General features: G+C 39.5%; 2 protein-coding genes across 2 annotated transcripts; both read left to right on the top strand.

Moving 5' to 3' along the window:
- The first annotated feature begins 57,236 nt into the window (after window positions 1–57,236).
- Window positions 57,237–90,562, top strand: SPTLC1 (serine palmitoyltransferase long chain base subunit 1). The gene is made up of 15 exons (XM_061368681.1): window positions 57,237–57,385; window positions 60,295–60,402; window positions 67,310–67,404; window positions 71,147–71,240; window positions 71,712–71,784; window positions 75,833–75,965; window positions 77,662–77,791; window positions 79,492–79,581; window positions 80,622–80,729; window positions 82,143–82,238; window positions 82,544–82,640; window positions 83,689–83,743; window positions 87,605–87,722; window positions 88,634–88,707; window positions 89,160–90,562. The coding sequence occupies exons 1-15, from the start codon at window positions 57,323–57,325 to the stop codon at window positions 89,251–89,253; spliced, it is 1,428 nt and encodes a 475-aa protein (XP_061224665.1). The 5' UTR covers window positions 57,237–57,322; the 3' UTR covers window positions 89,254–90,562.
- Window positions 90,563–114,721: 24,159 nt separating this feature from the next.
- ROR2 (receptor tyrosine kinase like orphan receptor 2) lies at window positions 114,722–268,945 on the top strand. The gene is made up of 9 exons (XM_061368682.1): window positions 114,722–114,869; window positions 220,722–220,799; window positions 232,812–233,099; window positions 234,152–234,182; window positions 258,614–258,741; window positions 262,069–262,383; window positions 263,286–263,531; window positions 265,107–265,309; window positions 266,919–268,945. Exons 1-9 carry the CDS (start codon window positions 114,800–114,802, stop codon window positions 268,359–268,361), a joined length of 2,802 nt encoding a protein of 933 aa, XP_061224666.1. The 5' UTR covers window positions 114,722–114,799; the 3' UTR covers window positions 268,362–268,945.
- Window positions 268,946–279,031: the final 10,086 nt, after the last annotated feature.

Here is a 279,031-nt window from a genome sequence, read left to right as displayed (position 1 = left end):
ATCCCAGGCCTCGTCCTCATGTCAGTTGGTAATACTTACTGAAAAGTCACTTCAGCGCTTCCTAGTGAGGTGCACAAACACACAGCTTATAATAGACACTTTAAAAAAGAAAAATTAGTTTGTTATAAGTAATTATATAAATAAGCTTTTATATATATATGCGTATTATATATATATATATATATATGTATGAAGTAATTGCCCTGTCTCTTGCCTGCGTTCTGTACCCAGAAAGATGAGACTGCTTCAGAAGCATCAGGGTAACAAGAGAGTTCTCTACTGCTTCAAGCAATTACCGCAAGAGACGAAAAAACAGATCTCCTGAGAAAAGTAAAAACGGTCACAGCACTCTTGTCAAAAGGGTTCATTTATTTTTATGAAATAATTTATTTGAAAAGGGGCTTCAGGAACTGAGCCAGGATAGAACAATTTGTCTCATCAGAGGTCACTGCAACTTATACTTGGCTAATTTCTGCCAGTAAGAGCATTTAGGGTGACCTGGGTGAAAATAAAAAGAGCCTTTCATTTCTAATACAGCCTCACATACAGCTTTTAGTCATTTCTAGCACACATATTCATTTGATGGGACATAGGAACAGGATCAGATCTGTCTTCTGCCAAGGTGCTGCAGAGACAGTCCTGTTACCAACATCTTGGCATGACGGAACAAACAACAAAGAAGAGGAAAGACCAATGAATTTGAACAGATAGATGGGATAATCCTTTTTCCTCTGGTTCCTATAAGCAGCACCTCCAAGGGAAGTGGGGAGCAGGGGAAGTAGAGCTGCTGCAGTCATGCGAGCTGTAACTAAGAGCTCTGCCTGTGGCACTGCTCATCTGGCATTTTGCTCACATGTACTGACCGGGTATTACCAGCTCTTGGCAAGAGGCAGAGGTCTCTGTGCAGCCTTCCATGGCTCCAACAAGTATCTCTGTGAGTGTGCTTGTAAGTGATTATCGGAGAGGTTGTTTGCAACACTAAGATGCCCCAATATCAGACCCAATGACACAACATTGTCATTCTGATGTAATACCTTCTTGAGCCCTTATCTCTGAGAATAGACGTGTCTAAGAAATATCATCTATTTTCCTTACAGACAGGGTGATTAATGGCAGGATGCTACTGTGAACATAGCACCATGTCCTTCTTATAGGAGATAAATGCTTCAGGTGTTGTCTTTTTGCTCCTGTGGTTAAATGCAAAGTCAATATTGATTTTGAGTGTCTGTGGTTCTTTACTCAGCAAGTGGCTTTGATGTTTGTATTTCTGGGTTATTGGCAGCAACAGAAAAATCCCAGCCTGGCTGTAAGTTGAAACGCACAAAAAGGTGTGTGCTTGCAGGATCAGGGGTGCTCTTAAAAGCCAGACCCACAGTGTGGCTGCCCAGCTGTTCAGAGGCTAAGCACAGAGCCCAGCATAGAAACACACAAACACAATCAGGCTTTGACAGCAGATCTTGGGAGTGAGAAAAGGAAAATTCAGTAGCTTCTGCACTTCCCAGCTCCACCAGCTTCCTTTAGTCAGGTAAACCTGCCTAGAGAGATGAAAACAGGGAAAGCCTCTGGAGTGGTCCCACAGCTGGTCCCTGAAGGAAGGAACACTTTGGGGCGTCAGCCTAGTCCTGCTGATGAAAACATGGCAGCATGCAAAGCATCCGCTGGCAGATGACTGTCAGCACCAGGACGCAAGGAAGATGGCAGGCTAAGTGATACAAGCTTATTGCAGCTTATGGAAAACTGATAACTGGTTTTCCTTCTGAAAGAGGCTGATGCAGAGTTCAAACAACCTGGGTTTTGGTGCAGAAGTGGCCAAGTTGAATGGCACAACGATGCCCACTGATGAACTGAAAGATGGCTGCAAGGCCACAGCCTGCCTCACCATGGTCTGCACCACTGGCTGCAGAGGCATCTCTGCTCTGGTGGCTGGAGCACCTCCTTCTCTCCTGACCTTGGTGTCTGCAGGGCTGCTTCTCTCACATATTCTCACCCCTCTCTCCCAGCTGCTGTTCCACAGTGGTTTGGATCCCTTTTTTTTTTTTCTCTTCCTCATAACTTTTTCACAGAGGCGCTACCACTCTGGCTGCTAGGCTCAGAACAGACCAGCACATCCTTGGTATTGATTTCTCCCTTATGCTTGTGAGGTTTTTGGAAAATGTGTTGTACAGACATTATCCTCATCCACACAAGGGGGACTGTGAGTGCTAAGCCTTCAGTACACTGCACAGAACAGGTGCTGTAAGATACCTGCTATCCCCATTCACACTGGCTAATATTTGGTCTCCCTTTGAGGGTACACTGGTGACTTCACCTAGCAAAGCAGCATAAAAGGCTTCAGAGGTCTCCTGGCATTCTGTAGCGTGAGTTGTATGCAACCACCATATGAATGGTGTTTACATCACCACCGTATGTATGGTGTTTACATCACCACCATAGAGTGGTGTGAGCACCTGTGTACGTCTCTCTAGTGTGCTGCTGCCCCTGGTACTCTACATGTGTCTCTGCATGAAGGCAACACAAACAAGTGAGAAGCACACTGACATGATGTATTTAGGCTTCTCATTCCAAGTGAAAGAAAAATGGAAACACATGAATCTAGACAAAAATAATAAAACCCCGCACGCCCCAACTTCACTTTCTTGCCAACACTCTGCAGCTTCAGTGAGGGTTATCTCAGATATCAAGCTTAGGCCAATCCCATTCCTCACTGAGCATTTGGCTGTCAGTCTTTAAAAGGTCTAAAGCCCTGAAAAATCATGAATGTGAAGAAAACAACTCAGTGTCACATTGCTTATTCACTAGATCCTGAACACTCATTAAACTTCTCTCTGTCACAGATCAGCTTACAATGGTTGGTTTGATTGAGCTGAGTGAACCCGAGGCTCTCCCTGTGCTCCCTTCTGCAGTTTGAGCTCTTCTTCTTCTGGGCTGTGCCTTTCAGCAGAGCAGTCAGATCTAGCAGCCTGCTAAAACTTGCTCTGTGACGATGCTCTTGGAGACCTCAACCCCCCAGGAGAGTGGAGAAAGGCAGCAGAAAACAGCCTCCCCTCTAAAGGTCAGAGCAGTGTTTTAACTGTTTGACATGGTGCCATATGTGCCATATTACTGCCCTCTGCGCTCCTTTGCTTCAGCTGAAACTGTAAACCCTAGCCGGCAGTGCCCACGGCTTTCTGTTGGCAACCCCACCTCCTGTTGCACTGTTTCCTCGCTTCTAGCTGTCAGCATTGATGGGGGGTGTATTAGCACCAGCTCCAGCCAGAGACTGTGACCCACCCGCTTCCCACCAGACACACCGAGAAGCAGCATTTTACCGATTTTACTGTCCCAAGCTAACCACCGACCGCCTCAGGAACGCAAAAGCTCTTCACATGTCCCTTAGGACTGTTCCAGATCTCTGAAAACCAAACTCAAGGAGTAACAGTTCCTTTTGACTCCTTCCCCTACAGCAAAACAGAAAGAAGTTATAACAAACACACAACCAAGAAAAGAGCTGCATGTTTTCTGCTGCATTTGGTACTCATAAACAAGCATCAGGCACTGGTTAGGACAAAAATATGGAGGAGAGAGAGGAATATGTGTAATTTACACTATGATGCCTCTTTCATCAAGTCTGGCTAAATTCTGGATCTCCTTCTCTTACCTCCTCTTAGACCTGGCAAGCAGATGACCTGGCAAGCATTACTGAAAACTATTGCTGGTTTTGGACACCTTCCATCTCTGTTACTTCCCTATATAGATAAATTCAAAGAGCTGTTGTATACACACACTTTTGCTAGACAGGAAATTATACTCCTTTTTGAAATACGCTTTCAAGAAGCGTGTACACAGGACAAAACAGCACATGCATAAGCATGCCTGGTTCTCAGGTCATGCTCCAGCCTGGTACAGGTTTTCAAAACGCTCATTGGCCTTAAGCTGCTTGTGGGAGAGGTTACATGAGATGGTATTAGGTAGTCAGGCAGCATGACTAGCTTCCATCCTCAGCTCACGTCTTCCTGCGGTGCTTTGTTCTCACATGCCTATCCAACTTTCTTGCCCCAAAGCTGGTCCTAGCAGTGGAGGACATGTGGTACCAGAATGCCATGAACAGCCCAAAGCTATAGGAGTGGGCACCACGTAGAGCAAGTCACATTTATACTATCCCCAAGGGGCCCATGCTCCAGCACTGCCATTTCCAGTGGGAAAGCAGTCCCCTTTCGCTTGGGGATGGCAGGGCAAACAAGCCTCTCCCATCCTGGGCCCCTGCACTTGCTTTGCATCATAGTGCTTCTCCAGGAGGATGAGGTGGTTTCTAGCACCACATGCAATAACAGTTCTTTACCAGCACCAGGAAAAGAAACCTACCCCTCCCACAGCCCCAGCAATGTATCCTGTACAACAGCATACATTAATTGTTCTGAGAGCAGCTGTAAAAGCTGTCTGCCCAATTTATAGGGCAATCACTGTTGTGATTTTTGATGAAGCCATTTACATTTAGAATACTCTGGTCAGCTACAAAGGGAGTAACTGCCCTGTGCTTCTTGCAGCTCTGCTGCCTCGGCTGTTTCCTGCACACTGAAAATAGTGGCAGCGCCACTACTGGGTGCAATGGCTCTATCAATCTAGGCACAACTCAATTTTCCACTCCCTGTTAAACACACATCTGCACACCTTAGACCGTTAGAAGGTGCCAGGCACATTTATCACACAGATGAGGCCTCTGCTGCCTGCAGTAAAGAGAAAGCACACTGTAAAATGAAAAGCAGAGCAGTGTACACTGCAGATGTAGGGCATGAAAAATGTCACACGTGCATTTAATCTACCTATCAGTCTGTTGTCTGGTTCCAGTCTCTGGCAAGGTAAGCTTCAAGGTATCTGCACAGCAATTGGTTTCTCCCCCAGTCTCCTACTTGCTCCCAAACTCCTCCTACACTGGTACAACCAGTCCAGTCTTCCTCTCAAGCTTCACTGCACAAAACAGGACAGAAGATACTTGAATTAAGGCACTGGAACGGGGGCATTTTTAAAGCTCTGCTGGGGTCTGAATGGCAGGTCTGAGCTTGGGTCAGTGGCATCAGAAGCAGCCTCTCTCTCAAGTCCCCCTTTTTCCCCTGTGTGATGCTGCTGTCCCACATGTCCAACCCTATGGCCAAAGCTCTGTCTAGGCTGCTACTGCTGCCACCTTACCCTCTTTGTGTCTTGCCTCCCTGCTCTGATAGTGCCCTTACAGTTCTTTTCTCCACATGCTGCTCATGATGATTTTGCTTCCCCTCTCTTTGGCACTATTTAAACTCTGTGTTGTTGCAGCACCCTGTGGTGTGTGTCCCTCTTTCCTGTTCCTCTGTGCATGACTACAAAAGGGTACTACAAAGCACACACTATATTTTCTGAACCTTTGATGCAAGGCAGGGGGAAAGTGGGTGGAGGAATGGTGAATGAGCATATGGACAACACATCTGGAACTACAATTACTGGTAAACTGTCCCATAAGCATGATTATCCATATATACACAGGTTCACACCATAGCTACTATATCCTCTAGGGTTTGATAATTAGATTCTCTAGAAGAGATGTCCCATGACTCTTGCTATTATAATGAAGGTTTTTAATGATAGTAATTAAGTATTTGGCAAAAGTTGCTCTGCAGAGGTATAAAGAGAAATATTTTAGCTACTAGTGCACTTTGATCTATGGTGAAACATATCTTGACCTCTGATGTTAGAATCATTTCTACAGCTCATTACCTCATTTGGGTAAGGTTCTCTTGGGTCCCATCTACTGTAGAGGAGCTTCTTCGGGCTGGGAGGTCTGAGGAAGTGGTTCATATAGGGGTGGAAATTTATGGGTGCCTAGATCACCCATACTAAATCTATGAGGTTTTCTTCAGTGCTTGGGAAGCGGTCAGACAGTTGAGGAAAGGTGCAAGGAAGATCACAGAGTCATAGTATTGTTTAGGTTGGAAAAGATCTTTAAGATCATTGAGTCCAACCGTTACCCCATGACTGACTCATCCACCACTAAACCATGTCCCTCAGCACCACATCTGTATAAACTGACCCTGATTAGAGTTTTACTAGGGGTAAGGAAACAGCACTCTAACAGCTGATCTCATAAGAACAAATAAGTAAGACACAATGCATGTAGTTTTAGTGTTAACAGCTCCTGAGCCATCAACAAGGCACAGAGACAGACAAGACAATAGCATTGTAGATACTACTTTTGCACTTGAATTTCAATCACTTGTGCAGCATACAGCGTTCTCCTCAGACACTGCAGACCTGTTTCACAAGTGGTAGTGATGGGAATGTGCCTGCTGCAAAGCAAACTGCTAAGCACACAGCCAATTCTTTTCCTTTCTTTCCTTTTTGTGGTTTGACTCTTTAATTAAGAATTTTACTGGGGATAATAGCACTCCAGCAGCAGATCTCATAGAAACAAATAAATAAGGCATAATGAAGTGAGCTCACAGGGCTGCTGTGTGAGGGTTGTGTGGAGCCTGATGACAGCTAAGAGAAAACAGGGACTGAATGCAGCCTGCAGCTGCTAACACCAAAAACTTCTAATGTTCACAGTACAAACATGTGTAAATGGACTCAGACAAAAGGTAATAACAAATATCAATAAAGATCATTATCAATCTTGCCAAATTAAGAAAATCACTGCCAAACGTAAGCATGAATGCAAAATGCTGGCTTTAAAATGAGAGCAGATTGGGAGAAGAGACGCTTATTTTGAAGTGAAACTTGGAGGCTGTTTCTTGTCGACAGTTCTGGGGACTGTGGAGGAAGAAGAGAAGACCGAAGACAGAAAGGAACAGAGATTGTATCTGCATGTGTATCTGAGCTCAACTCCAAGCTAGGTCAGGTCATTCTAACCTTTTCTGTGTTTTTCCACTCTTACTTTCCATTTAAAAGCGAGACAAAATACAAGAGCTTAATGTCACAAGCTAATAATGCAGTTGGTATGCCTCTGAAGTCTCTGCTCATGTATAAATCTTCCTTAATTGCCCAAGCCAACTGAACTTGCAAAATACCAGAAGAGTAGGCTGTAATCCTGACTTACAAGAGTGCAGAGTGAATGCGTTCCCTCAAGGACAGAGAACTGTATTAGCAGCAATCTTCAGGCTACATCTGCAATGTTATGATTGTTAAATAATTGATATACGTAAACATTACTCTCAAGGGAGAACAACAGCATCAGGGCATCTACAAAATCATTCATGTAATACCCTGAACTATTTTTTGTATTACAATTATGTCTAGAAGTGTCAGGTGAGACTGAGAACCCCATTTGGTCAATAGGCTCTGCATAATCAAAAGTATTCACTTTAAGTTCTTCAGGGAAATCTGAACCAACAAAGAAAAAGATAAAATATCACTGTCAGGTGTCAGACCAAAAACACACACAAAAAAACCCAACCTTTCCCCTCTTCCAAAAAACTTGCGTGCCTTCAGGTTGTGGCAGAATCTCCTGTGAAGGAGTCAACAGGCTGAACTGAGATTTCTGCAAAATGGTTTGTAAGTTCCTTTCATCAGTCCTTAAAACATGTCACACATACAGGCTTTATCTTCCCTTTCTATTCTATCACAGAGTATAACTGACGCCCACAATGAACAAGAGCTGCTGGATAAGTAGGTTTTACATCAACATAGGTTTTTCTCTAGGTGAGAGGTGTGCCAGTCCAAGCAGTTTAATTGGCATTAATCTACTTTTTTTTTTTCTGTAAATGAACTCACTGAAACAAATACAAGCCAGAGGACTTGAAACATTGTAGGTGGCATATGATGTAGTAAAAAAAGCTTGTTAAATGAAAACAGCAATGGTTTCTCTGATATTCCACCTGGAAATAGCTCTTGGGGAACTTTCACAAGGAAAAGCATTCCTTAGAAGAAAGCTCCTAAAAAAGTAGGAATTAGATAAGAAAGTGACCCTTCCAAGGTTTCTCATATTAAAATAGCCTGCTTTCTTCAGCAGTGCTCCTGTTCGATAGACCTGGAGATGCTTCATGCGTTCATTCCATGCAGAATTTCCCTATGTTTTCCTTCCTTATGTTGCTACACAATGGTGTTAGGATATCTTCATATGAAACAAACCAAATCAATTTTATTTTTCTCTTCCCTGTCACCTTACTACATCAAGATTTCCAGTGTGTAACCTTCCTCTTGGTCAGGGGCACCAAAAGTAATTCTGTTCTTCTAATGCCCCTTTGCTAAAAGTAATTTTTGCCTGCCTCAGATAGGGCCATCCATGCAGAAATAGTACCAATAAGCAGCTTTTGCTATCAGGACACTCAATGAGGATAACTGTGGCATTTCTTGAATCAAGTCCTAAGGCTGAAGAAAGGTTCAACGACCAGTCATGAGTAAATTTTATTCAAATAATGGTGACTATGTAAGGAAAGGCATCAAAACATTCACTTACTAATGGTTTTTCTCAGACAATTGCAAGAAAAGTGTAGAGAACAGAATAAGGGGTTATACGTAACTTTCGTTGACCTCACCAAAGCTTTTGACACTGTGAGCAGGAAAGGCTTGTGGCTGATCTTAGAACGATTAGGTTGTCCCCCCCAAGTTCCTGAAAATGATTATTCTGTTACATGAGGATCAGCAAGGCCAAGTCAGGTATGGTGATGCACTCTCTGAGCCTTTCCCAATAACCAATGGTGTGAAACAAGGTTGCGTTCTCGCACCGACCTTATTCACAATCTTCTTCAGCATGATGCTCCAAAGGGCTACAGCAGACCTCGACGAACAAGACGGCATTTATATTCGATATCGTACCGATGGTAGCCTATTCAATCTAAGGCGACTGAAGGCCCACACTAAGACCCTAAACCATCTTGTCCGTGAACTGCTCTTTGCTGATGATGCCGCCCTTGTCGCCCACACAGAAGCAGCTCTGCAGCGTTTAACATCTTGCTTTGCGGAGGTGGCTGAGGTTTTTGGGCTGGAAGTCAGCTTGAAGAAGACAGTAGTTCTCTACCAACCTGCACCCCAAGAAGATTATCGCCATCCCCATATTACCATCGGCGAGTCAGAGCTTAAGACAGTTCAGCAGTTCAGCTATCTGGGAAGCATCATTTCCTCGGATGCCACGATCGACAAAGAGATAGACAACAGAATAGCAAAGGCATATACAGCCTTTGGAAAACTCCATAAAAGAGTCTGGTGTAATAAACACCTGAAGAAAAGTACAAAGATCAGTGTCTACAGAGCCATTGTATTGTCTACTCTTTTATATGGGTCTGAATCATGGGTCATCTACCGTCATCACCTGCGACTCCTGGAACGCTTTCATCAGCGCTGCCTCCATACAATCCTAAACATCCATTGGACTGACTATGTGTCTAATGTCACTGTCCTCGAACAGGCAGGGGTCACCAGCATCGAGGCCACATTGCTGAAACTGCAGCTGCGCTGGGCAGGGCACGTCTCTAGAATGAAGGATCACCGCCTCCCCAAGATCGTGTTTTACGGTGAACTTGCCACCGGTAGCCGCAAGAGAGGTGCCCCAAAGAAGAGATACAAGGACTCCCTGAAACAATGCCTTAGCCTTGGCCATATTGACTACCATCAGTGGTCCACCTTGGCCTCCAATCGGGAGACTTGGAGGCACACCATACATAATGCCGCTGACTCCTTTGAGTGCTCATGAAGAACTAGTCTCGAGGAGAAAAGACAACGCAGGAAGAATCGTGTCCCACCTGTTCCACCCAAGGAGACCTTCTGCTGTGCTTTTTGTAGCCGGATTTGCCTATCCCACATTGGCCTTCTTAGTCATCAGCGCGCCTGTAGTAAGCGTGGGTAAATGCCCTTCCCAAATCTTCGTTCGCGAAGTCAAGCCATGATGATGATGATGACTAATGGTTTTATGTGTTCTGCACTTTATGTCAGTTGTCCTGTTGACTGGCACATTCTAATGCTGAACCTCTCAAAACAATGCTACTGCATTCCACTATGATAGATTGAATTACTCCCATGCATGTGAAGACAAAGTTTCCATGCATGTAAAAAATGCTTGATGGAAGTACATGGAGTAGGTTGCTGAAACACAAGCTTCTCCATACATTCAAGTATGTCTGACTGCACACAAATGCAGGTAGAAATGCACACATTTCTGATTTGTCTGGGGAAATTTTAGCAACTAGGGGTAGAGAAGAGCTTGTGAGGAGGACCATCACAGTTCATTCCAAAGCATTCCATTAGGTCATTGACAGAGAGTAGCATATTCAATGACAGTTTTCTTTCAAATCTATAAGACTATAGAGGAAAAAAAAAAAAAGCTTTAAAAAATCCTTTTCCTGTAATTTTCTTAGACATAATTCAGAAACACTTGAAAAATTTGCATTTTACCAACACTGGGAAAGCTGCTTTAAGTCTTGAGATTCATTAAGTTGCTAGATTTCCTACCTCCCATAATGATCCTGTGGCATTTGATGAAGGCGGAATTCCTGAGGGATCAGCTGTCTGGGTGTCTGGTAATAAAAAGGGTACGGGTCAGAGTATCCAAGCAGTAATGGAGTTATTTATCTTGGTGGATGAAAACATCAATATTCTGGGTTAAAATCATGAACTACAGGAGAAAACAGAGATGTTTTCCCATCAAAGTGTCTTTTCTTATTATGAATTCCCACCAGTACTGTTAAAATTTGCATATTTATTTTTAGCATGAAACATAAAAATGGGGATATTAAATATGTCTTATCCCAGCAGCAATTCACTCTTTTCACTCAGCATATACTGTCTTCCAAGGACTGGGAGACGATTTTTGACAGCAGATTTTTCTAATAGCCCTGAATAGAGGTTTCCTACAGTGAAGGCAGCAGATCCCTTTTTTTCTGTACATGCAACTTAGAGTATAATTCAACAGAAATAAATGTTTTCCCTTGTGCTGACCAAATACGACACAACACCAAAGAATTAGCAGAAACTGAACTAATGAAACATTAAGGAAAGGGTGGGAAACATGTTTACTCCAAACCAGACAAAAGCTACAGAGCAAGATCAGCAGGTAGCAAGAATTACATCTTTTTCAATGTTTAGTTATTGAAAAACAAGGTATGTCATAGCATGGCACATGCACTGGAGATGTTTTCCCTTGTGGTTACTGCTCTGAAGCAGGTGTTACAGACAGAAAACTGGGTAAGGCTTTAAAAAAGTACAAATGCAGATTTAAAAAGCATCTGACTTCAAAGTATCAGTTTGTCTTTGCATGCACCACAGGAGTTTTTTCCTTCTTCACGCTTCTTGACTGAAGAATTTGACCTAGCATGAGGAAGGAAGCTTGGTAGCAAAGAGGAAAACTTTGCATCTCAACATGAAAGTGTTTAGTTCCAAAACAATTTATGGTATCTGTCTCGTAGTGTATAGACAACCAAAGTCAATAACCCATACAGAGTGACAAAGATAAATTTAAAGAAAAATTCTTACAGTATATTTTAAAGGTTTGAAAAAGAGCATCCTAGAAGCTTGTAAAAGAAATTAAAATATTTTTCTTTAATGGCAGAGAGACGAAAATCTGGAAGCATTACTGTGCTCTGTGCTATAGCAAGAGCACAAAATGTGGGTATTAGTCACATACTATCCATTTTTGCCTAAAGCTACCACCAAGGGACCGCCTGGGCCATCACTGCATACACCTTTCCAGGTTTCAATCATTCCACCAAAGCCAGAACCACCAGCAGCACCAGAGGAAGGCTTTTGCCAAGTAACAACTGGAGAAGATGTGCCAGAAACAATTACGTGCTGCAACAGCTATGGGAGCAGCAGATCACGGTACAGAATGAACCTTTTGGGTTGCATATGATAACAGCAGGAGGGAAGCAACTGAATGAGTTGTCTGCCCAAGCAAGCCCCATTTCTTTTGGTTCTCTCTTTTTGTATGGATTACTCTCTTACTGGCTTCTGAGCATCTCTGTAGCTCAAATGCCCTGTCCTAAATCATTCTGAGGAAGCAAACCTACCAAAACTACAGCTTGCTGGCTCCAGGCAGAAGAGTGCTAAAAGCTACAAAAAGGTATTGTTATGCTGTTTAGAATTATACAATCACAAGCCCTGGGGGTCTTTGCTTTGGAAGTTTCCTGTTGGCAGTAAATCTCAAAATACTAAATAGCAACAGTGCTCTGCTGACACAGGAATTGAAACTATTTGGGGATGCTTCTCTGAGCTCTTTGACTTACTGACCTCAACATACTTCTGTCTTACAAATACAAACCTGTGAGACATCACTTTAGTTTTCCAGGATCATCAAGCCAGGCACAAATTTCCAATTAACCTGCTGACCTAGCACTTACAGATAGGATTGAATTGCTGATCAGATAAAGGCTTTGTCTGGGACAGCAAAGAGTTACCTTGTGGAAGCACATAGAAGTGTTAGTGCAAACGTTGCACTCGCTCCTTGTATAGCTAAATCAAAGCTCTGGGAAGCACTGTGAGTTAGGAAGGCTTGTTATCTATCTTCTCTATCTTATAGCGAACATTCCAGATAATTTCTGTGGTACTGCCACACAACAACAAGATAGCTTGTTTCCTGCCAACAAGTGTGGAGCAAGTACTATTCTACCCCAAAGACTCAGACACCAGCAAAAGGGATTGACACCATTCTGACTTAGCCTGGCAGTGGTTTTCTTGGCAGGTATAAAACTCCCCTCATCTTCTGACTAAACTATAGCCCATTTTTTGACAATTCTATAGATTTTTCCTGGTTATGCAGAAACAGGATATCTTCTCCAGAGTAGTTGCATACAACTTGACATTTTCAACATGAAATCTACCTGACTACTTCTACCTGACAGATGCATGCAAAGCCAGGAGCTGTTTGTGTTTGTCCTTGATTATATGTACACACAATGTAGCATGCCCTTCTATGAAGGACTGATAACAGGATCCAGAAAAAAAAATATCCCTGTGTAAGAGCACATCATCATTTACATGACAGACAAACTTCCCAGATGCACAGGTTATAGGCATCTGGGTTGGCAGAGGACTCTGTAACAAAGTTTACTGTATTCACCAGGGCTCAGTGTCTCAGGAGTTAAGTCAGATTGCTCAAGAAAATTAGAAGTCACCTGTCATGGTTTAAACCCAGAAACCATGCAGCCGTTTGCTCACTTCCCCCCCCCCCCCCCTCTGCTTCTGGAGGGATGGGGAGGAGAATCAAAAGAATGTAACTCCCACAGGTTGAGATAAGAGCAGTCCAGTAACACAAATCACTGCTGCTACCACCAGTAATAATAATGATAATGGAAATAACAAGGGAAGAGAATACAACCGCCCACCACACAGCGACTGATACCCAGCACAACCCGAGCGGTGATCTCGCCCTTCTGGGTAAGTGCCCCCAGTTTATATACTGGGCATGACGTGCTGTGGTATGGCATACCTCTTTGGTTAGTTTGGGTCAGGTGTCCTGTCTCTGCTTCCTCCCGGATTCCCCTCCTCCCTGGCAGAGCATGAGGGTCAGAAATTCCTTGGTCAGACTAAACATTACTGAGCAGCAACTAAAAACATCAGTGTTACCAGCGGTGTTCCCAGCCTGCAAGTCAAAACAACAGCACTGCACCAGCTACTAAGGAGAAAAATGACTGCTGCGGCTGAACCCAGGACAGTCACCCCAGCATTATGGTATAGAAATTTAGACACTTTCAAAAATGGAGCTGTGTTTTTTTCAGTGGTCTTCTTTCATCTGTAATTTAGGCCAGTACAGATTTATGTACTGATGACAGCGACTTTAACATAGAAATCCTAAGGATGGTGCTCAAAACCCCATGGCTTCTGAGTTCAATATGAATGGAAGCAATCTGACACCTAAGAAGGCACTTGTAAAGGGGCCAAGGAACATTAACAGGCTATTCTGCAGAACAGCTGATTCCAGGCACAAAGTACTATCCACTGCTGAGTTGATTCATCCTTAAGACAAATGATGGAGTTCCCACACTGACTAGACGGACATTAACTACACTTGCAGTGGGCTCAGAAGCAGCTCCTGTCGCTCACAATCAACAGTGTCCCCTGCCCTGCTGCTGGCTATGGCAATACAGACATTTCCTTGTAAAAACGATGCAAGCAGTTCCTGCCCCCTTGTCCTCTGGCCTCTTCCCTGTGCCATGCTCTCCCCCAGTTTTGGTAGTTATGAAATTTGTAGGATTGCTTCTACAGCCACAAGTTAACCAAACCAAGGAACTGACCAAGGCTAAAATAACTATTAAATAAGCAAATAAAAAGCAGCAGCTTCGCTTAGAGGTCAGATGTCCATGGACCCATGGCTTCTAGTAAGAATGGCACATTCTCTACAGTCACAGTATCACAGTATCACAGTATCACAGTATGCTAGAGTTTGGAAGTGACCTCAAAATATCATCAAGTCCAATCCCCCTGCCAGAGCAGGAACACCTAGATAAGGTTACACAGGAATGTGTCCAGGCGGGTTTTGAATGTCTCCAGAGAAGGAGACTCCACAACCTCCCTGGGCAGCCTGTTCCAGTGTTCCGTCACCCTCACTGAGAAGAAGTTTCTTCTCAAGTTTAAGTGGAACCTCTTGTGTTCCACTTTGTACCCATTACCCCTTGTCCTATCATTGTTTGCCACTGAGAAGAGCCTGGCCCCGTCCTTGTGACACTCCCCCTTTATATATTTATATACACTAATAAGGTCACCCCTCAATCTCCTCTTCTCCAAACTATGGAGACCCAGCTCCCTCAGTCTTTCCTCATAAGGGAGATGCTCCACTCCCTTAATCATCTTAGTTGCCCTCCACTGGACTCTCTCCAGTAGGTCCCTGTCCTTCTTAAACTGAGGGGCCCAGAACTGGACACAATATTCCAGATGAGGTCTCACCAGGGCTGAGTAGAGGGAGTCCTACCATTGCTGCCAGCCTGACATGAATAAATTGCCGATGACGCAAGCTTATATTATGAACTGAAAAGAATAAGGAGCACATACATATTCTTGTCGGCTGCTTCTGCAGTGCTGGGGACAACGGCCTCTGGCAAAGGCTGGAGAGAAGAGAAATCAACCACTGGAGCTGAAATTCCTTGTGTTGGTGAGTCAGCACTTTTGGGCTTCAAATAGCAGTGTGCATCTGGTTCAATTTCTCACATATTTAGTTTTCTTTTTCAGACATAGCAGTATTCAAGTGAAGTTTCAAATTCTGGAGTGCAATTCTGTGGCAAGGACTTGTGCAGAAAGCCAAGGAGACTTGCTCACTAGATTAGGTAGGAGTCTGTGGTTGTTCGGTTACCAAATATTTTACTTCCTATCACTTCAGAATAATTCCAGCATCGTTCTGGGTAGTTTTTACCAGACTGAACATGAGACTAAATTAATCTTAAGCCACTCAGTTGTGGTGGTTTCTACTCCTGTTCCTACATATTTAGCAACAGCAACAATTGTAATAATTATTCTTCCTCACACCCTAACACCTGTGATTTATCAGGAATCTCTGGTTTTCACACTATTAATTCATAGAATAGTAGAATCATAGAATGGTTAGGGTTGGAAAGGACCTTAAGATCCTCAGTTTCCAAACACCCTGCCATGGGCAGGGACACCTCACACTAAACCATGTCACCCAAGGCTGTGTCCAACCTGGCCTTGAACACTGCCAGAGATGGAGCATTTACCACTCCTCTGGGTAACCCATTCCAGTGCCTCACCACCCTCACAGGAAAGAATTTCCTCCTTATATCCAATCTACACTTCCCCTGTTTAAGTTTGAACCCATTACCCCTTGTCCTATCACTACAGTCCCTAATGAAAAGTCCCTCCCCAGCATCCTTATAGGCCCCCTTCAGATATTTGGAAGGCTGCTATGAGGTCTCCATGCAGCCTTCTCTTCTCCAGGCTGAACAGCCCCAACTTTCTGAGCCCATATTCATATGGGAGGTGTTCCAGTCCCCTGATCATTCTCGCGGCCCTCCTCTGGACTTGTTCCAACAGATCTATGTCCTTTTTATGTTGATGATACCAGGACTGCACACAGTGCTCCAAGTGGGACCTCACGAGAGCAGAATAAAGGGGCAGGATCACCTCCTTCGACCTGCTGGTCACACTCCTTTTGATGCAGCCCAGGATACGCTTGGCTTTCTGGGCTGCAAGAGCACACACTGAAGCTGGCTCATGTTCAGTTTCTCATTGATCAACACCCCCAAGTCCTTCTCAGCAGGGCTGCTCTGAATCTCTTCTCTGCCCAGCCTGTAGCTGTGTCTGGGATTGCTCTGACCCAGGTGTAGGACCTTGCACTTGGCATGGTTAAACTTCATGAGGTTGGCATCAGCCCACCTCACAAGCGTGTCAAGGTCCCTCTGGATGGCATTCCTTCCCTCCAGCGTATCAACAGAACCACACAGCTTGGTGTCATCGGCAAACTTGCTGAGGGCGCACTCAATCCCACTGTCCATGTCAGCGATGAAGATGTTGAGCAAGACCGGTCCCAACACCGATCCCTGAGGGACACCACTCATTACTGGTCACCAGCTGGACATTGAGCCATTGACCACAACTCTTTGCATGAGGCCATTCAGCCAGTTCTTTATTCACTGAGTGGTCCACCTATCAAATTGTTGTCTCTCCAACTTAGAGACAAGGATGTCATGCGGGACAGTATTGAATGCTTTGCACAAGTCCAGGTAGATGATATCAACTGCTCTACCCCTGTCCATCAGTTCTGTAGCCCCATCATAGAAGGCTACCAAATTGGTGAGGCAGGATTTCCCCTTAGTGAAGCCGTGCTGGCTGTCACCAAGCACCTTGTTGTTTTTCATGTGACTTAGCATGCCTTCCAGGAGAATCTGCTCCAAGATTTTGCCAGGCACAGAGGTGAGACTGACTGGTCTGTAATTCCCTGGGTCATCCATTTTCCCCTTCTTGAAAATGGGGGTTATATTTCCCTTTTTCCAGTCATCGGGATCTTCACCTGGCTGCCACGATTTTTCAAATATGATGGCCAGCGGCTTAGCAACTACGTTTGCCAGCTCCTTCAGGACCTGCAGATGGATTTTATCAGGTCCCATGGTCTTGTGCATGTTCAGGTTCTTGAGATGGTCTCAAATGAGTTCCTCTCCTACAGTGGGCTAATAAGGTCTTCATTCTCACAGTCTCTGCATCTGCCTTCCAAGACTTGGGTGGTGTGGTCAGAGCCTTTGCCAGTGAAGACCAAGGCAAAGATGTCATTAAGAACCTCAGCCGCCTCCAAATCCAGGTTAGCCAGTTGTCCTGATAGCTTCTGGAAAGGGCCCATGTTGTCCCTAGTCTGTCTTTTATTCGCTACATACGTATAGAATCCCTTCCTGATATCTTTCACATCCCTAGCCAAGTTTAATTCTAACTAAGCCTTAGATTTCCTAACCTGGTCCCTAGCTTTCCGAACAAGATCCCTGTATTCTTCCCAAGCCACCTGTCCTTGCTTCCAGCTTTTAAAAGCCTCTTTTTTCCCCCTATGTTTCATCAGCAACTCCTTATCCATCCACAGAGGTCTCCTGGTCCTCCTGCTGCACTTGGTCTTCTGACAGTTAAACATTAAGCAGGCATCTGAAGTTGCTGTCACTGGCCAACATAGGTAAGTCAGAAGAATCCTCTTGTGGAGGTACCATTACACTGGGCTTGCTTGTTTCTGAAGAGGTGAGCAATGAAAAAATAAACAGCTTTATGTTACCATATACAGTTTTGTCAGTACAGCTATGTCTATGCTACCATAATTTTCCTGGCACTGTTCCACTTGTTATTGTAAAGGACAGAACTTTCTTGTTAAGCACCGAAAGAGTGTTAATTGAGGAACATGTACCTGTTTCAGTAAAGCCTCATGCTTTTAATATATTAAAATACACTCTCTTAGAGGGGTTTTTGTGAAGATGCTACCTACTTTTGGCATGCATGAAATATCTAGATAAGAAGGAAAAAGAAAATCTCAAATAATATATCTTGCTTCAATTCTGAACTTAAAAATTTAAATAACTTAAAACTAACACTTTTTATAAAAAAATGAATGACACCACCAGTGTATTTAATGCCCCAAATCTTATTCTTCGGAGTACAGCTAAAACCAAACATCTCCTGATGCATAATAAGAAATATCATCAGTTAATCATGATCTGCAGTCATAAAATTAAAAGGAAAGGTCTTCCTTAATTCCAGTATATATAGCACAAGTTGCTGCTTTAGTTTTACCTCTGTAAAACTAAATCTTCTTCGACAACGTCTCCAGATTTCCCTCTGCTGGGATAATGGCAGCATTGCTCACCAGAAATAAAACCGTCTGTCTGTGACAGTTTTGTAGGGAACAGTTTTTTTAAGTTTATAATGTAGGAAGATGTACAAATTTCCCTATGCAGAGAACTGCAATAATCAGACTGATTGGATATTACAGTCTGGTTTCTGGTGACAGCGTAAATGGCATTGGTCTCTTTAGTCTTCCAGGATGTACCTGGCTGTTTAGAGATTGACAGGAGATGTAGCAGAGGAGGTGCTGAGAGATACAGCTTAATGCTGCTATCTCTTTGGGAAGTTAAGCTTTATGTTTTCATAGAGTTGTAGCATTAGTTTGCAAACCCTTGCTGTCAAGAGCATCAGTCTTCTCTGTTTCCTGATCTCCACGGGTAAGTGCTTGCTCTGAAGGTTCCTTGTTCATTCACATTCATCTCAGCAGAACTGGCATCAGCAGCTCTGGCTTTCATGAGTACTATAGCAGTTCAATACTGGTACTACCAGGTAATACCACACATCAAAAAGCTGACTGATCTGAAAAAATGTATTAATAGGCTAGGTCCTGTTCTGCTCACTGGAGCTGAAGAGAGCAGGGTAAAAAAGCACAGTGTTCATTTTCCCAGTATGTTTTTGCTTGCTCTGTTGTGGAACAGGGTAGTTAGTGAATTCAGCCCAGTGAGTTTTACAAACTTTTTTAACTCAACATGACTGTAAAGGGTCACATGTTAGAGGATATAACTCTATGTGGGGGAAGGAGTAGCTAACAGTTTGTTAAAGCTGGTTTGACAGCTCCCACTGAGAAAAACTGTAAAAACACTTTGTACCTCCATGACAGCCCAAAATAGCTATGTTCTGGACACAAGTAGGGAAGCTGCTACATTAAAATGCAGACTGCATTTGCAATCTTTGGAGATTATTTCAGTATTCATGCATATGGACAGTAATACGTTCATACAACAAGATACCAATTTGGTTCAGGCATCATGAAATGTAAGTAACATTATTTTAGTTAGTTGCTGCTATAATTTTTGTATGCACTTACAGTTATTCTCAGACAAATAACAGGGCTTGCTTAGTTGCAGTGAGTTTGAGTTCAGGAAATGAATCTACTCATTCTTCGCTATACTGCAGCTTTTCGCAGAAATAAACCACTCCAAGTAATGCACACAGAAAAAATTTTTAGCTCATACTTTCCATTAGCTACCTTGCCATTGCCCCTACTCCTCTTTTAAATGTATATGAATCTTATAGGCTTACATTAATTTTTGGATTGTCCAGGAATCTCAATTTCTCTCAGCTGCCTGGGAGAATTCATCTTTCACAATGCTAGGAGAGTGAAAACTGCTAAACCAAAACTAACTCAAACAGAACTCCCACTACTGACTCCTTACTGTATCATGCACAGCTGGTGAATTCGGTCTTGCAGGGATGGAGTTAACTTTGCTCATAGCAGCCCTGGTAGTGCTATGCTTTGTATTGGTAGTTAGAATGGTGTTGATAACACTCCAGTCTTTTGGCTACAGTGCTCTATAGCACCAAGGCTGTTCTCCAGCCCATTCTACTGCTCCACAAAAGTCAGCAGGGTGGTGGGTGTGCAAGACCTTAAGAGGAAACATAACCAGGGCAGCTGATCCAACCTGACTAAAGGGATATTCCGTACCATATGATGCCTGATCAGCAATAGAAGCCAAGAGAAAGGGTCGGGGGACATTTGTGATTTGGGCATTTGTGATTTAGGCATTTGTTTTGTGGAACAGCCATTATGTGGTCTCCAGAATGAGGCCCTGCTTCACTGGACATCACCTGCTAATGGAAAGTAGAGAATAAATCCTATGTTTTCCTTTGCTTCAACAAGCAGCCTTTGATTTTTCTTTATTAAATGGAACCCAGGAGGGTTTTTTCATCTCATTTTCTCCTCTGCTATTCTACTCAGGACAGAGCAGCTTGGTGGGCACCTCTGTTCAGCCAAAGTCAACCCACCACAGCTGGTCAAAAGCACATTTATTCTTAGTGTTAAGGTTAGATTAACTTTCATGGCTTCTTCAATTTTCTGCCATTCTGGTCAGATTATTCTAGAGGTAAAGCCACCTGATTGTGGGTTATACCACTCAGACACCTTGTTCAGGAGAACTGAGAACTGAGCTCAAACTATTCAACTCACACTGGTTGCAGCATGATATCCAACGTCAAAACCTACCCACCTAAGCTCAGTTCACAGCCATTTCTGATAAAGGAGCCAGATACACCCACAAAGTCGTTGGAACTGGCACTATGTATTTTGCTCAGGCTATAACCTTGTCATCTTATCTAGGGCAGCTCCTTAAGTTGAAATCTTATTGCTAAATATTTACAAGTACATTTACTTGCACCTGTCTTACAGGTGGATTTTATAGTCCATTGTCAAAAAACACAGTATACACAATGGCAGCATGAAAAGAGATAGCATGGTAATCATACTGCTAAAGGAATGGACTAAAAAAAAACAGTGAATCAAATGCATGACCAAATGCTATGGCATGCAGTCAGAGATTATTTGTTTTCATTCTACAATTAAAAGCTGAATTCTATTCACATATCTTTAGTTCAATTTTCTGTAGCAACATTTAACTAGCATTAACATTAACTAACATTAAGTAACATTAACATTTTGAAGCCATGCATAAAAATCCAGATAGATTATTTTCTGCCCTGAAGTATGGCAATCTGCATGCCTGGTCTTTGCACTGGCAACCCAGTGTCTGGGGACTCCTATTTAAAATTACTGAATAGGACATTATCTTATTTTTGCCTCATGTTTTAGAAAGCACTCTGACATTTGGAAAGGGAAAAAAATTCTTCCTACACTTGAAACTGTAAGACAGAATAAACCTGATCATGCTTAATTAAGTTTTGTCTCAGCCACATTCACATTTTTTACATTGCTGGGTGATACTGGAGGTACAAATCATCAAGTCTAGAGAACAAAATCTGGGAGACAATTACAAATAACATGATTTTATAATACCAATTTTGTGCTATTAAATGGTCTTACTCTAAGGGTTTTATCTATCCAGGAATGCAAAACAACGTGACTTAGTTAACTGAAGAGCAGTGAACAATGTTGCACCTGTAACACTCATATGAACCCTTTGCGGTGATGTAGAGAGTACCCACTGTCAGGGACAAATCAGACAGACCTTATCCTCCTTCCCTTCCTCAGTAAGTCTACAGCCACAATGGGTGAATAGAACTCTGCAACATGCTCCAAAGCAACACTGCTTACTGAACATCTCACTTTTAGAGAGTGCTAGGATTTTGCTCCCCAACACTCAAGAAGATGTATCCTCAAAAAATCCACAGCTCCTTAACTGTCATTAAAATCAAGTCTAAACTGCTAGCCATCACCCATCCCTACAGACCACCTCTTTTTACTATGCTGCCCCAGAGCTGGGCTAAGGTCAAGCTGTACCCCAGCTGGTTATTGAAAGAGAATACCTGACGGGCATCCTCCCCCGCCCCGCATCACTCTTTTACTTAGTTTGGCAGGCAGAGCCGCAGCCACAGCAATTTGAATCCAAAGCATTCTGGGCGTGCTGTCTAGTCCACCTGTGTGCCAACACTGTGTGTAAGAGGCAGCAAGGGAGAAAGGGAGGCCTTCTGGCTGCCACAAGAAATACTGAGTTGAATGGTACAGTCCTGTCAGGAGTGGAAGAAAATCTCTACAAGGGTTACTCCTCTGGTTTTGCTTCCACAAGGATTCCTGCATTCTGTTTGCAAAGCTACTGGGAGATATCTCACTATCAGTATCTACAGACACCCCTCAGTACCATTCCTTTCCCTCTCTGGTCTCCTCCAGATACACTTCAAAGAACAGATCACAGTCAAAATTCTCTTCAGCTACAATCATGTGGGAAGATAAATGGCTTGGATTTTCTTAGTCTTATAAATCATTAAGAAAGGGCTCATTTTAGTGCACTTAGCTAAAACATTGTACTGTTTCATTCCTAAAAATACATGGGCTTGAACTAGCACACCAAGTCTTTTCATACCTCTGAAAAAAAAGTAGTTTCCTCCAAACAAAAATATCTCAGGACAAACTTATCACCATGGCAGTAGTTACAACTTATAGACTTTTGTATCCACCCGATTTTATACATATTCTTTTAGATTTTATCCAATATCTAGTAAGACTAACAATAACAATAAAAGCAGCATACAAATATGTAAGTTTTATGTACAAACAGGCTAAGTGCCAAAAAAAAAAAACCAACCAAAAAAAACAACCAAGCCAAGCATTCTGGCAAACTAATGTAATTCTATACTTTTCAATATTATTTTTAAAAAGATGTTTTCTATGTAGCATTTATACTTCTGAAACTATTTCAAAGTACTTTTAATTAAACCAATATACTTTAATTAAACCAATAAAGCAATTATACATAAAGAAATATTATAGACTAGGATTTATATATTAGGATTCCTGTTTAGCATGACACTTTGTAACAATCCCATTTTACTGGTTTTGGCAGATCTCTATTTAAAATAATAGTACATGGTGTGATTTTTAGACCTAACACTACATTTTTTTAATTTGTAAGGGAAGCAGTAGTCCCACTCTACTCTCTCCTTAGCAGAAAAGAAGCTTTGCTTTCCATTAGAAAGATGCTTAGCATCATCTAAGGATGAAAATACAGATTGATTTTGAATTGGCTGAACTCTAGCTTTCTTACCAAACCAAGCTACTAAAACTGTGCCAGTTCTTTGGCTTCTCTAATACGGTTCAGTATGCAGACTCAAGTCTTCAATTTGCAAGAACAAGCAGGCATAAGGCCAGTAATTGAGCATTAAAAAATGAGCCTTTTTTACTGAGATTACAAGGTACCACAAAATGTTGGGAAGGCTGAAAACAAGGGGGTGGGAGGAATCAAGGCAAATCTGTACTAACTTTATCATCTCTTTATTATGATGGAGTTAAATGAATAACTAACATTCTAATAGTGGTACCTAACAAAAATTTTCTGGTAGTTTACTTAGAAAAATAAGTTTCTCTGTGTAAATGTTGAATTTCTCAAACTGAATGAATTGAACAGGATGTTAGGAAGAGGCACTTTTCAGTGTGAAAATAATTTTGAATTAAAAAAGCTCTATTAAGTAATGCAGAAAAGTTTCTTTCTACATTTTTCCTTTAGAAAGTAAGCTCTATTAAAACCACTAGAGATCTGGATTGAAAAAAGCGAATGCTGGACATTATCAATAAGAGAGTGACAGTTTCCCATACAGAGCTTAGAAAAGACTCAGCTGAGAAAGGAAGTCTGAGCTCTGTAGAGAAATGAAAGCCAACTTTCATGATTAAGTAATGGTAAACAGCCCACTGGTAAACAGCCAACTACTAGCTGCAATGCAAGCTCACTACTGGTAAACCAAGATTTAAGAAGTACAATTGGCTGAGGCTCAATATCTGAGCCAGCTGAAGGAAGCTTTTGAAGTTTAGGCATTTTCAGGAGTAATTTGGAAAAAAAACCCACAACCCAAATTCAAAAACAAAAGCCAAAACAAGCAAAAAAACACTTTACACAACTCAAATAAAATTCATGGATTCTGTCTCAGACTTATCTAAACCCTGTGGCAAGTAAGCCCTTTTTCCAGAAATAAGGATTTCCATTTGACATTATAATTGGGGGTTTTCAACTGCATTGGTTAAAAGAAATATTACACTGAGTTTTATTAAACTTGGCATCCAGGGTGAACTCCTTAACCTAACACAAACCATGTGCTTGGTGAAAGTAGCTCCTAAATACAAAACAGTTGAGATTTTCTTGTTTTGTTTTGGTTCTTTTTTTTGTTTGTTTGTTTGTTTGTGAGGGGTTTTTTGTTTGTTTGTTTGTTTCTGGTTTTTGGGTTTTGTGGGGTTTTCTTGGTAGGGGAGGTGTTTGCTTTCATTTTTTTGTGGGGTTTTGTTTGGTTTTTTTTTTTTTGTTGTTGTTTTTAAGTTATGGATAGGCTGGCATTTTAGTATAATAAAGCTATCTCTGAAAGTTTTACTAGTTGACTTCTTCCATTTGGCTGACATCTGCTGCTTTTTCTAAAGACAATGAATGCATCTGACATTCAAAACCTGCCTGGACACATTCCTTTGTGACCTTATCTAGGTGTTCCTGCTCCAGCAGGGGGATCGCACCAGATGAGCTTTTGAGGTCCCTTCCAATCTCTAGCATACTGTGATACTGCGATACTGCAATAAGTCATGTTGATGCACGTTCATATTACTATCCAAGAAATTTAAATTCAAGTGCATTTGATAGGTAGTTTTTAAATGGTTTCAGAAATCTGGATACAAATCCAAATAGGTGTGCAAGTTATGTAGTCAACTGACTACGCAGTTAAGTGCTATTCACATGCAAAGTTTAGCACAGGCAACCTCCAGGGAAAGAAGTTAACTCTCTCATGAGATGTCCAGAGGGGTGACTTAGGAGACAACCACTGCTCTTTAAGTGCCATAAAAGCTTAATCAGATATTCAGGAAACACGTATCAGGAAATATTCAAGCACAGCCTCATTGTGCTGCTTGTACTTACATTCTACTCAAGCAGAACCTCTGTTGCTGGAAATTAGGCAGAAAGGATAAGATGGGGCTCCGTTGAAAGCAAACAGACTGGAGAAAATGTAACCATTAACAGTGAATGATGTTGAAGAAACAAATAGATTTTTCCCAACATTAACTATTCATGATAGGATTTAAGAAAAAATACTTCAAATGAATAAACTTTTTCAAACAGGAACTTTATGCCTATTATACATTCTTGAGTTGCTTTCCATATGGTCACCTGCCAGTTTCCATCCTGATTGCCTATTCTTACTGCTTTAGTCTAGCTACTGGTGACTTTTACACCACTTCCATTAGGCGACAACAAATGCATAGCAGGAGTGTACCACAAGAATTCAGGCAGCAAGAGATAATAAATAGTAATTAGCAGTAAAATTTTCATTGCAGATGAGCAAAGGCAAGAATAACAGTTAACTGCTGGAAATATTGAGGATGTTTCATGCTACTACAGGATAAGATGCACCTGGGAAAAGAAAACTGGTATGGCCATTCAGGATGGGAAAGACTTGAAAACAAGCTCAACTATACCTCTAACACACATAGAAAAACCCCCAGAGACTTCGATCCAAAAGTTCTGTATGAGGAAAGGAAGCAGAAATAGCTTAATTAAGCCTTCTCCTGCCTTACAGGCTTCAAATGAAAGTATCAGTAATGCAAAGCAAGGTCCAAGTAAGCTTCGCATATATTGCTGTCAATAAGAGCATGAATTAAAAAGCTCATTTTGTCTGAAAGGAGCAGCAAAACACTCCAGGCAGCTAATTTCTCACAGCTTGTTACACTTCTCAGATGGGTCAAGTTATTAGTCTTATGCCACTTGTTTCAGAAATTAATTTACTTAAATAACTATGATGATGTACATTTGGCTTTTTTATTGCTTAGCTAATGACTGAGACAAAACATAGCTCTAGAACTGGTTTCCAACTTTTCTGGCAGTCACGTTAGACAACGTTTCTAAATAACTGGAATCCTGAGGATGTAAGTGCATGTTAAAAAGCTACTTTTATTTCTTAATGGCAAATATTTACTTTACAATACAATTAATTTAGCACAGTCCATAGTTTACTGTGTAACATAACTTGGAGCTGAAGTAAGCAAAGATGCTTTACCCTTGAGACCAAATCAACCAGATAAGGAAAGCACACCCAAAATCTTTTGTTATGAGGTGTCATGGCTTAAATGATGCAGTTCACTCGTAAGACAGAAGTAGCAATATGTTTACTAATATAAAACAGCGAGTTAACAAAACTCGGTGGCAATTTGACAGTGGTTTAGCAAGATTTTGATAGCAAGATACACTTGCTTATTTACTGCATAGAGGACAGGCTCAGAAAAAACAGCAAGGGAAACTGTCCCATTGAGTCATGAGGTTCAGAAGGGGTCCACTTACCTTCTAAACATCTTCTCAGAGGAGAATTCAGGTGCGTCTGTATCCAGATTTAGGTGCCAGACTTGGTTTAAACATGTTCAAAGGATCGTATGTGTGCAATAGACCTTTTACATCACTTGGCTAATATTACAAAGTTTAGCAGGCTTTTAGTCACTTACTGAGGGTCTGCTGCAGGAAGGAATATCTCAGCCTCAAGGAGTAACCTTCAGAGTTGTCCCTATGGAAGGAGAGATCCTGGTGTTCAGGCCTTGGTTTGTCTGCCATCAATAAACATAGGCTGGTCACATGCTGTTTTTCTCTCCACAAGGAGACTATGTGGGAACAGCAAGCTTATAGTTAGCTTATAGTATTGGACCTATGTGAAGGATGTATGCCCATGGAAGATTCTCCTCCTTTACTTTCCCCTTACCCCCCGAAAAGCTAAATTTTTCAATCCTTTGTGTTTTGTTTTTTGAAAAAGGTAACTTTGGGTTCATTTAATGCAGCTCCAGCACTCTTTTGGGTGTTTTGCAATGGTTTTGGTGTTTAAAAATATCCAACACCTATTTTAATTATTTATTTATTCCATTTGGTCATCTGTACCTTTAATGATTCACAAGTCGGACTAGCACCCTATTCTGGAATAAAGGAGAGATGTTAAAGATACTTAAGTTGGAGGTTTAGCCATTCTATAGCTGCAGCTGATGTTCAAGTGGGCTAATTGGGGATGTGCACATTTGCTTGAATTAAATTAACATATGCTTCACTTAAATAGGAATGGATGAACTATAAGAAAATGCATTTACTCATGCTGGAAGTCTATTTTCTTCTGTGCTATGATCTTCCTTAGAAAGCAGTCGCAAATTTAAAGCAAGTTGTTCAGGAATATTTTCAAGTCAGTAGTATTCTTCTCACCAGTTCATACAGGATTCTGTGGGTCTTCTCTTTTGCATTTATTTGCCGCTGTTTCTTCCCTTTTCTTTACAACATATTTTGGGAGAGACAATTCACAGACCATTTGCTTAGCCTGATTTCCACTGATTTGTCTGTTACTTGAACAGAGTATTCGTATATCAGATTAAAGAGTCCAGACTTTTGATGGCTGGGGATTGATTTCCCAATTCAGAATACTGTGTTCAGACAGACTGAAGAACATATTCCTTGTTTCCCAAAAACTTACTCTCTGCAGGCAAAGGTTCAACAATGTCTTTCAAATTGTATTGAAGTGCTTGTTGAAAGTAATCCATGTTCCAGCAGCAGGCAATTGATTTCTGGTTCTAAGGCCTAAGCTCATTCAAGGGGAATCTGAAGCTCTGTACTCCATCACACTAAGTGGATGTGCTTTGCCAAGAATGGAAATGTTCTACATTTTTGTCATTGTATACCATATATAGTGTGAGAACAAAATCCCTGGTCTGATTCCCACCCATGTTGCTTAAATGTCAATATAGGCACAAAGTGTACAGTTTCTTATTTAGGGAAAAACCTTTTCCCTTTCAAAGTGTACATCAAAGCAGCCACCTCTACTGTTTCATTGTTCATGTGAACCTGCCCAGTTTCGAGATTATTGCTTATAAGAGTTTGCAGTAACAAATCATGCCTTGTAAAGAATCTTTTTTTCTCCTGATCAGATTGAGGAAGGTGCAAAGAAATTTGTTCTGTCACACAATGCTAAATGATTTTCTGCACTAGTAGAACACCACCCTGTGTGATCCTGAGAACTACATCTAAAATAAGAACACTTGGCCAGGACTATAAAGAATCAGCATTATGTTTTAATATCTTTCTGATCCATTATTTGAAAAACAGAAGTCAGTGCAATTCACTGACATCAGACAAGAACCCTGTATTTATTAAAAAGTGAGGCATATCAGTGTGAAGCACTAGATCACATTTGCCAGTAAAAGTGCTTCACATACAGAACAGTATGTAAATACAGATGCTAACACATCTGGATTGCCTGGTATTTGATGGAAACTGAATTTCTTGAGGGAGGCATGAGGGAACTGGAGCTTGAGTTGCGGGGGTGGTGGGCGGAGGCTGTGTGCATCTGAAGTATATGATTTTCCTGCCTGTAGGGCATGCATCAGGTTCAGTGTAAGGCTGGTACATGCAGCAGTATGGAGAAAATGTGTTTCACAGACACAATTTGAAGCTTTTAGGCTGCTGTGTCTAAAGAGCAGTGAAGTTATTTACTGAGCAGTAATGAGAATGGCATGTGCCAGAAACAGAGGAGACCCACGTTCGGCCAGGGGTTCTCATGTCACAAATGGGCTCATGAAAGAAGAATTTCTTACCTACTAGATTCACTATTTACTAACTTTAAAGTGGTTTTGGTTCAAGGGCTTCATATTTACTCTTCCCCTTTCTAGTCCTTAATTTCACTTCTGTTCTAAGCTCAGTGTGAAATCCCTAAAGAAATCATCTATCTTTTGAATCTAAAGTATTGAAGTAGTTTCCAAACTGGATAATGCCAGTTTGCAGAGACTTAATGTCAAGTAAAGGAAAGCTGAAGGAGACATGTACAAGACTGCATAAAAATGTGTAGTTTGCATTAATAAATACTTGAAGGTAAGGAATGCACAATTGTACCTCAACAGCTGCTATTCCCTTAGTTTTTATTGAGAAAGTGTATTTGCAGGTTTTAACTGAGACCTGGAGGGGGAGGAGTGCTGGTATTATGAGTCCTGTCATTCCAGACACCAGAATAAACATCAATAGGAAGCATAGCACCTCAGTAATAGCTCTTGAAAAAAAGGTATCCACATATGGGTGAACATATCTTAAACAGTTAGCAATGAAACTGCAGTAAAACTTCCATCTCACTGGCATATATACAAAGCAATATAAACTCTCAAGTCCTCTAAAGTAACAGGAGATCTATATCCAAGCTACATTTAAAGTTTCTACAGAACACTGAGGGTACAAAATACTCCCTTAACCAAATACTGTTTAAAAGACTGGTGTTTTCTTTCAGTAGAAAGATAAGCACATGATCATAGCACAGCTTAGTAATCATAAAAGTTGGAAAGCTTTTCTAATTCAAGTAATATTTGCTTTTAAAAGTCTCCCTGGTAATTCTTGTATTTTTAAACAAAGGATGTTAATCCGCCTTTATAAAACATTTGAAATTTGACCACTGTGAACTGCAATTTACTACTTGAGGAAAAGTATTTAATATGCAAAAATTAAATATGCTAGTTAAGAGCTTGTATGTTCTCCTCTCAGCTAGAAGTAGTCAGTTGAAGAAAGGATTTTGTTTTGCCCTATAAAGCTTACTTCTAGACAAGATTATGTCAGAAGCAACTATTTCTTAGGAGATTGACAAATTAATGCCATGAAGTGGCAGAAAATTCATTTCACCAGGCATTGATTTTGGAAGGTATTGAGAGATGCAGAAATGGACTTGAGCTTAGATTTAGGTGTGTAGTTACGTATTTGCTGCACTAAATTGCAGAAAGAAGAAAACAGTTCATAGATGAACAGTGAGTTCATACCCCATCAAAAGGGTATCATCATTTACAAGTAGGTTTAAGACTATTTTTCGTTCAAGTTACTTGATAAACGCAACATCTCTACCTTGGACCAATGTTACTTAGGGAATTACAGAATCATAGATAGCTTCAGGTTGGTCGGAACCCAAGAAACTCCCTGCTCCTCATAGGACTGCCTAAAACCAAACCATATGACTAAAAGCATTATCCAGACACTCCTTGAAAACTGCCAGGCTTGGTGCCATGACCACTTCCCTGTGGAGCCTGTTCCAGTGATTGACCACCCTCTTGGAGAAGAACCTTTTCTTAAGGTCCAATCTGAACTTCTAAGAAATACATTGCAGAGATAGAATCTAATATTGGTTGGAGGTTATAGAATCATAGAATGGTTTGGGGTATAAGGGACCTTAAAAATCATTTAATTCCACCCCCCCTGCTGTTGGCAGGGATACTTTCCACCAGACCAGATTGCTCCAAGCCCTGTTGAACCTGGCCTTGAACACTGCAGGGATGGGCCAGGCACAGCTTCTCTGGGCAACCTGTGCCAGTGCCTTACCACCCTCACTGTAAAAAACTTCTCCCTAATATCTAATCTAAATCTACCCTCTTTCAGTTTAAAGTCATTCCTCTTGTCCTGTAACTATCTGCTCTTACAAGCAAGATTAACAAGCCTAGTAGAACTGAATTAAGATAAGCATTTAAGTAGCTAAACAATTACCATAAGTTGCTGTAAGATTGCATCTTTATAATCCCTGCCTGTACCAGGATGTTTTGGGACATTAGCTTTGGGGTTTTTTTAATTTTTTTCTCTTCTCACTTTAATATTAATTTGTGGTTTTAGCACTTACATAAAAAAACCCACAGGTTTATTTATTTATTTATTTGTTTGTTTATTTAGCATTAATTAATTATTTATGGGGGGAAAATCTCTTTACAGAAAGGGTAAGCAGGTATAATGTACGATTCCAAATCAGGTACAGTAAATTGTATATCAAAAAAAGTTTACTTGTGCTTAGGTTCAAGACTGCAGCTTTTAAGACTGCACATATTTTCATGTGACAGTCAACAGAAGTGCTAAAATTCATTTTAACAGAGCTTTTAATCAGCTTTGTTTTAATAACTACATAACAAATAAATGAAGCCTGTAAATAAGATTTAAAGTGCAGCAAAACAATCTGAAAAAAACCAAAATTCATGATATATACAACAATCACATGTATAACAAGAGAGGTAAAAAAATAATCAAAACCTAACAAGATGTATGGACAGAGGATAGGATAATGTCCTCCATCTTCTAGTAGAGGTTTTAAATTGCAGTGTAGTATTGCAAAGTAATTACGTGGGGGAGGGTTGTTTGTTTGTTTCGGGGGGTATGCTTGTTTGGGCTGGTTTGGTTTGGTCTGGTTTACAAAACTGCCATACAAATATTTGCACTCTTTGTACCTCAATACTGTAATCACATTGAAAACATCATATTCATCATTTGTATGCAAAATTATACTGTGACCCTACATATAAACTTCATGTATGCACGTCGTGGTTTAACCCCAGCCCGACAGCTTGTTCACCCACTCCCCCCCCCGCCCCCCTTCTTGCCCTCCCCCTACTCCTGGAGGGACGGAGAGGAGAATCAGAAAGAATGCAACTCCCACAGGTTGAGATAAGAACAGTTTAGTAACTAAGGTATAACACAAATCACTACTGCTACCACCAATAATAATAATGATAAAGGAAATAACAAGGGAAGAGAATACAACACCTCACCACCAGCCGATCGATAACTCGCCCCCCAGCCTGACCAAGCACCGACCGATACCTCCTCCAACCCTGCAGTCCACCCTCCCTTCCGCGTAACTCTCAGTTACATGCTGGGCATGACGTGCTGTGGTATGGAACACTTCTTTGCTCAGTTTGGGTCAGGTGTCCTATCCCTGCTTCCTCCTGGCTTCCCCTCCTCCCTGGCAGAGCATGAGGTTCACAAAGTCCTTGGCCAAACCAAAACATCATCGTTATCAGCTCTGTTCCCAGCTGGAAGTCAAAACACAGCATTGCACCAGCTACCAAGAAAGAGAAAAATGACTGCTACTGCTAAACCCAGGACAGCACAGAATGTACATAATAATTAGGACTGAAGTTGAACACCTGCAGTTTCTTATACCATTCTGTAGCAATACCTCCAGCTGTATGCAAATTATGTCAATGGACATGGAGGAGTAGTCCTCTTAAACCATTGCCTGCATAAATTGTGCTGCTAACATGGTGCCAGCTCCATACATTTAAGGAGGAGCTCTCCATTGCCCTTAAACAGAGAATCAGCTAGCTTTCTAGGTTCAGAAAAGGCCTTTGTAGATATGTAATCTGACAGCTTGCATTAACACAGGCCATAGAACTTCCATTCATTAGGTTCTGCATTGAATTTACTAGAAAAAAAAGACACACAATATTATTGTTAACATTGCTACAACTTCTTGAGACAGTCAATTGCCTAGGAAGTCCATGTGAGCACTGTGTGTTGAGATTTTTTTCACAGGGGAGGGAAGTAATAGATAAATTTTCACGTGAGCCAATGAAGTGCTTAAGTAAAACTTATTTTTAGGAGAAAGTCATTAATATATTCTGTGATGAATTCCGACCTTTTTCATCGATCAGCATCCTTTAGGTGTAACTGAGGCAAAAAAGGGGTCCTGCTACTTACCTCTTTTATATATTTGTAGCAGGCAACTAAGGGAACTATTCCGCTCTATCAAGAATTCTACCACTTTCTGTTTCCAATTCCCACAAACACTGCACTAATAAAAACTAGTAAGTAGGCTAGATTTCCATCTATTAAAACATGGTTTATCTGGAATTGCTCCCTAGTGGCTGACATAAACCTTTTGGATTTGCAGACTTCTTACCAAGGTCAGCAGCTGGCTGCTAGCCTCAGAGTTTTTGAGATGATGAAACCTGAAGTCACAAGAGTCAGGGCAACTAAAATACCTAGTGTTTTGCTTAACATCTTGGGAGATTGGCAAAACCAAACAAAAAAACCACAAGGAAAAACCTGGGGGAGACAAGTAGCTGCATCGCTCCTCTTTCTTCCTGCCTCTCACTATAATTTCTGGACAATCCATGTCACTTTTTATCGTTAAGTTACAATTTGGGGAACTATTTCACCATTAAAAATGCTGAGTCATCTTTGCTGAAAGAGGGCTATAACATAATAGTGACACACTTTGGGAATAACTTGATGTAGCCTTTAACCCAGGATTTCATGTGGTTTGGGTAGGATAAATAAGGGATAGAAGACAGTCTTTACAGTATTTTAGGCTCTGGATTGTGCATAAAATAGTACTTAAAATACTACGTATTGCTGGTGGGAAAGGACATGTGTGGTTTAGCTAATCATCCTGACTTCATTCTGTTTAGGAAAAGAGCTTGACTCATCAGTACAAGATGTTCAAGACTGAGATGGTTATGCTTGTTTTAATAGTTACTGCCTATATAGACTTGCTAGAAATAATGAGTTTCTCACAGATTTTTAACAAAAGTCACAGTATTCTGATGGAGTATTTTGTGAGGTCCATGTAGTAATTGCTTGCAAAAACAGAGATAACAGACTCACCGACAAATTTTAATTTTAATCTCAGAGGTACAAAGGCTAATTAAATGCTGTTGTGAGACAAGATTCAATTTCAGCCAAGTATCCTTTCAAAACCAACATAGGATGGAAAGCTGCCAAACAAAATGCATGTATTTGGCACCCAAGAAAGGAGGAGGTCCTCCAGGTTAACAATGCAGTAAAAACATACTTTCTCAAAGGAATAGGCTAGAGGATGCAAGAACAATTGTATCATTCTTTCTGTAATAGCTGACAAGCTACTAAAAACCAAGACAACCAGTCCCGCTCTAATCAGTTCTTAGTCCTTCTGGTACACATGAAGGCTCTAGCATGTCTTCAAGTTCACTCTGTCCTTCATAGCCCAATTTAACATTAAAACCTGATTTTGGACCATATATTTCTAAAAAGAAAAAAAACACCAACAAACCAAAACCAGAGGCTGGAAACAGGAATCATAATCCAGGGCTTCACACAATCATTATTAGATTTAAGAGTCATAATCCTTCTTGTGCTTTCTTTTGGTAAGAAAACGATTTTTCTTCTTGCTTAATGGCAGTACCAGACAAGGTTAAAGAAGCCTCTGTATTCACTTGTCCTGGTTATTTTGACCTTCCAGGAACTATAGAGATGGATCTGGTCCTGAATCTCTTATTTCTTGATGACAGCTTTCAGTAACACCGCATTCTAGTGAGGGCAAGCTGCACCAGCAACCTATAGCAGTTTCACTGCTATTGAGTTGGCAGACTCACATAATTATACAATCACAGAATAGGTTGGGTTGGAAGGGACCTTCAAAAGTCACCTAGTTCAACCCCCCCCTGCAATGAGCAGAGATGTCTTCAAGTAGATCAAGTTGCCCAGAACCACGTCCAGCTTGGCCTTGAAGGTCTTCAGGGATGGGGCATCCATCACCTCTCTGGCAACCTGTTTCAGTGTTTTACCATCCTCATTTTAAAGAATCCTCTCCTCACATCCAGCCTGAATCTCTCCTCTTTTAGTTTAAAATTATTACCCTTGTCCTGTTGCAACAGGCCCTGCTAAGAAGTTTCTCTCCACCTTTCTTATAGGACCCTTTTAAGTAGTGAAAGGCCCCAATAAAGTCTTCCCAGAGTCTTCTCCAGGCTGAACAACCCCAACTCTCTCAGCCTTTCAATCCTCTTCCCCACTGATGGCCACAATGTATGTCCTGGTTTGGTGTATACTTCAGGGTTTGTTGCTGTGCTTGGCTTCATGCATTTGCTGTCTGTTCTTACCATAGGAAGTAAATAAGACTAGGAAAATGTGAGGTTTTTACAGTTATGAAGTCTGAGGGGTGTGGACCTCACTATCACCATGGTAGAAGACATCCCTGCATTCAGCAGGGCTGACCCTGTTTTGCCATAAACCATTAAATAATCTCAAAGCAGGTGTAACATACCAGGTTCACTTCAACACACCACCTGAGCCATTGGGACTGGTGCATTTCCTGATGTTATGTTCTAATTATAAACCACTCAATTGTGAAAGCATCCAAGTGAGGTTACCTTTTCACTTACGCAGCATTCAGATGGAGCAGGTTCTAGATTTTAGTGTTAATTGTACTTAGGTCTTATTTTAAATGCAATAAAGAGCTAAAGAATATAGCCATGGATTCTCAAAATAACCCTAAAACTTCAACTCTCTGGTTAAAGTGAGCTCAATTCTAACAGAATGAGGATTTCTCTTCATAGGTTTGTGTGAAGGAAACATAATTATGAATTATTTACACTGCATAAGTATAAATCATTTCATTAGTAAAGGACATTAACACTTTTTTGATTTTTTCTTTTTAACCTTTCGGGCCTAAGCACAAGTTTATCATGAGTTTTCTGTCACTGAACTATGTAGGGGATTGCCCTTCCTCCGAGGTCTCTTCTGGATCAGGAGACTCAGGCAAAACAGAATTGGCCCTGAGACATGTAGAGGTAAGGGAGGTGTCTAGAAGAAGAAAAATCTTTTCAACTTCTGAAGTTATGAGTGAACAGCAGTAGGCAGAAGGGTTTTTATTTCATCCAGTCTTTTACTACTTTTAAAAATGTCACGCATTACTTCAAAAGCACCATTACACAATAATAAATACTGTAAATCGTGTATTTAACAAGTGATAAAAAGAACAGAGGTTCTATAGCCAGATTAGACTGGAACTGTTTGGAGGGAAGTTCACAGCGCTTTTTAAATACCTCACTGGTTTAAAAATAAATCTTCTATTAGGTTCAAAGGAAAAAGACATCTGATAAGTTCATTAGCTCTACATGGAGTACCAAATAACTTCAACACTATGCAATTGTTTAAGATACATGACAAAACAACAAACTAGATTCTATTTTCAGCAAAAAATGTGTATCGTTTTAAGCTCACATAAACAAATGAAGTGTGCTAAGGGTATGACTGCTGGTAATGACAGATAACACTACTTATTTAAGTCTATTTGAAACTATCCCAGATGGAAATATTTTAGAAATATTGCCTAGCAAACCTGCTGTTAAACTTGGAAAAAACACTGTAAAAATATACTGCTATGTCAGATAAAGAAAACTACAATTCTCTTTTTCTATACTACAAATACAAGAAAGTTTGCAGAAAATCTGTCATCTGTGGGGATTTTTTTCCTCACCCTTTAAAAAAAAAAGAGGTTTATTTCAACGTAGTTAAACATCTATGATGTAAAGACAGAATAATGATCTTTCCTCTGCTAGCTCTTTAAATAGCAGCAATTTAAATATTGTGTAGTCAATGTTGAATATTTGTGCTGCTTTTTTAGCATGTGAATTCTTCCAAGTCATACGATGCATCTCCCCAGAGAAGTAAAATTACATGTATTTCTCTGAGAGGGAAATGAAACTGAGACACTCAGAAGTATGTAGTTCTGCTGAGAATCAAGCCTCAGTCTCCTGAGTTCAATGCTAATGCGTTAATTGCTGCACAGCAGTTAAAAGCACTATAACATACACAACATAATTTCTAAGAGCAACATAAGGTTAAAAAACCCACCATCATCTGTACAGTATCAAAATATTGCACTATATTTATACGCATACCAACATTCTCTATGCGTGTGGACTTAAGGCCTTCAAAGAAGGACCAGCAAAAAAGGCTAGCATCCTTACTTAAATTCCTACTGGAATCACCCCTGGTTTAGGAAATAAAAGCAGGGGGCAATCCTTGACCAACCCAAAGAATCTGCATAAATCATATCAACTAAAGTCTATAAATTCTTATTGAATTTTATCATCTCCAACACATTTTTCCTAGTTAATATATTGCATTGCCAGTGTGTCTCTGTAATTTGACATTTTAACAATAAGAATGTTTCAAGATGTCTTGGTTTGATTATCTTAGTATTAGTTACTGTTTGAAGATACTCCTGAAGACTACTGTTCCATGAAGAAATCCAGGGTTATAATTTTTAATTGCTGTTATAAGAGGCTCATAATATACTGTTTCACACCATGTCCTAAGTGTGTGTCCTAACCATATGTCCTAAGACAAAAGCACAAAGTCAATGCTCACATATACTTAGAAATGTTCTGCACATAGAAAAAACAGGAATATTAGAAAGAATCAGAATTTTTTCAAGATTGTTCTCAGCTGGAACTAGGTCACTGGATGATAGCTCTTAACACTTAAAAGTTTAAAATAGCCTCTACTATTTTTTCCCTAAATCTCAAAGATAATTCTGGAATAGCAAGTGGTGGCACTACAGGAAGAAATCAGACTTTCCTGTAATGAGTAGAAGCTTCTGACTTTTGACTGATTTTTCAAAAATCTGTGGTTTTCTGTGCTCAGATTTCCATTCTAAGCTCATCTCAGGATGAAAAATGAACTAAGAAGGACAGACGGAAGTGGCAAATGGAGTAGAAGGAAGAGCAGGAAGAACTCCAGCTTACTTCAAACTTTACTGCACATGCTGGTTTATTTGCCATGAACCACTGCATCTCAGTACATAGTATCACTTTGTGTAACAACCTACCTTGGAATAAGTTGCAAACACGAATATGTAAATAGTCCATTAGTCTAGGCTGACATTGCTCTATCAAATGGCAGAAGATGTATTTTGACTTCTAGAAGCCTTAAAAAAAAAAAAAAGCAACATCATCTCATTGCACCTCATGTAACAAGACTGAAGCATATCTGGTGATTCTTTCTTGCCTCCTTTCTGAACTAATAAAGTGAATTGGATCTCACCAGTCTGCACTGTTATACATGGTAACCTCCACCTCTACTTAAAATGCTATTCGAGTATCATGTAAGCCATGATATTTAAATAGTGTTGATATAGTTGCTATTTCTTGTGTAGCAGCCAACAAGTTCTGTCTTACTGGGCAGTAGAGAGATATGCCTTTTGTTCTCAGGCATCTTGTTCTCCAGTAGCAACTGGATATGAGAAAGGCAAGAATAGAGAGGGTATGGTTTAGAAGATGGATGTGGTGCAGCACATCCGTATATGGATGAATATATAGGATATATGTTAGAATATATGAGTTACATAACCTTTTATGGTTGAATTTTTTTCAAGGACATATATTTGAATTCTTTTTCCTAGTTTCACACATCTCAGTTTAATTTCATTTCCTATAGTAGCTTCAGCCAAAACATACAGGTGAGAATGTGGAAGAATATGTTCACCCTTTTTTTTTAGTTTAATAAGATCAAGTGAAACAAATGTTCCTCTCAATTCCCCCACAGAACTTATCTGCCACATAGCTCATGGATGACTAAAATTTAACTTGAAATGTTTGTGGCTCTTACTATTCGAGCCACACCTCACAAACAGCTGCACAACTGAAATACGGGCTATGCTCCCTGTGTACTTAGAATCTATAAGGCAATGCTAACTGAGATCACGGGGGATTTAAAACATTCTCTGCCCACGATACAGATATTTTTCAAATCTTCAGAGCTATAATACTGCTTTTATCAAAAGTATGTGTGTTTGTGTTGACAGAACATAAAGAAGAAACTTGAACAGAAGAACACTTCACTGCTGAAATCCCTCAAGCAGTCTGTTGTGTGTGATCACTGGATATTCAAGGACTGCTCCTAACCCAGTTAACAAACTGCGCATGAAGACTATGTATTGCCTGTATAGAATAATAAAGGGATACTTCAATATTGACATATGAAACTTGGTTGCTACATCGACCATGTCTGTTTGTGTCCTTGTTCAGCAACACCTTTTTACTTTTTCCCCATGGTGGGCTAGCAAAGCAAGAAAAATACTTGGAAGTTTCTAATGCTGTTTTTGATATCTATTAACTGTCTTATTGCATTAAGGGATGCAATAGGTGTAAAAATATTTGCCCCACAGTAAAATCTGGTCTAATCTAATCAACTGGTCTAATTTGCACAACTATTGATTCTAATGGACTTTGGCTTATATCACAATTTTGTGGTGTATTTGGACAAGAAACAGGGTTTCTGAACTTCCCTTTTCTCGCTTTGCAAAGTCTTTGTTCCTTTTAGATAGTCGGAATGCTTGAAATTGTAATATGAAACCTCTTCCTCCCCCCATACATACTTTGCAATACCTGAATAGCCAAGAGGTGTTTCCGGGTTGCTTCTAAATACAGCTTGATGGAATGTCCAAGTAAAGGAAGGTTGATTTAAGGGAGTGAAACATTTAGAAATGAGACAAAGTAATTTGAGCTGGTAATTTTCTGTCAGTTCATATGACATCTACCAGGGCAGTATATTTAAAACAGTATGAATGAATGTTCTGTTCTTTCCTGAATTTCAGGTTAACATGAAGAAAGTTGCAGAGTTCTGCTGAGGTCCTCAAACACAGGTAATTTTTAACCATTATTGTTTCTGAAAGAAACAATTTATAATAATCAGGGAAGAGTCTGAAGTCCAAATGAGACAGTCATACAGGCATATTACCAGGTGATTGTATTGGGAAGTTTTACTTACAGAATGCTATTTCCAGCCCTTTGACATGTCTGGTGAGAATACACTACACTTTATAGTGCAAATCTGCTCTCTAGCGGCAAAAACCACACCAATTTTACAGAAAAATTCTCATGTTACAAAGTAAATTCATTGTTCTTTTGCAAGTGTAGGTAATAAGAAAAAAAACAAACAAACAACCCTTAATCAATTAAATAAAAATATGAGTGACTGAAGCTACGAGTATGTAACTCTGTTTAGATCTGATAATCCTAGTGATAATTCTACCGATAATTTCTCTGCAGTACCAGATGAAAGTTTTGCAACATAGACTTAAAATATTTTTGAGGTAGGCTGGGTAATCACAAGAAGAGATCTAGCAAAAAAAACCCCAACATTTACTGCTGGTGTGAACTGTGCAGGGTTTTATCAAGTTCGAATCAGCAAGCTTGAAACCTTGCAAGACTGGGATGTCAACTCTTTATGCACATGCACGTTATTACTTGTCACTAATATTTCTTTCCCTTTAAGCTAGGAAGCTAACCATAGAAATAGGAGATAGCAATGTCATTAGATCATTCTAATAATTTCCCTGTTACATCTTTCCTTGTATAACTTTTCAAAAGAGATTTCAAGAAAGACTGGGAAGAAATATTGCAAAATTGAATTTACAGCCTATTCATTTCACTTTGGAGACTTGTAAACCCCATTTTTAGCTCCTGAAATCATGATTGTGTTTAGATTAGGCTGAATAGCACAACTCAGTCTATCCTTTCAGCTACTTCATTCTTCATTTTAGTAATTCACACATAAGCAGGTGTTCGCTTATGAACATTAGTAGATTAAACTACAGGGAATAGCTAAATTGGCCATTAGTCCCCTGTATCAGTACTTGGCTGAAACACATACATGGGTTGAGGCATGAACTGCTGGTTTCCGGTCTAGGAAGTAAAAGTTACCTGAAACTGGCTATTTTAACATGCAGATGTTCAGCAGCAACTACGTGTGCATTCTCAACCAAAGGTCACAGCAAGGAGTGCGATGACCAGTTCTGCTACAGCCTCCAACATACCTGATACTTACAAATATCTTACCAGGATAAAATTGTGTTTTATGAAGACTTAAGAGGATTTAAGTGACTTGAGAAATATTTTGAGTTCTCCTTATGCCAATGCATTTCTATGATATTTGGTGGAATATGGTAAAAGAAAGATTAAGAAGACTGGAAAAAGAGAGGATTAACACACAACATGAGGTTACACTTCATGAAAAACAGATCCTACTTCAAGAGTACGCTGACTTTCTTAACTGGCAGCCTTCAAACCTGTGAAGATCATAGAATAGTCAGGTTTGGAAAGGACCTTAAGATCATCAAGCTCCAGCTCCCCTGCCATGGGCAGAGACACCTCACAATAAAATATGTCACCCAAGGCTCTGTTCAGCCTGGTCTTGAACACTGGCATGGATGGAGCATTCACAGTTTCCTTGGGCAACCCATTCCAGTGCCTCACCACCCTCACAGTAAAGAACTTCTTCCGTATATCCAATCTAAACTTCCCCTGTTTAAGTTTTAACCTGTTACCCTTTGTCCTGTCATTATAGTCCCTAATGAAGAGGCCCTCTCCACTGTAGTGGAGGTTTTTATCAGTTGAAGTCCCAACTCTGGGTTGTAGTCTGTGTGGCAGAGTCTTGTAGTCTATGGGGCAGAGTCTAGTTGGAGGCCTGTATCTAGTGGAGTGCCTCAAGGGTCGGTACTGGGACCAGTATTATTTAATATATTCATCAATGATTTAGATGAGGGAATTGAGTGTACTATCAGCAAGTTTGCTGATGACACTAAGCTGGGAGGAGTGGCCGACACGCCAGAAGGCTGTGCTGCCATCCAGCGAGACCTGGACAGGCTGGAGAGTTGGGCGGGGAATAACTTGATAAAATATAACAAGGGAAAGTGTAGAGTCCTGCATCTGGGCACGAACAACCCCAGGTTCCAGTATAGATTGGGGAACGACCTGTTAGAGAGCAGTGTAGGGGAGAGGGACCTGGGGGTCCTGGTGGACGACAGGGTGGCCATGAGCCGATACTGTGCCCTTGTGGCCAAGAAGCCCAATGGCATCCTGGGTTGTATTAGAAGGGGGGTTGTTAGTAGGTCAAGAGAGGTTCTCCTTCCCCTCTACTCAGCCCTGCTGAGACCTCATCTGGAATATTGTGTCCAGTTCTGGGCCCCTCAGTTTAAGAAGGACAGGGACCTGCTGGAGTGAGTCCAGCGCAGGGCAACTAAGATGATTAAGGGAGTGGAGCATCTCCCTTATGAGGAAAGACTGAGGGAGCTGGGTCTCTATAGTTTGGAGGAGACTGAGTGGTGACCTTATTAGTGCATATAAATATATAAAGGGGGAGTGTCACGAGGATGGAGCCAGGCTCTTCTCAGTGGCAAACAATGATAGGACAAGGGGAAATGGGTACAAACTGGAACACAAGAGGTTCCACTTAAACTTGAGAAGAAACTTCTCAGTGAGGGTGATGGAACACTGGAACAGGCTGCCCAGGGAGGTTGTGGAATCTCCTTCTTTGAAGACATTCAAGACCCGCCTGGACACGTTCCTGTTTAACCTTATCTAGGTGTTGCTGCTCCGGCAGGGGGATTGGACTAGATGATCTTTTGAGGTCCCTTCCAATCTCTAACATACTGTGATACTGTGAAGATAGAAGCTCACTTGGATGTGCAAATGCACACAGCTGCAGAACCTGTGCACTTGCCAGTCAAGAGCATCTATAAATAGCTAATCCTTTAGCACTTTCCCCATGCAATGTTTCTGAACTGCAGTAGTGCACAATAATTCCTCGCTGTGGGCTGGCTCTTCTTATAGTGTAACTAGGCAACAGCCCTATCTAAAATCCAGCTGACCCTTGCCCCAGTCTGCTAGCAATCTAAGGGGCTGAATATAATTAAAAGAGTGTGGGAACCAGGCAGACTACTCTGCATAAGGGAAGCCTTCACAGTGCAGTAGCTGCCTAACTCACAGAAATGTTCTACGCTGGCACAGTGCAGAGAATGATATGCTGCAGGATTTAGAGAGGGCAACAAGGTTGTTCTGTGTTTGTATAAAGCTTCTTGCATTTTGCAGCACTTGCAGATTCCTGTTATAACCAGGTTGCTCTACAAACTCAAAGTTCTGTGCGAAGGAGACAAATATTTTGTTTTCTTTGCAGAAAAAAAAAAAAAAAAAAGTAGTTTTGGGGGTGTCTGGTGAAGCAAGACCTCCAGTTCTGTAAGAAGAGGACACCTTGTTGCTCTGTCCCAGGCATAGCTCAGAGAGCACTTTAGAAGTTTCTATTAGTATTTCTACTCAGAGTATTACTCTACAGCATGAAAATAAATATATGCAGTATAAATTCAAACTTAGCTTGGCTCAAGATTATGCTACAAGGTCAAGGGATACCATTTCCACTTAACTTAAATCCAGACACATTTACATCAAGACTGATGTTAAATTTGAAAACACAAGTTTTTTCCAATTGGACTACTCAGGACAGTTATGGTGATAAGGAAACAGGTGCACCTGCTGTTCCCTGGCTGATCTGTATGTATAGATGTGGTAAGTGTACAAGGGAATCTCATACTTTGCTCTCATAAGGCAACTATATAGCACAATTCCAAATGACACAACATCATTTTTTTTTAAAGCAAGGGCTATTGCATCTGCTCACACACGCTGATAGTGGGCTATTACTACTTCACACTGTTCCTTTTGCGCGATATTGTACAAAAGCACTCGTATAACCATAAAAGATTTATACAAGCATAAAAGACTGTCCCTAGCTAAACCAGTCCAAAGTCAACACACTGTTAAGTCACTTCTTCACAGCTGTAGTTTCCAATAATTATGAAATCATTACCGATACAACCTCACGCTTTTAGGAAGCATTACGTCAGACTTACTTGCACCATTTCTGAAAGACTTATAAAAATAGAGGCAAGGCAGTGTTGCTCAGCGCATGACTAACTGCAGAAATTGCTCAAAGCATCCTTGGCTAATGATCTGCAGAAGGTCAAAGAGAAAAGTAATTAGTGTTCTGGAAGATATATATATATGCAAACTGAGCTTTTATCTTGGGAGCAAACTGTCATAAGACATTTGTATTAAACCTGGGGGGGCGACGGGTGATCATCAAAAAGCTGAAAAAATGAAGACTGCAGGAGGGAGGGAAGGCCTTGTGGTTAAGATAACATGGCTCACAGCAGGACAGTCAGGAATGAATTACTAGACACAGAAAGAATGTAGGGCAGCATGTCAGATACAAGAATGATATTTTTCCAGTGAAATGCTGTCAGCATTTAATCCTTTCTGGCTTGTCTTTCCTCAGTTCTTTTCATTTTTTAAATGTTTATCAGCTTAATAAGAAAATATAAAGTATTTTTCATAAGAATGCAAAACTGTTTGGACATGAAAACTGAGCCTCGATTTAGATGATTTTCATTCTGATCTCCACTCATTACCAAAACCTAAATTTGGCAACTGCAATTTTTCCCCCCACTATTCCTCACCCAAATAATTTTTAAACTAATTTCTTAACTTGAATGTGGACCAATAGTGCTAAAAGGAAAAATATCACAACTCTACTGCTCCTGCCTCCCTCCAAAAAAACAGCAATAAAACCCAAGAAAAATCTTTATATGAAATTTAAATGTGTTGAAAAGCTAAGAAGTGTTTGTGGGCCAACTGGTATGACTTGAATACATTAAAATTAAAACAGGTAATGAATGAATTATTCTTCATATATTAAGATCTCCCTTCAACAGTCTATTTCCCTACAACCTCAGCATACAGGCTGTCTGCAACATCTATGTGTCTTTCCATTTCAGCACCTTGCAACCCCTCTCAGAAATCACCTGGAGAGGACTACCTTTCTATTGTTTGTGTACTGTCACTCAGCACCTATCCCCACAGTGTCTAAGATCCTGCTATCACTTAAAACAGCATGGATAACATCTGCCATATGTTGTTTGTACTCTCATCCTTCCCCCGGGGACGAAAAGTGACATAAAGAGTTCTATTTTCAAGAGGATTTGCTTTTTTTGTTGGGTTGGGTTGGGTTTGGGGGTTAGGCTTTTTTTTTATTATTATTTATTTTGTTTCATTTTGTTTTGTTTTGTAGCAGATGTGCAAAACTAACTTATCCAAGCTTTGGCTCACAAAAAGGGAAATTCATTCAGACTCAGCCTGACAAACATTGCTGAGTCAGCAATGTTCTCTTTGTGGGCGGCAGAACACACCTCAAAAGCCTCCTGAACACACCTCCAAAGCCTCCTGAGCACAACTGCAGTCTTACCCTGTGGGTGGGAGATTGTCTTATCTCCACCCACAGAAGCATCAGAAATCAAACCCCAGTGCCCTGAGTTTCATGTGGAAATCCAGAGACACAATTACCTCAGTATTACAAGTACTTGGTGACACCGCACCAAACAGTGTCATGTTCAATTTCTGAGAAGTAATAAGGTTAAGATCTACGCAGTGTTTGCGGTAGCCTAATTTTGTGGTATCTGCAACTTTGTTCAACTGAACTTACTTACAGAGGAAATATATTTAATTAGAGCTGTCATCTAGCAAGATCTAGTTGACCTGGGGTATTACAGACCGGTCAGTCTCACCTCTGTGCCTGGCAAAATCTTGGAACAGATTCTCCTGGAAGGCATGCTCAGGCACATGAAAAACAACAAGGTGCTTGGTGACAGCCAGCACGGCTTCACTAAGGGGAAACCCTACTTCACCGATTTGGTGGCCTTCTATGATGGGGCTACGGAACTGATGGACAGCGGTAGAGCAGTTGATGTCATCTACCTGGATTTGTGTAAAGCGTTCGACACTGTCCCACACGACATTTTTGTCTCTAAACTGGAGAGACATCAATTTGATGAATGGACCACTCGGTGGATAAAGAACTGGATGGATGTCCACACACAAAGAGTTCTGGTCAATGGCTCAATGCCCAGCTGGAGACCAGTAACAAGTGGTGTCCCTCAGGGATCGGTGTTGGGACCGGTCTTGTTCAACATCTGTGTCGGTGACATGGACAGTGGGATTGAGTGCGCCCTCAGCAAGTTTACCGATGACACCAAGCTGTGTGGTTCGGTTGATACGCTGGAGGGAAGGAATGCCATCCAGAGGGACCTTGACATGCTTGTGAGGTGGGCTGATGCCAACCTCATGAAGTTTAACCATGCCAAGTGCAAGGTCCTACACCTGGTTTAGAGCAATCCCAGGCACAGCTACAGGCTGGGCAGAGAAGAGATTCAGAGCAGCCCTGCAGAGAAGGACTTGGGGGTGCTGGTCGATGAGAAAATGAACATGAGCCAGCTTCAGCGTGCACTTGCAGCCCAGAAAGCCAACTGTATCCTGGGCTGCATCAAAAGGAGCGTGACCAGCAGGCCGAAGGAGGTTATCCTGCCCCTCTGCTCTGCTCTCATGAGACCTCACTTGGAGTACTGTGTACAGTTCTGGTGTCCTCAGTATAAAAAGGACATGGATGTGTTGGAACAAGTCCAGAGGAGGGCCACAAGAATGATCAGGGGACTGGAGCACCTCCCACATTTCAGCTAAGAAAGTTGGGACTGTTCAGCCTGGAGAAGAGACAGCTGCGTGGAGACCTCATAGCAGCCTTCCAGTATCTGAACAGGGCCTGTAGGGATACTGGGGAGGAACTCTTCACTGTAGTGACAGGACAAGGGGTAATGGGTTCAAACTTAGGGGAAGTGTAGATTGGATATAAGGAGGAAATTATTTCCTGTTAGGGTGGTGAGGCACTGGAATGGGTTGCCCACGGAGGTTGTGAATGCTCTGTCCCTGGCAGTGTTCAAGGCCAGGTTGGACGAGGCCTTGGGTAATATGGTTTAGAGCAAGGTGTCCCTGCCCATGGCAGTGGGGTTGGAACTAGATGATCTTAAGGTCCTTTCCAACCCTAACTATTCTATGATTTTATGATTCTATGATCTACATCTAGCGATGAGGGCCTGTGTGGTGTCCTGTACCTTCTACTACACTGTTTTGTGTTCCGTTGTTTTTGATGTGTTTTTTGTTTGTTTGTTTGTTTGTTTTAACAAACAACAAAAAGCCAAAGCCAAAACCAAACAGAGCCAGCCCCTATTGTTCAGAGCACTGGTACCATTTTCACATTTTTTCTGATCCATGTGATTATTTTATTTAACCTATTAGCCCTCCCAAAGAGGAAACACTATAAAAAAGATAAATATATGTCTGAAAGAAGTTTCATCAACTGACTAATGATGAACACCGGAGTACAGATTTTCAAAATGGAAAACTAGCTTAACTGTGTCATCTGAAAGCTATGTAACTAATATAACTACAAAAAGAAGAGGTGCTAAGAACGAATAAGGCATTGTTTTTCCAATGAAATATCACTGAATAGTCTTAAGAAAAGTTTGTCAGTATTACTGTAGCCTTCTACCCATTGATACATTCACTAGGGACTGGCTCAAGACTATTAACCAATCCTATGCAAGCTGTACATACTTCAAAAATAATTTAGTTGCTATGAGACCACTCCACATCAGACCCAAACTGATGACTTCCTGCTCCTACTGTTTATTCGCAGTGCACAACTGATTCATGTAGGAGCTTTTTAGGGCTGGCTTAGCACCATGCTTTGCTGGATGAAAGGGCTTTCAGGGTTTTTAGGGACGGTAACATAACTCCCTTCAAACAGCTGCTGAATCATCTGGGGGGGGGGGGCCCCCCCAAGCCTTTCCTACAGCTCTGAGGTGAACAAATCAAGAATGATAAAAATATTTTCCAGCTATCCCATCTGGCTTTTTTGCTGCTGTTTCCTAACATGCACACGCACATACACAAACAAGCACACATACACAGAAATCCTCAGATCTTTCCTGGAGTCTGGCATAAATGCGTAAGGTAAGTATAGCAGTCTCTGTTATTTTTACTTTCCTACAACACTATTACATGAACTGTAGTGTGAAGTGACTTCATTGTATTGCCTCTTGATGGCAGCAGATGTCCCCTTGTGCCCATCACTCCGCATTTGTAAAAGGGCTAGCAGCTGCAAAATTACATGAACATCTGCTGAACAGCAGACTTCTTTTTATTTCACTTATTTCCACAAAGGTCTAGGCATATCTAAAATATGTTGCTTCTACATTTTTGCAAATGCAAGACTGAAAGATCGAGAAAAAATATAAAAATTTTGTGAATCTTAATTCAGTTTTTTGTTTACACTTACAAACAAAGAAAATTAGGATGATTATTCTTAGCTAAATTTGCCAGTTTAACACAAAAATCATTAGGCTGTCCATAAATATGCTTCACTGAGAATTCTTGTCTGGGACTTGAAAGTATTTCCTCTCTAACACAGAACTTGTTTTATCTAATTAGGCCCCTAAATACCCATTTTCAGAGCCTGGTTTTGGCAGGTTAGAGATCTATATAAGAAAGCAAGTAAACCAATTGGTACTTTTTTTTATTTGACCTTACATTTCTGAGGGCAGCAGAATTAATTTCTAAGTGTGCACAACTTTAAGTAAGCAAAAATTCCAGCTTTGGATACTAGAACATTACAGCTCCTCTAAGGTAATGGGAACAGGAGTAATCCTCTTGAATCAGTTACAGCAGACAGCCACTATTAGCTGTCAGTGCTGTTTCAGTGGAGTTACAGAAATGACACCAGTCATCAAGAATTTCTTTGGTGGGAGGGTCTCAAGATCTAACCCACAACAATATTCTTTCAAACCCTGCAATAGTTAAGACTTCTGTAGTCATAGAGCCAACAATGTGGTACAGGAGCTTCACACAAGTTTCTCTATGAGGCAATACAAGTGTGGTTAAAGGGGAAAAAACAGCTTTGTTTCTGTAGCTAGCCACACATGTCCAATTTTGGTTAAAATGTTTAATGGAAAAAATTACTTGGAAAATGTACCGTAATTTTGCAAATGTTTTTTTACACATTTGTTTCTCCATATGGAATAATGAAATGCGTCTGGGAATGCTGGTACCACAAATCCAAATTCTTATTGTCTCACTTACTTCCTGATGAAATCCATATACAAAAAGCCTTGAAATATGAAATGACTGTAAAAACTTCTGTTGCACAAGCCACCCATTTCATGATAAGATTGTTGGACAATTTAACAGTATATGATTCTCATTTCACCAGCTGTGCTTGGAGCTGAAGAAAACACAGGTAACTTTACGGCATCACAAAACTGAACACAGAAATCCTAGAACTACCTAAGTAGAAATGCTGCAGAATCTACCAAATGGTTTCCTTTTCTTTCCATATAAATACAGACATGACTCAAAGAATCAGACCAAGGCTTTTTACCTCCCAGATACAAAGGAACCAAGATTTGCTTAGAGGTACATCTAAATGTTCTCAATGTTTGGTTGGGTTTTTTTTAGACAAAAATTACATGTGTTATAAGTGAAAAAGACAGCAAACCTACTAGGACAGAAAGAGATTGGATTACTTCCTGGTTTTGACATGAACCATGGGAGCGGATAATCAGCTTCTTTGAACAGAAATGTAGCAAAACATTTCTTTTTCAAGAATGAAGCATTTGTGAGACTTTTCTCCAGATTTCACCCACTCCCCTAAAGAATCAACTATTTGCATTTGCATCAATCAGTGGTCTCTGTTATTCATACTTGTCAGAGAAAGTAAGCTCTCATCTCACATTTTCCTCTATTTGATAACTGTCTAGAAGTCAACATGCTTGTCCTTTCCTGTCTCATGGGAAAACAAACCAGAATCTTTGGACAGTTGTTTCATTGTGTTACTATGTTTAAGCAAAGACCAACTGATTTTAAGCTGCTTTATCATCTTACATGTCATTTAAGACTAGTGCCATGGTTTAAAATAATCGGTCAGAATATAACCCAGCAGTGCAGAAATAAAAATCACAAAGAAGAAATTGCAACTGAAAAATGGCTTGCTTGTTTTCCAAGCCAACATGGTACAAAAGCTAGGCAAGCTCTAGTCCACTGCATTTCTCAGAAGACTTTTAAGACATCGGCTGTCCTACTTGCAATATGAATTCTAAAGTGAAACAATGGTATAAATGGGAACTTATATTTAAAATAGCCTTTCATTATAGCTGCAAAATTGCAGCCATTTCCTTCCAGAGGAGGGGAAAATACTATCAGGATAATCAGGGATAATTAGCAGAATATTTAGATGGAGCACAAGCTAAGTTGTGCCAGTTTTTGTCACTTGAAACTGTGTGCTAGCTTCAGCAGTGATGTAAACATGTGCAGCAGACTTGTCCTCCAGTGCAAGCATCTTACAGAAGCAAAGCTACAAACCCAGTGTTTCATGATGCACTGGGAAATTCTGAAAATCCTCAAAACCCAACTTGCACATTACTTTGATTCCAGTAGAATTTCATTTAAGATTTTCGGAGGTCTTGGAAGGATCAGAATCTTTCTTGAAAAGCCACCGATATTCACCCATTGACAAGGACTCCGGTGTTACCTCAATTCCCTGTTAAATCCTACAGTTCAGGTCCCTCTGGCAGGTATATTTAAACAAATACTTTGTGTGGGAAAAGTGTGTGGAGGGGTTCTCAGTCACTATATATCCTGGCATTATTATTTTATCCCATTTATTTTATCTTTTAAATGTAAACTGCTTACAGTTACTTAGTTTTGTGAAACATCTGGGGTGACTATGGATGCTTAATAATGGAGAAAATAGTTTGTATTCCGCTAGTTTGCTATGAAACACAGTTGAATAAGGAACCACGTTTTTACTCAGGCCTTACTTAGGTAAAATCATACAGCTTAAGAGCCAGGTAAGAATATCAGAGCTTGAAAGAGCATTGCTTTATCAATTAAAAAGATGTTTTAAGCCACATCTGTTCTGAATTTGCAGCAGTTATGTTGCAACTCTCCGAGTGGCAAATGCATGCAAGGTGTTGTCTGCCAGACTCGACTAGCTTTGACAACACATGCACACGTTTTACCTATAATCACAAAGAATTTCAACTTGTGTTCTGGTATGTGTAACATGGATCTGTAAACAATTCGGTGCCTTTCCATGCCTCAGTAGATCAGCAAGAACGATGAGTTGGCAAAGGACTACTTTGCGTTTTTCTGGCTGAAATTTAGTTGCTTCTTTTACATGAAGTTTTTCAGATATACTTTCAAGGGAGCAAACTCCATGCTGAAAAACATGTATGAAAATGCTGAAGTTACTGTAACTTTTCAAACTTCCCTCTGACACCACCATCTGAAGTCTCCTGTTTCTAAGCTCAAGTATGCTTGGAAGAGTTTCACAATCACATGCTGGAGACTACAGTTATCTTTATAATGCAGAACCACGTGAACAGCAATGGAGCTAAACTGAAGAAAAAAACAGAAAAAGCCCCACCAGCATCTGTAGGTATCACAGAGTCAATGAATGCATTAGTAATCAATGCTTGCTACAGTCAGCACAATGGAATTTCTGAGAACATTGAATATTCTGCAGAGCTTAGTGAAGAAACTCAGTCATTAAAGAGGAAAAACAAAGATTATGTTCTTATAGACAGTTCAAACTGCTCTCAAAGCTCCTGGAATTGGTTTCTGAAGATTTACAGTTGGCTTAAAACTTGAAATAAACTTTCAGCCTTAGAATGCTAAGACAGCATGTGTACTACAATACTTTTATGCCCCGTGGTGTTACACAGATGTAAGAAGCTACCAGAAACTAAGTCACATGCACCACAATAGAAGTATGATCAAGAGATGCTTTTACTTTCACCAAAATCTGCAACTATCTGCTGTCATTCCATTTTGCCTTAGGCCAACAAAAACAATGACTGCACAGAGCACTACTTTATCCCAGTTGTGATCTGAGTTCTGTGTTCTTTTTCTGCAGGCCTGAAAAAGTTCAATTGTTCTTTTTTACCTTTCATCAGAAAGATTTATTGACAATTAACTGTAGAAGAATGAGGAAAATAATCTCTCCTTAATCTTTAAATATGATCTGTTACCTGAATGGATTAAACATGCATTCAAATTTAATACTAGGAACCGCGTATGTGATACTTGATCCAAAGCAAATTCATTGAAGCTGGTGCTAGAATACAGGTATCTATTGTATCTCTCTGTATCGAGAATAAAATTGTCATTTTAATCTTAAAAAAACAGCTTTCACAAGGTTCGCTGCATCTGGACCACACACTAAACCTGAAATTTTGGTGAGCACTTACAGTCACAGTCCAGTACAGGGAAGAGCTTACCTCTGATACTGACAGTCTTTCACAGGGTCTGCTGAAGATCTCTTGTGAAACTGAAGTAGGATGTAGACACCTGCCTGTAACATCATGACTGTGTAATTGCCTAATTATCTGCCTATTCTTTCCAGACAAATGAAATCTACAATCCACATTGTGCCATTTTCAAAAAACAGACTGAATAATCTTACTTCAAAAGATTCCAGTATCTGACTAGAACAACCAAATTTTCACCTCCACCTAGGACTCAAAGCATACTGGTACCCCACAGCATTAAATGGGCAGCTTCATTCTCGTTTACTTTTCCTAATGGATCCTTCTTTTTTGAGGCATGCAATTGCAACCATGTGAAGTTTTCCTTAGTCATCACAGAATTGTGACTATCTGCTGCCAATTCCATTTTATGGAAACTTTGGTGCTTAGCCCAGAGCTGCCAAGCCCACTCTGGGAAGAGGACTGAAAAGAAGTGTAAGCAGGAGAGAGACTGATGTGCCTACATCCATCTCTGTGCTAAGTTAGCTTTTTGTTCCGAAGGTCCACCATTGGCTGAATATGCTTTAAAAAGAGGACCCTGGCCACTCATACACAGTTACAACAGCCATTGACTTCAAAGAGTTGAGGTCAAATTCAGTCCCACTGCATGCCAGTAAAACATCATGTCATTTCAACTTGATACCACAGCATAACAGGTGTTCAGGGTGCCATGATACAATTTGGAATAGCTAGAATGCACTGCTTCTCTGAGCAGTAGGTACCCTTTCTCTTACACAAAGTTTGTGTTAAAGGTTGCAATTTCCAGGTGTTTCCCAGGCAGATCTATGACAGGATTCTGATGATAAAGTTAATTCAGAGCTAATTTACTACAGAACTAAGATTAAACACATTTCCAAGATGCAGTAGTGAATGGCTTGAGATAATGCTAAATCTGTCCTGTGCTCCACTTGTTTCGTGAACAGTTTCGCCTCTCCATATCAGGTAGGTTATGGAACTTGATATTCAAGTTCTTCTTGGCACTTGTACAGTACTCTTGCAACATCCTTCTGCTTCCCACTAGGAGCTGAGACATAATTTTGGGTATTAGTGTTAAATTTCCAACTGACTTTGGATATTTTCTGTGCTTGCTAACAGCATCATCTTGGTTTAGTATCAGGCTTCAAGATAACAAAAACTAAAAAAACGTAACTGGTACTATCCAGCTATTCTCCTTGCCAGTACAGGATCGCATTCTCAACACTTTATTTACTTTTTTATTGTTTTTTGAGGATAACCACAGAAGTAAGTTACAACTAGGCATGCTACAAACACAATAATACAAACTAAGTTTTCACCACCTAAAACACCAAATCATAGAATAGTTAGGGTTGGAAGGGACCTTAAGATCAGATAGTTCCAACCCCCCTGCCATGGGTGGGGATATCTCACATTTGACCATGTTGCCCAAGGCCCTGTCCAACCTGACCTTGAACACTGCCATGCATGGAGCAGTTACCACTCCTTTAGGTAACCAGTTCCAGTGCCTCACCATCCTCACAGTAAAGAACTTCTTCCTTATATTCAATCTAAACTTCCATTGTTTAAGTTTGAATCCATTATCCCTTGTCCTACCACTGCAGTCCCTGATGAAGAGTCCCTCCCCAGAATCCTTATAGGCCCCTTCAGATATTGGAAGGCTTCTATGAGGTATCCACACAGCCTTCTCTTCTCCAGGCTGAACAGACCCAACTTTCTCAATCTGTCTTCATACAGGAGAATCTCCAGTCCCCTTATCCTTGTGGCCCTCCTCTGGACTTGCCCCAGCAGCTCCATGTCCTTCTGTTGAGGACACTGAAGTGCACACTGTGCTCCAAGTGGGGTCTCACAAGAGCAGAGTAGAGGGCAGGATCATCTCCTTCCACCTGCTGGTCACGCTCCTTTTGATGCAGCCCAGGATACGATTGTCTTTCTGTGCTGTGAATGCACACTGAAGCTGGCTCATGCTCGGTTTCTCATCAGCCAACACCCTCAGGTCCTTCTCTGCAGGGCTGCTCTGAATCACTTTTCCGCCCAACCTGTAGCAGTGCCTGGGATTGCCCTGACCTACAATTCCAGGTCATTGTCAGTGTAGGACCTGGCACTTGGCTTGCTTGAACTTCATGATGTTGTCATTGGCTCACCTATCAAGCGTGTCAAGGTCCCTCTGGATGGCATCCCTTCCCTCCAGCATATCAGCTAAATCACACAGCTTGGTGTCATTGGCAGAGTTGCTGAGGATGCACTCAACCCTACTCAGTGGACTCAATACCCATGTCGCTGACAAAGATTTTGAACAGCATCAGTCTCAACACTGACCCCTGAAGGACACCACTTGTCATCCATCTCCAGCTGGACACTGAGCCATTGATCGCAACTCTCTGTGTGCGGCCATTCAGCCAATTCCTTATGCACTGAGTGGTCCATCCACAAAATTGATGTCTCTCCAATTTAGAGAACAGGAACAGTGTTGAACGCTTTGCACAAGCCCAGGTAGATGCCGTCAACTGCTCTATCCCTGTCCATCAGTTCTGCAGCCCCATCATAGAAGGCCACCAAATTGGTCAGGCAGGATTTGCCCTTGTTAAAGTCATGTCTGCTGTCACCAACCACCTCGTTGTTTTTCATGTCCCTTAGCATGGTTTTCAGGAGAATCTGCTCCATGATCCTGCCAGGCACAGAGGTGAGACTGACTGGTCTGTGGGTCTCCGGGTCTTCCATTTTCCCCTTCTTGAAAAGCAGGTTGTATTTTCCTTTCTCTAGTTGTTGGGAACTTCATTCTTACAGTCCCTGCATTTGTCTCCCAAGGCTTGAGCAACTGCTGGTGAAGACTGATGCAAAGATGCTACTGAGAACCTCCGCCTTCTCCAAATCCAAGGTAGCCATTGCTCCTGTTTACTTCCAGAGAGGGCCCGTACTATCCCTAGTGTTTCTTTTGGTGGCAACATACCTATAGAAGCCCTTCCTGATATCCCTGACATCCCTGACCAGACTCAGTTTCAACTGGGCCTTAGCTTTTCTGACCTGAACCTTAGCTTCCTGGACAATGTCCCTGTATTCCCCCCAGGCTACCTGACCCTGCTTCCACGTCCTATAAGCTTTCTTTTTCCTTCTGAGTTTTCTCAGCAGTTCCTCAACCATCCACAGAGACCTCCTGGGCTTCTTGCCCCATTTCGTTCTGGTCAAGATACAACACTCCTGAGCTTGGAGCAGGTGATTCTTGAATATCAACCAGCATTCCTGGGCCCTCTTCCCTCTAAGGCTTCATCTCATGGAGCCTTACTGAGCAGGTTCCTGAAGAGGCCATAGTCTGCTCTCTTGAAGTACAGGGCAGTGAGCTTGCTGCACACTCTTCTCACTGCCCTGAGGATCTCAAACTCCACCATTTCGTGATCACTGCATCCAAGGCTGACCTGGAGCATCACATTCCTCACCAGCCCCTCCCTATTGGTGAGCACAAGGTCAAGCATTCAAGCATGGCACCTCTGTCGGCTCGTCCAGCAATTGCAAAAGGAAGTTATCCTCCACACAATTGTGGTACCTCCTGGATTGCTTGTGCTGTGCTGTACTGTCCCTGCAACAGATATCAGTGTGGTTGAAGTCCTCCATGAGGACAAGAACCTGAGAGCATGAGGCTGATCCTATCTTCCTACAGAGGGCTTCATGCACATTCTCCTCCTGAACAGTGGTCTGTAGCAGACCTCCACAGTAATGTCCCCCATCACAGTTCTCCCTTTGATCCTAACGCACTGGTTCTCAGTTGGCCCATTGACCATCCACAGGCAGAGTTCCATACTCTCCAGCATATCATTGACTTAAATAGCTACAACCCCACCACTTCTGCCTGGTCTGTCTTTCTTAAAAAGCCTATAACCTTCCTTTCCACCATCCCAGTCATAAGAGCCATCCCACCATGTTTCCATAATGCCAGTGACAACATTTCCCTGTAGACGTGCACACACATAGGGTGGTGAGGAAGGTCCAGAACAAGAGCAGATATAGAATCCTGTGAGACTGGAGCATAAGAGGAGAAGACAAAATTTTATGCTTTCAGAGCAGGAATTTCCATAAGTCACTATGTCCAAACTTTTGTCAGGACTTCAACTTCAGAGATAGACTTGGAAAGTTTCTCCTTTCCCCTTTCTTCCCAGACAAAAACTGTCATTGCAAAGGACATCTCCCTGCAACTCTCCCTCTTTTTTGCTGTCAGAAGTATAGCAGCCTTAAGCAATTAGCAGCAAGCCTTGTGTTCGAACAATGAAACTGCTGAACAATAGGGATAGGCTCATTATTGTGAGAGACCCAGCCTATGATAATCCAGGCAAGGAACTCCAATTCACTGCCAGAAGAACTGCTGGTTAGTACATTACTAACTTCACTGCATTTCAAGCTCAAAACAAAGTGTTTCACAAAATCAGTTTGTTAGTCTCCTAATCATACACATACACTGAGAGTTAGAATCTCATGATGAGAGCAGCAGTGTAACTTAATCTGTGGCTCAAGACAACTAGTACGGCCCAGTCTTCAGGGGACAATCTCGGACTGGGATGCATACCAGACACATTCTTGGAGGCTGGCAGTAGTCGTCTCCCAAGACCCCAAGACTCCTCTAGCATGATGCAATGGCCACAGAAGTATTAACAGTGAACAGACCAATCTTCATGCAGCTTAAACAAAGAGGACATTTATTGTCTCTGTTTTGACTTTTCGGATAGTCTCAAACCACATTTTTTCTCCTTACTGTGTAGAGTCTGAGATTTGACAAGTGTGTCATGAAGTACAGAAACTTGGGTAGAAGATTAACTATTACACATTTCAGTCAGTGTGGAAGTCAAGTTCACTTTTTAACCACCTGCTGCTGTAAAACTATTGTGATTGCTTGTAGGTAGCCACAGCACTCAAGATTTTTGCTGTCATCTGTTTAATCAACTGCTGTCCCAGGTTCATCTACTCTAAACATGGTAAAGACTAAGTGACTGAAGCCTCAAAGGGTGCAGCTCCATGGTGCAGTGCAGAGGGACTTGGTCACTTCCCCAGACTCAGGTGCATCTGTGCAAGGTCTTCACCCTTACACTTTCTCTTAATGGGGTTTCTCTTCCCAACAGTTTTCTGCTTTTACAGCTGCTCACTTCGGCAGGACTCTGTAATTTATCTTCTCATTTGAATTTACTCATTATTTCCACCACACTTTGGTTTTGCTTTTGCCATTTAATCCATTGGCTAAGTATCTGAACAACTCTTACAGCAATGAAGTCACTGGTTACAGGCACAGGGGCAGCCACAGTACTAGAGGCAGCAGAGGTATCAAAGAACAGGAACTGCCCTTAGCAGTTCCACCCTGGGGCAGCATGGGGCCCAAGGAGCCTATGGATGTGGAGAAGGTGATGCTAGGATTACATCAGCACCTTCAACTGACGAGACTGGAGTGCCATTACCTGAAAGGAGGTTGTAGTGAGGTGGGGGTTGGTCTCTTCTCCAAAGTAACAAGAAATAGGACAATCGGTAATGGCCTCAAGCTGTTCTAGGGGAAGTTTAGATTGGAGAGAGGGTGATCTGGTATTGGAACAGGCAGCGCAGGGAAATGGTGGAAACTCCATCCCTGAAGTGTTGAAAACCGGTGTAGGCGAGTCTCTTAGTGACATGGTTTAGTGGTGAACTTGGTACTCTCGCGTAAAGGTTGCACTTGATCCTCCTCTGTGGTGCCAGTCCGCCACCCACCACGGCGGGCCGCCACCACAGAGCAGAACTGCGCGGCCCGGACCCAGCCCCGTCCTCGGCCCCTTTCCGGGCAGTCCGCTTCCAGGCCCTTCCGCCGCCTGCCCCTACTCCGCCGCGCCGGAGGGGGCGCTCTCCCGCGACTATGGCCCTGCCCCTCCGCCCCTGACGCCGGCTTACGTCAGCGGCGACGCCCGGTGGGGGGGAGGAGGCGGAAGTGGGAGTTGCGGCGATGGCGGAGGCTGGCATGGGGCAGCAGTGGGTGTTAGTGGAGATGGTGCAGGCCTTCTACGAGGTACGGCCTGGGGCGCGGGACCGAGGTGCTGTCCGATCGGCGGCGCGGGCGGCTGGGGTAGGGGCTCCCCGGCTCGGGAAGCTGGCAGGCACTCGCCGCCGAGATAGGATGGGGTGAAGGGGTGTCGCCGCCGCCTCCCGGCGGACGGGGCCCTCAGTCGCCCAGTGGCTGCCGGAGCTTGGGCGATGCGTGTGAGGGCGCCGTGTGCCTGGGCCGCTGGTTTCGGGTCCTGGGAGCAGGAGGTAGAGCCGCACCTGCCGCGGGGCCGGTAACAGGTGGGGCTGGTGCTATGTTGGGTGGAGGCTCTCTGGGTGGTGCTGTGCCTCGCTGCACTGAGCCGGGAGCTGGCTGGGCATCACTGCCCCGTCTGTACGGCTGCACGGGCAAAATTGTGAATATATGCGTGTGCAGCGTGCTTGTATATTGAAAAAAAAAACAGATGCTATGTTTTTCTTGTTTGTAAAGCTACATTTAAGGTGTATACCACAGCATTAAGCCTTAATAAGATTCCCTGTGAATATAATAAGATCAGGGTTTGTGACTTTTAAGTGTTATTTAGAAAAATAAGAAACTACTTTTAAATGTTTGTGCTTAGGTTATCTCCTGGAGGGGATCAGCATGGCATGTTTCATAGAATCATAGAGTGGTTTGGGTTGGAAGGGAACTTACAGGTCATATAGTTCCACACCCCTGGCATGGGCAGGGACACCTTCCACTAGACCAGGGTGCTCAAAGGCCCATCCAACCTGGCCTTGAGCACTGCCAGGCATGGGGCAGCCACAACTTCCCTGGGCAACCTGTTCCAGTGCCTCACCACCCTCACAGGGAAGTAAAAAATAAGTTTGTATCCAGGCTTTGTTTCATGACATTAAAAATGATGTCCTAGTGATAGGCTGTGTTCTTTTATAAACAGTCTGCTTCCCTTCTTTCCTTTGGCAAAGGTTGGTACATTTTAAAGAATTTATAATGCAGTTTGCAGTACAAACATAGAAGTGCTTAACACAGTCTAAACTGCTGAATTCAGAAAAGCTGTAGACACTGAAAAGCAGGGGCAAGTACTTTGCCTGGACTTCTACTGCTACTACACTATGTTCTTTAGCTGCCATGGTATATGTCAGGTTGGACAGAGCCTTGGGTGATATAGTGTAGTGTGAGGCATCCCTGCCCATGGCAGGGGATTGGAACTAAATGATAGAATCATAGAATAGTTAGGGTTGGAAAGGACCTTAAGATTATCAAGTTCCAACCCCCCTGCCATGGGCAGGGACACCTTGCTCTAAACCATGTCAGCCACGGCTCTGTCCAGCCTTGACTTGAACACCACCATGCATGGAGCATTTACCACTCCTTTGGGTAACCTGTTCCAGTGCCTCACCACCCTCACAGTAAAGAACTTCTTCCTTGTATCTAACCTGAACTTCCCTGGTTTAAGTTTGAATCCATTATCCTGTCGCTACAGTTCCTAATGAAGAGTCCCTCCCCAGCATCCTTATATAGGCCCCCATCAGATAATTGGAAGGCTGCTACAAGGTCTCCACGCAGCCTTCTCTTCTCCAGGCAGAACAGACCCAACTTTCTTAGCCTGTCTTCACACGGGAGGTGGTCCATTCCCCTGATCATCCTTGTGGGCCTCTGGACTTGCCCTAGGAGCTCCATGTCCTTCTGTTGAGGACACCGAAGTGCACACAGTGCTCCAAGTGGGGTCTCACGCGAGCAGAGTAGAGGGGCAGGATCACCTCCTTCAACGCTCCTTTTGATGCAGCCCAGGACACGAAGATCTTAAGGCCCTTTCCAAAACAAACCATTCTATGATTCTATGTTTATATATGTCTATTGTTAATACGCTTGGTGAGCTGAAATGTACTCTGCAAACGATAATTTTTTTATAATTTTTCTTTTTTTTTTTTTTTTTTTTTAGTTTGATATCTCATAGAAATCCTTACTGGTTTCAAAAAATTGTGTTCAATTTCCCTTAGTTTTTGGATGTGTGGTTCATTCCACTTCCTTTGTTGGCAGGTCAGATCCTACGTGAGTATGCTGGTGAGTGGGAGCTCTTCCATTGAGTTGAAGAGGAAGTACACTAGTGTGTGTGCATTTTGAGTTTTTTAAAAGTAGTAGATATCCAAAGTGTAGGCAGGAGCTTTTCTGAGATGGAATAACTTAACCCATCATTAAAATTACATGCCAAGTGCTGATGCTGTAATTCCATATCTACTTCAAACTAGCCTTGCTGTCAGAGGAAACTGATTTTCCTACCTCCAAGCACCTAAAGAGGCTGACTTTAAGTTGGATCAGCTCTCTCTTCTGGTTTGCTGTATATATTCCTCAATCTTGTGTCCATGCAGAGGGTAAATGACACAGAAGTAAAACTGCTTCTGGTGACCTGCTCAAAGTGCCTGTGAAACAGGCCATGCACAGCTTGTAGACCAAAATGGGCTATGCAGACAGGATTAGGCTTCATTGAAAATGATTATAGCTGTGCAGCTGGTGGACTAAGAGTTGTAAGAATGTAGGCTTGAAGTGAGGGTATATAGATGACACACACCTTCAAGCTCTTCAGGAGACTTCTGCTTGTGAAAGCTTTCTGCTTTCACAGATACTTGTGCAACCCATACTGCCTTTATTTCCCGTATTCAGTTGTGTTCATGTGCGGAACTGAAACCACTTATCAATTTAGTGTGCCTTGTTTATTAACAACAGAATAAGTCCATTGAAACTCAAGTTAACAGCTACAAGTAGTAGCTGCAAGGCACTCCATTTTCATGTAGCTTTTGCTGGTTTAGAAATACATATCAGTTGATCACCTTTGTTTTTTTCTGAGTCTACTAGTAGAGACAAAACTGTTGCATAGTGTCACACTGATTCAGATAGAATTCTGTGTAGACTTATTTTTGTGCTTTTATTTTCAGGCTCCTACTTACCATCTCATTTTAGAAGGAATTCTGATTCTATGGATAATCAGACTTCTTTTCTCCAAGACATACAAGCTTCAAGAGCGATCTGATTTAACACCTAAGGTATAATGAGAAAATACTTTTCTTAGAGAAATATTTTATAGCTGTCATTACATTTGGCTGTTGAACCCTTGCTGCGTCACAAAATGTGCTGTTTTTTTCTTAGGATTTCAAAGGGTAAGCTTGCTTTGTACTAAGAAACTACTTATTGCTTAAACACTTCAGTTCATGCTTTTAAAGTGGGACTATGTTTGAGAGTCTGAGAAATACAAAAGATCTGATGTGAACGTAACTGCTAAGCTGTGAAAAACTGACGTTAGTTCTTCTTAATGAATTTCTTTGTTTTAAAAATGAAAGCTGTACTAAAAAATCCCGCACCAAATAAAATGAACTTAGAGAGTGTAGAGAGCAGGAAAATGTTCAGTCTATACACATGATATCTATGAGTAATAAAACTGAGAATTTGCAGTGTTAAGTGGGTTCCAAAACACTTTTTCATTTATTAGCAGTTTTCTTCCTTTGCAATGCCGTTGACTGGCATTTCTTCCTGACTTCTGGCTGGAGACTATCAGGAATGAATAGAGTTTGGTTTGGAGATTTCCCTGGACTATTTTGTTAGAGACATTGTCTGTAATTGTGCATGCTATGTAATGTCAGAGGATGCCATTGGATATATTTAAAGTATTATGGGAAGCACTTTCTGAATGTGAAAATGAAAAGGACATGAACAGGGACATGCTTATTTTTCTCAGCCAGAGATGAAGATGGAAGCAGTGTTTTCCATTAGGAGGAGCTCTATTTGGAAGAGCCTGTCTTGTCTACAGGTAGTTTATTGAAGGTAACCATAAATACAACACCAAAGTGAAAATGTGAATAAGACTTTTACAGTTGGTGGACTTAAGCAGACTGATACATCAGAGGTTTGGAGTGATCCCATCTCTTACTCTACAATGTAGGTGATAGCTGGGAAAAAAGTTCATTTATTTTGTGTAGGGAAATAGCTGTGTGGGAAGAAAAAATCCTCCAAAACTACAAACAAACAAACAAACAAAAAAGTGACAAAAACTAACAACTAACCTGAATCTTCACTAAAACTTTACAGGTAGTTGGTGCTGGTCTGTGTTGTGCGTTAGTCCCAAGTAGGCAGCTAAGCGCCGTGCAGCTGCTTGCACACTGTCTCTTCCACACCCATGGGACAGGGAGAGAGGAGAGGAAGAGTAAAGGCAAAAAAAGTTGTGAGTGAAGATAAGATTGTTCAGTAAGCAAAGGGGAAATGGAAGAAGAGAGAAAGAAGACAAGTCATGCTAAAGCAATTGCTCACCACATCCCATGGGTGGACCAATACCCAGCCAGTTCCTGAGCAAAAGATGTCTAACTTCCCTAAACCTCCTCTTTTCCCTTTTATTGCTGAGCGTGAGATTGTATGGTATGGAATATCTATTTGGTTAGTTTGTGTCATCTGCCTAGTTGTGTCCCCTCCCAACCTCTTGTGCACCCCCCAATCTGTTCACCGTGTGGCAGAATGAGACACAGAAGACCTTAACACTGTGCACTGTTCAGCATGTTATCTATATTAGCATGTTACCAGGATTGTTCTGGTCACAGACCTGAAACACAATGCTATATAAGCTGCTAAAAAAAAAAAAAAAAAAAAAAAAATTAACACCATCCCAGCCAGACCCATTACAGGCTGTTTCATACAGTGTGGTATCCCCCACAGCCAGGCTTCTGCGTGTGTGTTGAGCTGCATGTAGTAACATGCCAGTTGTTCAGCATGGAGGCTGCTGATTTGCCTTCTGGTTGGTTCTAGTTTGATTCATGCTGGGTTGTTCAGTCTTCGCCACAGCAGAAAGGAATTCTAGGTTGCTCTGGTACAGGCACTGGAGATAGGCCAGCTCAGGAGGTGGAGCTCAGGTTATCTTTATGTCAGCCACTCATGTAATGATACTTGGATATCAGCATACTAGATACTACAGAGGAATACCATTAGTGCACAGCCATTTTAATGTGATACGTCATGCCTAGTCTGTCCTGGCGAAGCATAGGTAGATGATACATTGTGCAACCTAGTGTACTTAGGAGTCATACTTCTAAAACAGTGAAGAAATCTGCCCCAAAGGTGGCTTCTGGGTTTAGTCAAACATGTAGCAAGAGAACTATGAAATCTAGTACAGGAATCAGCTTTTAACTGACTGTGTCATCCCTTAACAACAGTGTTTGTAGGTAGTCCTATTGGTTCTGTTCCAAAATAATGAAATCTGCCAAATCATTAACTAAAAAGTTAACCTGTCTGTAAGTTCCTGATGGTTGGGATTTTGGGAAGTACAGGTAAGTCTGTGGCCAGACAAGGTGCTGGACACAGAAGTTCTTATGGGCTTTTAGCCCAAAATAAAATCTATAGGCAGGTGGCAAAGTGCCGCTGAGGACTGGAGCAGGCTGTTGGTAATTGCATGACATCATGTAGCTACAAGCTCATTCTCCAGCCAACACCCATTTGTGTGAAAGGAGAGTGCCCTTCCAATGTATGTGCCTTTCACTCTGTGTATAGTAAATGTTCCTGAGCTTTTATCTCAAAATAGCTGAAGTCCTACTAGGAGCCATGTCTTAACCATTTGTAGGTGGGAGGAATAGTTGTTTTCTTTGGGTTTAGAATTTTCACTGCAGAGTAGCGTGAGGACTGTTTTATTAGAGTGGTATTAGGAGGATGAAAAGTTCTTGTCAGAGACAAATGTTTGATTCGTGGCTAAGAAATACTGTAGGTGACAGTTGTTTTCTCTTGCAGGAACAGCATTCAGATTGATCTGATGTTGTTCTGCAGGGATGAGCAGGTGTAGTCTGTTCTTGCAAAGGTTTTCAGCCATTTTGAGCAAAGACTTCCTATGTAGCTGAAGATTCTCTTAAGTTTGAAGCATAGTTTGAAAACTCAAGCCCACAGTTTGTGCCTATTTATGCCATGCTGATACATGATTCTGTAAATACCATGAAATTAAAGACCTGTTATTTGAGGACCAGCAGATAAAAAAAATGCTAACTTCTGGATCATGAAATACATGCATGCATGACAGTGGTTGAAAACACTAGTGCTAGCTAAGAACTGTTTTCAAAAATATAATTGCTACCTTTTCTTACAAACCAGGGTCAACAAAGCAATTGATTTTAGTAATTTGGTTTAGATGTGTTTATACCCAAATATTTCTCTTATCCAAGGTATCTGGTGTTTAAAAAGTACAAACCAAAAAAAATGAAATACAACCACCCAGATTCATTTTATTTAAATATATACGTGTGTATATTTAGCTAAACACATTTTAAATATTTATACATATGTACAAATTATTGTGTTATAAAATGTACATATGAATATTTTATATCTCATATTTCCCAGCATATTGTCTATTAATACAATTTGGTGGCTATTTAGGAGAAAAATATTAAAGTGCTGTTGCAAATGTGGGGTCACTGTACAAAAGCCTGCTTCTGCTCTGGCCCTTTGGTCAAAGGGAGATGGTCACATTTACCCTGGCAAGTCAGCAGGACAGGCCAGTCTGCTGAGATATTTGGTGAATAAAAGGGGTATGGACTGTCACATCTGCAGTGTGGATGGCAGTTTTAGGTGAGATGAGTACTCATTTTAATCACCGATATCTCCAATCCCCCACCATAATGAAAGAACTTCTGTCACAGAAGCTTTTGGTAGATGACTGTCCTAAGTACTTGTGGAAAGAGCCAAGGCATGAAGATGCAGTTGTTTGTTGTTTATATTTCTACATCTTTTGTAAAGCAAAATGCAAAGTAATGGATGAGAATGAACATGATCTAGAATTAGTGATACAGCATTGTTTGAAACAAGGATTACTCCTCTCCTGTATTTTTTTATTTTGTGTTGAGAAAAATAAAATCAGGATACTGCCACATCTCATCTGTGGTTTGTCACCTATGCAGTTAGTTTGTGTGCTGTAAACATTTCAAAGGGAAAATTGGAAACTTGCAACTTAATATGAGTGGGGAAGAGAAGTACTAATTATGAATTGCTCATTATCTTCATGTTCACAGATTTTGACTGCAGTTGTACTATGCTAATTTATTTTAGTTACAGTGTCCTATAAATACTGGTTTTCTTTCTACTAGATTCTGCACAGACAGATTTTAATTGAGTTTGTGTGTCAGTTCCTAAGCTGCTTGGTGATATTTCTCTTTACTCTTAGTTCAAAAAATTAGACTTAAATGAAAAATCTAAGTATGTGCTTGCAGAGCTTCAGTTCTGCCTTCTCTGAAGAATAGGTATGTTACGTTGAATGCTCTGCCATTGAACCATGTGGTATAAAAGCTGGTCAAATATTCTTTGCCTTCAAGTCTTATATAGAAGAAGCACTATGCTTCCTAAGTCCTTTCCCTTTAGGCATTTGATGTCATTTAATGCCTTTCTTACTTGTCCTTCCAGAACTGACAGGCTGCAGCACTTCTCACCTGGTTTGCTCTGCTTCCTTACTAAAAAACCAGCAACAACCAAAGCAACCAACCAACAAAAATCCTTAGCATCCTGCCAAAAAATCCCCCAAACAAACAAAAACCCCAAGGCTCCCCAAACCAACAAAACCCCAAACTCTGAGCTCTAAAATGAACACAAAACTGCTGATACAAGCTGCACCATTCATCAGGACTTTAGGGCCTTTTGACACCAGCTGTTACACAAGCAGAGTGAAGGCTGCATGAGCATACATACGTCCTGCTTTCTGGTTTTTCAGAGGTCTCTTCGAACCCTTGTGAAGAGGGCTAAGCTGCTGCTGGGCAACTGTAATTCAAGATATGTTTTACTGGTAGCATCAGCTGGTCGAGGTTGGGACTACTTTGCTGTAGGACATAGTTCAGCTGTAAATCCATTCTGCTTTTCCTGAGTTAGTTTTCGTCTGGATAATTTTTTTGAGCAAGGTTATTGTCAGCTTTTGTAACTACCAGTACCTAAACAAGGAACAGAAGTGTGTTGTGGTTGAGAGCACTGTACTGTAGCAGCTGCTGGTTTGCAGTGCTGTGAGTCAGCACATTTTGTTTTGTCTGTGGTATTTTTTTTCGAAATAGCAGTACAGTATAAAAATGCACACCAGTATCTGTTCTGAGATGAGAATGGAACTGCCACTCTGTCTTGGATTAATGGAGTTCAGCTTACAGGATTGTGGTTCTAGTCTGAGGTTAACCTGAACTTGGATAATGCTTTTGCACCATTTTGGTACTGTTTTTGCGTGTTAATTGTCATAGGTTATATCTTCTGGTAGCCTTCCCCCTTAGGGTTCTTGAGGCGTTTGCTGGGTCATGTCAAAAACTAGGTCTGAAAAGAGAATGTAGTAATTAATAATAGTTGGTAGTATTTATTACTGTTTTGTTCTCTGGTGCTGAGTTACCTATTTGGATTTTTTTTTTTAATTGAAGCATTAAATTCTGCTGCCATGCTTTGGATAGCCGTAGTACAGGGTGAATTAATAAACCCCCCTATTTTAATGCTTTCCTTAATTTGTAGTACAGCATTTCAGTGCATACACAGCTGTGTGCAAGGCTCCAGATGGGGTCTGTGCTATGGTGATTAAAGAAATTAAGCACTTTTTCTAACATAAATGTAGCCACTTCAAAATATTGAGTATATTCAGTTCTGTTGCACATATTAATGGCATTTTATTTCCTTTAAAACGTGTGCCACATGTGTTACATTTCAGTAAGAAATCTAACATAGGAAAGTTAAATAAAAAGGTATTTAAACTACATCTGCAAAATATTAGAAACACAAGTGACTATGCTCACATAAGAAGGATCTTTTCTGAAATAGACAGCTATTAAAATTTCCATTTGTGTTTTGAAATAGACCCTTGTGGAGCTCCTGGAATATTAATTAGTATTCTGGAGTTACCTAGGAATGAACTTATTCATTAGTTTGGTAAAAGGAAACTGATGAAAATGGAGGAGACTGTGTTGTATGTAGTTTCTTTTTTATTGTATCTTAATTTGGTTTTGTTTGTCAGAGCCTTTGAAAAGTGTATTTGAAATAAAAAAAGGAAAAAGATACTGCTGTGGTGTTTTTGAAAATTCATTTCAGAATTTATATTTTAATATCGAAATAAGTAGCCTTATATTCTTCTGCTTTTGTAAATAATAGAGAAACATAAACCATTTGTAGTTATATTATTCAAAGTTAGTGTGTCTGCAAATATGTTAGCAGGTGTGTTTTGCTGTGCTAGTAAGTAATGCTTCAGGAAAGTTCTACTTTCATGGTATGAAGGATGATTCTGGTGATTTGCCTGAGTGGTTGCTAATTTATGTGAAACTAACCTAACGCACCTGTTATGCTGGTCTACTGTATACCCTTTGGAAAATTAGTCTAACTGAGGTTTTCCCAATAGTTAAAGCACTTTAAAAATAAATGTGCCTTCATTATTCCTCCATGGTTAGGAGGAGGGCAAGTGGTTTAGAAGCTCTTACTACCATTTCTTGAGCATTTTACAGTTTTCCTGCACTGTGTCCTGCTCACGTATGTGTTACTTTGCTGAGTATTTTAATGCCACACTTGCTTAAACAGCACTTTGAAGACTTGAGAATATAAAGCGAAGCCATTTATATTCACTTATTATGTACTTTGTATTCAGTTCCATAAACTCTAGAGGAGATTTGTAATAATAGATTGAATGAAACAGTATTGATTAAAATTTGACAGGGATTCCACGTTAGTATATCTTCTCTTTATTATCATATGATGAGATCTTTAATGCATAGGCACAGCTGGGCTATCTTTCTTTATATCTCACTCCTTTTGAAGAATTTGGAGCCCCTCAGCTGAACATAGATAGTATCAATTCTTAGTATCCCAGAAAGGTGACACATATTAGGATACATAATTTCTGATGCAAGTATTACCAACTGTTTATTAGCTTATGATGTCTCTTTTAATGGGAGTCTTTCTGAGAAGTATTCCTTTTCTCCTGTTCAGGAAAAAGAAGAGTTGATTGAAGAATGGCAGCCAGAGCCTCTTGTACCTCCTGTGCCAAAAGATCACCCAGCTCTCAACTACAACATCGTTTCAGGGTAAATGTAACCAAAATAAATTCTGGTTTTTATTTCAACTCAAGTACTTAATGTCCATATTTTTAAGCATATTTCTTAGCATTTCCATATTTTTAAATCCTTTCATACATGAGCTTCATTTTTAGATGACAGAATGAATTTGCCACTGAAGAGATGCTTGATTTTGCAACATTATCAAGACTATCTTATTAAGAAAATATTTCTTACTTTAAATGTTAGGGTTTATGTTTGCCTTGGGGTGTTTTTTTTTGTTTGTTGGTTGGTTTTGTTTTTTTTTTATTGAGGGTGGAGTGAGGAACACTTTTTCTTAATTGTGGGTCTGTATTGTGTGTTGATAATTTATTTAATTTTTCCTGAATATGTAGACTTAGACATCCAACAGTGGTTACTGCCTTCTGTCTTAGGGGTGGGGGAGGAAAAACACTCATCACAAATCACTACAGAAGAAGCTGATTTTGCAGCTAACCACTTGACACTTCATGAAAAGTTGTTCCTCTTTGGACAATCAGAAGTGGAGATAATTAAGTTGCTTTGTGAGGAAATTATGGTTCAGTATTCCTTGTGTGTTACAAGGCTTTTAAAATGTATAAAGACTTAGGCAGGAGTCACAGTATTTCAGAGATTGCTTTAAAATTCCTTTTATGTTAGTAACTTTTACATTATCATCATTCTTAATATCCTTCTAGTGACCCAATAATGTAAAATAGTTCAATGACAGAGCACAATTATTTGCTGTCATAGGGAACTCCATTTTGATGGCTCTGTCACCATAGAAAAGTGTAACTCAGAAAAGAGGTGCCTGTTTTAATCAACTGTGATGTGAATAATCCTTTATTGTTCAGAATTTTGAAACAAGCCCTACTGTGGGCTTAAGAAAAGTTTTGGGTGTTTAAAAAAACCCTGAACAAATAGTCATAGTGCATAGCATGGTTTGGCCTGGAAGGGATATCGAAGAGGATCTCGTTCCAACCCTCCTGCCATGGGCAGGGACACCTTCTGTCTCTTGGGGTATTTTTGCAAGGTGCTCACCGGCAGCATTTATTTTGTTTTCAGAGAGTCTCAGTGCTTACCAGGGGGGTTTGTTCCATTTCAGGGTGTTCCGAGGAGTGATGATGCTGTTTTGGGGTACTTGCGAATTTGGAGAAAGTTTGTCTTGTTTTGGGCAGCATCTTCCACTCAAGGAGGTTTTACTCCATTTTTGTGGTATGCCACTGCTCATAAGTGGCAACTACCTTACATCATCCCTTACAGATGTACATACAGGTAGCATCCGACTTGGTGACTATGTAACCACCCAAAGCAGCCCTGAAAGCATAAACCTAGTGTTGCCTTGAAAATGAAGCCATAATTTCCCCCCTTCTTAAGGGAGATGTGAGCTTTCCTACGACTGACAGCACTGTTGTGAGAGAGCACCTTCCTCTCAGTAAGAGATTTAGCTCTGTCCTACTGCCTCAGAAAGTGCAAGGTCCTACATCTTGATGAGGCAGTCCCAGGCACAGCTACAGGTTGGGTGGAGAAGTGATTCAGAGCAGCCCTGCAGAGAAGGACTTGGGGGTGTTGGCTGATGGGAAACTGAACATGAGCCAGCTTCAGTGTGCGCTCACAGCACAGAAACCAACCGTATCCTGGGCTGCATCAAAAGGAGCGTGACCAGCAGGTGGAAGGAGATGATCCTGCCCTTCTACTCTGCTCTTGTGAGACCCCACTTGGAGCACAGTGTGCACTTTGGTGTCCTCAACAGAAGGACATGGAGCTGCTGGGGCAAGTCCAGAGGAGGGCCACAAGGATAAGGGGACTGGAGCACCTCCTGTATGAAGACAGATTGAGAAAGTTGGGTCTGTTCAGCCTGGAGAAGAGAAGGCTGCGTGGAGACCTCATAGCAGCCTTCCAGTATCTGAAGGGGGCCTATAGGGATGCTGGGGAAGGACTATTCATTAGGGACTGTAGTGATAGGACAAGGGGTATTGGATTCAAACTTAAACAAAGGAAGTTCAGGTTAGATATAAGGAAGAAGTTCTTTACTATGAGGGTGGTGAGGCACTGGAACAGATTGCCCAAGGAAGTGGTAAATGCTCCATCCCTGGTAGTGTTCAGGAACAGGTTGGATGGAGTTCTGAGAACATGGTTTAGTGTGAGGTGTCCCTGCCTATGGCACGGGGGTTGGAACTATTTGATCTTAAGGTCCCTTCAAGCCCTAACCGTTCTATGATTTTATGGTATGTGCCAAAATCTGTAGGTATACGCCTGCTCTTCTGAATGTTTACAAGCCACATAATAGGACTTCTAACATTTGGTACAGCTTGTTGATGAGCAAGGCAGTGGAACAGATCCAGGTTTATTTTAATGACAGTTTCCCAAGACAGTAGCATATGTATAATGCTACTACTGTGCAGGAGATGCGCTACAGTAATGCAGGATTGCACCTATATGGGGTCAGGTTCAACTTGTGTCAGTTTAATGTCATGGAATGGCACTGTTGAACATGCACAGCACATGTGCTACTTTAGTAGAAAGCTTTCCAAAGCAGTTCTGTAAGCTTTGCAATTGATTGGATAAAGTAACGTGTTTTAAAGTGAAGAGATCTAAAACCCCTTTGAGGGTTTTTTAGGTGAAGTTCAGGCAGTTCAGTGTTTTTGTTAATTTGTAATGTATATCTTGGACTTTAGAGTTTACTTGCTTTGCGCACCAAATGTAGCTATTGAAATACTGTCGGCCACTAGGTTTGGAGCAGCTGTGCACAGATATTTGAGCAGCCCTGCTTTGATTGCGAAAACTGCTCAGTGCTAGTTTTTGCATTGGAAAAGCTTGTTGAAATTTTCGAGTTTGAGGAATAATATAGGACTTCAACTGTAGTATTTGACAACACATACAGAAATGGGCAGATGTACAGTTTTATCTTTGACTTACCTTTGAGACTGAGTAATTATTAAAACTTTCAATTTTGTAGTATTGAAGTATATAACTGCTTTTAAGATAGATGAGATGCTTGCCATAATAGCTGTTTTTATCTTAGATTTTTAATAACTGCTTATCTAAATCATAATCTTTTGGGGTAGAAAATTTCTCTGCCCTTTGCTTCATATACATCATGCAGTCGTTCATTTGTGAATATTGTGTGTCTTCAGACTTTGTGTTTCCTGATTACATGAATTATTCAAACTTATGGATTAAACAGAATTGGAAACTTGAGATGACAATATGAAACTTGATAAGACAATACTTTTGCCTGCTGACAGCTAGTATTTGTATTTTAGGAGCTGTGTTCAGTATAAGATTGGTATTGTGGGTTTGTTTTGTGACAAAAAGATCAATTTTAAATTAATTTTTAACATGGAATTAAGTAGGAATGAAATTTCCTTTTTTATTTGTAGTTTTTCTTCTTTAAAATAGGCATCACTTTGCTTCTAAAGGAGAAGCTTTATAAATCTCTTAATATGTCTTTTCAGAATATATCTTCTGTAATCATCCTTTCAATAAAGAATCCCAAAACTAAGCATCTTGGGAAGGTGTTTATGGTTTATTTAAATACAGGAATAAATTTTTTGCTGAGTATAGTAGCACTGAACTTAAATAATGGCACTGAACTTAAATACTGATCGGCAGCTGCAAAGGAAGAAGTGTGAAGAGGGCATCTTGACAAAGCATTGTGCTGTTTACTGTTGAAAAATGAAACTAGTGTACTGTTTGACTGTTCATGAAAATGGCAAATGTTCATAACAAAAGGTCTGTAATTTTTTTTCAGTCCTCCCACCCATATAATCACTGTTAATGGCAAGGAATGTATAAACTTTGCATCATTTAACTTTCTTGGACTTTTGGATAATGAAAAGGTTAAGGTGAGTTCTTCCAGTTACTGTATTTGTACAATTATTCCTCTTATACTTTGTGTGTTATCTTGAAAAGAAGAGTGACTTCAGAAAGCACCAACTTTGTCAAGGAAGTATTCTTGTAAAGCAGCAAGGAGGATCATATACCTTTTAATGTTGTGCTAGTCAATTTTGTCTTTTTACTGAAATTTAATCTGTCCTTTCTTCACAGTAACCAGTTATCAAGTAAGATTAGTATCTAATGTCCTTAACCATCAGAATGCAATGGATCAGGCTTAAACACTTGTCTAAAGTAGTTTTAATGTTAAATTAGTTCATAGAATTCCATTCATTGTTATACTTTATATAAAGCATGTCATATTACATGATGATTGGTATAAAATATGTGATAATTGGTATAAAATTCTCACATGAAGTGTACAGAAGAGTTGGAAATTTAGTGTAGGAATAAGTATTTCATGTAATCTTTTTCTTTCAAAGACTGCAGCCCAGGCATCTCTGAAGAAATACGGTGTTGGCACTTGTGGACCTAGAGGATTCTATGGTACTTTTGGTGAGTAACTTTCTTTAATCTGACAGTGTTCAGACTGGTTTGGTAAGTCAGCCAAAATAGTCCTGTATATAAGCAGCAGATAATTTCTGTTGTTCTGAATAACAGTTACCCTCTAACACACTTTTGACTATAATTGTTAAGGATTGGTAGTGTTTATTATTAGTAGCTTTGTTTCTTATTCATTTTATGAGTTTCCTTACTCTTTGTAATGCTGGTGTTGGAGAGTTGTGAAGTTAAATATAATCTGTTTTAGTTCTGGTCACCAAAGTAGAAAGAGAAAATAAACATTTTAGAATTTAATCATGCACGGTGAATTTAAGTATAAATTAATAATTTTCTAAGTAGACCACAAGAGGGCAGTCTGATTTCTATGATAAATATTAGTTAAGTTTATCTAATGCTGTGGTCAGAATGAAGTTTTCCTTTGTTGACAACTTTTAAGTTGTAATTAAGAGATTTTATAACACAAACAGGTGTTACTAAGGGTTTTTTCATTCTTTTAAGAAGTATAAGTTGTTAAATACCAAGATTCTAGAAATAGTTCTTTACAGGCATTTGGTATTTTGAAATAGTGTATGGAAACCAAAGAGTAATATATGAATAACTGCACAGTTGTAGGCTAAAACCATCAACTCATCATCTTGTGGACTTTCTGATCTTGCCAGAGGAGGTGGAATCCACAGTGTGTTTGTGCTCAAATGATTTCACAGATGTAGCTTCCTATAGGCTTGACTTGAAATCAAGACTAACTTGAACTTTTCTCAGTCAAGCTAGTCTTTTAAGTGATGAACCAGGAACTCCACCTGTTTTGATTTGTTAGAAGTTTATGTATCACAGCAAAGTTGAATCTTTGATAGCAATCATGCAGATTGTTCATTAGCATAAAACTATTACTCATTTCTAAAGTAGGTTCTGATTGCCCCTTATTAGTAGAGAGCTTTTAGGAACTGATCAGTTTCACAGCGATCTGTTGGAATTCCTCCAAAATACACTAACAAGCTCAAAGAAACTTGTGGACTGGCCTCCTGTGTTTTGAGTCCAGGCTGATTTTAAGTTTTATTAAACTTTGCTTCTTTCTAATAATTACTCAAACCAGACAGGTTAAATTTTCTTGTCTATTAAGTGAGAGATTCTTTGTTTTCTGCCGCCTTTGGAGGTCTGATCCTAAAATCCAAACTGTATAGCTTTTGCATTGCATTCATTGGCTTCTGAATTTTTGGGGTAAAACCTCCATTTCACAAAGAAGGTCATATAATCTGTGGTATTGCTGCATGACATCACTAGTGAAGAAAGCAGTTCTCCAAGTGGAGAACTGGTTGAAAATTGGCAAACACCTGCTATTCTTGGATCCCAAACTGCCCTCCTGTTCTCCCTTGAGGTTAAACATTTGAGTATTGCAGCATTATGAATCTCTGATATGCACTTCTTACATCAGTAATGTTGTATGCCTCAAACTTTTCACACAAATTTTCATGTGCTGTGACTTTAGTAAATGAGTTATGTTGTGTTCAAGAGCTATGTAGTTTCCTCTTACTTAACTATAGAGATTTTAATAGAGAATTGTCAAATGTTGTCACTCAGTTATCCTGTCCCCTTTTAGGGGCTGATATATCAATATTAGAGATGTCTTTCTTTGGAAACATTAGGTACCATGTTATAATTTATTTTGTATGGAGACTTGATTCTTCATATCTCTGCCTGTTTGAAGGAATTTTGTAGCTTTAGTAAGTCCCTACCAAGACATTTTTGCTTTGTGCTGTATCCCTTGAAAAGAGAATGCCTTTATCCTATGATAAGCTTGAAATACTAGTATATTCACACGTAACTGAACCTTAAAGTTATTTTCTCCATGATGACAGCTGAGGAGTGTATCGCTGTTTTGATGGTGGGGGCTTTTAAGGCTGTTGTTGATTGCCTAACAGCCACAATTTCAGTACTACTGTGAAGACTGGGACTGGCTACCTGATAAAATAGTTAAATGATGATGTGGGATTTGGTCTCAGTTCTTGTTTTGTTTCTTGCTTTGGATTTGCATGTGAGCACGTGTTGGGCACTGAACTGGCATTCATAAAGTTGCTGATAATAATAGCTTTATTAAGGTTTCCTAAGTATGTAGAAAGCTGTTCCAATCATATTCTCCTCTGTGCAAATGTACTCTAGGTAGTGTTTTTGGCTTTCACTTAAAGCTAAGCTAACTCAAGTGTTGTAACCAGACTAAAGCAAAACACTGCAATAAAGACAAGGAGAGTGAGGTAGTACTCTGTTTTTATCACAGTGGAATGGTAGTGAAGCTTTAATTTTGTGAAGTTTAATACTGTCTTAAGCTTTTCAACCTCACAATTATATGAAGCATTCATTACCTTATGTAATGATGTATCAGATTTCTGTATGCTGTATGTCAATTCTGAATGTAAATATTCTTGCCCTTGGCAAAAATTACTAGGCTTGAAAATTTTTTTTGCATCACACAGATCTGATTATATTTGTTAACTGATTGTTACTGACAGTATCTCATTTGCCTACTGTTTTTACTTAAACCTGGCTCATTGTAATACTGGTTGCTGCTGAGTTCAGTGAAACTCGGGGTTTTCATTTAACTGCAGTGATCTCATAATCTTTTTTTTTATTTTTTTAATTAAAATATGTACATTTTTTTTTTACATGCAAACAAAGCATTTTTCCCCACTAGGTATCAACAGATAGCAAAAGGAAACTTTTCAACTAATAAGTGATTAAATTTTTTGTTTCCATTTAAAACTAGTGGAAAACCAAATAATTTGTTTCCGTTCCTTTTTTTTTGTTTGTTTGTTTTGATGCTCAGGTAAATATTAGGAAAGGATTGTTGAAGATTTATAGCTTGCAGTCTCAAGATAAAATTACTATTGACTGAATTGGGAGACTGTAGTTTGAAGACATACCTTTTGGTTTTATTGTATAAATACATGAATTGGGTAGATGTGCTTTTCTGGGGAAAGGTTATTCTAGATGTTTGACAAAGTTAAGATTTTTACAAAGCCCTTCCTACAACCTTGCTGTTGGTACCTGGACAGAAATAGCAACATTGATGTAACTGTGCCTTATAGGCTGTTGAAGAATCTGTATTTTTAACTGATGTTGCCTCATCTGATTTTAGTTCCAGTGTACTTTCAATAACTCTATGAAGGTAATTTTGCCAATGATGATGTTTCAACATACTAAGGACCCCTGCTTGCCTTTTATTCTTATTTCCAGTTGATAAAAGGCATAATTCTGACTAACATTTGCTAGCAGAAGCAGGTAGTGATGAGCTACATGATTAAATTAACAGTTGACCTGATACAGGTTATTTTGCTAAGACAGAATACTTAATGCTGTGGTCACCTTTCTGCAGGAACAATCCACTCGCTCTGTGGTATTGCCCTTCTTAATCTTTTGATTTAGTGGTGTTTTGTTTCTGACATGGATCACTGACTGACTTAGTTTGGAAAATGCTTGTGTGTGTAATTGTGTCAATTTATCTTAAGCGTGAGTAATCACTGGCATGCAGATGGTGACCTTTCAGTTGGCTGAAGTGCATTCAGGAGATGGTATGTGCTTGTAGCCTGACAAGAGCAGTTTTCTGTTATAATTATAGCTGTGCTATATACAGTGGAAATACCAGCTTGGAAGAACTGACAGTCTGCCAACAGGACCTCATTAATTGCTATAAATTACGTGGCTATTTGTTGTCTGACTGTAGGAACTCTGCTCCCTAGTCAAAGTACAGGAACACTGCATCATTTACCTGTGGTCTCATCCTAAATAGATTTTAATTGCCATGGCATAAGAACATGAGAACCATATTATGTAAATATTTTAAAATCTATCAGAGCTTCTGATCAATACCAGATTACTTGTCAGTTCAAGGCTGGATTGATTGCAGCTGGTTTTGGGGAAGTTACTTGATGTAATACTCTTCCTACAAATAAACATTCTGTTTGCTTCAGTTGGATGATTGCTGAAAGCAATGATAATTTTTCTGATATGAAAGCAAGTAAACTATCTCAGATATTTTCAATTTTTCACTCAGATGTGCACTTGGAATTAGAAGAACGACTAGCAAAATTCATGAGGACAGAGGAAGCTATTATATACTCTTATGGATTTGCGACAATTGCTAGTGCTATTCCTGCATATTCAAAAAGAGGGGACATTGTGTTTGTGTAAGTATTATTTTCTATTTGGGAAATTCTGGATTAAGGAGTTTTCCCTTAGATTTTTCTTTTTCATTATTGTTAATCATATTAACTATTTAAAAAATAATGCTGGTGTTGACAAAGAATTTTGCTGCACAACGCTCCAATATTTCTCTTTGCCAAGTACTCTGAACCAAATCAGTTACTGTTTTTATCATGGAAAAGTGGACATGGGCACTAAACTGAAAAAAACAAAACCACAAACTTGTGCATGCAGGAACTAACAGAAGCCTAATATGTAGGTTTTTTTGCAAGAAACGGGTTGGTTTCTCTCCTGTTTACCGCTGGCTTTTAACCATTCTTGCAGGACAGTTGTTCCACTCATGCATATTTGCAACAGATAGTTCAATAAGTATCAATACATATTAACATTTTTAACAAAAGAATAGCCATGCAGGGTCAAATTAAGGAATCAGAAAGCCTGGTAGCTGGACACTGAGAACTAGAGTCGGAGTTTGTCTAGGGAAGATTAAAAACCTAAGAGAAACAATGTAACAATACTCAAAACTTTCTGAGCCAAAAAAGGAGGGTTTGGATTCAGTGGTAGTTAAGTGGATTTTTCTTAAGCATTCCAGTACCTTTGTAAATCTAATATTCACTGTGCTTTATGACATGCACCTTCACAGTTACCTTGAACATTTTATGAAAAAATATATAGAAATACCTGTTTTGAACATAACACCTACTCATTTCAGTTGATCCATTTGATTTTTAGACTGAATTGATGCAACTTATCCATGGGAGGAGTGAGTGGTTGTATGGGGCTTAGCTGCCTGCTGGGGTTAAGCCACAACACACTGATAATTTTCTGTTTGTCTGCCAAAATCTTTTTCAGTGCCCTCTTTTTTCCAAGTGTAAGGCTTGCAGCCTATTTGACTTCATTATAGAAGTTCTTTCATAACTCCTATCATAGTTTTTGGTCATCTTTGGGCATTTTCGAGATCAGTTTTATTGAGCTGAACTGACAGGGTTTTGCTCACTGTTCAAAGATGCCAGTGTACAGTTTCAGCTTTACAATGACAAAAGATCCTCCCATATTTAAAAGCAACTTGGTTGAATACTGCACTTAGCATGTGCAAGAGGTTTTTATTTACTTGCCGCTTTTAAAAGATTACTCAAGTTTAAACAGTTATGAAATTGCATACCCCATCATTTTCAGAGTTTTGCTTTTCCAGTACTTAAAACTAGCAGTTTTTTGAACAGTGAGTTAGTAATTCCCAAAGCATATTAAAAAGCAGCTTTTCAGTATGTGGAGGACCACTATAAGTGTTACAGGCACATCTGCGCTTTTTTCTAAGACCCAGAGTAAATTCAGTGAGACGTTTCTGGTGTGATTACCATGGTATTATAGCTGATGCATGGAATGCTGTGCTCAGGTAGACTGCTGTCACATGCAAGCGAAAGGACCACTGTACACTTAAAAAAAACCCCAAACTGTTGGCTTGCTTTTAGTGGCTGTAGTACTTAGGTTGAGAAGTTTTGAAAATGAGTTTTCAAAATGTAAATAAAATATGATTCTTCAATGTGATTTTATGAATAAACCTAGTTTTAACTACAGCTGAATACAGCTATCTGCTCAGAAGCAGAACAGTCCTTATAGCTAGCTTTCTTTGAATAATTGTTAAACCAAGTGCAAACTTAAAAGGGCTTGTTGTATTTACAGAGATGAAGCTGCTTGCTTTGCTATTCAGAAGGGATTACAAGCATCTCGTAGTAACATCAAGTTATTTAAGCATAATGATATGGCTGACCTTGAGCGACTGTTGAAAGAACAAGAGACTGAAGATCAAAAGGTACCATTCCTTTGAAGAAATATTTGTACTCTTTTGTGCCACACACCTCCCATTTTTTAACTGAGTTGTGTAATTCAGTGGATGCAGTGCTTGTAGGCAGTTATTTAGTTTTCATGAATCTCTATTGAGGAATTAATATTGCTTATGTAAATAAGATAGATATTTTTTAAAATATTTATTTATTTGCATTTGTCTGCATATCCAATGGAATTGAGCATTTGTGGAATATCTTTATGTGCAGATAATACTGTTAAATACTATTATCAGTTCAAATGCCACACTATAAATCAACACAAAAGTGACTAGTCCTAACCCTTTCATTTAGAGAATCAACGTGGTTTGTTGGGTTTTTTTTCCCCTGGCTTAAATTCTTCCTCTGTCTTGCATTCAACTCTTAAGATTTTCTCTCTCTTGAAACATTTGGGTGAGTTTGGCTAGCTTCTCATTCTGAGAGTAGTACAAAAGGGTATCCGAAAGCAGCTAACGAATTTTAAAAGAATCATCACTATGTGCTTTGCTTGCCGTATGCTGGAAAATTAACAAACAATTGGAAGAAAGCTGATGCAAAAGGTAAAGTAGATAAACTGCATAATTATAAGCCAGTCAGCTTAATATCAGTCTAAATCAGTAATGGATCTGATTAATATTAAATGTATATATACTAGTTAACATACCTTCATGGAAAATACATGTTGTCAGATACTCTTTATATGAGTTTTCAGATGTGGCTGACAGACTAGTGGTGCAATTTGTGTAACACATTTGATTTGTTAGAGCAGAGTGCTTTGATTTAGCTACATGGTTAAAGTTTCTTATTGTAATTAGCTGAATGTGAATATAAAGTTGGTGGCCAAGAGCTTAATATACACCATGTGTGTTTAACTAAGACTAGGAGGAGTAGATGTTACCACCAGAGTTCATCCAACTTGTGGAATGGACTGTGCCTGGTTTTTTTGCCTGTCACTTAGAAATGTCAAATAGATGTTCTCTGAATCTTTTTACAAGAACTAAAAGGGTAAGAAGCATAAAAATATCCTTGATCAGAAGATATCAGGAAGTTTAAAGTAAATGCCAGGGGAATAGCATTCTAAAACAACAAAACTCCAGTCATACCACTGAAGTTTAGACAGAAACCAGTACAGGGTATTCTTACAGTCTACACTGGCTAGACATCAGAGAAGGAGATTGTAACTTGAATGTTATGAATATTTTTGGATTGTATTTTCTGAAGGCACTACTACAGAGCTTTATGCTGCATTGAGTACCCTGGTGCACTTGTTGAAAAGCCTTCTAAATGCTCAGGCTAATGTTGAATATAATAGGATCCAAGATTTGTTAGTAGTTGTTATATAGTTGTATTGTTTGTATTTTATTCATAAAATTGAAATGAATTGGTTCTGGTCTGTTGCAAAACAAGACATCATAAATCTCTTGCAAGAGTCAAAAACTTTATTACAAAATAAACTAGACAAATAAGACATTTCAAGTTTTGTTACTGTCCTGGGTTTAGCACTGCTACTGCTAAACCCAGGACAGTTGCAAATGATAAATACTAAGTTTAAACTAAAGTAAATGCTTACTTGAAAAAGAGACAATATCTTCCTTCCCTTGTCATTCATGCCCTTCCCCATCAAAAAATCATCAGTGCTTTTCATGTTAGTAACAGTTGATATGAACTGAAACCTTATATTTTTCTCAAGAATCCTCGTAAGGCCCGTGTAACTCGAAGGTTTATTGTAGTGGAAGGATTGTATATGAACACAGGAGACATTTGCCCTCTTCCGGAATTGGTAAGTGGTTTCAGCTTGCCTTTAAAACTCTGTGTCTGAAAACATGCAGCTAATGGAATAGTATTTGCATGTAGTTAAGCGTACTGTGAAAAGATCTGCATGCAGGTTTTTTATTTTTGGTTTACCTTTTTGTTTCCTCAAACATTCATGAATGAAATGGTGTTCCCAAATCTTGCATTGTTTTGAAACTTCTGATCAGGATTGGGATCCTGATGGGATACATGATGGCGTATCTACTGAGACTTGCAAATGAACTGTCATTTTGTGCTGGCTATCTATTGGATAATGGGAAAAATGCTATGGAGCTGTTGGAGCAAGTCCAGAGGAAGGTCACAAGGATGATAAAGGGGCTGAAGCACCTCCCATATGAAAATGGGCTGAGAAAGTTGGGTCTGTTCAGCCTGGAGGAGAGAAGGCTGCGTGGAGACCTCATAGCAGCCTTCCAGTATCTGAAGGGTGCCTGCAAGGATGTTGGGGAGGGACTCTTCATTAGGGACTGTAATGATAGCACAAGGGATAATGGATTTAAAGTTAAACAGGGGAAGTTGAGCTTAGATATAAGGAAGAAGTTCTTTACTGTGAGGATGGTGAGGCACTGGAATGGGTTGCCCAAGGAAGCTGTATGTTCTCCATCCCTGGCAGTGTTCAAGACCAGGTTGGGCAGAGCTGTGAGTGACATGGTTTTAGTGTGAGATGTCCCTGCCCATGGCAGAGGGGTTAAAACTAGATGATCTTAAGGTCTTTTCCAACCCTAAGTATTCTATAATTCTTTGATCATCTTGAAAGTACTTGATAGCCTAGTTTAAAAAAAAATTAAAAAAAAAAAAAAGAACATTTATGAAATTTGCTCTGGTCTTACATGCTGGGAGAATTTTGAAGGCTTTTAAAGTGTCTTCACAACAGAATACAACTCTAGAGCTGACATTTTTGCAGTCTGCAGGATACTGTACTTGCCTGTCTTTATCTTATCTCTCCCACCAATTTTGTTACTGAATTCTGATTGGTTTGACTTGTATTTTATATCATTTGCTCTGGTTTAGATAAAATTGAAGTATAAATACAAAGTTAGAATATTTTTGGAGGAAAGTCTTTCGTTTGGAGTCCTTGGAGAACATGGAAGAGGAATTACTGAACACTTTGGAATAAATGTAAGTGCCTTTTTTGTGAGTTTTATTATAAACAAGACACTTGTACAGAAACAAATTACACAATTGATTTCTTGTGCCTGTGCATTAACAGTGTTTACTAGCATACGATAGAAATTTAAACATACTTTTCTTTATCAGGCTTAAAGCATTCAGGTCTTTGCACTTTTATTTCTCTTGCATACATGGAATGATTTTATTTATCTTTAGTGAGAAGATAACTAAAGGATTTTCACAGTGTGTAATTTTATCTCTCTTTGGGACACTCGGTGGGATGATGTTTGCAGTATTATCCAGTATTAACCTAAAAGTGACATGCTTACAAACAAATATTTGGGGACTAGGAGTAAGTCAGAAGAATATCAGTGTATAGCCAGCCTACTGTGCTCCACTGCCCTTTACTCCAGTGGGGAAAAAAATGGGATAAAGCTTTTAATGGTCCTTTCAAAGGCACTGCTTTAATACTTTACCTACAGATTAAGCTAGACTATTTTTCCAAGAGCCTACCATTTATGGTGTTGATTCAGCTGAGGAGTACTTTGGAAATCCAGAACAGTACCCTTGTGGTCATTGATTACCACAGCCACCTGTGCTGTAGAAGGATGAAGTGCTCTTCTGGTTGCCAGTGTCTTAGCGTGGAGCATCTCTCACTACATTCTAACAGTGTCTTGAGTTCAGCTTGGAAGTGAAATATCAAATTCTGAGGAATTCATTCCATCTTTCCCTGTCTTCAACTGTTTTCACTTTAAGTATCTTAATACCAAACGTGGAAAATAATACCAAACGTGGAAAAGAGAGAGAGCTTTAGAAAAGGAAACAAACAGTATTGGTGTGACGCTTGCCAAGTACTATCTGATTAATTGGCTTATGTGTTAAATTAATTTACAAGAATTTACAAGCATAATCTTTCAGTGTTGCCTGCTCAACATGGGAATTTGTAGCAGTGGTCATCAGTGTGCATTACTGACCCTGGCAAAAAATGTTTGCAATCAACAAGTGAAATAAGACAGTTGTGTCTCTAAGGGTCAAACTCTGATTTAACTAGGCTTATGCTCAGTGTTAATCACATTCTAACTCATGCTGACTGCAGTAAGACTACTTACATTCTTAAATGGCGCTGTCACACTGAGTGCTTTGAGGAATTCTCAGCAGTATATATTTTTTCCATTTGTTTACTTCACATTAAAATGCCTGGAAAAGAGTGACCCTGTTAAAATTATCTACAGATTCATAAACTTCAATTTCTAAAGTTCTTTTGGTTTGCTTAAAATTATTTCAAATGTAGTTTTATTTTAATATGTGATATTTAAATTATCTTCTCTATTATTCATGATAATATGAGACAAGATACACCTTTACTAAATTTATCTTATAGCCCTGATATAATCATTAATAACTTGTTGATTTAACTGGCAGATCGATGATATAGATCTTATTAGTGCAAACATGGAAAATTCACTGGCTTCTATTGGAGGATTTTGCTGTGGAAGATCTTTTATTATTGACCATCAGGTAAGCCAAGCCTTAATTTTTACATGGTGTGACAGGATTAGTTACTTTGATATTAATAAATATATCTGATTTCTGTTTACAAGAACTGTTATGCAGTATTTTGTTCCATCAGAAACTGTCTAATTCTGTGGAATACTGTAGATGAATTAGAAAGTTACTTTTAAATCCTTCAGTGAACCTGTAAGTGTGAAGTAGAGGTTGTTTACATGGATGTGAATTAACTTTTGAAGCATTATCTATACTGCTGTAAACAAAAAAAAGTAAATTCTTTTTTCCTCTTCCTCTTTCCCCTCCCTCTTCTTCAGCGATTGTCTGGTCAAGGCTACTGCTTCTCTGCATCCCTACCTCCTTTGTTAGCTGCAGCTGCTATTGAGGCTCTGAACATTATGGAAGATAATCCAGGTATTTAATTCAGGAAAAATATTATTCTTCAGTCTTCTTTCATTCATAATTAATAACTCATATTTTTCCCTGGTGTGAGTCCTTAGCCTCTTACTCATTTAAGTTCTCTCTCTTTCCAGCTAATTAATTTTACATGCATGGGTTTTATTTTTTCTTTTCTACATATAATTTCCCATCCTACTCTTCTTCAGCGTTCAGTGCCCTTACCTTTTTTTTAGCTGAAAATGAGCAAGATATTTGGGGTTAGGAGGGACAGAGATGGGTTTCACTAAGAAGATAGGACATTATAATTCTGCTTTATAGACTAGTGATATGCTGTTTCTTTGAGAGAAAATTCCCCCAAGACAAAGGGAGTTAGGAAAGGTTAAAGATAAACAAATGGCAATATATTTCCATATATTTCATCTTCAGTAGCATCAACAGGTTGTAGCACATCTGCAGAGAGATGGAGTACTTAATTTGTCACAAATAAATAAAATCTACTGGGTAGCCCACGCGTAATCCTCTGAATTAAACAGAAGCAAGAAAAAAATAATAAGAGTAAGTTAGAGGACTGTTAGCTGTAGTGAAGGGTCAACCTTTACTAAGAAACAGAACCAAAGTTTGCAGATCCAGGAGTCAGAGCTTCCTGTTGATAATTCTGCAGTGACTTGGTGAAAGGACCAGAGACAGCATGCCTGTAGATATTTTGTAGATGTAAGTAAATTGGACCTTGCATTTCAATCCCATTACCAAGTGTTTGTGTCATCCTTTCCATATGATCATGAACCAGTGCAGCTGGAGTAATGAGATAAAGGGTAAGTACGCATTTGTCACATCTTAAAAGCCTGTCATTTCCTGGCAGAATTGGGAATCGGAAACATTGTGAAGAGTCGTGGAGAGACTTAGTACTTCAATAGATGTGTGTCTCTTAGTTTTCCTTCCAAATGCTTTTTCTTGAAGTCATAGGCTTACAGAAATGTAAAAGTAAAAATAAGATCGCTAAGCTTTTCCTTTTTTCTTTGTTTTTGGTTTGGTTTGTTTTTTTGGTTTGTTTTCGTGTGTGTAGATATTTTTCAGACTCTCCGGGCTAAATGTGAACGAATTCACAAAGCTTTACAGGGGTAAGTGTGTTATTTTGGGTTGAGTTTTTTTGTTAGTGGGGTTTTGGTTTTTTGTTTTTTGGTTTGGTTTGGTTTTTGGGGTGTCTTGTTTTGGGGTGGGTTTTTTGGCTGTTGTTGATTTTGACCAGGCCTTCATAATACGAACTTTTTAAAGAACTCTCCTTGACCAAATCTGTTTCTGGTTTTACAGATACTTGGACTGGGATATGTACACTAAATTATAGATATATTAAAGGAAGAAAATAATCCTTTTCTAGTTGTCTCTGTTATGCTACTAACAGGTGTCCAAGTTTTAAAAATCCCTTTACAGATGAAATCAGATTACACCTTCACGCTAGTGAGGATGATTGGAAGCCATTATACATTTAAGTCTTTAGAAGAATGTGATACCTTTCAATGGTATGAAGTGTTGATAACCATTTTGAAAAAAAAAAATTCCAAGTAAAAGCACTTGGGATATAGCTTAGCAGATACTCTTTCAGACAACTCGGCATACCTTGCAGTCACCTTTTAACACAATACTGTTCTTGCATATAAAACTAGACTGCTAAATAGTAATAGAAGCATCCATAGTTCTGGGGGCACATAGAAGATTGCTAGAATTTATCTGAAAAATAAGGACTCTGTTTAAAATTTACTAACACTGTCCCTCTTAAAATATGTCTATATTGAGTAATTGCTTTTTTCTGTCAGGTTTTGATACTAAAAAGATATAGAAATTACTATGACATTTCAACAACTGTTTAATAGGTATGTTAGCTGGTATGTTACAATTTTCTTCAACAGTTTTCTGTTACATATTGCAGAAATGAATGACATCTAAACATATGTAAAATCTGTAATGCATGATTGATTGTACTAGGTGTTTTTTGTGGTATTAATAACTTAGTTATTCACTGTAAGTTGCTCATTACTTCAAATAAGTGATATCCTGCTTAGCTGATGTTTTATGTTAGAACTTTAGCTATATTCGACTTCTTTGGAATAATCCTACCATAACTAATCCTTGTTTCCTTTGGCTGTGTTGTGTTTCAACATGGTTTTAAAATGCATGGGCTTTCAGGTCAGAAATACCCAGATGCTTCTATGCTTGAAATTTAAAATTTTGGAGCAACTTAAAAACTGTTAGTGCCTTTTCTTTCTAGTAATGGAATGTTATGATTGAGCTCAAAGGAGAAAATTTATAACATCCTTCTCTAACTCGTTTTTTAGGTATCATTTTACAAATATGCTTAAAATACAAGGAAAGAATGTAAGGAAAAATCATCAACCTTTTACTTGTTAATATTCACTGCAAAACAGAAGCAAATAAGCCATGGCTGGTAGTTTTCTATGCTGTGACTGATAACTTTTTTTCACTTAAATTCAGTGGTTAGTATAATCACAAATCGACAAGTAGGCAAAATGCCTGAGTGTCTGTAATAGGAGTTTTGTATTCTTGCCTTATGGAAAATGGTGTGGTAATAGAGGTGTCAAAAAAAAGAAAAAGTTCTTCTAGGTCATACTGGGAAAGAATCTGAAAGATTTAACAATACCAGGGAACTGGGAAGCCCTGTAGCAGAAAAACTATCCTAACAATTGCATAAAGCAATATTATAGGGAAGATTTGAATTAGTATTTTCAGGGTCCAGTGTGTTTTTGTTAATAAAACCACACTAGAAAAAGCATATGATGGTTTGAAGAGGAGGCAGAGTTTTTGGAAAAGCTTTCAACGCTGTGATGTTAAGTGTACTCATCTTCCTTGCCTAACTATGACTGTTGCTTGATTCCAGTTCTTCATGGTACAGATATCATCTCTTATTGTCTATGGCAGTTTGTAAAGCATAAAAAAAAGGCAGTAAGAAATGGGATAATTAACACAAATTGGGAATTTTCCTAACTTTCTTAACAACCTTTAGATAGATTTCACTTGTGTATTTAAGAAATATATAGTGTCTTAGAAAGTAAAAATGAAAAAGTTCTGTTGTGGGAAGACATAATTTTGTGGGCTTTTTAAAAAGCATGACAAGAGCAAGAAGTACCCCTTCAGCAGTTTATTACTTACTGTGTGTCCTACAGTATCATACAGGCTTTTCCAATAAAGCAGCTTTTCATGGAGGAAAAGTGGATTTAAAGATTTTTGCTATCAGAGAAACTTGGCTTTTTGGTTTGGTTTTTTTTTTTTTTTTCCAATGAGACCTTCTTCTAGATTTCTGTTAGCAAAGCTGACAAATGTTAATGGTGTTCCAAGCAGCATGGTTACACAGGGTTTCCTACTGCCAGGAGCTTGGACTCCCACTCAGTTTTGCAGCCCAGCCTCATAGCTGGGATGAGGAAGATGCTTCCCAAGGCCACTTCGGTACTGGTATGTTAATGTTGGGAAGCATTACTAGACACTGGATCTCAGTTGTCTACTCTCTGAAATTATTGGAGTGATCTGTGGCATGGGTTTGGCCCAGGCCAAACAGTGCTCTTTGAAAGGACTCCTGGACACAGTTCAAGAGTTGGTGTGAGCCAGGAACTGTTCACACTAGTCAGTTTGGATGTGGCCACCCTGATGCGAAGGCTCACATTTTAGAAGTATGGATGTGAATCATTCCAAACCAGTTCACCACAGAGACAGAAAACAGTCCAAGGCATATTTAATTCATTAATATAAAACTAGCCTTAAAAGAAACATTGGAGTTCAGGAGGCTAGTTTTGTTCCTTTGTTACTTCAAAATCAGCTCTTCCAGATATTTCTTTTTGTGTAGGAGTTGTATTTGGTTAATTTGCAAGTGTAGGGGAACGACACCAGAGTATTTGCAGTTTTGTGGCTGAAGAAGAAAATCAGTTTGTCTTTCTGAAATGGACTGTGAATTTAAATAGCATTGTAGAAATAATGCAAGATGCTTTCCATGCTAAAGTATGATTTTATTTTTTTCTAGGTTATAATTGATTCAGTGTGTCTCTAGTGCCAGTTTTCTCTCCTCCAGGCTCCAGTTCTGGCATTTATGGATTTAACATCTCTTCTGCTTACTGAGTCTTGAACTTTGTAAAAATAGAAAACTTACTTGAAAATCAGGGTATAAACTTAAAATGAGTGTGAGGCAAGCTCATCAAAATCAGGAAATCAAAATCACATCTGACGGTAGACATGCATTTATGGGACCTGTGAAGACTGGAGACCAGAGGTCTTACTGGCTGTTGGATACAGCTTTTTGAAGGGGAATAAGGCAGTCCTGAATCAGGACAATGACAATCAAATGTCAGTCATTCAGCCAGATTGTGGGAACCCAGTTATCAGCTGTCCTTATGTACAGATTTGGGAACAATTCTAGTAATATAACTAGTTTTAGAGGAGCTTCTGACTAAGTGACAAATGATGTTGTATAGATTTTCTTATAGGAAATAATTAAAAATCATAAATCTTGCAAAAAAATCAAAAAGAAAATCCTACCTTGTTTCTGTTTGTGACAGAAGTGAGTAAAAAGACTTACTATTACTTGTTTTCTTAATATAGACTCCAGAGACTTGACTTAACTAGCTGTGTTTTTATCAGCAACATACAAGCTTCACAGTAACATTTCTCCTGCCCCAGGAACCTTTCAAGATTTCTGAATCATTAATCCTCTTTGCAAAAGGAATCACTATTGTTACATGAACTTGCTGAAGCTACATTTAGTAAACTCCTTAGTAAAGATGTTCCCTTGATAAGCTTTGTTGTCCTTACCTATTGCAAACTCAAATGCATATGTGTTTTGTCTGCATCAGTATTACTGAAGTGAAATATTCCTCTCTTCTCACTCACCAGCTACTACTAGGTAGCTACAATACTTACTACCTAGAATTTCAACACGTGTTCAAGAAAGGTATGCATTGAAGGCTTTTTATTTGTTTTAGGATTTCTGGCTTAAAAGTAGTGGGAGAAACTTTTTCTCCAGCATTGCACTTACAGTTGGAAGAAAGCCATGGATCTCGGGAAAATGATGTCAAGTTACTCAAAAGAGTTGTGGATTATGTAAGTGTCCCCATAGCAAATAAAATATATTGTTGTCTTTGAATGTAAATAATGCGTATGAAGTGCATATGGGTAGAGAGGCTTGTTGGATAACTTGCTGTAATGTCTTGCAGGAATGCTGCAAGAAACTCAGTTTCTTTGCTGATTATAATGCTATATTAGAGACCATTTTCTAAAAATTTCATGCTGCAGATGTTTAGGTCTGTAGCACTGCACGAAAATACGTAATTAGACCTTATATTTCAGAAAATCATTATTTCCAGCTTTGTATTTCAAAACTCAGGTTAAATTTGCATATAAAACTTTTGCTTAGAAAACTTCTATGATGTTTCTAAGAATAAAGGCTATCATTTTAAGAGTTCTGGTGGGATGTTTTAACCATTTGAGATCTAGTTTTCTGTAATCTTGTTTGAGTACATGAACTTGCTTTTTTCAGTGAAGAATATCATGTAGTATGTAGTATTTTTTTCATCTTCAGTATGTAGTATTTTTTTCATCTTCAGTACCCTCTTTCCCCATGTGAAGGAGATGAAGGTAGTTGAGGAAGTTTTCTATTTCAGGTGGCAGGTAAACAGGACTACCCAGCAAAAAACTCTGAAGTTGACTGCCTTGAAAACATGCTTAAATATGATTAGTAGCCTAGTTAATACAGCATTTTTGTCTGCTTATTTGGATCTGAAAGCTAAAGAAGCTACACCCTAACACATTTTATGTGTTCATAATTCCATGTGTTTATGCTGTGTTAAAATTAGAGATGATTTTTCACAGACTTATAAACCTCCATTTAGGAAAGAACTTACAGTTATCGTGACACCAGAGTCATAGAAGTTAGTTACATGTATTTGGTTATCAAAAGACTATGCAATCAGAAGTTCCCAGATTGACAACTGCTGCATCTTCTTTATTTGTAGTGCATGAATAGTGGTATCGCATTAACTCAGGCCTGCTATCTGGAGAAAGAAGAAAAATGTCTTCCTCCACCCAGGTTAGTAGAAAGTCAATACATCATTTAATTTTATTGGATATGACTGTCTCTTTCCATACAATGGAAATGGGGTTTTGTTCAATAGACTGGTTTGAGTAGTTGGTCCTGTAAATATTCGGAAATGTTCCACTTTGACTTATATTGTCAGCGACTGTTATAGGATCCTAATACCTTGAAATAAGTGTATCAAAACTACCGGGCACATTTCCATGATCTGCACATGATCTGCAAGTAAAAAAGATGATAATCACTTATCTGTAGTATGATGTAGTTAAAAAGAGGTAATCTGACCATTTCTGCTTAGACAAATGTGTTGTTTCTGGCTGAATTTGAATCCATAATAATTTCCCTAGAGAGAGTGGTCTTACTGTGTTAAAATTGGTACAAGAAAAATTCCAAAGGTGAACCAAGGAATAAATTTTACTCTGTATGTTCTGGTTTTCCTTTTCTAGTATTCGAGTAGTGGTAACAGTGGAACAAACAGAACAAGAACTGGACAAAGCTGCATCACTTATTAAGGAAGCTGCACAGTCTGTACTGAATTAGACTGCTGGATTGGATTCCTCTTTCCCCAACTTACCAGGTTGTGTTTTACACTGTGTAGTGACTTCCAGGTTTTTCCACTGATGGCATTGAAATCTGTCGGAGTAACAAGATTGTTCCAGAACAGTACAAATGCACTGAGGGGAAGAATGCTGAATTTTTGAACCTGTGAATGACACAGTGTACTTGCAATTGCCTCTACCACTTACCAGCATTTTTTCAAATGGGATATCACTGTTGCATACATGACTCTTTCATAAGTTGCATCTAAGAAGTTTTCAGTTAATTTCTTCAAACACTTAAGCGTTTTCAAAAATGTGTATGAATGTTGTTTTCTTCCAAAACATCTAAAATATATCACTTTCTCCACATATCCTTAGAATTTAGGAACTTCAAACAAGTTTCAAGGAAATCCCCTCCCACACACCTTAAAGATAGGTTGTTCCTAATACTGTCAAAAGGGAGAATATAACACTTTAAGAGATGATTTTATGCTATGTTATGTCATTCATGATTGAACTATGGCAGGAACTTAAATTCCTTTTTTGTTTATATCTTTCTCTAACCATTTTTGTAAACCAGGTTTTAAGAATGCCTGGCCAGAGAATTCCATTGTCTAAATGGTAAATCCATATCAACTACTACTTCCTTCCTGCATTTTATATGTAATCATATGCATGTTTGATATTATGGGTGAGGTTTTTCATATGATTAACTTTAAAACATGTAACCTGAAAACTCTGAATTTTGAAATTAAGTAATTCCATTACAGTATGTTCAGTCAGGCAGACTTATGCTGTTCTTGAAGAGGAGTTATAAGCATCATGAAGAATGAACAAAGATTTTGAAACAGCAACTCTGTACTGGTTTAGTCAAACTACTTTGAAGCACTGTAATGGTGTGTGCTACATTTTGTTTCTGAGCAGCTGTACCTTAGAGGGAAAGATGGATAGCCAATAAGAGGTTAGATTGTAGAAAGATTACTGAAACAAGACTCAATACATGCACATAAAACCCCTACATAATTGGATAGTAGTATATGGAGGTTATGCTGTCCAGATTTTCAGTAAGCAGAGGTGGACATTACAGAGATGAACACATTACACCCATCAGAGGAAACTGGTCAGGAAGAATGACAGTAAGCTGTACCTTCTTATAAAATAAAAATGATAGCTATGTAGTTCAGAATTTTGCTTTAAGAATGCCTGATCTGTCTTCTGGGTTGTTTTGTACTTATGTGCCTTTTTGGTTGCTGCTACAGGACTGTTTTTGAGAAACATCTTTGTTTAAATAAAAAGTTAATCATGTTTGATTCAGATTTTTACTTATAATTAGATTTTGTAGGATGATCAACTGTATTTTGTTGAATATTCTGTGTCAGATATGCACAGTCTGTGTTGCCTCCTTCAGTTTATAATGACTTTCCATACACTGGCTTTCAAAACTTCTCAGCTGCATGCAATCAGATGAACCACCTAAATCTGTGCTGGTGCACCATTGTGACTGTTGCTTGACTGTTTGAAATAGTCAAATCATTATCTACTATGCAACACAGAGGAACGGTCACTGCAATGTGAAAGAGTATTCCTATTTCACTGACATTTGTGTTTTCTCTGTTAACTGTGAGTAAAAGCTTGTGAGAAGCCAACAATTCCAAAGAGTAAAAACATGGGGAAGGAAGCTGATTCCCATTTCACAGACGGGAACTGAAATGCAGAACAATCAACCTTCTCAAGACCATCAGAAATTAAGAGAAATGGAAATCAAAACCTATGACTATAGTTTGAGCTTGTAAGCCTTTTTTGAGTTGATAATACAAACCTTGAGTATTCAAGTGAATCAAGCCTTTGATGTATAAGATGGGAATAAGTGAGCTACTTTGATTGCAGTGCAGCATAATAAATGGTTTTGGAGTTCAAGGTAAACCTGTGAAGGTAAGCAAATCAACAGTTAGCATTGAAATACTAGGTTGCAGGATCTATATTCACTTCTTGGCTTTTTTTTTTATTATTATTTTTATATATATATATATATGTTTTAAGCTGTCTGCAAATGGGAACTTTCTTGTTGCATTTTTTAGAATTGGCAGCAATCTTTTAGGTACAGGGGTTTGTTTGTTTTGTTGGTTTTCGTTTGGCGTTTGGTTTGGGGTTTTTTTTTCAGTTTAAAGTGAAGCGGTAATACCTAAATTTCCAGGACGTAGAGTGGAATCTCTGGCAGTTTTGAAGCTCTGACTTCAAAGGTTCTGATGAAACTAAAGTTCAGGTATGTTGCTGAGAGATACTATTATCCAATTAATTTGGCAAATAAACTCAGCATTAAACTGTTGGAAAAATGGCCTTTGTCCATTTTTGTTGTACCCAAGTGTGTAGAAAAGTATTTAGATCACACTAAAGTGAGCGGCTTATGATTGATAGCACCTGAAGTACTGTTATAATGTGTGTTTTACTGACAAGTTATGTATGCGGTCTCTGTGAGAAATTAAGACACTTATGAGATGTAGCTGATGGAGAGATATATCCCTGGTTAGTTTAAGCATGTCTGGCCTTTTTTCTTTTCTAATAAATGTCTCTGACATGGCAAGCAGATGAATGGACGTATGGCTCTGTGAGGGTAAAAATGTTGGGATTTGGGAGACAGCACATGTTCTGGTTAAACTTTTGACATTAAAAAATAAGAAGCCTGTTAGGGTGCTGAGGTTTTCAGTGCTGTAGGGTGCTAAGTATATGATCCAGCCTGTTCTAATTGCTTTATAGTTATATTTGGATGAAGGACTTTTTCATCCATTTCTTCTGATGTGGGAGTGAAGCTGGGGTCTTAGTAAGTAAATGGAAGGCTATTTAGCAGGATGCTTTGTGGTGAATCAAACACGTAAGGGCATTATCCTGTATTTCAAAGTTTCTGTTGAAAATATGTATGTGTATTCTTAATTTTAATTCAAATAAATTATGTACTTTGTGCTGCCAAGTATTTGGAACATAATTTCAGCTAAGTGTCTTCCCTAATTTCATCAGGATAATAAATTGTAATCAAAAATGATTATTTTTTTTTAATGAAGATTAGTATCTGGTAGTTGAGAATGCATTTTGACTGTAATGGGGTAGCCGTTTGAAATTGTCCTGATAAAAGGAATTTTTTGCCATATGTAGTGACTGGGATGGACTGGAAGGAATTTATTCTTTGAAGGTATTTTGGATTGAGTAAACATGTCTTCATGGTATATTCTTTTTTAAACAAAGGTATGTTTTCCTGGAATATTTAACAATAATTGATTGTTATTTGTGTAGTTTCATTGTTTTTATAGGAAAACCTACAGATGCCTTTTCTGTTTATTGTACTAATCATTTTTTTTTATAGAAGGCGAAGTGCATAAGGAGAGTATTAAGAAAAAAAGAGGTATGGCTGAAGAACTCTTTTTTTTTTCTTACTACTTTTGAAATATAATCCCAGTCACTGCACAGAATGCTGTACTGTCTCCTTTCTGTCACTCCATCTGGACTTTATTATTTTAAACAGGGTTGTGGAGTGTTGGCATTCACTGATCTATGAAGTTGCTACTGCGAAAGTGTCTTGCATCTTAAGATGACTCAAGAAATGCACATGAGCTGTAAATGCTGCTTAAAAAGAGGAAATACTTACAACTACCACAAAACATTTGTACATAAATCTATTTCAGTGTCCTAATAAAAGGAAATGCGTGGATAACATTTCTTACGTTTTTGTTCTTTGGCAATTTTCGTGCTGATGATGCACTTACACTGTCCTGCTGTTGATGAATTTTTCAGATCTTAGTTTCCTGTCCAGTGCATGTGCTAGAGCATTGCAAAATATTTATAGCAAGTCACATAAGCTGATAAATCAGCTAAGCTGCAGATCGCTGGAAGTTATCTTGTCAGGGAACTACTGTTCTCTCTACATGACCAGTTTCTAACGCTCAAGTAGCAGATACGTATGTGAAACTGTTGGTGGAAACTGGACACTAGGGAGATACAATTTTGTTGTGACTCTGTAGAACTTCTGATGTATCAATGAAAGCTTGATTCCAGATGAAATGTGCTCCAGCTTTGAAGGACCTTTATGGAAGAAAATACTGCAGTTTTGCCTACTGTGTTATATGGGTAATACTTCTCTGTTTATCCCTGCTATTAAAGGTGTTACCACCTGACTTTGCATGCTCTTTATATAACTGAACTGTATTTTCCAAGAGGTGGTCCAGTTTTGGCATAAACTAGTAAGTACTGGAGTCAGGTGAAACTTAAGTAGATTTGGAAATGTATAATCCACTGGATAACTTTTTTTTTTCTGCAGGTTGAAAATGAAAATGTTTTGGGCCATTACAACAGAGACATGATCATTTCACTTGACACTTGTCAGACTGCACTTGGAGTACTGTGTGTGGTGCCTGCAATTCAAAAAAGACAAGAACAGACTGGAGAGTGTCTAAAGAATGGCGACAAAGTTGACTAAAGGGCTGGAGAACCTGCCCTGAGGGGAAAGACTGAAAGATTCATGTCTCCTCTCCCTGGAAAAGGGTTGAGGGAACCTCATCACAGGTTTCCAGTAATTAAAGGGTATATATAAAGACAGTAGCGGTTTTCTACAAGGAGGCATATGGGGAAGGGACAACAGGCACAATTTGCACCAGGAAAAGTTTCATCTTGATATAAAGAAATTTTTCACATGGGAAAATTTTTGACACTTGACTTTTCAAAATGTAGCTTATTTTGGAGCAAACCCTTTGCTGATTACCTAAGAATGTCACAGGTGCTGGAGGGAATGCAAGAGAAGGAATTTAAACTTGGCACATTACTGTAAGTACATGTTAGATTGATGATAAAGAGGGGATAAAAAATGTGGCATAGCACCAGTACTTCATGATAATCTGGGAGGTGGTTTTAACTTGTGTCATTTTTCAGTGGTTTGGACTTTCTCTGTTCTGCATGACAAGATAATGAAATGGTTGTTCTGTACAATTAACAGCCATTAACACTTAATGGCTGTTCTGTACAATTAACAAATTACAATTAATCTGTATAATTAACAGAGCAAATACTAACTTTTATGTTTTAACTTTGTCCGGGATAATACTTCTTTATAAGCTAGCTGCTATTGTGTTTACACTGAGTAAAGTTTTGTCTTTCTGTCAGTCATGAATGTGACCTTTAGTTACAGCATCTAAACAGACTGCATTTTAAATGCATTTTAATGCAAAATTACCTTTGTATGCAGCATTTAGGTTTAAAATCTGTGAGTGTTTAAGTGGTCTTTAAAGTAGCTGATGCTATGCAATACTTGATGGTAACAATATTCCGATTTATGACTGGTTAGGTAGGATATTTTATTGGTAGAAGATGATACATCTCATTTTAATCCATCCTTAGATTTTATTTTTTTTGTGGTCAAGCTACACACAAAAAATTGCTAGCAATAATATGTTACTTGAGTTTTTCTTGGATAAAAGAATGACATGGAAGAAGTTAAGCCATAGGTATGACAGTATGCAGATTGTTTTACTGAAATGTGTCGATTTGCAAACTGCACTAATAAGCAAATTTTAATTACTTGCTTATACATAAATTGCTGTGTTGAGAAGAATAATTTTAAAATGTTAATGGATTTTAAAAGTTTAGATGTTTTAAATAGGTTGCTTTCTTGTTTCTTGAAGCTTTTGCTATTTCCTACACTTTTGTTCTCTGGATATCTTCCTGCATTTTCCTTTGTTTTTCAGGGTAGCCACCAAAAATACATGCATTTTTAATTGCTAAAAAATTACTTAAGCAGTGAAAGTGTTTGGTATACAATAGACCTTGGTTTAGTGATTAAGTCCACATTTCCTATGTTGCTGAGACATACTGATGTTGTCTGACTGGTGGGAGGCAAGGAATGCGCAGAAAGTTGCATTAAATCGGGGGGTCAAAATGATGGCACAAATTAATTGGATTTATTAGGTGATGATTTCAGTGAAAATGTAATGACTCATTTCAGTCTAGTTCCAGTGCTCGTCTGTTCTTGATACATACTGCTGGTGAATGCTGTGTATTTACAATACACACATATTTGAGGTTTGAAGTGTAAGTTGAAATCTGTAGAAACGCATAAATGACTCAAGTGTCGGTGACCGCTTTCAAGTACAGAAGGCCCGTTTTACCATTTTAGTAACTTTTTGCTATTTGAAATCATAGAATTAAGTGTAGGTAAAATATCACAGCTGCAGTACCAGACATGCTGGAGTTGCAGGTCAAAAATGGAAATACTGTCTGAATGCTGTGAGGTGCAAGATAGCAAGATAGTGACAGTTTTTACAGAGGTGGAATTTGCTAGTAGTTGGGTGGATCTCAGTTTGAACACGGGACATTAAGGGCTCATTAAAGCTGATAAAGAGTAAGTTAAAAGAATGCAAAGTGTTGCAATGCAGCTCAGTGGAGAAAACAGACAGCAGGAGCTAGCTATCATTAGTAATGAAATTAGGTTACAGAAGTTAATTATCACCAGAATTGTTGCTCACCTTTTATTGGTTCACCCAAGTCTAGAGAGTAACAGGTGAATAGTGAGCTTGCTTCTTAGGACTGGAAATTGTTGCATGTCAGAAACTGTTTATGTTTTCCAGGAAAAAAAGTGATAGTGACTCACCTCACAGCAAAATTGCAGGTAACTGAAATCATATAGCAACTGAATGAATTTATATGTAGTACTTGCAACTGAGGGGAAGAGTTCAATTTGTGATAGCAAAGGGAATTTATTATAGAGTGGTTTGGTTTGGAAGGGACCTTAAAGATCATCTAGTTCCAACCCCCTGACACAGGCAGGGACACCTTCCACTAGACCAGGTTGCTCAAAGCCCCATCCAGCCTGGCCCTGAACACTGCCAGGGATGGGGCAGCCACAGCTTTTCTGAACTTCTTCCTAATATTCGTATCTCCATTTTAAAGCCATTCCTGCTTGTCCTGTTTCTACTTGCACTTTAAAAAGTCCTTCCCCAGATTTCTTGTAGGCCTTTAGGTACTGGAAGGCTGCTGTAAAGTCTCCCTGGAGCCTTCTTCAGGGTGAACAAGCCCAAGTCTCTCCACCTGTCTTCATAGGAGAGGTGCTCCAGCCCTCTGATCATCTTTGTGGCCTCTGGATTTGCTCCAACAGGTCCATGTTCTGTGGGCCCCAGAGCTGAATGCACATGTGGATTATGTATCCACACATCATTCTATAAATGCATTTGTTATGCTGCTCTGTAGCATTTTTCACAGGCAGGTGAAAAAAAAAAAAAAACCAACAAAACCCAAACCCAAAGCAGGCAAAAACCCTCTTGATGGTTTGAACCAGAGCTCAGAGGTGGTACCAGATGGCAAGGTGTGAACGTGTTCCAACTGTTTAAAATAAATAAATAGATAAATGAAAAGTTCAGCGTATGTGGCCAAAGAGATTCTTTGTGCAGCCAATGGGGTAGAAGAAAGTTGTAGCAAGCTAACTCATAGGTAAAGGAGTTCTTGTTATATCAGATGGCAAAATGGCAGCAATATTTGCCTTTGCGATAGTTTACAACTGTTGATAGGCAGCATGAAACTTGCACAGTGCCCAATCTGTTTAGCGTTTGACTATCTCACACAATGAATGAAGGAACTGAAACAACTTTTTATTTCCAGAAAACAAGAGTAGTCCCAGAAGAGTTGTAGGCTGCCAGTACACACTTCTTTGTGTGTGTTTATCATCCCTTAAGGTAGTATTTGAGGAGTCAAGTACAGTAAAAGTACCTTGCTGTGGAAACACCCTGTTCTAGCTGCTGTGTCTCTTTCCAACAGAACATAGCCCAAAATGCCACTGATTAATCCTGCTCTTACTGTTTACAGACATGACAACATTGCTTTTCCCAGGCATTACAGCAAAAAAGAGAAGTTGAAAACATGTTACTACAGGTGACACTGGAACAGCAGCTTCTGGATCAATGGGTAACTTTAAGTGCTCATGGCGAAAGGGGGTTAATTTTCAGGTTTTCTTGGAAGATCCAGGTGTGGGTCCTGTCTTCTCCTTATCACTTTTCCTGTGGAATTTTCCACTGCCTTGACATTACGAAGTAATTCCTGAAGTTCATGCAAGAGCAGGCTAGGTTTCTTAAACAGCATAGGAGCATCATGCTGTCTTCACAACAGTCTCAGGATGTATGAACTCCTTATTACTTGCAATTCTCTGCCTACTTATTGTTGCAAAGTGATTTCAATATGGTTTTTTTTCCAAGAACTATGTGAAACTCTGCGATGTTCATGAGCATAAGGGACATAATATACCCATGAAGACAGACTACATGAATTAACATAGAAGTACTTGAAAGAAAAACAAACTTGTTTTCTTGACTGCTGAATAATTACGCTGATAATTCACACTTACAGGCAATCAAATGTCTAAGCAATATGCTTGCCAGCTAGTATAAGTATTTTAGTATGGTCATAGAATCATAGAATAGTTGGGGTTGGAAATTACCTTAAGGTCATCTGGTTCCAACCCCCTGCCATGGGCAGGGACACCTTGCACTAAACCATGTCACCCAAGGCTCTGTCCAACCTGGCCTTGGACACTGCCAAGGGATGGAGCGTTCACAACCTCCCTGGGCAACCCATTCCAGTGCCTCACCACCCTAACAGGAAAGAATTTCTTCCTTATATCCAATCTAAACTTCCCCTGTTTTAAGTTTTAATCCATTACCCCTTGTCCTGTCACTACAGTCCCTAATGAAGAGTCCCTCCCCAGCATCCCTATATGCCCCCTTCAGATACTGGAAGGCTGCTATGAGGTCTCCATGCAGCCTTCTCTTCTCCAGGCTGAACAGCCCCAACTTCTAAAATTACTGAATTTTGTACATCCTGCATCCACTTGCAATGTCTCAGATAATTCAGAGTTGACTGGAATGGAAGTACATGCTACTACCTTGATGTGGTGGTTGTTATCCTTCTCTTCAGCAGAATGTTTCCTGTGTTAAAGGAAATATTTCAGTACTTCTCGTACAAGTGCTGTAGGGTTTTTACTGTGTATATGAGAGAGAAATATGCCTTTTTTTTCCTCACTTGTATCCCAAGATTTTCATATACAGATAAACACATATAATACAAATGACACCCTGTGCAAAAACTTGTTTATCTTTGAAGAAAGTTCAGTTAAAACTTCATCTACTATTTCTAAGAAAATGCTTTCTAAAGCCTTATGTGTGTGTGATTATATATACATATATATCTAGTTTGTTTGTTTGTTTAGGGGTCTGAAAAAAGAAGCATATACTTATGCTGAAATTTCTGATTTCAAAGCTTGGTCTTGGGTATGTAGGTTTGCCAGAGAATTCCTCAGCAAGTGATTGCAGAGATCTAGCAGGCTGGCAGTTCAGTCATATAGGGAAAGAGAAAATTTTAAAGCTAGTAATGAGATCACATGTTGGTTTATTCCTGTTTATGTTCACTTCAAATTACAGGGTTTGTGTTTACATTGAAAAAAATAAGCCAGTCTGCCAAACATTAGCTTTTAATTTGCGTTAAAGCTTATTTTAAAGTACTAATAAATACCAAGTTTTCATTAGCATGGGAAAGTCCTTAAAACAAAATAAGGGAGTGTTTTGACATTTTGTAAGAGATCTTGACTTTATTCTTGCATGTATGAGCACATCAAATGTGATAATGGGAAACATTCTACTCATACCTGTGTCAGTATGATCCTGGACCACTGTTTGTCGGGTATGGGAGTACTGCTGTCCAGAGTCTGCAAAGAGTAATAGGATGCTTTGTGGCAGAACTGCATGAAACTGTCACAATTCACGTGTTTGGGGTTTTTTGTTAGACAAACATTTTACTTGTTTCCAGTGTGAGGCAGATAAGCTCTCTGGCATCAGTACTAGAGAAAGCATTTTAATTGTGACATATCTCAGGCAAGTTTGGTGCACCAATTATATGATGATAATACTACAAGTATGTAGAATCCCTGCCTCATGGAAGTGACAGTACTGGTTTCCACTGAAATCAGGGTTCCACTGAGTATGTGTACTTGTGATACTTGCTCCATAAGGCAGCTAAGCTGGTGACCTCACTGGGTGCATAAATGTGATATTGATCTCTGTTTTGATCTCTGTACACCCTTTTAGCCAGGCCAGTCATGTATAACCCCAATACTGTAGAACTAGAGCATTTTTGTTGATACTCTGATCCTATTCCAGAAACTAGCTAAAACAAATTGTGTTGAGTATTAATGTTGCTTTTTACCATCAGAATACAAATGTGTCTAATTCTGATAGGGAGAATGGCTTCAAGCTAAAAGAAGTGAGATTTAGATCAGACATTAAGAGAAAAAACTTCACTGTGTGGGTGGTGAGACACTGGCACAGGTTGTGCATGCCCCAGGTTGTGGATGCCCCATCCCTGGCAGTGTTCAAGGCCATGCTGAATGGGCTTTGAGCAACCTAGTCTAGTGGAAGGTGGGTTGGAACCAGATGATCTTTAAGGTCTCTTCCAACCCAAACCATTCTATGAGTCTTCGTGAGGCATCTTGGCCAAATGGCCAGTGCTAATTTCTAAAGGTCTACCCAGCATACTTTCCTTTCCTTGGGTTTTGGTATATTGCAACTATTTATTGGTCTGAGTTGAAAGCTTTTCACTTAAGTAGGCAAAACTAGACATACTTTATGAGAATCATCAAAAGTTCCTGAGAATCTTGATGGATATGAGCAAATTGCTGTTGAATATTTTGTGAATCTGTTGGTATTAACTGCCGCATTGGTTGTCTTGAGAACTGTAATATAGGAAGCAACTGTAGTATAACAGCTAGATCAAGAAAGCAATACTTTTGCCCTCAGGCAGGTGGTTGTGGTTTTGACCCAATATAGCTTCTTTAATCATTTAGCTACACAGCAGATCTGAGAAGGCTCCAGATGGAGGCTGAACCTACGACCCCCTGACATAAAAACATCTATGATACCAATTACACCATCTGTTGGTCATAAAACCACATTCTCTATCTTTTCTTGGCTCTTGTGTTATACAAAAGCTGAAGGGTGATATTTGGAGCTGTTCTAGTTTATCCATGCAATTTAATGCAGAACACATTTTCACAGAGAGGGAGAACAAAGCACAATAGCACTAAAGTTCAATTTACATTCTCGGTCAGTGAAAACAAAAATGAAAATAAAAAACAGTTGTCTGAGTCATTATTTATACCCAAACTATGGCTTCAATTGTAGGGGTTTTCTTTCCAGTGCTTGTGATTTAAAAAACCTAAAGTACAACTTCTTCCACCACCACCCCAGCCTCTGAGGGCTCTGAATTTAAAGAAGATCTGTAGTGGTGAAAATGAAATTATGGCAGCATTGAGGTATACATAAATCAAGTTAGCAGATAATGTGTGCCTAATCCTAATTTTTACAGTTATTTGGGGATTTGTGTGTGGGAATTTACAGTACCAATCTGAGGATGGAGTTTTGTTAAACTGGAGATTCAACCAGTCCACTGCATGTACCCTTGGAGTCCATCTGCATATAGGCCTCTTCTGTCTGAATGCCCTGCGCAGCTCATGAAACTCATATTCTGAAAGACTTTATAGACTTTTTGAAATTGGATCTCAAATTTTGTCCTTCTATGGGTATAATAGTTACCCCTAGGTGATTTATTGTGGTCACTAGAAATGACAATGGAATATTTAGGGCTCGGATATAGGGAATGAAATCCAAGGTGTTACGTATTAGGGATAAAACTGATGGCATAGGTGCATCAATATCACCAAAAGCCCTATCCAGTCCATCCTTGAACACCGACAGGGGTGAAGCATTCATAATTTCCTTGGGAAATCCATTTCAATTCAGTGACTACTTTTGCAAATATTGTCTCACAGCAATAAGAGTTAGGACACCTTTCTTACTATATGGTAGTATGTTGATCAGTAGTCAAAAAGACTAGAAAGCTACTGCCAGAAACCCATGCCCTTTGCATTCTGGTTTGTTGCCTGACAGTTGGTTTTGTGCTTCATGATCAATAAAGTCCCTACAACGTTGCTTTTTAAGAAACCTTGCTCTAATTCTGCCATTTATCTGTCTAACACAAAAAAAAGAAAGTCTGCTATATTACATGAGTGGTCTTAGATATACAGTAGAGGGAAAAATATTTCTTAAGAAAAAGTCCAAAATCCCCCCATCTTGCTGGTCCTTTTGTGCTTTGGAAACTGGCTTTCTAAGCTGAGAATGAAGCAGTGAATAAAACACAGTTGAATTTATTGTTAATACATTGTTGTTGCTCCGTCATTACTTTTTAATAACCCATCTTTTTCTTTCTTAAAAATAATAAGTAGCCCATGCAAATAGAAAGGAAAGAGTTGAAAACTGGAATTGAAAAGTTTCTGTAAAATCCTTGTCATTGGTTAATCTGAGAAAAATACTTGAATTTTCTGTTTTAATATGTTCCTTTTGTGTACATCTCCATAGGGTTATACCACAGACTTCGCAAGTACAAGTGGTTATGTTGAAGCCAAAACCAAGAAGAAATAAAGAAGTGCATGCCATCAGTAGGATAGAAAAACTGTCAAAAGCACAATTCAGATAGGTTTTTTTTTTTTCCTGCCAGCAGAGCAATTGTCAAGGGAACCTTAATTCCTGTTAATACTAATGTGTCCTTTAAAGTTAATTTCATGATTTGTGATAGAATTTATACTCTGAAAAATAGTACTAACTATAACTTATAGCAGCAAAAAATCATGTCTGTATTTTCTAAGTCCTCAGTTCAGTCTTAATTTTGTTGTATTCATCTGCATGCACAAATTTGGATGCTTCAAAGTTCGTTCATGTCAGTGAAAAACATTTGTCTATCATGGTAGAGTTTAACATTTCATTGTGTTTACAGTGTGTTTTTTTAATATTTTATATATTATCAGTAATACCTGTCTTGCTGTTTTAAAATTATCCTGGAAAGGATTTTAAAAGGTCCTGTAATCTGTTCTGAAGCAGAATGAAGTATGTATCAGCAGTTGGTTGTGGAGTCTCTTCTTGCTGACGCTAGAAAACATCCGCTGAACACGGTTAATAAAAAACTAACCATACTGGATTGAGATCTGTCTGCTCAGGAGCTTATCAGATTGCTGTCTACATCAGGCTGGAGAACACCTATTCAGTTAAGAGTATCTTTTGTGTTTCTTAAGATCTTGATGATATTAAACATGCAAAAGGACTCAACAGCAGACAATTTTAATAGTCATATTCTGTAATGCTGGTCTCATTTCCTTTGCTGAATTTCACTATGAATAATGCAAAATAGATTTTATTATATTAAATATCCTTCTTGTAGTTCTTCCTGTGTTTGAAAACATTGTATGTTGTACATTAAGGTGTACTCTTATGCTTTGACATCACTTTTTAGTTCTCAAGATTTCAGAAGTAATGCAAGTGAAGTTTGTCACAAGGGGTTTGTGGGTTTTTTTCCATGTATTTGAAGACCAGTCTTCTGAAGCACAGACTGAAAGTCAAAGTGGTATGAGTTTTCATATCCTGATCCGAGGTGCAGGTTTTATTTCTCATACTGTCACAATATCCATAAAGTGCTTGTTAATCTCCTCATGGGTTTAGTTTCTTCAACTCTAAAAAGTTGTTAACACAGCTTCTTTATCTTTGGGTTGCATATATTTGTTTTTCCATAAGACTTTGAAAACCTCTGAACCAATGAGTTGTGTAGTACAAAGTATTTATTGTGAGGCAAGTCTCTATTTTCAAGTCTTGTGTCTTCCACCTCTGTGCTGTGTAATTTACAGTAAAGCTATAGATCTGTTTGGGAAACAACTGTTTCATCTGAACTCCTTCATAACTTCTGATAGACCCGTCTAAATACTAAATTATACCAACATTGATAGTAAAACTTTAAATAAGTGTAAATATAGCAGGCTATAGAGGCTGTGGTTATTGATGTGTATGTTTTGGACAGAAAAGTCTCTCCTAAGGTTTAATAAGAGCAAATGAAGCTAAATGAAATAAAACTGGTAGAATTACATTGTATAAACATTAACGTAAATGTAATCTTCACAGTGGAAAATAGCAAAAGATGACTTGATAGACAGATATGCATTGGAAATTATTTTGCTAATTGGCCATTCATTTTTTAAGTGCAGTGCCATCAGATTGCACCAAGTATTCCATAGTAGTCCTAAAAAATGTTAACTGCAATGTTTAATCCCTTTGTTGGAAGATATGCATGTTTTTGTTTATGTAGAAGTTAGTTGTATTACTTTTGTTAGGCATGTCTGATTAAAATTTGCCAAGGAGGTTATAGAATAGTTCCCATGTGGATACTAAGTTTCTTTTTATAACATTTCAGATTTTATTGTTTCCATAAGTTTTCAACTTCATTCAATCCTTTGTTTCAAGTCTTCCCAACAAATTTTAGTTATGATTGTTTGAATCTTCTTTGTAATATATTGCATCAGGTTTAAAGCAAATGCTGACAGCAGCAGTATTGTACCCTGCATACCAAGTGGATACCACATGGTTTGAATAATGGGCACCCCTGCTGAGTGTGGATCAAATCAAAATCTTTGCATGGTCATGTAAAAGGCAGTGATAGAGATCTGTCTTTAAATCTTCTTTTTGATTTAAACATTTATTCTGTCAGAGTTTGAACCACCACTGATGCATGTATGTGATTCCCACTAATGCTAATAAAAGTTGAAAAACCTATAGCTTCAAGTAGTCCTACCTTGACCTTATATACCAGTAAACAAACAAAATGAACCCCATAGAGTTTATTGTAGGTAATAGGAAGGCTAACTTTAAGTCTTTAAACAGCATAGTCCTTCAGCGTTACTGTCAATGCTAAAGGTAGGACTTTTTTGATCAGGCTTTGGCCTGAAACTCTTCGCAACAGTTGCTGCTTCTCTGCTATTTAAAATGTTGAAGGGTAAACTAGAAGTAAACAGCAAAAGTTGAATTTCCAAGAGTAGCATTAGTGTTAACTCAGTCATTGTTGTATATGAGGAATACATTTACATTTTGGCTAAATTTTTGCTGGAATTTTATTGCCTGAGAATAAAATAATGTAATTTTAGGAAATTCTGAATGTAAACAGAAGCTGGAAGAAAAATGAATATATGCAGAACCATGTTTTAAGTTATCTTCTCCCTATTGCACTGTTAATTCTGTCTTCTTCATTTTACTTTAATGGCATTGTTTCCAAAGAATAAAAAAATAAAAAATTGTGGGTTTGGGACACTGGTGGTTGGTTGCATTATAATATCTTGAAAGGGTCTTTATTTCAATAATATACGTGCATCAGTATAAAATCATATCTGTGGAACATCATTAGTAAAATGTGCATATACCCAGTATGCAGTTCTAGGGCCTTGGGCTCTTGTTCACAAAGAAACTTCCTCAACGAGGTTAGCATTCATGGCAAGCTCTAGGTTTCACATTCTGCCCCCCTGGCAACAGTTCTGCTAAAAAATATTCCATCTTCTCCCCCCTCATTTTACAGTGGAAAAAAATGATTTCTCATGGTTCCTTCCACCCAGATGTATTTATTTTGTTGTTTTTATTCCTAGTGGCATTTGTGGCTCAGAAGCAGTTTACTCCATACAGGTTTGTTTCAGTGTGAGCAGCCCAATAAATACTTTAAGTCACTGTCAACAAATGTCTCCTGATTTTTTTTCCTACCCTTTCAAACATACAATTGTTTATGAGGTCTTTTCTCCCTTCCTGCTAAACTAGAAGTTTAAAGCTATGCAAATGTAGAAATGCAAAGTTTAATTAGAACACAGAATCACAGAATCCCAAGGGTTGGAAGGGACCTCAAGAGATCATCTGGTCCAACCCCCCTGCAAGAGCAGGGTAACTTAGAGTACATCACACAGGAACTTGTCCAGGCGGGCCTTGAATATCTCCAATGTGGGAGACTCCACAACCCCCCTGGGCAACCTGTTCCAGTGCTCTGTCACTCTCACAGTAAAGAAGTTCTTCCTGATGTTAACGTGGAACCTTCTATGCTCCAGTTTACACCCATTGCCCCTTGTCCTATCACTGGATATCACTGAAAAAAGCCTAGCTCCATCATCCTGACACCCACCCATTACATATTTGTAAACACTGATGAGGTCACCCCTCAGTCTCCTCTTCTCCAAGCTGAAGAGACCCAGCTCCTTCAGCCTCTCCTCATAAGGGAGGTGTTCCACTCCCTTAATCATCTTTGTGGCTCTGCGCTGGACTCTTTCAAGCAGTTCCCTGTCCTTCTTGAACTGAGGGGCCCAGAACTGGACGCAATATTCCAGATGCGGCCTAACCAAGGCAGAATAGAGGGGGAGGAGAACCTCTCTTGACCTACTAACCACACCCTTTCTAATGCACCCCAGGATGCCATTTGCCTTCTTGGCCACAAGGGCACATTGCTGGCTCATGTTCATCCTCCTATCCACCAGGACCCCCAGGTCCCTTTCCCCTTCACTACTTTCCAGCAGGTCAGTCCCCAGCCTGTACTGGTACATGGGGTTGTTCTTCCCCAGATGCAAGACTCTACACTTGCCCTTGTTGAATTTCATCAAATTTCTCCCCGCCCAACTCTCCAGCCTGTCCAGGTCTCGCTGAATGGCAGCACAGCCTTCTGGTGTGTCAGCCATTCCTCCCAGTTTAGTGTCATCAGCAAACTTGCTGAGAGTACACTCGGTTCCCTCATCCAGGTCGTTGATGAAAATATTAAATAGCACTGGTCCCAGCACCGACCCCTGAGGGACTCCACTAGTCACAGACATCCAGCCAGATTCTGCACCATTGACCACAACTCTCTGCCTTCTTCCTTCCAACCAGTTCTTGATCCACCTCACTACCTGATCGTCAAGCCCACGCTTCTTTAGCTTATCTATGAGAATGCTGTGGGAGACAGTATCAAATGCCTTACTGAAATCAAGAAAAACCACATCTACTGCTCTACCATCATCCCTCCACCTAGTCACTTCCTCATAGAAGGCTATAAGGTTGGTCAAACATGACTTCATATGTTTTATGTTACAGACTTACCAGCAGCGTTTCTGCCAAATCAGTCTATGTCTTCTTGTCTGACTTAACTGCTATTAAATACTGAGTACTTCAGAACTAACCACAAAGAGAAATGATATTATGTTCCATTGTCTTTGCTTTCCCTATTATCCACAATTTACAGGCACAAGAAAAAGGGCTGTTTGAACTTTCCTCATTTACCTTTAATGCTTCCAGAGGGCTTCAACTCAGAGTTGGAAATGAACTGTCCCATTTCTCTACTTCCTATTTTTTCTCAGCTGGGTTGATTCCCATGCTGCTCTGTGCTTGCTGAGAGCTGGACAAAGGACAGTTGTGCTCAGGGTCTGAGTTTTGCAGGGCCAGCATTGCGTAATATTAGCTGTTGCACAAGGCAGAAACTGGCACATGCTGAGGCCTCTTAGGTGAACTCCTCTGCAAAAATGACACTGGTATCTTGGGGATATCAAGTCTGTGCAATAGCTTAGAGCATCTGAGTCTAATTTAACTGCATTATTTAATTTAATTACAGATTTGTTGTGAGAAGTTGACTACTGCTGCTGTTATGGTTGGTTGGGAAAGAAAGATACCAAGAGAAGTGCTAATTTAAGACATTTACTAAGGCAAGTAGACACTTGTGCAATACAGCAGCTGTTTTTTATGGAAGTGAGATAAACCTCTATCAAAACCTGTGGCTTAGCAATTTCTGAACAACATAAGAATCAAAGTAAGTTTTCTCTCCTGTTTTATCTTGGTCAAATCACAGCTGTTGGGGGACAACAGTAATGACTGATCTGATAATTCATCCTCTCCTCTTTGCTCAAAGTGGGGAATGCTGGCTGATGCCATACAAAGGGCACTTGATTCCTCTCTGTGGAGCCTCAGATTAGGCAGAAATCTAATTGTATAACTGACCAGCTATGAAGAAAATATTGATACCCTTATAAAAGGTGAAACAACTTACTTGCCTGCCTTCCGTTTTCTTCTGTGTTTTATACAGAGATAGACCTTTTCATTCAGGAGAGTTATCTAATCTGCCCCTAGGTTGAGGCAGATCAGACTGAGCTTGCAATTTAAACCTAAGACAAAACATGAATGATTTTTCTAATTATTGCTAGTCTCCAATCTCGTTTCTTTTGTGAATGAAAGACATAAAATGTAAAGAGGATGATAATAAGATCTTGAAGGAAAAATATATTTACATACGGTTTTTCTACTGGTAGAATGTAAAGAACATAGCTGGGCAGAAAAGGTAGGATAATTTAATATTTTAAAATCCACTTCAATAAAACCAAGAAAGTCCTAGAAGAGGGACAAAAAAAAAAACAAAAACAAAAACAAACCAAACAGGTGCAGGCTTCTTTTTGTAGCTGTGTAGTGAATAACTTTGGATTGTTCCAAGTCCAGTGAAAGGAGTGAGAAGAAGTAGAGAGCATCTTTTAGTGAAGAGCAGTATCTCACTTACCTATGTTTATGGGACTGGTGCACAGAGAAAAGCTGAAACAAAGAGGGTAAAAAGTACTACGTAATAGGTGTAGCACTCCAGGATCAAAACCATGTAATAACCAATTCAGACAAAGTGCAGTATATTTTAAATAATCTTAGTTGTTAGCACTATGTTTCTATAACAGAAGAGAACCTCATTGATCCATGTAGATTTGGGGACTCAGGTTTTTTTTCTAGCTGATTTGCTTTGCAAATCTTTCTGGGAGAAAAGATTTTATACAGTATTTAAATGTTTTGAAAGTAGAATCCAGTGTCATCAAAGTTGTTTTTTTTTTTTACTTTGAAAACCATCAGACATCACTGTTCCATGTTGACAGTATGAAGTCTTTGTTTTTCTATACTATTGACTCATTATGTGTATGTGTTAAGCAGTTTTATTCCAGTGTGTACATCTATGCGCGTCTGTGTCACACTCCCATTCTTTAAACACAATGGCCTGTGAATGATGTAGAATACATCAGCTTATGGTATCCTTTTCATTAATACACCAATTTTTTTTTCATATGTCTTAAAATTCACACTGTGGGTGAGAGAATGGGAAAATGGGGCAGATTGTCTTTCTCAGTGTTGTAGATGAAAGGGAAACACTGGGAAATGTATTCTGAGAGCCAACAGCACTCATCTGCTCCATGCCACAGAAAACAGCACCAAATGGATTTTAACTGTATTAGTGTTCTCATTACTGTTTGTGTGTTGTCTTTGAAGTTCTTCCCATTGTTACTCTTGCACCCTTCTATGTGTATGCCATATGAACCCCAGGTCTGGGGGGGAGAAGGCAGAAGGAGAGGAATTTCATTTTACCGTATTGCTGATCCATCGTGCAGGACTACAGTGTGTTTAGCCTGTCTTTGCTGAACGGAGTTCCTGGGCTGCTTTGTGACTACAAAGACAAAGGAGTTGCAACAAAGTTTATGTCTGTGGTATAAGAAATAACAGGTCGTACTGACTGCTGCTATTTTTCTCCCAGATTTTACCTTTTTCTCAAGTATATATATATATATATGTGTGTGGGTTTTTTTAATTCCCCAAATCCAAGGCATTCTTTGCACTTTTGACAAGCTTGTAACGAAATGTATCCCATCTGGAGTACTCCTCAGTGCTCTTAGGAACTTCTGATTCCTGTTTGTGGCCCTGAACAATCATGTGCCGAAGCTGAAGACTGCCTGTTCTCCAGGTAAGGCTAGCTTAAAAAAAAAAAAAAAAAAAAAAAAAAAAAAAAAAAGAAGCCAAACAACAACAAAACCTTACCAAAACAGCAACCAAAAAAACCCAACCCCCAACCCAAACCACACCAAACCAAAAAAATACCTACCTTTTCTTCTTTCTCCTCCACACTTCCTCCACAACTGTCTTTTAGACACTGACATGAACATCAAGGTTCTCGAAAGAGCATTCTCAGTAGGCAGTACTCTTTGGATGCTGACTTTTAACCTCTTCTTTCAGAACCTTTCAAAATAAAACAGTATGTAGTTTCGTGGTCACTTGCAAAGATCTGATGCATTTTGAAATTGAACTGTATTTATCTGTTTATTCTGTAGTGGGCTGGTTTCTGTGGCAATACTGCTTGATATGTTTGTATGTGTAGAACTGGAAATGAAAGCAGGAAGGGAGATGAGTCCTGAGCCCATTTAAAAAGATGCTTTAACTTACAGAGTTTCAAAATATTTATTTGTGTCCATTTTAATATACACATGTATCACAATATCATTTATATTTATACCTGATGCTATTTTGCTTAAGGAAAAGGAGTGGTTTTAACTTGGTTTTGGTGTGGGGGTTGTTTTGTTGGGGTTTTTTTGTCTATTTATTTTAATAATTACAATTTTCATTTAAAAAAGAAAATATGCAGAAGTTTGAAGGTAGACTGAAAATGTGAAGCTCCTTGAGTGGCTGCTCCAAGCTATTTTTTGTTTTATTCGATGATTTATTAACTGTAACATCAGTTGTTTAGGGTGACCTGACTCACAGAGTCACTTTGCTCAGTGTCTGAAACACACAGCTGGGCTTCCCACTGTGCCTTCTCACTTCCATTCCAAGACTCACATTTGTTTACGTACAATGGCACAGCTTCAGCAAGAGGTAGTGTGTATCCTGCTCTTCTGTCATGTGGCCAGGTTGGGGCTTAAATGCTGTGAAAAGTGAAGAGCTCAGCTCTTCATATGCTAGGCTGGTGTTTGCTGGACCACTGTGTAACACTGAGTACCGTCACCACAGTTTCCTCCTGAGCTGTGCTCTTCAGAAGACAATGGTGAAAACTGTTTGGGTGGTCAAAATCACACACAGGTTGTCAAAAGCCTCAAGCATTGCAGCAGGAAAGTTTCTGGACCTCAATGGAACAAGGCATTCAGTTGCTATGTCTGGGCAAGCTCTGGAGTTGCATAGATGTCTGGATGTGCACAGAATGTTTACACCAAACAGGAGACAGCTAATGAGACATTCAAAATCAAATAGGTACATTTGGGGTTAGAAATTTGGACTTGGATGTCTGAACCCCGTCTGAGCACTATTTTAGATGCTGATTTTTTTTTTTTTTCAGTTTTGGCCCGTAACAGAATTCTATGGGATGTACTTTACCATTGTAGAAGAGAGCCCAGGAGTTGATCCTGCAAATGTGAGGTGTGTGCATAATGTTTGCAATAACTTTTTCTGTGCTGCTTTCATCATTTGAATAGAAAGATCAGGTGTGGAATTGTTTTTTATAAAAATAGTACACCAGTTAAAACTTATCTAAGCTTGTAGAATGGTTATAGGAACACTAAGACTTTGGATCACATGTAATCTTATATTTTCTTTAAAGTTACTTGTGTTATGTTTATTATGAAAGCAAACACACATGGCAAATGGAATCCATCCAAATTCTGTCAGGGATTCCAAGCAAGTTCAGGCTGAATTCCAGCTTTGCCCATTGCTCTCAACTGCTCCTATCAGGCACATACCATATGGTCATGGAAACAAATACATGCACAGCTTTTTTCTTTGTCAGAAAGTGACAAAACAGTTTGGGACCATATGCTGGGGAACACAAGCAAGCACTCTAACGGCTTACAGGAGCAGGGTGAACCAACTCAGAGGAAATGTGCAGTTGTCCGTACTTCTTTGCCTGCTGTACATGCTTTTTCTGTGATACAGAGCAAGAATTTTTACTGTGGTTTCTTTGCTGTAGTGACGTCACCTTGGTCCTGCCAAGTGATTATCCTGCATGTAAAATATGAAACAGTGGGGTTTGTTGTCAATGAAAAAAGTAATTTTGGGCTATGAAGGTGACTTAATTCTCAGTTGCTAACTTTGTCTGGTCATTTAACCTTCACAACATAACGAGTTTCCCCTGCTAAGCCAGAAAAATAATTCAGAACTGAAGTTACTATCAAATTCAAAATTATTCCCAAATAGAAAAAAAAATTTTGGATCCATATTCTTGATATTTTGTGAGATTTTCTTGAGAGCATCAGAGCAAAAAAAGCAAAATATTATTTTGGGGAAGAATTATGCAAAATATAGACTAGTTTATGCAAGCAGTTTTATTCCATATTATGTTTAAGAGGTAAAAACATCATCTGAGCAACCATAAGCTCCAGAGGAACACAGACTCAGAGCTTTTAAGGTTTCAGGCAGCTAACTGCTATGGGATTTAACTAATCAAATTTTCTTGTAGGAGTCACAGCACTGTCTCTGGTTTAGTTTCTTGGGCACACTTTTTAGCACCGACTTCATCTGTTACCTTGCATCAGAAAATTAATCCTATCACCTAATAAATATTGTGCTTACCATCACAACTGAACAGCAGATATTGCCAGAATCACAGAATATCATAAAAATAGGGGAAAGGAGAAGGAAGGCATTAAACTGAGGGCCTAGTTAATATTTTGTAATCTTTCCTCTCCTCACCCTCCCATGTAATCTACTGAAGGAGGTGCAGTGTTGTGTAACTGGAAATAAGCACACTGGCTACTTACAGTCACTGTCAACAGCTTCATTTTGGAGAGCAGCAGAAGACTGCGTAGTCTTTTCATTATTCACAGGTCATGTGCTGCATATGCTTCCTGTAACAAGTTATATGATTATGTGATCTTGCCCATTTCCCCAGAGAGTAAGGCTTTGTTCAGATCTGTAGATGATATTTATGAAGAGTAAGAAAAAGTTGTACAGATACCTACATATCTATCAGTTTGGCCCCAGAAACTTACAAATCTCTGGAACAGAGTTTGGAAGAAAAAAGTGTTGTGAAAGTTTGTAGAGTAAAATTTATTTATGAAGAAGATGCCATGTGAGGTGACATTAATAGCTTCTTTTCAGTGATTTTCAAAACAAAGGACATACTAGACGTCATTCGTCTGGACTTTAGTTGAATATTTTATATACCTCCATATGGGAAGTTATGGGTTAAGATGGATCTTATGGGGATTCTTTGATAAACTGTAAGGAGGATGATGAGGTGGCAGAAGAGAGAAAAATGAGAAATTCTGAATAGCAAAATAATAGGTAGATGAATGCTGTTCCCTGTTGATATTTAATATAGATTTAATAGATTCACAAAAGCCTTAGGATGAGTTACGAATGTGCAACCAAAATTCTTTGATACAGAAGCAAGAGGTATTCTTGATAGAAGATGGAGCAGGATATCTTACAGAAAGAACTGGTCTTGATAACTTGAAATACAAAAAAAAAAAAAAAAAACCAAAAACCCATCAAGAAATGGATGGGGTAGAGGTCCTGAACCTGGACATGTAGAATTTTGATGCAGTTCTCTGCAGTTAGGGACACACTGGAAACAATAAAGAGAGGATGTAGGTTTTCTAACACAGCATAGAATATCTGTAACTGGACAAGTGTAACTATCATTAGGGGGCCTATAGGGATGCTGCAGAGGGACTCTTCATTAGGGACTGTAGTGATAGGACAAGGGGTAATGGGTTAAAACTTAAACAGGGGAACTTTAGATTGGATATAAGGAGGAAATTCTTTCCTGTAAGGGTGGTGAGGCACTGGAATAGGTTGCCCACGGAGGCTGTGAATGCTCCATCCTTGGCAGTGTTCAAGACCAGGCTGGACAAGGCCTTGGGTAATATGGTTTAGAGTGAGGTGTCCCTGCCCATGGCAGGGGGGTTGGAACTCGATGATCTTAAGGTCCTTTCCAACTCTAACTATTCAATGTTTCTATGATCATGATACATCGGGCCTCTGATCACAGAAAGGAAATTAGAATTGATCTGATAGAAAAGAAAAAAACATTTTTAATCTTATGCTGAGGTCGAGCCACACATTTTCAGACAGATTAAATCAGACTCACAAAAATATGAAGGGATAGAGGATGGGCAGAATGGCAGGGGAAAAGGAAAAGATCAGGGTGATCAGGGAGTGTAGAACTTACCATTTCACAGGAAATTTAAAAATTTAGGCTTATTTAGCGTAACAGAATAAAGGTTGAGGTGTGATTCTGGTTATTTCATACCATAAAGAGGGAAAGTGGGAAACTACATATCTGAAAGGATATTAGAGGCGTAAGATATAAGAATTATAAACTGGTCATGAGTACACATAGGCTGGAAGTAAAGAGTAGTTTTCTAGCCATCAAAGAGGTGATGCCTGGAGCAGCTTTAAGAGTGGAGCCTATAAAAAAGATTCTCCTTACTTTTACGTTAGGTTTCATATATTTATGAAAGAGATTGTAAAATGTGGTGTTGTGATGGCAAAGGACTAAATTCAGTCAGTCCTATATTCCTGCCAAAGAGGGATCAGGACCTCCCTTTGTCATTCTTAGGTGCCAGAATAATTTTCAAGATGGAACTGGAGACCTGAAAGGAAAGAGGCAACATGCAAAAGCAGGAAGAAGAAATACGTTGTCGTGTTTGCCTTTGTTTGACGTTTAATGGAAAACAAATATTGAAAGAGTTGCAAATTTAGAGCATAATTTGGAGAAGAACTTAAAGGGATATGTATGTATTCACTACTCAGCACCTTATGAATAGAGTCTAGAACAACAGGAATATTTATAGAGAAAGCATCTGTTTAAATTTGCCATTAAAAGTTTAAAAATATCGCAAATATTCGTGGGCTACCGTGTTTTTGGAGTTTATATGACATAGTTAACAGATTCCTGCTCACAGTTCTGCATTATCTTAGAGTACAGACTTCTCTGAACTGAAAAAAATCACAACCAAAAACCTAAAAAGGATTTTGAAAAGCGTGTTGAAACTGTGACCAGAGTGCCCTTATTTCTGGTAGTATATGGCTTTGCAATGTTTTGAAGCTTTCCTGGGAGCAGAATAATTTTCTGCCTGTTAAAGATAGCCCATAAAGTTTTCTTCTGACCTTCCAGCGAGAGAGGACCGGTAGAGCCAGCAGAGGAAGATGCGGTCAAGAGGTTCTTGCCTCTTGGAGTACGTGAAGCGGGGCTGGCATCCCTGCACGTTTTGGGGGCAGGAGTAACTGTTTTAAATCACGCAGTGTGTGTGGGTGCAGAAAGGGGTCGGTTGTGCAGCGACGAGGAAGGAGGCACATGGGAGAAGCAGCAGATGTGCCCACCCGCCCGCTAGCTGGTTGTTTTATTTGGGGATTTTTCTGAGGAAGCTTGAGGTCTCCTGAAGCTTTTGGGGGCAGGATTCGCCCTCTGGAGGGGGCCAAAGCCCTGCTGGTTCTTGGGGGTTGCCGAGACCACATTACCCCTGTGCGGAGTCAGCGACGGGTCTGGAGTGCCCGCTCCGGGCCTGGGCCAGAGGCGGGTCAGCCCCCGGCAGAGGGTGCCGGCGCGCAGAGACTGTCCTTGTCCCGTCCCCCCCTTGGCGCCGCTCTCCTCCCCTGATGTCGGATTTGTCCCGGGTGACGTTGGGATGCTGGGGAAAGAGGAGGAGGAGAAGGAGGAGGAGGGGAAAGGAGAGCGGCTTCCTCCGCCCCCAAGTCGAGGACAGTCCGTTAGCAGGAGCACGGGGCCTGGGCGGCAGTGCCGAGGAGAACCTTGTGTGAACGCCGAGCCCCCCCCCTCCCCCTCCCCCCGGCAGCTGCACCGGCAGCGGACCCCGCTCGGCCAGCAAGTACTGCGACCCCAGCGCTCTCTGCCGCAGCGGCCGGCCGGGCAGCATGGTCCCCGCGGCGGGACAACTCCTGGCCCTACTGGCGGCCGCCGCGCTTCTCCGGCTCCGTGCGGCAGGTAGGGAGTGGGACCGGCGGAGGGAGGATGCTGCTGCTCGTCGCGAAGGGGTGTGCGTGCGGCAGGGACAGCTGCGCCTGGTCTGAGGAAGTTGCGCCTGACCGTTTGGGACCGGCGGAGCCCCGAGCATCCCCTGTTGCTAGTTGACGCGCTGATTACTCTTTTTTTCCCCTTCTTTCTTCCTTGATTCTTTTATTACTTTCCTCGTCCTTTCTTTACTTCATCTCCCCCCCCCCCCCTTTTTTTTTGTTGGCAGAATGGAAACCTGATGCTGCTTTTTTTTGCTCTTTTTCTAGTTTTACGAGGGGGCGGGGGCTGGCAGGGGGCGAGGGCAGCGGTGGCTGTGCTGAGCGGGGCTCGCCGAAACTTTTTACCCGGGCCGCATTTCGGCCCCGCTGCCCGGGTGGGGCGGCGGGAACTCCGTGTCTCTCCTCGGCTGGTTCCGCGCACTGAGGCTGGTTGTTACAGACGGGGGGAGGGGGGAAGAAGGAGAAAACAAAGGAAAAGTTGGAGGTTTTGTTGTTGCCGAGGGTGGGTAGTAATGAGGGGAGCCTCCTCCCTCCGCGCGCCCTCCAGTCCTCCCCTCGGAGTGGTTATAATAATGTGTTATTATTTGGGTCGTTGAGTGTTGCCAGAATCTCAGCGGGAACCAGGAGGAAGCAGGGTGTGTGTGTATAGAAGTCGAGTAGCCAAGGAGGCAGCCGCGGTGCCTGCAACTGATAGAGGCTCGGAGGGTTTCCTTCTGTGTGTTTCTGAGCTTTAGAGGGTCCCACTTCCTCTGTGTACCTGGCCGACCCTCGGGGACTGAGGAGGTCAGCGTTTGGGAACTCTAGGATTCAGTTCACTAAGCTCCACAATTGTTTTTAGGGCTGAATTAGCTGTCCTTACTAACATCTGACCTTGCGCCGTGACAGCGGCCGTGCCGCTGCTGAACAGTTGCCAGTTTGTCCGGCATCTCCGAGACGAGCGCAGGGATTTACAGGGACCTTGGGGAGCGCTTGGGGTTGGAAAGCCGCGATGGTGTAAGAGTTACAGTTCCTGTAAAAGAACCCGCATAAAACTTTTTTTGTTCTTCCCCCCTCCCCCCTTCCCCCCGTACGCCTCAGATACGTGGTGCCTTCACAGCAGAACGGGGGAGGTTTAACGTGTTCGTTCTCTGGGATGTGAAATGCACCGGGGAGGTACTGGCTGGCGGATCTGATCTTCCGCGAAACCATTCTCTGGAAAACTGCCCTCTCCCCCTCTGCAGCAGATAAACTTTGCTCGCAAACTCCTTCCCAGGGCGCTTTGCCCAGGGACCCAGGGAGGAGATGCCCGGCGGCACCGTTTCCGCGCCAGGTTTGTGACCGTTCCCGCATCGTCCCCACCGGGCCGGGCAGAGCGGGGGTCGCCGGGCGCGCATCGCCTCTCCCCCAGCCCCCGCCGTTCCTTGCTTTAAGTTAATTACACCAAAGTGCTGGAGGAGACCGATGATGGCTTTAAGGAAAAACAGTGATGCTGCAGATTAGAGGGGATCTGTTAACCAATTGCACGTTTGAAAGGGCTTTTCTTCCCTTTGTTGCTTTCTCTAATCCATTTACCTCTCCCCGGGAGGTGACAGATGCCTATATTTCCTGTTATTCATCTCCGGGGTCCTAGGTCCTGCCATTTGTTGCATTACCGTGAAGGGACAGGGTCAGCAGAAAGGTAAAGAGAGGTCTGAGGGTTTTCCGGGGGGAGAGCAAGAGGGGAGCGTGTTTCAGCTCGCGGATTCGGGGTCAGTTCCCGTCGCGTTTGTTTTTCCTAGTGCCTTTATTGCTCCCTTTGAAGAGCCTGCCCTGCCCTCCTGCGGGGTCCCGGGGGTCTCCCGGGCGGGAAGGGGGGGAGTTCAGGGGGAGCTGTGGTAGAAGGCAGCAGCTCCTCCCGGGGCCGCAGGGGGGTGATAGCCCGTCCTCTGCGGGGTGTAAAAGGAGGTGCTGGCCTTTCTGTCCCAGTCTGCGCTTTCTGCCGCCTTTCTTCGGCAGCTGGATCTGTTTTTCAGGCGCAGCGGGAGGGAGGCGGGCAGGGTGTCCCGGCGCTTCTTCCCTTCCTTCCCTTGGTCCCCTGCAGCCCGTGAACAGCGACGCTTGTGCATCTGCCACTGCCAGCTTCTTTCTACTCCTCAATCCCCCGAGCCTCCCCACGGCTTCTCGGCGGGGGACGGGCTCCCGGGCATCAGCGACCGGCCAAAACGGCTCTCGACGGCTCCGGCTGTGAGCTGGGCTGTTACCATCTCCGCCTGCCTTTGTGAGCAATGCTGCGGCTCTCCCTGCCTGCGTATGTCATCAGGAGACATTTCAAATGCGGCGAGGGCGCGCAGCCTCCTCGGAGGCAGTGTAAAATCACAAACCACCAGTAAAAGCGGATTTGGGGATTTATATTTTTATTTTTATTTTTTTAATGCTGACCCGTAGACGGGCGTGTGATAATCGTCTCAGCCACCTGTAGAAAGCGTGGATTCGGTATATTTCGGTAGGCATGAAGTTGGAGACTCCATTTTCTCCTCTGAATGTGCAGCACAGTGGTTGAGAGCCCATAATCACAGCAATAAATACTTGTGAACTTCTATTGTTAAACGGTATTCTTCTGTTAAATTAGATTTGCTTAATGGTAAACGGGGTTTTGTTAAACTACATTACATGTAAAGGTTTATTTTTGAAAATGTTATTTCGGCCTTTTCAGTGTTCACTTTACAATACGACCAAAGAAGAGGCAACAGAATATAGGGTGCTCGCTTGCCGGTGATGCACGGTATAATACTTACAGAGTTTTGTCGCCCTACCATTAAATAGGAAAGGACGTTTAATCAACCTGAAGTTAACACTCATGTGACTTGCAAAGTATGCAGAACATTGCGTTTAAAATAAATAAATAAATGCTGTCAACAGAGTGTTTGGGAATGAAAACATAATGGTAACGCTGTGCCACGACTCTGCAAGCCCTGAAGTTTCCAAACCTGTACCTAGTTTTATGAATTAAAAAACCCAGCAAACCACCAAAAAACCAAGCAAACAAACAAAAGTCCCAACCCAACCCCGAATTTCTTAGAGTACAATGTTAGTGGAGGAATGAATAGAAGCACCGATTACTTTTGAATGTCTTTAAATACCTAACTATAGAAAGATGTAAAACGCTTGAACCTTTAAAGTTGCATGAGATTTAGCTATAGCTCCTTTCTGACTTTAATAAATGCGATTCAGCTCCTAAATTGCACATAGGTCACCTGGTAAAAGTCGATACAGCTTTGAATTCAAGAAGTCTTGGCATAGCTTTTTATAAATACTGTTGACTACGTTAACTATTTTTAGGTCAAACCTTAATCAAACCTTTCTTATCACTAATTAAATCGTTAAGTAGTTCAGTGGTGAAGTTTATACTGGGTCAAGGGTTGCCACTGAATGTTTTTTCCCCTTGAGTGCCTTGATTATGTTAAGCATTTGTAATGGAATTGCAGTTTTCCCCTTAATCTCTTTTCTGCTGTAAACAGCATAGAAATGCAAGCCGCAGGAAGAAAAGGACCAGTTGACAGACGAGGCAAATTAATCCTGTTTTTTGAGCTTCCAGTTGTTTACAGGAAGGATGATCTTTTTTCTAAACTTACAGCACTTTGTGCAAGGTGTGAATAGCTTACAGAGCTGTCATTGGCATGGAAAGATATGTGATCGTTAATTAGAAAACTCACAGTCTTGTCCCACTAACCAATGAGAATGAAATATAAAAGGAAAAAAATGGAAATAAATACAGAGTTTTGCTCGATAACTACAAGAATCTTCTATATAGAAGACTACTTGTAGAGTCCTCTTCATGGGTTTTCCTCCAAGTCTTAAATTCACATTTTACATTCAATAAAAATGTCAGCTAGAAGCAGACAGCGTCTGAGGTTTTTAATCATACTTGTGATTGAGAAAATTTATTTTAAAGAGCCTCTTCATGTTATTTTGAACATTGCAGGGAAGGAAAATATATTAAGCCAACTTCCTTTGGCTTTCATACATAAATCTTTCTTATAGAGGTTCTGTGTTGCGTTGCGCCATTGCTCAGAGGGAAGAAATGCTACTTACATTATTCCATCTAATTTATAGCATCTGTCACTATGTTCTCTGTGCAAAGAATGGTTTGCTATTTAAGTTTGTTTATTCATTGTGAGGATGTTGCTTTGTAAAGGAAGTTGTCATTAGGCTCAGCACGTCTGGAAAGTATGCAAGTCCTCAAGTCTTCTAATCCAGTGACTACAAAGTAGTTAAAGCTTCAAAGAAAAAGAATGACAGGATTTTGCTGCACTGAAAGAGGATGCAGTGTTTGTTAATCCTGCTTTTAATTGTTACTCATACTGCAGATTGCCACAGCATTGCTACTAACCACTTGGGACAAACAAATTATTGTCTTTCCTCTTGGTTTTGTCTAAACATGTAAGTACTTTGCAGTGAAATGTCCCTTACCAGCTTTTTGCATTTACTTTTTCCAAGCCTTTGCTGTGCACAAATATTAATTTGCAAACATCCCGCTAGATGGTTTTTCTGATGTTCTCCACAGACTTGACTCACAACTGATCTTTTTCTCTTCACATCTGTTTGTCCTCTTCGGATAGTTTGGGAAAGGATTTCCAGTTTCTTTTCCAAATGATGCTGGCCAGTGATCCCCTTTTTAAATTAAAAATAGTTTCACGTGACTTTTGTGGTGGCAGCAAAAGGTGCTTTTCAAGAAGACAGGATGATCCCTTGGCTGTGGAGTATGACTTTCTCTTTTAACCAGCATTGGGTGAAAGTTTTCATTGAAGAAAACCAATAAATCTGTACTGTAATTTCAGTGAAAACAAGAAATCACAGTAGAAATGTATTTCATCAACGGTACATTTACTGTGACATGAGTAAGTAGATGTATTCCACCTACCTGAGGCTTGGCTAGCTCACAGGATGGTAGCACTGATCTAGAGCAGTTTGCAAATCATGTTAAAGATGAAATTTGGATGTCCTGTGGACAGTTCCATGCTTCTGCTCTGGTTTATTATTAGTGCTTGTGTATCTGCATGAGCTGTTGTGCACATGTATCATGTAGTAGTGTTCCTTGTGTTTCTTGCTTCATGAACCAAAGGGTCGTTACTGCTGTCTGCTGGTTGAATTAGTTTTTTTGTTTATATTGATGCATTGTAGTTTTCCTATATAAACTGTCCCAATGCATGCATGTCTGATGGTCAAGGAGTGTGGTATACAATAGCTTACAGAAGAGGAAAGATTTCACAATTTTACTGATTGGGTAGAAGGTATTTGAAGAATGAGAATGGTCTTCCGTAGGTAGTACCTCTGAGTCCAGAGCAGAGCTGACTGACAGCCTTAAGGTTGTGTGGTTGTGAGGGTGCAGTTTCATGGGCAACTGAAGCTCTTTGTTTATTTAGTTAAATCAGTAAGCTGACTCTGCTGGAAAGTAATCATAGGGAAAAAGGATTCTGCAGAAGTGAAAGACTGTGTGGGCAGAGGTAAGCAGAGAGAATAACAAAGAAAGATAAGACGTTTTCTTCTTCCACTGTCAATCGTGCTGGAGCAACAGGAAAACGTTTTGTGAAGATACTACTTGAAGGAACAGCAAAGTGAATGGTTTTGGAACTGTTCCAGACCCCATTTTGGTCAGTGTCTAGTTTTAAAGTATGAGTAGTCAAATCAGAAAATCAGATTGGATCTCTGCAGGTTTTTGTCACAGAGCTCTCCATCAGTTTCACATGGAAGACATGCATCTAAAAACCTGTAAGATTCATGCTTCCAATTAAGATGTGAACTTGTGAAAACACACGTTCAATGTGCTTTTTTTGAATGAAAAGTACCCATGAGTATATTGTCATGTCTATGAAACCTCTACTGAACTAATTCTAACTTCACTGTTTGGAAGCTTTCTTTTACATAAGCAGCATAGACATTTAATTCTGTAACTCCAGGTCATTGCCCCTTGTCCTCATCAACACTGCTCTAGCTGTTCATTTAGCTGTTCATCTGGCAAGTATTACTTTAAGATGAAGTGGCTTCTAGAAATTATTTTCCCTGCTTTTGGTAGCTTTTGGTAGTTTGATTCCTTAACTTTTCTTTCAGTGGTATTGTGTACATAAATAGAATGACTTGAGTGGTTGTATACAGAAACAATAAATTCTGTTAGAGTTCTCCTAAAATTGTCTTAGTTTTCAAAACAACATACACAACTGTCTAGTTGAATCATAAATCAAACTATCAATGGACTAACTCCCCATCAAAGTAATAATGCGGTCACATACTCATATATAGGGTATATAGGGGACAGAACGTACAGGAAAAGACAGGAAGATTTTTATCCCCGTTTCTTTAGTAAAAAATATAAAAAACTATGCTTGTAAAGAATAAATTTGGCTTCTACTATTCAGAAACACTCTCTTCTATATCATGAACTGTAACAAAGGTAAGTCTGAAAGAGGAATCACAAAACTCTACCCAGTGCAAACTAATGAGACTAGCAGGCTCCTGCAGAAGTGAAGGAGCTTTCTTTCCTCCCTGTTATGACAGAATAGGGACATTTCATACCTCTAACTTGTATGTGAGGCACAAAATTTTTTTTCTTTTTTTGAAGAGTAGAGTTCAGGGGCAGAGATAACCGGCACAGGAAAATCTTAGGAGAAGGCAGGTATTTCAGCTGTATTTCACAGGAAGATCTTAAAACTACTTCTTAAGTACTTTTCTATTGGTCAAATATTAATCTTTCACTTCTGAAGGCCTTAACATGCTGTAACTATTGTAGTTTTTCTCTTATATATGGCCAGGTTGCTTGCTGTCATACTAGTGGTATTTTAAGCTTTATACGTTTGACATGTAAAACTACTATGGCAGTTTTCAGGAAGGTAGAGTTCCTTAGTTTCATACCTAATTTAAGTAGTCATTTTCTTGATATTCTGCCTCATGTAAAAGACCCCACTGTATTTTTTGCTGGAGTCTGCAAGTTTTAATTTCTTTGTAAACTATTCAGTCACATTGCTAGTTTTTTTAAACTTTTGATAATACTACTTAAAACGAGGAGTGGCTTGAAGTGTCTCGATTCAAATATACATTGTTTAAGGGGTGGATGGGTACCCTTCTGGGAATTCAGAGGAGGGCCACAAGGATGATCAGGGGACTGGAGCACCTCCCGTATGAAGATTGGCTGAGAAAGTTGGTGCTGTTCAGCCTGGAGAATGTTGTGTGGAGGCCTCATGGCAGCCTTCCAGTATCTGAAGGGGGTCTATGAGGACGCTGGGGATGGACTCTTCATTAGGGACTGTAGTGATAGGACAAGGGGTAATGGGTTAAAACTTAAACAGGGGAAGTTTAGATTGGATATAAGGAAGAAGTTCTTTACTGTAAGGGTGGTGAGGAACTGGAATGGGTTGCCCAGAGAAGTGGTAAATGCTCCATCCCTGATGGTGTTCAAAGCCAGGTTGGACAGACCCTTGGGCAACATGATCTAGTGTGAGGCATCCCTGCCTATGGCAGGGGGTTTGGGTCTAGATGATCTTAAGGTCCTTTCCAACCCTAACTATTCAATGATTCTATATCCAACAGCACTTCTAAAAGAAGTTACCTCTTTCCCTCTCCCCAGCTTTTCATCATTTCCTTCCTGTGGGATGTTATCACCTTCCAACTTTCCTGTCAGAGCAGTGGATGAACATCTGGTAACCTGTTTCAGCCAACATCAGAAAAACCATGCAGTTCACTCGGTCTAAGCTAACCCAGTTTATTCTGAGTTTGGTGGAGCGGAGGTTTCTCACGTGAACAGCTCTGCCAATAGGCCAGAGGAGGCTGTAAGTTCTGCAGTGTTATTACCAAGCTGAGGTTTAGCAGGGAAGTAACTACTGCACTGGCTCACTTACAACTGATAGCCTTTGGTGATAAGAGTTTTGCTGAGCAAGTGGGAAGAGGGTGGGAATAGGAGCAGCAGTAGCATCTTCTTCAGCAGAATTAATGAACCTCTATTTAGCTAGCAGTGTCAGTCTGTGTCACACACTTTCCTAGTCTCTTCCCTTATGCTTCCCAGGAGTTTCCTATAAATGCCTGCAAAACTAATAGTCGTCCTTCCTTGTCTTGGTGTCTCTAGAAATCCCTCATTTAAAGGTTGGGCTAATTGTGTGTTAACATGCTGGTCACTATTGTTTGTTTCTCTATATACTCAGCCTTAATTTCATCTCATACTGCAAGCAGTTTAATACAGTTTAATAAATCATTGGCCAATGCCTGCAATTCTAGTAAGATACAGGTATATAAAGATATAATAATAGCTTACTGATAACAGTAGGTCCCTGTGAGAGCACTACGATAAAACTGGTTGTCTGTGGGATCACTAGTGCTGGCAGAAAGGGCTGCACACTGAGAGACAGGAGGTCTTAGTCACAGCAGCGCCACTTTAGATCAAACAAAAGTGGTGTAGGACCTCACTGGTTTGTTCTTTTGGATGTAGAACAAAGGTCTGATACTGGAAGAATAAGACATCTCTGGAAGAGAAAAACAAGGACAGTTCTAGAAACATTCATCAGATTTGTCTAGAGAAATTACGAGTGTATCAAAAGCTTTGCTGAATAGATCAAGATCAGAAAATGAGGGAAAAAAGGGGGAATAAAAGGTATTACTTGACAGCCCAGGACTCTTAACAGCTGCAGCTGAGTTACTTTAAGAAAGGTTCTGTGAATTTCTTGTATGAACCAATAATAAACAAAACTGCTTGAAAGCTTAAGAGGCTTCGACCATGTATAACATTTCCTGCATACTTGGTCATAGTAAAGTTTTAGCAAGAAGTCATACAATGTAAAGAGACTGCCAAGATTTTGCCTGTTCTGGGTGATAAATTAACAAATAGTTTTACTGTGGTTGTTTCTAGTTTAGAAAAATGACATGGCAGAATTGTGTTACAGAAAAAAAAACAGTGCTAGAGCTAATAATGTGGCAGTGATGTTTCTCTGTATAGTAAACTTTAACTCTTCTTAAAAACCCAAAGGCACAAAAAAGCAAATAAAGGCTATGTCACAGATTTTAGATAGATAATCCCCAGTATAATTTCATATACACTTTTATTTTGGGCAGTAACAATTCTGTCCTGATTCTAAATGTGTGTTGGTTTTCCCATTTTGCCATTTCTGCTGGAGAAGCATTTTTCTTATAAAAAGTTCCCTTGAGGTGCCCCTGCCTGAGGTGTAATTGTCAAGTGATGCGAAACTACTCAGACTGTATATCAGAGAGCTGACTGGACAAAAACTTAACACTGCAAAGCCCAACTCAGTTCTGGCTGGGCTTCCTGAATTGGCTTACCTCCTGTCCCCAGGAACATGAACGCTAGTGTGGGGAAGAGACCAGGCTGGAGGGCTGGTTGGGGAGAGCATATGGCAGCCCTAGCAGAGAGTACCTGTGGGGGTTGGAATGTATCGGAACTGGCAGAGACCATGGGAAGGGGAAGCTACAGTAGACAATTAAGAATGATCATGGACAGGAGGAACCGCAGAAGGCAATTAAAGAGTGACCTGTCCCTGACTGGTACTTGGAAGACGTCGGAACTGGGAAGAGGATGTCGATAAGAAAATCAGATGGACCTTTCACCTGATGTAACCGCAAGGCAGACACAGATGTGCTTGGCTAGTTGCTTGAAAGTGTATAAATATCGTGTAATCTTTGCAATAAACGATCCAGCTCGCACTCTGCCTCTGGGTCCGTGCCTCCATCCTCACAAATGGCGCCCGAACAGGGACAAGACAGAGAGCCGTGACTCAGCGACTGGTGAGGACGCCCAGCCAAACTCCGAAAGGCTGCAGCAATTAACCGATACCTCTGACTGAGGTAAGCGGCTGGGAACAGGAACTTGGGAAACTCAGTATCCCCTGAGCACAGAGTACTAGTAAAATTCCTAGCGAAGAAGGGGGTTACTGTAAATGAAGATAAATTGAAAGACTTATTAATATGGGCCTCGGCCCATGGCTCAGAGGCGACATCAACTCGTATTTATCAGAAGGGAGTGTGGGACAAGATTGGGGTCTACCTTTGGGACGCAGGCACAAGGGATGATGCGGGAGCACCCAAATTGCTGGGGTATGGTGCTCAGTCTATGAAGCACTTGACAGGGCAGTACACGAAGCGTCGGCACCGTCAACCCCTTCTGTCCCAACAAACAACACCCCTTCTGTTCTTGCAAACAACACTCCGGACCCTCCCGACCCGGGGCCGATAGACCCAGAAACTGAGCCAGATCTATTCCCACCTGATCCTGGCATTGGCTGTCGTAAGGCGCAAGCTTTGCCGATGCTCCCACACGCTCCCGCACTTACCTATCTGTGGGAAGATATCCGCCGGCAGGGTGCAACAGAAAATGAGCCAGGCAAAGATGACCCTTTTGATCCCGGACCAATCGACCCTGACAGAGAACCCTGCCTGTACCCCCCTGACCCGCATGATATGTGGAAAAACATTAAAAAAGCAGCGGGAAATCAAGGTGCTGTGAACCTGCCCCACAACCTGAATGCTCCACACCCCGTCCGTCACAGGGCGAGCCGCGGGCTGGACGGCGGGGAGGAAAACGGCGCTCCCGCGGGAGCCCAGCGGAGACTGCGAGGGGGCTCCCCTCCGGCAGAGGAGCTGCGCCTAGTGGCGGCGGGACTGCCGAGCACGGGCGCGCCGCCTCCACCCCCTCCGCTGCCGCGGCCTCACTCACTCGCACGGCGGCGGCGGCAGCAGCAGGCTCCGTCGGGGTCCTCCCGTTGTCTGCCCGCGGGCAGAGGGCTGTGGTGCTCGCCCGCCCCTCGTCTCTGTGTGCCTCCGGCAGGCGCGGGTACGCGCTGCGCCCGCCAAGATGCGCGCTGCGGGGCGGCGCGGGGTCCGCTCCTCCCGGTGAGAGGCGGGAAGAAACCCAGCCTCTGCTCCGGAGGTTTTTCACCCACAGCAATGGTCTGTTAACAGGTAACGATTCAGTCAAACATGCTACCCTTCAAAATGGAGCTGCCATAGATTTTTTGCTGTTAGCTCAAGGACATGGTTGTAAAGACTTTGATAGAATGTGTTACATGAACCTGTCTAATCATTCTGAGGCTGTCCATGAGGCAATTCAAAACCTAAAGGAGTTCAGATGTTGTGAGTGGAGAGTAGCTGGAATTGGCTAGAAAGTTTGCTGTCAAAATAGGGCATCAGTGCATGCTTCAAAGACATTACTAAAATCGCAGTAGCCTGTGTAAAAATCTTTATATATATTTTAATCACAGTTCCTTGTTTAATTGCTTGTATAAATTATTTGATTGCTAAGTCTATTAACAATGTTTTGTTAGTTTATAAAGAAGGGAGAGATGTGGGGAATGCTGCACAAGAAGCTGCGCAAGTAGACATGGACGAGAGCCCGGACATCTGGACTCTCATCAGCCACAAACCTTGGGAGAAGTGAACGGGGCAAGTCGGGAAGAACTTGAGAAAGAACTTTGGGTGGAACTGAAGAAAGAGCATCAAGATAATTTCTGAGGACTGTAAATTTGGAAACAGGGGAATGGATGCTTAAGACAAGATAAAGAATGTGTAGTCAAGGGGAAGTGGAAGTGACAATGTAACGAGTAGTGATAGCAAAGGACTATGTTTAGAAATAATTACTCAAGCAAAGGCGAGTGAACAGTAATGTGATTGGCTGAAAGAATGCGTGATCAATAAGACTGTTTTGTGATGGAAAAGTACCAAAGGAACTAACCCCTACTAATCGCTAGGCAGAATACTATAAAAACGTGTAAGCTCACTCAATAAGGGATTTCGTTTGTAGCCAGAAACAGAGTCCATACCTCAGTTGCCACAAGATCGGGCCTGGCCAAGGGGTGCCATCCCATATGAAGGGTGGCCCGTGTACAGTAGGGACCCTAGGCATGTTCATCCCCAATAACACCATGATAATAAATAAATGAAAATTGTGTTCTCGAACACATGCTTTTCAACCAAGCTGCGATGACAAAGTAGATTTTTGGAACACAAGTGAAATAATGACTTCCTCATTTTTAGCTCCCAGAGTAGGTAGCACTCAACTTTAGCAACATTGAATAAATTAGGATGTTGGGTTGCTAAGCAAGCTAATGCTACAGCATCCGCTCTCTCTGTGTTGCCAACTGATGTTGACTATTAGACACACGACTTTGCAAAATAGAGCAGCAATCGATTTTCTCCTCTTAGCACATGGACATGGGTGTGAAATTTTGGAAGGAATGTGTTGCATGAATTTGTCAGACCATTCAGAATCCATACATGACAGTATCCGTAAGCTAAAAGAGAGTGTCATGAATTTAAGGGAAGATGATAAAGATTGGCTATCCTTGCTTTTCTCTAATCGGGGTATAACAGGGTGGCTAGTGACTTTGGTTAAGGGAGGGTTGGTCTTTTTGCTTGCTCTCTTTGCCATTATATGTGTTGTACCTTGCTTATTACAATGTATGCAGCAAATGTTATCCCAAGCTTTTGAAAGACGTGTATACTGCATTGCACAAACAAGAAGGGAGAACTGTGGGGGTTGGAATGTATCGGAACTGGCAGAGACCATGGGAAGGGGAAGTTACAGTAGACAGTTAAGAATGATCATGGACAGGAAGAACTGCAGAAGACAATTAAAGAGTGACCTGTCCCTGACTGGTATTTGGAAGACGTCGGAACTGGGAAGAAGATGTCGATAAGAAAATCAGATGGACCTTTCACCTGATGTAACCGCAAGGCAGACACAGATGTGCTTGGCTAGTTGCTTGAAAGTGTATAAATATCGTGTAATCTTTGCAATAAACGATCCAGCTCGCACTCTGCCTCTGGGTCCGTGCCTCCATCCTCACAAGTATCTTAAATTGCAGTGGGACTACACTGCTGGAGATAGGAAATGTAACATGCAGAAATACTAACAGAAGCCTGTGTGGTAGAGACACTTCTACAATATCATTGTATCTGATACCAGTCCAGGATCTGGATTCTGCAGAGCTGGGATGAACCTCTGCTGTTCAAACTGGAGGAATCTCACCTGCCTTGAAAGTCTGGTCTGCAAAGAAGTGTTTAATTAGTCATCAGGTAGTTACTCTCACTAAAAATACTCTTTGTCGTTTGTGTTTGAGCAGTTGAATCTCTAGCAGATGTTGCTTAAAGTGAATTTCAGGATTCAACTGAGTTTTGTATTGCATTACAGTAGGTAAGAATGCATGACCTTTTGAAATTAAATGTGTTAATAGAATAAGAGACACTTTTTTGTACTCTAAACAATGAAACGGACAAAAGGAGAGTTTTGTGAAGGTTCTAGAGATCTATTGAAGCTTTCAGGTGCTATTTGAATATTCTAAGTTGAGCATAGCAAGGGTCTTGTAGCATTTAGCTGTAATTACTCTTTTAGATCTTGAAGCTTCTGTTGAGAAATACAAATCGTGCTTCTTTAGAACAGATATGAATATTTTTTTTCAAAAGTTGCAAAAAAAAAAGGGGAGGAATCTATGACAGAAAAACCAGGGAATTACATCATATGAGAAATGCCTTGACTAAGGAATGGGAAATAAAAATCATTTGTGGTATCCTGGGAACTCAGTAGATGAAGGATGAGCTTAAACATTAAAAATTATTTTAAAAATTATAGTTTCAGTGATGGTTAATGATGACTCCTTTCATGACAGACCAGGATCCCTTACAAAGGGAAAAGTGGTATTATGTAGATAAAATTACAAGCTTGAACAGGATCTAACCCAAACCTAGATGAGGAAAATATATCTGCTCTTTTTTTTTTAATTTTAAAAGTAGCTGTGCTTCCTAGCTCTGTCTGGAAGCAATTTAATGCAACAAATTGATTTTTTTTTTTTTTTAGTATTTCCAGCCAGACCAGAAGCAGTAGTTAATAACCATCTTAAGACAGTGAGTCTGTTCTTTATGCTTGGTTTTGCAAACTCAGTGAATTTGGATATTAATATCTGAAATTACGGATAGTAATTCAGCCTAGTTTACTAAGGAGGTTCGCACATTCATCTGGTTTTCTCTGTGTCTATTAGAAATAGGTTTCAGAAATCTCTTCCCTAAGAGAGGTGACAGAGAATCTGTTATGAAAGTCATGACACTGTAGTTTTCAAAGCCACAAGGGGAAAAACCCCACTCTTCTTTCAAATTTTATGTCTAGAGAGCTTGTGGGCAATGTTTTCGAATAATTTTTGTCAATGTGTTATTTATGAACATATGAAGTGTAGAAAATGCTTCAACAAGGATCATGCAAGTTAGAAATGAGCATGTGGAGTTAGGAAAGGTAGATTTCAGAAGTTATCTTGGTTTGTAATCCACAGGCCGAATTAAAGCAAGGAGCAGTTTTGATTCTTGGACTTCGGGAAGATATGTTTACACAGGAAAGGACTGCAAAAAGCAGAGGTGTCAATTTACAGCACATTTTCAAAATTACAAAAAGTGGAAAATGCTACCTCACATTTACTGAGCACTTACTGTGTCCACAGAGGTAGTTATTAGAAAGTACTAGTTCAGTGTGAAACCACAGAGTAAACTAAATGTAGTAACTTCTTCCTGTAGGCAAGTCTTTAGTGATCAGTGAAATACTTGAAATGTCACCTTTGTGCTGGCCATTGGCACATGATTTATTGTTTCTAGAAATAAAGGGTGAAAAATCAAACCTCATTACCGTGTTAGGCTTGTAGAAATACTTCAGGTGTCTTTATATCTGTTATATTTTCTAGCGAGCTCAAGATCTTCTGTAACTGCAAAATAACTGGGGGAAAAGGATTAGAAAGGACCTTTAAAGGTCGTATTTTCTATTCTTCAAGGCAGAATCACCTTTAGTTGGCATGATCTTTTCTGAGGTGGTAGGAACAGAGGTTTGGTGACTTCCACAGACAAGCAAGCAGCCTTAGTGAATACTTACTCTTGGTTGTAGGTTAAGTGCTTTAGTTCCTCTACCCCTTGAAGTTGTTCTTTTTCCAGTGCCTTCTGAAACAGCTCCCCAAGCTTTGAAATGAGCTCTTTTCAAAGACTGTCTTGTATCCTTGTAGACTTCTCTCCTTGGACACTCTCTTCCCCCTCCTGTTTTCTCAGCCTTTTACATCCTGTTTTCTGAATCTCATGGTTGTGCTCAAAAAGTCTCATGGACTTGCTTCAAAACATCTTTCTTGAAGCATACTAACTAAAACTGGTATATTCCAGCTCAGGCTGCACCAACACTGGCTAAAGGAAGAGGATTATTTCCTGTATTTACCAGATGACGTTGTTTATATTTCTCAGTGATGTCTGACTGTTCTGTGGCAGGGTGGCATTGCTCAAGTTCTGATCTACTCCAGATATTTCATGCAGAATTGTTGCCAATTACCCATTTGGTACCAGTGCAATGGTCTAAGCACAAAATCTTCAGCCTGTCTTTACTCAGTTGTACATCTTTATTCCCATACAGTCCATACCACTTTTTTTTCCTGACATTTTATTTCATTTGCCAAGATCAAAATATTAGCAACACCTAACAGCCTGTGGAGTTCAGGAAGGGAGGTGTCTATAGCATTTAAACTGGTGAAACTGCATTTTGTCAGTTGGCCACAGAGAGTTAACACTCGTTATGGTTTTCCAATGAGTTGTCATTTGCATCTGTGTAATTTTTTCATACTTCATCTATAAGAATGTCATATGGGACATTTCCCCCTCAAACTAATTATCACCTTCATTTCCTGCTGGTGTGTCGGCTTCATGCTATCATTCAATGCAGGATAGGAGCTGTCTGCCATATTACAGTCCTTGGGAGCTTAACTTCCCTCAGGAGAAACTCTTGTGACATGCCTAAAGCTCTGCTTCTGTGGTTTCTTCTTAAATAACTTGCCTTTCTGTAACTTTCTGTAGCTCTGGTAAGGTATATTGCCATACTGTACCAGAGAATGAGAGTCATCAACTTGAATGGCATAGTTGAGTTCTGACTGTTTTCAGTTTTGTTTTTTTTTTTTTTTTCCTGAGTTCAAACAAAGTCCATAGCAAACATTTTGTAAATGACAGTTTCTCTTAGTATCATGCCTGCATAAATTTAATATATTAAAATTCTATCCTTTAATGTCATAGTGGTTAATGGAGTCTTTTGTCTTTTGATCTTTAAAAATCCCATATTGTGGAGTAGTTAGAATCACAGAATCGAGTAGCTTGGGAAAGACTTTTAAGGTCATCTAGTCCAGCTGGTACTCCACAACTGCCAGGACCACCACTGAACCATGTCACTGAGGGCATCATGTACACAGTTTTTGAACACTTCCAGTTGCATGTTGCAAGACCAAGGCAATTAAGTAAAACTACTGTGCATTTGAGAGCATATGATATAATTTCAATTTTAAGCATTAAAAAGCATCTGAAATAAGTTCTGGGCTTAAAATTATAGAAATAACGTAATAATAAATAGTGTACTTGTCATTGTCTCTACAGGATTTTTTGCAGTTCCTGTAACTCCCATCATCCGTCCTCTCCATCTTACTTTTCTGTTCCTATGATTAAATGTTTTCCCTACAGCATGTTTCATTCTGACACTTGGTCAGGAATTCACAAATATGCTGTGGTTACCTACCAAAGGTGGGAAGTACTTAAAGAAATCTGCAGCGTCTGTTTCTAGCTGTCTGAGTTTAAAAAAACATGCCTGAACAGCAGGTAGGAAAAACACCTCCAAACAGATGGTTTTCTGTGGCTAACAACCGTTAGTATGTTCCTTTGTAAGATTGCATTATGTTGCCTGAGAAAATGCAATTAAGTAAAACTGCTGTGCATTTGGGAACATATAATTATCATTGTTCAATGTATCAGCGTTTTGTACTTTTGTTGCATGGGACAGAAGAGTAAAGCCAGGAAAGTGTGAGATGGGGAGCACAGGTCTGGCAAGGTAGGAGCTGGTTGGGGTGGATGGGCTTGTTTGAGCAGAGAAGGTGGACTGTGATCCAGTTTATCAGGAGAATAAATGTCTGTGGGATGTAGAAGAGGGGTTAAGATTGTGGAAATAGCAAATATGGAGGACGTTAATGTTCTCGTGAGTGTGAACTGGAGAATGAAGTAGAAATTCCTACTGCTGCCCTGCCAATAAGGCTGATGGTACTGCTACTAGACATAGCAACACACTGTGTATGGGAAAGTCCTGCCTTACACTGTGGTTACTTTTTTCTTCGTCAGGACATACACTGTAAGCAGTGGCTATGTCTTTCACCATGCATTGTATAGCAAGTTTTATTTGAGAAAAAGAAGAGAGGTGAAGTTATGCCTGCTGTGGTGGCTGGGTATTTCAAATCTTTTGCACAGTTTGAAACAGTCAAAATGGATAGAGACGTTAAGAGAGTCACTGCCAGTTTTACCATCACAAGTCCTGTCACTCTGAGAGTCATAATAATGTAGAAACAATAGGGGACCCTGCTTATTTAGGAAGATACAAATGCTTTTTTCCTTCAGGTCAAAACCATAGTTATGAAATACTGAGCTATGATCTACTTTATTTCAGTGCATGTTTGATATATACAGTTCCTTTGTGTAATTCACTGTATTTTTTTTTTCCCCTCTGCTGTTTTCCCTAGTGTGTTTGTTTCTTCCCTTCTTTCCCCCCCCCCCCCCCCCCCGAATGATAAACCCACTCTCTTTGGTAATTCTGAGTTAGGTCAGTCCCGGGCCTGGGCTTTTCTATGTGGAGACTGCCAAGTTTTTATAAAATATTTGGTGGTTTAGGGATTTGGATGAATGTCCAAAGGGGACCAAGACTTGAGACCTCCAAATGTCTGTAACTTAAAACCATAATTTGGAAAGGAACCTTCCTGAGTCCCAAAATTAAAAAAAACCAGTATGTTCATTTATACTATTAGTTGTCATTCTCTCCACTATAAGGCTACCCCTCCGTTCGGAAAAAAAACAAAAGTTTTTTTCTGCTGCTTTAACGAAACAGTTTAGTTGATTTAATGTTTTGTTCTGTGGTGAAGTGTCTTATCTAGGTCATAGTTTAGCTGTAAAGAAGATATTTATGAAGTGGTAAGAATGCTCTGCTCTGTGGTGTATTTATTCTCTAGAGCTGGGCAAAATGCTATTTGACTAGCGAATGAAGTAGTTCAGCTTCAGATTATATGCTGAAGTTAAAGGCAACAATTTTGATCTTTTAGTAACCCCCAAAATAAATAGAGTATCTGGAACTGCTCAAAACTTATTTAATTTGACCTCTACTATAGGAAGAGCAGTTCAGAGAGATTAATATTGCAAGTGGCTATGCTATCCAAGGAAGGAAAATTTTTGAGATTTAGATACCAAGTTAAATTTGTACTTTTATTCTATGTGCAGATGGTAAAATACAGCTGAAGACTAAGAGCCGATTCCTGAGCTCATTTTTTCAGTACTCGAAACTTATTTGACTGACTTATAAATACTGTGCTAAATCCTTGTAAATATGTGAAGCTGGCATTTGTGATACTCGCTTGGGAGTGTGTTGTTTGTCATGTAACAACAGTGTTATCAGCAAGATGTTAACTCTCAGTTTTGCACAATTTTCGTTGATGTTTGGCCTGATTGCAGCCTTAGTAGTTAAGATGCAAGCAGTAGAAGCCTTCATGTTCTAGGTGTTGCTCAGTCAGACAACGCAAATACAGTTATTTAAAAAAGAATTCTATATAAACCACTGTTTCATCATCAAGAGTTTTAAAACATTTTTGGGGATTTTGGTTGGATCTATGAACCAGTAGTGGTTTGTCTCTCTGTCTCTCACACATATTAAAAAACACCTGTATGTGAGCTCTTTCACTCACCAGTTGTGTATCATCGGAATTTATCAGGCATGGCTTGTGATACATTGAATTTTGCAATAAATAATAGACTAGATAAGTGATTTGTGAACTATGTTGCTAATTCATTTGCCATGCTTAATTAGCTCTACAGTGCCACTCAGCTCCACAAAAAAAAAAAAAAATTGTTGGATTCTTAAAGGCTTCCATTACTGAACATCAGCAATCCTAACATTCATTTCTGTGGAGTCCCTGTTTCTGTCTTTGTTGAAGAAGGCAGACCTTTGTGTAGTGTAGAATAGTTGCTTTGGTCTTCTTTATTATTTTGTGTTTTCACTTGTATGTGATTATAACTGACTGAAAAAATCTTAAGGATGATTTGTTTTTCAGACTCTAATGTGTGTCTTTGTGTTAAGTTGGTTTCTGATGCACCGTATGGTTTTATTGATCTGACAAACAATGTGAGTGAACCCTAACTGTCTAAAGACAAACTTGCCTGTGTCTCCACGTGACTGGACAGTGAAGGAGGTACATGAACCATGAGTTGCTCAGAACTAAGACCCTACAAAACTGTAAAAATCTAAGGAGTGTTCTGCCATTTCCCACCTAGCAGTATCTACTGAGATGAACTTTAAAAGCCCTTGTTTCATAAGGTCTTTTTGCATTTTACTTTGTTTGTAAATCAGCTATCTCATATGGTTAACACTCTTCTAAATGTATCTCTCACAATCAATGCCACTAATAAAACAACTTTGCCAGTGGCTTGCGAAGTTTATGCACACGTACAGATTGTGTGACAAATTAGCAGCCTCTGTCTGTATACGAGTCTAGTAAGTAATAAGACAATGCTGTAGAATACTGGAATAGGTGGGAACAGACACCTGTCTTTCATATAGCGGCATTCTGAATTGCATGAGGAGCAGTGTTGTTCTGGAGGCAGTCATCACCTCTTCTGTAAGACAGGGAAAATTTGTTAATTAAGTTAGCATTTATACCTCTTTGAGGAAGGCAATAATGAATTTTTAACTCTGTGAGAAACCAGACTCTCTCAGTGAACATACAATAATTCTTTTTTATCTATTCAGAAGATGTATTAAAAAAAAAAAGCCAGACCCACATGATTATACTGTGTAAGATTGAAACTGGAAAGCATTTCACTTTCCAAATGTGAATTTCTGTGTTACTTCTGCAACCATTAGTGTTAAACATCTAAAACAGAGCACAGAGTTGCAGTTCATTGACACAGTTGTAGATGTTGGTGTTGCTTTGTGCAGTCAGTAACACCTCCTGAAACTCCTGTTGTGAAGTGAAATAACTTTATTAATGCCGATTATATCTATGGTGTGTCCAGACACAGCTACAGGCTGGGCAGAGAAGAGATTCAGAGCAGCCTTGCAAAGAAGGACCTGGGGGTGCTGGTCGATGAGAAAATGAACATGAGCCGGCAGTGTGTGCTTGCAGGCCAGAAAGCCAACCGTATCCTGGGCTGCATCAAAAGGAGTGTGACCAGCAGGTCGAAGGAGGTGATCCTGCCCCTTTATTCTGCTCTCGTGAGACCTCACCTGGAGTATTGTGTGCAGTTCTGGTGTCCACAACATAAAAAGGACATGGAACTGTTGGAACAAGTCCAGAGGAGGGCCGCGAGAATGATCAGGGGACTGGAGCACTTCCCATATGAAGATTGGCTGAGAAAGTTGGGGCTGTTCAGCCTGGAGAAGAGAAGGCTGTGTGGAGACCTCATAGCAGCCTTCCAGTATCTGAAGGGGACCTATAGGGATGCTGGGGGTGGACTGTTCATTAGGGACTGTAGTGATAGGACAAGGGGTAATGGGTTAAAGCCTGAACAGGGGAAGTTTAGATTGGATATAAGGAGGAAATTCTTTCCTGTGAGGGTGGTGAGGCACTGGAATAGGTTGCCCAAGGAAACTGAATGCTCCATCCCTGGCAGTGTTCAAGGCCAGGCTGGACAAGGCCTTGGGTAATGTGGTTTAGAGCGAGGTGTCCCTGCCCATGGCAGGGGGGTTGGAACTTGATGATCTTAAGGTCCTTTCCAACCCTAACTGTTCTATGATTCTATGATTCTATGTGGCACTAGGTACGATTGTGCATATAAATACTATGACATTCAATTCTAAGAAGAAAATGAAATGAGATTTAAATGCTAAACCAGAACCTCTATATCAGAAATTCTGTTGATTTGTATTCAAGTAGAAGTGAAGTAACTAGCTTTCTTACATTTTTATCCAAGGAAATATGAAATTTAAAGCTCTTCTTACTACCTTTAAAAGTCCTGGCATATGTGTGCCCTACTGCTGTGGTTCATTCTTAATGATTACTTGTTAAAAAACAAGACTAGCAACACAGGGAAATGGCAAAAACTCAGTATTTCTAGAGCAGTGTCATGAACAAGTAAATAACAACCAGTGTTGTAAAGACATATAAAAGCTTGTTTGCAAATTAAAATAGAAAGCATAAGAGAAGAATTGGCATGTTATAACTGGAAGGAAATATATCAATTGTTCTAAAATGGCTGAGTCTAAGATTTCCTCATGTTTTATTAGAAAATAAGAAAATGTACATATATGGTTGAAGAATCATGGAACTTCTGTAACTTACAGTTGTGGCATATGTTTGGAAAAAATTAGTAATTTCAAATTGATATATCTAGTGATTCGAAAGTTCCTGACACAATTACTTGAAATAATTTGGGGAACAAAAAATAAATTTGGCAATGCTGCTTTTTTTTTTTTCCCCCCCAGTGGTAATTTCAGCTTTCATCCTCACAAAGACGAAGTTAAAGTAGTTGACCTTCTTGATTCCCATTGGTCATTATTTATTCCATATGCCGTTGTTCACTCAGGACATAGCTTTTAAAGTCCTGTGAAGGGCAGACTTTCAGTCTTGGAAACAAGTTGAAATTTTTATGTGCACAGGAGAGCAGGGATTTGACCTGAAAGGAGGAGATGAGTAGTAGAGAACTGTTTTTGGACCAGAATGATAAAGTGTTATCTGGGCATTTATTCTGCTGATGTGAAGAGGAAGCAGCGCGCCCACCACGAGTTTAGTGAAGTAGTTTCCATAGATGTGGAGGGTGGCTGTGAAAATATTGGCTTGCCTTGAAGAGCTTGCTCACAGTAAGCTAGTGTAATTTTAATTTAATTTACAGGAATGTAAATTAAAGTGCATACTAAGAAACATGCACACCTTTAAAGGAAGTGGCAGGACAGTTCATTTTCTCCAAGTGGGGTTTTGTAAACTGCTGACTGCAGGAGGAGTTCCATACACCAGCAGGGTGTCTTATCTGCTGTTTTTTTTTCTTTCTGCTTTTTTTTTTTCTTTCTCTAAACGTTTATTCTGTTTATGTGATTGCAGAATATAGAGGTTGATGCTAGCTACAGGATAATAACTACAAAAAGTATAATGGCTGTCTTCAGCAGTTGTAGATTGGGATGATTCTATTACAGTCAATGAAGTCACACTGAGGATGTTAATAAACATTCAAACAAATATTGAAGTTAGGGTCTAGAGACTTGACAGATGATATTTCTAGTTCCTGAAGATGTTTTAGATTAGAAAGTCTGTTCAAGCAAACTGGTCTCCCCTTGGAGCAGTATAGAGGTTGTAAATAACAACATTCCTGTGGCCACTGATCAAAATACAGGATCTGATTTAATCTTGGGCTTTTGAATGTCTTTGCAGTTGCTTATTACTGGATTTCAAAATACCTGTGTTGGTTTTTTTTTTTTCCCTTTCTATTAACATTTATTGAAGAAATGCCCAAATGCTTTTGTTTGGATTACTTGATTATGGTTTATAACCATTCATTATTTGCTTCATTTTTTTGTAAGTGCCATTTGGAAAGGTGGGGTATTTTAGATTACTAACAGGATAGAGATTTTTTCTTTTTCTTTTTTGTTTTTTTTTTGACACTGAAAGCAAACTGGTTAAAATTAATTATAATTTAAAAATTTGGCTTTTTGCCTCTAATTCACGTTACCCTGGTAGATATGTTAATGAATGTGTAGATTCTCATGCATAGAATGAACTGCAGGCTCCTCTGAAGTTTGATAGTTTTCACTTGCCTAAATGGCTGTATTTCTAGCTTAGTTTAGTAGTGCATTGTCCTATACTTCTTACTCTTACGTTCATAACTCTGTATAAGGTTTTCAGAGACAAAAATTAAAGCTAGATCTTGGGTTTGGTTTTTATATTACTGGAACAAGTATAATTACAAAGTCTGCCTCAGTGTACCGCAGTTTGCTTCCGTTCAGGTTTATCTCTGCATTTTTACTAAGGGAATGGCTGGAGCATTCAAATGCAGAGCGCTGCCAACAGCCCCAGGTGCAGTTCTTGTTGATGGGCTGGATTTTCAGTTGTGATCAGCCTAAAGAGGCAGATGAACTGATGGCCAAATCTAATAGCAAAAGGAATGACAAATCGTTAAAACAATAGAGCGTTAGCTAGGCTAGGCATTGAACAGACAAATGAAGTGAAAATATACTCTATCTGGAATAACTGGCGTTGGAAGGGACCTCAGTTCTTCATGGTGTCCAGACCCTGCTCACAGCAAGGCTAAAACCATTAAATTTTAAGTATTCTTTTGAGCTTTATTTCAGAGTTAGCCTTTCCTAGACACCCTTTCTTACCAAGTACCCATCCACAGTTATGACTGACAGCAGAAATAAGTTCTGATCTCTGGAGCCTTAAAGAAAGCCTGAATTCTAAGAGAGTCTCTTAACCTCGCCTTTAACCACAGCTTCTTGGATTTTTAACAGAAAATAACTGAAATATTGAAAATATATGTTGTTTCTAACCCACCTTTTGTTTTTAGGGCCCTGGGATATTACACCTTTCTGCTCAGCCTTGGACATCTTCCGTATGACTACTATGCCTTTTAAACACCCAAAGAAAAAGATTTCACTAAACCACTTTTCTTTCAGCAGTTCTGTTTTACAGTATCTTTCATCTTTCCTTAATTCTCACCTTTCAAGAATCATAATTTTGAATTCAAGGAAGTGTGAGTCAAATTTCTGCCTGAAATGCTTGGTTTCATGTGGACTGACTTGACAGCCTGAGGTTGCCATCAACAGTTTAGTTTCTCTCTATGCATAATAGGAATGATACTCTTGAGTCAGTGGGAAGTTGAGCATCTTCATTGTTTAATGCTTTGAAGATGAGGTTATGTAGCTGTAATTACTAATAATACCTGACCTAAGCCCCTTCCCTTTAACAGGCAATATATCTTTTTATGATTTTTAAAAAATTTGCCTCAAGAATTCTTTTGTTTAAACTATTTTTCTTCCTAATTGCCCTAGACTTGCAGGGCTGTCTAGACTTGAGCTGCCATTATATTTGCCTAATATAATTTAGGCAAATATCCTCTTAGGCTATCTGTTTCTTTGAAAGTTTGACAAATTTCATAAAGTTTTCAGACGTATTACTCTAGTCCTCAACCTTTTATAAGAGTTTATTTTCTCCCTTTTTTCTGTTTTCAGCAGACAGTGTTTAAAGCCATGTAGCTCAGTGTGTAAGAGCAAAAAAAGAGAAACAAATTTTTTGCATTCCAGTAAATACGAGGTGTAGTAATTCATGTTGCTTTTTTTGCATTTGAAGCATTCACACCTCGGTGCTATGCAGTTTGGCCAAAATTTTCTGACTTGGATGTTTAAAGCTGCTTGTTACATTTAAGTGACTGCATAATTACACAGTATCTGCATCTTTCACTGGAAGAAGCATATGCTTTTGAAATCTTTAAGCATTTTTTGTGTCTTTTTCTCTCATTGTGACACCAAGCAGATGAAGCCCTCTGTAGACAGATAGGAGTTAGGCCCATGTTCCTGGGGAAACTGGTGGATGAAATTGCTAAGCCATTATACATTATACATTTTCAAGAAGGGGAAAATGGATGACCTGGGGAATTACAGACCAGTCAGTCTCACCTCTGTGCCTGGCAAAATCTTGGGGCAGATTCTCCTGGAAGGCATGCTAAGGCACATGAAAAACAACAAGATGCTTGGTGAAAGCCAGCATGGCTTCACTAAGGGGAAATCCTGCCTCACCAATTTGGTGGCCTTCTATGATGGGGATACAGAACTGATGGACAGCGGTAGAGCAGTTGATGTCATCTACCTGGATTTGTGTAAAGCGTTCAACGCTGTCCCACACGACATCCTTGTCTCTAAATTGGAGAGACATCAATTTGATGAAGGGACCACTCGGTGGATAAAGAACTGGCTGGATGGCTGCATGCAGAGTTGTTGTCAGTGGCTCAATGTTCGGCTGGAGACCAGTAATGAGTGGTGTTCCTCAGGGATCAGTGTTGGGACCGGTCTTGTTTAACATCTTTGTTGGTGACATGGACAGTGAGATTGAGTGTGCCCTCAGCAAGTTTGCCAATGACACCAAGCTCTGTGGTTTGGTTAATACGCTGGAGGGAAGGAATGCCATCCAGAGGGACCTTGACACGCTTGTGAGGTGGGCTGATGCCAACCTCATGAAGTTTAACCATGCCAAGTGCAAGGTCCTTCACCTGAGTCGGAGTAATCCCAGGCACAGCTACAGGCTGGGCAGAGAATAGATTCAGAGCAGCCTTGCAGAGAAGGACTTGGGGGTGTTGGTCGATGAGAAAATGAAGATGAGCCAGCAGTGTGCGCTTGCAGGCCAGAAAGCCAACTGTATCCTCGGCTGCATCAAAAGGAGGGTGACCAGCAGGTCAAAGGTGGTGATCCTTCCCCTTTATTCTGCTCATGTGAGACCTCACTTGGAGTATTGTGTGCAGTTCTGGTGTCTTCAACATAAGAAGGACATGGATCTGTTGGAGCAAGTTCAGAGGAGGGCCACAAGGATGATCAGGGGACTGGAGCACCTCCCATATGAAGATAGGCTGAGAAAGTTGGGGCTGTAAAGCCTGGAGAAGAGAAGGCTGTGTGGAGACCTCATAGCAGCCTTCCAAATATCTGAAGGGGGCCTATAAGGATGCTGGGGGTGGACTCTTCATTAGGGACTGTAGTGATAGGACAAGGGGTAATGGGTTAAAGCTTGAACAGGGGAAGTTTAGACTGGATATAAGGAGGAAATCCTTTCCTGTGAGGGTGGTGAGGCACTGGAATAGGCTGCCCAGGGAGGTTGTGAATGCTCCATCCCTGGCAGTGTTCAAGGCCAGGTTGGACAAGGGCTTGGGTAATGTGGTTTAGAGCGAGGTGTCCCTGCCCATGGCAGGAGGGTTGGAACTTGATGATCTTAAGCTCCTTTGCAACCCTAACTATTCTATGACTCTATGATTCTATGATTATACTTGAGAAGTCCTGGCAGTGTTGTGAAGTTTCCACTTAGTGGAAAAGGAGAACTTAACCCCCATTTGTAAAAAGGGAAAAAAGGAAGACCCAGGGAGCTACAGGCCAGTCAGTCTTGATGGCTGGCAAGATAGTGGAGCAGATCCTCCTGGAAACTATGCTAGGGCACAGGGAAAATGAGATGATTGGTGACAGCCAATATGTCTTCACTTAGGCAAATGGTGCTGCACAGATTGGTGGCATTCTGCGATGGGGTTATGGCATTGGTAGATGAGGGAAAAGCAACCGACATAATATACCTGGACTTGTGCGAAGTGTTTGACACTTTCTTGCATGACATCTTTGTCTTTAAACTAAATGCATTTGATGGATGAACCACTGAATAGATAAAGAATTAGTTTATGGTTGCACTCAAATGAGTTATGGTCAATGGCTTGAGGTCAGTGACAACTGGTATTCCTCAGAGGTCAGTATTTGGACTGGTGTGTTTTAACATCTTTGTCAGTGATTTGGACAGTGGGATTGACAGCGCCCTCACCAAGTTTGCTGATGACACCAAGCTGTGTGGTTCAGTTGATATGTTGGAAGCAATTGATGTCGTCCAGAGGAACCTTGACATGATGGAGATGTGAGTCAATGCTCAACTTCATGCAGTTCAACAAGTGCAAGGTCCTGCACCTGGTTTGGCAAGTATAAGCCCAGGCTAGGATAAGACTGGATTGCGAGCAGCCCTGAGGAGGAATTGGTTGTGCTGGTTGACGAGAAGCATAATGTGACCCAGCTATGTGCACTTGTAGCCCAGAAAGCCAACTGTATCCAGATTTGCATCAAAATAATCATGGCCAGCAGGTCAAGGGAGGTGATTCTGCCTCTGTGCTCCACTCTCCTGAGACACCACTTGCAGTACTGCATTCAGCTATGGGGTCCCCAGCACAAGAGGGACTTGAACCTGCTTAAGTGAGTCAGGAGGATGGCCACGATGATGCTCCAAGGGCTGGAGTACTTCTACAATGGAGACAGGCTGAGAGAGTTGAGTTTGTTCAGCCTGGAGAAGAGAGGGCTTCAGGGAGACCTTTTAGCAGCCTTCCAGTATCTAAAGGGGGCCTACAAGATGGAGAGGAACTTTATACAATGGCATGTATGGATAGGACAAAGGCTGATAGCTTTAAGCTTAAAAGAGGATAGATTTAGACTAGATATTGCCAAGCAGTTGTTTACTATGAAGGTGGTGAGGTGCTGGCACAGGTTGTGCAGAGAAGCTGTGGATGCCCCATCTCTGGAAATGTTCAAAGCCAGGTTCGACAGTGCTTTGTGCAGTCTGGTATAGTGGGAAGTGCCCCTGCCCATGATCTTTACGATCCTTTCCAGCCCAAACCATTCTAGGATTCTGTTATGCGACATGTACAAGAAGAGCATTTTTGGGACAGAAGAGTCTACATAGAAGGCAGAATTTATATTCTGCCATCAGAAAGATGACTTTGTTCTAATACACTGCTTTAACTGTAGCAAGCTTAGAATTCAAACACTTATTTACAGGTGTCACTCTCTTGATAGTAATTTTGCAGCTAGTTTCATTCCAGGATTTTAGCACTGAGTTTTCAGTCTTGGAAACCTGTCTTGCTTATTCTTAGCCAGTTAATAGTTCCAAATGGATTCAGTTTAACAACCCTTGTGCTGTTCTGATTTGCCTCTCAAACCATCTGGTCTGTGTCTTTCTCCTGCTCTTTTTTTTTTTTTTGTTTGTTTCTTAAAGGATAGTGTTTTTTTCAATAAGTTAAACTTTCAACCATGCCATCTGAAAATGTAGCTTGCGCAGAAATTTCACTGTGCAATGTACCATTTGAGAAAGAAGGCTTTCTGTATACAGAGGAAAAAGTACATGAACAGGAACCTGTGGACAGGTTGGAATGGCAGGAATGTAGTGCACAGTAAAGATGTCTGTTTCTTCACACTGAAATATTATTGAAGCACATTTCAAAAGTAAAATTATTTCATGGCTCTGAGATCTCTTGGATGTTTCACACTCTCTGTGTTTCCCTTCTTCCCTCTGAATCATACCAAATTATTTGTGAGACTGGAGAGTGGCAAGAAACGTCTTAGAAATCCAGAACTGCTCAGCCTTTGATGAGTTGGAAGTTAAGTGCTGCAGTGAAGCTTGTGGCTTATTAGCTGGCCTTATTCTTACTTGATTTAGTAATGATGACCTAGAGTGATGCTGCTTAAGTTTAGCTCTATCTGTCATGATATTTGGAAAATACTGGGTGAAAAGTATTTTAATGTTGTATGAACGTGTCAGTTCCTGAGAGCCTTGTTTTAAATTTTAGAGGATTGTTTGCCTGCATAACCTGAGCGTATGTCCTGTAGTCTTCATGTTTTAAGTAAGTTGCTTTAGCTGGCATTCAGGTTATTTCTGTTGTATGCGTTTTTTTTTCTGAACTGATGTCTGTGTTATGTACACTGTCAAGGTTGAAGAGGTGGCTTGTGATATGGTTTTGTTCTGTAGGTGTTGCCCAGGAGTAGCTGCTGGGGACGCTACTACTGTGGTAGAAGGTGGCCCTGTACCAACACCAGCAAGCTGCCAGGTGAAGAGAGATAGGAGAGCTGAAAGTGTCACACAGTATCACAGTATGTTAGAGATTTGAAGGGACCTCAAAAGATCATCTAGTCCAATCCCCCTGCCGGAGCAGGAACACCTAGATAAGGTTACACAGGAACGTGTCCAGGCGGGTTTTGAATGTCTCCAAAGAAGGAGATTCCACAACCTCCCTGGGCAGCCTGTTCCAGTGTTCCGTCACCCTCACTGAGAAGAAGTTTCTTCTCAGGTTTAAGTGGAACCTCTTGTGCTCCAGTTTGTACCCATTACCCCTTGTCCTTTCATTGTTTGCCACTGAGAAGAGCCTGGCTCCGTCCTCGTGACACTCCCCCTTTATATATTTATATACACTAATAAGGTCACCCCTCAATCTCCTCTTCTCCAAACTATAGAGACCCAGCTCCCTCAGTCTTTCCTCATAAGGGAGATGCTCCACTCCCTTAATCATCTTAGTTGCCCTGCGCTGGACTCTCTCCAGCAGGTCCCTGTCCTTTTTAAACTGAGGGGCCCAGAACTGGACACAATATTCCAGATGAGGTCTCACCAGGGCAGAGTAGAGGGGAAGGAGGACCTCTCTCGACCTACTAACCACCCCCCTTCTAATACACCCCAGGATGCCATTGGCCTTCTTGGCCACAAGGGCACAGTGTTGGCTCATGGTCATCCTGTCGTCCACTAGGACCCCCAGGTCCCTCTCCCCTACACTGCTCTCTAACAGGTCGTTCCCCAACCTATACTGGAACCTGGGGTTGTTCCTGCCCAGATGCAGGACTCTACACTTTCCCTTGTTATATTTCATCAAGTTATTCCCCGCCCAACTCTCCAGCCTGTCCAGGTCTCTCTGGATGGCAGCACAGCCTTCTGGCGTGTCGGCCACTCCTCCCAGCTTAGTGTCATCAGCAAACTTGCTGATAGTACACTCAATTCCCTCATCTAAATCGTTGATGAATATATTAAATAATACTGGTCCCAGTACCGACCCTTGAGGCACTTCACTAGATACAGGCCTCCAACTAGACTCCGCCCCATAGACTACAACTCTCTGGCTTCTCTCCTTCAGCCAGTTCACAGTCCACCTCACTACCCGATCATCCAGACCACACTTCCTCAATTTAGCTGCGAGGATGCTGTGGGAGACTGTGTCAAAAGCTTTGATGAAGTCAAGGTAGACCACATCCACCGCTCTGCCATCATCCATCGACTGTGTTATTTCCTCATATAAGTCTATGAGATTGGTCAAGCATGACTTCCCCTTGGTCCATTCCAGTTTTGGCTGGGTTTGGCTTGCTGTCCGTAAAGCAGTTCCTTGGCACCTTTCAGTCCAAATGGCAGCTTTCCTGGAAAAGGTGACGGTGTTGTCTGGATGCCTCGTGGTCTGGTGCATACAGCCCCACAGCCGACCATGCCTGCTTGGTCTGTGCGTGTGTGGGTGTATGGATGGCTCATTATCCTGGTGGAGGATGTGAGCAGGGTTGGTCTAGGTGGCCTATGAGGCATCAGCTTCTGCTGCATCGATGCTTTTCACCAACCTGTTGGCCTGGTTGTCCTAGTGGGTGTCTTATTGGCACCCACTTACCTCATCTTCAAGTCTGTGTTTCAACACAGTGACACAAACCATTATTTCTTGTACTTGCAAGCATTGCTCCTCTCCTCTTGGAGGAGGAACTGGCTGTTTTGCAATATGATGCCTGCCACACCCTTGTCAGATATGCTGATATCCGTGAGCTACATCCTCAAGTGTGGATTAATATTTTTTTTCCCTGATAACAAGTCTTGAGCAAGTCTTGGTGTCGTACGTGTTTCAGATTTATATAGGAAGATACCTAGTCCTGCCCCACTGCTGTCCCTGTGATCACAGAGAAGTGATCTTAAGGCAGAAGGTCAGCATATGCACTGGCTGTGTACACAGTGTCGCCATTTTGCCTAGGAGAATTGGTCAGTCTTGTGACATTTTGATGTAGTCCCCTCTACTTTTCCTCCCTCCCCTCCTCCATCAGCCTGGTTTCCCTCATCAAAAGCCAGCTTTTAAGTTTGCCAGACTAGCACTCCCATCTCCTCAATCAGTGTGCAAGATAAAGGCTTGGCTTCCAGTTCTGCTTCTGTGAAGTTAGTTTATATCAAAACACAGATCTATAGATTCCAAAAACTCCTCCTGAGCATCCACCGTTCTTGTAAATTTCATTGGAACTAAGTAAAAATACATTTTCTATGTGGATATGTTTGCTATTTTACTTTCTGTGTAAGTCACAAATTTGTGGCATGTTAGTAATATTAAAAAGAATTAACCATGCATTCTTTCACATAAATCTATCCTGTAATTTTATGAACTCTGTTTTGTGTCCAGTCTAGTATCTACTACGCTTTTATCCAAAAGGAAAAAAAAAAAACCCAAACCCTGCATGGCTAATGGAATTTTTAAAATTCTATTTGTACTACACATTATTTCCTACTATTTTCTGCTGTAACAAGTGTGATAATTTCAGCTTGGTTGGGAAAAATTCCTTTCTAAGTCTTTCCAAAAAGAGGCTTTCAAGTTGATTCATCCTGATAGATTTCAGAAACCAGTCCTTCTTTAGGAATAGGAGTGGGAATTTTTTGGTTTTATTTTGTTTTATTTTGAAAAGTGTGTTAAGATCTTGCTCTCTTCTTCCTTTTTCTTCTGGTGATTTTTATACTTCTGCTTTTCAGAACTGTGGTCTGGTTTACTTTTTTTTCCATATATATGACCTTTGTAGAGAATCTAAGAGATTATTTTTGACTAGTTACATTAATGTTTTGTTTCTCTCAAGTGCCTAATGAATGTTTAACTTGAAGTATACCAGCAGAGTGTATCTCTGTAAAATGGCACTTCGTGAGAATCTCTGTTCCACAAGGTTTTATAGCTTCACCTAAACTTAACTCTGACATCCTAGTTTCTGTAAGTAAAAATGTACCGTAGCCTAGTTAACGCCTGAATTTTCAGCAGTGGCAATTACTTTGATGACTTTTTTAATGTTACCTGAATTTTCAGCAGTTACTTTCATGCCTTTTGCATTAATGTCTCCGATGATGAACTGTTGCACATTGTAGACAGATGCATTTCAGGTTGTGTGTTCATTGTGGTCTCCTAATACGGATCCCTGGGTGTTTTGATTCCATGTCAGGGTGAGACAGGTTATGTACTGGTTCTACATACTTTGTTTCCTTTTGGAAAGATAGTTAGGCTCTCAGGCAGGAAAGAAGTGAAGCTGGATATCAAGTTCTGTGCTCTGGAGGCTCTGAGTACTCACAAGCTGCAAGTTTCTGTAGAGCATTCATTCCCCACAATGCAGAGAAGGGTTTGCATCTCCCTTGTCTGAATCAGCTTCCTTATAGGGGCTGGGGCATTTATGTTGTTGTTGTTAGCCACGTAAGCATATTAGGATCTGTCTAAAATACCAGACTGGTTAAAGATTATAGAATGTCTGTATTTTACTGTGGCACTGTTTGTCGTGATAATGTGTGGATGCAGCTCTTGTAGCAGTGGTCCGTCCTTGAGGTTAGGAAGGAAAGTGAATGTGAGCAAAGGAATTCCTGACATCATAAACTGTGATTTAGAAACAGCTGTTTTTCTTGTTACATGAAAATCTATTATAAAAAGCCTTACTGATCTTCAGGGCCAGGCTGGATGTGGTTCTGGGCACCCTGATCTAGTTGAAGATGTTCCTGTTCATGGCAGGGGGTTGGACTAGATACCTTTTGAAGGGTCCTTCCATCCCAAACTGTTCTGTGATTCTGATTAATGTTCCATCTTCTACCACCTTCCCCCATTTCAGTTATTATGAAGGGATCAACACTTAATATATATTTAGCAACAGACTTACTGTGAGGTTTTTATCACCTTGATAATCAGGTTGCTCCACTCTTAATGAACTCCTGGTTTGCATTTTATTATTTCAGTGTCGTACATTAAATAACAATAGATCAAGTTACCCAACACCTTAAAGTTGAGGATTTTGAACAGAAGGCTTATTTCGTGAATTCTGAAGAAATTGTTTTCCTGGGGAGTGCAGTATTCTGCATAAATAAAAGTATATCCCTGTCATTTTTCTGTGGTGAAATACTGATCCTGTCAGGCCCTCCTGTTTGTAGTGCTGGAGATGGAAGAGTGCCCTTCTCTCTTGCTCAACAGGCCATCATTTGAGGCTGGGAGTTTTGCCAACCAATGACCTAGGGTATCCAGTTTCTAATTTGGGGGAAATGTTACTGAGAAGAGGGTGGCCAGACAACTCTGGCATTTCCTGGGGTTCTCAGATTACTGTGACACCATCTGATCAGTTTTTCAGGCTGAATTTTACTTGAAGTAGCTGTATTGCTTGCTCTGCTGAGAGAGATCACCTGTAATCTGAAGACTGATTTCTATGTTTTTTTTAACCGTTACTGATCAGTTACTAGATTTGCTGTTGAAGTTTTGGAAGCATGGGAGTGTTCAGGTGTAGACGTGACAGCTCAGTATCTTATCTTCTAAAGAAAGCCTCAGAGGAAAACATTTATCACCACTTGCCATCTGGAAGCTCAGCTGCCAGAATATTGTCAGACTTCTCTTTTACTGTTGCCATGAATATTGTTTTGGTTTGAGTAGTACATATACTCAGTACATATACTTTTGAAGCATGAGGTTTTTCCATCATCTCTTCGTTGGAATTTTCTGGATGAGGTTAATGAGGCAGCACATGTGCTGATATGGTGATGAGGGAATGCAGTGGATTAGCATTTGTGTAGGATTAGGTCTAAATGAAGCCTGTTGTGTTTTTTTGGTTTTTTTTTTTTTTTTTTTTTTTTTGGTTTTAGCTTTTTTTCCTCAGGATCCCTAAGAAATGGAAAAAGAGAAAATAGGTGGCCATTTGTCAAGTAGACTTAATGCATGGATGTGTCGTGGTGCTCCTCTGGGATTTTCTGAAGGTCTACCTAAGTGTCCAACAGGCATCATCTTGCTTGCAAAACCTTCGTACCTGTGGCTGAGCACCTTGTGGGTTACTACTGCAGTTGTGTACTGCAGTGTCTGAGTATCTGTCCATAAGATCTGTGCCCAGCTATGAGGGAAATCTCTTGCCCAAAGTACGTGTGTGGCAACAGCCACGTGAGGATTTCCTGTGTTTGTAGGTAACACTAAAGTACATGATAACATGTGGCCCATGAGACCTTTTTTTGAAAGACATATCCAACTTTCACTGTTCTGCAGTGGAAGAATAAATGGGCTTACTATCAGAACATAGAAAAATTGGCATGTTTATTGTGACAAATGTTTATTTGTGTAACGTACTGATGGTTTGTGAACTTGCTAGCAATTTCTGTTTTCAGACATAGCCCAGTATATTTTGCTGACATTTGAACTGTGCACAATCTTTGTGGCAGTCATTGCACCATTCCATGTAGAAGAACTAGTATTGCAATTAATTTATCAGGACAGTGTGAATTTGTTTCAGACTTTTTATTTCAGTTGTGGTGGCTACGAAATAAGGGAAGTTTTTTTGTCAAAATGTGGAAGCAAGGTTTTATCATTAAGCGAGATGTTTGGGGTCAGTGATGATTCACACTGACTGCCACAGGCCAGACTGTGCTGCTGGGATTTAAATATGTTACAGGGAAAATTTGCTTGGGTGTATAACCTAACTATTGCATTACCAACCACAGTGCAATAGGTGTTTTAGAGAACAGCAAAACTTTCTTTACTTCATATATGTGGCTTTTCTCTGTTTTTATCCATGACAACATTCTATTATATTGTAAACTCAAGTTGCTTTTATATTTTATACTTTGATGCATTAAAAGTTTTCTTGTTCTGCTTTGTGAGGGTGTTTTAATTAGAATTTTTAGTGAGTTTTGTGTAGTTCAGACCAAATGTAATAGAGATGTTATTCTTGCGTTTATTAACATTTGCTTTCATATAAACCATGTAGCAAAAGTTAACATAAGTTAGCTCACGAACATTATACATCTAGGTCCTTTAGCTGATTAAGCCTACTGACTAAGGTCAAACATCAGGCTTGGAATTTTGATTATTTACCTGAACAAGAGCCATAAGGTTTATCTTTAACCTGAGTGAAATAAAAGTTATCTCTGACAACAAAGCAAACAAAGTATTACAGATTTTCCTAAACAAAAGAACTGTGCCTTGATCTGTTTATATAATGACTGGAAAAAAAAATAATCTGTTTTTTTCTTAGGTTCCTAGGTTTCTAAGTATTTACAGTTGTTTAACAATATTGACAGTAAGATTGTTTTTATTGACTTCTCAAAGCAAAAAGCACTTATATTCTTTCCATTTTCTTAATGAGAACCCATAATGTGCCTGTTACTGGTGGGAAGGCTGTGATCAAAAGAGATTTCCATTAGGCACCGGGCTGAAGTTTGGCTTGCCAAATATCGAAGTTACTGTATTTTGGAAAATGGTACAAGTAATGCTGTGCTTGTAAAAAACAGGGAGCCCAGTCTTCTATTCTTGTGCAAATCTTATTTGGTTAAAAAAACAGGCGCGAGGCAATGAATGTGCCCTGGTCTGACCAGGCTGTCTGACATGCTGACTCAACATTGTTTTGTTTGCTCAGCTAGCTACTGTGTCTAACGTGCAAATGAAGTACCAACTTTGCAAGGCGTGCGTGGCTGCCAGCCTGTCTCCGGGAGATGTGTGTGGCTGCCAGCTTGTCTCCAGGAGGATGAAGTCCTATGGAAAGGATATGTGCAGCTCAAAACTGGGAGTTCCCTGTTTCACTCCCTGTTGCCTAGAGGGGGTTTCTGCCTCACCTGTCAGCAGCAGCTTGTGGTGTCAGTTTTACCTGTTTGTTGCATTATTCATAAAATGTGCATGCTGTTCCTCTGGCTAATGCACATTATCTTCTGCTGTAGTAAGAGCACACATCCATAAGCACGTTAGTTACATGCTTCCCTAGAGCCTTGCTTCCCTAGAGCCTTCCTCTGATTGTCCTAGCTACTGTGGTGTATGTTTACCAGCATGACTGTGTCTAAGCTGAGTATGAAAAGTCACAATATTATTAAATTGAAAGTAGTGGATGTTGTCTCTCTTGCAGTGGAACAGCTTTAGGACATGGCTGAATGAGGCATTCTGCTAATTGTGAGAACTCTGTATACAAACCAGATGTATAGTCAATATTCTCCTCAAGAAAAAAGAGCTGTAACATGAAGTTAAAGTTTCATCTTTAGGGTTTCGGCATGGTGGATGAAAAACAGAGTCCCAAAATTGCACATAATTTAATATGTTGCTAAGGCTACTAGCACCTCATCTGAAGTAAGCAGCAGAGTAGCCCTTTTTAATGGATTTTGGATGAAACTCATTGCCCTAGGAAAGTTATATATAGTTTTGAGTATTCCTATTCTCTGAAATGGGGCCTTTCTTCTCTGAAAGGATGTGCCATTGTACATTATTATTAGCATTATTAGAAAAACTTACATGTATCTTTTCCTTTGCCAGTGGTGTGGTTCTTGAAAATTACCTCTGTCTTCTCTACCATCATAACCTTTGTGTTGGGCTGCGTTCCTAAATGGCTGTAGCGGTATCAGAAATTTTACAGTTAAGGCTGTTTTACTTATTTATTTTGTAATCATTTTTGTCAAATTTAAGAGTTGATGAACCTGAAGAATCATTTATCCTGAAATATACTCTCAAGTTTAAGTCTTCTAAAAAACAATGAAGATTTCTATAACAGGCTGTGGCAATTGATTACGTAGATGAAAGCTTAGTTTTGTAGCTGGTTTGGCCAGAATTCAGATTGAATAGGAGTTGTATTTCTGGACTAAACCAAAATTCTGCTTGTGCATCAATTATTTAGCCTCTGATTTAACCCTTACAGAAGCCTGGAGTCCTGCTTTCTAGCAGAAGGTTTGTTTTGAAATGAAGTCTGTTACCCAAAGGAAAAGAGAGGTTATGGAGAGAAATTATGTGTAGTAGAGCACGACTCTGTTTGCTGGGGATGGGCCAAGTAAAAAGTAGATGCATGTCAGGACTGATTAAATAATTCCATATTGTAAGAGTGCAGTATTTTAGGATGATATTGGAAGAATGGGAAAATCATGACAAGAATGCAGGTTTGGACAGAGCATTGTTTTGTTTTAATCAATCAATCAGAAATCTGAAGAAAAATAGAACTGCAGAGATTTATTTTTTTTTTAATCTGCTTTAAAGCTAGTATAGTTTAAACTCAAGGTATTTTAAAATAATATGGTGTAGTATTTCTTTGCGTCTTACATGAATATAACATGATAGTGGATATAATGTGGATAAGCTGGGAAGCATCTAAAAATAAATGGTACATTTATTGTAATTATCCATTCTCAGTAATTAACAGACTTTAATATTTCTGTATTCAGAAATAAATCTCTCTTTAAAAGGAGTCATGAGCAGCATTATTCAAAACATGCTTTTCATAGGAAAATTAGGAGAACTAGCACTGATCTGTGATAACAATAGAGATGCTACTTCTGATTTGACATTTGCATTCAATTCTTTAACCAGCCTGGAGATGGTTTCCAGCAAATTTGTCTTTCTTTAAAAAAATGTTCATTAAATACAGGTAACAGCTAACAAAACCAAACAGAAACACAAACCCAAACACACCAGAAAACCAACCAACCAAAAACCCCACAGAAAACCAAACCATTATTTATACAAAGCAAAGGTGATTTTTTTTTTTAATTCTTAATTAAGGTTTGGGGTTTTTTTATTTTTTATAAATCAAAGTTTTATTTACTACAAAAAAGGCCACATTTGGTGGTGGTCATTCAGAAGGGTTGCAGCAGAACTCTACCATAAGCTCAAAATCATCTTTAGGTATCTACAGGTCTTTTTTGCCTGTAGGGAAGCATAGTTAAAGGCCCTAGGAAAAGCATGTATTTCTGAATAAAGAGGAATACTATGGTAAACAGCAAAACAGAAGACATAATGAGCAGAACATCTTAAATGCATTTTGAATGTTATCATAGTGTTGCCTCAGTTCTGTCCAGTTTGGTGCTTGCAAAAGTTGGTCCTATGTTCATGTCAGCCCACATCAGTTTTCCTTCTGTTTCTGTGTACTTGTAGACTTTTCTGTGCCTGTGCCCCTGTAGTAGAATATCTTCTTGCATTCACTTATTTGCTACACACTGTTTTTCCCTCCAAAACCCAAATGCAACTTCCTGTTCACTATCACTTGGAAGTTTCCTGAATATAACCATTTACATTGCTTCTCCCTACAAGTTTGCAGCTTTCAGAAGGAAATGGTATTGGTAAAGCAATGGATAAGACAGGATTTTAATTTCCTGGCTTTTTAAGTTCACATTTAGTCATTTTAGGAGGGAGGGAGTCTCTGGCATGTTGCTGGATCAGCGTTGATCATTTTGAGCTCTGCACCTTTGTTGCCACCTAAGGCAAGATGCAGTCTGAGTCTGTTGCCGGCAGGTGTGTTCCAGGCACAATTACTGCTCAACAATGCTGTGTGGCCAAAAGCCTTTGTTCTGTTTTCATGTAAAGCAATTACAGCATTTCCAAGAGCAGCAGTTGCTGACAGAGGAGAGCTGCAAACACTCTTTCTGCAAATACCTTACAGACTCCTCAGTTGTCTTTTCGCCTTACTTGTCAAGCAGTGCCACTGAAAATACAGAGTAGCTCTCTGCATCCGTTATTTAAGGGATTGAATGAACAAGTCAGACTGATGCACTACAGTGCTGTTGCTGCAGATCCCATGTCATGGGAGCAAGTTACCGGGCCAGCCAACAGGTACAGTTTGTGGGGTTGCTGCATGCTGGACCCGGAGGAGGCAAGCTTCGGGCTGGGCTCGAGCTCAGGCAGCGGCAGAGCTCCCTCCTGGATCTGCTGTCACGGGGTCAAGCCGTCATTTGCAGGGAGGGCTCTAAATCTCCCTCTCTGAAATCTGCAGCAAGTGGTATTTAAAGGAGGTTTCTTCAAAACCTGTTTTACTCCAGGCATTACAGGGAGCAAGGCAAAGGGGAGACAGGCAGACAATTCCAGGAGCAGTTGTGCTTTATTTCAGTAACAGCCTTTATGTAAAATTAAAAGCAAGTCTGCAGGGGCTGCAGCACTGTTAGCGTGATTTCTTAGACCTGCTTGAACGTTGTAGTCCGTATTTCTTCAATAAACAATTTCAGATCTCATTTCTTAAATTAACATGTCTACTTCTGTGATTTTGGAAGGCTTCAATGAACTTTCCATCATACACTTACATCCTGTGTTCTCCTTTGAAATGTTCCTTTGGCAGGATTTTAAATACAACAGGAAATGGAGTTAGAAGGTGCATTCCTGGAAAGCTGTATTACAGTTTGCAGGCTATTTCAGAAATAACTGGGTCTGGGAAAATGGGTTTATAAACCTCCTGCAGTTTGCATGCGAGTACCAGTACCAAATGAAAAGTGAACAACCTAGTATTCTTGGGATATAGGAGTTGAAGTCTGATCTGGAAACTTGATAGTATACAAGTGTTTGTAATGACTTGTTTTTGTTTTAAACGCTATATGAGCTGGAGGTAAAAATGTACTTATCTCCCATGTGTACTGTATTTTTAAACGGTGCAAAAACCTGAAAACATTCCTTTAAACTCACAAAAATCGTGATCTGAAAACATTATATATTAAAATCTCTTCTAAAATAATACTACCAACCTTATTTTGAACACATTTTAGGAAAACAATGGGAGCTTTTTTTTCATAGTCTTTGCTTTTACAAGAATTTTTTTTTCAGTGATGTGACACTAATCAGATGTGTTGGTTTTAAGTACTTAACAAAAAAATGATTGTTTTCATGAAGTTTTAACATTTTGTTTTTAAGTAGAAATTCTGTCATTGTAAAAGCTTCAGTAAGATTTTGCACAGAAAAATTATTTGCAGGTTTGGAATATTTTGTATTTTCCTTCATTTTCCAGACTCTAGTTTTCAAAATACAAAATTGTTTCCTCCTACCCATTTGTACCTACCACATTTTTCCTTGTATACATGGAAGTTCATGAGCATATTTTTACCTCCACAGTATTCATATTTAGGAACTCATGGCAGACATGACAGAAATATAGTACAGTATGTAATAAAATATTTCTAATCTTATTGAACTGATCATAAAAAATGATTAGAATATTAAAAAGTTAAACTCTGTGATACATCTACACTTAGAGAAACTCAAGATGTTTATGAAGATTCTAGCACTAGCCTTAACTCTGAATATACTTGTGCTCATAGTGGCTGGCCAAGCCAAGTCTGAGAGCTGAAGTTGGGAAGTCAAGCAGAAGCAGCACCAGAGAAATCAATATCACAGTGTTTCAGAAGCAGTTGTATGAAATCAGTTGAAGGAGCAGTGAGGCTCTTGTGATTCTGTCAATTAAAAATAACACCTTGAACGTATGTTTAAAAGAATTACAAAACCTTTATATAAAACCTTTTTTCATCTTTATATTTTTATTTTGCTCACCTGATGTACATCCTGTTTAAGCATGCTGATGTAGATGGGGTGTGCTTTCATAATAGAATGAAACTGGGAATATATCCTTGTGTAAAGATGTGTGTATGATGTTTTTCTTATTACGATCGGAATGACCTATTGGCAAATTTTCAAGTTTATAGAGACAATGGAGTTTTTAATCATGAAGCCAATTCCAGAAAGATGACTTTCAGTTTTGGGTTTGCCTGACCAGTAGAGTGTATAGCTGGCACCATGTTCTTTAAGGCTACCTTCCTCATGAAGGCGAACTTCAATTTGAGCAGCGATATCGATGTTAAGTCGTGACAATTTGTGGGCAATTAGTGCAGAATGGCGCCCAGGACACCCACTGTTTGTTGTGTCAAGCATGGTTCTGATGTTCCAACATGCGAGTGTCAATCTGGACACACCTTTGGAGGCAGGTGTATGCCTTTGTCTCTTTGTCTTTAATTGACCGCAACAGAAGATGCCCGTTGGCCACAACTAGCCAGCCAGGTGGAGGGGGAGATGAGCTTTGGCTAGGCCACCTTTGATCAGATTTGTTGGCTTCCAGTTCTTACCTTGGGGTGTCCGTTCCTTTTATTCTTCACCCCTCCATCCCTCCTTTTCTGTATGAACATTTCTTTCTGAACACCTGTGGACCTTGAACTATAAATACCAGAATCTTGTTTATCTGATTTGATTGACATAGAGTTGATCATTCCTGTATCTAGTGAGAATCAGGTAACATATTTTTGTGGTGCATGTTTGTGGGTGGGTGGTTTTGGCTTTTTTTTGTTTTATTTGTTGAGCAGTTCATTCTGGAATTGCCAAGGGCTCCAAAGAGCTGGAACATACAGCACATACTTCAAACCCATTTTCTTTATGTGTAATTTGAGAGAAACCTTGAATTACAGACGAGTGGGTTGAGTTAGATCAGGAATTACCCCTATTTGACTGAAGGTATAGGCAATGTTTTTGGAAGGTGGTGATGAGAGTTGGTGACTTCCCCTTTCTCTCTCCCAGCAGTCTCATCATTTTTTATTACATGAGTGTGGGCTCTTCTGTTGGATGTTGGTTTCCTAGCAAAATTGTAAACACTGGCTGCATGCTTTGGGGGAGGAACAGTGTTTCCAACTGGGTGAGCAGGAAGTTGTGTGGCTTCCCACATGCAGCTGGCTGGTGCAGGACATTGGTGAGATCGCACAGAAAATAAACTACTGCTCCCAGCCTGTATCTTTTGAGTGTTTCTTCTTGGATAATAACTTGAGCTCCTAAATTCACACTTCTTTGCAGGTTTTAAAAGTCATGGGAAATTGACTTGGTTCATGGTAGTTTTACTGCCTGTGGGGTTGCAGATGGCAGTTGTAAACTTACTCAGAGACCTAATATTGTACTATTCCATCAGTAAATTTGGGATGAAAACATTGCATTTGGTTTTTTTTTTTTTGAGTATTATCTCTGCAACTGTAAGGGTGTAATTTTGCAAGCAGAAGATGAAGGGAGGAGGAACAGGCAATGCACTTTAAAATGAAAGCATAAGACTTTAAGGGCAAAAAAAAGCCTAACAAACCACCACATTTTTTAGGCTTGGATGGGATGTTGGTAAGTCTTCATTTTTTAATTGATGTAAAGAATTTCCAGGACAGAAGATATAGGTGATTCACTGTTTTAAGAAAGCAAGGCATGTTTTTCTTTTTGGTTGCTTTTTTGAGTGATGGGTTTATGTTTTCCATTATTGCACTAGAAGTGACTTTTTTGGTCCAACCACAGATTTCTGAGTGTGTTCCTTGCTGCCGAAAATCAAGGCTTCTTTCTTCGGCCAAATGGATTGTTCAGGTGGTATTAAAAAAAAAAATAAAAATCTTTGCTTGTTTCTAATCCAACAATTTCTCAACAAGCAGGGGTAATATCAGGTTTAAGTGTTATTGTAATCATTATTATTTCTTCCCCAATTAAGCAAGGAATTGAAAAGGCGGCAGACAGGAATTTACAGTAAGAAATACCAGTCTGTTAATATTGGATGGTTCATAGCTGATCTTTCAGAAAGAGTTACAGTAATATATATGAAGTAGATTGGGATAATTAAAAACATTAGGGATGTCTAAGAGCATTTCCTTCCTGACTCTCACTGAGAATGAACCAATAGCTGCTGAGAATTCTGACTTGCCAGTTTTAGGATTGCTCCTTTCTGGTTTAAATCCAGCATTTAATCTGTTTATTATAAACAGTACTTTTTATGCATCTGGCTCTGGTGTAGTGATGTTTCAGTGATGTTTTCTGGTAAATCTGATCTCTGATAAGTCTTAGAAGGTGGCTGAATAAACTTGTTGGCTATTGTGCCACTGGCTTAGTTGCCTATCTGGTGTCTAGCCTTTTAAGCAAAACTGAGAGGTAAGGTGGTGAAGAACTGATGGTCATTCTCACTTTGCAGTTCTTGTTCTTTCTGCTGTATTTCTGCTAAATGTTTTCTACAGCCTTTCCACAAGAGGCATAATCATATCACATGGGTGCAATAGCTTCTTACTCCACAGGTAGCAGTAAGAGGGGATGGAGTCCCAAGTTTCTATGTCTTTGCTGAGTTACTAAAGATTGCACAGTGGCATTTCTTTCTTACTTCTAACTTTGCACTTTTGCACTGTGTAATATCACTTTTATGTAAGTAGTCAACATACTCTTTTTTCTTTTCTTTTTTTTACTTCCTTCTTGCCCCCCTAGTGACAGAAACTGAAATTAAAGGGAGATTAAAGAGCAGACTTACCTCTAAAAGTTGGTGCTTTGTATTTTGAACTGATCATGTCCTGAATATGGTGTCTTCTATGACATAACTGTAGTGATAGGACAAGGGGTAACAGGTTAAAACTTGAACAGGGGAAGTTTAGATTGGATATAAGGAAGAAAGTCTTTCCTGTTAGGGTGGTGAGGCACTGGAATAGGTTGCCCAGGGAGGTTGTGAATGCTGCATCCCTGACAGTGTTCAAGGCCGGGCTGGACAGAGCCTTGGGTGACATGGTTTAGTGTGAGGTGTCCCTGCCCATTACAAGGGGGTTGGAACTTGATGTTCTTAAGGTCCTTTCCAACCGTAACCTATGATTCTATGATTCTATAATAAACAATGAAAAAAAATCCAAGGAATCCTGCTCAGCAGCTAAAGTATTTTCTGATTTACATCCTGTTATTTGGAAAATGAAGTGTGAGGACAGCTATTAATATTTATTTTGTCTATTAGAATTTAGTTAACCTGCTACACCTGTGAGCCAGTAATACAAATTCAAGGAGGTATAAAACCCATTTTATTTCCAACTGTAATGTCTGACTCTCCACCTTCCTCATCTTGCAAAATACTAATTGGTGAAGTATTGTCAAAGTCACCTTAAAAATATAAACCAAGATTTTGTGTTCCACACCTGGCTTAGTTTGGGCTTCTAAAAACAGATGTGGCTATATATATAAATGGATAAAATACTTAGACATACATTGGTCTGAAAGGATTTCTATAAATTTAATAGTGCTTACAAATTTTTGTAAATTAGAACTGAAATTTGCAAGAAATGTGCTTGCTTAGAATTTTATATTCTCATTACACAATGTAATTTGTGGGACTAAAGATGTGTTTCAGTTAACAGTGTATAAGGTTGTTAAAAGGTAGTAAAGTTATAAATTTTTTCATTCCTGACTTTGCATGCTGGAAAATTATATTTCCATTAAGATTATCCCAGAATAGATCTGCCTCTGCATCAGGTTTCTTTAGAACCAGTTAAAATTTTTATTTGCAAATTTGCAACCCTAGCATATTTTTCATGGGCTTTTGTGATGGTTTTCACAGTAGAGTCATTGTTAGCCCACTGTTCCAGGCAGCCATTGCACTTTTGCTCTGTTTCATCTTGGGTTGCCTATGCATGTAAAATAGATTGTAGGTCAGAAGTAGTAAAGGATGGCTAGTATACCGGATTTGGCATAGTCCAAGCAGTGTCACTTGGAGACAAGAAATAATGTCTTTAATGTAATTTGAAATGGCATCTCTAGTCTTCTTACATTAGAAGACAAAATGAGGTAATATATAGTCTGAGCTTTCAAAAAGCAATTATTCCACGAAGCATGTGACCAAAGAGCAGGGCAGTGCTGATGATGTGCTAAGGATGCTTCTTGACATTGTTTGGAGCAGCTGTGCTCCAGTGCATAAATTGCAGTTCCATCAACAATTCTGCTTTGGGTCTTGTTGAGAAACAGTAAGAAAGAGTACTTTTACTTGATTAGGAAAAATACCGGGTATGTCAGTGGAAACTGTGTAGATGCCTTTTAGAATGCAGAGAGCGTTTCTTCAATAAACTCTTTACAGCCATAGCACCTTATTGCCTTAGTAGATTTTAATTATCTCAGGATTAAGAAGGTACCTAAATGCACTTCTGTAACAGAGATGTTCCTTTAATAGAGTTCTTTTACAAAGAGAGCTCTTTTACATGTGCGGGAGGAGCAGTGTAAACTGTAATTTAGCTCTGAATTTCACGTGGCTGTCATATTCCAGGAAAGAGAAATAGACAGTGATCTATACTTCAAATGGTTCAGATTTAGTTTACATTAACAAACTTCCCCAGTGTCTCAGATAATCTGGATGCAGGAACATACCCAATATGAAGAGAGAGATTTTGAGGCTGAATGGCAGAAATGTAGAGTTTTTTATATATTAAACTTTTCATATAGATGAAGAATGTGGTTACTTTAAAATGTCTGCTTTCCCGATAAGGAAGTGTTGGTGTTCCACTCTTCATCCTGTACACCATCACATGCCTAGAAAGTCCAGCATTTGGGTGTTGAATTAATGCAAAGCTGGTATGGTATATCATGAACACCTGTTCTGGAAAAAACACTGGTGTGCATGAACAAGTCTGTATATGACTTTTTAAAAGGGTAGATTTATATTAAGATATTAGGACCCTAAGTATATGTTTATATTTTAAAGTTATATATAGGGGAAAACTAATTATAGTGTGATGCATGTAAGCCTAAAGTGTAATTGTAAAAATCATTGTGAAAATATATACTATGAAAGTAACTGTGTAGCAGATTTAACCACAGTATGTGAATATCCTAGTTGCTAAGTCAATAATTTATTTTGCTAAATTTTGTTCAAAATTTTAAAAAGAAGCTACCTTAAACACAGTGAGTGTCTTCTGGTGCTTTCAAAGATGCCATTGAACGTAGTGCAAGCAAGTCCTCAACATGTCTGGTGGCCACAGATCTGGGTATTGCTTGGATAAATATTTTCCCCAGGTGCACAAAATATTATGCAGACCAACACCAGTTTTCATTAAAGTCTACTCTGGTAACTATAGCCAGAGGCAGTTCCATGCTGCCTGAAATAATGCACTCCAGACTGGCCAAAGAATAACCCCCAAACAAAACAAACCAACCCCATACCCAATGTATTTTTCTTCTTTTTGACATCTGTAATTTGAACATTCAACATTTTATTCAACTTTAAGAAATGTCTTTAACTTAGGCAACAAGGAAATGTCTTTAACCAATTAACCAAACCTATCTTTTTCAAACAGTGACATTGTGGTCTTAAAACTACTATCTCGATGCTACTTATGCAAAGAAAGTACGAACTACAAACCCATACATGACTTGAGAGGTCTGGGGAAGCTCAGTGTGATGACTGATGAACCTTGGTAGTAGCTGCTACTGCTATTTAGAGAAGTAGTGGAGCGCTTGTGTACTTTTCAGGGTCTACACACTGTCCTCATTGCATTAAGCTATGCAGTCCACTGCTTCTGCCCTCCAAGGTCTTTGTGTCAGATCCTCCCATTCCTCCATATTTAGAGGACTCCCTATGAATCCCCTAGGTTGTCTTTAATGGTGAATTTCTGTGTCTGGTGTCTTTCCCCAATGTCCATCATCTCTTCACTCCAGCATCTTGGGCTGCGTCTTTACGAGAAAAAAAATTAGGATCTAGGTTGAAGCTTGCATGTCAGCCTGTAGTTGGCTGTTGTTTTCTGAGGAGCCTGCTTTCTGCCATAGCTGTAGCCTGTAGGTCTAACTCTGTCAGTGTGGAGTATAACCATGTGACAAGGCATGTTCTCAGGTTTATCTTCGATGCGGTCAGCCTTTTGGGGGTTGAGAGGAGAAATTGCAAGAACATGGGCATGACCCATGACATTGTCCTCAGGGCCAGCGAACTGCCACTGGTCTCTTCTGCTCAGTGAGAGAGCAGAAATGCCTGTTCAGTTAGAATATTTTTTTTTTTATATCAAGTTTCCACGTGACTCTCAAATTTCAGCCCTCAAATTTCATTTGCTTTCTGTATTCCCCTCATGTCTAACAATACCTCATACCTCCATCCCAAGTATATCTGAACTTGCTAGTCTGTCATAGTGGAATTACTCCATGTCTTTCTCATAACTCCTGCTCACCTACCTGTCCCTACTTCTAGTTGCTGATAGTTGTTTCTGTGTGAGTAGTGACTGGTTCTGCTGCAGTTTAGCTGATCAATGTGAGTTTTGCTTCCAACAACTAAACTGAGTTAAAACTGCAACTTGCTGTGCTAGTTCTTGGACATGGCAATAAGTGAGAGCACTGATTGTAGTCTGAGGATGCTGATCCTAGCCTTCATATACATATCGCCTGTATTACATGTGTCAGCTAGCCCGATTCTGAAGATAATATATTCCCCTTCTGGTGCCAGTCCTTTTAATTTTTTCCCAGCTTATATGGCGAATTGAGGTGCTGGTTTCCAGAGTTTCTGAAATAAATTGCCTATTGCAAAGAAAATGTTTTTCTCTGGGGGTAGCTGTGCATGTGACTATGCTGCTGGAGTAAAAGTCAAGATTGTTTTACAACTGAATAGTTGCATTCTAGTCAAAGCATGTTAACCCAAATAATAATGACTGTGAGTTTCTTTAAGGACTTTTTCTGCTGACACTATGGCAAATCTGAGGAACGAATGATTTTTTTCTTGTCAGTGCCTTAGTAGTATATTATCTAGAGCTGTAATTGAGAGGTCACATGTCTAACTTTTTGCCTCCAACTTTAACCCCTTTATTTTCTTATGTTCAGTTGAACAGGATTTATGCCTGATTAAGTTACTGTCTTTTATCATAATTAAAGAAAAATGTTGTGGAGGGAGAACTAAAAACTCTGTTCAATGGAAAACAGATTGTTGTGCTTGTAATGAAACAAAAGAGACCCTGTCACACATAGTGCCTTTTTTCCCCCTGTCAGAATAATCAGCTCTCAGAAAGATTTATCTGCTGTGAGAATGATTAAACTGTCCAGAGCTAAGGGTGTGTTGGGGGAGGAAACATATTGAAGCTTTTCAGAAAGGAAGCAGCATGCTTCAGAGTTTGCCTGAGATCACAGGAATGGCAGCTTTAGCAACAGTGCTTATAACCTGTATTTGTAAACTATCTCGCCTGTTTGCAGTTCATGCCAAAAATGGATTAGTAGATTTTAACAACATCTCTCTTCAATACTGTAACTGAATTACAGTATATAGTGTGCCCTTGATTTATAAAGGGTTTCTTCTTGTGGTGCCTTAGAGTCTCATTTTAAATAGCATAGTGTGCTTGCAATTTTTTTTATATTTTTTTTCTTTATGTATAATTCTGGCAGAGAAGACTCCACTGTTGCTTTCAGGTTTCACCTATTTGAAGTCTCAGGCAGTAACACACTGGGAACATTAAAAAGTGAAAAGAAAATGTAAGCTAATCACTGTTGGACTATTCAGTCTTTCTGACAAAATCATATATTCACATTTAGTCTGACAAACTATAATAGAACTTTTGTGGTTGATCATATTTTTTTTTTATGGTAACTTAATAAACTACTGTGTCCTGCTGTTCTATAAAGTTTGAAATAGGTTTTTAGTTCTACCAAAGAGAAACTTTTTCCAAGTACAGATCAGAGAACATCTGAATAAATTACAGATTCTAAAGTCTTTTTGTGTGCAGATTTGGCTCCATTCTTTGTACCTTTGTACTTGTAATACAATCAATGTAAATACAAATAAATACATCTGATACACATTCTTCTCTCCTTCTATATACATCCAAAGAGACAAGCATTCTGCCCTGGCCATAGAGGGTTGTTAGTCTATATCCTGGCTTCATCAGCTTCTAATGTGGTGATGACAATTACATAATATTTCTCAACATAATATGATTTACCATCAGAAATTACAGATGGAGTGTGAAAGCATATTATCAACATTAGCTTGATATTACTTTAAGAAATAATAAACTCTGTTTCTACTCATGAGTGTGCCAGCCTGGATTGTGATATGGGCTTTAATTCTTAAGTACTTGAAGTACGATTAGTAGAAGTCCAGTTGTGAGAACAACTATTTGTACTTTCCTCTTGATTGTTTCCCTTTGTACTCTGTCAGAGGTGTTTGATACAGGACAATCTGTTTTGTAATTCATGAAAAGGTCAGAAAAGTTTGTGCAAAAAGCATGGATGAGACACAGTTGAGCTAAAACTAGAAGACATCTACCACATTAAAACATACACAGTTATAATAGTAACGTGCTAAACTTGTAATTCTGTCATCTGTCTGAGCTTTGTCTTCCTTTCTTATGCTTCACCTGTCACCTGGTTTACTGAGAAGGCAATGATGAATATCTGCTATGCTGATAGAGATAGTAAATTTTTCTGAATTGTCACATATGGCAGAGTTTTGCTTATCTTTAGTCCTGATTTTTATAGAAGCGGGAATTATCTTAACTTGACGGTTGGGTTTCAAGTCAAATTTGCAGAACCAGAAAGTAAACTGAACACACTGCTTTGGGAAATCATAGAGGCAATAACCCTGGAATGCAGTGATGTCTCTTATGAAGCTGCTCAGAGTGGAACCAACATTAGTATAAAAATGGGAGGAGTTAAGCAAATCTGTTCTTAAGTTCCAACTTATTTTTTTGTAAGTTGGTCCACTGATTTGTTGTTGTTAACTTGCTATTTCATAATTTACAGATCAAAGGTTCACTGAATTTTTATAAGAGTTCTATCATCAAAGAGGTCTTTCTCATTTTCTTTGGTTTTTGGAATTTTTGTTTTGTTGTTGTTGATGTTTTGTTAGGTTTTTTTTTCCCTCCCAACATATGCACGTTTTTAATACCCATATTCAAGTATCATTAATGAGGAATGACAGGTGATAAGTCAACATTAGTTCCTAATTTGACTGAAAGATTCCATGATATAAGTAACTTTCTTTTAAAGCTCATCTGTTCTGCATTTAGCAGAGAGTCTATATACGGTTGTGAGGTTTTAGCTTGGGAGTTGCAATGAAAATATGACCGCTTCCCTTCTTATTCATTAATTGAAAAGCAGGTTTCCATCAGCATTAAAGGAATTCTGACCCACAAAGGGGTCATATTGGCATATAACTAGTCGTAGTTCTTCAGCAACAAAAGATAATATCCTGTTGGTGATTGATGTCTGAATTAAGGGTTTGGGGGTTCTTTTTGAATGTGTTTTCTCAGTCATGATCAGAAGCAATAGCGTAAGTCAATTTTAGGAGAAAAAACTCTCTTCTTGTATTTGTCTCATTTATGTGTAAACACAGAAATATAAAGAAAATTGAAAAAAACCCCAAACAACCCAAACCCCAGGGGGATCTTGGTTCTGTTCTGGGGTGAGTAGGAAGAAAAATGGCTTCTTACTCTTCAGGGTTATTTGATGTAGAAACGAGGACAAAACCAGTAATTGGAAATGCCATTTGGACTTTTCATAATATGCATGAAAAATATTGCTATCCTATTAAACCTTTTGCTTGAGGTGTACGAATTTGTGGAAGGAGGTGGATAGTAAAATATGTCTTACTCCCTTTTTTCCTGTATCCCTGGTTCATTGGCTTCCATTCCCACATAGATTTGATTCTCTTGTAAGTGAAGCAGAAAAAGTTGTCTTCTTCCCCTAGAAGTTCTGCTTTGGGATGTGCTTTCTTTCTCATGGGCTGTGGGATTCCACAGTTCAGTATAAACCTATGTTTCAGCTGTTGACGGCCAGGAGTGGAAAACCTGTCCAATGTCATCTTCCATTCTCTGGCTTTTTGCTGCAGAAGAGCAAACCATTGCAAGTGAGACATAGGTGTCTTCCGCCCCTACCCACCTTGGAAGGGCTACAGAAGCCGAGGCAAGACAAGAGTGGCAGAGGTGAGGCACAAATTTATCACTCATGATGCAGTTGCTGCCTGACAGCAGTGGTCACATGACAGTACACAGTCTTAGGATGATTAGCTAGAGTTTGGCTCAAGAATGTGGATCGCATTAAGATTGGATTGCATGTTTATGTTCTTATGTTGTCATAATTCTTGTATAGCGTAACTACTGTAGTGGAAGTGGTTAGTAACCTTTCCAATCTTTACAGTGTTAGAAGATGAAAAAGCAAAAAACATATAGATAGTAGATGTAGAGACTACTTTAAAACCCCCTCCTTATTCTGCTTTTCTTGCAGTGCACCACCAGTCTGTAGAGTTAATTTATTTGTGAAGAAGGGGATTGCACTTACACACTGTTTAGTAGGGACTCTGTGGTTTGGAAGTGGAGCTACACGATGCTATCAGCTGTAAGCAAAGTGATCAGATAAGTAATGGATTCATCTTGGGGGACAGGAAAGAGTGTGTCATCATTTTAGGGTTACCCACACTACATTAAGTAATCATTCCAATGTTTTATAAGTGCTCATGGCAATGAGCTAGCTACCTACTTTTACAAATTAGGTGGGGACAAAATTTGGGCTGAAAGCCAGTAATTTTAAACAAAGCAAACCATAATGATTATTTCCGTGTAACACCCACAGCCACACATATGTGGTGACACACACCCCTACATGCACCCCCACCACTACCACCCCCTGTGGCCTCCTGGTGAATAGTATAATTTTCCTACTGAGCTTTTCCTTCACGATGTATGAGATGTGTACTGAAATTGCTCTGTTGGGGAGTTAAAAATCCGCTAAACTTAAAGTGGATAAAGGGTGGGTAGTGCATCGTAGGGGAATAATAAAAAGGATTTGGAGAAAAAAGTTTCCTACCCTCAGACTCATGCAAGTTTTTCATTTCAATCTGTGTTTCTTAGAAATAGATATGTTTCCATGAAGTGTTTTCAGATTGAGATCTATGCCTTCTTTAGAAATCTCAATTGTTTCCAAGGAAAACTATTGGAAAGCATTACAAAAGGTATGTTAGCAACTGGGAGAAATAATTTGTATAAAACCCAGTGAATGGTAGGGGTCAGGTCACATCCTCCCCATTCCGGCTGTCCACCAGACAGTTGTGGAATATGCTGTCGTGTAGCTGGACCACCCAACGATCGATTAGATGTGCAGAAAGCGTGCTGTGGGAACACAAAGAGCATATGGATTTCTTTATGCTTGGATCACGTAGAAGAAGCTTGCTAAAGTGTAAGTAACAACATAGAAGATTTTTAGTGGAGGCTTAGATGAGATTAATTAATTTTAGCTGAAAGTCATTTAAAGCTAGTTTCAGTGCAGATACTGAAATAAACTTTTTTTTCTTTTTTATTTTTTTCAATCAGTGATGAATTTTGTAGCTAGTATGGAAAATATCAAAGTATTAAACTAAGTTGTAGAGGAATTTGATCCATAAAACTGTGCAAAAGAGCATTTCTGTTAATAGGATGGTAGGACAGAATTGAAAGAGACTCGTAACATTTTTTTTTTACAATAATGCCTGTATAATGACCATAGAGATTTTGCTTTAGCCATAGTTAATTCAAGTATTCTGGGGAGGGAACCAAAACAACAGAGTGATGATTATTAATGTAAGTGCAGGTTATGTGTCTTTAGATGGTAATATTTGGCTGCCTAATTATATAACTCATTTAATGTTGCAAATTTATAGCCACTTACGTAGAAGAAAACCGTGCTGCTTATATTTGTTTTTACTGCTGTTAGTTGCATTATTTTGGTCAATCATTTCTATTTGCTAGTGGAAAAATTCTCCTGCAAAATATTAGAGACACTAATATTCCAACTCTACATTTTCTGATGAGAAGAGGTTTAGTGATATTTTCACTTTTCTCCAGTGTATGCAAGCATGCAGTTTAAGACTGAACGCTTTTTCTGAAAGTTGGCACATGTACTTAAACCTGTTTTGCAGTGTATTCACTCATCTTTAAAAGATTTCCAGCTTCACCTCTTTTCCAGCACAAAGATGAACGGAAAAAACTAAAGTCGGGAATTAGCACGCCCACTTACCACCTCTCCCTTCTCCCAGTTTGAATCAGCCTCTGGACTCTGATCACAATTTGCTTTCATCTCCTGCCAGTATGACTTCAGGCTTAATCTAGGCTCTCTAAAGGTGACAATTGCATTAGTTTTGCGCTTTTAGGTAGGGAGAGGGAGTGGGAGACAACAGAGTATTGCTTATTGGAAGAGACACTTCTTGACAGCACCTCTTTAACAGCTATTAAAGCCAAATTCAAGCATATTAGATAAAGAAGGACTTTAGAAGAAAGTTATTGGCTTCAGACATGAAAAGGATGAATTCCAGGTTCTTCTTACTTGTTCTGTTGTTTACAAGTGCTTTGTGTCTGCTTAGTCCACACAAAGATTTTATTAATTGCTTTGCCTGTGTTCTTTGAATGAAAGCTTAATCTGTGCAGAAGATTTGATCCAGGATCTGGGGAATGGTTACCCACAGCAGCCAGTGCCATCAGTCCCTTGAATTAGCTGTAGCTCAAGCCTAGTCTGTCCATTATATTTGTTTTGCATTTTCGTTTGCCTGTAAGATGGTTACTTTGTGTTCAGGAAGTCCTACCTGTGCCTTTTCTCCTTCACCTCCCACCAATTCCAAGACAAATGTTGGTAGGTACTACATTTCTGTCAAGCTTGTACATGGGGGGAGGAAGTTGTGCCAACAATTTTATAGGAATTTTCCAGGAAGGCAAATATCTTTTAAAATATTAGGAGCTTAAACACCTTCTTTAAAAATGGACATTATTAAAAAAAAGAAGTGTCAGTTCATTGCAGGTATTTCAGTTGCAGAATAAAAAGCACAATGAAGTAATTAAAAGTTTCAAGAAAAAATTAAGCTTAAAACAAACGAGGGGTGATGCTGTCCAAACGCAAGCTCTAAGGCAGGCTGTGTGTGCATCAAACCAGCCCTGGCAGATGTTTATCCTGCTCCTTAAAATCTCCAGTGAATATACTGTGTATTCCTTTGCTTACCTATTCTCAACATAAAATACACTCTCCTGGTTTCTAACCCAAGTCTTCTGGGCTGCAAATGAAGTTAATTTCTCCTTTTTCACATAGCAGAAATTGGAACAGATTCTCTGTCCTTTTTATAACAACCTCCTATATATTGGACATGCTTACCTATGTGTTTTTACGTTTAAGCCTAGTTGTCCAATTTTTCTTTATGACTCAAGTTTCCTGCTTCTTTTGTTGCTGTCATTGGTACCCAAAATTAGACAAGGACCTTGGCATTTAATCAGCAGAATAAGTATTTCCAGTCCTTATCAACATCTAGCAGAATAAAATAATCCTCTGGTATCTCAGTATAATAGTTCCTGTAAGATTTCCTTGGGTTTTAAGTCTTACGTAGCAGCCAGAAGTTTTTCTGCAGTATTGCTACCTGAGTAGCTTTTCCTCATTTTGTACTATTGTAGTTTTTAAATGTTGCTAAGTGTAACATATATCACATGTTTTTAAAGTTCATCTGTTTTGATTTTGGACTCTTGAGCCCATTCCTCAGGGTGCTTATGATACGTCCTGCATGGAAGTTAGTCACAGGTTTGGTAGTCAGTCTCTAGTCTACCATCCAATTATTAATCAAAGTACTTTATACAATAAAATCCAAGGCAGTAAACCAGTGAAATCTTACTGCAGCTTCTTTTTTGATCTGACAGCAGAGAATTTATCTGCAGGCAGATGGTTTTACAGTGAGTTGTGGGTCCATCTAACTGACATTTTTGCCGATGTTTCAGTTCCCTATTTGGAAGAGAAGGTTAGAAGCTATAGCTAAGGCAAGATAATTTGTACGACTGCCATTCAGACATGCCTTCTCAGCTGTGACTGTTGCATAACCCTGCAGGCACACAGCTGCAGTCATCTAACATTGTTGCACACATGTGGTCCTGCCTTGGTGTGGTATATCCAGAATATGAGGTGGGAACTTGGAGACACTGCCCAGTGCTGATGGTCCCTTGAGAAAGAGTCTGGTGCAAGGAGTTTGGTGGCACAGAGGATGACAGATCAGATCCTGAAGGTGACCTGAATAATTACTCCAATTTATATAGTATTTGCTTGTTTTACCTCTATTCAAGCCTATGATCATATTTCTTTGTTAAAAACACGTCACAATTTTTTTAAAACATGTTCAAGAAAACAACTTCTGTGTCTTTTTTTTGTTTTATTTCCCAATTAAGTACAGTTAAGTTACTTTTGATACTTTATTTAAACATTCATTCTCTATAAGAGAACATGTTTTTGCTGTCTTTTGTATCCATGCTGACTGTAATGCACTGCATGCATTGGTGTTTATGATTTTACCCATATGTGTTTCTGTAATTCCTCTATACTGTGACTAATCAGTCATCACAGGTTCTTATTTCTAGATATTTTTTTTTTAAATTCCTTTTATATTTTTTTGGTTATAAAGAGGGCCTTACTGGTCCCTTGCTATGCTTCTTGTTTCTTCTGTGTTGGAACATTCTCTTTTCACTGCTTTTTGCTCAGGATTTTCACCCCTAGGCACTCTGCTTACTAGTATACTTATGATGTTATTGTATCCCTTTATTTCCCCACTGAGTAAAGAATTTGTCATCTTGTGATCACTGATCTGGTTTCTGTTTCTTAACTCACCTCTTCTTTACTTACACAGTAAATATAAATCAACCTCATCTAGAAATCTTTTGGGTTGATTCTGAAGACTTGAATGTTTTTCCTGTTTATTCTTCTTCTGACATTTCTGCATAGACATCTCGGATGTCTGGCATTTTTATCCCTCTTCTGCCCCCTACAAACCTCAGAAAATTTTTTGGCTAAAAAATATAGTTATTTTCGATACTCAACTAGGAGCATTTCAGAGAAGCCCAGTTTCATGAATTTGCTGAGTGCTCTCTGCCAAAACTCAGCCTTCCTTAGAATATGTCCCATTTCAAAAGTAGAGGTGTGCAACATCATCATTTTTGAACTTATCAGCTACAAATCTAGAGTGAACTTCAGTCTTTTGTTTAAAGTTATCGTTGTTTCTTGCAAAACAGCTATGGTTTAAGAATCCAAAGGCATACTTTAATGAGTCAGCATGGAGGAAAAAGCTACAGCTTTAATAGTAATTTATTTTGGTAATTAGTGTCTTTTGAACATCTTCTGTGGTTCAGATGGAATGATATGTGTTCTATGACAAGTTTTCATTAGATGTATTCTGAGTAAGTTTTCTGGGGTATGATTTTAAATGTTCTGATGGAATGTGTATGGTGACTCTGTCCAGCTGAGCCAGGACAGTATAGGTAGGACTCCAGCAGGTGTCCTAGCTCCTTTCTGGGCAGAAGACAATGTTTCTAGGGGATAAACAGTAAGTGGCCTACTGTTTCTGCTGACCCAAAGTCTTTTTGTGGCTTGTTTGTTATATAACATTGGAAAGAAAAATTGACTTTTTTATTGCTCTTTTTTCTCTACCCTTATGTACTCTTTGGAGGGAAGATTTTTGGCAATGCAAGTTAAAGGTCCAGTACAAATACAAGTAGGGATGGGTTGAAGAATGGAAGCCAACAAGGGAAGTGGTAGAAATCCAAAAGTCAAACTACACAAAAATAATATATCTGCCAAGGGTAGTTTTATCCCTTCTGCTCGTAAGAGCAGACTTTAAGCAGTGCACATGTGGATGGTTCTGTATGGAACCTGGAAGTGATTACTTAAATGGGAACATAAAAGGACTATATTTGTTCTTTTTTTAAAGAAAAAGAAATGGAAACTTTGCAATATTTATAGTAGTTCATGCCAAGTGGTCTTGTCATCAGCCTAAGTTTGTTTCTTTTTCTTTTTTTCTTTTTTCTTTTTTTTTCTTTTTTCTTTTTTTTTTTAAACTAGAGAAGATTTATGTAGATGCAGATTTAAGGACAAATCTCTGTATGGAATAACTCTTTGAACACAGTCATCTCTGTTGCTCTACTGTCTATCCCTTTATGATAAATCTAAATGTTAAGATTATTTTCCTCTTGATTTTTGGATTGTGGCAGTTAATTTTCAACATGCTGCTTATTCATGCCTTACGTTATTTTTTCATGTGAGTGATTCTGTCTTCACAACAAGTTGCATAGAGATCTTTATAGCTACCAAGGCAATTCAGAATTCCTGACTTGATTTTCAAGCCTGTGAGGTGTATCAAAATTTGGTTGTATATGGTTTCCTTGTTTCTGCTAAACTTACATGAGAATCATGCGTACCTCTGTATAGCTATGTTCAGAAATACCTTTTAAAATATGACTACAGGTCCCTTCACATGCCTCCTCTCAAGTAGCATCCTATACTCTTGGGACAGATCCTCGAATGTAAAAGTCCAGAACTGTATCTGCTGGCAGGCCTTGTGTAACGATCAGTGGTACATCATATTACTTTTCTGTTCTTTACATGTCTAGTGAAAAATGGCCCCATTTCTCTTCATTGATCTTCGAGCTGGATCATTTTACTTCTTTTTAAGGCAGTTTTACGAGCAATTTAGGGGATTTTACAAAGAGGAAATTAATGCAGAGTAATATAAACAATGTGATGAGAAAAATAAAAATGTGAATGTGAAGTTTTATTAAATGCATGTAGCTGCAACGTGAAGTGTGTGGGGTAGATTGAGGCCTCAGTTTACAGGAAAGTTTCTTGGCTTTTGCAGCACAGTTTGGAAAGCTTGCTGTAAATATGCTATGCCTGTGGTTCCTTGCTCAACCAGTGGCGCCAGGAATCAATCCAAAGGGGGGCGGGGGTGTGGAATTTGTTTCCCTTTTTTTTTCCTAAAAATTACTTGATATTTTATTACATTAAAGTTTTAAGTGCTGTTGTTCCATATTTGAATCATTATGGGCTTTGGGGTATGCCTTGCTCTTGAGAAGTATGGATACCATCAGGATCCTGTACAGCATGTGTTTCTGTATCTCTGCTTTAATGCGTTTTTTGACTCTCTGCCCAGGACTTAGTTATTAAGTTTTCCTCTCTGCTGAAACAGAAGTTAATCTAGTTTTCACTTCGGAGCACAAAAAGACACTTCACCTTCACTCTGATTTTAGTGAAGTTCTGTTAACAGAGCATGTAGCAAAAGTGCTGTGGTCTCGCTCTTCTACACAGCTCTTTTGATTGAGAAGATACTTGTGACAAGAGCAACTTAACAGTTATGGTTTCTGTAATTACAGTATCAAAAATGGTGTTGACCACATATCCATTTTGTTAATTTTAATTTTTCTGCCTGAAAGATATTTTTCATATCTGTGTTTCGCTTTTTAAAGAAACATATGAGGTAGTATAGTTCATTCCAAGCTCAGACTATGTAAAAGGCATCAAATAAAGCTGTTAAGAACCAGGTTCTATCAAGCAGGAGGTGAGCCTTTGTGCATCTGGCAACAGAGGTGTGGAACTAGGTGCCAAAGGATGTTGGTTGCCAAAATGTAGTTTCAAGGGGAGCTTTGGCCAATGTCATAGAAGAGAAATCTACTGAGGGGTTACTGAGCATACACCTACCTTAGGAACTTCTTGAGCCTTAAAAAAGTTTGTAGCTGAAAGACTGTTAAGGGGAAGTGTCATATATGAAGCTGGTTTTGTATATTCTTAGAGACAGGGCACTATGCTAAGTGGTCCTTTGATCTAGTGCAATGTGGGCAGTTGTACATTTTCATGCCTTTTTTATCAATTTTCTCTCACAGATGTTAAGTGGAATAAGTTACACATCTTGTTTCAGGTCTGCATATTAAGGGGTCATTAGGATTTCCAGAAGCTATTAAACACCAAGAAGCCACCTTTAGCTCAGGAAGCCCTTCAGCTGCAGGCAGCTAAAGGGTGTGAGAATATATAATATATTCAACCTGTTGTGTATCCCCCATCCCCAGTTGCATTATGGCTATTTCATTGCTTCATTTCCTTGCTTATGACCAAATAAACTGCTGTGAATGTTGGGTGTCAATTAAGAAAAATAGTCTCGAGTAAGCCTTTGTTGAAGTCAGGGTATCAGATTCATGATCCTCAATATAAAATGAAATATAATATGAGAGCAGTATTTATTTTGCAGTACTTGACACTGCTCGGTAATGAGAAAATCAGCAACACTGGAACAGAAGACACATATATACCTACACATCCCTCCACATACATGTGTACCGTCACAGTTAAAGACATGTGCACCCCTATACCCATGTGCCATATACCCACACTGCAAATACCCAGTCATCTATACCCCTGTACACATAACCCTCCTACACACAAACCCACCTTACATTCAGAAACACACCCCAAAACATGTGTGCACACCTGACCTTGTGTGCGTGTGCAAGTGCAAGCACATACACACAAACATCTGCCAGCTCTGTAAATTAGGCCTGGATTTAGATAGAAACATAGGCTTTACATTTCACGTGCTATTGGGAGTTATGCTACAACTACATCTGTATAACCCTACTGCTTTTAAAGTTTAATCTGGAGAATCACCATTGCTGGAAGTGTTCAAAAACTGTGTAGATGACTTAGTGAAGGGTTTTGGGTTGAATTGGCAGTCCTGCTTTTATTAGACCTGTTATTGTTTCTCACCTTCAATTTCTATCACCACAAAAAAGGTCATCTTATGAACATGAGGGATTTTTTCTGAAGATACAGTGTGACTGAAATTCTGAGTCCCGTGTTTTTCTTTCAACTAGTAATTTTCTTGGTCCCAGATTAGATTATGGTGGTTTTGGAAAGAAAGGAAAAAGAAAAGTGAGATTAAGAAAGAATAATTGCATTCTTTTTCCACTTTAGTTTGTCTGAAGCTAAGAATACAGATCTACAGGGACTTCTTGCTAATTTTGCACATTTGTTTTATGGAGACCTGATTAGATATGGAATATCTATCTCAGGGGAACGAACATGGTGGGAAAGCTAAATAATTCAAATGAAAAAAGAAAAAAAGAAGTCATTTTTCTGTCCTACATGCTTCCTGTGAGATCAGGTATCTTAAAATGGTTAAAATTTAAAGACATATAAATTCACTGTTGTCCAAATGATTTAATATTGTTATGAACTAGTCATGCACTGGTTCTCTTTTTTGCAATTTGTGAGATGATATCCCATACAAACATCAGTCCCATGGAGAATTTTACATTTCCTCTTCTATGCAATAGCATGCAATGAGTTAGCATTACTGCAGAATTCTGCAGGAAGAATTCAGCTACTGTAGTACAAGCAATATACTGTTGTGTAGGAAGATACACTGCAGGCGGCTTGGTCGGGTGAGAATCCTGTTCTCATTTTGTCCTGTGTGCTTTTACATGAAGAAGTTGCTTTTCTGTTACGTTACCTGGGATTTAAGATGTGGTTCTGTAAGAAAAGCAAAAGTCACCTGTTATTTCAGTGCTGCTTTATTGGGTGTGCTCAGAGGCTTCATTTGTGAATCTATCTGCTATGAACTTGTCTTGGACATCTCCCAGTGTCACAGTTTAATAGTGACACTATGACTGGAGGGGTTATTGGGAAGGATTTGTAGCCTGAAGGGATCCTCAGGTTGTACAGGTTTGGCATAAAGCCTTGCTGAAGTCAATAGGTATGAGTCAGTGTACAATAACTGGAAAACATGGAATGCATCTCTGTATCTTATGCTTCCCAAATAAATTCACTCATACAAACACACTTCACCCTACAGAAGAGCCACCTGTTGTTGTCAGTGTATTATATGCCCAATAGGTGTCCAGCATCTCTCATCTAACCTTAGTCCTACAGGTGAAGTTACTATGAATCATATCAAGTCATCAGACCTTCATATTTCTATCCTGTCTCCTCTCTCCTTACTGTTTTCTTTTGGCTTTTTGTGCTTAAGATGGCATTGTAAGGGAAGGTTTTATCAAGAAATGGCTCTTGTATTTAGATCTGAATATGCTAGAACAGCATGATCTCCTGTGGCATAGAGATTTAGAAGTAGCATTGAATATTTGATAAATGGGCTTATGTTTTTTATTTGCATTTAACTCTCAGCTATTGAGAACAGTATAATTCAGAACTTTAAATTCATCCTTAAATTAATAACTACCAAATGAAGCTAAAGGAACGTCTTAAGTGTTCATAAAAATCTTTACTGATTTGTGTGTGTGGCTCATGAGTTCAGATGCTTGGTGGAACTGGTGTTTATCCTCAGATAAATAGAATTAAATAATCCATTTTAGAAATGAAAAAACATTGATTTCATGGGCAGGTTCTTCAGAGCAAAAGATTTTTTTTCTAGCAGATAAGGAATAGAAAATGTAATTTTCTGTTTTGTGAACTCCTTGTGTGTTGTATAGCAAGACTTAAGAACTTAATCAGAGAATCAGAGAATCATTCAGGCTAGAAAAGACCATTAAGATTGAGTCCAACCTTAAACTTAACACTACCAAGTCTACCACAAAACCTTGTCCCGAAGTGCCACATCTACACATATTTGAAATACCTCCAGGGATGGGGACTCAACCATTTCCTTGGGCAGCCTCTTCCAAAGCTTGACAACCCTTTCAGTGAAGAAATTTTTTGTAATATCCAGTCTAAACCTCCTTTGGTGCAACTTGAGGCCATTTTCTCTTGTTCTATCCCTTGTAACTTGGGAGAAGAGACTGACACACCTCACTACAGCTTCCTTTCAGGTAGTTGTAGGGAGCAGTAAGGTCTCCCCTCAGCCGTCTTTTCTCCAGGCTAAACAACCCCAGGTCTCTCAGCTGCTTCCTATAAAACTTGTGCTCCAGACCCTTCACCAGCTTCACTGCTGTTCTTTGAACCTCTCAGATGCACAAGTAATGCATTAGCAAATCTATTAGGTATTTTCTTTTCCCAAGCATCTTTTTCATCTTTGATTCCTGGGCTTTGAGTAGCCACTTTTAGGCTAATGTTCATGGCCTCTGTGGCATAGGCTGTCGCAGACACTGTTTACAGCAAGTACTGTGTTGGTGGCTGAAATACTGACCCAAGCATCATCAGGATGTTGTTCGTGCCAAGCACAATTCTTACCTTGGGAATATTGCTGTACCTATTAATCAAATGAATAATAATCTGCTTTCACAGGATGATACACCTGAGGAAGATGAACGTCCTTCAGCATGGAAGAAAACATGGTCATGATGACTCCCATGTTCTGTATAGGCATAAATGCAGTATATGTATGCTGTTACAGGAGTTCATTTTCTTACAGAAATTGTTCCATCCACTTTGGAGAAGTCTCAGGTGTACAGGCAGCAATATCCTTATACAGTTGCTTGATAAGAGAAATCATAGCTGATGACTGACAATGATTGATGGACATGCTGTTCTTAACTGTCATAACCAGCAGGCTCTAAACATGTTATCAGTAAGAGCTTGGGATTAAAAATGGAGGATGTCTATAACCACAGATTTTTGTACTGAGTCTGACTTTACTGAAGCTGCGGCTGATTCAAGGATGAGTAGATCTGTAACAATAATGTTCGTTTTCACAGCTCCTGCAGCCATGTTAATGTCAATACATTAAAAAAAAAAAAAAGTAAACTAAAAGTCCTCATGTGTCCCAAGGCTCCATTTAAATGTTCTTGAAACATTCACTTATTTTTCTGGTTAAGAAAAACACCTATTTTCCAAATATTTCTATTTGCTAGTATTGTTAGTATGGCCATAAGACCACACCACTTTGGTCTGCAGAACAGAGTTCCAGACCTCTCTTACAGCTAACCTACTGTCCTTTTCAACTGCCTAAAATAATGCTTCATTTTTCCTTCTCCAATCCTTGTAATTTCTCTCCATAGGCTTCTTTGTCTTACCCCTTCTCTCCTCCTTTCTTTAGTTTTGGCTTTAAATCTCTTCTGGTCCTCTTTTGCATCACATTCTAGAGATATCACTACATTCTCTCTTTACAATAAGTTGAATTTGAAGATTATATATTCTCCACTTTTTCCAGAGTATATTAAGTGGCTTAAAAAAATAAAATTGAATATTGTCTTTACTTTAAAAGCCCTTCATACACGAGAGATATTATTTCTTCTGTCTTTATCTTCATGTCTCTAAAATGTCAATATTATATTGCTACTATGCTGTTTTCCCCATAAGTATGCTTTTTGCTATATTTTTGTCCCTGTTCTCAAGAGAGTTTAATTTCATTTTGCCCAGTTATTCTGTATGCAACGACCTCTGGAAAAAGGCAGTTGATGTATTAATTCTTTTGACAGTTGTACTTCCTTTAGGTTTCTACAGTTTCCTTTCTCTGAGATACTTGTGTAGTCTGCCTATTGTCTGGTATTAAATCCTGAGCTCCTTAGATTAGCTATAATATTCATAATTGCACAAATAGTCATTTTACCCAAACTTGCTTTTTCACTGTTCTTTATGTGCAATAAAAAACTTCATGTTGGAAACAATTAAAAAATTCTGGTGACAACTGAGACATGATACTATCAGAAGTGTGTCCAGTAAATGCATGATTTAAAAAAGCGCCCTTCTCCTAAGCCTGTATGAGGGTGGCTTCTCATAGGTAATCTACATTACCAAGTTGAGTAATGCAGAACATCTTGAAAGTAAACCTTTTAAGCTAAATGAAGGCTTCCAAGTATCGATTTAAGAAGGCCGTGTAAGTCTGAGTTATGTGTTAGACATTTGTCTCCCAAATGTCTGTTCTTCGTGTTAATACTTCAAGAATCCTTTTTTGTTCTGATGCTGATAACACAGTTGTTATAAACCAGCTCAATTCTATAACTTAATACAGATCTGGCATAATAGTATTCTGGTCCTTTTTTATTTAATACAACTCTGAACTAGTCCTAATGGTGTTCTCGGTTCTGGGTAAATTGTAAGGAGGCACAGTTTCACATGTCTTTCTGCAGCTGTATGAAATTATAGGTAATGTTTCTTTCCAGGGATAGACTTGCATATTCGCTTCATCTGTGAGTAGTCAGAAGTGTGATCTGAAGAGCTGTGGGGATGGAGCACTCACTCTATTTTGCTTTCCCTGCTGAAGCTATTGGAAACAATTAAAAGGTCTATAATTCTGAGGTTTTTGCAGCCTTATATATATATAAAAGGCTCAATGGTAAAATTGTTTTTTTCTGATAGCCTGGTAATAAGAACATTTCAGTATAGATGTTCACATCTTGCTTTTTTCATAGGAGATCATTTAACCTGTTTGCCCTCTCTTCTGCAGTTCTTGCTTAGACATATCCACCTAATTTTTCCATAGCTGCATTGTTGATGAATATTTCTTTCGTACATCACTGGTTTTGCAACTGTTCTGGCATTGCCTCCTGACACGATTCTGCTCCAAAAAGTCTCTGATAAAAATATGTCCAGACTCTTATGATGTCAACTCCTGTAACATAGTGTTAAAGATAAAGCTTTTCGGAGCAGTGGTAGTAAGCTGAACACACGTATGTTGTAGGCTGTAAGTAGCAGGGAGCAGCAGTGATGCAAGGCAAGTCCGGGGAGAGCCATGGATGGACCACACAGGAAAAGAACACCCCTGAAAGAGGACAGCCCTTGGGCAGCCAAGGCCAGACCAGAAACACCCTGAGAGACTGCAGCCCACAGGTGGCCCATGCTGGGACAGAGGCTGCAAGGAACAGGAGGGTAGAAACTGTCATCTGAAGCTGCCACAAACTCTTCATTTCTACATATGGCAACAGAAATCCTAAAGTACAGGGTAGGAGACAAAAGCCATTACTTGCACCCCTTCAATTTCCTATACTGCCTGTCACAAAGCAGGGCCATGTGAACAGATTGAGTTTAATCTGCTGTGAAAATCTGGTAAATTCAGACTGGGGAAGGAAGAGGGTGTTTCTTTATGTAAGTGTTTGCTTAATAGTTTATGTCCTTTTTCTCAGTGCTCAAATCAGTCATCAGGTTTGTGTTGCGTGACAGTAAATTAACTGAATTAAATATCCCTAACTCCAGACAGTTTTGCTGCAACAGGTTTTAATTCTGAAAAAAAAAAAAAAACCAGCATTTTTTTTCTCAAAGTGAAAAGTCAATGTAAAGGTAGAACAATAAATGGAGCATGACTATGGAGCATAATTCACTTTATTCTAGGCTGTTTGATGATTACAGAAAGTTTCAGGCAGTGAAGTGTAATAACTCTTTCAACTCTTCCATCTGATTTAGTGAAATTGTCCTTGCTCACTGCAGAGGGTTAAACTAGATGACCTTTGAAGGTCTTTTCCAACCTGAATTATTCTATGATTCTATGATTATATGACCTATGCTGGATTTTTTTCATAATTCCTCAAGTCTGGGAAATTCCCATGAGTGCATTTAAATATGTAGCTTAATGTTGAAGCACTTTGGTTTTGGGTGCAGGATAAAATGGGGTTGTTTAATTTTAGTTTTCACTTTCTGTATTAGAGATACAGGGAATACTGGCAGCATGTTCCACCACCAGTATCCCTGGAAGAGTGCTGCATGGTGTCCTGCACAACCTCTTTGGTAGCTTGATTGTCTTTCCCTTTTGGGAGGAACCAATTTCCTTCTCTTCATTAAAGGGTAGTACTGTGGTACATTGGAAGATGTGTACCAATTACAGCACTGGTTTTTCATTGCACTGATCAAAATGAATCTTCTGCAGTAAGCTACAAGGCTCTTTCTTAAAAGAAACCTCTGACGCTACCGTGACTTTGACAGAAGAATATGTGAAGTGCTAACATGGTATGGCAAAATTGTACCTGCTCATGGTTTCTTTATTATGGACATGATTATGATTTAATGGAGATGTAGTTAATAAGGGTAAGGAGAAGAAAAATAGAAAATTAGTAAACTATGTAATATGGTATAGTAACTTCCTTGTTTGTCTGCTCATCCTCACAAACCAGTATTAGAGGTATGGTAAAATCCAGGACCAAATCTTAATCCTTGCACCATTATCTGAGGTCTAAACTTAGCCTTTGAATCCTCCTATTTTAGCCCACCCATAAACAGAGAAGTTGTTGCCAACAGACATAAGGCAGAACAACATTCTTATGTTGAACTGGAAAAGCAATCATTTCCTGGCAGAGAACACACTTGGTCAAGTTATAAAGTGGTTTCACTTGAACAGAGCCCATGCTATCAACTTTTATTAGGGCACTGTTTATCTTGGGCCTTGTGGGAGTAAAGAGAAATGGAAATTTTAGGTAAACCTGTGTGCTGCATCTGAAGGTTTGTGCCTTTGTGAACTATGGGAGTGGGGAGAAATATTATATTTAATTTTGAAATTAAAGTTATATACAGCCCCTCTTTCTTTCCAATTCAGAAATTGCCTTTTGTCAAAACATTGTATTAAAAAAGAGTAGAAAATAAGAGTAAGTCAATTTCATAAGGCCATTGCTGCTTTGGTAGATGGGCATTAGAATTACGTGATGCATGTATTTGAAAGGTAAGCTGCATGCTTTTAGAAAGAAAGAGGGGCTGTATATAACTTTAATTCCAACACTAAATCTCTAATATATGTGCTCTAAAGCAGTGGGTTTATGTTGCTGTGGTGTAGCTGAGGAAAAAAGTGATGTTTGAGATTCGCAGGGTCTAGCTCTTCAACATTACACTCTTCACCTCCATGCCCAAATGTCATCACACAAGGCCAAGATTTTCATCTCCAGGTGTGTCTTTACTACAGATAGATTTGCACCAAGAGTGGGACTGAGCTGTATCTTTTCAGAGCAGTGCTTGGATGTCTCCAGACTTAACACTCCTAGAGCTCCAGTGCTGTGAGCATTGAGCAGAACCACCCAAGCTGGTTTTGCACTGAATTAGCCCTTATTCAGAACATGCTTAGCTTTGATGTTGCAGTTAAGCTGATGTAACGTTGTTGGCTGTTATAAGGGGCAATCACATTTTCCTCTGTCCCAAGCTGTTCTGCTTTGGTGCTGGCTTTGGACCAGCATTTTTTTTGTGAAGCTTAGTCAAACCAGGACCCTGTGGCTGGGGTGATATGCCTGTCACCTTCTCAGTCAGGCAAGAAGTATATCCTGCTTGGGTTAGTCCACATCTGCAGGATCAAGTGCAGAGCACATTGCTAGCTTCTTATTTCCTCCTTATTCTGGCGTTAATCACTATGGCTCTTGGTGGTCATATTCTGCACTGTCTCAGGGACTCCTTTTTCACAGCCAGTAAGTTGTAAGAGGGATCAGCTGGAAGGGAAAGAGTGGAAGTCCAAATTCTTTATGAGCTGTTGAACCCAAGGGGAAAAAAGCAAGTTTCCTAGGACTATAAGGAACCTCCTGTATCATTGAATAATTTTCTGCTGTTGAAGGCACTGTGCCATGTAGCCCCTTTTTTAACTTATCAAAGCCTGTATGAAAAACAGCTAGTGTTTTCTTGCCTCTGCAACTCTCACTGGAAAGGCTGTTCCAGGACTTGATTGCTTTAACAGGTAGGAATCTTCATTTTTGAGCCTAAGTTCATCCATTGCTCATTTATATCTGCTTATTTTTGTGCAAGCACTTATTTCTCATTCTGTGCCTACTTCGGTAACTTTCCATGAAGAGTAGACATGAACTCTTTTTGATACTATTTGGCTATGGAAAGCAAGCAAACCTTGTTTCCATGTATTCTGTAAGTACTGTGTCTCAGTGTCCTATTTTCTGTTTCATTCTTTAATGTATGTGATATTAATTCAAGGTTCTATATAAAATATATAACAGCACTAGCTGTTATGCAGTATTGTGATGTTTCACCTGATATGTTTAAGGATTTTATTTTACTGTTTCACATCTGTGGTTTACTAGTGCATTCTCACCCATCTTCACCTCAGTTAAATGTTCCCAGTATACAATGGAATTTTACATTAGTCCCTAACTCCATGATCTCATGATTATGATATTGATTCATTCCACTTCTCTGTTCCAGACATAAAGGTCATTCTTCTTAGGCATTTTACAATGCCATCACTGTGCATTGTGATTAAGTGATTTCAGCATCAAACATCTGATATTTGCTCCAGCATTATCTATAAAAATGTTAAGATGGATTGGTCCAAGCTCCAGTCTGTGTGGGGCCTCCCTAACTATCTCCTGCCAGTATTAAACTCATCTTGTCAGTACTTATTGCCAGTTATTTCTCAGATGATGTTGTAGTACCTCATCATTCATCTGACACAGAGTATAAATTTCCAGATATCAAATGCTTTACTTAAGCTAAGCTAAAAGGCATTTTCTATGTTTTTTAAGTACTGCTATTCGACAAGAATTATCAGGTAAAACTGCTAGAATTCTTCTAGATGCTGTTATAGTTTTTTTTGTTTGGAATTTATCTGCATATTAATTATTCTTTCCTTAAAAAATTGTTCTGAAGCCTTGCCCATTAATGAAGTCTTGGGCTGAAAATGTCCAGATCACATTTTGGTTTCTTATGATTATTTACACTCTAAATCCTATCTGCATAAGGGACAGTCCTATTAATTATTTCTTTTGCATATCTGATTGCTTTTAACCATAGAAAAAATGCAACCTATCCTATCCAATATTATTCCTAGATATTATATTTATCATTATATATCAGTATGCTGTATTGTGTTATATATTATTATATATCATTGTATCTATAATACTACATTATAACATGCTGTCTGCTATTATATCATTATACCTTTATATATTATATTATGCATTATATATGTAATAACAACATATTGTTATATATATTTGTATATTATTCCTATATCTGAGTCTGTATAGCAAGGGTATTTGCAAGGCCTCTCTTTTTCTCCTCTCATTCAGAAAAGGGGAGCAGTAATGATTGCCAAAGTAAATTTGATCACAGTAAGGACTTTGTTATGCTGTGACACTGCCTTTGTTTTGTCTGTAGAGTTAGTGCTTCAGTGAGTCAGTCTGCTATTTGTTGAGTTGGTGTCTTCCTTTTCTCACGTCCTTTAGAGAAGGCAAGGAAGGCCTGGAGTGTAGGTAACCCTGCAGAACTGCAAAGTAATTTTCACTTACTGTGTTAAGACTCTTAAGACTTATCTTAGAAGAGGCAGAATTCTGGAGCCATATTAAGTGAGAAGATTTTCCTTAGAGCATTGTCAAAACATAGAACAAGGAAGACAAAAGAAAGCAGTAAAGCTACTTCTGCAGTACCAGCAATGAAGCCTTTGTAGTCTTTTTCCTCCAGAATTGTCGGCAGTATACAAGATCCTTCCTGGATGATTCATCTGCACAGCACTAGATTCATAGTGTTTGCCTTCCATACAATAACAGAAAAGGTTTTGCAACAAGCACAGACATATTTTTATGACATAGTCTTAATTTGTACTGAGTAATCACAAAGGTCTTTCCATAATATTCCTTCATCTTTGGGTGGGTGTGGATATATTTCATGCCTTTACTGCCTGGGGGGTAAGCTATTACTATGTGCTGTGCTTGGATCAAAACTGAAGATTGCTTCAGTTGGTGCAAAATGTAGTTCTCAAGTTCATGGATTTTCATCAGTCTTTCATACGTATTTCATCAAGTTGATAATCTATTTTTAGTATAGGTTGCTGGTTCATATACTGTTGTAATTTATCTTTGAACTTTTATTGTATCTCTGCTTTGGAGATACTTGAGTTGGATCCTGCTTGCATGGGCATAGTTGAAGTGACAGAAAAATATTCTGTGGAGAGGAAGGATAGAAATCCTTATGCTAACTTCACTGATGGCAAACATATATTGCCTTGAACTACTTTTAAAGATATACATTGCCTTATTTGGAATACAGAATAAAAATAGACCCTCTCACCTGATTTTGCCTGTATCCTACTTATACCAATGAGTGTTTCGTTGCACTTCATCACAGTGCAAGGCTCTTTGGGCAGGTGATGAAGTGCAGTTCCAGGACCTCTCTGGCAAGATGATCTTCATGGGAAGACTGTGTAGTTTCATGGCCATATCTGTTTCTGGCAGTGCTGTTCTGCACTGCAGCTATTGCTTTCTTCTGTTTATTCCAATCTCCAGAGATCCATCAATCAACTGGTACAACAAGGTGTGCGCCTGGTTTGGAGAACTGATTTGTGTTAAAAATAACCTTTTCTTTCTCTCTTTTACTGGGTTATTTTTAGTTTGGTTGCCTGATCCAAATCACAGCATGGCTGGATAAATAGGTACACTGCTATGACAGGCATACTGAGAAAAAGGGCAGGGGAGGTAAAGACAGAGTGGCTTCTGAATGAAAGGTCTCTGAACATACTTGAGAAGGGCTGGGTTGGAAAGCAGACTGCACAGAAACAGTTTTGTGTAAAACAGTCTTTTCTGTGAGGTGGGAACATATTTTGCTAGGTTGTTGAGGGTGTGAATTTGCCATTAATAGATATTTATGAATTGAAAGGAGCTCAGAGGAGAGCAACAAAAATAATCAGACCCTGTGTATATGTGTACAAACGCATGAAGAGGATTGGCTGTAAGCACTGTGAGGAAGTGATGGTGATGTGGGCAGGTGCAAGTACATAAATACTTATGTGGTGTAAGTGTCACTGATAGTAGGGGATATGATAAAATAATTAAGAACACTGTTAGGAATAGTTTCTCAAGGGAGGTTCATTTTTTTGGAACTCATATATATACTAGAAAACACACTACATGCAGTAATTCTCCATTGGTGGAAATGAGTGGCTGTGATCTGTTACATGTTTACATCTCTTAGGAACTGTGAATTGTAGGTGGCAAATGCTGTTGAAGACCATGACTGAATTTCAGATGGGAAATTCGAAACTAGAACAGAGTATGCTATACAATCATATTATTGGCCATGCCTTCTACTTTTTATGTGCTTGCTTGTTTCTTCATATTGCAAACATTCCTTAACTACAGTCAGCTGTGAATAGGATACTGTGCTAGATTCTGCTGAGGTTTTAGGCTTGTAAGCCCTGGAAAGCAACTGACATCAGAGGTCAGTGTGTTATACTGATGTTAAGCTACATTATATGCTTATGAAGGGAACCTCCTTGTGTAAACAGAGATGCTGGTGATGAGAAAATTCTGAGACAGGAGGATTCAGCAAGTTTCCTGACAGTGGTGAAATAATTTGTAGCCTTTCAGTTGTTCATTATAGAGTGGGCATAGGAAAGTGTAATCCTATACTGAACCAGCAAAACAGATTTTCAGCTCTCTGTAGTGTATAGATACTTGTCAGTCTTCGTACTCTAGGACTGTAAATCACTGATAGCCTTTGACTGATCTTTTGAAGCAGTGCGCATGAGGATCTCATTTTGTTCTCTTTGTTTTCCTTCATTATGTAATCAAAGCATTTATTTTGTTTTCATTTGCAACAGTAAATGTTGGGGAAAAGTACAATTGCATTTAATGTCCTAATGTTTCCATTCAGTCTGTTCTTCTCGTGTTTTTAATAGTACAAATATTAGAGATGAACTTGAAGGGCGAATCTTAATGAAATTTCACCTATATTTTAGGCTTTTGCCCAAATCGTGATTATGCTTGGCTTTAATTATGCTGAATTCCTGGAAGCTGCTATCAGACCGTTTCATTCCCAAATGGTAAAAGTATCATGAAATCAAATACCTTGTGAGTTTATGTCTGTATTTGACTGAGTACTGGAAAAATTAGTTTGCATTTGGTTTTTGGATCAAACTCTTTATTTCCTTCCAGGCACTGAGGAGGACTAGATGTTAGGCTTGCTTTTTAACCCATCTGTATTAAATATATAATATGGAGATATGGTTTGACTGTAATTGGTTATGGTTTATGTGTTACTGTGGAATTTGCGAATCATCTAATAGTTGTCCCTTTTTACAGACGTTTTAAAGTACCGACATGCTATGCTGCCTCCCTTGAAGACTTCATAATTTTAGATTACTCACTTTCATCCAGGCTATTTCTTATCCTTCTTGTGTGTTAGCTAATCCTGACATCTTCTTACTTTAAAGCCTAATTCATAACATGAGTTGCATTGTTACATGAATTATCCTACTGATATTAACTCATTGTGAAAGCCCTTCACAGAGTCAGCACTTTTGACTGTATTCTCTCCTGATCTTCTTTAAAAGGCACCTATATCAATGGTGCTGTACAAGAATAATTATTTTATTCTCTTTATGATTACATGTTGCTGGTCTAGCTTGTATGTAGAAGGGTGAAAGGTGAAATGTGTTGGAGTTGTCCTGATTTTGATGGCTCCACCATCACAGTTTTCCTAGTCTGATATATTTTAAATCCCCTCAAATTTCCATAACAAATGAAAATGGCAGGTTTCATTGTGTATTTAAATGGTTCTTGTAAGAAATAAAATCACATGAGTTAACTGCTGCTGGTCAGATTAGATTACAGAACCTACATTTTATGCTAAAACCTCAATGCTTTACTTCTAAGTTCATAACTCATGTAAGCTATAAAGGATGGTTTGGTTAGTGAATTAATAATCCCACGTGACCTTTCTCTTAGACTTAAGCACTTTACACTTTCATTGTACCTTTTGTATCCAAAGATTTTAGAGTAAACACCATAATTTTAATTTCACTGAACAATAGAGGCAGCTTACTGAACTGGAAGCATTGTTTACAAAGAAGTTACTTAATCATGTTATATTTCTTTATTCATTGCTAGTCCTGAATCCAGCATATTCACTTGTGGTATGTTATGAATAGTCCTCAGTGCTGTATCTGGTTGAGGATATTTGCTCTGTATGATTATTCCACTATTGTTCATGAAGCAAGCTACTTGAAACTATGAGATACAGACAATTAGGTTGATACTTAAGCTCTAATTTAATGTAAAAGAACAAACAGAAACATGGTATTTGGATATATGTGTGGTACATCACACCACGTGTTCCTGAAGCCTGGGATAGCTTACTCCAGTAAGGTGTAGGTTGCACTTCTGTCATGCATAAATGAATATATTTCTTGAGATGCAACTGATAGTGCATTAATTGGGTAAATGCTTACAGATCTTGGAGGAGAATACTTAACTAACGTAATTTCTTAATTAAACAATTAGCACAATGACATTTCAGGGGTTGACTTCTTCCCCATATTCAGCGCACTCTGAACTCTACTGCAGCTAAACCCAGATTTCAGAAATCTGTGCTTTTGCAAAGCGTCTGTTGCCTGTCATATGTTGTTAAAAGTTACACAGTTGCATTCTGTGGCTCTCTAGATGGAAAGCACATGAAATTTTTTGCAAGGGAAGGCAGATAAACTCTTCCATTCAAGATGGTTTTGGTATATATGTACGGGAGCCTACTGTTTGGCTGTGTTGTTATTAAACATGCTTAGATTAAGTCTTAGTTGTGCAGAAGGGTAAAAAAAAAAAACAACCCATGTCTGGAAAACAGCCTTCAATAACCTTTGCTGCCAGAATAGCCCACTAACTAATTGCAAACACATGATAATATTTATAAAGAGCAGGGCATGGGCTCAGAAAGCGACGGATCTCCTGCTCTGGTTCAGCGTGTATGAATGACAGCCCTTAGTAACCCTGTTCCCTGTCAAAGCAGGTCTGCTTCATCAAACTGTGACAAAGTACAGCTGTTAGGCAGGCAGTGAGCACCCCAAAATATTTCAATATAAATAGTTCATGCTAAGGGGAGCAGATACTGAAAAAAGCCCAGTTACCTTGCTAAGAATTAAAAATGATAGTTTACTTCTAGTTTCACCATCTACAAGTGTGTTGTCTGCATTTGGAAACTTGAGAAGAATTTTAAAATCTTCTGTATTTCTTGCTTAGCAAGAATAAGTAATGGCTGTAATACAAATGTTGGCCTCTGCACAGCAGGGCCCTGGCATCATAGCATTAAAGTATTGAACACACAGTTCATTTTCTCTTCCCCTGTGAACCATTCTCCAGAAGGATCATTTTTAGTATAAACAGAACATGGAGAGGAGATGAATAAGAATAAAAAAGAAGATTGTCAAGATTCTAGTTATTTTCAAGTAAATAATAGTTTATTTACTGTGTAAGGGCTGGGGGATTATTTTTTTTAATGTAGTGACAAGTAAAATAAAAAAGTATCTTATGATTCATTCACAAACATCACTGTTGAAAAGTGCACACAACTTCCATTTTTAGTAACAGCTAATACATTTTGAGGACAATTTTAACTAATTTTTGGAAAAATAGCACAGGTTATTACCACTGAGGTTTTTTTTACCAAGTGCTCAGAATTTTGGCTGCTGTCAAGAGCTGCAGCCCAGTTCTGTAAGGTCTTTTAGTGCCTACAAACCTAATTCTGAAATCTCGGGAGAGCTGGAGATTTTGAAACAACTCTTAATGGTATTTGGCATTTGTTCAGCTACCTCTGTCATCACCAGAAAGTACAAAGTTACTTTCACATGTTTAAGAAGGGTCTTGAGAGAGAGATTCAAGCTGTTGTTTTAGTGAGGGTCATTTTATTTTATCCCTTCTGAAAAATCTGCACTATTTCAACTATTACTGAATTTCCTTAGAGTTAAAAGACAAACAGAATGTTTCCAGTTTTGATGAAGATGTGAGGGTATGGTTTCAGTCAGAAATATGAGTGGTCAGTGATTCAGCTTGTGTTTTGTTTCTTCTTGCTTGTAATTTTTCATCATGTATGTGATGCATGTGATAGAGTTGAGGCCGCATTTCCTGCAGGTCTGAGAACTGACAGAAAAATGGCATGCAAGGTTTTGAAAATAAGAGAACACAACTGTCACTGTAGATCTTATTATAGCTCCTATATGTTCTGGCTTTGTAATGCCAGCTTTTTTAAGAGCTGGATGAAATTTCCATGTTGTGTGTATAGGTCAAGTTCTGTCATGGCTTCAGCCTTGGTAATTCTACTATAGTTAGTTTACAGAGTGTGCTCTGGATTACTGTAAATGTTTCAAAAGCTCGGGATATTTAATGCACATAAATATCTAAGATTGAGAACTTAATTCACTGTATGCCTAATCTGTGTGTTGTATTTATTTTTCTTGTAGTGGTTGAAGCAGCACTACAGTACCAGGAATTCTAGTGCCCCAGGTACTGCCAAGTCAGTAGTGGTTATTTTAATTATTTTATCATTTTTGGTAATTCTTAATATTACCATAAAATCACAGAATAGTTTGGCTTGGAAGTGACCTTAAAGATCATCTAGTTTCAACCCTCGTGCCACGGGCAGGAACACTTTCCACTAGACCAGGGTGATCAAAGCCCCATCCAACCTGGTCTTGAACACTGCCAGGGATGGGGCAACCACAACTTCTCTGGGCAACCTATGCCAGCACTTCATCACACTAATAGTGAAGAATTTCTTCTTAATGACTAATCTACATCTCCACTCTTTCAGTTTGAAGCCATTCTCCCTTGTCCTGTCACTACGTGCACTTGTAAAAAGTACCTCTTCAGCTTTCTTGTAACCCCCCTTTAGGTACTGAAAGGCTGCTCTAAGGTCTTCCTGGAGCCTTCTCTTCTCCAGGCTGAACAAGCCCAACTCCCTCAGCATCTCTTCCAGTGAGTGGTGCTCCAGCCCTCTCATCATCCTTGTGGCCCGCCTCTGGACTTACTCCTAAAGGTTCACACCCCTTTTGTGTTGGGGGCACTAGAAGTCCAGGGAGGATCTCACGAGAGTGAAGTAGAGGGGCACAATCACCTCCATTAACCTGCTGGATGCACTTATGTCCAGCATAAGGTTGGCTTTCTGGGCTGGAAGTGCACACTGCTAGGTCATCAACCAACACCTTCATGTCCTTCTCTGCAGGGCTGCTCTGAATTACTTCTCCTCCCAACCTGTAGCTGTCCCTGTGATTGCCCTGATCCAGCTGCAGGGCCTTGCACTTGACCTTGTTTAACTTCATGAGGTTCACATAGGCCCACCTGTCAAGCGTGTCAGGCTCTCTCTGGATGGCGTTCCATCCAGTGAGTTGACCAGACCACACAGCTTGGTGTCATCAGCAAAATTGCAGAGAGTGCACTTGATCCCACTGTCCATATCACTAACAAATACATTCAACAGCACCAGTTCCAGTACCGACCCCTGAGGAACACCACTTGTCACTGATCTCCACTTGGACACTGAGCTGTTGACCACAAATCTTTGAATGCAAGCCTGCAGACAATTCCTCATCCACTGAGTGGTCCATTCATCAAATCCAAGCTGATTCAATTTAAAGACAAGGATGCCATGCAGGACAGTGTCAGATGCCTTCACAAGTCCAGGTAGATGACATCAGTTGCTCCTCCTTTATTCACCAATGCCATGGCCCCATCATAGAAAGCCATCAAATTTGTCAGGCATGATTTGCCCTTAGTGAAGCCATGTTGGCTGTTACCAGTCACCCCTTTATTGTCCATATGCCGCAGCGTACTTTCCAGATGTGTCTGCTCCCTGATCTTGCACTGAGGTGAAACTGACTAGCTTGTTCCCTGGGTCTATCCCATGGCACTCTACCAACAGATCCCTGAAGATGTCAGTTTCTGCTCTTCTGAAGTCCAGAGTAGTGACCTTGCTACATGCTGCTTACTGCCCCAAGGATCTCAAACTCCACCCTTATGTGGTCACTAAAATTGTTTATTGTCTATTACCAAGAAGTTCTTCACTGACTTAATTGCCTTTGTTTCTGATAAAAGTTTGCATTAAGAGTTCTGAGAGCTGTACCATAACAGACCTTCAGGGCTTTTATTGGTGTGCTGTACTATGTAGTCTTCAAAAACCTCATGATTTACTTTTGTTTGCTGACAATCTGATAAATTTTATTTCTGATTATTTTGAATTTTGTTATTGGATATACAGTGATTAAAAAGATTTGTTGTATAGCAGAGGAAGAGAAATAAATTATTTTTATTATTTGAGCTTGTAGAAGAGACAAAACACTGCATTTGTTGGAACCTTAACTTGGGTCACAACTGAATTTCTCAACACACACCAAACATTGGTTAAAGCAGATGAAAGCATAATTTCTCACCAAAAAAAAAAAAAAAAAAAGCGCAAACAATCACTTTTATTCCATCAATGTTTGGAATCGAAATGAATGAAAACAAAACTCTCTGAAAAAGATTTGCGTATTGCATTACACATAGTAAAAGAATTATTCACATTTGTCCTACAGGATGGATACCACTGTAGTTAGAACTACAAAGTGACGTGCCAAATTCCTCCTCTTCTCATAAGTGGCATCAGCATCAGGAATTCTGATCTACATGAGGATCCTCACCAATACTGAATGGGAGTAATCTAATCCTACTTAACTTTGGTTGGTTTAAACATCTAAGGTTTTCTTTTTCTTCAGAGTAACTGATTTAGCTATTTCTTTCCTACGCTGCAGTTCATTTGACTACTATTGGTAGTTTACTAAAGGTCATTTCTACAGTGAACACTGTCAGCACTGTAAACGGTGTCAACATACACATAAACATGGGGCCCTACCCATCAGGATCTTTTTATCACATTATCCATAATTTATCAGTACTCCTCTGTTGTTTTCATTTCCCACCTGCCTTCCTTTATGCCTGTTAATTAAAATTGAGTAATGTTTTTCAAGACTGTTTTTCTTAAATGTAAAAGGCATGAAGTTGGTGGTGGGAAAGTGCAGCAGGAAGAGCACTATCAGTGTGTAATGTACGTGTGTGGAAAATAGAAGAATCTGAAATAGGTAAGTCTGGAGCTTTAGAAAAAAGAAACAGCTTTCACAGTTTCTTTGTGAAATTAATTTTTCTTTTTCCTTCTAAGTTTTGTAGTTAATATAGTGCAGCAGATGTATAGCTATTGTTACAGATGAGGAATTTCTCCCTTTCTTATAGTAAGGCCTTATGAGCTACACTGTCATTTGGGAAGTAAAAACATTCTGATTTTTTAAACATTTTTAGCATAATTGAGGGTTTTAAAATATTTTTTAACACATTCTGATTATTAAAAATATTTTATAGTCCTTCAGGAGTTAAAGAAATATTTTATTTGGGAGTCCATGTTCTTGAATAATTTATGTTTTAATTCAGAACTTTACATAAAAGAAGAGGAAGGTATATCAAACATCTGTGTACTCAGAAAACTGGAACATTCTTTGGAAACATGATCAACTTTAAGTTATACATTAACAAAAACATTCCCAAATTCAGTTTCAAAAACTATTTTATAAATATTGATAATATTATTCAATACTGCTAAGCACTGTTTGAATTTCAGGGTCAAAAGCTGTATTGTCATTACTTGATGTTATCTTTGGCAAAACAAAAAAAACTCCAAAAACCCCTACAAACAACACACGAAAACAAAACCCAAGGTCCCCTCCCCAGAATAAAGAACACAGGAACACCATTCCAGAAGAAATAAGTGCTTTTTTTCCTAATTATTGAGTAAAATGAATTTATTTAAATCTTAAAGTTTTAGATCTCTTACACTGTAACACTAGCTTACTGTTGTGGCACACATCTGAAGAGGTAAGAATTCGTTGTAAAGGCAGAAAGTCATGTACATATTTGTTGACATTCTTGGAAAAAAGTCAGACTTCAAGTATGACTGGGAAAAGTATGATTTAAAAAAAAAAAAAGGTTTTCAAAGACTGGATTCATTTAGTTTGGCAAAAGCTACAAAATGAATATGTATTTAAAAAAGCAAAGACTTAAGTGATTGCAGCTTTTGGCTCTTATGGAGAAGGAAATGCCTTTAAAAATTCCATATTGCACCAGAGTTCATTCTCTGCCTCCCCCCTCTTTCTAGCCCATATTTAATGTTGTGTGGAACATCTGTTTAAGAAAAATAAGGCTAGAAACAAATTTGTTAACCCTTCAGCTGTTAGATTTCCATGTTTATTCTGAAATGGTGGTTTTCTTGGAGGACTACTGTGTTTTTGGGTACCTTTTACTATTTTTATGTTTTTCTGCTTTTCTCTCACCACCTTTATTTGTTTTTATTTCATATGGAAAACAAGAGTAATTAAAGAAGGATACATTGCACAGTTTTTCACTGCTTGAGGAAAAACAGAACATACCATAGAACTAGTGAAAAATAGGTGAATTTGGTATTCACCGAGGGTCAATTTTTCATTTTTGGCTCTGAAGATTATTCTTTTTTATATGGAGAAAAAGAAGATATTGACTAGACACTCTGAAATACATATTAGATATATTGAACTAAGGGTATTTAAAATCAGTTTTAGTAAGGTCTCCTGGATTGCTGGTGGATGTTCTGTTTGAATGCTGGAAGAGACTCTGTGTTGTACTTAAGTTCCTGAATCTGTATTTACTATTTTGTTACTGTTTCTTTGCCATTCCCTTTTTCCCCCAGAACTGTCCCTGTTTGGTCAATACAATTATAGTTATATTGTTGCCACTGCATAATTACAGTGCTGCAGGGCTTATATGCTTAGTTTGCTTACATGCTTGGGAAAACATTGAAAACAGAAATGTGATGGTTCACTGAATGTAAGACCAGCATGACGTCAGTTATGGACACTGTCCACAACTGTCAATTTAATCCATGTTTAGTGATGACTGTGCAAGAAAGTAAAACATTCTAAAAAATATATTATTAAACACATTAATTGATAGAACATGGCACATATTTTTATTCCAGCTCGAGAGCTGCCTGATTTGTTTTATCTGAGGATGGTGGAAGAATGCTTACTGTCTCAAATACAGGCCATGTAACCACAATAAACTCACTTTAGCAGTTGTATCTGAGCCACATAGGTTCTGGGATCAAGCCAGTAACGTTATTACTTCTGATTTATGTTTACCAAACATTTAGCTATATTTCTGAACAGAATGTGTAGGGCTCATTTCATTTGTACCCAGCTGGAGATGACTTTACCCTTCCCATCTGCTTTCAGATGTTGCAAGAGTTCCCAGGTACTTATGCTCCTTGTTCCTTTCTTAGAGTCTACCTGAAAACCATTTCTATTGCTGTTTACTGGATATTAGAGAAAAATAGTCTCTCTCTGAATACCAGGAAAGAAAACTTTGGGTTTTGTTCATTTGCACATGCCAGTACTCCAACCAGTTTTGGCTGTGTTTGGTTGTACCATTTTAGGTCAGATACAGTTTCACCTACCACTGACTCCTCACTGCTGTTGCCACTGATACATGTCCCTAGAAAGACTAGACAACCTACTTCTTCAGCAAGCTGACTAGGTTACTAACTCACTTTAACTTATCCTGCCAGCCTCTAAAACCTCAGGGTGCAGGTAGGCTCCTTGCATGGTTCTCGAGGTGAATGGGAGAATAAGGCTATAACATTGTCTAAAGTTCTTGATGTATGAACTCTAGCAAGACGGAGTTTTCTGACTTAGATGTTCCATCTGCTCAGCACTGAGCCTGTGGAAGGCCAGTGCATAGACCACTGTCTCCTGATAAGGAAGGTGAAGGGAAAGATGATTCTGAGTGGAAAGTCCACAGAGACAGTCAGGTCTGTGCTACGTTACTCTGTTCCTTCATCCTATGCTCCAAGTTCTATCACTGACCCATCTCCCACCATAATGGAGATTAATGGCTGATGTTGTGGAGTGCCTGCAAAATGCCTGATACTGGGAGCAGTCAGAGCTGCTCTGAGAGTGGGCTTGGGCCTTGTAGTAGTGCTGGGAGAAGATATGCTTCAAAGCTGAAATTTTTCTTGAAAGAATTAGTTTTTACTGCTTTCATACTGTATTTGCCTTCAGGATAGTTTGCTTTGTGCTCAGTTTCCTCTTTTGCTGCTCCTGTGATCAAATAACCAGTGGACAGGGGTGACTGCCCACCAATAGTCAGAAAGTCTATAAAGCCACCCATGCCTGAGGAGTTAATGGATAAAATCAGTGCAGTTTGATCCATTTTACAACATTTTTACTGCCTAAACTGGTATCAGAGCTCAGGCAACTGAAGAGTTATATCAGCATAGCTAAATTAGATCAGCTACATACTTCTCAGGTAATGCATTCTGATTTGTGAACAGTTTAAGTTTTAGAAGAGAAGTTATTTACTTTTCTTCAATAAATAAAACAGTTAAAACATGCATATATGATTGCCATAAGCGATTATATATGGTCTATATCTGTACGTATGGCTCAACAATAGATCTATCATCAGCAGTAAAAAACTTGGTGTTCATTCTTCTGCAATACCAGGTAGGTGTCTGGATTTTCTTCATTTGAATATCAATATCTTTATCTTAAAGATATTGAGGATGTTCAGTGGAAATTGAGAGACGTTAAATAAACTGCATAATATCATGTTATTTTCAGTGCTGAGATCAAACGTATGAGGAAAACCTCTTGTCAAATACGTGTCAATAAACAATAAAAAAAGCAAAATGCATATGAATTTTATGCCAAGCAATATTAGCAAGTCTTGGGGAATGAAAGCTTGATTAAAGGTAAAAAAATGTACTTTGGTACTGTGGATTTGCTCCACAGTATATAACCTGCCATTTCCATTCTTAAGCAATTTATACTTTGCTGAAGTGATGGACCTGCCCGGTTAAAATACAGACCTTCAGACTGGGATCAGGGTGCATCAAATTAACTGAGCCAGTGATACAAGTTCTCAGGTAATTATAAAGCTGGCTAAGCTAGTTCTACTTCTGTTGCTAAATGAAACTGTAGCAGCTTGTTAGGTGCTCAAATGGCCAGAAAAAAAGAATCAAACCCAACCCAGAACAAAAAAAAAAAAAACCACCAACAAACCCACAAAACATTAGTTTATGTCTTTTTCATGAAATTGCCCTCAACATGTTTATTAACATCGTTCGATATACCTCTGATTCTGTGTGCCAGCTGTGCTAGGCACCTCACCCATCCTAGGGATTTGAAGTGGCCTGACTTCATCTGTGCCATTTCACTGCTGCAGAAAACATCTCCTTGTAGCCTAAACAGGACCTTTCAACTCCCTGTTAATTTCTCTCAGTGACAGCAAACTGAAATTTGTGACATCAAATGATCTAATTACAAGCAACTTGATGAAGTCTTTTCACTGTGCAAGCTCGCTTATTATGGAGGTGTTTTTATATATCAAAAGAGTTACTATGCTTCCACTCACAGACTTTAAAGCGATACCATTCTGTGGCCTCAGGGAGGCCAGTGCCTTCCTTGTCCTTTTTATTGCTGCATTTTAATTTGGGAGGAGTTCCTCTGTCTGTCCCACAAAGACCATTCCTTGCTGTTTAAAGGGGAAGGGAAGGTACTGTGCCTGTGCCAGGAGAAAGAGAGGAAATTTGTCTTAAGACAGAAATGAGTTAAGCTCTTTTTTAAAGTTCAGATATTGGTGACGAGTATTGCCAACCAGCAAATCCTGCTGTCAACTCCATGCCACCATGGAGCTTATTTTAGAGCTTATGTTTTCAGCACTTTGACTCTATCAAAAGGAGAAAATGAAATTTTGTATTTCTCAACAGAAGCAATGTCAGTTTTGAATCAAGGATTCTCCTTCTGCTATGAAAGAAACCTGAAATGAGTTTAGCAGAGGGGCTAGGTTGTTTCCAAGGACTGCAACTGATGTCCCTCTTCCTCAGGGTCTAGGTAAAGAAGAGCAGGGTAGAAAAACTTAACATAAATACTTCTGACTGTAATTTAATTGGAAAATAAGAAAACTGTTGCTTTCTATTTTATTTTTTGTTGTTGTTGTTGTCAGGGAAATGTTTGTTGTCTTATATAATGAAAACAACTTAAAGTCACATAAGTATGTTACTAGTATCCCTTTCTTCTAACGGGGCAATGCACTTCAGCAGTAGTGTATTTTAATACACATTTATTATGTTTTCTTATTTTCACAAAATATAAACAGTGTTAAGTGTAGGTATTTATTAACCATGGTTGTGCTGTTCGTGCATAAAAAAAAGCCTTGGAAAAAATAGTAAAATAAAATCTCTTTAGCATGCATATGGAAGAGAAAATAACTTTCCAAAAATATGCTTTTAATTTGAAACATATTGACTTAATAAATACAATTTTATCTATAGTAGTGAATTGAACTGATTGTTTCCCATTACCATGGGCTTTAACACCTCATTTTTATTCATGGATTGTATGAGGAAAATAAGGTTTCCTGGCTTTTAAAGTCCCAGTTGGTTTTTCAGCTTTGAATGAAGTAGTTGAAATTTGGAATGAAGCAAACATTCACTATGCACCTGCGGAGTAGTCTGTTTCTGTCAAAAGCTGGTTTAATATTTCAGCTTATTCTAGTTCCAGTTGCTTTGTCTTTGTCTTCCACTTCTTCAGATCTGATTTTTTTTTAAACACTTTCAACGCTACTGAATATGTCTGTATCTTAATTATATTTACTGGGTTACTACTTTTCACAGAATATAATTAATATTTACATATAAATGGGGAATTTGAAAATAAAAATATCTTTAAATAACTCAAGATCCAGCAGCTAGCTGTTTAAAAAATTCTTTCCTTTTCATCCACCCTGCCTGGATCCCTATGAAGATCTGAGAAGCTGGCTCTCTGAAGAAAGGAAATTTTATACTGTTATGTTTTCCCACTTCACTAAAACACACTCATCACTTCAAAAGCAGACAGATTGGGGGGGTGATATAATTTCATTCTGTTAGTCTGAGATTTATATAAATTAATTGTTTTGTCCAAAAAGTTAGAATAAGTGTTGTAGCTGAAATTAGTCTGTTAAGTATTTCTGCCATGTCAGACTTTCACTTTGAAGCACAGGGCATTACATAGCATTTTTTGCTCCACAAGCTTTGAAACAGGCATGTTTCATCAAGATGTGTAAGATTTTGGCCTTGTACACAAATAAACAAGTTTCGCCATTTAGTGCAGGTAGTACTGTTTCCCTGCCAAACATATAGGAGCTTATCATTGCAAGGCAGGTCTTGTTCCAGATACCATGCAGAATTCTACTTCTTACAGGAGAGAAACCAATTTTAATGTTAGGCATCTTTACAGGCTGTTGGAGAGGGATGGCAGGCTTCATTTTCTTTTGCAAAATAATTCCATCTTCATGTAATCCTTCTTCCTTCCTTCACAGTAGATTTTTTAAAGATTTTTCTCCCTTGATCCACAGCATAGAAAACTCTTTCAAGATCTACATTGCTAGGTATGGTTTTTGTATGTTTATGACTTCTATCACATAATTTTTCTTTTAAACTGTGTGCTTACATAGAGGCAGGCTGGAAAGTTGAGTGTTTCTAGAAGGCTGCCTGACAATCAGGGTAATGTCATATTTTCCAGCAAGAATACCAGATCTATGTTGTGTGTGATTTAACAAGCAGTTTCTGCATGAAGAACAGTGTTCACTTTGTTTATTGGAGGATTACTGAAAATCCTATAATTCATCACTAGTCTGTCAGAAACAAGTTTTGGTTGATTTAATGCCTCATTCGGAATTGAAATGTACATATTTTATCTTAAAAGTTCACTGTTCTGTTTCAAGTCCTGCATTCTAGCTTTGTGTAAAATACAAATAGCAGGAGTATACATTTTTGTAAAATGACAAACTGTATTAATGAAAGAAGATGCTTTGAGGCATGCTGCTATGAGTTTAAAATGTACTGCTTACTTATTATAAAGCTCTTTTTCAAAAGCAAATAACTGTTTGGACTGTATAGTTATTATAGTGAATGATGAGGGTCTGTAGTACTTTTTCCACACATAAACTAGCATTAGAGATCTGGACTAGTTGATTTAAGAGCAAATGTCCGTATTTAATACCCAGTTTCTTAGACCAGTCACATCTCTTGCATCTACTTGATACTTCAGCATGTTAAATGGCAAATATAGGCTGCTAAGAATCAAAGACAATTAAAATTTCTGCTTCCTTAGAATACTTTCGCCTCTCTTTGCTCTCTGCTTGTACTTTGGTTGTATGGTATAAGCAAGGCAATAAACAATCATGGCTACCTGTATAGCTGTTTTATTCAAAGTTGTGTTTTCATTTTCTATAATAGCAGAAGCTTTGTTATTCTGATTGTGGAACAGCTGGGTTGCGTAGATCTTGTGAACCTGTAGATTACACTTTGCTTGAAGCTGAGGCAGATACCTATACAAGCATTTTGATTAGGGCATTACTTGTTGTATGCCCAAATTGCATTTTTTTCTGACAAAAGCTAACAGATCTGATACAAACCATGTGCACTTTTCTGTGTTTTTGGTTCTGTCGCTGTCAGTCTGGTCTCTGAAACTGACTGGGGAAACTTTGTGTTGGTTTATATATTCATGTGCTACCAGGAGGTTGAATGACTTTATAGAATTAAATAGCAAGCTCTTCTTTCAAAAACAGTAGTTAATGAAATGACTCAGTCTGGTACTTCACAGTACTTTATAGCTGCAACAAATAACTTGCAACTAATAGCTTTTCTCAGATATTAAGAAATTGGAAAGCTCCAAGAAGAGGATTAACCATCCAACATTTAATTATTCTTGTAGTTAAAAAGTACTTTATCCAAACATCTCTTATTCTTGCCTGTAAATTAAGCCGTTAGGTATTCTTCTAAAAAAATAACCTCAATACTAGTACTCATGCAGACTCAGTCTTTTCAGCCTGGGATTAAAAATAAAGAAATGGATTACTTCAGATTATGAATACCCTAGAGCACAGCAGTTGTGTACTTGTAGTATCTCTTATCCCTCAAGGGCTTTCTAATTGGGACCACCAAATTATATTTCAAATGCCATAGATTATTTTCCTTTTTAACTCTTTTTATCATAGGTCTTCTGAAGACCTTTCCAAGACTTGGGTTACTTTTACCTTCCCTTCTCTGATCTGTGAGAGTGAGATTAGAGTAGTAGAGGCTACACAGGCCAAAACTGGTTGTTTAGGTGATATGGTTAAAAGAGTTTACGGTTATTCTATACATGTCTGTAAGGTGTTTTGCTGAGAAATTAATTTACCGACTAGCTTCCCACTTTTCCTTCTATACATATACCACTACATTGAAGCTTTTCTCCTACAGTCTTTTCTCCTACAGGCAGAGCCTCCATATTCAAGCTCCCTGTTCCCTTCTGAAGGCCTCTCCAGGCTTAGCTAGGTTCCCTGCTTCCCCAGGTTCCCTCCTTCCCCTTTGCCCCCTGTCTTTCTTTTCATTCATCTCCATATAGAAGTTCTCCCCTTTGTTGTTTGGTTTGCGAAAATGATTTTGCATTACGTGCTGCTTGGCAAGGGGTGTAGATGATCAGCCAGGTATGGACCTTACAGATGGCAAATATGCCTTTCCTCACTTACCAGCCAATTCCAGTTTCCAGTTAGGAGACTTGCAGTCTGTGTGAGCTTTCGGCTAAACACCACAGCCTGCCTGTCAACTGTGATAAGGCAAGAATATTAACTTTGTGGCCTACATGTGGTGTAGATCTGAGATGTGTCTTTTTACTTAATGAAGAAACAGTGAATGGTAGGAATAAACAAGGTGCCTTTAAATACAGTGTATAATTTTTGGTATAGTTGGCACCTTGGTTTACATTCTTTGCCAGTATTAATTGTTGTGACAGGGGAGCTGGGGTAACATGTTCCTGCTATCCCATCAAACTCAAAATACAAATGGCTCTGCAAAAAACACTGTGCTCAGTGAACAAAAGCCATTATTCTAACAAAAAAATGAAAATCAGTATTTTGTGGTGATCAGAGCTCTTGATGGACTCAGTCTTTGGAATAAAAATGCTTGCAGTGTATGTCCACTGAACCCAGGACACAGTGCTACTCAGAGCTGGGGAATATGAGAGTCACCACTGATTCCCAAAGCAAAACTTCAGTGTTGTGATTTCTTCCTCCTTTATGGCGTGAAGACTGGCCACACCACAGACACCATCTGTGGTCTTGGTCTAGTTACACAGGTCTTTCTCCAAGTCCCCATCCTCGTCTCTCACCGCCACTTCTCCATTGCTACTTTCCTTTGCTTCCACAGAAACACACATACTGTCCCAGGGGCAGGTTGTGTGTAAGAGTGAGTTAAGAGCGCAGGTCTGATGTCTTGGCTCATTAAAGAAAATGGAAATCCCATCTCACAGAGGTCATAAATACTCACCTTTGTACTGGATATATGGTCACTACCAGTGTTTTAGCATGAAACCCTTAACTTCCTTCTTAAATGGCTTTTAAGATCTGAAATATGGGATGCAGAGCGCTGCTTTATTAACTTTTTTAACTAGTTTTCAGAAAATTACTTGAATTTATACATTGATGAGTATCTCTTAAAAGGTACGTGCTTAAAAGATATTGGAGGAACAGGACTGCACAGAGAGAAAAGTCCAAATTAATACCTACTGTTTAATATAGACTGTCATTCATACAGAGTCCAGGTTTCTAAATTCCTGCAAATAATTATCAATTCTGTCGATGCAGTCAATTTTGAAAAGAAACATGCATCCAGAATGCTGCAGATTAGAGATGCAAGAGTTCCTGCTACTTCTGTGGATGCTGTATCTCTAAGATCAAAAGGCTCCTTATTTGAAAAGGTTTACCCGTTTCTGCTTTTGAAGGTCTGCAGAGCTCCAGTCTTGTTTCTAAGCTCAGCTAGGGTAGTGTTCAGTATGTAGGCAGTAACTCTTCCATAACATGTCTGCAGAGCTGTTGTTTACACGTGAGCAAAGTTACATATTTTCAAAAATGAAAGGAGACTTGCAAATGTACTAATGTCTGTTTATAGATTTAATAATATTAAATCCTAACAGTCAAACAACATGAGTAGTAAATTTGTGAAGTAACTTAATCTATATTGTTTGCTGGCAAAATCTGTTGCAAAAGATTTTAAGGAAAAATATTTTATAATTGTACAGGTTTAACTTAACTTTTGTCAATAAATCCTGATTTTCTTCAGATACATAAAATGCACAGCCCATCTCTGCACAAATGCACAATTCCTAAAACAACCCAGTTACTGTTTAAACAGTTAGTGTAAATAATGAACCACTCCATTACCAAGAATATAAATAAATGTAGACAAGTAAGGGTTCTCTAGAGCTGAAAGTTTAGGTTATGAAAAAACTTCAACAGCTGTAATTTGTAGGTCCTTGTAGACCGAGGGGTGTGAGTGATGTAAATGCTAGAAAGTTGACATTTAATGTATGTCTGTTTTGCCATTTTGCCAAAAGGCAGGACATCACTGTTATTTTTCTTTACCTGTGTACAAATTTCAAGTAGGGCAACATCTGGCAGAAAAAATCCACAATATGCCTTAAACTTTGAAGTGATGTAGACAGTACACAGTGCTCTGCTGCATGGTGGGTGATGAGTCAACATTTTAGAGGAGTCTGGTCATAAACATATTTTCCCTGGGTAAAACTAAAGAATAGGAGAGCAAAAAGTATTAATTGAAATTTATTTCTTCACATGCCAAGATCTAAAGCTAAGTTAATAGCAAAAGCTAGTTGATCTAATTAAATCATAATTTAAGTCTTATGCTTAGCTGATTGAAGGGATGTAAGACCCTAGTATCAGAGCCTTTAAGACTCCTTGTCTAAAATGTACATGGAAACAGCTCAGTTCTCCCCTCTACCCTAAAGTAACTACACACCTGTGAACCACCATGGAAAATGGCTTAACCAGCGCCTCAGAAGTTTGGTCAGTTTTGGTGAGAACATAACTTTTTAAGATCTAACTTTAAGCCAGCAAATTTAAATACTTTTTTAGGGTTATTGCAAGTCCTTTGGCTTAAATTGGTAAAGTGAAAGCATGAGGAAAGTTAAGAACTTTTCTTGGCGTGGGGGGAGGGAAGGGGGAGAGAGTGAGAGGGAGGAAAAGATGGATGAAGAGAGGCCAGACTGACCATGAGCACACCAAGGTGAAATGTATGTCCTGGGAATTCTTTAAACAGAGAATGGTTCATATTTTATGGCTCCTGTCCAGCATATTTACAGAAACACTGCAGTCTGTGCTGTCAGTTAGCATGAAAACGACTACGAAAGCAATCATAAACTACCCAGGTGCTCTGCTGTGTTACTGAGCGAGGGTATAGAATTAAAGCAGTACATTCTTCTTAGCTGCCTGTTTTGAAACACTCAGAAGAGAATCTCTTTGTTCGCAAGGATGCTCTTTCTTTTTCCTCCATACATGTGCTTTTTTTTCCTTTTTTTAATTGTTGCTTTTAGACTACCTGTTTTGATTAGACTGTGTAATCTTTACTTTGTTTGTTGCAGTACAATAGTGACATGTTTCACAGCAAACAACTCTGCTGTTACTGAACAGACTGTTAAACCGTGTTTGTCAGGGTAGGGTTAGCCACCCAAGCATTCACCCTTCTAAGAAAACAATAGTTATGTGAGGAAATGCGTATGAGCAGAAAACCATTCTAGTGGTATCAGGGATTTTGAAAGTGCTTCTGAACAGTAAGTAGCAGCTTCAGAGCCCTACCAGAGCCGTGGTCAGTGTGACAGTGATAACCCCTTTGACTCCTCATTCACACATACAGCAAACCTTGTTGTACACACAGAAGAGACAAAGCTGGCTGATAGAGTTTATCTCCCTTACATCTGCTGTTGGAAAGCTTTTTGCAGGCTATCTGAGGGATTTGCAGCTCCAGGGAGCAGGGGTGGAAGGTGCCGAGAAGTATGTCCATAGTATTGCTGCCCTGCTGCACTTCATGGGCAGCAGCTTTATAACTTCAGGCTGTCTTTACTGCCTTTGGGATGTAAAGCACGTATGGCACATGTATGTGTATGTATGGCACCTTCTAAGGAGTTGATCGAGGGAATTATTTTCACTGTCAGAATTTCTTAATTATTTCTGTGCATAATAAAGTTAATGTCTAATGACCTCACCTGTAGCCAGGGGAACACAAGTACAAGCAGGAAACCAAGCATTTTTGTCTGTGTTTATCTGACAGAAATCAAGACTTAAAGGTGAAAGGATGGCAGAGACAAGAATTAGTACACCAGGTTTCCTGACAAAGTGCAGCTTGACATGAATGAATGGACTCTGATTAATACCCCAATTCTCCTCATGAATAAAAGAAAAAAACATTTACTGACTTAAACATTTAAAAACCTGACCAATTTCTTGGGTGTAGCAACTGCTTTCCAGTAATCTAATAAAAATACATTTTCAAATGCTTGGAATTTTTAACTGTGTATGTCTTGATCACTTCTGTCTGATAGTATTTGAGAGACAGTATAAATACAAGTGCTTAAACTGTCTTATTTTTGAAAACTTTGAAATCTGAAGGATTTTTTTTTTCCCCTAGTACATCTTTTTTTAGGTGGATGCGACTTTTTGAGTTTCAAAGGGCTTATCACTTGTAAAGCTAACACAAAACGTTATTCTCCCATCCTAAAGATAATGCTTCTGTAGGCCCATTACACAGGATATAGCAAAGAATTAATGCATGAAATTTTGACACATGCCTGCTTGTTTCTGTCCTTGGGTCCTGTAATTGTCTTCAGATCAGTTATGTACAAGTTTTACTCTTGAAAGTATTTCCCACAAATAAAATATCAGAAATTGTCACAAAATTGTAGTATCTAATATTATGAAAAAAGCCAAGGTAAGGCTGAATTTTAAGAATTTCAGTCCTGTTATTACTGAATTATAGATTAGTCTCCAGATGCCCTCCAAGGAAGTCTATATTTTGTTCAGGCTTTTTTATACTCTGACAGTATAATTACAGCCTTTGTTACCACTGCTGTTTTCCAACTGGTGCTCAGTCTCCCACAGCTCTTTCTCTCAAAAACTTTAGCTAAAAAAATCTGTGGAGGAAAATGTCAACATAAGGGCTTCACCTTATTTTATTATTCTTTGCTAAAGAGTACTGCACATAAGCAGCTTCTTTTGAGTGCTTAGTCACTGGAATGAGGGAAAACTACAGAAATTCAGTCATACTTGTATCTTATAAAAAATGATTTTGATCAATATACCTTGTTAGGCACACTTTTGCGGTGAACTCACATAACTGGATCTTATCCTAACCTAGCTGTTATGCTAGCACTTTGAGTTGGAGTTTGGTATTGATTATTAAATTCTTTACTAGAAAAGCAAAATGTGTATTAAAGTGTTCGGTTCTTGATTTGCTTGTTGTCATTGTACTGGAGCTCTTTAATAGCATTGTCATAAATTTCTTTAAAAATACCCCATAACAAATTTGAAGTATAGCAGTCAGAATGCAGTAAATCAGAATGTGATACAGCCTTTTGTAGTAACTAAAGCAGCAAGCATCAAATTTTACCATAAATTTTAAGTCCACAAAGAATTACCATTTTATGACTCAGGCCAATAAGGTCACTTCAAATCTGCTTAAAAGCCTCGTTACAGTAACATAATACAGTATATGTGTTGCGTTTTCTGTTTATGAAGCAGTTTTACAAAGTCCTGCCAAACCCAAGTGACAGAAAGCTTGCTGTAGCCTTTCTCTCTTGGAAAGTGATGTGTGGAAAGGTGGATCATGGTAAGTACTTCTGTGACTACTAGAAGTTGACTTTCTATGCTGTGGCAAGGATATGTGTTCTTCAAAGCTGACATTTGGAGTCTTTTTCATCAACATAATTTAATTTTACTTTTGCTGTATTGTAGACCTTTTTCTGGAAAGGGATTTATAGAATCATAGAATGGTTAGGGTTGGAAAGGACCTTAAGATCGTCTAGTTCCAACCCCCCTGCCATGGGCAGGGACACCTCACACTAAACCATATCACCCAAGGCCTCGTCCAACCTGGTCTTGAACGCTGCCAGGGATGGAGCATTCACAACCTCCCTGGGCAACCCATTACAGTGATCACCACACTCACAGGAAAGAATTTCCTCCTTACATCCAATCTAAACTTCCCCTGGTTTAAGTTTGAACCCATTACCCCTTCTTCTATCACTACAGTCCCTAATGAAGAGTCCCTCCCCAGCATCCCTATAGGCCCCCTTCAGATACTGGAAGGCTGCTGTGAGGTCTCCATGCAGCCTTCTCTTCTCCAGGCTGAACAGTCCCAACTTTCTCAGCCGATCTTCATACGGGAGGTGCTCCAGTCCCCTGATCTTCCTTGTGGTCCTCCTCTGAACTTGCTCCAACAGTTCCATGTCCTTTTTATGCCAGTTAAGGACTACATCTGTTACTGTTCTTTCCTCAGGCGCCTGTTAGCAGTTGTAAGCATGCAAGACCTCCAATGCCAGATACTCAATTCTGACTTCTCTTTCAATTTCTGGAAATTTAGATTCTTTTACAGGTTCTGGAGAGGGTGGTTGGGTTTTTGTATACTTATTTTTGTGCAGAAAAGGAGAAAAATAAAAGAGAGAAATATGTTTATGTAGTACAGCCTGTTGTATTATCTCTATATGCACAATATTTTTTTTTATTCATTTATTGTATTTAGATTGATATATCTTGTTTGCGTGTTCAAGTTTATCACTGCTTCTCTCTGTTACAAAGACTGGTATATGTTGTGTCAGTGAGGCAAATACGAGAAAAATGTTGAGTTAATTTACCTTGTGTTAGAGTTTACAATTTTCAGCATTAACAGTTTGACTGGCTTTCAGTTTAATGAGGGACAGGTATGTTCATAAGTATACACAGAATTCTCTTTTCCAAGGAGTTATAGTAATTTCCTGACTTTTTTCAAAGTAGGAGAACATGAAAATAATATTAAATAAATAAAATGAAAATATTCTTAGAGTATTTTAGAAGTTTCAGATATGAACTTCATTAACCTAGGAGTCAAATTAATAGACTTTTCTTACCATATTTGTTCTTTTGAAAAGTCATAGTAGCAAAAATGATGTCTCTGCCACGTTACATAATCAGGATATACTCATGGGCAGTACAGAGAATAAGTAACTGAGGAGAGCACTTAATAACCTATTATCTGTACAGTACATCTTTATCAAACAAGTGAGGTTAGTTATTTCAGATTAATATGTACAAGACAGAATACAGAGACAGAGCAGAGGAAAGCAGACTAGCCAAGAATGACAAGATCGAGGGCAATATATCAATCAGTTGGCTTTCTGGGTCACAGTAGTTATAAATATTTGAGAAGCCATTCCAGGAGTAATACAAAGTTCTTTGTTTTGGTTTAGGTCTTCGGCCAGATCTTATCTACATTTGTAGAGCTGGATTGTAAATCACCAGTTCTCTTTCATCTTGGCTGCTTTGTAAAAAAACTAAGAGGCAGTAAGTAGTGGATTTAGTGGAAGTTCCAAAGAAGCTTTTTCCCAGTGTATCTTTTATTTCGTGTCTGGCCATAGAAAGTGAATCACATGCAAATAATCACTCCAGTCTTTTCAAAGATGCATTTCTTAAGTGCATTAGCTACCTACCACAGCAGGTAGCTAATGTTTAGGTTGTGGTTAGCATCTCACTTGGTGCTTTGAACAGAATTCCGTAAGTATTTTCCCACAGCATGGAAACATGCATACATACCAGGAAAAATAACCTCTCATGCTTTTAGGAAGCCAGTAACTGCTACCTAATGCAGGTTCTCTGCCAAGATTTAAAAGCTGACTTTAGCTGAATTTTATTTCAGAATATGTAGATTCTCCCAAAATTTCCCATCATGCTCCCAAAGAGGAAGACACAGCTGGATGCTCACAAAAACAAACCAACAAATCCTCTCCCCCCCAAAAAATACAACAAAATCCAAACCAAAACACTGTAAATAATAAACATTTTAAAAAGCTAAGTAAGTGCTGAGATATTAATGCCTGATAGTACTAGAGAAGAAGCAGCTCTGTTTCCAAGAAACTAGTGGGAGATGTAGTAAACTTTCCTTGTCTTTGGTACCATGATAGATCGTCACTGACCAGTTTAATCTCTGTGACAGTTAGCAATGATAGCTAGTGGCTGCTAATTTTTATGGTAATTGTTTATCATGTAAATATTATTTACTATAAATGAGACTGAGTGCCAGGAAACCATCAGATAACTATTGTTATTGCTGTGAAGCTTTGTCAGGTTAAACTCAAGCAAATGAGCTTATTTCAAAATGGAAAATCTGTGGTTTTGATGGGAAACAAACTGTTGGCTTTCTTTTAATGTTGACTAGTGTCGGCACAAAATGGTCTGGTGAGTGAAAAGAAACACACTGTACTTTGAAGTCATCTTGCCAATTGCTTTGTAGTGTTGTGAGTTTCCCCCCTCCACACTGCTTGACTGGGCAAGCTGCTGTCACTCTTACAGCCTGGCTCCTTTTGAGTTTGAAAGAGCCCCTTACCTGTTCATGCTGAGCTGAAACTGCCATCTTCTCCATTTCTGACAGCTCCTTCTCTGAATCAGCTGGTGTGCCAAATACCACGATCACAGCCTATGCAGTAACACAGAACAAGCTGGTAATTATCTGATGGGCTCTGTACCAGCTAGACCTGGGAAATTCACATAGTGCAAAGAAAGTGGTTTAACTACATGTGCAAGCAAGAATGGAAAGATTTTATTCTACTTCCTTTTTAATAGCATAGGAAACCAGTTAGTGTTTTAGAATGTACCCAGTACAGAGAATAAGTAAGAGCATTTGCAGCTAAGAAGTTGTCCTTTAAGCTTAAAAGTTTTCTGTCTTTCCATTGCACCATAAGTGCCAATGATGCATGTGTTGCTTCCATATATATCGTACAACATGGGACACTTCTGTTGAATCTTCATTATCAACAAAAGTCTTAGATTCTATTAGATATACTTAGATCACATACAAAAATCATGTAATTTCTTGATGTTATTCTGTGTTATTGTGCCTGCTTTGATTGTTGTGTATATTCTGATTCTAGCATCCTCTCCTGCTTATTAGAGTTAGCAGTATCTTTCTATACTTTGAAGCTAATGCAGTTTTAGAACTGTCCACAACTAACATGAATGATGGCAACTGCTTAAATACTTGGAACAATGTATCTGGCAATTGCTCACATTTGCTACAAGTTCATATGTAAGGGCATTTAGATCAGCATGGTTGGCTTTTTCTTGCCAAACTTTATGGTAATGTATAACACAAGTAAGTAATACCTGTGCAAATATTTGCTTAAGGATAATGAAAACCGCAGCTGTCCACTTTGATTGAGTAAACAGTGGTTGCAAGGGAATGTATCAAATATAAAAGGAACATTTGGATCTGAGCAGAATACCTGCTATGTTTATTTTGAAATGTTGAAACATAATAAAATGCATGAAAACGGAATAGTAGTATGTCCCAATTTTAATTTTCACTGTAAGGAACATTCTTCCTTAAAACACAATCTGTTTCAATCCCAAAGTTGAGAGATTTGCAATATGGCTCAGAAGTGTTAGGAATGAAGACCAGCATGTTTGGCAGTTGCTTGGAGTAGCTGTTGGCTTTTGTGCGCTTCACACTTCAGTGTGGAACCAACCAATTCTCCAGCAGAAAAATGCTGCTGGTTCCACACAGCGTGTTCCACTCCCATCTATGATTATGACTGAAATAGTTAACTTACAGATCTGAGCTTTTTGTTGCATTTGTAAAAAATAAGAGGCTATCACTTCAAGTCAGTGCTTTTTTGAAAACACTTCTATGAAATCTCTGCTGTGGTGTATGTGACTTTCAGACAAGATTTGTTCAATATATATATGAGTAAGAATCAGGTCATGGCTCAGTGCCACAAGTTAGCCTTGTAATCTAAAATTAGGTTGTGTGTGTGTTGTTTCTCACTTGTATGTCATGAAAACAGGTGGTTTACAGCCAAAGTATTTTTGATGGTGTAGAAGCAAAATGCACCCATGTTATAAACAAAAAAACCTGTCAGTCCTGCTGTCACAGTAACATGAATGTGGGAAAGCCTGTAGTTTGCAAAATAGGAGTTTATACATGCAAGATTCTGAGCTCTTTGATGGGAAGATGCAATTGTGCAAGTGCACTGCACTTCACACCAAGTGTTGCCCCTTTGCATAACTATGTCATTTAGGAATGGCCATGCTGGCTACTGTCAGTGGGACTGTGACCAAGTTTTCTTTCAGTTCTTTCACTGTCCACCCACTGCAAACGGCATGTATCCACATCTGGAAGCACTCTGCTCACTCTGTTTTCCACCTTGGGGCTCTACTCTCTTTTTATTATTGTTTTTAGGAAGAGTATAAGCAAATAAGATCACATCTCTTTTCACAGACCAAAGTGTTTCTTGGCTCTGTTAATTAAAGACAAATAACAAAAAGGACTGTATCAAAGTACACTTATGCATCTGAGCTATTCCCTTTCTCTCCCCTCCTCCCCCCCCAGCAGCACAGGTAGTTTAAACAAGATAAATAGAAATTTATTAGAGAGCAGACGGCCGTTATGACTTTATTGTACACATTCAGTTGTAATGCAAAAAGTCAAACAGATTCTGCAGTAAAAAGAAAAAGGTTTTTCCTATCTAGACTGGACAAGCAGCTCCTTAGCAGAAATACTGTGTAGTTTAGATACTTACTCTCAAATGAAGACATGTAAATGTTATTAATATCATTTAAGTAAATAAATCCGTACTGTGAAATGATGAAAAGTCCATTAAATAACATCTCTTTTAAACATTCAATTAGAATAACTGGTTTGCATATTTCAATGACTAAAATATAGATCTGGTGTTAGTTTCCTTTACATCCTGGCATCCTTTCTTATCTTTGTCCTCCACTTTCTACACTCACAGGCAAATGTCCACACACACATACATTCACATAGTCATATTTGGTCACCAACAGTATTTGCGCTGGTCACAGGTGCTGTGAGTGCCCACAGGTGACTTGTATGGCTGTCACACTTGCATGCTGACCTGCTCAGTCCATAGTTGGATGGGTGTCAGTCCAAGCCGAACTGTTAGTGGGGAAGAGACATTACTTTATATAGATTATAACTGATTATACATAGTAATGAGAATTTTCAGTAGAAAATTAAGAATTTTAAGCACTTGATCTAGAAAACAAGATAATTTGTGTTAAAAATAACCTCTTTAAAAATTTAATCCAGTGTGTTTAAGATTATGCCAACTGATCATCAGCATAACCTAGAGTAAGAAATAATTTTGACTAGTAAGCAGCTGCTTCTCTTTGAACAGAATATTTGGTGTTGCATATTAGCAGCATAACTTGTAAAATCATGTTCTAATATGACTTAGTGGAGACAAATCTCAAGTGGGCAGGTATAACACCAGATAGCCAGAAGCTTTTCTATCTTCTTGGGTCTTTAAAAAAGAAGTGATGCTTGGTGACAGGAAAGAACATGAGCATCTGTTTAATTATTGTATTTAGGGATGAATATCATCCTATCATTGACTCATTTGCCAGCCTTTGCTTCTTAATATATTGATAACCCAGGCCTCCTGGCTGGGTGTCCAGGGTTCTGAAATCAGTGTTTTGTGTCAGGCACTGGGCTTTCAGAATGAATTATTCATTCGTATACACTGTATCCTTTCTGTCAGGAGTATGGCTATAATACTTACCCATAAGTACTATTATAATTCAGAAAGTGCTTTTATTAATATGAGTGTGTTGTTTACGCTCACTATTTTCCAGAGAGTGGAGTAGCTGGCTGTAACCAGCCTGCTTTCCGAGAGTGGAGCTGCAATTCCTGGTTATGAAACACAATTAGAGAGTGAAACCCAAACAAAATGTAGTAAGGTGGTGGGTTTTTTTTTTCAGACTTACAGTAGTTCCTCTGCTTGGTCACCCCATCAAAATAACCATTAGGATAGGTAATAGCAGCTTCTACTATATTCTGTTATGCTCAGTTGTGATCTGCGTTGTTTTTGTATTGCCACCTAGACTGAGGGAGATTAATATGTTGTTTTGCTTCAAATGCAGGAAAGCATTTAAGAGTGTGCCTAAAAATAAGCCCATTTTCTGTGTGTGACTCACTAGGAATGTTTTTCTGAATGGGAGTCTTAAAAGATTTCAGCCTAAGGCTGCAAACAGGACTGGCATTTTTGGATTCTAAATTATTTTTCAGCAAAAAAAAGAAAAAGAGTGCTGTGAAAATTGTTGTTTATCCCAGTTGATGGAGTGTTATACTCATAAATCATGATTATTTTCAGCCTTTTGGTTGAGACTATTTTGTTTTCACAGCCAGAAGCAGTAAAATAATCAATCATAATGCCATGGATAATTATCATGTTGTTTGGTGTTCTTTGAGCTACTGCAGGTGTGTTCAGAGCCTCTATTGGTTGTGTTTAAACTGATTTTATAGCTGAGGTGGTGAAGAGCTTTGGAATGTACCCACTATTGTTTTACTTTTTTTTTGTTTGTTTTAATGTCCCTTTGTTAACATAACACATTACTAACAAAGATCATTTATTAAGAAATCCAGGATGACTTTTGTTTTTATTACAGTTTGAGGCTTTTATATACTCCTTGGTATATTGACTTGAACTGCCTAACATAGTTGTACAGAAAAGCTATGTTTGTGATAGCTAGTAGACTCAGTTTCATTGTTGCTAAATTGGAAATGACATTGAAATGCATTTGTGGTTTAAAAAACCTCAAGTATTTCATGCTGTAAATACTGTGGAGTTCATTCTTATTTATTAAACATTCAGAACAGTTTTACTGGCATAATTACATCTTAATTTGTTTCCAAGTAGTCCTTTAAGTTTTACTTTTCCTTACTAGAAGCAAAGCTAGTGGTCTGCAGTGACCATAGGGTTTCTATGCCACATTGTGCAGCAATAAGGTTAAAGTCTAGAATTCCATGATCAGTTAAAAGAGGCATAAATCACCACAGTCATCAAAAAACTCCCTCCTTCCCTTTCTCTGCCCCAGCTTCTTGCTTCCCTGCTGCTCCCTTGCTTCTTCTGCTGACTCAAATGCTAAAGGCAGCTGCACTGGGAACCACATCAGGGAGCTAACCCTTTCCCCTCTCAGCCCCTGGGCAACTGCGGTACAAAAGATTATGGGATACTTACTGCAGACATGATATTTCGATGCCCACATGCTTTTGAAAATCCTGGTAGACATCTGTCTGCATCTTTTGGCATCACATGCTTTTAGCAATCTGGCCTAAGGTGACTTGGCCAGGACTTTGAAGGAAGTCCTAAGCACTGAAAATAGAATTTGGATATTTATTTGTGCAGATTGGGTTCTATTTAATAATCCCCATTCTGTGTTGTAAAGTAAGAGGAGATGGACTTTATTGTAACTTTAACAAAAAAAGTGTTTTGGCTGTGAATTAATAGGCTCATTTGTAATCTAAAGCATATCATCTTTAGACCTTGGTTGTGCGCTAAAACTGCTGACTTAAAATGAGTATCTTCTTCTCCATGGGTGCTGTCTGGTTTACTGCAGTGTTGCAGCAGCTGTTAATAAGGGTTTCTCTGTGAATGAAATCTGAATAAATCTCTGTGGTTTGTCTCACTAAAATCTCTAAACTCTCATTTTAAGTGGCATATATGATTTGCAAGAGGAAGAACCTAAGTTATTTCATAGCTAAGCTCCATGATGATAGTTGTATTATGAAGGGGTAAAGACAGTACAATTGAAAATGCAGCTGTGTGGTTAATGTAAAATATGCAGTAACAGTATGAGGCATTAAAATATTCATTGAAGTCTGTCTTTGAATCTCTGGTAATAATATTTTAAATGACTTCTCTGATTTTATTCTTTTCACACTGACTTCATAGTACTTGGTGAGGCACCTGGCTGGTGATTAAGAAGATAAACTGCATCTTCAGTTTACTTTTTCCTGTTTTGAAGGTTCATTGCAGGTCTGTGTGGAAATCAGGAATCATTTCTTCTCTGCAATTTTGTGTTGATGGCCAGCTGATTTCTTTTACTGTGTTTACAGTGGTTTGGTGGTAGTTACAAAGGATTGTTTTAATTTACAAAATCAAATTACAAAGTTCCTGCAGGAGTCTCCTGAAGTCTGTAAGACAGCTTTTTTGTTATCAACTAGTCTATCTTAGATCAGTATGTGAATACAAACATTCACAGTAGCAGAGATTAATGCAATATACAGATTCTTTTTAAGTATTTAACTGACAAAAGGATGTTAAAGTATAAGATTTTGAATCTCCATTAAGATTTTTTGAGAAATTACATGCTTTAACATGCGTGTGTGTTTGGAATTTTATTTTAAATCAATGATAAATTGTCACTTCAAAATAAATAATGAAACCCTTTTCATTGCTACACATCATAAACCTCAGATCCGCTTTAATCCCCTAGTGTATTTCCCACATATTGCAACAGAGTGCTTTTATCATAGAATCATAGAATCATAGAATAGTTAGGGTTGGAAAGGACCTTAAGATCATCTAGTTCAAACCCCCGTGCCATGGGCAGGGACACCTCACACTAAACCATATCACCCAAGGCCTCGTCCAACCTGGTCTTGAACGCTGCCAGGGATGGAGCATTCACAACCTCCCTGGGCAACCTATTCCAGTGCCTCACCACCCTAACAGGAAAGAATTTCCTCCTTATATCCAATCTAAACTTCCTCTGTTTAAGTTTTAACCCGTTACCCTTTGTCCTATCACTACAGTCCCTAATGAAGAGTCCACCCCCAGCATCCCTATAGGCCCCCTTCAGATACTGGAAGGCTGCTGTGAGGTCTCCATGCAGCCTTCTCCAGGCTGAGCAGCCCCAACTTTCTCAGCCTCCAGTCCCCTGATCATCCTCATGGTCCTCCTCTGAACTTGCTCCAACAGTTCCATGTCCTTTTTATGTTGAGGACACCAGAACTGCACACAATACTCCAGGTGAGGTCTCACGAGAGCAGAATAAAGGGGCAGGATCACCTCCTTGGACCTGCTGGTCACGCTCCTTTTGATGCAGCCCAGGATACAGTTGGCTTTCTGGGCTGCAAGCGCCCACTGAAGCTGGCTCATGTTCATTTTCCCATCAACCAGCACCCCCAAGTCATTCTCCGCAGGGCTGCTCTGAATCTCTTCTCTGCCTAACCTGTAGCTGTGCCTGGGATTGCTCCGACCCAGGTGTAGGACCTTGCACTTGGCATGGTTAAACTTCATAAGGTTGGCATCAGCCCACCTCACAAGCGTGTCAAGGTCCCTCTGGATGGCATTCCTTCCCTCCAGCGCATCAAATGAACCACACAGCTTGGTGTCATTGGCAAACTTGCTGAGGGCGCACTCAATCCCACTGTCCATGTCAGTGATAAAGATGTTGAACAAGACAGGTCCCAACACCGATCCCTGAGGGACACCACTTGTTACTGGTCTCCAGATGGACATTGAGTCATTGACCACAACTCTTTGTGTGCAGCCATCCAGCCAGCTCTTTATCCACCGAGTGGTCCCTTCATCAAATTGATGTCTCTCCAATTTAGAGACAAGGATGTCGTGTGGGACAGTGTCAAACGCTTTACACAAATCCAGGTAGATGACATCAACTGCTCTGCCCCTGTCCATCAGTTGTGTAGTCCCATCATAGAAGGCCACCAAATTGGTGAGGCAGGATTTCCCCTTAGTGAAGCCATGCTAGCTGTCACCAAGCACCTTGTTGTTTTTCATGTGCCTTAGCATGCCTTCCAGGAGAAGTACTTTTCCCAGTACTTACTGAAATGAAACCATTTCAATGTAGCTACAAGGTAAAATAGAAAAAAAAAAAAACAAACAACCAACAAAAACCCAGACAACTAAAGAGGGTAAAATTCACACTAATGGAACAAGAGATTTGCTTAAATAAGGAATACTTATAAATTGCAGGAATTTATTCTGTACAACTCAGCCCTGGCTCTTTTAAAAGGTTTCTTGTCTGTGTTTTCTACCAGCTTTCTGAAGGTTCTGTGACTTGCAGGCTGGCTTTGGTTTTACTTTAAATATACTTATTTAATGTTATTTTGATGTTAGAGCAGGCTTAGAAAAGCGTACTCAGTTTCTAATGGTCTTGTAGTGAGAGCTATTTATTACTATGAACTTAAAGTAATTTTAAAGAATTTCAGATGGCTAATTTTACTTAACTAGTTAACATACTATCCTGTGAATAATATGTTTTGCAAACTGATAGTAAAGTAAGTGCCTGTTTTTCAGACCTCACATTTGTCTGAGTAGAGCTACAACATAAAGTGCAGGTTACTTCCCCCACCTTCAGCTATTTTTATGTGAAGCTGCAGTAGTTGAGCAACGTGTGCTGTGGAGGTCCTAATCTGCCATCACTATGAAAGGGGTGCACTGATTTTATGCTACAAACTGCATCTTTTGTAGACTATTCACCACCCTTTACAGGTCTGCCAAGCCCACTTTGCAATTGGTTGCAAGGGGCTGCAGATGTTGGAAAAGAGAAATTTCAATGAAAGGCCCTGATTCAGCAACCCAAGCAGCCTGCTTCCCCCAGCCAAAGTAATCAGATTGGCAGCTGAATCAGCGGGTACAGTGGGCCCTTTGTTTGGGAACTCCAGAGGTTAGTAATTGACAGAAGGTCAACAAAGTTTTATGAAGAACAGAATATTAGAGGGTATTAGGCTGAAGAGAGAGAGTTTGGTAGTTTTATGTTATTGGAAGAAAGTTAGAACCTGAGTCAAGGGTTACAGCCACAGGAAGAAAAAGTTGCATATTGCTGTATAAATGTGAAAATAGTTTCAGCTTCAGAATCAGTGTTATTGTTGAGTGGTTAGAATAGCTGAACAAAAACCTGCAGTTTTCCTAATGGCAATTGTGTGCAATTGTTAGTGTTGAAGGATTTATTTATGAGCTTTATGTATAACGCTAGAAGGATGGTTGTTTTTCTCGTAGCATCATAAGACAGAAAAAATCTTAAGCTCTCCTGTTCACTCTGGGAGAAGTATTAGCTGTATCTATGCCATGTCATATGCAATACATGCTTGCCTAATCTGCCACCATTCACTGAGTCCTGTACGTTTGAAGAATGTTAGCTTTCAGTCCATGCTTAATCTCCTTCAGACTAAGCATGGGTAGTAGTAATTTAAATTTTTATTGGGCATGTTTTGTAGACCAGCCTTATGACACTAATTGTAGTATTTCAGTTTTACCCCTATCCATCTTAAAATGGAATACAAAAAATGGGAGAGGGTGCTCCAGGGACCTTTCTAGCACTGAGTAGACTGGGAGGATTACTACTGTTTCTGTGTTCCAATATGATGTTTGCTGTGTTTGCAGTAGCTTGAGATTGTTGATGTTTGTTCAGTTCTAATCCATGCAAGCCAAGTCAATGTCAGCTTCTATGCTGATTATTACTCATCTCTCTGCTTTATTTTAAATGCTGAAAAATAACCTCTTTGTTCCATTATTTTCCAGGAATTGAAGTTAAGATGATGGGTCTATAATTCTCTGGCAGTCTTTTTCACCCTTTTTAATAAATAATAGGAAATACTTGTGCAATTTGCCATCTTTTAAGATCTTGTACGTGCTCTGCAAGAATTAAAAAGTAGTTATTAACATTGCATGGCATTGCATCAGCCAGCCCTTTAACTGCTCTAAATTAATCAGACCCACTCTGGTTGAAAATACCTGAGTTCGTTATTCTCTTCCTGTGTGAGGCTGAGGCCTTGGTTTATTCCTGGTATCAATTATGATAACTTCCTCCTTGTGACTGGCTTTTTGATGAAGATTAATGTATTGTTTTGATGTCTGCTTATGGCCATGAGCATTTTGAAATCTGTTTGTTGCAATTACCTCTCAAGTAAGGAATGATCCGTGAACTCATAACCATTTCAGAGGGAAAAAATCAGCTCTTTTATGATGAATAGCATATGTCCTGTGATTTGACACTGTGATCATTTGGGCAATTTATTTTTCAAATGTGTGAAAGAACATTCCTTTCTCAATAACACAGGATGCTTGCTTGTGTATTTTGTCACTGGTGCCTAAAATGGAGCAATGGGGCTACCTGTGCTGGACCTTGTCAGTAAGCAAATCTTCCTCATATTTTCAGGAGAACTGAACTGACAAAAGAAGTGATTAATAATTTATATTCAGTTTCGAAAACGATTTTGTATACTGCTGGTTTTCTTGCTGCAGTTTGCTATATTAAGTCAAAGAAAGAGAATGTATTTTGTACATCAGAAATATAGAATACTGAGGTCAAATATAGTTTCTGTTTTGGAGCTGGGATTTTCCTTTAATTGAAATAACTTCCTTTAATGCCCTGAGAAGTTAAGAAATACTTTTTGTGTTGATGAGCAGTTTAAAAGAGGTACTGTTTACAGCATCTTCATTTTACTTGACCATGTGGTTCCTGAAAAGAGGGGTATTCTTGTGGTCCTGAACTGTAGCACATCTGGAAAATACATTGTCCTGTACTGGCAGTTGGCATTCAGGCTGAGTTCTGGTTATGTCGAAGTCTTGTTTGGTCACGCAACATGCAAGGAGGACAGATACTGGTGATCTTTTCTACCTGGCAGTATCACACTAAATTAAAGAAGTGGGTGTTCAGAAATAAGCCATGATACACTTAATGTCTAAGCAGAGAAGCAAGTGAAAAATGTGAGAGTAACCATGGTGGAGCAGATGAGAGATCAATGCAGTCCTGTGTCTTGGCTTCCATGGCAGCAAAAGAAGATGCTCCAGTAAAAATGTAAGAAGAGGTCTAGTGTACATAGTACTCTATGCTGGGTATTTACCTAGCCTCCAGCCATTCTGAGCTCAGAGACTTAGGTGTTTGCATAGGATTTCTATGAATTAGTTTAGTTCTGCATGGATTTTTCTTCATTAACTTGTCCAATTTCACCTGTAACATATGTGAACTTTGCCCACAGCCTAACTACATATTGCTTGAGGAAACTTTACCTTGTTTTAGCTTTGTTTTGAAATTACTTTTTAGTGATTTTCCCTCATACTGCTGTTTACTTTACTGAGAGATTGGTCCATCCTAAGACTCATGCCTCCATAGAACTTTGCTGTTGTTGTCCTCAGCCATCTCGTTCCCAGAGTGACAAGACCTGGCAGCTGTACAAAACCTGGATTATAACTTTAATTATCCTTACTGCTTTTCTCTGAAACTCTTCCAACTCTTCTGTACATTTTTTGTGGTGAGAGGACCTCAACAGCATGCAATGTTCAGTGGATAAGACTGTACTTATTGACAGTCTGTGCTGATAGTATGACATGTAAGTTTCAAATATTGAGCATTTCTCTCCCTACCAGTTTTTAATGATGGTTTGTGAGTTGGTGTTGTTCTGTCAGCTTGCGGTCTTGCAAGTCTACCTTTTTTCTTAACATTGTATGGTGCTATATTTGTAATAGATAAAAAAGAGATGGAGCTATCCAATATCTTTATTGCATCTAAAATCACTATAATGACAGATACATTTTTTCTGGCTTACTGGCCAAGACTGACAGTGAAAGTTTTGACACCTAAAATTACTTTATGGAATTTTCTCCTTTTCAAGCAGTGGAGTAACACATAATGCTGCTAGGAAAAGGTACAGGAAGTAGGAAGAATAAAAGCAAAATGGGATACCCTTACTGAAATATAGACAAAAAAGTGGGAAAAGGAACATAAGTTAAAAATTAGATAACACTGCAGAGAGTTGGTGATGGCACTTGACCTAGGGTACACCTGCATTACAGTGAGGGATATTGGATTAAAAATGACAAAAAGAACTGTTATCTGTTCAGAAAAGCATGATGGATTTACTCATATAAGAAACAATGTGCTAAGTTATTAGTGCAAAATCAGAAAGAACTGAGAATAATAATTCAACAGGAATACACAGTTTTTTCCTTAAAGTTCTTCACAGCAGTGGGGTTTGATTCTTTTTAATCCAAGAGGAAAAGATTCTATTTGGCTGTAGTGACTTGTTTGTCATCTGATCAAAAATCAGTTATGGAGTAAAAAACTTCATATTGATAAAAACTTTTCAGTATTTTAAGTTGTGGTACAGAAACCTTAGGGTTAAAGCTTGGAATTAATAATAAATGTCAAAGTGGAATTTTGCAGATTACAGAAAATATACTTATTTCTTTCATAGAAGCAAGTTTAGTGCTTAAGTGACAGATCTGGTTTGTGTTTATAAATTCCAAAATACATGAAGGACTTTCAATTTAAAATTTGCTTAGTTATAGAGGTTTTGCTGGTAGGTAGTGTCTATGGTTGGTAATTGTTCTCTGGTAAAGCACATTGGAGATTAAAGAACATGGTGGTTTTTCCCAGACATAAACCCAAGAGTGAATCACACAGAAATATTATTGAAACATTTGCAAATCAGCAAATGCTATTGTTTCTTTCCAACTCTGTCTTGAAAAGTTTAAAAAAATTAAGAGATAGAGGTCTGGGAAGGAGGGAAGAGAGAAAAAGATGTTTCTGTATGCATTTATCTGAGCTTCCAAAGTTTTTTCCTATGTGAATTCCGCTAAATGACTGAAGAAATAGAAATAACTATTTTAAAATTGAACATGTGGCATTAACCCAAAATCACCACTCAGAACACAGCCAAGTGTGCCTAAGAATGGGCTCCTACACGTAGTGTTTCATCCTGAATTATGATCACCAGAAAAAGCAAAGTGCAAGTTACTTGGGAAAAGGTTCGATTTTTTTTTTCTTTTCTTTTTTTCACTCCAGTGTCTCATCTTCGATTTATCTTCCTTGTGGTCAGTAAATCTTGCTATCCCTTTATAAACTTATGCAACATAGGGGAGGTCAAGCAGAAGCAGGCGAATAGGGGTGAACTTGCCTTGCTGACCATTGGTAAAAAATGAGATGTGACATACCTCTGCTGAAATTTGACATATCCTTATCATGCATTCATCCATTCACACTGGATCAAGCAAATCAACAGAAAAGTCAGGCACTGAGTCTGTACCATACCCTCAGGGGTGAGAAGACACTCTGGGGAGTGATCTACAATGGCAATTTAAGATGCTGCCACCTTGGCCACCCATTTCCATTTCTCCCTCCAGTCTGCAGATGAAGAGTATTTCATTGGCGTGTGCTGGGAGTAGCAGAATATGTCTGCCCAAGCCTTAGTTGTTCCAATTTGAAAGACAGTGTGTTACCAGGGATATAGCACTGTCTTCACCATTACTCTAACTGGGGTGTCTGGGAATGAGCACACAACTCATGTAGAATCAGTAGTACTGCCTGTACAGCAGGAACCTTAATTCAACAAACTTTTTTTTTCCCAGGTGAAATGGAAATTCCAGAAGCAAATGACCCCTTAGGTCATGTGGATGGACTTGAGAGACCAATTCCAACACCTAAAGGTAAAATCAATTCTAATCAATTGTAGGTACTTTTTGGGGGGGGGCTCCCCCCCCCCCCCCCCAACTATAAGCATACTTTAGAAAGGATCAGCAAAATGGTGTTACTATATATATGTTCACCCGATTTACCTGTAAATACAAGTCTATAAGAAAGGCAAAATTTGTGACTTCATACTTCTGATTCTAACTAAGTAGGGATAACAAGGTTACAGGAGTCTATAAAAGTTACATTTTTAAGCATGTTCATTACTCCCACACTGGTGGATTGGATGTTTGACCCTAGCAGAGGGCTATTGTCACCTGTGTTTGACCCAAAAGAGGGTTATTATGACCTTCCTAGCATATTTTCTGTTACATTGGTACCATGGAAATGATTTAATTCTGTATAGTGTCATACTTGGCATCTGTAGGTAAATGTTAAGCACTGATATCTCTAAATATCTTTGGTCTGATATAATAAAATCTCGCCAATGGAAACACAGAAATACTTACTTTTTAAGTAGCTCTGAGTGTTAGAGATTTAATATATTTTTTTTTAAACAGGCGGCAATGGTAGAATTTCTAGTAACTTGTTAGCATAAAATTTTATGATACTTTATCACTTAAACTATAGGTCCAAATGTTTTCTTGGATCTGAAAATGCACATATTTGCTGCATGTTGTGAGTCCAATTACAATCCGGTACAACTTCCTAAATCAGGACACTTTCAGTGTTTTAACCGAAGAAACATGTTTTCTCACTTGTAGTACAGATTTTTTTATTTTGTGTGGATGCACTACTATAGTAAAGACAACACTTATGCTTAGAAAAAAGGTCAATTTTGTTAGCATAAAGAGCTCAGCCTTTTTACCTTATGATTAGCATTCTCAGCAAGATGAACACTTGTTAAAGCCTATGAAGCTCTGAGGTGCTGGTCAGATGCTCTTTCTTGAAGCTTCTGCTTCAGAGAATGTAAGTTTGAGACTGCCTTGGAATATAATCTCTGTTCTCATAGATACCTAATATCATATTACTAAGTGCTTCATTTGAATGTCATTTAGGCTACTTACCTTGACTATGCTTACTATAAGGTATTTTTTCAGAATTTTCCATTAATTTATTTCCTTTATTAAATAAAAGAAGATGTATTCATGTTTGTGCATCTCTGTGGTGGTACTAATCATCAGTGGCACTTCATAGACTTGGTGTACTCCTCAACCCTTTCCACTTCCTGAAGCTCCCAAATTATTTTGGAGGATTAAACTTTGATCTCCTTTATGAGAATATATTTCAGTAACAGTCATTCCTGTCAGCAGTACTGTATATTACAGTTGGTTTATTCACTCCACACTCACATACCCACTAATTTTGATGGGAAAAGGTCCATATTTAATCTTTAACTGCATCTGACAAGCTTGTTTACTCGGCAAGTTCGTCCCACTTTACTCTTCTGTTATGTTTGAAATTTTAAAGGTACAGATTTACAAAAAAATGTTTTTTTTTCATATGACATTACTTGGTTAAATTCTTGCTGAGGAAGGAGTTACAGTTATTTCCTTTTTTGCAGGGCCACAGGCAATACCTGTCTAAGGAAGTAATTAATCACATCTCAAACATTTCTACATCATAAAGATTTTTCTATTTCCTTCAGAAAAAAGAAGAGACCCTTGTTCTCATATGACTGAATGGTACTGAATCAGTTGTTAGTTCCCAAGATGCCTGGTCAGGAAATGGGTCTCATTTTGCTCCCCTTTTTTTTATTTGTGGTTACAAAATTCTCCAGAATAAGCAACAATCTCTTGGCTGAAATTTTTTGCTTCTTTGGTTGGAATGTTAGCTTGTGTGTTCCTGTATCATAGTGAGGTAGCACTTTTTGTTTAAAAAAAAAAATCATTGGACAGTTCTGCTTCAGAGTTTGTGTATACTATTAAGACCATTAGAAAGAGTTCTTCAGCTTCTTTCACCACATCAACCTTTTTTCCTTCCTTGAGAAATGTTAGGTTACTCTGTTTTGTTTGTAGCCTTTTTTTTTTTTCCTGATTGTAGAATAGACTCCAAATAGGCCTGAAAATAGTAGTAAATGGGCTTTACTAATGCCCAAAGTTAAAGCCACTTCAGAAGTACTAAGTGTATTGGTCGCTTTCTGCTCTAAATCCTCCAGAAGTCCTGAAAATCAGTTCTGTCTCCAAAGTAGTAACCATGTTAAACATTATTATTAATAATGCACACTTTAAAAAAGTTGCAAGTCTCTTCCTGCAAGTGAAGGTAGCCTTCTGATAGTTCATGCCATAGGACCATGATTTGGCTAGGGCTTTGAGGAGAATTTATCTTCCCCTGTTTCCTTTAAGTGAGCATCTGAATCACCAGAAGAACAAAGCCTCTCAGCAATGTCTCACAGAAAAGCAGAGCAGAACACTGAGCATTTGCTATAGAAGAATTTAGGGCTGCTTTGGAATAGAAACAAAGGATTTGAAGTCAAACCTGCTCACAGTCCAGTGAGTCTTTTCAGAGATGATCCTTTCCGTAATCTTGATTTCACTCATAGAACCACAGAATCATAGAATGTTTAGGGTTGGGAAGGACCTTAAGATCATCTAGTTCCAATCTCCCTGCCATGGACAGGGACACCTCATGTTAGACCATGTCATCCAAGGCTCTGTCCAACCTGGTCTTGAACACTAATGGGATCCAGGGATGGAGCATTTACCACTTCTTTGGGCAACCTGTGGCAGTGCCTCACCACCCCCAGAGCATACCAGTGGAGCATCTCTTTGGTATCTTTCTGTTTTACAAGTACACAAACAAACTCTTCCTGGTTCCTAAAAAGTCTCTTTCCCCTGTTAAAGAGGCAGAACAGTGTCAGCCCCATGCTCCAACTCTGAAAACTTGCTGCCTGGGGGATCTTGTTCTGCTCCCTGCCCACCTTCCCACACTCCAGCTTTTCCTGTTGCTGATGCTGGGGAAGGAGAAATTCTCTCTCTTTCACTGCAGAGAAGGTTGACCAGGACAAGACCAACAGGGAGCTTTCCTTTCTGGAGCCCAGAAGAGAAAAAGAACATACCTGTTAATCACAAACAAATGCAAGAGGTGTGGCAGAAGCTGAAAACAAGTTTTTCTTTGGTGATGAGCACTGTTGGTGCATCATCATAGAGAGGCTCACTGCTCTCAGTCTTGTACTCTTTAAACAGGTCTGGTAAAAGTATTGAAGGGTAAAATAAAAACTCCTCACGCATAGATGAGCTGCCAGTAAAATTGTACTGGCAGTAAAATAAATCTTACTTACAGTAAAATAGATAATGCCTGATCATGGGAATGTTGGACCCATGCACCCTAAGAACTGCACAACTAAGGAGAACCTGCAATAGCTGAGATGTTGAGTGAGTTCAGTTGCTCCAGGCACCTGACCTTAACTGTAGTTGGTCTGGGAACTTACTCTGGTTCAAGAGGTATCTACGTAAATCCAGCTTGTGACTGGACATTGGCTGCTTTTATTTGGTGTAAAGTAACCTGTCAGGAATAATGTGCATGTTTTCTAAAAGTGATGGCCTTTAATTTACAGTATTGGTGCTTCACGTTACCTGTTGTAGTCAGAGTTTGAGTAGCTGCTGTACTCGTCACTAGGGTTGATGTAGCTGCTGTATTTGAAGTTGGAGTAGCTGTGTTGTCTATTGCTGTCATCAGATCCAGAGACATTTTTTCCCCTTTGAAGGTGCTGAATAGGGTTGAACAGGGCTCTGTAAGTGTAGGCCAAGCCCCAGCATGTTGCCATGATTCAGCCCTCTCTGGTATGATCAGGATGACAACACACCTCGTTTAAGGCAGGTCTCAAGGGTACCTAAAGGCCATTCAAAACCCTCAGAACTCTCAAAAGATGCTGTAAATAGTCTGGTGGGGCCACTGGGAATGCAATGGAATGTCTTCTTCATAGGTTGACCACCTGAGAAGGACAAAAAAAAATGTGTAATTGGTGCAGCCCACTTACTCCATGTAGCATCAGTTGCATGATGTGTAGTGGAGACCCTGCCTTTGAACATCCAGTCCAACATGGGCAGCCAGGGTGCCATGAGGAGCTGTGCTTCAATGCCAATCACTTCTGAAGAAGCTCAAACTCCTTCATAGGCTGCCAGTATCTCTTTCTCAGTTGGTGTATAGCTGGCCTCAGATCCTCTGTATCCTCAGCTCCAAAAGCTGAGGGGTCGACCTTGAGTCTCCCCTGGAGCTTTCTGCCAGAGGCTTCAGGTAGGACCATTCTCTGCAGCTTCAGTGTAGAGTACCACATCCTAACTGCACTTTTGTGCCCCCAAAAGATCTGCTCCTAAATGAGCAGTAGCCTAGAACAGGTGGTACATGCCTCTTCACAGTCTCTTCTGGGAGTCAGAAAACAAGAAAACAAAACCATTCCACCTGGTAGAACTGAAAAATAAGTTCATTTCTCTTAATAAGAGAGCTTAAATGCACTGATTTTGGTGTGGAGGACAATGTGCACATTGTGACAGTATTTCGATGCTAATTCCTCTTCACTCCTGCATTGGCTCTAATTTGTTCTGAAGTACATTTGAAATGCATGTGATTCAAATCACTTTATTTTACATGCCTCTGGCTGCATTTTGGTCACTGAGGTCACAAATGGCATAGAAGATGGCACGGAAATAATGGGATTAAAGTGGGCTCTAAAAGTATCAGTTGGTCTGGAAATACTATGTGACAGCATATAACAGCAGAGTTTCCTTAATTGCTCATGTGTACTTTGTAAATAAAGCAGAGGGGTAAAGAATTGGAAAGACTGTTTTGTATTTAGGAAAATGGACAGTGTTCAGTTCTTTTATAAGCCCAGATCACTCCCTAACTTTTTGATACTCTGTATAGATTACCTGACAATTCTTTATACTTATTACTGTATTCATAACACAGTAAATTTGGGAACAGTGTTGTCTTCTTCAGGCCATTCCTTGTTAATAAGCAGTCATTCCATAAGCTAAAGTATGCCTCCTACGTGAAAAAGTAGGTCTTATTCCAGGAAATTACTAAGTTGTTTCTGATGTGAATATCAGTACATTAATTGCTAAAAATGTTTTCCCCCAAATTTTTTTATATTGGATATAAGTTTACATTAGTCTTAAAACACCATCCCAGAAGGTTGCCATAGTTGTGATGAGAGAGGCCATGTTCTTTTATTTATATCTAACAAAATGAACAAAGTTGCTTGAAGAAAAAAATTAGAAAGGGTAGGGAGGGAGAAAAAAAGAAAAAGCAAGGGACTGAGAGCAAACAAAAAAATCCCACATATTTTTTTAAACAAATCACAATACACATATTTTTAATGGTTTTTAACACTGGAATATTTTATGCCATGAATCTGCAGTTACGCAGACAAAAATATTTGTCTTTTTTTTTTAACAGCTGATTTTAAATTTTAAATCTAAAGCCAACGCTGATGTAAGTTGTGATGTGTTCTGTAATATCAAACAGATGCGTTGATGGCTTTTTCAACTGTTGGATAAAGTTATTTAAATTGCATATATGTCTTATCAGGAAATCTGTATTCCAAAACAGTGATAAGATACATATGTAGTTATTACTACTTGTTCTAAAAAGATTGGTGTATCTTCAGCTATCTAGCAATTTATGATTCAAAATTTCCTTTCTTTTTCTCAGAAACTGGACATTCAGTGTTTGTTTTCCCCTCACAATGCAGAAAAAAAAAAAGGGAATAAACTGTTTCACAAAAACAGAATCTCATATCCTCATTATTTCAGGAGCACAGACAGATGTGAAACTCAGTATAGTATCACACATACTTACTTTATGTGAATTTGAGAAATCACTTAAAAAACCCTTGGTTTAGATTTCCCATTTGAAAAAAAACAAAGTTTATAATTTTCCCATATCATAAGACTTCAATGTTCATAAGTGACATGGAGGCCATCACACAGCTGGTTTGGTAATTATGAATGTATACTTATTTTAAAAACTGTATCAGGAAAAAGGAGCAACAACAACAACAAAAAATGAATAGAAATAAAAAATCCAGTTGAGAACAGCTAAGCCAAAATTAACTTGATCTAAAGTAACTAAAGTGGTTTAAAATATTTAATAGAATGAACTTCAAAATGACAGCTAAGATCTTAAAATAACATAAACCGAGCAATTATTTTATATTGTGTTCACGCCAAGAATAGCACATATGGTTTGAGCCAATAGCTTGGACATCTAAGTGCCAGAATAATACAAATAAAACTAAAAAAAAAAAATAAAATGCGTATGAGTTTCAGTGATAGTTGCACCTTTTATGTTTTTAGCTTATCATCTATTCTTGTGTATATCTTTACAATGATTTGACATATAAGGGAAAAGTTTATTTTTATATTCTTGCCAAAACATGCACAATAGACCTGTCATCTTTATTTTGATTTGTTGTGGGATTCTGTTTGATATACCAAATTATTTAATTTAAAAATATGAAGTACTGGCAACCTAAGAAAGGCATTTCAAAATATGAAAGAGTTTTGCCAAAATTCATGTCAGTCATTTCCCTAAGCTACTTTATTCATAGGGTATACAAAGTATGATAAGACAATATATAGATTAAGTTGCATTATCTTGTCATAGCTTCTTGACAGAACAGTTTTTACTCTGTTCAAGCAAAATAGATATTAATATTGGTTGTACACTGTGTTAGAAACCATAATAAAAGGAAAATTTAATTTAGACTGGTTTTGCCTACAGCAAATGAAGAAATATCCACCAGATAGCTTTTCTCTTTGAAGTACTTCAAGCCAAACCAGAGATGACTGAAAGCAAAGGAAGCATTTTCCTTCATTTCAATGACCCTTGGAAACAAGCCAGAGTATAGAAAATAGTATATAACAATTGCATTTGTGTAACACAGAAAATTGTTGGCCATTATAGTTAGATTTTTTTTAAATTGTCTATTTGATATCAATATCCCAAATTAAACATGTATTATATGACATTATATTTTTATGCATATAGATTTTTATTATACGACATTTACAAGTTTGTTTATTATATGATATATACAAGTTTGGTAATGCTATTTGTACATAGCAAGTCCAAAATATTTGATAGATAGTATTTAGTCTTTGTTTTAAAACAGATGAAAAAAACAGTTCAAGTTTTAAAAAATTCCAGCTGACTGATGCTTAACACAAAATATAAAACGCAAGTTAAATACAAGTTCTAGTGCCTTCACATTCAGTTTTTTTTACATAGTGATCCAAATGAATATTTATTAAGAGAGAGAAAGAACTACATTGGAAGAAATTTGCTTTGCACATTGTTGAGGTTCCAGTTTATCCTGGGAAACAGTTTATTTTTCCCTAAACCGTTGCATCAAACTGTCATCCACACAGTGGTTGTGGTGTGACGTACATCACAAAAAGTAACTGCTGATTATCACCACAAAAATTAAATAAGGAGAACATTCTTAAGCACATGGTTGGTTGAATTTTCCACTTGCTTTGAAAGGTTTGGAATTACGGGTTATCTAAAGTGGACAGTAAATAACAGAGCAGCATAACATGTCTGCCTACTCTGCCATACAATTACTTCAAATTCAGTAAGTGTATAAACATCAGACTTTGGCATAATTTCTCACAGAGGAAATGAAACTAGCAAACAGAGAGTGTGTGCTTTAGCGTATGGACAGTGGCAGTGGACAGGCAGTGAGTTGCCCAATGCTCCTGAGCTGCTCTGCGTAACTTTGAAGAAAACAGAAGTGCTTTGAAGTTCAATAGGTTAAGATATTACTTACTTGATTTTTAATAACAGGGTAATATAAAACACTGCAGAAAATGCCTGTAATATTGGCAGGAGAAATAGTGAACTAAAGCCACTTCTGACCTGCAGGAAATGGATTCAGTTACACTAACTTCAGGGAAAGTGTATCTAATTACACTGGGCCTGAAATCATCCAGAAAGCTTTGGCATTGCTTATGGTGGTAATAGTTTTGTTGTAGCAATTAATAGGATCTAATTCATAAATTCATACGAAATATTTTGGATTGCTTAAAAGCTACGAAACAAATTGCTTTCTACAGTAAGTCTGATTACTTGCCAAACCGGAAAGACTTAACATGGATTTAATCTTGAGTTAATAATGTTATGTTGGTGCTAATAAGTAAATTTAGTATCTGTTTTCATCCAAATTTATATTAATGTAATATCCATGATTAACCTGAAGTGAAAACTCAACCCAATTCTTTTTATATGAGGAAAAGTGAAGTACTGGTAAGTGTTGAACAAGCTGTAAGTTGACCAATAGCACAAAATGATCAGTGGCACAGGAGCAATGTAGGCCTTTCATATACTTCTGCATTAAGAACAAAAAGTGAATCAAAGAAGCAGAAAAGCCATGCTCCCTGGCTGCCAACTTACAGCACTTGAATTGGCCCCACCTTTAAAGAAGACATCTTCTTTCCCTCATTCACTTCATAGGAATCAGGAACATCTCTTAGTCAGATGATTTTACCTCTGAGCTAGCGCCATTCTGGAAGTGGGCCAACTTCTTCTCCAAAAAAAGACCTTCAAATTGTCTCTTTTGCCTCCCTTGTGTGAACACATTCAGGCTGCCCCTACGATAGCTAAATTATAGACCCATAGAACCACAGGACTTCTCACATTGGAAGGGACCTCAAAAGATCCTCTGTTCTAACATTTTTTGGGGAGCCTAGGCAAGATCATCTAGGACCCTGTTCAATCACATCTTGAAAACTTCCAACAGTGGGGACTCCACCACACGTTTGGAAGATTGTTTTTTCAGTGAGTGATTGTTCTTATTGCACTAAGTTTCTTTCTTCTATTGAAATGAAACCTCTCCTGATGAAACTTACATACACTGCCACTCCATCCTCCATCCTCTCCATCCTCTTTGTAGAGACCTTTTAAGTACAAGAAAACTGTGACAAGGTTACCCTCAAGTCTTCTTTTCTCCAGGTCTTTCATCACAGGGCAGGTTCTCCAGCCTTTTGGTGGTCTTCATTGCCCCCCTTTGGTCACTCTTCAGTCTTTCTGGTTTTAATTTTGGGGACCAGAACTGGACACAATAATCTTGGTGTGGCCTGACAAGCACTAAGTAGATCAGGATGATCATGTATGTCTCTATGTCTGCTAGCAATGCCCCATGGGCACAGCCCAGGATCTGATTAGCCTTTGCTGCCACAGCAGCAGTTTGCTGACTCATGTTGACCTGCTTGTTCACCAGGATCCTCAGAACCCTTTCGGCAAGCTTGCTCCTCAACCTAGCCCGCATGGAGCTATTTAGCCTGGCCCAGGTGCAGGACTTCAGATATATCTGTGCTAAAATCCATGTTAAACTCCATGAAGATCCATGAAGGATCCTTTTTCAGCCTGCTGAGGTCACTTTCTAAGATGTTCTGTCCCCATCATCACCCAGTTTAGTCTCATCAACAAACCTGCTGACAGTGCTTTCAGTCTCATCTTCCAAGTCATTTGTGAAGGTGCTGAACAGTGTGGGGCCCAGTATGAATCCCTGGAGGACTCCATGTGTGACATGGTGTCAGCCTGAGTAAAACCTGTTGATCACCACTCTCTGAGTGTGGCCTGTGAGTCAATTTCCTACCCATCTTGTATCTTGCCAGAACTATTCCTTGAGTTGGTACTTCCATGGCCCCACGTTACAGCTCCACTCCTCTTTGACACAATAGCTCATCACCAATTACCATGACATGATGTCCTTCAACTTCCTCAGTGCCCTAGTTGTTTTGCTAATATTAGAATAATTTGTTCTGCTAGAATTAAAAGAATTTTTCAGCTTTTCCAAGTTTCTACCTCTTGTCATAAATTGAGTCTTCTGACTCAAGTGGTATTACTGGGTATGACAACTCTTTTTTGAAAATAATTCAAATAAATGCAAACTTACTTCCTCACTGAAGTCACTCTGCGTTGATGGTGCTGATGAGAATAAACTACATACAGATTCTGAAAAAGTAGCAAGATTAGCAGTGGTACTCCCTAGATAATGAGCTAAGAGTGAAATAGTCAAGGAAATTCCTTTCCTAACTTCTGGTAGCATTAATCATCCTTTCTTTTTTACTGCTAGAAGTGCTTATATATGCAAAATTTTGGCTTAAGTAATATTTTAATCAATTGCTTCTATTCCGTATACTAAAAAGGTAATTTGTTCTTTATCTGTTCCTTGTCAGAATGTCATCCTAGTAATTCTAATTCATCAGCTATGAAGTGTAACTGGAAACCACAGCAAATGATGCTGTTGTGGCATGACACTGTAGAAAGCATTCTTGTATTTTTGCTCTCTTTTTTTATCAGGTGTTTGAAAAGGAATTTTTTGTGTTCTATCAGAATGTTTTAAATTCTGCTAAAGATTTGTGAGATAACTGTAGAGAAAACTAATGTGAAATTACATACAGAATAATTTATTATTTTGTAAGAAAAAAAATGAAAAAATAATTTACATGTAAGTTTGCAGTGTCATGTAGAGGTTATATATATATTTAGGTTTACTTCATTTTCTATTTAGTGACACACTAAATTCACTAAATTGCCTACATTGTATTTTTGTGTTACTCCTTATAGCAGGATTTCTTTTCAAAGGCCAGTGGTAGAGTACAACATCCTTACCAGTTTTCCAGAAAGATCTGGCTTTGCAATTTCATCATATTCTGATGGTCATGTGAAATGTAAATCAAAGCAGAGCACCAGTTTTCTGCAGGTATTTCAGCAATCAGTCTGTGAATGTTGACCATTGCATTACTGGTGTTAGATTCCTGCACAGTAATACACTATTTCCTCAGAACTGCAAAATAATCTGATAGGAAATGGCACATATGAACATCCATCAAAGTGATTTGATATTTGGATCCAGCTGACATAAAAATATAATATAATATGAAGTATTCTTGATGCTGTATGTATAAATAGTATAAATTGATCAAAACAAATGTAAGAGGAGCATGACAGCTAGATACTTTTCTTGCTTGTTTTGACAATCTCATTATTATTTCAGTGGAATTACATGCTTTCATGCTTTCAGCGTGTGATGTGTCAGTTGCAGGACTCCTAACACCAAATCAAATTTAAAAACAATAACCTACAGAAGATTTGACTGCCAAGTTTTTACAGTGTTCTTCAATCAATTATTTGTTTTCTTTATCACTTGAGTTCACCAATCTAGTGCTCTTAGTTTACCCATTTATATAACTAAACCCATGAAACTTGATTACTCAGTATCCCCACAGGCGTTTCTTTGTCCAATTTAGTACTATTTTAGGACTTCATGTAAAAAAAAATAGCAACCTATAATCAATTTGAAAGTGCTTTCTCTATCATAGGTTTCTTCTGTGCAATTGAGATACCCTTTCTTTAAATTCAGCTGGTCTAGTGAAAGGCGGTCCTGGTCTAGGGGGCTTGGAACCAGATGATCTTTAAGGTCCCTTCAACCCAAACCATTCTGTGATTCTATGAACGTGACACTTGCCATCTTTAAAATTCAATTGAGATATAAACATATCCAAATTAGGTTCATGTTAAGATTTTTCTGTCAGATGATTATCTGGCAATCAATACTTAAAAGTAACTTTATCAGTTTTATTTACTTTTAGGACAAATATATGACCTAAGAAGATGAAGTGGTAAAGTTATAATGTTATTCTAATATGGTTGCATTGGGATTACTCTTTTAAGCAATAATGATGTAGCTTTCTGATACAGTACTGTTTTCCAAGAGATGTAAAAAATAACCAGAAAAGGGCATTATTGCTTCAGAATAGGTATTCACAAAGGGAGTTATGATTATAATAGTATTAATTTATGCTTGACCTTCTAATCTGCAGACAGAGATGAAGTCAATTAAGAAAGAAAAATTGGAGTGTGATGCTATACTGTCTCTAAGACAGTGATTTCCATTTTTTGGAGTACATACTTGAAAGAAAACTGAAACTGTTTCCAAGAACCTCTCTTAAAAATGTGCCTTTGGGCAGTCTTGTCTTGCAACTCAAGTGAAGTTTGATTTTTTCTGACCTTTTACGCTTTAGGTTACTTCCTGACCTTTTTGGAACCAGTAAACAATATCACTGTAGTCCAGGGGCAAACAGCAATTCTCCACTGCAAGGTAGCAGGAAATCCATCTCCGAATGTCAGATGGCTGAAAAACGATGCTCCAGTGGTGCAGGAGCCAAGACGGATCATCATCAGAAAAACAGATTATGGTTCACGTCTGAGAATCCAAGATCTGGATACCACAGACACAGGATACTACCAGTGTGTGGCTTCGAATGGGATGAAGACAATAACTGCAACAGGAGTGTTGTTTGTAAGGCTCGGTGAGTTCCTACTTTTATAATTACTCAGTCAGCTTTATAGGCTATTAGTTTTCACAATAGCATAAGGAGAAATGAATATGATGTTTCAAGAAGAATTCTCAACACGAAAGGAAATAAATAAATCCACTGACTGGGGCCTCTCCCCCAGTGCAAAACTTCTTGGTTGAACTTGATACCCACTTATTGGTAATAAAAGAAAATAAATACAGATGGAAAGGTCTGTAAATACATAGTGAAGAAAAAATTTTAAAGGTGTGCCAGGATAAAGTACAAAAACATAACATTTCATTGCCTGGACTGCTGAACTCAGTCTGTAACAGAAAAAGTGAAGAGAAAAGTAAGAAGCCATTTTCTACATGATGTACTGGGCCCATCCTTGTGAAATATCACATCTGTACTGCTATGTGAAGCCTGGCCTCAAATTCTGCCCTTTGACAGCTGAAGGTACACCACTCCTTTCAAGAAGTACTTATATTGCATTTTGAAGACTTAATCATCCAGCCTGAAAAGCAAGGTTTTATTTAGTTTGCTTCTGAAGCAATGAGGAAAATAATTCTAGAGATACTTTCTTAAAATTTCTTTTTGATTTTTGTGATGAAAATAGGGAACTCCACAGTCTACTTTGTAGTGATTCATTAAGTGCTGGGTATTGGACCTTGTTCCTGCTGTAACAAAGGTTAAGAGCATGCCCTTGTCATACCATAAACTCTGATAGCAAGGCTCAGGTGGGGCTTATTAGGAGGTGAGTGGTGCGTTAAGATAACACACTGTCTTTTTAGCAGCCTGTTTTTTTTATGGTGGGAGTTATTTTCTAACAAAAATTAAGTTCACTTAAGTGGCTGCTTGAGCAGATAGAAGATTCACGTCATTTTTATTTGTGGCTTTGAAAATGGCAATATATAATTATGTGCAGGAACGCAGAGGGTTTTGTTTGAATCTTAAGGTAAACCTTCCTTAAAGAGATGGTTTCCTTTAGACTGCTGTTGACTTTTTTTATGTTGTTGTCCTTGAGCCAAAGTTGCCAGCAATGTTTTTCTGTTTTATGTTTACAGGTCCAACAAACAGTCCAAATCACAATCTTCAGTAAGTACTTTTTTAGAAAATTACTTAATGCAGTTGCACAATTTTGTTCTGTAAGTATTTAGTTCATAAACTCAGTGAACACTGCCTGCAAACACAGTGTGATTGCTAAAAATACCTAATTTTCTTGAAAAGTCACAGAATGGATGAAGCTTTTTCAAATAGGGATAACATTGTATTATGGTGGGGTTTGGTTAGATCAAATTTTGAGGAACTTCTGCTTGCTTATTTTATATTTTGGACAAGCGAAATACCACAAAGTCATGATGTTTGAACAGTAATTATTTACAGGGCAAGTATGGGCTGGAAGAGTGGTTAAAAATGAATGGGTAAAGTGCTTATGTTGCTGCAGCTGTAAATTAACCCCTATTATATTATTATAACTTGAAAAATCAAATAAAACAAGACTAGAATGTCTTTCAATAGCTAGGTAAATCCTCTGTTTGCTATTGTCATTTGACTTTGGTAGTGATTCAGTGATATTTGTTATCTGCCTGGGCTCACTTGCTAATGCAAACGTAAGGATGAAAAGAGAGCAGTTATGTTTCATCGTTGTTGCTTTATGTGTTAGCTTTGATTTAAATACTTTGTATTGTATGATTTCTTGAAACAGATTCTGCAGTTGACTGATCAATGGAGTAAAGAACACAGTCTGAGGTCTTTTGATGTGTTAATGGCATAAAGTTAGTGTTGGTGATGGACTAATTAAAAATAAGAGTAAAAACAAATTTGTAAAGACATGTGGATGCTTTTCAGAAGTACATTATTGATGAGTGTTTGTGATTCAGTGTTCCAGACCAGGCTGAACGGAGCCTTGGGTGACATGGTTTAGTGTGAGTTGTCCCTGCCCATGGCAGAGGAGTTGGTAATAGATGATCTTAAGTTCTATTCCAACCCAAACCATTCTGTGATCTCTGAACTCCCAACACCTTGAGTGGAAGCACTTAAATAACTGCAGTGGCCTGACCACTAATCCACCCATCTTGCACGTACCTCAGTCAGTCATATTACGTATATAAAAGTACTAGCACATGGTACACATTCTTGTATTTTATATATGCAGAAAGTGAAAAGATTTTAAAGGATTTTAACATTATAGAGATTTAATAAGTTTTCTTATTTTTGTTATAATTGATTGCTAAATACTGAAGATTAGAAACAGCTGTTCATGACATAGTACAAAAAAAATATATATATATTTTTGTAACCACCAAAATCTTAGCTCAGATCTTACAGCACTTTGGAAGAGTGTTAGGCACCTGATCTACAAAAGAGAAAAATAGCAAGATACCAGGAAGCTGCCTGATCTTTTATGAGATAAGAAGGAAAAGACTTTTTACAAGAGACAGCAAATGGAAATATACATAATGAAGTACTGAACAGCTCAGAGAACAGTTCTCAAATGCAACTGAATATCTAGTAAGCTCTGAGTACGATGTGAAAAACTGGGAACCAAATTTTACATTTACTTACTTTTTTTTTAATTGAGTAAAAAGATAATCTGATTTCTTTTGGTTTCCCTAGCATTTTTTCTCCTGTGCTTAACATCAACCTATTAATATTTCAGAAATATCACATAGATTTTAAAAAAATCCAACTGATAAAGTGGAAAAAAATGTACCATGTGACACATATTTCTTAATTAAATGCCTCCCCCCCCCCAAGTGACAGTGAATTAAAGTTCCTGAGCCATCTTTCTTTCTGATTTTGCCTAGGTTTTTACTTGTCTATTCAACCTTTGTTGGTTTTGAACTATAAGTTAAAAGAAAGAAAGAACAACTAAAAAATCCTGTCATTTGGATTATGACACCTCTGTTATCAGTCTTGTACCAATGGTGTTGGTGGTAGACCTGGAAGCAGTAGTGTACCATCACTGTTTTGGACCTGCCATTAAAAGGTGAAGAGTACACTGCTGGCAGGTTTATTTTTTTATTTATTCTCCCCCCCCCTTCCCATATTCAACAGATTAAAGGGAAAGTTGAAACTCAAGAAAAACAAGCTCAGGTCAAAGGTCGAGCGCGAAGTCGTGTGGGATTTATCACATGAGGTCCAGGAGCTTCCAGGGATTACAGATCTTTGCCTTATTGCATGCCTGATCCTGTTTCTTTTTTTTTTTTTATCTTTCCTACATAATAACGTCTTCATCTTTCCAATGTTCCCATCCTTCCTTTTGATACTGCCTTTCTTTTCTTTCTCTTCTTATGCTCACAATTGCCCCCATGTTTATCTGTTCCATGCCCACTCCCTAGTCCTTCAACTAAAATAATTTGGCAGTATTATTTTTTTACTTTTCAGAAACTGATCGTGATTTTTTTTACCTGAATATTTTGGTAACATTATGCAGGTCAATTTGTAAGCCAGGGAAGACAAAAAAACCGAAAGAAATACCTAAGTGCTTGGAAGAAGTCCACATGGAACAAAAGTTTATTTTTGCTGGCTGCACAGTACTGTTTTGCGTTGAGCCACCTGAGAGCTGTTTCTCCTGGCATTGACACTTCCAAAAAGACACGCTTCAGCAGAAGTGCTGAAACTTAAAACCATTGTAACTTGGTTTAAAACTATATCTGAATGAATTTTTAAGGGATAAAAAACATTACCTATGTAGACACCATTTAGCAAGGTATTTTTATGCAGTCCACGTGTTCTGCTGTGGATTTCTAGAAATCGTCTACAATTAAAGATTGTCAGAGATAAGACGCACGTTATGCAGTCAGACTTGCCAGTGCAAAAACGGGCCTTGACCTTCAAGTAGTGAAGTTCAGGCATTTCCACAAAAATCTGAAAGTAAAAATTTTCAGCCAAATACTTTGTCTTAATCTGGTGTAGATTCTTTTGAGAGGATGAAGAGGTCTTTATTTTCTGTGAAGGTCTGTACCTGTAAAAATGTGTACATATTTTTCTGTAGAAATGGGGATATGCAATCCATCCTAATTATTAATCAGAAGTATAAAAATATTGAATGAATTAATAGCTAGTACAAATTTATTTATAAAAAAAAGATAAAATCAAAATACAGTCACAAAACTAGTATCTGACCAGCCTTTGCAGTCCAGAAACTGTGCTATTAGAAGACTTTCTTACTAGAGAACAAGCCAGCTGGTTAAATAATTTCCCTCACTGCACAATGGTATTACCTTTTATTTCATTATTTTTATTAGCTTTTTACCTCCTAAAGAGAAACATGCTGTCTGTTCAGGAAGGTATGAGTGAGTGGAAACAAAATAAATGGCAGGGGGATTGGAACTAGATGATCTTAAGGTCCTTTCCAACCCTAACTATTCTGTGATTCTATAAATAAGTAGCAAATAACAGAGAATATTTTTTAGCATGATTTAAAATTAAGCAGCAGGTGTTTATCTCTTGGAGTGAAGCATAGGCGGGCAGAAACAGTTGTCTTCCTCTCTAGAGGTGTTCCTCCTACAATATAATGTTATGTTAATAGGCTGTGTGTTCTTGTAGTCTAATGTATATTTATTTTGAACAAGTAGATTGAATTTTACCCATGGGGCAAATTGCTGGTTTGAAGCCATTTAGAGTTCTCATTAAGGATATGACTATAGTGGTGGCACCTTGAAAGGAACTTGGGATAGAAGATGTTTGACAGTTTGTTGTCTCTGAGGCTTCTGGAAAATCTGATGAGCGATGAAGGCACAACAGCACAGGCAGAAAGCAGTAGCTATAAACTCAGCCTTTGCCGAGTGTAGATGTATAAAACTGGCTCTGTTGCTACTGCTTCACTTTTCCCCATATGAGTTTTCTGCCGTCTGCTCAGGATGCCAGGAGGTGGACATTCCAGAGCCCTGTGCAGGGGAATTTCACTTTCTAAGAAACTTTGAGAAGTCCCTGTTTTATCAAACTCTGACTAAAATCAGTTTTGGGTTTGCAGTCACAGATACCTATATAGGCTGGACTCTTAGAAGGAGAAATAGGTGGGAAAAAACACCATCATCGTATAGAAATTGTCATTACTTTGGGGAGAAATTCTGAATGGAATAAATTTGCATGCTCTCATGCCTTATTTTCTTCAAGTGATTTGGGACAACAGGAAAAATGCTAAAATTCAATCCATTGAATAAAAGTGATGAAACAATTGTAGTTGGGAAAATAACAGTTCTTTCAAACAATGGGAAACAGAATGTCTAAAAAACAGTAACATGCCTGAGTTAAAACTCTGGTGAGGAATCCTGATTTTGGGGTGGGCAATTTATTCTCTATGGGTTTGCATATGTCATAGCTTTTATCACATAGCCAAAGCACATCTCTTCTGTGATCCCAAAGGGGCACCTTCTGCATGATGCGACAGCTACTTATACAGCTTTATGATGGGGGCAATTTATTTTCATCATGACAAATCTCCACATAAATATAAGATGGAGAAAGGTATATAGAGACTTGGGAAAGAGGCTGGAAAGGAGCGGGCCATCAGAGCACCTCACCAGGAGGCCAGTTTCCTGAACAAGGCCGGGGTCTTCCAAGTAAAAGACAGTATCTGTGGGGGAAAACAGTTTTGTAAACTGGATTTGTCTGGCAAACCAAAGGTACTCAAGATCATGTTAAAAAGGAAGAATACCTATGGTCAAGCAGCAGCACCACTTATATCTTCATCCTGTCCTTGGGTGGTGTGGCAAATACTCTTTAGTCTCATTGCAGTTCAGCCACTGATAACAACACTTTTCATCTTGTAAGGTTACAAGGTTATTTTAAAATTCACATAAACAGATGTTTAGATAACCAGTACAAGGTAGCTTCAACTCAGGAGTTACAGTGTTTATTCAGGCCCATGAGGACCAGGTGTTCAATGATCAGCCTCCTCCAGAATGATATGCACAACTTTTGTTTCAACAGAACATGCACTTGGCTGAGATGACCATATTTGAAGTATACATATTTTTTTTCTAAGATATCTGTGGTAACATGCTGAAATTACGTAATAAGCACATACGCTGTGTTCTGTTTTCCTGTTTTAATCAAGAAAGAAGAAGGATTTTGTGATTAAAACACTGGACCATAATCTTAGTGGTCTGGATTCAATTTCTTGCTGTGCGCCTGTCTCCATGCGTGTTTGCAGCAAGTTGTTTAACCTTTGTTTCTCCATGTTTTGTATATCAAATGGAGATGGTCAGTCTTGAGAATGTTTTGTTTCAAAAAGTTTAGGGTACATTCTCTCTCCCCATAAAGCATGGAATGTTATTCCTATTTTACGAGTGAGGAATTGAGGCACAGATTATCTCGGGCTGGTCTACATTAAACAGCATGTGTTTGCCTTGGCAGATTTCCTGGCTCCCTGACAATCCAATCTGGGGATCTGGCTGGAACATGTTGCAATTCCCTCCTAGCCCCTCTGTGTCAGTTTCCTTTTTTCTTTCAAGGTTGATGGCGGAAGGAGCTGTATTTCACCCTGGTGTGGGGTTGGGGCTCCTTTCAGGGGGTTTTGATCCACAATCTCAGATCTGATTCTGGGTCCATTGGTTTAAGTGTGCTTTGACAGTCACTCAATCTGACACAGGATATTTGCAGATGAAGGAGGGAACTGAAACCAAGGCTGTACTAAATTGTTTTACATGCTCTTTTCTCTATTACCTGTTTTAGAGAGCAGTTTTTGGTACGGTGGCTGTTTTTACCCTAGCTGTGTAGGATGCAGCTTAGTGTGTGGCTCATATCGTGTCACATATAGTAAGTAACTGAAAATTATACTCTGGTCTGTCCAGCACGGTAGAGTACACTCAGAGGAAGCTGACCCTCTGTCTTGTAATGGAATCTGTGGAAATTTTATCCCAATCTTACTTTTGTGTTTAAAAAATTACAAGTTTTCTCATTAAACCCTCAGACTATGTGTAATTCAAGGCAGAATTAAAGAGCAGTGTAAGCATTGGTTTTGGTTGCTTTGCACCACAACAGAGTCCAGCTTCTTCCCATACTGCATTATTTCTTCAGCTTTAAACTTCCACTTAAATCTTTTCTAATCACTGGTAAATAAATGATGATGATCTAATGCATTTTGTGTTTAGAAATAGAAGTAGAAATTCAGTGTGCTTACAAAATTGACTACTTTTAAAAGCCAGATAAGTATTTAAACTAATATGCACAGCATCTTGAAGTAGACCCAAGTGTCTGTATGCCTGCAATGTGTTATCTGGGGAAACTGTTGCAAGTGGTAGTTTTTTCTCTTCCTTCACAGGAAGGGAGAACAAAGGAAAGAAGCTGACAGGGAATACAGAAAAAAGGATATTAATTTGTTTCCATTTGTTACACTCACTAATCTGTATTATTCAGAAAGCCCAAAAACCAAAGGGAAGCCAAACATATGCAAAAATGATTAAATTATTTTTTTTCTTTGTGCTACTAAATAAATTGAATGCCCCAGTGACTTATGCTATAATGCAGCTACTTTGCACTGCTTTACTGAGCCCGGTTGTAAAGACAAGAAAGCAGCCCTATGGGACTTACCTGCTGTTTGGCAAGGTTTCCAAATACTTTAAGAAGTGATTAGTTACACTTCTGTCTACTCTTACAGTTAAGCTAATTTAAGGTTACATTTGAAGAACCACCTTCCCCCTTGTGATAAGCAGTACTATCAAGCAACTTTCAAATGGGTTGGATCGCACAGTGTAATGAATCCAATGCTTACCATTTTGCATTTACATATAGGTTTACAGCAGGCAGTACATCAAAGCACACGACACTTTCTTTCCTATGAGTTCTGTTTTACAGAATTTACAAATATAGCTTGTAGGTAGATATTAAAGGAAATTGATGGTTTCCATATGGGAGAATTTGCCTACAGCCTGTATGCTGGGGAGCCTTCTTCCTCTTCTGCAGAGCAGTGGTTCGGTTTTTGATAGCCAGCAGACTGTCATATCAGGCAACCTGTAAGGTACAACTTTGAGATGTGAGTGTATGGCAAAGAGCCTGATACGGCTCTAACTTATAAATATGTGACCCCAATGTGCCCTTTTCCAGCAAAATCTGTGGAGATTAATTGCACAGACTCTGGTATCTTGAGAGCCAAAAAGACCCTTTATTCAAGATTACAATTATATACGTAACAATTCTGTTCATGCACCCAAGGCTACAATGCAATTGGTTAATCACCGCTACCGCTGCTCACGTGTACAACACAAACTTTCAATTGGTTCGTTGGTCTCTCATCACTGTCCCCTCCTCCTCATTCTTTTTTCCAAGTTCCTCCCTTTACACCCTGCCCGTGCTCTTGTTGTTCCATCCCTCCCACTCAACTCCTGCCTCCAGATCATGGATAAAAATACTGGACAAAACTGGCCCTAGAGCTGCACCCAGAAGAACACCAGTGACAACTGCCTGCCCGCCTGGTGTAGGCCCAAACATATTACAAAGTCAGTAATTCCAAGTCTCAGGGACTTCAGGAAGAACAAGTAATGGATGGTTACTGTACTTTTACATTCTCTGTCATTGAGACTGGCAGATGTATCAGTATATAGAGAACCTCGGTTTCTAACATGAAGAACTAAATGCTGAAATACTAAACTTGGAGAAGCATTTGATTTCCTAATTGAGTTTTCTACATGTTTTGATTCAGGAAGAGTTTATTAATGTTGAGCCTGATTAGATTAATTTCTAGAGCTGTGGTACCGGTTCAATTGCTACTTACAGCCTAACAAACTAATCAGTTTTGTGTGGCATCATACGTGAGTCATAATTATAACTCTGACGTTGGAATGTAAGCTACTTCTCTTTGCCTGAGATACAGTACAGTACCCAATATTACATTATGGGTACAGATTTAAATGAAAAAATGTGACATTCCAGAATTAACTAGTTATGCATAGGGGAAAAAAAAAAGAAAATAAAAAAGAGGAGTCTTTGGAATTAAGGCCTGATAAATATTCCGTAAAATGGTTTTACGTCCAAAGGAAGGAAAGTAAGAGGAAATTATAATTTGGGATTACATGAGGGCTGGATGAGGATGCAGGTCTCCCAGCAGTTTTGGGCAATTCATGGTCCTGTGTTTCCAGCCCAACAAAGGGTAGCTGCAGAGCCAAAGTTTGCTTACTTGTACCCTCTTCCAGTGGCTGAAGTAGAAGTGTCTGCTTATTTTTAATTCTTAAAAACTTCTTTTTTCCAAGTTCCTCCCTTTACGCCCTCCCTGCCCATGCTCTTGTTCCATCCCTCCCGCTCAAGGTCAGCTCACTAAAGAGTCAAGGTCGCTCAGCATGCTCTGATCAAATTCAGAAACCCTCTTCACCTACATCTCCCCCTTTTTTGTTTTTCTAAAAAACAGCACTTGTTTGACCATTTTTGCTAACATGCACTGTAGACAGCTCAACAAACATGGAACAATCATTAAAATACAAATAACAATGAAGAACAGTATAAGGCCTGCCTTGATCAAAGATGCAAACCATGCTCCAAGTCCTAGGGAGCTAAGTCGATTCCCTAATCCAAAAAAATCCATCATTTACTTTAAATTTGGTTACTCCTTTTTTCAGATCTTGAGTAGCTTTATGAATAGATTCTGAATGGTCTGACAGGTTCATGCAGCACATACCTTCGAAATCTTCACAACCATGACCTTGTGCTAACAATAAAAAGTCAATGGTGGCCATTTTGTAAAATGTCATGTGGGACAGAACCAACATCCATCAGTAAGTTGCTTAAGGCAATCAGCGTTGCATGCATTTGTTTAGCTAGCCAACAGCCTAATTTGTTTAATGTTCCCGATGTTTTCCCTGCTGCTACACCAGGGGCAAAAAAGGAAGCTGTCCACCATTCTCCCAAATTCCAAAAGTCAACGTTATCATCACATTCCAAATCGAATGCATGCACACTCCACTTTCCTTGACTAGGGAGACAATGCTGTAAAATAATAGATGTGTTTGGGGTTAATAAGGTTAGTCTTCCTAAGCTACATGGGCCACCTTTTAAATGTGAGGGAATTGCTATCATGCCTGATCCCCACAAACAAAAGTCATTCTGGGGGGTAAAACTATAGGGATATTAGTAGAACAGGATATATTTAAGTATAATTGCACCAAGCGCTGCTATTTTTATATACTGCTAAGCTGGAATTAACACTCCATACCAAAGCTTGATTCGTCCCTAAATAATTGAAAAACACCAATAGTCCATTTTTACGGGCCCTAATAATTCTAATTCTTGAGGCTTCAGTGTGGCCTTAGGCAGGTGTCCTGGTTTTAGCAGTAGCAGTCATTTTTCTCTTTCTTGGTAGCTGGTGCAGTGCTGCGTTTTGACTTTCAGCTGGGAACAGAGCTGAAAACAATGATGTTTTGGTTTGGCCAAGGACTTTGTGAGCCTCATGCTCTGCCAGGGAGGAGGGAAGCCGGGAGGAAGCAGAGACAGGACACCTGACCCAAACTGACCAAAGAGGTGTTCCATACCACAGCACGTCATGCCCAGCATGTACCTGAGAGTTACCCGGAAGGGAGGGTGGACTGCAGGGTTGGAGGAGGTATCGGTCAGTGCTTGGTCAGGCTGGGGGGCGAGTTATCAGTCACCTGGTGATGAGGTGGTGTATTCTCTTCCCTTGTTATTTCCCTTATCATTATTATTATTGGTGGTAGCAGTAGTGATTTGTGTTATACCTTAGTTACTAAGCTGTTCCTATCTCAACCTGTGGGAGTTGCATTCTTTCTGATTCTCCTCTCCGTCCCTCCAGGAGGAGGGGGAGGGTAAGGGGGGGGGGGGGTGTGGGTGTGGGTGAACAAGCTGTCTGGCTGGGGTTAAACCATGACAGCAGGTATGGAATCCACCCATCCCAGTGATCAGCTCTGTCAGCCCCACACCAGGCCGCGGGCTTGGCTCCATGTTGGCCAGTTCTCCAATGGAATTCCCACAAGGCACATAGAAAAAGGATTTCCCGGCAAGGCAGTTGCAAGGCACAAAGCATCTTGGTGTGTTACGTTGGCCAGGGTAATCCGTACCATAGTTTTCCTTTGAGGAGGAATCCACATCAAATTCAGTGTCAGGAGCCAAAGCAGGACGAACCATCCTCGCAGGCATCCATCGAGGGCCATGATCTGTAGAGACACAAGCATACCCTCATCCCCAGGTTATTAAAGGAAAAGGTCCTACCCATTTAAAATTAACTGGAGATTTGACCCATACTTTGGGGTAAGATTTGGATAACATATGTTCTGTACCACCACCAAGGGAGATAAAGTGGCGAACAATAGCAGGGTTTTGTTGTCCCTCACTAAGGGCTAGATGATTCAGCATATATACGGCTTTCATTGGGGGGATTCCCTTTGCATTCCCCTTTTTTGTTTTTCTAAAACACTTGTTTTTAGTGTTTGATGTGTGTGTTCAGTGATGGCCTGGCCTTGTGGTGAATGAGGGATGCCAGTAATATGTTTCACGCCCCGAAGACTTAAGAAAAGTTTGGACACAGGAACTAATATAACCGGGACCATTGTCTGTTTTGATTTGTTGTGGTATACCTAAAATGGCAAAGGCTCCACCCCAATGTCATATCTCGCCCTTTTTCTCCTGATTCCGTGGTAGCCCAGATAGTATGAGAAAAGGTGTCGATAGAGACATGAACATGCCATTGATGGCCAAATTCAGAAATGTGCATGACATCTGATTGCCAAATTTGCAGGGCTTTTAGACCTCCTGGGTTTATGTCTCTGTTAGGGAGGTAGCAAAAGGTTGGCAATCAGAGCAGGTCTGGACAATGGCATGGGCTTCTGCCCAGGATAGCGCAAATTGTCGTTTCAAGGAATGTGCTGAATGGTGGAAAAATGTATGTGATAGTCTGGCTTGCTCAGATTGGTTTGGTAGGGTGGTGGTTTGAAGCACTGCTGTAAGGCGATCGGCTCAAGCATTGTCCTCTGCTATAAATCCAGGCAAATTGGTGTGATTGCGGATGTGCAAAACATAATATGGTTGCATTCGCTGACTGATTAATATCCAAAGCAACTTAAGATAATAGAATAAATTTGAATTTGTGGCTTCTTTTAGCCACGAGCAGTCGAGTCTAGGTACAACTCCTGCGATATACTGTGAATCAGTGACCAGATTCATTGGCCTATGGCAGTGTTGAAAAGCAAAATCAACGGCTGCTACTTCTACTACTTGAGCTGATACCTGAGCTATTTGTGCTTCGTGGTGCCATTCCCTGTTTTCATGCCAGACTGTGGCTGCTCTGTAAAATAAGTTGGACCCAGGACAGGTGTCTTCTGACATAAAATTGGGTGTATTAATTCAGTTTCAGTAATGAGGGTAAGAAACTTGTGTGGTTGGTGATGAACGGTTATTTCTCCTGAATAGTCTGAAAGAGATATTTGCAGCTCCTGTCTGTTACTGACGGACCATGTAAGATATGTTTCGTGAGGGGGACATATATAGTATTAGATTCTTTCCCTGTCAATTCAACTGTCCGTAAGCGTCCCTTGCATATAAGCTGTTCACAAATTGTGACTATGGTCTTTGAACATTGATGGGGTAAGAATAACCATTCCAAAATGCTTAAAGGGTCATGGTTATTTTCTGGGAGCCACTGCGCTAACAGCCCCTTAAGGTGGCATGGCCCCTGGAGGATATATAAGGTTATGGAGTGCATTGGACTCACACGGTGAGCTGTTCTAGTTAGGGTTTTCTTAGCCTCTGGAGTGAGTTGTCTTGGTGATGACAGATAAGCATCCCCTTTCAACAATGCAAACAGTGGAGCCAATGTTTCATTACCAATGCCCAATAGTGTGTGCACCCAGCTGATAGAGACAACTAATTTCTGTACGTCATTTAGTATCCTGATGTTAACATTGAGCTGAATTGATTGTGGTTGAATTGTCTTTACTAAAATTTTCCAGCCCAGATATTTCCAGGGTGCTTGTTTCTGTATTTTTTCCCCGGGCTATTACTAGCCCCTGCTCTTCCAAACAGATTTTAGTAAACTGAATCATGGGCTCTAATTGTTGTGGCTCAGGGCCAGCCAGCCAAGAGAATATCATCCATATAACGATAGCAAATTAGCTGTGGAAAGTGTTGTCTTACTTTTTATAAAGCTGAAGCTACATATAATTGACAGAGTGTAAGACTATTTTTCATGTCCTGTGAAAGGACTGTCCAATGATATCGTTCCACTGGGGCTTGTTGATTGATAGATTGTACAGCAAATGCAAATCATGGGGCGCCTGCTTCACGGAGAGGGATGGTAAAAAAAGAATCCTTTAAATCCATAACAACAATATCCCAATAGGGGGTAACACTGTGGGAGATGGCGTACCCGGTTGAACTGCTCCCATGTCTTGGATTACTGCATTGAATGCACGCAAATCATGCAGTAATCGCCATTTACCTGATTTCTTTCTGATCACAGAAACAGGAGTGTTCCATGGACTTGTGGTAGGAACAATATGATTTAATTGTAACTGTTCCTGTACCACCTCTCTTAATGCTTTGGCCTTTTCATGAGGTAGGGGCCACTGATCCACCCACACCAGTTGTTCCATTAGCCATGTGAGTTTTAGAGGCTGAAGGTGATCTGTGACCCCCTCTCAAAAGGTCGGGCATCCGCACTCAGAGTTACTCCCCACATACTCAATGCATCTCGCCCCCATAGATTAAAAGGACAATTGGCAATATAGGGACAAGCAGTTGCAACCTGCCCCTCCGGGTAGATTAGCTGTATCACTTCTGCACTCTGTCGTGATGATGACATGCCTCCGATACCAGTCAGGTCTGTTTGTGATTGAACAGTGTTCCAAGTGCTTGGCCAAAAATGGGCCCCAATAACCGTGACGTCCACACTTCTATCAATTAACTCCTTAAGTTTGACTTGTGTTGGTTTACCCTTATTTTCTCGCAAGATACACTCTACCATAGGCCTATGTTTCTCCAGTCTCTGTGCCCAATAAATAGCCTGTTTCCCTGTGGACCCAAATCCACCCAACCCATGTATCCCACCAGGATCCATGTTAATAGTGTAGCCACAGAAAAGAATTAGTTGGCAAATGCGTTCCCCTCGCCGTACATGTACTGGAAGAGTTGCGGTCCAGACCATGGCTTGAATTTGGCCAAAATAATCTGAATCAATAACACCTGGTAATACAAACAACCCTTGGAGCATCACACTTGATTGTCCTAAGAATAAGGCACTAAACCCATCCCCCAAAGGTCCTGTCTACGACTGATGGATTTTTTAAAGTTTGCAAAATGTTCTTACAGTCTGGATTCACATTTTCAATTGCCAAATTGAGCAGTAGCGCCTCCTTAGCCACTTTGCATTCTACCTGCTTATCTACTGCATGGTGGAGGCGATCAGTAAACTGCATATATGTCTCATCCATGCCCTGCTGGATACTTCTAAATGCTTTTGACATCTTTCCCGTATCTGGAGCCTTTAGCATAGCTTGGAGAGCTAAGTCGGCAGGCTGCTGTAGGATTTCTGGAGCCAAGCAGGCTTGCAATTTTGGGGTTGCTACTGGTGGTTCTCCCATAAGCTGTGGAATGCCCACCCCTACCAGAGGACAACTCAACCACCGGCTCAAGTTTTCAGTTGCTGCTGCATCACAAGCTTCTTGCCAATGCATCCTGAAGAGCGCCTTTTGCGTGGGTGTAAAAATTAAGTCAGCCAGAGCCAATGGATCAAAAGGAGTCATGAGTTCACCTTTTGTGGCTGTTTGTAATAAGCTGTATGTAAAAGGCAATGCCAGGCCATATTGCATTATTGTTTTTCTAAGCTCCTTTACCAGTTCCCATTGCATTGGGCTCCCGTGTGTTAGGTGCCTGATTACGAAAAACTACAGGGAATGTTGAATTCACCAGTTCTCCTTCAGCTGTAGCTTGGTGTTGAAGAGGGCCCCAGTGAGCAGCAGGATCGTAGTCCCCTGTCTCATCTATCGTTAACTGCTTCAACACGGAAAAGACAGAGGCAGCGCTGGCGGTCTGCACAGATTCGACAGGCTCCAGAGGAGGGTCAGGGCTAGAGGCTTTAGTGGAAGCCAGTGCCCCCACAGCGACAGGAGCTGCTGTAGATTTACCAGGGTCACTGGTATGATGATGAACCCTCTTCAACACCTTATATGTTAAACGCCAAGCTGTCATTAACAGCACTGCTCTTTTATCCCCTCGAGAAGCAGCATCCCACAGCTTTTCCTTTGCTTGTTCCCAAATGCGTAATTGGAAGGCTGTAGCAGAATCTGCGGTCAGCCCCTGCCCCTTTAAACAGGATAAAAGGGACCAAACTGCTTTTTCATCAAAATGAAATCCCCTTGTTTGGCTAAGAGCTTTAACAATAAGGTGACAATTGACTTCTCCTCAGTCGAAAGCTGAGATCACATCGTCCTGACTGCTCACCTCAACGGCACTACGTTATGTCCCCGGGCGGTAGCTCTCTGGTCTGCTGCTTGCTCGCGTGGTCCCCTGACAGCAGCTCTCTGGTCCGCTGCTTGCTGGTGTGGTCCCCTGACAGCAGCTCTCTGGTCCGCTGCTTGCTGGCGTGGTCCCCGGACAGCAGGTCTCTGGTCCGCTGCTTGCTCATTTGGTCAGCTCTCCACCGGTGCTCTATCGTCCACACTCGTGCCCCACGTTGGGCGCCATTTGTGATTAATTGCATGGACTCTGGTATCTGAAGAACCAAAAAGACCCTTTATTCAAGATTACAACAGTTACGTACATGACGATTCTGTTCACGCACCCAAGGCTACAGTGCAATTGGTTAATCATTGCTGTCCACGCGCACAACACAAACTTTCAATTGGTTGGTTGGTCTCTCGTCACCTTCCTCTCCTCCTCAACCTCTTTTCCAAGTTCCTTCCTTTACACTCTGCCTGCGCTCTTGTCGTTCTGTCCCTCCCGCTCAAGGTCAGTTCACTAAAGAGGCAAGGTCACTCAGCATGCTCTGATCAAGCTCAAAACCTTCTTCATCTACAAATTCCAGATCACCAGCAGGTGCTCAGGTTTGGGCAGCTCAGAGAAAAAAAATGTATTAAAAAAAATGTATTAAGTTAAAAAAATGTATTAAAAAAAATGTATTAAGTTAAAGCATATTAAGGGCATTGTCTAAAGGACTCTTTCTGAGGCACCAACACGTGTGGGGCTGTGCGTTCCAAATGAGATCCTCTGCTACAGTGGGCTAATAACAGTCCCTGCGTCTGCCTTCCAAGACTTGGGTGGTGTGGTCAGAGTATTTGCCAGTGAAGGCTGAGGCAAAGAAGTCACTGATAACCTCATCCTTCTTCAAATCCAGGGTAGCCAGTTCTCCTGATAGCTTCCAGAGAGGGCCCATGTTGTCCCTACTATGTCTTTTATTTGCAGTGTACCTGTAGAATCCCTTCCTGTTATCTTTCATATCGATAGCCAAGTTTAATTCTAACAGGCCTTAGCTTTCCTAACCTGGTCCCTAGCTTCCCAGACAACATCCCTGTATTTTCCCAGGCCACCTTTCCTTGCTTCCACCTTTTATAAGCCTCTTTTTTCCCTTGGAGTTTCCTCAGCAGCTCCTTATGCATCCAAGGAGGTCTCCTGGCCCTCCTGCTGCACTTCCTTCTAGTCAGGACGCAACAGTCCTGAGCTTGCAGGAGGTGATCCTTGAATATCAACCAACAGTCTTGGACCCCCCCCCTCTAAGGCTATTCCCCATGGAACCTTACTAAGCAAGTTCCTGAAGAGGTCAAAGTCTGCTCTCTTGAAGCCCAGGGCAGTGAGTTTGCTGCATGCTCTTCTCACTGTCCTGAGGATCTTGAACTTGACCATCTCATGATAGCTACAACCAAGGCTGCCAGGGAGTGTCACATTTCCAACCAGCCCCTTTCTGTTGTTGAGCACAAGGTCAAGCATGGCATCTCTCCTTGTGGGCTCCTCTATTACTTGCAGAAGGAAGTTATCTTCCACATGAGCGAGGAACCTCCTTGATTTCTTGTGCCAGGCTGTACCATACCTCCAACAGATATCAGGGTGGTTGAAGTCTCCCATGAAGACAAGGGCCTGCAAGCACAAGGCTGTTCCTGTCTGCCTATAGAGCGCTTCATCAACAGAGTCCTCTTGATCAGGCGGTCTGTAACAGATCCCCATAGTAATGTCCCCCCACAGCTGTTCTCCCTTCCCATCTGCCAGGCCTGTCTTTTCTAAAAAGCATATAGTCTTCCATTCCAACACTCCAGTCATAGGAGGCATCCCGCCATGTTTCTGTGATGCCTATTATATCATACCCCCATAGACGTGCACACATCTCTAATTCCTCTTCTTTGTTCCCCATGCTACGGGCATTTGTATAGAGGCATCTGAGCTGAGCTTCAAGTGAAGCCGGCTCATTGGCTGGAGTGGCTGAAATATCTGTACATTGCTCCAAATGTTTGTTATAGGTGCTGGCAACTGACTGGGTGTGTTGGGATGGAATGTTGCCCCTCTCCCCCAACACATCTAGTTTAAAACTTTCTTGACCAGCCTGACAAGCCTCCTACCAAAACCACTTAGCCTTCATTAAGACCAGCTCCACCAGGCCCCAGTAGACCTGGCCTCCAAAATCGAGTCCCATGTCCTAAATACCCAAACTCCTGACTATTCCACCACTGTTCTAAACATTTTTTAACTTGCCAAATCCACCTGGCCTTTTTACGGTCCTCCCCTTTATCCTGGAGAACTGACTAAAAGACTTTGCTAGTGAAGGTTGTGTGTTTTTCATGATACAGGAGTGATGGAGGATGATTCTGTGAAAGGAGAGCAATACCATTTTCCATTGATTTTATCCACTTATATAATTGAACATGGTATCTTTTAGCAAGGACACAGCTCAGCTAGGATTGCTGACATCCATTTAAGGCAATGACTGGTGAGGAAAGCGATTTGGTTTATGATTCAGCAAAAGCATATGCATAAACCCAATTGATATGTGTTCCCCTTTCTTGTGTTTAAATGCTTTTTAAATACCTTGCATATTCCTTTCATGGTAACATCAGAATATATGTTTGAAACATTATTTGGGCTATATTTTAGAGACAGACTTTAGAGCCTGAATTTTGTGTTTAAAACCACTGATTTTATAATCCTTTGTGGAAATAACTGAAATAGGCTAAAAAAATGAGATGATTGCTTACAAGTTGCTGTTTCACAAACAACTTTCTATCTTCTAGTTTGTCACAAACACTAAGTCCATTTGCAGCTATGTTTTTACTAATGACATTTCCATGAATTGCTTTATCTGTTAATGGTGCCTCAGGTCCTATGACTAATATTAACAAACGCATCATTTAGTAGAATCAATGGAATAAAGATCAACTGCTATTTTTTACTGATCTTAGACAATGAATCTGGAGTTTCAGTTCACAATGTAGTTTCTAGGAACTAGCAGCCAAGTATTAAACTCAAATGCAGCACAGTTGCTGTGTTCAGCAAATATGATTTTATGTACTTTTTTTTAGGGATTTGTTATGTACTACTTTTCAGATAAAATGCACAAAAAGAAATGCTGTTTGTTAATATTTGTCTGATTTGCATGCTAGATGTAAGGGAATGTTGCTTTAGGGGTCCGTTGTTACATTCAGTAAGTATCTGGTAGCAAAGTTATGGGCCATATAGCTGGTGAGTGTAAATTGTCACAGGTCCATTAACTTCAAGTGAGCTATGACTATTTATATAAATTCCCTCAGCTGTTAGTGTTTGACTTTTTAACACTAGAGTCCCCTTCTTTTCTGATACTGTTTATTTCATTCCTTTAGTTTATGGGAAAAGTTTTTGCATCCATCTCCTATTATAGTGAAGTTCTCTTTGAGGTGTTTACTACTATTTTCTGATATCCCAGGATCCATGATCTTTAAATGTCAGTGAAGATGTGCAAACAATGATTTTATGTGCTGGAAGGTCAGGTTATTTGCAGATAACCCTTTAGTCAGAGAATGAAGTTGGTTGTTCAGAGCATGGATACAGGTAGTGCAGTAAGCCTGTGCCCTTCTCCCACAGAGTGGGCATGGGATGCCTCCATTCAGGCAGGGGGTTAATGCAGCAGTAAAGCTGTCCTTACTGTCCTTTTGCTTCTTGGCTTCAGCAGTCAGGACACAGATGTGCAGGTGTGGGGGTTTGGTTTTTTACGGCTTGTGGATTTTTTGGTTTGTGGGGTTTTTGGCTTTGTTTGAGGGTTTTGTTTGTGGGTTTGTGGGGTTTTGTTGTTTTGTTTTGGTTGGGTTGGTTTGGTTTTTGTTTTGGTTCGTTGGCTGGGGTGATTTTTTTAGGTTTTCCTGTGTATCCGGAAGCTTCATTAAAACTTCAAACCCATTTTATGCACTTTACTGAATTTCTGCCCTGTATGGGCAGAAGTTATGGGTGATGTTAGGAGCACTTGGCATTAGTCAAGCCCTTCTCAATAGATGAATAAAATACTGGTTTTGAAAAAATATCATTCTTTTCTTTCATCTAATATTCCGTCACCCTGTTGCCTTCAGTGTCAGTAGTAAAACTTCCATTGATCTTCTGTGCACAACAGGAGGCCTATGAGCAAAGGCAATTTCATAGCCTATTGTAACTATTACTTTAAAAGGCAGCACTCTTGACAATTTATAATTAATTCTGAAACAAGAGTTTTATTTTATATTTTCCCTGAAAAGTAGATATAAAAACCTGGCTGGAAATTACCTAGTATTTTTCTATAGTAACATTAATATAAATTCACTGTGTTTTTTACAGGAGGCATTTTATGGATGTGATATGGCATATGACAAGAGTAGTGTGTTTCTCTTCTCTCTGATCTTCTCTCTGACATGTTTCAGTGGGAGGGAGTGAATATTTGGAGCTGTGAACTCATTTTAGCCATTGAAAAGTGATCCCCTTGTGAGTCAGTTTGCTCCCCAGCAGTATGATATGATACATGTCAAGAGTTAAGGGTAACAAATTACAAGGGCCGTAGTGCCAGGTTATAAGAGGTCCTCTTTGAGGTGCAGTATAAACAAACCATGAATATATATGTATGCTAAAACCAGAAATTCCTGATGTTTTACTACAGCTCTTTATAATGCCCTTCCCTCAAGTCACAGTGATTTGCTCTCTTTGATTAAACATAAGCCCTTTATTCCTTTTATTCTTTGTGTTGTAGGTCATTTAGCTTGTGTGCTTTACGTTTATGAAGTAGCCACATACTGGGCTAAGTAAACTCGTAATCTGAAATCTGATGCCTGTCCTTTTCCCTCTGATCTTACTGTCGATCAAAATTACTCTTTTTACACAGCTTCTGCCATCAGTTTTCAAGCTGTAGCCATCAAAAACTCTGAGACTTTCCCTCAAGACAAGTGACTATATACCAGATGTTGTATTTCTTTACCCGTAGCAAATAATATGGCATAAATCATTTATCCTTTCCTTTGTCTGTCACTGTCTTAACTGTGGTTTTCTGTGCACTTGGCCTTGCTTTGCCATTTCACTTGGAATGGAATATGGGAGGGAGGAGTCATAATGTGCTTTCTCAGTATTTAACAGTTTTTAGTTTTTAATTAAAAGCTGTTTAATCCCTGGTCAATATGAAAGAAGGTCAAAACTTCAGGTTTGTTATTTGTTGTGGTAAATTTTACAGGAAATTTAAACTGCACTTAGTTTGCTGTAACAAAGTTTTCAGTATCTTTTTTTTTAAAAAACTAGCTTCTGGAATATCCTGTTATATTCTATGAATTGGCATAGTATCATTTACTTTGGTAAAGTGTAAGCTGAGGATGTATCCCTCCAAATAACTTCTAAATTTATTATTTAAAATCTTAAAAGAAACTGTTCTTAACTTGTAATTTTAATTTTTTTTCCTTTTTTTTTTATTACAAGGGTTAGACATACTAAGTTAGTTTTCTTTTTCAGTTTATTCAATTAAAAAAAAGTTCTTTCTGAGTTTTCTGGAGAATTTCTGAAGTTCTTTTTGTGGCTGATGCACAGTGTTGTTTTTGGGGTTTTTTATTTTCAGGAACATAGATTTATCTTAATGGATTTCTGTTGTCTTTGTAAGTTTTTTGTGGGATGCAGTCAGAAGAAAACCCTATATTGGAAGAGAATAAATATCTAGTACCTCTAAACTGCTTTCAGAATTCTCTTTATGAACCCTTGCTTAAGATTGAAACACCTTCATGTGTTTCTCTGTTTTGAGCAAAATCACTAGGTCTTCATTTACTGTGTTATCAGGGGCATCAAATACATACTGAAAGCCCTTATCAGACTTACATGCTTACAATGATTTTAGTGTTGAACATTTTCCACAATTGCCTTTTATCAACTGAGACTTTTTGTTTCATATGCTGTCTGGACTGATCAGATGTGACAGTCACATACAATGGGTTGTGCTACGTAGTTACGGTACAGTGTGAATCATACAGATGTGTTTTTTCATCATTTCAGATTTTCCAATAAGAAAAGCCTTTTTGTTTCCTAGGTATTTTCTTTCATAGTCTTTTCTTCAGTGTTCTTTCTCTGTCACATGTGAAATTAAAGTAAAACTTAATGCAAGGGGGGGGATGGCGAAGTATGTATGCTTTTGCAGCACATTTAATAAACCTAGAAATCTCTGCACGTACTTCTAGAGCAGATATCCACCTACTGTATGGAAGTTCTGCATGACCACCATCTAGAGAGATTCCTATTCATGCCTCCTGGGTTTTATTCCTATAAAGAGGAAGAGGCATATGGTTCTTCCAGCACTTCCTTTATAGGCCCAGATGTCCCTAGAAATTACGATTTTTGTTAGAGGGAAGAGATTGAACTGGCACCATACCACTGAACCTGTGTATTTCTTCTACATTGCCTGTATGGTTAATTCTCTATCTCATCCAGACTTCTGCCCACAAAACTAAAGGCGGATTGTGTATAATCAGGTGGTGAAGTGCCTGTGTGAAAATGGACTTCTAAATATCTTATCATCTTTAAGATGTTTCCAGACCTGTTAAGCCTGTTCAATCTTAGAGACACTCCATGTTGTATATAAAAGTAGTATGAATGTTTTGGTATTACTTGTCCATGCCTGAAATAAAAGGTTCTCCTGCTTTAGCTTTATATTAAAAAAGCTAGATCTTAACTTTATTATTCTGGCCGAAGATCACCTTATGGGCATTGAAAAATAATGGCATTGATCTTAAGAAATGGAAGTTGTGATTTTAGGGTCTGTCAGATTCTCTATGATTTTAAGTCCAAAGTCCGGTCATACATCTGACAAGTAGTTGGGAGGAGAGTTCTCTAACTAAGACAAAAAAAACTTACCTCCACTCTAATTGTGTGCTGCTTTCCAGGTGGGCTGCCTGGAAATACTGCCCTCCACAAAGGTGAAAAAAAGATGATCAATGCTTATGATGTTCCTGACTCTATTTTGTAAAACAAACAAAACAAAAATGTTATATAAAAAATGGAATGAAATCACTAGTGAGAAAAGGTAATGCCATCTTGAAACATTCAGAGCAAACCAGCAAAGAACAAAGGTAAAAAAGCACCTATGGCAGTTAGCATGTAGGAATCCTGCAATCGGAACAAACTGAACTCTTTTGGATCCCTCTTGTGGATTCAGATATCTGCTTTTACCACGGTTCTTGAGCTGAATTTACAGCTCAAATAGCAGGAAATTGAAGAGTCAGTATTTCTACCTATTTTCAACAGCTTTTAACTCTTGCTCTGAACAGTGGCTGAATTGCTGTCATGTGGTTTGGAGCAGGAATCAAAGCTGCACATGGTTCCAAAGATTCCTATTTGAACTGAGTGTGACACTGCACCTGCACTGTTTTATCAGATTCACCCCATGTCGCTTTTTGCTGCGGATGTTTTGCCATGTGCTGAGTGTACATGTAGCTGAGGGTAAGAGTAATCTGTAAGGAAACTGTAAATGCTGCTATTTCTGTAGCTTTATTGAAATTAACTATTTTCCTAAAAGGACTGATGTAATTTTGTCCCTCAACATTGCTATTAGTCAAATGGTATTCGCTGAGTTTTCTGACCTGACAAAGATGCATGTAGAGTAACAGCCCAGCTTCTGTTAGAGTATCTAACATCAGGTTACTGTTTACATTTGCTTGCATCCATGGTAATGGTCATATCCAGTTTAGTTTAATCAGCAGTTGACTACAACATGGGAGAGGAAAGCATATGTGTGTATATATAGTATCTAAGCTGTATTTAAAAGCTTGTTTACAGAAATAAATAAACTGAGCTAAGCAAGAGATCGCACAGCATTTTTCACCAAACCCATGCTGTTTGGAGTGCTATTTTTTTATAGTTTTTGGTTGGGTTTTTGTTATTGTTGGTTTTGGGGTGTTGGGTTGTGACATTTTTTTTGTGCTGGCAAGATTGCTCTGCACTAAGAATCGAAGTGTGAGGTATAGTTTCAGTTAGATACATTACAGACTTTGTTCTGCATGATAGGGGTATGAATTTACTCTTGAGCAGGAGGTCAAATAGAGGTTTCATATGCATTCAGCTTCTTATGGGAATTGCTGACTTCCTACTGAGGTGGTTGAGGATCATAAAACACAAGGATCATAGGCACAGACAGAATGCTTTGATATTTTTGTCCCTTCAGCCATGATGCAACGGTTGCAAAAGTAGAGGGGGTTTTATGAGAGTGAAATAATTTCACTGCAGGAATTAATTGATCCTGAAAGACTCCTCCTTTACTTAACCCACCATAATAAAAAACTTACATATCTTTGTTGGAAGCAGAACTTGTTTCAGAGTTTGTAGACAAAATGTTGCTTTATGAATACTTAACAATCATACTGTGATAGGAAATAAAGGCCAGATCAGGACAACAACTGTATGATACACTTCATACAACCATGGTTTATCTAGCAGCTGTGTGGTGGATTGGGTCTTGCTAAAGTCATTGTCTTTCTGGGAGGAAAGGGAACGGTGTTGCTCAAGTAGTGATCAATGGTTACAGCTTTTGTCTACACTGTGTGAGCAGTCCTGCCCATTCTTTCGCTGCCAAAGAGTTTATACTTTAAGAAATACTGGTAGGATTTCCCTGAAGAGATGAGCTTTATCATGGAGGTGCACTAAAGAGAAGTGAGAAGAGGCTCCTGAGACAGAGTAAGATATTGGAAATAATGGGCCGCACTTGGTACTGTGTAGGTGTTGAGTGAGTGGCTCCTCATGGTTAGCTGTTGTCAGGCAGCAGGTTTTCATGCCAATTTGGCCAGCCGAAGTTATGTGTTTTAACATATATTCACTGGCTGCTTTGCCCTGCTCATGTGGCACCCTAAGGAAGGGTAAAGGCATTTGCAAAAGAAGTGGAAACACGCATGACCGAAACAGGTATAGATATCCAGGGAGATTTAGACTGGGTATTTAGAAAAATTTGTTCACTGAAAGGGTGATAAGGCATTGAAAAGGCTGCCCAGGGAACTGGTAGAATCACCGTCCTGGGAAGTGCTCAAGAACTGTGTAGATGAGGCCCTCGGTGACATGATTTAGTGGTTGGACTTGATGATCTTAAAAGTCTTTTCTAACCTAGCTGAGTCTACGATTAGATAATGAAGTACTGAAAGAGTAGTGAAATAATTCTTCAAAAATTGCCTATATCAGAGGGGTGCCTCAGAGTTTTAAACTGATTGTTTAGCTACAAAAGCTGGTTAAGGTTTTGGGTGTCCTAAGATTATTCTAGAGTCACAGCTTTCTGTACTATGTTTTATGTCTCTTTTGGGCAGTGAATGACATGATGTGAATCCATCAGGCTAGTGAATCCTTGCACAGAAGCTATGCTGTGCCAGAGGAAACATGTGGCATACTGAATATGAACTCTGAGAGTACTCTCACTCTGAAGCCCCTTTCAGTGCTAAGCAGTTATGATCTCCAGCTCAGCCGGAGGGGACGATGTGTTGAGCCACTGAGCCTTAAGGCTAGTGCTTTCATGCCAAAGTGTTTGTGTTGATGTAAGGGAGTAAAATCTGGCCCAAAGCCTCACTGAATTGAAAAATTTATTAAAATATATGTTGAAAGAGGAATTTGGCATAGACTCTAACTAGAGAAAAGAGGAAGAGAGGTTAAAACCTTGATTACTTTTTACCTGTTTACCTAATTCAGAGTTTAAATTATCCCATATTTTAATTAAAGCTTGGCAAGATCTCTTCTGATGGTCACTAGAGAAAATGAAGAGAGGCATATGTAAGTGGGAGAAGAGAACCCACTGTTTGCCTAATTGTGCTTGGTGCTGCTAGATGCCAAAAATTCATGGGGACATGTAACAAGATCTGTGTTGCTGTCTCAATCAAAAGGCTTTTTAATAGATTCACCTGCCAAATCCTATTACTAATAGCATATGATTTTTAAATTAATATTGGGTTTTGGTTTACTTCTTTCCCTAGTAAGCTATTTACAAGGTGCCTCATTAATACTTTTAAGGTAGTATACGGAGAATTGGAAGAGAAAGCTGCACCTGGGGAATGGAAAAATTTCAGATTTAGTCTTTTGCGTTTTCTCCATTGTAAGAATATATTTTGTGAAAATTCACTGGGGACAGCTAGACAACTGCTGATAAAATCCTAACCTGTCTTTTGCAGAGAAGATTACCATGAAGATGGGTTCTGTCAGCCATACAGGGGAATTGCGTGTGCACGAATCATTGGAAACAGGACCATTTATGTGGACTCCCTCCAGATGCAAGGGGAAATTGAAAACCGAATTACTGGTAAGATTATACACTTCTATAGCAGAGCAAAAAACATTTCTGAAAGTACCAATTCAAGTATAAATAATGTTCTCATCCTGTTCAGCGTTATCGGTCAATGACTAAGACATCCTTATATTCAGGTTCAGAGAAGGTGAGCCAGTTACCCACTTGTACAGTTAGCAAAATTTGAAGCCAGGAAGATGAGTATCTGCTGTCCTTAAGTAAAATGTCAGAGCATTAACTTTTTAACAGCTGGTAGTTTGTTCTTGAGCTTTTTGCATGATGGATTCACATAGAAGACTTTTTTGAAAAACAATTTGTGACGTACTAAAAAGGTATTGGGTTTTTATTTTCTTGAAAAATGTATGGTGACTTTTCCCTTGGGTTTCCTCTGCTGTTGCATAATCCTGGCAGAATCTAAATTTCAAACAAGCGACAATCTTCTTGTGATCTGCACCTACTGATTGTTTCTTTGATCATTGTTTTAATACAGAGTCACAAACTTGCATTCGAAACTTCAATGACTTTTAATGGTCTGTACATGAACATGGTTTTTTTCACTGGACCTCCTTGGTTAGGTGACATGAGCGTCTGTGACTCTGATGTGAACAAGTAGAGCAAGCAAATGAACCCATGGAATAAACTGTTTATCATAATATATGGCAAACTAACTCATTCCAGGAGGAGCTTATTTGCATCTAACCATATATGGCTAAGTGAATCTGCAATTTTAACATAGTTGGTTGACAGAAAAAATTTGACTGTCAGCTCTGGCTCCTTAAAGACATTATCTTTAAGACCTTTGAAAGAACACCAGGTCAGGTTTTTTGCTGTTCTTGAGATGGTGATCACATGATGGGACTGGCAAAATTCAGGTGTGGACCTCTCCTTGGGCTGTTGTGACTCATTCATCTCCCTCCTTTCTCCTGTACTTTGCTGTTTTTCCAGCTTGTTTACCATTGTGTTGTTAGTTGTACATACTATGGATACAATTTTTTCTATGACATCATCATTGCTCTGTTTGGATGTTTTTTAGCATTATGGAAATGTTCAGCTATCTGAAATGGTGAAATCTATAACTCTGAATTAGGTTAATAATGTCCTTAAAAAAGAAAAAAAAAACACAATCACCAACCAAAAACCACACCACCACCACCAAACCCTCCCCCCCAAAAAAACCCAAAAGAAACTAGCAAAAAGCTAACCAACCAACCAACAACAAAAAAAACCCTAAACATTAATGAAAAAACAATGTGAAAACTTCTTCCAGCATCAAGTTATACTTGCTTCTGAGATATACAACATCTGGCTGCTGGATCCCTGACACCACTAATGGTTACATTTTGGAGGCTGGGGTCTGGGACTCTGGCCTGGAGTTGGGGGGAATATCTGATGGAACTTTCCTTTTTTAGAAAAACTCTGTGAACCATCGTGTAGGGCTGCCCAGTGCCTAGCTAGGTGGTAATGATGATCCATTAACAATACGGCATTTTCAAACTATATACACGTGAAGGACAGACCAAATGTCTTACGCAAAATAACCCTGAGGATTTCACAGAAGACTTGTTTCTTCCAAGTCTACTTACATGTAAAACAAGTAATGCATTCAGACAGTGTTCTCTGTTCAAATGACAGGGTTTTTTTGAAATTGCAGTAATTTATTAGATTTAAAAACAAGCAAACAAAAAAGTTGGCTGAGATGTTGCTTATACTTTTGCCCATACTTTTTAAATGCAGGTTTTGGTACCTCTATGTGTTCTGGGAAAAGTGTGCATGGGAAACGGTGACACCTACTGCCCAATGTCGAGAAGTTTATGGGAACATGGGGGAATTTTCATTCTAGACTTATTTCCCTGCTGTGTTGCTGTGTGAGATACATTCTGCTTGTCCCTACCCCCCTGATGCTGTTGAGTCCTGGCCATGTGCTTAGGTGGAATTGCAGCCTTCTATTAACAATAGTACATGTCTGGAGAAAACCTTGAGACATGACTTGAAAGACTGGAAGGCCAGCAATAGAGAGTGCATGGACCTGACTCCTGACCAGTGGATGCGTGTGGTTTGAGAAGTGTTTCCTGTGCCACCAAACAGTCCTGCTGGCTTTTGCACCTGCCAGTAAAATAAAGACATGATCATGAATTGTGCACTTTTCACTCATGCCAGTCTATGTTCCGTAATACCTTCATAAAAATTAGCCTGGTGTTTCAAATAGTGACAGCGACTTCTGAATTCCTCCAAAGCTTATTTTTTCCCTGCTAGTCTTTGGGACAGATACATCACAGATGCCGTTTGAGGCCTGATTCATGTGTGCACGCATTTTCCCCTACATGGCAGATAAATGGTTATATTCCTGTGTTAGCATTTCTGTATTAAAATAAGCAGAGGTGTAAACAATACAAAAGGCTGGAGCTGGGGCTGTTTACTGCACGTATGACGTTTATGAGTAAACAGAAGACAGTCTGATAGCAGGTAGCAGCAGGAAGTAGATGGTTGAAAGGAGAGAGCTGGACAAGAAGGAAAGAATTGATTTCTAAGTTGTAAATAGACTGGTGAATTACTTCAGCTGCTCATTTCCTCTCGTTTTACAGTGCATGTTGATGGAACATGCAGTCTAGCAAGCCTCACTCACAAATGATGCTTTCTAAATTATCAATAAATATTTCTCCATTTAAAGCTTGACTCATTCCCAGATATATGACGTACATGCACATTGGTCTTTTCTTTGCAGTGTACAAGGAAACTTTCAGATAAACATTAGTGTGTAGATGCTGAGACCTTGGGAGGATTAAGTCCCGAGTTCACTACAACATTCATCTTAATGTGGTCAGTATGCTGAGACTGATTGCATTTTTCCCTGAACTGCTGCCTGTTAGGCTTTTCATGTCTATTAATATCTCCCCAGATACCAGTGGCGCACTTCCTTTTGCCTCTTAAGACTTGAAAAACACTTGTCAGAGTTTCTACAGGAGGAAGAAGCTAGGTGATCCTTTTTCAGATTTTTCCTACTTAGGAATTTAGGAAACACGTGTTAGCATCCTGGCAAGTGTATCTTTTCTTTGCTTTTTTATCTTTTCAATTTAAAATTAGTCAGGTGCCAACAGTTTGCTCAGTGCTAGTCGCTTGGGTAAACTGAGGTCTACAAGCTCTGTCCAGATGTCAGAGGGACACTGGAATGCTGGATTTGCTTTCTGCATTTGTCATCTCTCCTTTACAGCAGAAGTTACCTCATTTCCCCACTGCTCAGTGGGCTTTCAGACCCTCAAGAAAAGACAAAAGCTATAAAAATCAAATTACAGAATATTATTTCATGTCTTTTTTGAATTAAGCAGTATTTTTGTTCCTTTGCAGCTGCATTTACCATGATTGGCACTTCTACACATTTGTCTGATCAGTGTTCACAGTTCGCTATACCATCCTTCTGCCACTTTGTATTTCCCCTGTGTGACGAGCGCTCTCGGACACCTAAGCCACGGGAGCTGTGCCGGGATGAATGTGAAGTTCTGGAGAATGATCTCTGTAGGCAGGAGTACAACATTGCTAGGTCAAACCCCCTCATCTTGATGCAGCTACAGCTGCCTAAGTGTGAGGATCTCCCAAGACCTGATACCTTGGAAGCTGCCAACTGCATAAGGATTGGAATCCCCGTGGAAAGGCTCAGCCGATGTAAGTCCAGGTGTTTCATCACTGGGAAAAAGTAGTATCTGTGGCTTTGCTAGGTTGGGTTGGAGAAGCAGTATTTTTATAGTCATGGTTTTTGTAAAGAAAGTACTGATATACTGGATGCTGCTAGTTTTTAACATGTTAATACTGGCCATAATCTTGCACTGTTGTAAGGTATAGTTAGGATGGTGAGGAAGTTTAAAGGATGTTGCTTAGTACTGAAAAGGGTTATATCAACTGCCCTGGGCTATAAAACTTCATATTCACACAGCCGATTTTGAATTCTATTTACAGTGCATTTCAGGCTTCTGTTTCCACATGCCTGCCCCACCTCTGGCTCAGTCTTTGCCTTTCTGAGTGAGTCCCCCTGTGCAGCTATTTTTGAGTTATGTTTACCTATCAGTAAACCTCAAAAAGATTGTGGGAAATTTACTGGAAAAATCTGTTAAGAAATTAAACTTTTAATGTTCACCCTTTCTATATGGAAATCCACAAGAATATAATCCTATAAATGAAGCAAGGAGTGTAATTGCCTTTCTTCACCTACACAGGATGGGTGAAAATATTGATCTCGCTTCTGTGAATTTGTATTTGCATCCAGGAGTAGATAGGCTGTTCCTGGGTCACTAATTATGTGCTAACAATTTTTCTGCCTACTCTTTTTGCTAGCAATTGATTACTTCAGAGCAGAAACCAGAAATAACTGGGTGCAAAAGCACAGATACCCACAAAATGGAAAATTCAAATCCCACAGCTTTCATTTAAATCTTGAAGTACCTGACTTCAAGTACGTTTTGCATATGTGGTCTATGCATTAAAATCCTTTTGGTCTTGCTGACCTTTGATTGTTTTGTTATTAGCAATGTTTTGTCATTAGCAATGTTTTGTCAAACCCTGTGTTGCAGATCATCAGTGCTACAATGGTTCTGGAGCAGACTACAGAGGGACCGTCAGCGTTACTAAGTCTGGCCACACTTGCCAACTCTGGGACTCCCAGAGTCCCCACAGCCATGATCTGACAAGCACACAGTTCCCAGAGATAGGCGGAGGGCATGCGTATTGTCGAAATCCTGGAGGTCAGATGGATGGGCCCTGGTGTTTTACAAAGAACAAAAACGTACGCATGGAACTGTGTGACATACCTTCTTGTAGTATGTATTATTCTCTTTCTTTTTCCCCCCTACTGTCCCAAATCATGTGTAATTTTGAATGTTGCCTATTTCTAAAAGTACAATTCACTTAAGAAGGTTATGGTTTCGAATATTCTGCTGTATGCAGCACCCTTGTTTTGTGTGGTAGGCATTTAGTATTTTCTGGAGATCAGAGCTTGTAACTGAGATACTGTGACCCTTTTTTATTCCATATTGTGTGCTTAAGCTGAGGTAATAATTAACAACACTGCTGCAGTTCGTATTCCAGCTTGTCAAACGCCAGACTCGATGTACTTACCACCAGTATGGTTTGCTCATGCTATTCAGTGGTGTCTTGCAGGCAGCAAGGATTTTTAGGTCCTGTAGAGGGAGATACAGCACCATGCTTGGTTGGAAGGAAACTGTAAAGTGCAGAAGCAGAGATACCGTAAAACTTGATCTTATCAGAAAAGTCCCATGCTGTCTGCTGGTGGCTCTGTACTGCACTACTGATAGCAAAAATGAAAAGCAGAGCTCTCTCAGCTTAATACTGGCCCCCTCACTTCCCTGTATTGGTACAGCCTTCACTCTAGAGCTGTAAGGTGGTAACAGTCTTTGGACATGACAAAGCAACTTAATAACTGTGTTTCATTAGAAAGAAAAACATGTTTCCTGCAGCAATACATGTATCATGGAAGCCATAACAGTGGTTGTGTTACAGACTGTTTGGATATTTAAGAGTTCTCAAAAGTGAGGAAATTTCTTAGTTATTTCACTTTTTTACAGTAACTTAATTTGACAGTTATAATAAATTTCTACGTTGCATGTGCCATAGTATAAAGATGTGGTTGGGTGAAAGCAGTAGCCACGAATAGCAAAACCGTGGATTGCAAAAAACATCTCAGGCAGTTCCAGTGAAAATTTTGGACATCACTATGCTGTCCTAGAGTCTGTAAGTATCAAGTGTGCTGATGGCTCTTGCATATTTCTATTACTGTAACATAAATGGAACAAATAATATCTCTGCCAATGAGAAGTGAGATTTATTTTATTCTGTGTAGAAGATTCATTTTGTTCTACCAATGGAGGCAGAAAGCGGGCAAAGTACTGATGAAATGGCTGAAGCACGGTGATGACAGACTTCAGTGTTGTGCTATGGTTTATTGCATTTTTGTCACTGCTTTATATACTGTGATGAAAACTACTCATTTGATTTTTATTCCTGAACAAGATAATGCAGTGATACTCTAGTCTATGTACTGCAGTTTCCACAACTGTAATCCCCAAAAGAAAAGTGAAATAAAACACATACTGTTACAGGCAATGCATTAAATGTGGGGCTCCTAATTTACCTTCATACTGTTAGTTGTTATGTCCATTGAAACTTGTTTGAAATATTTAATGGAAAATTACAGAGAAGGGGGAGGCAGTAATGTGACTTCTGTTTGCAACTTACAGTCATTTATTTTTTTTTAAATTTATAATATTAATAATCATACTGCAATTGTTGTTTGCTTTTGTGTTTGTTTTGTTTCTTTACTATAGGATGCATCAAAATTACTTATTGTAAACAGTGAACATTTCTGTGCCTGACAGGTCCACGTGACAACAGTAAAATGGGAATCCTCTATATCCTGGTTCCCAGCATAGCCATCCCTCTGGTTATCGCCTGCCTGTTCTTCCTGGTGTGCATGTGCAGAAACAAGCAGAAGGCATCTGCTGCTACACCACAGCGCCGCCAGCTGATGGCATCTCCCAGCCAGGAGATGGAAATGCCACTCATTAATCAACACAAACAGGTATTTTTTCCAGAATTTGCTTAGGCCACGTATTTCTAAAATGTCATGATTTTCAGTGCCTCAGGTTATCAGTGTTCAAATTGAGCTGTATTGTGAGGGATGTGATTTCCATACCATGCTGGCCATCTACTTTAGTGAAAAACACTATCTGTATGTAGAAATCCTGGCCTTGGGCAACAGCTTTCAGGACAAAGGATTTTGTGACATTTGTCCTTACCTGCTAATTCCCATTCTGCCTGCTGTCACAGTAACTAGAAATGTTATTTCTGATCCAGTCTTCAGCCTACAGCTCATTTTCACTCCTGATAATGACACAGGTGGTTAGCTTGTTTAAAGCAGGATTCACGGTGGGGTTTCTTGTCTAATCCATCAGCTCAGTCCACTGGCATTCTGAACCACCACTGTGTAGGCAGCTGAGCCAGGGTGCAACATGTTTCTAAGGCTGTGTGTCACAAAAGATGGTGAAACAAAAATGGCTTTGAACTCCTGTCTAGAGATCTCAGCTCCTGCATATGATTTTCTGGGTCAACTAACTGATCTCTATACTAAAATCCTGGTCAAAGCTAATGCTGATTTTTTAATCACAGCATTTACAAGCTGCAAGCTCTAAAAAACCCACAATGCTTAATTTGAAACAATTGACAACATCTGTTCAGGAGACTCTGTAATATTTGCAGGATATTGCCAGTTGCAACAAATTGCATTGATTTTGTGTGATAAGGGGAGGTTTAATGGCTGCGTCTGGGCTGTGCTGGAAACTGCCTGGTCCATTCTGTTGGCAACTAAAATAAGAGTTTGTTCCCAAATCACCTGTTAAAGCCCCTTTCCAGCCTGCCCTGCTCCTTCCTGCTGTGATGGCCTGTGTGTGAAGCCTCCTCCAGGCCATAGAGATGGTCAGGACGGACCCATTATGTCGTCATCACAAACTCCCTTGCTTTCCCTGCCAGCTGCACTCTTGGGTTTGCAACCTTGTCCTTCATGTACTAGAGAGAAATTCCTTCTTGCTTCTGCTCCTCTTCCAGCCCCTTTTCATCAGAGAGCTACCATGAAGTTTCTCAGCAGGGATACTACATACTGCTACCCACAGGCAGTGGCCATTCCTGTAGTGCAGTGGAAGAAAAAGGCATATCTGCTACTGCAGAATCAAAGGAGAGAGGTTTTGTTCCTCCTTGTTTTAGGATGTTTCAGTTTGCCTTGAGGCTGCCAGCTCCTCAGCCAGTGCCCACAGCGTTTCTGATGAACCTCCAGTGAGCACCACTGGACCAATCTGAAGGACATGTGCAGCTGCAGCTAATAGACATCATTGTTCACCAGATTTACTCTGAACCGATTATTCATTTAGCTTGCAGGAAATACGGTTGCTCCTTTGTAAAAATAATTACACTCATCAACTTGCAGCATAATTTAATTTACACTTCTGATAATAGTATAACTCATTTCAAGGTTAACTGTAAGATCAATATATGATGTGAATACACAAAAAGCTTAGAAGTCATTTTGACCTAGTTTATCTTCCATTTGGAGCATCCAATTACTAGGAGCTTTTCTTTAATAAGATACTCTATCGTTTAGAAAACATTGTGACATTACATTCTTTATGTCATTTCAGGCTAAACTTAAAGAAATCAATCTATCCACTGTGCGGTTTATGGAGGAATTAGGAGAGGAGAGATTTGGCAAAGTCTACAAGGGACATCTTTTTGGTACAGCACCAGGTGAACAGATGCAAGCTGTTGCTATCAAGACACTTAAAGACAAAGCAGAACTGGCTCTTCGGGAAGAATTCAAACATGAGGCAATGATGAGATCACGATTACAGCACCCAAACATTGTTTGTTTGCTGGGAATAGTGACGAAGGAACAACCCATAAGCATGATATTTAGTTATTGTTCCCACAGTGACCTCCATGAGTTCTTGGTGATGAGATCTCCCCATTCAGATGTTGGCAGCACTGATGATGACAAGACAGTAAAATCCACTCTGGAACCAGCAGATTTTTTCCACATCGTGACTCAGATAGCTGCAGGAATGGAATATCTTTCAAGTCACCATGTTGTCCACAAGGACTTGGCCACTAGGAATATACTGGTGTTTGATAAACTGAACGTGAAAATATCTGATTTAGGCCTTTTTAGGGAAGTTTACGCTGCTGATTACTACAAACTGATGGGAAATTCCCTTCTTCCTATCCGGTGGATGTCCCCTGAGGCTATTATGTATGGCAAGTTTTCTATTGATTCAGATATATGGTCATATGGAGTTGTCCTGTGGGAAGTTTTCAGCTATGGCCTGCAGCCTTACTGTGGTTATTCTAACCAGGATGTCATTGAGATGATAAGGAACCGACAGGTTTTGCCATGTCCTGATGACTGCCCCACATGGATATACACTTTGATGTTGGAGTGTTGGAATGAATTTCCCAATAGAAGACCAAGATTTAAAGATATACACAACAGACTAAGAACATGGGGAAACCTTTCTAATTACAACAGCTCAGCGCAAACCTCTGGGGCAAGCAACACCACACAAACAAGTTCTCTCAGCACAAGCCCTGTTAGCAATGTCAGCAATGCTAGGTACATTGGACCAAAGCAGAAAGCTCCAGCTTTCCCTCAACCACAGTTCATACAAATGAAAGGGCAGATGAGACCGATGGTCCCACCTCCTCAGCTCTACATTCCAGTCAATGGTTACCAGCCAATGCCTGCCTATGGTGCTTACTTGCCAAATTTTTATCCCGTCCAAATTCCAGTGCAGATGGCTCCTCAGCAGATGCCTCCCCAAATCATTCCCAAACCAGGCTCCCACCACAGCGGGAGTGGATCCACCAGCACAGGCTACGTAACAACAGCACCTTCCAATGCATCAGTGGCAGACAGGGCTGCTCCGCTTTCAGAGGGCACGGATGACACACACAATGGAACAGAAGACATCACCCAGAATCCTGTCCAGGAGGAGGAGGAAGAGGAGGGCTCTGTGCCTGAAACAGAATTGCTGGGTGATAATGACACACTTCAGATGGACGAAGCAGAAATTCAATCAGAAGCCTAAGGAATTTGGCCTTATTACTGAGAATTTCACATCACTTCCATGCATGGAGACTGTAGATCCTTAGGCTTAATAGCAGTGATTTTGATCTGACTAAAAGAATCAAAACTAAAAACCCTACAACCGTGTAAAGTGCAGCAGTAATGATATACCAGGTTTACTGACTGTTCCCAGCATCATATTTTGCAAATACAATGGTATAGAATTGCTGAGTTTAATCTTTTTTACTGTTCTACAGTTCTTGAGGAAAGCTGCTTTTCAGTTATGTACTGTTGCTGTGCAACGTATTGCAGAGTAGCATTGCACATCATGTGTATCATGATACGTGAGTGTAATGTTAGTGAATTATGCTTAAACCAATAATACAAAAAGGAATCCAGCTAAGGTTGCTGAATTGCTCTGAGCATAAAGAAGTGCCCTGGATGCGATGGACAGCTTAGTTAATAGTATTTATCTCTTTGACATAATGGACACAAGATTGTTATTTGCTTTTTGAGTCTGAAAAAATAACAAGTTGAGAATACTGATCTGTGTCTGTATTATGATAACCAGAAAAGTAAGGAATCTGAACATAAAATTGACTGTGCTTGGTCCAGCCCAGCAGCATGTCACGAAAGGCCATCGATAATGTCCACCCAGGGAAGATGCAGGGGCAGTTTCCCCAGGGTATTTCACCAGGCTCCAGCAATTTGTGGTTTAGGGACTTCCCAAGCCAGAAGTGTTGGGTTTTTTTTCTGTTTAATAACCCTTGATGGAATTTTCTACCATGATTTTATCCAAATGATTCTGAACCCATATAGACTTACAGCATCCACAACATCTTGTGGAATACTATAAGAGGAGAGAGGATGGCTTTCTTTCATCATTCCCAATGAATGACTGCAACAGAAGCTTCCAAACAAAATCGTCTGACTGCATTTATGGATGAAAGTATTCTTTCTCTGCTGTGCATTTTCAGCAGCAAGCAGCCTTAATACACTGTTAACCAAAAATGGGGATATTGTAGGGGATATTGTAGGTGTGCACTAACTTAACAATCCAACTTTAATTGCATATTGGTTATCAAGTACAGAAAAGAGCTCCACATTATATGTTCCTGCATTGTTAAAGTGTTGGGTTTTGTGCAGAGTCATAGGCTTACTTGATTTACCACAATTACTGCTGGATTGCATGTGAAACGGTGTTTTTTCCTGCCTCTTTAGACAAAATGAATCTTTGAACTTTAGAAGACCAAAATAAGCAATTTACTGTACAAAGTGCTGGTTTTGTGCTTCTATTTGCAGGATGAATTGTGTACAGACCTTTAAATGTAATTTATGTTTTACTACATTTTATATACTTTCTTTCTTTGAAGTATTTGGATTTTTGGATGAATGACTTTATAACTTAACCATTTTCAATACTCACACGTGGTGCAGTTTTTATTGTATTGCTGTTTCATTTTCTTAAACATGCAGACAGGTCCACACATTTCATGACCCTTTCTGTTACACAAGCAATACACATTCTTGTTGTAGAGTTGTAGCCAGCATACACTTTAGCTAGAAGTTGTATGTCCAACATGGAGTATTCAATAACGTGATACAAAGCGTATCATTAAGTATGTTATCTTTATAGTTCCTACCGCCAATGTTTTGTTATGGTATACTGTGGAAATAGAGGTGGCCACAGTTCCTTAGGTTACAGGTTTCATACCTAAGCTACAACTTTCTATTTTTATTACATTGGGATTCACTTGTTAGTTTTGTATCATTGTTATCTACACCCTGTGTTCATGGTATGGCAGCATTACTTATTTCCAGCATTTCATCTGGATTTGGAAATGCACTGGTAGGAATAAATATGAAAGCTTTATTACTTGTGTTAATATAATGCAGCTTTGGGTGCTATTACTAAATAAAGGATAAATAAATAAAACCACATTGGTTATTTACTTTTAGCTCTTTGTTTCTTCTAGGTTTCACATTCTCAGATTAATGAACTTCATTAATCAACTACATTGACTTCCTTTGCTAACCTATTGTCTTAAAAAGAATATGTGGTCCGAGTTACACCACAGATATGTCAGTGAGAGATGAGGTATAATAAACAAATGAGTGGCAGTCAGTGGAAGGTTCTGTACAGCACTGTCTGAGGTTCAGCCCATTTCTGACAGCCAAGGAGCATTACAGCTTTGGGGGCTTTGGATGCAGTTCACTAAACTCCTAATTCCCTTCTTCATGCTTCATGAATTCAAGCCTCTAAGTCACTGTAGTCAGAAAAATTAGGACATACTCCTATACTGACTTTCCCATCCCCACCAAGACATGGATGCTTTCTCGAAGTGGTATTAGAGGATTGGTATACAATTCTCTAGCCCAGCCTTGGTGATAGTACTGCTGAGGGGTTTTCTCCCTTCTGTTGATGTGAACGTACTTGCCTGAGCTGCCACAATCAGAGCCATGACAGCATGCAAACACGTCCTTGGTGGCTCAGGTGAGCACCTCTGCACAAATGGATACCACAACCACATCAGTGGAAGTCATATAGATTGGCAGTAACTTGTTGCTCTGCAATTTGCCAGGCAATTCTGCTGGTGGTAACTGCTGCAAAGACCCACCCACAGTCAGGATTTGCCTTTCCTCCTCAAGGTTTGGAAACAAGGCCAAGGAAGAGCAGCAAAAGCATGTGGTAGTAAGTAGATGTGATAAGGCAGTAAGGTGGGAATACAGGAGGGAAGGCTTGAGGTTGTGGCCCAGTAAAACCAGCATAATGCTCCTCACTAGGGCATTCAAAGTTATATATTCATGCCAGGGCTAGTAAAGCTGGGGTTTGTTCTGGCTGCAGAACAACTTTTCTAGGCAGTGAATACATGTCTGGACAGCCAGGAGAGGGCAAGGTGTTTTTGAGAAGATGGGGATATTTCAAAACTTTTCTCCTGCCTCTTGCTAATTGCCTCCTCTGCTTCAGCCAACATGGTCTTCCCAAGAGGACAGGTGCTGAAAATTAGGAAAAATGGATAGAACATTGGTAGTGTCTGCAGCAGCCCACTGATGAGACAGGAGGCTGCAGGCAGCAGAGTTAGCCTCTTCTGCATCTCCAGTGCTGTATGACACTGGACTTGCTGCATGCTTTTCCCCCCTACCCATACTAATTGATTTAGCTGTCCTTATTCAGTCCCAGCTCTCTGATATTTCGCATGCGTTTGATCTTGGCTCACACTGTTGTGAAGAAAGAGCTCATCATGGTTTAATTCCAGCTGGCAATGAAGTACCATGCAACAGCTCACTCACTCCCACCCCTCTACTGAAATGCGGAGGAGAACCAGGGAAAAAGGTAAAAACTTACTGGTTGGAGTAAGCACAGTTTAATAATTGAAATAAAGTAAATGATGATAATACAAAATAAAGGGAGAAAAAAAACAAAGAACCAAGTGATGGACAACACAGTTTCTCACCACCCACTTACCAATGCCCTCCCAGCCCCAAGCAGTGATTATCCCTTTCTGGGTGATTCCCTCCAGTTTATATACTGAGCATAATGTGCTGTGGTGTGGAATATCCCTTTGGCTAGTTTGGGTCAGGTGTCCAGTCTCTGTTTCCTCCCAGCATCTTGTGCCTCTTCTCACCGGCAGAGCACAAGAAACAGGAAAGTCCTTTATCAGAGTAAGCACTGCTCAGCAACAGCTAAAACATCAATGTGTTATCAGCAGTCTTCTCAGACTAAAGACAAAACACAGCACTGTACCAGCTACTAGGAAGAAAATTAACTCTGCTAATGCCTGTGCTGAACAAGTCCCTGGCAAGGCTGGAGATCAGCCCAGCATCAGCAAGCCTCAAGGTGTGCACTGCCCGTATTCATGAGTCCTGGTGAGGAAGAGGCAAGGAGGCAGAAGCTGGAATATGAGGCAGGAGGGTTTTGGGTGTAGCATATTCACAAGTGCTAAGGGAAAGTCTTGACTTATGACAGGATTTTCTTAGGGTTCATGTATGGTAGAGCACAAAGAATCAGTCTGTAGGGTTCAGCAGTGCCTTGGTCAGCTGGGCATCTGCTGTTCTTGAAAACAAGTGTGGATCTGTTTGCAAAAGCATATGGTGTAGATGGGAGATGAATTTGCAATCACAGGGCAGAGACAATAGGGTATGGTTCAGAGTTTGAGTGGGGACACCAAGTAACTGGAGTTCTGCACACCTCCACCATGCTAGTGTAGCCTGGCAAGAACACCAGTCTGAACCCTGTTCTGATACTGGCTGAGATCTGGATTATTGTGAGGTGTTTTCATCTGGTTTACCAGAGGGAAAACAGAACTAGAAACAGAGCAGTATAGACAGTTGTGTAAGAACCGAGGATATTCACCCGCAGTGCTAACTGGTCAGTAAAACAGGCTTTGTTGTTACAAGCTTTGATAGGCAGCTTCATTCCTTCATCTAACCATCACTACTCTCAGTTTCATCTAATGATTCCTATAAAGGCTGATCCAGAAGGAAATGCCTCCTGTGAAGATATGAATCCTTTGCTTCCTGTATCTGCCATGGAGACAATCATGGTAATTCAAAGGGAAATTACTACACAGTAACAGAACCTCTAATTTTTATTAGAGTTATAAATTAGAATTTGTTTTTCACTTATTATCTAAAGATTTCATTAGATGTCACTAGCTTCTGTGTTCAGTGAAATTATTTCACTTTGGCCGTACAGGAACAAAGGGAAGAGGTCTGGTGCTTTCTGGAGGGAGCTCAGGGACACTTGTTTAGTTGGAGCACTCTCAAAAGATGTCAGCCCTTGAGGTATTTGCCAAAATAAGTGTAAGGATGAAACACCCAGCTGAAAGCACAGTTCTGTCTTCAAGTAAGGCCATGGTGTACTGTTTTTTAGTCACAGTTTGACAGTAACTTTGTTTCTGTACTAGCAAGCTCTACTGAAAACTTCTCAAAACCAGCATTTCAGTTACCCAAAATGTGAACAACAACAACAACAAAAAAACACTAGCAAAGCCATCCTCTATTTGAGGAAAGGCATTTAATTCATATTGTAAGGATCAATGTATGCTCCTGCTCTGTAAATAAATCTGTGAAATGTTAGTGGAATTGAAGGATTCAGGTTTGGGGGATTTTCTCAGACACTGGGAAAAGGGTATTAGAAGATTAGAAGAGTAGTAGCATACAGCATGAATGATGGCATGGCTCAGTGAACAAGGTTTAGTTCCATCTTACTAGAAATCTGAATTTTCTTCCCTTTTTTTCTTTCTTTTTCTTTTTTTCAAAGTGACCCTTTACAATCCAGTTTGTCTAGCTTGCAGAAATGACAAGTCATTAGCTCCTTCAATTAGCAAGATGGCATCTGATCAATCTAGAGACTATCAAACAATAGTAAGTGTGCTCTGCTGACAAGCCAAGTCCATGATATCCTGTTCAGGCAGACCTTTCTCTAATACAAAACATACTATATCTACTGTGATAAAATGTAGGATGGTTCAGCAGGGTTCTGTTGACAGAAAAATGCAGTAGAAACATTTTAACAACTGATATTCCTGTCTTGACCTGTGTTTGATGTTGAAAAGTTGTAGAGACGGGACTCTCTAGGCACTGCTTTTCCTTGATAGATAGACACATGTTGAGTGCTCCCAACACTGATTTCCCACTGCAGAAAACTGTGCCCCCTGGCTTGCTTCATGACCTCGAGTAGAAGGCAACCCTGCATGTGTATGTGTACACACATGCCTGGTTTTGGAAGAAAAAATAACCTGGAATATAAGGCAATGCTCTGCGTTCAGGGTCAAATGAAATGTGTGTGCATGAGTGCACATACAGTTATACATATACATATATGTATACATACACACATACACACCTATGTAAACACATGTGCATACAGACACAAAACAGGAAGGGGCAATGCATATTCAGCTAATTGCAGTTCCTTAGGGAATGCTTTGCTCTTTGCCCTTTTTGCAACGTGCAGATGTTCCAGGACTCTGTGAGGTCTTTTGAAGCTCTGAATCCAAACCCAGTTCCTCCTGGTCTAAAGTCCTTCACTGGCACTGCTTCCAGTTGGTCACAGTACTCAGGGCTGTGCCAAGAAAAGACTCCCAGGGTGACCCTGACACAAGGAATGCCCTAGCAGCGCTCATGGAGTACCACCCCCACTCTGGACCTGTGGAGGGGATGTCACTATCACAGTTACACTCCTGCAGTCCCTCTTACACCCATGATAAGGATCTCAGTGTTCTCCCAACCCAGGCCCCATGCAGTTGTTCTAAATGAAAAAACACGGCTCTAAATCTTAGCTGAGTACTGCAAGATTGCAGAAGCGGGGGGAAGTAATATAGCTGAGGTTATGGCAGGAGCTGGAAATAGTATGGGGTTCACAGGGCTGTAAATCTCCAGGAGAGTCGGAATTTAAAATAATATGATACCAAAGGAACGCACAATCCGATGTAGCTACTTCTCATTTCTATTGATCTGAAAGAGGAACTTTACTTTATCTCATTTACAATGTACCTGATGGTTTAACTGTCTTTTTTGAGACCTGTGTCTAAAACTGGAAATAACCGGTCTGTTCAGTAGGTTCTTTTGTTAACTCAAAGTGGTGGAATTAGGGGGGAAAAATCAGTTAAAAATTACCGTATTCATTAAATTGAATATTTGCTTCCATACATTAAGTAATAAATAATCATCATGAAGATTTACAGTGTGTACTTTTGTTGCCACATATTTTTTATTTGTAACTGAAGAAGACTTTATTGTGTATGAGCCACCATCCATGTTGAATTCTTGCAAATTTCTTTTCAAACTACCTAATCGCTTGAGATATTGGGAGCTGTTGTAATCTTGATTCATAACTATCAGTTTCAACAATCTTATGAAGAAATCCAACTCTAATTCTTAGTTTGCTTTAGAGGTAACTATTTGATACACATGACTGTTAACAAATGAAAGGAATTCCTTTCAAAACCACAAAAGACACTGTAATTAACAGATGGGGTGGGGGTAGGAAAACAGGCAGCAAACTAAAGAAGTAATTGACCACATAGGGACTGTCTCTAAGTCATTTTAAACCAGAAATATTTCAGGTGCATAGCATTAATTTAATTTAGATGTAATATGATTTCAGCTGAGACTGATTATTCCCAAAAGTACTTTGAGTTTTTACAGCTACAGTAAAGATCTTTGTCTTGTTCTGTTGTTAATCATATGAATACATTTTTTCATAACTTGATGTGGTTTGCCATTTAATTACTTTCGTATCAGATTTAAATTAATATATATCTAAGATGTAACTGGAAATGTTGGGAGAAATACCTTGTGAAAGAGCTAATAGCCACCTGCTTTTTGTATCTAGGAGGAGATGTTGTGTTGCAGTTTTTCCAGTCTTGTTTCCACACCAGATGTGTGTCTTAGTACATCTTTCTCTTACCAGCTCAGTTAGGTGATCATTTAGGTACGAATTACCTAGATTTCAAATTATACACTGTTAACACTGGGAGAACTGGGAATAAAGAATTCGTTTCTTTATAAAGAGGAGGTAATTCATGCTGTCTTTGCTTCCTCTGTTCCTTATTTCTTTAATACATTCCTCACCCTTGCCCTCCATTGGGTATTTCTCAGAGGACAACCACAGCATTCACTAATGCATTTCCTCTACTTGAAATACTGGTCTCTAAAGGCAGACCAAAAGGCACAGTGTATATTTTTATAAATAGATATGTTTACAAATTAACTCAGTCTTGACATGCTGAAAAGCATGCAGTGGCAAAAGTGTGAGGATTTTGTTTTTCACTAACTTGCAAATCCAAACATTCGCAAGCAAAAGGGTGCATGGAAGCAAGGACTTCAGTTTTCAGTGCCAGTTTGCTGCTGACTCTGCTGTGGCCTTCGTTTTTGCATCCTATAAAATGTAGGTGCTGTCTTTTCATCAACATTTTGCCATGTTTATGCTTACAATGAGTGAATATATTTGCAATTTCTTCACCCCTTCTGTTATCCAGGTATCTGATGTAAGCAGTTCAACTCTGAACAGTCCTTTGCTGTTGGTGTGTGATAAGGCTGCTTTTGTGCTAGGAACTACCCCGTGTTAAAAGAAGCAAATGCATCTAAACCAGTGAGGAATTCACTTCCAGAACAGGTCGGGTGCTCTAAACTCAGGCCTCCTCCTACCTCTGGGACACACCTGGCAAGACCCAGAGTAGAGAATGGTGTGAGTCCTTACCTACCTCAACCTAAGGATGGTCATTTTGGCTGACTCCATGCTGGAGGTGCTAAGCCACTGACTTAGTAGTGGAGGACATCAAGGGTCCTAAGTGTTCTTTCACACTCTACTTTTCAGAAAACATTAACCTGAATAGTGACTCCTGTTCCTGACATACCTACAAGAAAATAGATGTAAGGAATGTGCATTATGCAAGGAATGGGTCCCATCCCAGTTCCTGTATAGTACTGAATCATGGAAGGGTTACAAGGAGGCTCAGAGAGTGCAGTGAAGTCTGAATAGATAAGGATTTAAACTCCCAGTTTTCACAATTTTTGTGGAAGGCCATGGGTGTGGAGTATGTGAGTGGTGGAAATGCCTTGCAACTTTAGGGGTTAGACTAGGTTGATCTTTAAAGGTTCCTTCCAACCCAGACCGTTCTGTGAACTGTGAACTGTATGGGCATCTCTTATTAGGCAGGAGTCTCATGCTGAAAGCTGGTGCTGAGCTGCTGAAGGTGGTTAATTTTGCACTGAGTCCCCATCTCTGTCACTGGCACCATGTGGGACCCTGTGTAAGTTATTTAGGTTCATGTTGTTTCTCCTGTAAACAACAAGATTGCTAGTGCTTCATAAAGGTATTGTAAGGTTAAGCATATGAAGTACAAGGGAATTCATACTGCAGACAAGATTAGCAGCTGGATGATACATTATGCTTCATGCTAGATATGGTACAAAGGCATTGCATAAAGGCATTTTCTGCTTCCGAGAAGATTATTTTATTACCAGGCTGCAGTGTTCTTGGTCTTGGTGCAGACTGTTTGACTATAGACAAACTGTGTGCAGATGCAACACTTATGTGGATGACATTGGTCTGAAATGAGTAGATTCATCTTGAAATGACAAACTGTCTTAAGGCCTGAACCAAAGCCAATTGAAGTCATTGGGAAAAACACTTCTGTTTTAAAGGGTTTGGGATTAAGGTCACGAGAAACATTCATCTTGTTCTTTTAGATAAACACTCCCCAACTTGTAATCACAGTGTTATTAAAGCATGGTTTTAATTTTTTTTAGCAGCTTCTTTAACACAGAGTGAACATTGCATCCTTCTCTGTATAACTTTAAAAAGCCTGTAATTTTTTCTTTTTTTTCTTTTTTTTTTTTTTTTAGTGTGGCACTGTGACATTGTAACACCTTACATTGTTCTGTGCATCCCAAAAAGTATTCATAATACATACTATAATTTCTTATAATTGTTTTGTTCGCTAGCCTGTGCTCTTGGGAAAAATATTTGCCAAAAGAACATGCATGAAAAGCTCTTTTTTTTTTTTTTTTTCCCTTATGGCTTTGCTTGGGAATAAGCATACATATTTGCAATAATCTGCTTTTAATAAGTGGGAGTTAATTTACCTACCTTGTTCATGCATTTTTAAGAGAGCTGTCGTATGAGGGGCTTTGGGGGGAGGTGGAGAATTGGGAAGGGGTCTACCTCCATTCTGAGGTCCAAATCTAAGTGTTCCTGAACAAGGGAGAGTGGGATCAGAGCAAGACTGTGCTCTGCCCCATTCACATGTATTGAAAACAGCCACATCACAGGTGTTGGGAGTCAGAAGGCCAGCAATCCTGGGGACCACCTTCCATTGGGGTCCCCTATGGCAAGCCTGGTCCCTTCCATGTTGGCGCCTGGCTCTGGGGTCTTTCTTCCTTTCTTCCAATGGGTACTTGGAGTCTATTCCAGGGCACTGAGCACAGTAAGGTCACTGTGGCAACTACATGTGGCTCTAGGGATGGAGCTGGTGGACACTAACAGCTGCCCAGGACAACAGCAGATGCTGGAGGTTGGGGGGGGGGCCCCCCCCCGCTACAGGCCCTATCTTGAAGGCTGGTGAGCTTTCACCTGTCCCTCTCCAGAAGAAGCATCAGCAATGAGAAGGCGGTCATCTTCATCTTGTCAGGGATCTGCTCTGTCAGCAAGTTAATAAAAACCAGCTTTCAGGCAGGACTGCTAGTGCTTCCTCTCTCCAGAACAGAAGCACAGACCAACACACCTCCTCCAGCTGCTACAGCACTTCTGCTTCTGGCCGGCCCCTGAAACCAGAGAGATATGCCACAGCTGGGGGGGAAGCAGCATTCTGCAGTCCCAGACAGCATTTGTGCAAGTCGTATGCAGGCTTTAGATTACCTGTTTTTTTATAAAAATCAATTTGCATGTTCATTGTGTGTTTAATACCCAAGTTTTATTATACTAGTCCTTAATGCAGCAATTTGGAGCAATGTATCTTCCACATTTATCTAGTTGCTTTGTTTTCACTTGCAGTTTCTCAAGACACTGTTATTAGTGTGTGTTCTTGTGTACATACTTTCACTTAGTATTTTTTCCTGAGTGGTTTTCTGTGAATACTGGGTTGGAAGTCAAGATTTTATGTTTCTGCTAAACATTGCAAAGTCATGTCAAAACAATTAAGGTACATATTTTCCTAAGGAAGTCCTCTGTGCGTTATTCTACAG

This window comes from Neopsephotus bourkii, unplaced genomic scaffold, assembly GCF_033783945.1.
Source record: "Neopsephotus bourkii isolate Nb327-2 ecotype Australia unplaced genomic scaffold, CSIRO-AGI_Nbou_v1 NB_1441, whole genome shotgun sequence".
NCBI classification, from domain to species: Eukaryota; Metazoa; Chordata; class Aves; order Psittaciformes; family Psittacidae; genus Neopsephotus; species Neopsephotus bourkii.
Note: the sequence above shows the minus strand (reverse complement) of the source record. Positions and strands in the feature narration are given on the sequence as shown.

Coding starts and splice junctions, on each gene's coding strand:
- SPTLC1 (XM_061368681.1), top strand. CDS start 57,323: ATGGCGGAGGCTGGCATGGGGCAGCAGTGGGTGTTAGTGGAGATGGTG. Junction 67,405..71,146: donor AACTACAACATCGTTTCAGG/GTAAATGTAACC, acceptor ATTTTTTTTCAG/TCCTCCCACCCATATAATCA. Junction 77,792..79,491: donor AAGAGACTGAAGATCAAAAG/GTACCATTCCTT, acceptor ATTTTTCTCAAG/AATCCTCGTAAGGCCCGTGT.
- ROR2 (XM_061368682.1), top strand. CDS start 114,800: ATGGTCCCCGCGGCGGGACAACTCCTGGCCCTACTGGCGGCCGCCGCG. Junction 263,532..265,106: donor GTGTGACATACCTTCTTGTA/GTATGTATTATT, acceptor TGTGCCTGACAG/GTCCACGTGACAACAGTAAA. Junction 265,310..266,918: donor TCATTAATCAACACAAACAG/GTATTTTTTCCA, acceptor ATGTCATTTCAG/GCTAAACTTAAAGAAATCAA.